At 39.8% G+C, this 288,358-nt stretch overlaps 1 long non-coding RNA gene and 1 pseudogene across 9 annotated transcripts; one reads left to right on the top strand and one right to left on the bottom strand.

The window, feature by feature from the left end:
- The first annotated feature begins 58,177 nt into the window (after positions 1 to 58,177).
- Positions 58,178 to 263,863, top strand: LOC149146356 (uncharacterized). Of its 9 annotated transcripts, none has more exons than XR_016264315.1 (6): positions 58,190 to 58,746; positions 59,277 to 59,525; positions 61,167 to 61,222; positions 191,000 to 191,087; positions 262,824 to 262,879; positions 263,285 to 263,546. It is a non-coding gene; the product is annotated as an uncharacterized LOC149146356 (long non-coding RNA). The 9 variants fall into 9 exon arrangements; XR_016264313.1 differs by having other exon boundaries at positions 61,167 to 61,297; XR_016264314.1 differs by lacking the exon at positions 61,167 to 61,222 and having other exon boundaries at positions 58,196 to 58,746.
- On the bottom strand, positions 185,515 to 190,990 carry LOC149146357 (chaperone protein ClpB3, chloroplastic pseudogene; annotated as a pseudogene).
- Positions 263,864 to 288,358: the final 24,495 nt, after the last annotated feature.

Genomic DNA, 288,358 nt, shown 5'->3' with positions numbered 1-288,358 from the left:
GAATGGGGGAATGGTCCTGGTAGTTTGATGCGCATTTGTTCTGTACTCCAGAATTGTTGTGGCTAGTTTATCACACAAAATATTTGCCCAATCCATCACATAACCATTGATTGCAACTTCCATTAGAGGGACCATTTCTATAGTGAATTTAGCATAACCATGTATTCCCCACATCCTACACATCATAGCTCCAGCATAGTAGTAAGGGGAAGCCAATGAGTCGACAGAGTACTTACCCGATGACTCGTGCTTGTGCTTTTCCGGGAAATGCCTCCACTGCTTTATCGGGGCTGACTCTGAGTCGTTTTCCTTTGCAAACGCTTCTAGGAATGCCTTGTTGTATCACTTCTCAGGTTCAGGTAAGTGATACATTTTCCTGAGATCCTCAGGCTTAAACGAGCCGAATATCCTCCCATCAGCTATGCAAAAGGTTCTGTCTGAAACTGGAATTTTCTCTACCACCCATCTTACCACGTCAGTATATGGCAGGATTTTAGCTCGCACTGCTATCCTGTGAAGATAGGAACAAGCCAATTCTTTAAGAGTTCCTTCTGACTTGTTAGTTGAATTGGTTGTGGCCTCCTCTGATAACTCTTCGAGCTCCTCCACTTCAATTAGATTATAAATACTCTCCCAGCTAGTGTTTCCCAGACCAAGACACGTCATATCTAAGATTAATCCTTTTTTGCTTGGTCCTGGATCTTTGACTGCAGGAGCTATTGTGGCGGGCTTCTTTGATTTCTTCCCCATTTTCTCTGGATTTCTGGTTTTCAGAGGAATTCTACACAAACAGTTGCAAACCGTGATAGATAGAAGTGTTTCTGCAAGCCAATATGACAATGAAATAGAATTACGTCGATTGACATATGATAAATGAAATATAGTTAAGGATTACCATGGATAAAATCTTATTAAAGATCTACCCTTAACTACATTATTGAATAGCCATTTAACCTGTCAATCGTGCTAAATAACATCATAAATGCCCATCACGTCGCTCATATGCGAACGATTATTTCAAGCATGCCTTAGATTTCATTGATCAGCAATCGGCGATAAATCGCAAATTGGCGATCGGGAGTGTCGAAGGGAAGGGCTTTAACACTTGCTGTAAATATCTTCGATTACCAAAAGGTGATATAATGCATGCAAACCTTTTAAATGTATTTTTATTCTTTGATATACGCAACTAATTAATAGATCGCAGTCAGGACTTGGCTTGAGCTTTATTGCTTTGTCATGCGACTCTGCCGATTGCCATTTGCGATATGATAAAATGCATGGAGGATTTATAACACCTTTCGAGTAGGCCTTTTCATATGTTCCTTTATTATTGACACCGCTGATTTGCCGATTGCGATTTGTTTTATCGCATCGGAGGAGTTGAGGGGCTCTGTTTTATTATACCTTTGGCATTTGCTTCCTCCGATTTCCCATTTGCGATTACCTTTTCAGATTGGAGAATTGAGTGAGGTTTTCGCTTTTGTGTGTGTTTCCTTTGTTATTGCGATATGCGATCTCCGATCGCTTTATCGCAATAACAAAGGAAACACACACAAAAGCGAAAACCTCACTCAATTCTCCAATCTGAAAAGGTAATCGCAAATGGGAAATCGGAGGAAGCAAATGCCAAAGGTATAATAAAACAGAGCCCCTCAACTCCTCCGATGCGATAAAACAAATCGCAATCGGCAAATCAACGGTGTCAATAATAAAGGAACATATGAACAAGAAAGAATGGTTTTATAATATTTACTAAAGGAACACTTTGTTTTTAATTAAAAGGCTTTATAAAATTATTCATTTACATCGGACCTTTTAATAAGGATTTTTTCTTATGATGTGTTAGTACCAATTTTTATTTGTGGACACACAAATCTTAACTAAGTTGATTTTTTAAAAGGGGACCCATTTCTTATCAAAATTTTATGTAAAGATTTAAGAAATGGGGGGTTGTTGTACATCACAACAATTGGCGATTCACTGGGAGAAACATTTATATCTGAGAAAGTAATATAATAGTTTAACTTTCTTAATCTGAAAAACTTAATTGATAGATAAAATCTAATATAACTAGATAATCATAAATTCTGAATATAATGATAACTATTTTTGCTATTACTTTCTCATCTTAAAATTAAATACATTCTAAGCTTTAAGTAAACCTTAATTAGTTGATAATAATAAAACAAAATACTTTTCCAACTTAGCTTTTATAATGACTCCTTTTTCATAGGTAGAGCCGCTGCTGCCAGCAAACGTTTATAGTCTCGGCAGGGTTACCTTTTAACCATTTGATCATTCATTGTTCCATCCATTTCAGAGTATAATTTAAAAGAATGAATCCAAAAAGATATGTTTTCACATTTTTTATATTGCATTTTCTTTTTTCCTCATTTCTTTATTTTGTAAGATAAAAATCCATTGTTCTGGTTTGGTGGCCAGCCGTTGACAATGCCATTCACTAGTTGTAATTTAACTGAACAAGCTGGCTCGTGATGAGACCCTTGTCTTATAATTATAAGCCATTACCCTGTTTTGGTATGCAGTGTTGGTAATGTCAGTTGAACTATTCCCCTATGATCATGGTAAGCAGGCTTATAATAAGCCTTCTTATCTTTTATATCAAATATATTTTAGAATTACACTCTGAGAAACTATAAACTGTGATGGATGGGATGAACAATTTTCTTCTTAAAAGAACATGGATGACAGGGTTGAGAGTTGAAGATGCTAAGATTGAATCAGTCTCTGTTTTGTATTGATAACCGTTTTTTAGGCTTCTAAAACTTTAGAATGATTTACAGTATTTCTAAGTTTTGAGAAGATTTCACAAAAATAAAATGGGGTTTTCAGAATCCAATTATACCTAATTTCCTAGAATTTTCTTTTTCCTTCAAGGCTTCCATTTCTTAAAAGTAAATATTAAAACTATTTTCTTTTGAGTAACTTATTCAATATAGTAAAGACCAATGGAAGGCTATTCACAACTTTATTTTCTAGGATTTTAAACAAACTAATTTATTCACACAAATGCTGCTGAAAATTGAATATTTACAAAGGGAGAAGGGGTTACCTCCTCAATTGAAGAATTTTTTTAGAATAAGCCCATTGATAGGAAGAGAATCTCTCTTTCCTGATAGATCTTGCAATATGAATGTAGAAGGGCCTATCTTCTCGTTGATTTGGAATGGTCCAAGCCACATTTTCTGAAACTTAGTGTGTTTTCCTTTATCCTCATGGGCTTTGTCCCACTTCAAAACTAGATCACCAACTTGTAAACTTTTTGAGCCGATTGAAGTTGTATCAAAAGAAGACTTAATAATCTGTTGATGCTTTGCATGTGTAATTCGGGCTTTCTCCCTTTCTTCTTCTAGTTTCAAGATCTGATCATGTCTCAATTGAATAGAAGATGAGGGATTTTCTTCAATAAACTGCACTAAGGCTAGTGATGGAAGTACTAAATTTGCTGGTATGACAACTTCCTTTCCATACACTAGATTAAAAGGAGAAGTGCCTATTGAGGCCTTTTGTATTATACGGTCTGCCCATAGTGCAAATATCAAATACTTATGCCAGTTTTTATAATTCTGCTCAATAGTTCTCTTAATGATTTTGATAAGATTTTTATTGGTAGATTCTGCTAAACCATTACCCTGAAGGTAGTGGTTCGCAGAATATTTCAATTTGAATCCTCTTTTGATAGAAAAATCAAGTATAGAATTACCAGAGAAGTAATATGCATTATCAAAAATAAGAGCATTTGGGACACCAAACCTGGTAATGATGAACTGATATATGAATTCAATGATTGCCTCAGAGTTTGTTGTCTTCAAAGGAATTGCTTCCACCCACTTAGTAAAGTAATCGGTAGCTGTAAGGATATACCTATGTTGTTTGGATGAATGTGGAGTGATTTCTCCAATGATATCCAATCCCCATTGTTCAAAGGGTTGTTCAATGTTGACTGGTTGCAAAGGAAAAGTTGGCTTCCTTTGTCTTCCACTGGTAGTTTGACATATTTGGCATTTCCTTACATATTCATGAGTATCTCTAAACAAGGTGGGCCAGTAATACCCAGCATGAATGATTTTGTGGGCTGTTGTATCAACTCCAAAATGTCCTCCTGCTGGACCATCATGTAGCTCCTGCAAGACCTTTTGTGCTTCAGGTTTTTCTAAGCATCTTAAAAAAATTGAATCATAATTCTGTCTAAACAACACATCATCAATAATCATGAAGTTGTTTGCTTTCAGTCTTATGGCACGCTTGCTTTTATAGGAAAGATTAAAAGGATCATATCCGTTTTTCAAATAGAATATCAAATCTGCATATTGGGATTCAGGATTAGTGGTACTTATCTGATTGATTTCTTCAGTATCGTTTGTACCTTCATGTTCCTGAATATTAGAAGCTCCTGCCAACAACCTGCAAAAACCTTAGCCTTTGACAATCTTTATGGTTTAATTTCCAAGTCATATTTTTGTAATGTTGTGACCCAATCTGCCCTTTTTTCTCCCAATTCATTTTGAACTAGTAACTGTCTTACTGCTGAAAAAGGGACTATAACTTTTGTGTGAGCTTTTAAGAGAAAGGGTCTGTAGTGTTTAATGGCTTTGTATACAGCAAAGGCTTGTTTTTCAACTTCGGAGTAATTAAGTTCAGCATTTTGAAGGTTTTAACTATAAAATGAAATTGGTGCTTCTAAGTTTTGATCGTTGATTTGTGTCAGCATTGCTGCGTAAGATAACTCAGATGCAAGAGTATATAAAATGAAATGATTTGAAAAATTAGGAGTGCTTAAAGCAGGGGCATTTATGATTGATTGTTTGATGGAATCAAATGCCTCTCTTTCTATAGGCCCCCATTTAAACACTGAATTTTTCTTGATCATAGTTTGTAATGGTAAAACAATCTGTGAGAAATTTGGAAAAAAATATTTTTACAAAGTTAATTTGACCTAAAAATGATTGCATTGATTTTTTATTATGTGGAAATGGAATATCAGATATATCTTTGATTCTTTCTGGATCAATATAAATACCATCCTTTGAAACAATGAAGCCCAAGAGTTTACCTTGGTCAAGAGCGAAAAAGGATTTCTTAGGATTGAGTGAAATGCCATACCTTTTACAGCGTTCAAAGATTTGTTTCAAATCATGCAAATGACTTAATCTTTTCTTAGAGAAAATAGTAATGTCATCTAAATAGACAACTACTGATTTATTGATTAGACCTTTGAATGTTATGTCCATCGCTCTTTGGAACGTAGCTCCAGCATTGATTAACCCGAAAGGCATTTTTTGATAGGCATAAGTTCCCCACTTGGTTCTAAAAGTAGTCTTAATTCTGTCATCGGGGTGCACCAAAATTTGGTTATACCCTGAAAAACCATATAAGAAAGACATTAATTCAAAGCCAGCTACCAAATAGAGAGTTTGCTCCATTGTTGGTAGAGGGAAGTTATCCTTTTGACTTGCTTTGTTAAGATTTTTGAAATCAATACAAATTCTAATGTCACCATTTTTCTTCCTTACTGGCACCATGTTGGACACCCAATTTGAATGTCTAACAGGAAAAATTATCTTAGCCTTCAAAAGTTTGTTTAACTGAGCTTTTATTTGACTCTCTAAGTTAGGATGAATCTTCCTTAACTTCTATTGTACTGGTTTTTCTTGTGAAAGCATTGGAATTGTATGTTGTATGATAGATGTATCATACGTTTCATTTTTATATCTATGCAACAATCTAATGAATGCAATTCTTTATTCTGAAGAAATTCCTAATCCCAAATTGATGTTTTGTGGATTCTCCTCAGTACCAAGGTTTATAAATTCAAATCTCAAAGTAGAATTTTGGAGCTTTGAATTAGTAACCTATTTAAACCTGTCTTTGATGTCGTAAAGATCTTCAAGTTTGACCACTGGTTTGGGTATTGAGTTTTCTTCAAGTTTGTCTTTCATTTGAAGATCATGCTTACTTTCATCAATAATTTGATCATCATAGGACTTGTCAGAAGTTAAGAAATTTAAAATGTCATCATCATGATTGAACACTCGCCATTTAGTGACATTATCAGGAATTGATGGTCTAAAAATTAACTCTACTGAAAATCTATCGGGACTATAATCTTCGGATGGAAGGAGCTTAGAAGCAACATTGGCTAGTAAATCTGCTGCTGCATTCTAGGATCTAGGAATGGGAGAAATATTGAATGCTAAAAAATGAGATATAAGGTCTTGTACCAAGGATTGATAATGTTTAAGCTGACTAGAAAGGCAATGTATAGTATTTCTGACTTGTTTTATAACAATTTCAGAGTCACTGAACACTTTCAAATATTGAACTTTAAGACCAATTGCTTTATATAGTCCTTGAATCAAGGCTTCATATTTAGCAGTATTGCTTGTGCACTCAAATTCTAATATGCATGATAACATGGTCTTTTATCTCTCAGGGCTAACTAAAATACATGCTGCTCTTGCACCTTCATTAGATTTAGACCCATCAAAATATAATGACCAAAAAAAAGATTTATCTACAGTTTTATTTACAGTTTCCTCAGCAATTTTAACACACCTTGATGTATATGTTTGGGAAAAAAATTCAATTTGAGATGTGAAATTATTAACTGAGAAGGGTGATGATTGAGTAGTAAAATTGCCAAAGAATGATTCAGATGAGTAATTACCCAAAATGTTGTTGTTGAATGTTATCGGTTGGTTTTCTTGTTCAAACTTAGTGACAGTATGAGTCATATGTTTCTCCTGATCAATCTTTATCTGATTTGGCTTTCCTTTATAAGGTAGCCACATATGAGACCAATCAGTGGAAATATAACCATGAAGTTTCTCAAACCAGTCTCTACTCAAAATCAAACCATAGAATTCAGGAATATCAGCGATTAAAATATCAATTCTTTGAACCACTCTTGGATCAGCTGATAACCTAATGGTAACTGAGTTGATTTCTCCCTATACCTGGACCTTAGTTCTATCCAACTGGACAATATGGATTGCAGAATTTTGGGGTTCAATGTTCAGTTTGGAACAAACTGAAGCTGGCATTATATTCAAGGAAGCCCCTGAGTCAATCAAGCAGTAGTGTAGATTTCTATTATAGATCTCATAGGTTAAGAGGAAAGGAGGAGTATGGGAGTTTGATATATCTCTGATTAGGACAGCGTCAATAGCTTCTACTCTACCAGGAGGTGGTTTACCTGTTTCATTAGTAGCTTTGGACAGTACAACATTAGGAAGAGGAGAAGAAGGTACTGCATCTAACTCTTTAAGCAGTAATTTTTGTTGATGTTTGAGTTTACTAAGTTCAAACATAGTGATGTTTGCCTTTGTTTTCTTCATGTCTTCAATAACGTTGTAGTCCATAGACTCTGTAACTACTAACGTTTTAGTTGTTGTAGGTGGATTTGAAGCTAATGGCTGATTATGAGAAGGTGGGGCTGCAGACTTCTTTATGGGAGTTTTCTCTTTTGTAGCGGTACCAGTGTTCCTTTTCTTTTGATTTACTTGAACAGGTTCAGGAGTTCCTTTACTCCTGGTAGTTACAGGGAAAGCTTCCTGTTCATTTTCTGTATCAGAATTAGGCAAAATGAAGTCCCACATCCCATGACATTCTACAATTACCTCTTCTTCAGTTCCTTCAGATGATAAGACTCTCTTCTTCTTCTTCTTCTTCAAAGTCTGAATCTGCATTGGATATAGCATTTGGTGGTTTTGATTCAGGTTTCTTAAAGTTTCTAAATGGCCTTTTTGTTGAAGTTTCAGCTACTTGTTTCTTGATTTCTATCATTTTATTTGACATAGTCTTGAGAACTTTTTGGAGACCTTCCATATCGTATGGATCTTTAGCCATTTTCTTCTTTGAATCATCTTTGAAGGAGACTTTTTTATATTTTTTGTCTTCAAGAGCAGCTTTCTTTTCTAAGGCGATGATACGTTTTTCCACAGCAATTGCCTCTTTCATATTTTATGCTAGAGTAGGTTTTCCAACTCTATCTACAAAGATGGCTGTGTTTGAAAGTAAAGCTGCTATATACCATTCACTTCTAACTTGTTCACTAGGCTTAGAGGCAGTCGGGATCTTATTCAAGAGTTTATTAAACCTTGAATTGAATTCTTTTATAGGTTCTTTAGACTATGTCCTAAGATTTGAAAGATCATTGATTAATGTTGCTACAGATTTGTCATCACTGTATTTAGTCAAGAAATGTTCTTGAAAAATATTCCACCTGGTAATGAATCCTAATGGTAAAGAAAAGTACCAAGACCCAGCGGATCCTTGTAGGGTATAAGGGAAAATCCTAACAACTACATCTTCCTCTGTAACTCCTTTTAGGTTAACTAACAACATAAAGTTGTTAATGTGTTCATCTGTTGGTATGCCTGCATCCAGATTAAATTTTGGCAACCATTTTTCAGGATGTGTTGGCAATGGATGCAAAGGTGCGGGCATAGTGACTGCACCAGGACTTCTCCATGGGTTTTGTGCCATTGTCAAGCTACTAATAGATGATAATGCCGATGAAGTTCCAGATGGTTGGGAGGGAGCAAATATTGAGGTTCCAGAAAGTTGAGAAGCCGATGTTGAAGTTCCAATTCCCTATTGAACAATAATTTGAAATGGAGGAGTGGATGGTTGACTTTGAAATGGAGAAGATGAAATGGAGGATGATGATGAGAAAGTTTCACTATCAGATCCTTCAATTGTTTCCTTGCCCTTTTCCTTTTAGGCAAAGGTAACTCAGTAGGTTCAATAACAAGCTTTTCACTCTGAAGTCTGGTGAGGGGGTGAGAAGGAATGAATTGCGAAGTCACACTGCCTTGAGATACCTCAGATTTCTGTGGTGATATTGAGAATCCTTGAAGTTTGTGGATGAGAGACTGTACTTTGGGAGATTCATGACTTAATTTATCTGGGATATTTTGGGGTTGAGTAGTGGTAATTGTCTCCTCTACTTCTCGCTTGCAGACTGGAGTTCCAGTATGCGAGAGAGAAGTAGGAGGTGAGGTGGAGGGAGATTTACTCTCAGAATGGATTGTAGATTTGGATTTTCTCGCCATTCACAGTTCATGCCCTCCTTCTAGCGCTAAAATGTTGATGCCTCGAAAATCGTTGCATTGACATCGGGGAAAACCACCCGGTCCGGACCTTAAATGCACCTCCCAATGATTTGTAAATAGGATGGATAAGTGATTGATTTTCTATTATCTAATGGTAATGATGGATGATTTATTCTAAAATGAAAAAATATAAACAACTAATCTATACCAGGAAATCTATGTTTTAGTGTAATTCTTGGTGGTTCTTATTGAAAAATAGGCATGTAGATGACTCTACTTTTAAACAAAAATATTCATTCATATGATAATTACTTTGTTCAAGTAGTTGAACAAAGTAATAATTAAAACATTATTACACTATTCTTTATATACCATTGACATAAATATGAATGAAAAAGTAACAATCCTTAAACATTCAATAGTGATAAGCTAAAGGATTGTTGTGAAAACACATACATATATCAATGATAGCAAAAATAAATAAACGTTGATTCATATAAAAGAATGAAGCAAAGACATAGATAGTAGTACCATATGTAATTTGAATCCCCTCGGATATCAATCGCATTCAGATCTCGTCTTTCAACTTGGAAATACTTTCACAAAAAGCAATAGTGCATATCCCATCAAAGTACTCTTCATTAAAATTCAGAATTCAGGTCCAGTCTTCATAAAAAAATATATATCAGAAGCACAATAGTGCAACTCCCGATCGAAGTATTAATACAAAAATTAAAGACCCTTTCCAAAAACATGAAAGGGTCTATAAATACTTTCTAAACTAACTAACTATGAAATAAAAATGTTGTGAGCTGGTATAACCAAATCATAAATATATGAAAATCTCCCCAAAATAGACATGCTTGCAGTCGGTAAGAATGATTCACTGTTTCGGCTAACTATCCTTTGGCTTGAGCTGGCATATGGCGAGTATTGGTTGCAGTTCTGGAGGGTGACTCATACATGAATGTCGTTGGGCAGAATATGTGGTATCAGTAATTTCAAAAATCATGTAACCAATTGCATCGGTTAGACATTTCATCGTTGGCTTTTGACTATGTGGTTTAACAAGGAAGAACCAAAAGGTGTCCCATGTTAAACTTTGAATGCCCGCGATCAATCTCTCCCTCTTTTCCAGTTCATGTTTACATGTGTGCTCCAATGCTTTGGCTGATGGCAGTTTCCCTGGAGTGCATTATGAAATTAAGTTAGACAAATAAATAGTATCATCAATTAATTCAATCAGATTACCAGTCGTCGATCTGCATCTTGAAGTCGCCCTCTCTGCTTTCATCAGTTGAGATTGCCATTCTAGGAACAGAATTTCCTTATGTGATTCCAGAATTTGAGGCAGATTTGTAGCTTGTCCTTCCTTGGCTTCTTGCCAAGAGAGAAACTTTGTTAGTGTTTCATCAGCTTGCTCCAATTTTTTTCTTGCATCAACTAACTTATCAATCATTGATGAGGAAATTTCACATAGGGGTAAAGAAAGAGAGATACTATGACATAGCAAGTTCAATTGATTAGATAATGCCTTATTAATCTGGAGAGCTTCTGATTTGAATTCTCCTACTTGAAGAAATCCTTTGAACCTTTCTATTTGCAGTGACAGTTGAGCGATTTGTTCATCTTTTGTTTTTCTCAACTGTTCATTCATTGTCTTCTGCTTGGCCAATGCTTGAGATAGTTCTTTTTGCTTCTGAACTGCATTTTGATCTATTCTATGTTTCTCTTTGAGCAATTGCCCATTTAATTGGCTGTTTGACTGCTCTTGTGTTGCCAATTGCTGTTCTAACTGCTCTATCCTCTGTTGTTTTTCAGATACCTGTGTCTCCAGTGAAACAATTTTCTGATCCTTTTCTTTAAGCAAATTGTTGAATTCTGATGCCTTGTCCATAGTAGCTGCCGAGTATGCCCCAGCATATTGAGAGAGTTTAGTAAGGTCTTCGGAAGGATTGACTTCCTCTCTTCATACCACATTAGTTATTTCCATCTGTGCAGGCAAAAGAGAAGATTGATCAAGTTTTCTTTTTTTCCTTTGCCTCTTTATTACAACCCTATGCTTAGGGTTGTAGAAGACATCCAAAGGTGGTATTTCTTCTACATGTAGAACGATTTCATCGAATGGGTTTTCTGGAATCATCTCTATATCCTTTTGAGTCATTGGTGGGCCACTGGTTCCTTCAGTTGGAACCGTATTAGTTGTTGTGTTTTGAGTAGTTGTCACTTCAGGCATGTTAAATCCCTGTAGGCTCTGAGTATTGCTTATGATTGAGTCGAACTGTTGCCATTCTTTGAGTAGTTTGGGATCAATGTGAATGTTTGTATCCATGAGTTCACTACCTTTTCCCTGTTCTTGTTCCTGTTCTGGCATTTTTCTTTCTCAGAGATCTTTTCCACATCGGGAGTCTTATCAGTAGTTGTTTGTTCGGTTTGACTCGATGGCTGAATTGTAGGAATTGTGGCTAATAGGTCTAAAAGCAGAGTTTTAAACCTCTATTCTCTAAGCTTATTAAACGTTTCTAGCCCTTGATACCTAATTCTAGCTAATCCTTTAACTTGGAATAATGACTCAGTTGAGGCAAATAGATCATCGAAGTCATCTCCTTCATGATCAAATTTAGCAAGTTTGGCTTGTTCAAGAACATTATAGGCAACCTTTCTTGGATCATATTGCCTGTTAGGAATTGTGGCAAGCTTCAGCATTAGCATCTTTTCTGTCTCCTTCTCTGCGTGCTTGTAATCATGAAGAGTGAAAATGCCGCATCGTAAAGGGAATATAAGCCATACCTATTTCTTAGAATTTCTAAGAGTTTTTGATGTCCCTTCTACTGTTATTTGATAAGCCAATTCCCGAGCTAGCAATTTATCGAGCACATACAGGGGAAGGACATGGGGTTTAGTGAGGCTACCAAAAAGCCTTATATAAGAAAAATTTTCCTCCCCGAACTAACTAGCTACTGCTGTCAAGTCTGTTTCTGCTTCATGGGATATCCTGGGAATAGGCTTATTAAAGATAGAGTAATATGCAGGTAAAATAAAACCATTGCAAATTTTATACAGATGATTTTTGTAGTGAGCCTTCCATAACTGCTCATGCTAAATATGGACTGGTTTAGGGTCTTGAGGAGTCCATCTCCATCCAAGTAACAAAAATTCAAAATTGAAACAAACAGTATCCATAATATATGCACTGTAATAGAATGGAGGAATGGTCCTGGTAGTTTGATGTGCATTTGTTCTGTACTCTAGAATTGTTGTGGCTAGTTTATCGGACAAAATATTCGCCCAATCCATCACATAACCATTGATTGCAACTTCCGTTACAGGGACCATTTCTATAGTGAATTTAGAAGAATCATGGATTCCCCACATCCTACACATCATAGCTCCAGCATAGTAGTAAGGGGAAGCCAATGAGTCGACAGAGTACTTACCCGATGACTCGTTCTTGTGCTTTTCCGGGAAATGCCTCCATTTCTTTATCAGGGCTCACTCTGAGTCGTTTTCCTTTGCAAACGCTTCTAGGAATGCCTTGTTGTATCGCTTCTCAGGTTCAGGTAAGTGATACATTTTCCTGAGATCCTCAAGCTGAAACAAGCCGAATATCCTCCCATCAGCTGTGCAAAAGGTTCTGTCTGAAACTGGAATTTTCTCTACCACCCATCTTACCACGTCTGTATATGGCAAGATTTTAGCTTGCTCTGGTATCTTGTGAAGATAGGAACAAGCCAATTCTTTAAGAGTTCCTTCTGACTTGTTAGTTGAATTGGTTGCGGCCTCCTCTGATAACTCTTCGGGCTCCTCTGCTTTAATTAGATTATAAATATTCTCCCAGCTAGTGTTCCCCAGACCAAGACACATCATATCTGAGATTAATCATTTTTTGCTTGGTCCTGGATCTTTGACTGCAGGAGCTGCTGTTGCGGGCTTCCTTGATTTCTTCCCCATTTTCTTTAGATTTCTGGTGTTCGGAGGAATTCTACACAAACAGTTGCAAACCGTGATAAAGAGAAGTGCTGCTGCAAGCCAATATGACAATGAAATATAGTTATGTCGATTGGCATATGATAAATGAAATATAGTTAAGGATTACCACGGATAAAATCTTATTAAAGATCTACCCTTAAGTGCATTATTGAATAGCCGTTTAACCTGTCAATCGTGGTAAATAACGTCATAAATGCCCATCACGCCACTCATATGCCAAATGATTATTTCAAGCGTGCCTTAGATTTCATTGATCGACGATCGAGAATGTCGAAAGGAAGGGTTTTAACACTTGCTGTAAATATCGCTGATTACCAAAAGGTGATATAATGCATGCAACCTTTTAAATGTATTTTTATTCTTTGAGATGCGCGCCTAATTAATAGATCGTAGTCGGGACTTGGCTTGATCTTTATTGCTTTGTCCTGCGGCTCCGCCGATTGTCGATTGCGATATGCTTTATCGCATCGGGGGTTTCAAGCAGGCCTTTTCATATGTTCCTTTATTATTGACACCGCTGATTTGCCGATTGCGATTTGCTTTATCGCATCAGAGGAGTTGAAGGGCTCTGTTTTATTATACCTTTGGCATTTGCTTCCTCCGATTTCCCAATTGCGATTACCTTTTCGGGTCGGAGAATTGAGTGAGGTTTTTGCTTTCGTGTGTGTTTCCTTTATTATTGCAGTATGCGATCTCCGATCGCTTTATCGCAATAAAGAATGGTTTTATAACATTTACTAAAGGAACACTTTGTTTTTAATTAAAAGGCTTTATAAAATGATTCATTTACATCGGGCCTTTTAATAAGGATTTTTTCTTATCATGGGGTAATACCAATTTTTATTTGTGGACACACAAATCTTAACTAAGTTGATTTTTTAAAATGACCCATTTCTTATCAAAATTTTATGCAAAGATTTAAGAAATGGGGGGTTGTTGTACAGCACAACAAGACTGCGAGCCTAGGGACACACACATGAAGAGCAAGGCCAACACGTTGGACGAGGAGGAGGAGTTAGTTGAGGACGAGGCTAGATTATCTGTTACAACTATGGACAGCTAGGACACTTCATGAGAGAATGTCAGAACCCGAAGACAACCTGCAATTATTGTAAGTCCTTTGATCATTTCAAAGAAGAAGGTCCCATCCTTATTGCAAAGATGTAGGAGAAAAGAAACCAACAACCTACAACAAATGTCCAAATGATGACCGTTGAGCCAAGAGAAGATCAACTACGCATCGACATTGTAACAAGAAGCAGAACCGCGACTGGGAATGATAAGGCTGATGGGAAAAAGTAAGTTGAAGCTCCATGGATAAGTAAAACTACCGAAAAGGCTCCTTCCTTTGATGTCTTGAAGGAAAAGCAAGCATTCATGGAGGCGAGACAAATATTTATGGATGATGGGACCTCGACCTCTACCGCGCAGCTGACTCGGAAGGATACTCGTGAGATAGTACTGGTTGCGACACAGGAGGTGGATCTGAATGTCTTGAAGTCTTTTATACAGACATGCATGAAGCTATTAAGGAATCAAAAGATTGTGGAGAGATTACGGAAGTGATAGACTCTTGTACTTCTAAGGAGGTGCCATAAAGCGAGATGCGCGTAGTGAATAATATGCATAGACACAAGAAGAGAACGGGGAAGGAAATGACTCTTACAGCATAGATTGGAGAGTATGACATGGATCAGTTTATCTTAGATCTAGGATATGATGCCAATGTCTTGCCAAGGAAGACTTGGGAATCGATGGGTAAGCTAAAGCTACAATGATCTACTATTCAGCTGAAAATGGCAAATAAACATAAAATCTTACCCCTAAGAAGGTTATCTAATGTCACAATGGACATCGACGGAGTGAGCACTACCTCTGAATTCGAAGTGATTGAGATAGTAGATGATAGTAATTCTTACCTCGCGTTGCTTCGATTTGGATTGGGCATTTTCTAACATGGCTATAATTAATTTGAAGAAAAGGAAAATGATATTCGAAAGCAATAATATGAGGGTTATTGTTCCATTGGATCCATTAGAAGGGGCGAGGTATACAGAGCCTGTCAGAGAGGAATATAACACGGATGATGTTGATAATATCTATCAGATCACAGCGAAGGAAGAAGAATGGATCAAACCCACTGCATATGGATAGTTGACTTGGGAGAAAGATAGTTCTTGTACCTCAGGCTCAAAAGAGTAATTGGAAAAATGGCAGAACAGATTACATGAAGTGTCTACAAGGCGATGTGCAAGGATCACTAAAGTAGTGTGTTGCATGATGGTTGAGGTACGTGATTTACCTTTATATGATGGTTTGGGTGATGTAAATACTTTCTTTAAAGATTATGAAAGGTGGGTACCAGAATGTCAGAGATTGTTAGCACTGGATCAAGCATTGAGGGCTACGCCTACTAGATGGTGGGGTACGCATAAGAAGAATATAGGAGATTGGCATAAATGTAGAAGGTTGATGTGGGTAAGATTTGGACAAGTAGAAACAAAGCTCGAAAACAAGTATGATGGGTAGAATGATCCTAGAGACCACATACAACTTTGTATGGCAGCATTGGGAGAAATTCCATGAGAATAATGGGTGCATGGGTTCATCTATACCCTGGAAACGATCCCTCAAAACTAGTATTTGGAAACTGAACTTCGACATGGCACTACTAGTTGGGCGGAAATGGTGGATGGATTTGTGATGACATTCAAATTTGAAGATGATTGTCCACATATAGATGCAGTGCTAAATATAGTTAAGAAGATTTTTGAAAACTAAGTTCCAATTATCTAGCAATCTGATTGGGCCGTGCATATCTGGAATGTGATAGAATGTTATAATCTCACTGTAGAAGAGGACGAAGATCCTTGCAACATTGATACAAAAGACTAAGAGGGACATCGCGAAGTAAATAGACCTAAGATAGAGATGCATGATATAATTAATCCATTGAAGAAGAGGAAGGTGAATATAAGATCATAAGCTGAGTTGATGTATGCGACCATAGGAGATTATTGGGATGAAGACACTGTCATCAAGATAACAGATTTGTTGCATGAATACCAAGAGTTGTTTCCCACTAAATTTTCAGACATGAAAGGCATCATAGGGGATTTGGGAGTTATGAGGATTCCTCTGAAGCCTGATGTGAAGCCTGTTAAGTAGATGCCTTATAGAATGAACCCAAAGTATAAGGAGAAGGTAAAAGAAGAATTGGACAAGATGCTAACAACTGGGATAATTGAACTTGTCGAAGAGTCTAAATGGTTAAGTCCCATGGTAATTCAGGAGGAGAAAGCAAGGGAGAAAGCCTAGCATGACAGACATATCAAGAAGAAGATATTTTGTGAAGGGGATCTTGTATTATTATATGACAGTAAGTTTAAGTTCACGAAGTTCTCGAGAAAATTCAAAAAGCATTGGTTGGGGCCATATATCGTCAATAACATTTCAGATGGTGGTGTTGTTCAACCCGCGAAGTTGAATGGTCAGATGATTCTAGGACGAGTGAATGGTAGTAGACTAAAGATATACAGGGACGACTATGTCCCTGGAGCTTCACACTGAAAAATGAAGGAAAGGAAGTCTTAGTGCCACCTGCAGTTGAAAGTGGGCATGGGACTATAAACTACTCTACAGGAAGGTACTTCACCGAAGGAAGAAAGTTGTGTGATACTCAAGAGTATGATGAAGTCTGAAGAAGCTGAGATGAGAAGAAGTGACTACGCCAAAGGGAAATTCCGACGAAGTTAGCCGAAAATATGACTGTTGGAAGGTAAAGAGGCATCGTTAAAAGGAAATTATCGTTGAGAGGCACAGGAGAAAAGAATTTATGAAGCACATTTGGATGTATCTATCCCATACCTGCATTAATGAACCAAATCTAGAGCCAATCATGAGCCCAAGAATTCAAAATTATTATAAAAACTGCATCTCTCGCCACATTTTGACACTTTGTTTCTTGAAGAGATCAGAAATTGTGCCTAAGTGAAGAAGAGTTGTTGCATGTCTGAGAGGAGCTAGGAAGATTAGGTCAGAATATTTAAGAAGAAAGGAGTAACTGGTATCATGTTGTCACAAGCAGGAAAGACCGAAGGAGAAAATGTACCTATGTCCCAGATGCGCTTAAGGTCACCAAGGTAGGTACATGTACAGCTGTAGTTGTAGCCACAGAAGAAGAAGGAGAAGAGACCGACTGAGGTCTTTGCAGCATAATTGAGAACTTCACCATGGAAGAAGACACAGAAGGAAGTGTGGATGAAGAACGTGAATGATAAGAGCAAAAATCACATGGAGAAAGGAAAGAGACCGATGTAGCAGGATAGACCTCAGCAGGTCCACAACAGTGAGGAAGAAGCTAAATTTCAGCGAAAGGAGACAGAGGATGTGGATATTCCCTTTATGCTCCCAGCATACATGCCACTGATAAAGTCAGGCGCAAAGCCGTTTAGGGAGCCAAAAGAACTGAAAATTTTCACCTCTACACCACTATTTCCAAAGGAGGTGCCTTTCGAAGGAGAAGTGTTGGGGAAGATCCCCCAGCTCAAATTGGAAGACTAGGATTTCAATGACAGAAGAAAATTCCTGCAGTTTGAGCCCAATAGGTACCTAAAGAAAGTTTACTACCTAGATAGTGAAGTTACAAGATTGGAACTGCAAGAATGGGTTGCAGGAATGCAAAGAGCAGGACTTTTGAACATGACGAATGTGCCACACTTTGGTTAAAGCCCATTCAGTACAATCTATGTGCGACAGCTCCTCGCACTGGTGCATGATGATTTCATTTGGCTAGGGACAAGGATCCTGGTTGATGAGATGCTCATGAAAAAAATAACAGCGTTTCCATATCAAGGAAATGACCCCGCAAATGAATTCGTGGGTAAAAGCAAAGACAAAGAGATGGCCCAGATGATAAAATAAAAGTTCGGGTTAGTAAAGAAATTCCACAGATATGAGATAAACTCCATCGAGGATTAGGCTGTGCGCTTCGCCGCACATATCTTAGTGGTGAAAATCATGAGGAAGTGTAGGGACAATGAAGTGCATGCAGTAGTAGCGTCATTGGCAGAGCAGTGTAGTGCAGGGCTCTAGTTCAACTGGGCTTCTTATCTATGTAAGGAGTTTTTGATGGACTGCAGGGAAGCACAAGAAGAAGGCAATACCTTCCACTATGCCTGGTTGTTAATTATTATTGCACTTATTGCATGGAAGGAGCCGAAAGATTCTCAATTTCCGACTGTTGAGGTGGATTTATGCAAAGCAGCATGGTATGCTTCGCTATGGTTTACGAAGGAGCTGACGCACCTAGCAGAGAACAATATGTTCTTTGTAGTCATGTGATGGATCTGCATATGGTGGTGAACCAGTATCCTTGACTGTCACCGAGCTTGTACAAACAATATCGTCACATCGTGAAGTTCAAGGCAAACTTTCACAGGGCGTATGTGAAAGAAAGGAACGATCCAACAGAGACATGGCATCCATTTCCATACTTGGTAACAGAAGGTGATATCCTTGCAGTAGTGTAGGATTGGTTGGAGGATTGGATGACTCCACTGGGTGGAGTGGTTGGAGGAGATGGAGCAGAGAAAGGTACCTCGCAGGGTGTAGGTACAAGTAAGAAGAATGTCGATGAGGAAACAAAAGAAACAGGGGGAGGGTAGGAACACAAAGAACACTGCAGCGATGCAAAGGTATCAGAAGATTCACCCTTTGTGATAAAAATGCGACCAAGAAAGAAGCAGAAGGCAGATAAGAGTAAGGGCGCAATATCGCTTGTCGTCACTAATAGGGACATCGATGAGATAGAAGAGAAAATCCAAGAGATTAACACAGAGACCTAGGACAAGATTGATGATCGTTGCAAAGCGATCTTGGCTGAGGTACAACAGGGCATCGCGGAGCTGAAGGCGTTGCCACAAGCAGTGAAGCAACTAGAGAACTTAGTCATCGTAGAAAAACAAAGACTAGAAATGAGTTTTGGAATGAGGATGTTACATTTGCTAGTTGGGGCACTAAAGTTTGAAGCAACAGTAGATAAAAAGCGATCCAAGGCATTGCGTAGTGTCCAGATGAATGTCGCTATGCTACCCCTCCAAGTGCTGCATGAATTTCATTAAGGAATCACTGCAGAGATGCAGGAACGAGAGAAACATATGTCGTTGTTGAAAGAAAATGTGGATTCAGAGAAAGAAACGATGCAAAAGGAGCTGAAGCAAGTGGCCAAGGAAAGGGAGGAAGCAAGGTAGCAATGGGAACAATTGGAGAAGGCCATTGTTGAGACTTGTAGCACAATTCCAGACATGAAGGTCCATGAGGATGAAGCATCAGTAGAAAATGTCGCGAAGCTCACCCTCGCGATCAAGGACTCAAAAAATGTTATTTCTAAGCTAAAATTTGACTACGGAGTGAAGATATCAAAGCTACAAATAAGGTTGCAACCAAGTACGCCACCAGAGGTTCGGGAGCAGAGACAAAGGGACCTCAGCGCAACATTGAAAGGCATATCTGATATGGTGGTAGATTGTGGAAAGTCACTCGATGATATGATGCATATTTGGACCTTGCTGCAAGAGGATCCAAATGACTTGAAGATTGAGGAGGATTTGCAGGCCAAGCAGAAGTGGAACGATGAGATCCTAACATCTGTGAGGACCTTACTAGTCTTGCAGAGGCTTGCCTGCATTTCTGAAGGAAAGAACCTCGAGACGCAAATAGATGATATTCTGAGGAAAGCATAGATCTTGTAGGAGGGGACTCAGTTGTGGCCGGAGGTAGCCCTGGAACTTTCCCAAGCAGTGGATGAAAGGTTGAAGGAATTGAAGAGAAGGGAAGTGGAGTTACTGCAGAAGACTGTTGGCCCTACTACAGAAGCTTTGTTGAAGGAAGCATAGCAGGAAGAAAGTTGATGGTAGAAACGTTGCAGCAGTACAACGTAGTATACAACGACATAGCAGCAAAAATCTAGGGCGTCGAAGTTGAGTGACTCGGGACGAGTCACGGGTGAGTGTTGGGGGCCTGTTGGGCATGGCCCAAGTTGGTCCAAGTTTTGGGTAAAATATCCCATGAAAGAAGGAGCAGACTGCACAGAGCTAGCGGAGATATATTCATCGCGCAAAATTTTAGGGCTTTGAGGATGGGACAAAGCCCTTATCTTGTAATGAGTATCGGGTAGTAGTCCTTGTTTTATGGATCCATGGTATGTGGACCATGGTTTTTGTATAGATGAATCGTATAAAAGGATATGTATTTTGTAAAGGATGATCGATAGTAGAATCTTAATAATAGAAGCATAAGTGAATCTCTATTTTCGAGTCTGTAGTTTTGTAGAAGGCTCTGCAACTGAGTGCGTGGAGACCTTGAAGAGTCTACAGCTGAGTGCGCAGACCACCACCTGCAGCTAGGTGTGCAAGTCATAGAAGTGAATGTAACCAAATATCTATTTAATAAAGAAGAAGTTTTGGCGAAGTGTTGCATCTTTGTATATCTTATTTGTTTACTGTTATGTACTTGATTATGTATTCTTTTCACTGAATTATGCGAAGAACTATAAGATATATTGTATTTGTAGAGTTTATGTGTATCTGCTAAATTAATCATCTGCATGAAGTTCTTATGCATGTGAAGTTATAATATTTGTATATTGTAGAAGTAAATACACGGCGCCATGTTGAACCTCGAACCTGCACTTTCCCATACACCCTCTCAGCCTTCTTTTCCACTCATTTTATCCACCAAGTTGATTAAATCATTGTATTTTAGTTTAAAAACGAGCTTTTGACATGGTTTTCTAACTACGTTGATGACTGTTGTTTGGTTTAGAATTTTGCTCAGACAGCTGCGGAAGTTTTTCAGTTTCCGCAGCCGATACAGGTTTCCGCAGCTGACCCAGGTTTCTGCAACCAGCACAGGATTCCGCAGCTGTTTTGTCAAATACCATGCTACAGGTGTCCTCTCAAGAAATGAGCCACATGGGAAAGTTACAGGAGTCAAGGACATGGATCGTGTCCCTCCAGATCATCCAGCATGGCCATAAAAGCCCGCGGTCAAACAAGGGGCAAACGATAGTCAACGGAAGTGTTCAGCGGTGGCACGGCTCTGCGTAGCTCTGTTTTTTAGCACGTGAAGCTACGTGGCACAATCCTTAGCCACGAAGACATCCTGATAGCGTGAATCCAACAGACATACCTCTCAGATTTAATAAACATGATGACAGTTACCTAGATCCGGGCTGAAGAGGATTTACGTGTCTCTGGCAGCGTGGTTAATAGCGTAGATTTAGTTAATCTGTTTTAGCTTTCTTTCCTTATAAATAATGCGTCCATGAACGCTGTACAGGTTAATCTTTTTGGTAATATAATCCGAAGTTGTTGTATTTCCCCACTGCACTTTTACGTTGCTGTTTAATATATGAGAAGACTGGTTTAAATTTAAGTTTGTAGCTGTTCGTTGAATCGGTTGAAGTGGCAGAGGGCCCCTGCTTACTGAAGCCCTGTACAGTTGTCTTTTAACTCTTGCATTACTTTTTCATGTTCATGTATATTAGCTGTACAGTTGTCATTTAAATGATGCGTTTTATTTCAACATGTATATTAGCTGTACATAACAAAGCTTTTGATTTCTGTTGATTTACATTTTCGTTGCTGCTCTTTTATGGTTACAACTGATCAGTGTTTTTGCAGGTGTTCTTAGGCAGCCCGGGGAAATTTTTCACTTTTTCTTTTCATAACTATTGGCATACGAGATCATCTTGTCTTTGTCGCTGACTCTTGTTTTCTGAAGTTTGATTTCCAGTACTGTCATTTCCTTAAGTTGTACATTTATTTTCTGCTCTTAGATATCATGCTATTCATCTGTTAACGGTTCCTTTCTATAATCAAATAAATTTATTAGGAACCAGAATATCACTCATTATAGCTTGATTTAGGTTGCTTTAGATCTCACATTGCTTGACTTGTTCATGACTGTTTCTCACAGGGTAAATTAAGCTGAAAGGCAAAAGGTCAAGAAAGTTAAAGTAGTGTGATTAGTTTAGTTTAACTTCTTTTAGATTTCACATTGCTTAACATTTCATGATATCTTTTCACAAGGAAGATTGAGTTGAAGAGTTAAAATAGTGTGGATTAGTTGTTCTTACTTTTAATTGAATTTAGAGTAGATTTCACTTTCATTTTCATTAAGCAACAAAGATACTGGGCCGATGTCATAGTTCATTGTTTGATGTCTTTATTTCTTTTGAAGAATTGATTTCATTGCATTTATTTTAAAAAGCTTTCTTTCTTTTAAGTTTTGAAAATCACTTAGAGATCACCATAATCATCCATATTTCACTTGCTTTATCACCTTTTCACCATCTCACAGTAGGGAAAGGTAAAATAAAAAACAAACTTAAAAAAAAAAAACTAAAAACGACAAAAGACTAAGGAAATGGTTATCTAGTACATATAGTACACTTCACTTCGTCAGTTTACGAACCCCGGGTTGACATTATAAATAGCAATTTAGATCACACTAAATTGACCAAACATTTTGGCGTCGTTGCTGGGGAAGTGAAATTAGGTAGCCAAATTCTTAAAAAAAAAAACAAGAAAATTTCAAGGAAGGAAATTGATAACCTCTCAAAGTATGCTCTCCTCTTGCACTTAATGTGATCTGGAGGATCAGAAAAGAGAAAGTTATTGGTTTAATAGTTTCTTGAGTATGCTCTCTTCTTGCACCTAGAGTGACCTGGAAGATCAGAAAGAGAATTATTACCCCGACTTGAAGAAAAATAAAAAATGACATGCATAGAGCAAGAGATTCTAGGGGAAGGTTTTTAGCTAGAACCAAGAGTTCGATTTTTACAAGTCCATCTACTAAAGGAATAGACAAGAGACACCTCCATCATCTCCAACTTACACTCCTAGCCCTAGGATTCCTGGAATTCAAGAGGCAGGAGTCGACTCTCCCACACCTTCCATCGAATCTGAATTAGAAAGAGATCCTTTCCTTCCTTCTATAGAGAGACAAATTGTAATTGAAGAAGTAGAGTCATCTGAAGAAGAAGAGGGAGAAATTCCTTCTCGTTCACCCTTAGTAGAAGAACCAGAAGACTCTGAAGTCTCCAGGGAAACTACCATGACAGAGGAAGGAGCAACTGGATTTGGTAGAGGTAGAGGTAGAGGAGGAGGAGGAGGAGGAAACAATGGAGGAGGTAGAGGTAACATTGGGGGAAATAGGGATGGAGATAACTCATTCGGATTTCCTATAGTCGATGAGGACTCCCAAGCCACCATGAAAAACATCTCACCATCTGTCCTCCCAAACTTCCATGGGTTAAGGAATGAGGACCCTGAAACATTTCTATTTGAGTTTGAAGTCGTGTGTCGAACTTATGATTATCTGGAAGACTCTAAAAAACTCAAACTGTTTCCTTCAACATTGAAAGGAGCAGCCTTGAAATGGTTCATGGGATTACTCACTCAATCCATTAGGTCTTGGAATGATATGAAACAAACATTTTTGGATAGGTACCTGGACTATTGTATGCCCACCAATCACAAGGATGAGGTATTCAAAATGATGCAAAGCGAAGATGAAAACTTGGAGGATTTACTTGAAAGATTTCAATACAACCTGAAAAGAGCAAAAATGAGCAACTTAGATGAGGAGACCTTGAAAGCCCTTCTATTAAAAGCCATTAGAGATGAATGGATAGATATTTTGAACATGATGGGGAAGGGAGATATATCTCAACTTTCACTCAATGATATAGCAGAGCTATGTGTCAATCTCTCAAGAGGGAAATCTAAAACTCAAAAAGGGCCTAGAGATCCTTCTCTCATCAGAGCAAATAAATCTGCAACTGGATCAGTAAGTAGGGCTGAGATTGGCAACATGCTTGATGAATTCAAAACTGACATCTTAGGGAGTCTCAGTGAGCAACTGGACACCCTTAAGATTCACAATAAGCAGAAAGCAGAAGCTGAGGCTTTGGCCATCTTTTGCCCGAAGTGTAGAAAGAAACATGCTCTAAGGGAATGTCCCTTGGATGCAAAAGTTGTAGAAACATGTGTAATTTGTTCAGAGAATCATGAGACCAAGGATTGTCCTTCAATTCCTGGGCTCAAAGCTGTCTTTCAAGAAGATCCAAATACAATCGAATCTCTCTGTTTTGTTGCAAGGAGACCTTGGCAGGGGCAACAAAATCAAGGGTTTAACAACTCTATGAATTTTCAACCCTCACCAAATTGGAATCCTTGGCAACAACCTTGGTCCCAACCTCAAAATCCTTTTCAATCATGGGTACAAGGTATGCAAAATCCTTATGGGAGATTTGCTCAATTTTACCAATATCCCCCATCTTTTCAAAACCAACAAGCTCCACAACTTCCAAATCAAAATCCACAACTATCATTGCCATTTCCACAACAACAACAACCTTCTCAACAGAATCCAAATTCTCAACTCTTGCTTCCATTCCAACAGAAGTCAAATCAACTTCCTTCTCAGCCATTGCCAAACCCCAATAATAAAAACCCTCAAAATGCTTACATGATGGAAGGTCAACAATTTCCTACCTATATGATTGTTCCTCTCAATGAAGTACAACTCAGATCAGGTAGAGTCCTAGATAAGCCTTCTATAAATGCTCAAAAGCAAAGCATTTTTGAGGAAGAGTCTCTTGAAGCCAATAAGGGTTCTGAAGCATCTCTTCAAAACCCAAACACTCAAAAAGAAAAAGAAAAATAATTAACCCCCACAACTCCCATAGTTGAGCAACCTGCATCATTATCCACACCTCCTTTTCCTGAAAGATTACAAATTGATAAAGGGGTGGAAAAACAAATTTGGTTGCCTGACTATAATTTTCTAGATGAATTGAAGAATGTCTGTGTCAAGATTCCCTTGTTACAAGCCATTAAAGAGATTCCTATTCTAGCAAAAACAATAAAGGAGTTGAGCCTTAAAAGACCAGGAAGGAAACCAAGAGATACCAGAAGAATCCACCTGGTAGGGAAAATTGCAGATATCATGATGGGAAAAATTACTATGCAGAAATATGTAGATCCCGGTAGTCCAATTGTCAAAACACATATCAATGGGGTAGAAATACCAAATACTTTGATTGATTTAGGGGCTGCTATCAACATCATGAGTAGACAGACTATGGAACAGCTAAAACTTCCTAATCTTCTTTTTACACCTACTTTATTGCAACTTGCAGATCGATCAATTATTAAACCAGATGGTGTATTAGAAGACATTCCAGTCTCCTTATACTCTTGGGAATATCCAGTAGATTTCATGATTTTAACTCCCAAGAGTAATCTAGGAGGACATCCTCTTATTTTAGGAAGACCTTGGCTAGCCACAGCTGATGCTTTCATAAGTTGTAGGTCTGGGGATATGTATATTTTTGATGGTAATTCGACAAAGAAGTTCAATCTGTATCCTCCAGCAAAAGCAATTACAGAAATAGGAGATAATGAGTGGGTTGATGATGAAGATACTATACAACCTGTCTTTACCATTTCTGAGATCAGTGAAGATAGTCAAATTCTGAACACATTAGAAAACTTTGAACCATCTTCAGAATATGACCACACACAATTTCAGTTGGATTCTGACATTGAGTGTCTATCATCTAGACAAATGTCTCTTTTCTCTATGGAAGAGTTTGGTAGTTCTGCCATTGAGATTTTTCCAGGAAAAACATTGAATATCAACAGAAACTTGGAAAAATCACAACAGGAGGAGCTAACCAAAATCTTGCAAAAACATTCTACTGCATTTGCATGGGAGTATACTGATATGAAAGGTATTGACCCTAAGACTTGTATTCATCACATCTACATTGAGGAAAACAGTAGACCAATCAGACAACCTCAAAGAAGGATGAATCCAAACCTTAGGGAGATAGTGAAAGAAGAGCTCCAAAAGTTACTTAATGTAAACTTCATTTACCCCATTTCAGATAGCCGGTGGGTTTCTCCTTTGGTTATAGTACCTAAAAAGAATGGTAAATGGAGGGTTTGCATTGATTACAGGGAATTGAACAAAGCAACTTTAAAGGATCACTTTGCTTTACCCTTTATTGATCAAGTATTAGATACTTTAGCAGGCAAAAAGTATTTCTCATTCTTGGATGGTTTTAGTGGTTACAATCAAATTCAGGTAGCACCTGAAGATCAAGACAAGACCACATTTACCTGTCCATGGGGAACTTTTGCTTACCGAGTACTTCCTTTTGGATTATGTAATGCACCCGCAACATTTCAAAGAGCAGTACTAGGAATCTTTTCTGATCTAATTCATGATTGTGTAGAGGTCTATATGGATGATTTTACAGTTTATGGTAATTCATTTGAAGAGGCATTAGAAAATTTGGAAAAAGTCCTTATAAGATGTAAAGAAACAAATCTTTCATTAAGTCATGAAAAATGTTTTATGATGTTTACTGAAGGGATTGTTTTAGGACATCATATTTCGGGAGATGGGATTAAAGTTGATAGATCAAAAGTTGAAGTCATCTCCAAGTTACCCATTCCAAATTGTCAAAAAGATGTTAGAAGTTTTCTTGGATTTACTGGATATTATAGGAGATTTATTGAAAACTTCACCAAAATAGCATCTCCACTCTTCAAATTACTTACAAAAGACTGTGAATTCAAGTGGGATCCTGACTGTCAATCTGCATTTGAAACTTTGAAAACAAGAATATCTGAAGCACCCATTTTGAGAGGGCCAAATTGGAAACTTCCTTTCCATATTTCTACAGATGCTTCAGATACAGCTCTAGGAGTTGTGTTGGGTCAAAAGGATTTAGTTCCTTATGCCATTTACTACACCAGTAAAAATTTGACTCCTACTGAGTTAAATTATACTGTGACTAAAAAAGAGTTCTTAGCCGTTGTTCATGCAATCAACAAGTTTAGACATTATATAACAGGCTATGAAACTTTTGTCCATACTGATCATTCTGCAATTAGATATCTCATGAACAAACCTGTTACTAATGGCAGAGTTACAAGATGGCTTTTACTTCTACAAGAATTCAATATTACTGTGTTAGATAGACCAGGAAAACAAAATACAGTAGCTGATTTCTTGTCTAGAATCCAAAATACTAACGAAGATTCTCCTGTAGAGGATAAGTTTCCAGATGAATATTTGTTTGCAGTAACTACAAAAACTCCTTGGTATGCAGATATTGCTAACTATTTGGTTACAGGGAAGCTACTTCCACACTTATTTCCTAATGAGAAAAGGAAAATCATTCAGGAGAGTTCAATTATTCATGGATTTCTAATGAATTGTTTAAAACAGGGCTAGATTGTGTGATCAGAAGATGTGTTCGGGAAGATGAAATGCCTGACATCCTTAAGGCATGTCACGATGAACCATGCGGTGGACACTTTGCTGACAAGAGGACGGCCTATAAAATCCTTTCTTTAGGATATTATTGGCCTTCTCTCTTCAAAGATGCAAAACAATATGTTAGAAGGTGTGACAGCTGCCAAAGAGTTGGGAGACCAACTCTTTCAAATGAAATGCCATTATAGCCACATGTACTCATCGAACCCTTTGAAAAATGGGCTTTAGATTTCATTGGACCCATTAATCCACCATCTAAACAAAAGAAGTATATATTGGTTTGCACTGATTATGTCACTAAATGGGTAGAAGCCAAGGCATTGCCTTCTGCCACTGAAAATTCAATTGTTAAATTTCTTTTTGAGGATATTTTTACTCGTTTTGGTGTCCCAAGAGAAATTGTGATAGATCAAGGAAGTCAATTTACATCTAACTTGATGGAGAAGCTGATGGAAGAATACAAAATCAAGCACAGAAAATCTACTCCATACCATCCGCAAGCAAATGGTCAAGTGGAATCTACAAACAAAGTTCTTGAGAGCATCATCACCAAAACTGTTCATCTCCACAGAAGAGATTGGGCATAAAGGCTTCCTGAAGCCTTATGGGCCTATAGAACTACATGGAGGAACACAACAGGACATTCTCCCTATGAACTTGTTTATGGGAAAGAAGTTCTGCTCCCCATTGAGTTTCAAGTCAAGACCTTCAAGATGGCAGTTCAGTTGGGGATGAATCTATTAGAAGCCCAAAAGCACAGAATGGAGCAGCTGAATGAGCTAGATGAAATAAGACAAGATGCAATTTTAAGGACTGATCTAGTTCAACACCAAAGAACTAAGTGGCATGACAGATATATCAAAGAGAGAAAGTTTCAAAAGGGAGATTGGGCGTTACTGTTTGATTCCAAGTTTAAAGACTTCAAAGGAAAATTTCAGACTCATTGGCTTGGACCATATGAGATTGATGAAGTCTTTAGCAATGAAGCAGTTCGAGTCAAGACTATTGATGAGTTTCAAACTCCTCTCATTGTGAATGGCCACCGATTGAAAATATATCATAAGCCACTCTCAAAAGAGGACTTTGTCAAAATGTTTCAAGAAAATTCTGCAATGAGGCTGGTGGAGAGGAATCCTTCTCCTCCATCAGCCTAGTCTTTGTTTCTTTCAGTTGAAAAAAAAAAACTTTTGTATAAGCCTGAAAACCAATCATGGATTGGCAGTCTTATACAGAAAATGTAGAGTGAAAATCAGGGGCACCTGACACTCTATATTTTCCAAAAAAAATCTCTCTTTCTTTCCACCTCCATCTCATTTTCACTTGTCATTTCACTTCACCTCCATCTCATTTTCATCTCCATTCCACTTCACTCCACTCCATTTCCATCTCATTCCACTCATTTCATCTCATTCCATCAATAAAAGTCCCTCTCAGGACTATTTTATTCAGTTGGTTCTTCTCTAACTATCTTTGTGCAGTTAAAGGGGTGTTGTCTTAGTTTCCGCAGCTGGAAACCGTTTCCGCAGCTAGAACCAGTTTCCGCAGCCAGAAACGATTTCCGCAGCCAGCATCACTCTGTCTCCACAGCCAGCATCACTCTGTCTCCACAGCCGGCATCACTCTGTTTTCAAAAAAAAATCACAGTCAAAGGTTAGTGTCATCATCACCAAGTGCAGCAAAGACATGGGGCATCTTCAAGATCAAAGAACAACCATGGGTCAGAAGCTTTAATCAAAGAAATGATAAAATTCCAAAGGTATGATCAAAAATATATACCAAATAACAATTCAATGTCATTATTTTGCATAGTTATTTAAACCATGGCAAGTTCATTGATACGACAAGCCCCATACCACTCCTCTTCCACCAACGTCATTCCACACACCCTATTCATTTCTAATGGTTCCATGATCATTCTAAATTTATGAACTGCTCTTCCATTTATTGGCCGTACTTTGAGACGTGACCTACTGTACCACGACTCTCCTTCACCATAATTCCCGCAGCCGTCTGCTGAGACGTGTGCGCAAGTCATCCGATTCAAAAGGACTCAGTCGTTATTCTGCCCATTTATCACTTCACTCCCGCATGCGTTTAGTGTTGCACTCGTTACTGTTGCTTACCCCTCGGTACTCATACCATTCTCTGCTCTCCATTTCCGCTGCATGCACTACAGTTTGCTCCAAACCCTGGCTCCAGTCACCACATACATCCTGAACTCCGATTACGGCTACTCCAATTACCTTAAGAATCCCGTAATCAGCCCATTTTTTCCTGAACCTTCATACGCAGTGGAATTCTCAGTCGGAATTTAAAGCCGAGAATGGGAAAGCTACTAAAAGTTGAACCGGAGGGACCAAAGTACCTGGAGGGTTATCCTCAAACGAAGGAGTCGTTAAAGAAAGCAAGGTGGCTGAGATTCATTCAAAAGTTCACAGGCTATAATAAAGAAGTGACTAAATCTTTTGCCAGGTCCTTTAATGGACAAACAGTGGAGGTTGGAGACTTGAAATTTACAGTGACCCAGGCCACAATAGCAGCTGCAACAAGTCTCCCACAAGAAGGCGAAAGGTGGTTCAAAAACAGAAGTGTGGACGATCAAGGATGGAAAATCATGCTCAAAAACCCAGGTATGGATACCTCTATATTTACCAAAGGAATCCCTGTGCATGCAATAAAAGAAGAATGGTCCACTCTGTTATTACTTGTCCAAAAATTTATCACATGCGAGGGTCGTTTTGGTACCATGTACATGTATCATGCCAGGATAATGATGAACTTCATGGAAGGTTCTACCCTTAATTTGCCTTATTTTCTGTTATCAAGCTTGAAGAAAATGAGCTCTACTGTTCAAAAACACGTAGGTAGTATTGAATCCCATCTTTACCATCACGGGTTCATAAAAATCCTTATTGAAGATCAGTTGAAAAACACTAAGGATACTTGGGAAAAGTTTTTGACAAGAAATCACTTCCAAGAACTGACTGAAGCCTCTGCAAGCAGTTCCCCAAAAATTCCAAAGCGAAGTAGGAGAAAAGAAAAGAATATTACAACCCAAGACTCTCCTACAGTAGACATTCAGGAAACTGTTCAGAAAGAAGAAGAGGAGGGAACTAAAAACAAGAAACAGAAGAAGGACAAAGGCAATATAACCATTCAAGAAACCTATCCATCACTTGAACAATCCGTAGAAGAAGATTATCAACCTCTGTCGGAGAGGTTAATAGATCTTCAAGCTGCTGCCATAACCAAGAAAAAGCAAAGAGGAAAACAGGCTGCACAAGAGAAAAGTACTAGTTCCTACCTAAGAAGGAGCACTAGGCTAAAAGGGAAGGGGAATAAAACCAAAGAAAAATAGTCTCATTTTATTGATTTAGATAAAGAGACACTTGAGAAATCCCCAACTCAGCCAAGTATTGAGCCAAGTCCTCCACGTGAGGAAAGCCCTTTTCAGCCGGAAAGAGAAAGCAGTCCTCCTTCACTAGAATTTGAGTTCAGGCCGAGAAAAACACCTGAGGTAGATTCCACCCAGCAAGAAGCATATAACTACTTAGAGTCCTTGGAACAATCAGCTGCAGGACCAAGCACCACCTTGCCACTTGATGCACAAGTACAGTCTTTAAAACAGGAAGTGTTTGAACTGGAAGTCCTAAATAGGCACATCAAACAGGAAAACGAAGCACTGAAAGAGCAGAGTAAGGTAGACAAGATTGTCCATGACAACACTATGCTCCATTTAGGACTGTGGCAGAAGAAGAATAGGAAGCTGAAGAAGAAGTGTAAAAAGTTGAGCAGGGCATTGATTAATCTTAAGTTCAAATGTCTAGTCAGGAAACCAAGGACCATTTTAGCATCAAAGAGAAAGAGAAGAGGGCTAGATGTTCTTGCAGAAGCCTCAGAACATATGGATTGAGGGAAAATAACTAATTTTTGGTTGCATGAGGACATGCAACAACTTCAGAGTGGGGGTATGTTGAGCCTCGAACCTGCACTTTCCCATACACCCTCTCAGCCTTCTTTTCCACTCATTTTATCCACCAAGTTGATTAAATCATTGTATTTTAGTTTAAAAACGAGCTTTTGACATGGTTTTCTAACTACACTGATGACTGTTGTTTGGTTTAGAATTTTGCTCAGACAGCTACGGAAGTTTTTCAGTTTCCGCAGCCGATACAGGTTTCCGCAGCTGACCCAGGTTTCTGCAGCCAACACAGGATTCCGCAACTGTTTTGTCAAATACCATGCTACAGGTGTTCTCTCAAGAAATGAGCCACATGGGCAAGTTACAGGAGTCAAGGACATGGATCGTGTCCCTCCAGATCATCCAGCATGGCCATAAAAGCCCATGGTCAAACAAGGGGCAAAGGATAGTCAACTGAAGTGTTCAGCGGTGGCACGGCTCTGCGTAGCTCTACTTTTGAGCACGTGAAGCTGCGTGGCACAATCCTTAGCCACGAAGACATCCTGATAGCGTGAATCCAACAGCCATACCTCTCAGATTTAATAAACATGATGACAGTTACCTAGATCCGGGCTGAAGAGGATTTACGTGTCTCTGGCAGTGTGGTTAATAGCGTAGATTTAGTTAATCTGTTTTAGCTTTCTTTCCTTATAAATAATGCGTCCATGAACGCTGTACAGGTTAATCTTTTTGGTAATATAATCCGAAGTTGTTGTATTTCCCCACTGCACTTTTACGTTGCTGTTTAATATATGAGAAGACTGGTTTAAATTTAAGTTTGTAGCTGTTCGTTGAATCGGTTGAAGTGGCAGAGGGCCCCTGCTTACTGAAGCCCTGTACAGCTGTCTTTTAACTCTTGCATTACTTTTTCATGTTCATGTATATTAGCTGTACAATTGTCATTTAAATGCTGCGTTTTATTTCAACATGTATATTAGCTGTACATAACAAAGCTTTTGATTTCTATTGATTTACATTTTCGTTGCTGCTCTTTTATGGTTACAACTGATCAGTGTTTTTGCAGGTGTTCTTAGGCAGCCCGGGGAAATTTTTCACTTTTTCTTTTCATAACTATTGGCATACGAGATCATCTTGTCTTTGTCGCTGACTCTTGTTTTCTGAAGTTTGATTTCCAGTATTGTCATTTCCTTAAGTTGTACATTTATTTTCTGCTCTTAGATATCATGTTATTCATCTGTTAACGGTTCCTTTCTATAATCAAATAACTTTATTAGGAACCAGAATATCACTCATTATAGCTTGATTTAGGTTGCTTTAGATCTCACATTGCTTGACTTGTTCATGACTGTTTCTCACAGGGTAAATTAAGCTGAAAGGCAAAAGGTCAAGAAAGTTAAAGTAGTGTGATTAGTTTAGTTTAACTTCTTTTAGATTTCACATTGCTTAACATTTCATGATATCTTTTCACAAGGAAGATTGAGTTGAAGAGTTAAAATAGTGTGGATTAGTTGTTCTTACTTTTAATTGAATTTAGAGTAGATTTCACTTTCATTTTCATTAAGCAACAAAGATACTGGGCCAATGTCATAGTTCATTGTTTGATGTCTTTATTTCTTTTGAAGAATTGATTTCATTGCATTTATTTTAAAAAGCTTTCTTTCTTTTAAGTTTTGAAAATCACTTAGAGATCACCATAATCATCCATATTTCACTTGCTTTATCATCTTTTCACCATCTCACAGTAGGGAAAGATAAAATCAAAAACAAACTTAAAAAAAAACTAAAAACGACAAAAGACTAAGGAAATGGTTATCTAGTACATATAGTACACTTCACTTCTTCAGTTTACGAACCCCGGGTTGACATTATAAATAGCAATTTAGATCACACTAAATTGACCAAACACGCCACTTCGTGGATATCCCTTCGGTTACGAAAACCTGGTTTTGCAACCTCCCATAACTGCTTCAGGTGAGACTGCAACACACTTGCAGGTCATTGCCGAAAGGGCCAGTAATTGAGGGTTTTTTTGGTGTGCAGCACACTTTGAATCTGGTTCAATCCCCCTTAAACCAATAATAAAGAAGCTGGAAGACAAATGAAAATGACGAAAATCAAGGAAAGGAAGAAGAGAAGCAAGATCGAAGTTTTGGACCTCTCTCTCTCTTGTGTTAGGGTTTCTAATGTAGTTGCTAAACCAAAATTGTAGAAGTTGTTGGGGAAGTCAAATTTGTAGAAGAGGTTGCTGGGGAAGTCGAATTTGCAAAAGAATTTGTTGGGGAAATCGAAGTTGCAAAAGAAGTTGTTGGGGTTGAAATTGTTGGAAAAGTTGCTAAGGTCGAAATTGTTGGAGAAGTTGTTGGGGTCAAAATTACTGGAGAAGTTGCTGAAGTCAAAGTTGTTAGAAAAGTTGTTGGAAGCTGTGAAGGTTGACTTGGTCTTGGAGGGGTCTTTGTAAAGGGTCGTAGGTCTTGGAATTCGTCGTCTGAACATTCTATAAGAAGAGAATAATTCTTGTGGGTTTTCCTCTCAGGAGGAGAGGTTTTGGCCCTGGATTGCAGCCTATATTTTGTGTCCTCTTGTCTCATTGATCTTCATTGTTTGGTAGATGTTTGATGACAGTGAACATAATAATAATCAATTGAAATAAGAAGTTAATCAAGTTAAGTAAAAATCTACCACAAGAAATTATCAAAGTAAGATAAATCTCTTAATTAAGTTGCCCCTTGATTTCTCAACATTTTATTAGAGCTATGGTGGCATCAACAAGGAAAGACAACTTGAAGAAGATAATCACTCGAAGAAGGATACATAAGGGAAAAACACAAGGAGATCATAAAGAAGGACTAGTCCACACATCATCTTCAAGGAGGGAATTAAGAAGCATGAAATAGGACTACCCATGTCATCACAAGGATCATATAATCTAGAAGGATCAACACTTTATAGAAGAAGAAGACCTCAAAGACCCTACCTCATTCAAATAAGGACTCTACACTTGAAGTATTATTGGGAAGCTCACACATTCTACAATCATCATCCAAGGAAGCAAAAAGAAGCATTTCCATCATCATCAAAGGAATCAAGACTACCCCGCTCTCTTGAAAACGAAGCATTGTCATCTTTGAAGAAGGAAGACATCTTCAAGAAAGAAATCATCATCAAGAGGGAATCTTCAATAATCAACATCATCAATAAGGCATCAAGTTGAAGATATCATCATCTAGGTGCATATTCACTTGACAAGTAAGTATATTTATATTTATGTCTGAATATACTATCAAAATAACTTCATTCTGCAAGGAGAGCAACAAACTGGTTGGATCATCAAATTACCTTGCATGGAAAAAGAGGATAGATTGGATCCTCATAGAGAATGAATTTATTGAATATTTCAATGGTTCTATCTCCAATCCTTCTCAAGAGAAATATCAAGCACTACCGAAGTATATGAAAGGGGAAGTAAGGGCTCAATGAATCCTCATAGAATCAATCAAGGATTACCTCATACCTTATGTAGCAAATTTGGAGACATCGAAAGATATCTATGAAAATTTGGTAGAATTTTTTTCTGTGAGCACTGTAGGAGAACTTATATCATTGAGAACTGAACTACACAAGATGAAGGTATCAAAGGAAGAAGGGGCAGTACCTTATGAGGCTATCTCAAATAAGATATCAACTAAAAGAACTAGGAGAAATAATGTTTGATAAAGAAATGACCGTTGTTGTGCTCAATGCACTACCTGATGAATGGGGAAACTTTGTATCAAGCATTTGTGGAAATAAGGAATCCACTCCTTTGAGTGACCTTTGGTCATTATGTAAGACTGAATAAACTAGGTTAAAGGCAAAGAGAGATGTTGAAAAGTTTGCAAAGTTTGATCCTCGGAAGAAGAGGAAGTTCGATATGTCAATGATCCAATGTTATGAATGTAATGAATATGGGCATTTCAAAAGGAATTGTCATCAACTCAAAAAGGACAACAAGAAAAAAAAAGATAGAAATGAAGCCCATATCAACGAAGAAGTGGAAGAACCTAAAAACAAGAAGTCAAAGGAGGAAGTGAAAGACCTTTATTGTGACTGAAATAAACCTACTTCACTTTGTCTATAAGAAGATAGTAGTCATGATGGAAAGCATCACAAGTGTGATATGATGCATTATAACCGAGATGGAGATGACACCATCATACAAGCATGATATAGCCGAAGTTGAAGTCTATATGAAGTGGACATCATGATAGAAAGGAAGTAATCTTCATTGAAAACATGAAAATACAACTGAAGTAGCAATATATATGGTTGAGCAAAGTCATCTAGAAAGATAGAAGATAAAGAGATCATCATACATCATTAGAAAGGAGAAACTGCAGAATGAGGATTGTTAAAATCCTCCATTGGAATATTTGTTAGAATATTCACCTCTACTTAAGAAGAAGCAAGTGTATCGCAGATGGTCTACATTCTACCTCATGTGGGATCTATAGGATGACGATATGATGAAAAATATGTGCAACATGAAAAATTGGTTGAAGTACTTTCATCTTTAAGCAAGGAAAGGAAGTTGCCCAAAGGAATTCTAGATGGCCACATGAAGAAAGAGGTATGTGTATATTTAGTAAATAGATAAAGTCATGTCATCATATGGTTGCAGATAGAATGGTTGAATTCTCTATCTCATGAGCAAGACTGAAGAAGTAGGGACTCTTCCTTACAAATGATACATGAAGGTATGATGTACCTTGAACTCTTCTACATATTGAAAATATGAAATCAACGTAATATGACCTCAAGAAGAATACAAGGTGGTTGGCCACTAAGTTTCCTATGAAGAAGGAACTATGTATAGACGATCATGTGGAAGCAATATGTGAATAAAATTGAAAGAAAAGTTCATGAAAGATGTATCTATAGTCACGTAAGATAAGTTAAGTAATCAAAATCTTATGATAGTTATAAGGATTGGCTATGACATGTCCATGGAGAAGGTATGAAGACCATGATAAGTATGTTGGAAAAAGAGAACCTTGGAAATGTAAGTCTTGGAGATGGATTTGTACAGTTTGCAAAAATATGTTGATGTTGCAAGAAACTGATGGCATGAAGAAAGGCCATCATAAAGAGGTAACTTTGATTTAATGTTCATTTTTGTTTTTGAGAAATCATCTGGTTAGGTTAAATCTAAGCTACCAAAAGAAAGTTGTAGAAGTCATTTACAACTAGTACTCATGTGATTGGATGGAGGATACTGAAAGAAACATGACTTGGAAGAGGTAGCTATATGAAGGATAGCCAAATGTGGACTAGAAGATCACTTTCCAATGAAGATAAGGATGATATGACTATTGGTTCAACACTATCATTGTTTTGTTGAAAAGAAAGTGACGTAGAAGATTTATGATGCCCTACAAAGAAGTAATTATGAAGGCGACTCCATGATGAACAAGATGAATTTCATGACATGATGTCAAAAGAGAATCCCTACAAGCAGCTGATAGTACCATGATCTCCACCAAAAAGCATATAGTTTTTGTTGGAAATAAGTCCCTAGTCGAGAGGGAGATTGGGCAAGTCCCTTATTAAAAGGGAGCTTGGGAATATTCCTTTTATAGGAATGAATAGATCCTCCCTAGTTTAGAGGGAGAGATAAACACATCATTCTTGTCTTCATGTTATGAAGAAAGAATAGAGGATTGGGAAAGCATCTGAGATTGATTCCGATACTCTTTGAGGATGTGGTATGTGGTAGGGTATCCAATAGGCAAGAGTAGTCAAAGAGGAAATTCATTGAATATGCGCTATTCCAAGACAGTAATGGTCCTAAAAGGACATACCTTGCAAACATCCAGATGGGGTATGTGTCTTCAGAGACAATGATGAAGGTGTCTATGAATCATTGGTCTCCCTAGCATTGTGCTCTAATCTTGTGGAGAGATAGAGTTATTAGTCAAGGCCTTGCTATGTGATAATGTTGGTTGATATGTTTGAGATGCATTGATATAAGTTGACAAGATGTAGAAATTACGCTATAGATTTGCAACTAATCATGAAGTTTTAATCAAAATAACAAGACACGAACCTAAAGTACTGCTCTGCGAATAGCAATGCACAATTTAGAATAAAAATATCAAACATACAAGAAGAAATAACACACATGCAACAAGTATTTTTATCTAAGGAAAGAAATCTGCTAAAAATCCTAATGTTTGATTGCATTAATCAAATGAATAGAGATGTATTACAATTTGTTTACTCAACTGAGCTCACCCTGCAAGTGCACAACCTATCTCTCTGCTCACTAAAGCCCTCTGACATAGACTTAGTCATATTTTGCCTCAGCTTGAGTTGTTATTTCCTTGCATTGTCCTTGAGGAATTAGCCCCTATTACTTAGGAAATTCCTCTAATTGAATTGCGCAATTCCTTAGGTTGATCATTTAACTGCATGCAACACTTGTATACTCAAGACTAGTCTACAATTGATGTTACGCTGCCTTGGAATCTCCACCTCAACTAGGTAACTTGAATTCTCTGCATGCATGAGATATTTTGGGTTGATTGATCAGTTAACTCAATGATCATTGATTTTGATTGAAGTCCCATTGCTTAACTGACCTTCCACTAGTTCCTCCAAAAGTCGGAACTAGTTTAACTAAAAATAACTTGAGATAACTGACCTTGATTGCTACAAATTAGCAATCACACGTGCAGAATTGAACTCTAACTCTTCCAACTCGAATTTACAGAGTAAACTAGGTGACATAAGTCATTTCACACAAGTTAACATCATCTAAGTTGTCTGTTGATGTGGAAATTCGATTTTTCTCAATTTAATCAAGGAAAAATCAAATTGAGAATTTCTTGTTGCATTTTTCAACACTCCCTCTCAGCAAGAAAGGGATTATCAACCACACCTATCTTGCACCTATGGAACTCTAACTTCCCTCTTGAAAAGGTCTTTATCAAAATGTCAGCATCTTGTTCCTCTGTTGGAATGTACTGCAACAACATTATCCGCCTTTGTACACAGTCTCGTAAATGGTGATACCGTATATCTATATGCTTGGATCAATCATGAAAAATAATATATTTAGAGAGATTGATGCAACTCTGATTATCACAGTAGATAACAATTGGATCCATCATCTGACCAAACAATCCAAATGGCATAGAAGACTTGGCCATTTGCATCATGGCGCCTTGGTCTTAGTAACAGTCGGTGCATTTAAAGGAGGTTCAATAATCTTTTGATGCACATAGTCCGTAACATCATGCTCCTCCAAAGTCAAATCAAGAGACATATTCCATGCATGATAATCGAACTTATCATTGAACTTGTCATCAGATTTGAAGTAAGATGAGGAGGCCATTGAATCTTGTCCTTGTCCAACAAATCTCAGTGATTCCTTTTCTCACTCTTGCTTGGGCTTTGTCTTCACCTCAACTCTGGTACCATGTTAATTTTAGATAACAATGGTATGTTTTATGCTTTAGAGCAATTTAATTCATTTTTTCTTATTAGCCCAATATCAATTTCCAGATTAGCAATCACATTAACATTGATAGTAAATGGAGATAGAACATAAACAATAAACAAAAGACAAGCCAAGACAAGAGGACACAATATTTGGCGGATGCCAGGGAAAAAACCCCAATGTGGGGAAAACCCTTTGATCAAATCTTCTTATTATTCTTCAAAAGTTTAACACAGAGAGAGAGAACATCATACATAATTTACTTGCCTAATCACTGTAAAACAGTCCAGTCAAATAGGAGTCAATAGGATGCCCTAACCAGAAAGTCAACGTTGGTCAAACCAACAGAAAGTTTTCTCCAAATAAGCTCGGTCAAACCCAGTCAACTCGGCCTCCAAAGACAGTCTGAATCAGCCCAAAACAATCTTGAAATTCTCGGTCAAACCTAGTCAACGGAGAGTCAATGTTGGTCAAATAGCTCCAAATTCCTCGATTTCTGTGCCAGGAGATGCGGCCCAAGGAAATCGAATTTCTTGCCTAAAAAACACAGTCAAAGGATAGAGTTTGAACATCGGTCAATGCCGGTCAACATCCCTGTAATTTACCCAAAACAGATCTGAAATGTTTGGCTTGTAATTTCAATCAACCCAAGTCAACACATGAAGAAGAAGATACTTCTGATAATTGTACAAACCAATGAGAAGACGAGAGGGAAATATGAGTGAGTGATGAGTGACCAAATGAGGAAAATGACTCCTCTACATATACACAATGTTGAGGATGAATAGACACGTCTGTTGGGCTTCATGAGCCTACATTAGACTTTTGGTCGACTTTGACAATTTGTCCATAGAAGAAATAAATTCATAACTCCATTTCTACTTGTTAGAATGAGATGATCTTTAGATCAATCCTGCACCTCTTGGAAATAGGAATCCAATAAAAATATCATCTCCATCATATGAGTTGTCCAAGGTGGAGTTTGACCCTAGTTTCCAATTTTAACAACCTGTAACCAACTCGACATTCTTGAGACTTCTAGTAAGAGAAGCTTCTCCTCCACTTTAGGAAAAACTGCCTGAAGAAGTTCAGCATGTGTTTTCTTGATAAAATCTACGCTTGCAGCGCTAGATCAGTATAGTGCAACAAGTTACCAGCACAGGTCACCAGTGATGCAAAACACATTGATCATGAAAACAAGGTTTTTGACAAGTTTCTTCAGAAATCTTTTAAGGTGAGCTTTTCTTCTTTTCTCCAGGGATGCTTCTGAATATGTTTCATGGTGAACACATTGACAACTTTCATCATTTTGACACTTTAGGATATGATATGGGGAGTGTGACAAAATATTGTATAATAGAAGGGGTCGCCATCTTTGTTCATTATTGACAACGGGAGCTAAAAGAACCTCATCTCAGCAAAAGTCATTAAGTCGTTGGGCTTGCTGACCACACCACACCCGCAACCATACACCATTAGGTGGCTCCACCAAGGACGATATCTCTGTGTTAGTCAACAGTCTCGCCTTCCCTACAACATCAAACCCTTCACGGATGAGGTAATGTGTGATGTTGCTCCTTTTGAAATTTGTGATGTATTGTTAGGCCAACCATACTTGTGGATGCGTCATGTTGTGTATGAGTCTAGGCCTCACATTGTTATTATTATTTTGGGCAATAAGTTATATAGGATACTGGAGGTATCGCCGCCTATCGCCATCTCTTTGATCTCTTCTAAGAAATGCAGTATGATCATCTCCCAAACTGGGAAATTTGTTTTCTTTCTAATTCACTCTCAAAGTAAGGGGAATATCACTGCCACATTCATGGCCCCCAAGAAGGGTTCCTCCACACAATAGAAGCAGGTGGATAAGGTCGTTAAAGAATACAAGGACATCTTCTCCTCACCCATAGGGGTACCTTTGCACTGTCAAGTCAAGCATTTGATCGATCTGACTCCCATAGCATCTCTACCCAATGGGTCGATATACCACTGCTCCATTTTTTAAAATGAAGAGATCAAGTGAAAAATCTAGGAGTTGCTAGAAAGAGGGCACATCCGACCAAGTTCCACACCTTGTGGTTACCCAATTGTGCTTGTACAGAAGAAGCATGGGACCTGGAGGCTCTGCATTGATTATGGGGCACTAAACAAAATCATTGTCAGGAATAGGTATCCAATCCCACAAATTGATGACCTTTTGGACCAACTCATGGGGCCTAAGTATTTCAGCAAGATTGATTTGAAGTTTGATTATCACCATGTTCCAATAAATCCTACAAATGTATGGAATGTTGCCTTTAAATCCAAGGAAGGTCTTTTTGAATGGTTGGTCGGTTTGACAAATGCCCTTGCTACTTTTACGAGGCTGATGGATGACATCTTATGACCCTTCACCAACTCGTTCGTGGTTGTTTATCTGGATGACATCCTCATCTTCATCAAGAGGTGGGAAGCGCACTTGCAACACATTCGACAAGTCCTTCAAACCTTGTGGTAGCACAAATGGTGTGCCAACTTGGAGAAATGAACCTTTGGCATGAGCCAGGTCCAATATTTAGGTTACATCTTAGATGATCAAGGCGTGCATGTGGATCCAACTAAGATCCAAGTCATTCAAGATTGGTCAGCCCCGACCACTCTAACAAAGATTCACAGCTTTTTGGGCCATGCAAATTTTTATTGGAGGTTCATGTTGGGATTCTCCCATATCACTTGGACTTTGAGTAAGATTACCAAGGGCAGAGCCAAAGCAAAGTTTTCCTGGTCTGAATCCCAACATAAGGCATTTGTTGAGCTGAAGCACCGCCTCTGCTCAACACCTATACTCACATTTCTAGACCTGTAGTAACCATTTGAAATTGAGACAGACGGCTCCGATTATGCCATTAGTGAAGTCCTCACCCAAAATGGGCATTCAATGGCCTATTATAGTGAGGCAATTTTTGATACAATTCAAAAGTACCCCACCTATTATAAAGAAATGTATTCTATTGTACAAGCTTGCCGACAATGGAAACATTATATTCTGGGGAAGGAGATGGTCATCCACACAGATAAACGACCTATTCAGTTTATACAAACATAAGGGAAGTTGCAAAATGATCACCATAATCATATTCAACCTGATTGTTGGTGGAAGATCCAATGCATACGCCATTGGAGTGGACTAATGAATGCAAAGGGGTGAAAATGGCCTAAGTTGCCAAGGCTATATTCTTAAAGAAGCTACTCACACCATCGACATAATTTATATACAATGTGGATGATGGATCCATCTGAAAGGTGCAGGAGGACAACCAATGAGATGACGAAAGATGTAACCTACCTAAATGAATGAAAAAAATGAAAAATGAAAAATATGAATTCCCATGGGGAATGCTATCAGTAGAATTTCTTTCGGTAGAGTGTATTGGGAGGGTTAAGGAGCATCTCTCCCTCTGCTACCTCTAAAATATATGACCTCTTTCCCAAACATTTACGAATGATATAGGGACCGTGCCATAATGGTTTGAATTTTCCATGTCCCAATACATCATGAGCTTGATCATAGACAAGGATGAAGTCACCTTCGTGGTAACTACGAGGGTGGACTTTATGATCATACTAGGATTTGGTGCACTCTTTAGCCACTTCTATAGTTTACAAAGCAACTTGATTGTCTTCATTGGCATGTTACAACATGATAAGTCTTTGTTCTAAGGGTTGGGTGTCCCGGAGGAGTTCGAAGGCAAGGTGAAGGAAGGGAATTTCACACTCGATTGGTAAGACTACCTCCTCTCCATAAACAAGGTGGAAAGGAGTGAATCTTGTGGTAGCTTTAACATAAGTTCTATACGTCCACAATGCATGGAAGAGCATTAAATTCTAGCTGGTATTATGTTATCCACCATCCGCTGAAGCATGGTTTCAAAGATTTTGTTGACAACTTGAACTTGTACATTCCCTTGGGGATAATAAGATGATGAATACTGCTGTTCAAAACCCAACAGTGAGGATAGCTCATGCCAAATATATCTTCAAAATGTTGTCCGTGGTTGGAGATCAACTGTTTCGGAACCCCAAACTGAACGATGTCATGGTTAAAAAGAAGAGGGTTGAAATAGTTGTGGTGTTATTGAACATAGGCGTGGTTTCAACCCATTTGGTGAAATAGTCGACATCCACAATATTGTATTTATGTCCATTAGCAGAGGTGGGTCAACACGCCATGAAATCGATGGCCCATTTGTAAAAAGGACCAGTTGCGATAACAGGGTGGAGAGGAGCAGGTGGAGCTCGCGAATTTGGGGCGTATAATTGACAATTGGGACAATGTTTAACTACCTCAATGCAATCACTATAGAGAGAAGGAAAAAATTATCTGTCACACATGATTTTCTTGGCAATGGCCATTCCATAGATGATCCGGATTTAAGCAGGAACGCAATAGATTACAGAGATAACCATAAATACAGAGATGCGATAACCATAAAAACAGAGATGCAGCGGAAATAATACTTCATTTCACTAATGGAGAATACTGAAATATGCTTACAAATAGAAATAACCCAGCTAGGGCGATGGTAGCTTATCTCTGAGAAGAGATGTGTCGGCTACATGCCTCTGAACTGTTTCGAAGTGTCTTTACAATGAGGCTCGAAGGCCTATTTATTATTGAGAAACAATGGAAAACCCTTCACATTCCAAAACCTAACCCTAGAAGATGAAACGCCAAATTGTGGGCCCCGTTTTGGGGTGAGTTGGACAGCCAACTTCCCGGGGTCGCGAATTGGTCGTATTATCTCCGTTTGACGCACATGATAGCCCGTTGGAAAGATCTCTCCGAGGACTACGACGGAAAAGACGATTTTTATCAAAAAAATCGTTGGCGGTGGATTTCCCAAAAAACGTCGTTTAGGGCCTCAAAACGGCTCCGGAAGTTTAGGACCCGAAAAACTGCTAAAAATAGTAAACTGTGCTATAATTAAGGAAACTGAAAAACTGAAAGAGACAGTTGTGGGCGTCCAAATGGGATAGGTGGGTGGCCACCAACGTCCACCTGGATCAATAGAGATGACCACCACAAGCACCTAGATGACAAACATTGAGCACTTGCTCTACTTCAGCATGGGTAAGACAATGACGAAGGATAATATCGACACCACGATGATAAATATCATCACCTATGAGAAGGTAGTGATGGGATTGGTGTCGAATGCATTGTCAATTGTCACGAGTGAGGTTGGGGGTGAATTTCTAGGTTCGTAAATAAGTGAGGATGTCACCATATCATGGATCGCCAGAGGATATGGCGAACAAGTGTTCATCTAGGAGGTCATCATTAACAGACAGATCTTGTGCACCAGTAGGAATGTCAGATATGAATTCAGCAAGGGCTAGGCCTTTGTTGCTCTTATGTGTTACAAATGCCAAGTCTAATTCTTGGAGGATAACTATCTAGCAAGCATACTTCCCATTGATGATCTATCGAATAAATAAGAAGGCCATGGGGTTGGAATTAGTAACTACCTTGGTGGTATGCACGAGGATATAAAGACAAAGTTTATGGACAGAGAACACGATAGCCAAAGCCAACTTTTCTTCATGGGAATAGGAAAAATGGGATCCATTAAGGTTATTACTGACATAATATATGACATGCTCGCTCCTTGTTTCGTCTTCTTGTACTAGGACCCCGACAATTACATAGGTGGAGGAAGAGATGTACAGGATGAAATCCTTCTAAAAGTTGGGCGAACTAATCAAAGGACCAGAAGTGAGAGCGTGTTTAAGGGCATTGAAAGACTATTGATCTTATTCATCCCAAACAAATGGAATGTTAGATCGTAGAAGTTGAAGAAACCCATGAGTGGTGGTGGCATAGTCAAGGACGAATCTACTCAAAAAGTTGGATTTTCCTTGAAGGCAATGCAACTAGAGAAGGTTGCGAGGAGGAAAATGTTCAAGAATAGCTTGGAATTTGAGAGGGTCAATGAAGATTCTGGCTTTGGACACATCGAAGCCCAAAATCCAACTGTAAGGAACTAAAGAGACACACTTGAAATGATTAAGGTGAATGTTATACTTGCGACATCGTAGGAAGATGGTACGTAAATCATCAATGTGTTGTGACTGAAGCTTGGAACGAGCATTGAGATCATCGAGATATGCAAGGATAATGTGAGTCAGGTCATGAAAACAATATGGCACATTGAAAAGTGTCACCAAATTTCTTTAAACCAAAAGGCATGACCCCATAAGTGAAAGTTCCCCTCGGACTAGTAAAAGTAGTTTTCTGTTGATCTCCAAAGCGGATACGAATCTGGTTGTATCATGAGAATCCATCCATGAAGGAGAAAACCTCATATCTCGCACACTCGTTAATGATTTGGTTGATGAAAGGTGTGGGGAAATTGTCTTTAGGACAAGCTTTGTTCAGTTCACGAAAGTTTGTGTAGACACCAATGGTGCCTTGTTTTTTCAAAATGAGAACAAGTTTGGAAACCCATGAAGTGTATTCTACTAGATAAATAAATCTAGCCTGCTTGAGCTTATCGATTTCAACTTTAATGGCATTGCACATGGAAGGATGAATAGGCCATTTTTCTACAAACAAGAATGGCATCGAGCTATGTGTGGATATGATGTTCAACAATGGCAGGATCATGTATGGGCATCTCATAATAAGACCAAGAGAAAACATCACAAAATTCTTTGAATAAATTAGTGTAAGATTCAATTTCTTATGGGGTGCATTGTGCCCCTAAGGTGATATTTTATTCAACTCCTGGTTTATTCAAGATATTAATCTTAATGGTGGGTGAAATGTTGTCCATGTTACCTTCTTCGAAAGCATCTAGTGCGGGGATAGGATTTTTAAACCAATCGACTTCACCATGGACAAAGTCTTTGGACTCCATAACATATTAATCATGTGTTTATTGTGGAAGGAAATATGCACGATGGTGCATATCATCCCAAGGATAACTGGTGGTGGTCATTGCTTCTATAATGTCTTTATTGGAATGAAATATGGGAGGATGGGAGGAAGATGGATGAGGGGATGATGATGAACTACCTAAAGCATCGTCATGGGAGAAAAGGTTCACATGTGCAACATTAGAAATATTGGATGAATGACTAGTGGATAAAACATCCACCGATGTTGAGACTGAAGAGTCTTCAGAAGATGGTTCAAAATAAGCACAATAAGAAACTCCTAAACAGTCTAAATAAATCAATCCCATAGATAATGACAAGTAGATAATGGGTTTTGAATTATCTGTCATCTTGATATCAGGAGGGGGAATCACAATGGTAGGTTGAGAAGGCTCTTGTCCTGGTGAAGAATTGGTACCAGGACTCGCAAGTGGTGAAGAAGGAGAGTCACTACAAGATGCATCTAGTTCACGGAGAACATGGAGCGTATCGTGAAATTTTTTGAGATGAGGACAATGATGAGAGAAATGTCCTCATGTATCGCACAAAGCATAAGGGTGGTTCATGCATAATGATTTATTCTTCTTGGTAGACTCGAGTAAGGTGATTTGCACCTCAAGAATATTAGGATTGGGTTGAATACCAGATTCAGAGACGGTACTCTTAGCGGCAGGAATAAGAAATGTATATTACCAAAGGGGTAACAACCTAGAGAATCACCTCTTGAGGGAGGATGACCAAAATGAAACCCATCGGAAGGGAAATGGCATGGAGGAATTCTCCTTGAAGGACTAGCTGAGTCTTGAGCAACGAATTGCTAAAAAGTTGGTTATTGAGAAGATGTTTTCTAGGAAGACATATTAGACTGCTTGTTGGTGGCTCGTGACACTTGAAGCACGTAAACACTCGAAGAGATAGGCTCAAATGATATAGGCGATGGGCCATAATAAGCCCCAAGCAGCGTAGAATCTTTTGTGACTCCGAGTGTTGGCTTAACGGGTCATGACCCAGGTTCAAAGTTAGCTGCGCCAACCAACAAAACCCTAACTACTGGCCCTTTCGTCAATAAATCACGTAGCGCAGGCTGCAGTCTCACCCAAAGCAGTATTAGGGGTTGACAGAACCAAGTTTCTGCATCCAAAGGTTAGTGTGATGGGTTCTTGCAGCTTCTTTCAATCTTCACGAACCCTAACACTTAACATGTAAATAATTGCAATAACTCGCATAAACAAAATCTAAACCTTCGTGAAGTGCTTTAAACATTCATAACAGTAAGTAAATAAGAAGATCTGCTACTTTCACACATCAATTAAGCATTCATTCAGATAAATTTAGATACATAACAAAAATATAGAAACTTGAAGAAGTAAATACAGTTGCATAGATACACAAGTAGAGCTTCAAAATAGTGTTTTATTGATATAATCATTCGGTTACAGACTCTTCTTCCATGTGCACTCAGCTGCAGGGGCCCGTGCACTCAGCCTGTAGACTTACCAAGGTACGCACTCAGCTACAGGAGTCTTCGCCTAAGTACAGGAAACAGACTTTCCTGCCTTAGCTTACTTGCTCGTACAATGATCTTCCATTATCCAATTACCCCCTAGGCTCACTATGACTCTTCTATATATAGCCTTCGATTTTACATTTCCATGGTCCATGGACCATGGGCGGGTCACAAAACTCCCTATCTTCTAACAAATTAAGGGACTAAAGCCCTTTTGACTCCTATGACCTTTGCACTTCGCTCCCTTAAAACGCAAAGACTTTACAAGTATACCAAAACTTATTAGAAAACATTACCCTAGGGGACCCTGTCCCAACAGGCCCCTAACACAATTTCGTGACTTGTCCTCAGTCACTCTACAGGTGCTTCGATATTGGCTTGCAGTTTGCGAAACTGCAGCTTCAAAACTTATAGGTCGATGGTTCCCTGTGTAGCAGTCTCTTGCACTTCTTCGACCAAATTTTCAATAGTTGGGCCTTCAACTGCAAGGCCCATGGTCCTTTGAGTCTACTACATCCCCTTAAGCTTACTCTGTACTGACAGAGTTAACTGGCAGGTCTCATTTATCCATGGTTGCATCCATGCAGAAAGAATTGCTTCCTTGCGGAGCAACTCATCAATTTCATTTTGTATAAGCTTCCCTTCCTACAACCGCGTGAACCGTTGTATTAGTGCCAGTGTTTGCGCAGTCGATCTGATTTCATCGAACTGCCTCTACTTTTCTCTGATATCCGCTCCAATCTTTTCCAAAGTTGGGTCCTCTTGTAGCGAGGTCCATAACTCCATTGCTTGCTCAAATAGATCAGTGCAGCCCTTGACTGCTTCTTCTAAAGTTGCCATGCCTTCTTTGATAACATCTCTATGCTATTCTCTAACTTCTGGAGGAGTCGTGGGCTGCAGCTTGAATTGTAGTTCTGATATTTGCAACTGCAGCTCAAACCAAACTCGACCGATTTCATCTTTAGACTCCTTCATTGCAGTGGCTAGCTTTTGGATCTTCTCTGCGAAGGCTGCTTCGGCCAGAGTATTGAGCTCTAGCAAATCACTGCAAGCCTGTGCAATGGCTTCTTCCAACAGTTGGCTTCGCGCTGTGATTTCCTCTTTTTCCTTAAGCGCCTACGTCTTCTCCTCAAAAATCTGATGGTTGTTTGTTTTAACTTCATTGATTACCAGCAGCGTGCGTTTCTCCCTAATCCTCAATTCATCGGACACCCTAGGTGTAGATCATGCAAGGTATGGATAGGGAGTGTCATGAGGTTTAAGCCCAGGTTCTTTATCTGCAATAGTTGGGCCCTTTCTTCTTCTGTTTCGGCGTGTAGGGACCCTTCTGGTAACTGAATGATGCTAAGATCCAAAGTTTTTTCTGTATCCAGAACTGATGCGCTCGCTTGATTCAGGCTCGCTTGCTACCTGCTCGCCTGTAACCTGCCTGTTTGGATCTGCAACTCGCACAAATCCTACTGTACCTTTCCCAGTGCTTGCTAGTATTGTTCATCGAAGTGGCCTTGAAGATCAGTCGTCGTATCACGGATCACGTCACATATCTCATCTAAATCCCCTTCAGTAAGGACTACAGGGGTCACGCCTACTGATCGGTCGAACTTTTGTTTCTTGCACGGCGCAGTGGAGGTTTGTCTCTTCCTTGTCTAGACTACAAAGGGCGATTCTAAGTCTGCACCCCCTTCATCGTGTTCTTTTGTTTCTTCCTCCTCCAGTATTTTCTCCTTGTCTGACTCCTCAACGTCAATTGTGGCCTATGGCGTTGTTTTCTCATGTGCTACTCTTTCTTTGACTGTCGCTTCTTTTTCTGCTCAACTTTCTTCTGGGCGGAAGCTTTCTGTGCTTCCTTATTTTTCTATGTTGTCATCGTCTGCGCGATTGAACCTTTCGCGGCCTTACTAGTACCTACGTCGACATCTGACGGGGTGAGCCAGTCACTTGGCCACTTGCTGACGACCCCTGTTATGTCCTCCTTGGCCACCAAGTAAGGCAACTTGTGCCATATCTTCATGGGATCCCTCCTCACGTGAATATGCAGATTGTGGAAATCTGCCTTTAAATCAACTATGGTCTCATACTTCTCATATAGTGTGGGTGATAACCTCGGCCTCTGGCTAATCACCATCCTCAGATCCATCTCAAAAAGGACCCAGAATATCTTCACCTCTGTGATGCGTGCGAGGTCCTTTGTAGCCCAGAGTGAAGCGAACTTCGCCGCCTCCGGAAGGTTCGAATCATGGGGAGGAAACTGACTGTCCTCAGGAGTCCTCCACACCACCAGTGCTATCAGTAGCAACAACTAGGCATAATGGAACGCCTTGCCCTCATCTCGGGCCTCCTTGCAATTCTCTAGAAATTCCTTGCATAAGTACTGAGCCCAGTTATACTGGACTCCTTTGGTGCACTGTGCAACCAAAGAGATGACCAGTGCCAATACTTTGTTTGCGCGGGAATTACACATTACTTTCCCTGCTAATATCTGTGAGGCAAACTTCACCGCGGGATCCGAGATAGAGCATATAGAGTATCCATGCGACTTCTTGATCAGGCCAAACTCACTCTTCATTTGCTTCTTTTCCTACGTTTTTCCTCCAAATGCTTCTGTAAGATCCACTCCTTGGTATGGTAGTAAGGTGATCTGGTGGATCAGCATGTCCATAATCGGGATGGGTTCTCCCAACCAGAGACACCCATCGTGCACTAGTGTGAGCAATTGGCGCACATAGATGGTGTTTATGTTGGTGTGACTAAAATGCGGCACCCAAAGCATGTTCAGAAGCCTCGCGGCCCCAACACCATCTACCCACTTCATTGGTTCCAACCGCGTAACCTATGATTCTTCATAGTATACCTTGGACAAGTATTTGGGGGGCGCCAACTGAGGGAACTTCTCATGGTCCCCTAAGTCCCAATCCTCCATCTTGAGTGTTGGTATGCGGGCCAACAACGCGCCCTCGAACACCACCTTCTTCGGCAATAGTGGCGTGGACACCATAAACTTTGCATTGTCTGGATCTTTTGGCACTTTAGTTGTGGCCTTGCATGGCAGAATATACTTCGGTAGCCGAGTCATCGACTCACCCTCCTTAACATCAATATCCTCTACATAGTTCTTCTTCATCCAAATCCATCGGCTCTGTCAGTTGTTGTGACCGATCCATCTTCCCCTTCTAGCGGACTTCCGTGGGGTTTTTTCACGGTGACTGTCTCATTGGGACTTGCTGAGGTTTCTTCTGCTTCTTATCTGCCATATTGGACACAGAAGGTTGAGGTAAATAAGGCTTAGGTATGGGATACCTAGCCGTCGTAGTCAGAAATCCTGCAGGGACAGATGGCGCTGCTTCAGTCTCAGGGGGTGTTGTAGTCATTCTAGCCAGAAAACGCTCACGAAAAAACTTTGGTATGTCATCCAACCCTGGCCATGAAAAGAGATCCTCCCAATCTGGCCTGAACATACAATTCTACACTTCGCACAATGCAAGGTGAAAAATCTCAAAACAAAATCCAACCGTTCCCTCCAATTTTTGATCATTAATGCATCTTTGGTGGCAAATTTCCAAAGATATGTTCGATAAATGTGTCTTCCCCGCTCCTTTCAACGGAAATTTTTCCATCCAATCATCTACAATGCTTCCAATGGTCACTTTTTGGCTAGGCCGTGCGAAACCCATCCTTGTGGCATAGCTTCTTTGGTGCATCTCCCCTCGGCACCTTACTTCAACCCGTTGCGCAACCCCCTTACTTCGGTTTTCCAAATTTCGGGCAGTGTAGTTTATAGTCTCGTACTTTCTTGCAGTTGCATGGAGTACTAAGACTATCCCACAATCATATAGTCATTGCGCAGGGGCAGGATCACCCTTGTACAACTTCAATCGACTGCCATTGACTTTTCCCAGGAATAATTCCCCATTCAGCTTTGCGAGTTGAACTGCGCCACCATCTGTAATTTCTTTCACAACATAGGGCCCCAACCAATGCATTTGAAATTTCTCGGGGAATTTTGTAAATTTACTGTCATATAACAATACCAAATCATCATTTTGGAAGGTGCATTGTTTTATATGGTGATCATGCCATGCCTTTTCACGATCCTTCTGCACCTGTTGATGAAATCTTGCTAGGAAACGATCTTCCTCCAGTTCTACCAGCTACACGAGATGCTCCTCCATAGTATTGCGATCAACCATATCCTTCAATGCTCCAATTTGCAAACTTGGCACAATATATTTCATGGGCATTACAACCTCCTGCACATACACTAATCTCAATGGGGTTTGTCCTGTCAATTTCTTACAAGTAGCCCGATATGCCCAAAGGACCGTTGGTATGCGCACATCCTAGTCATTTCGCTTCGCATTGCAAATCTTTGTCAATGCGCTCTCCAAAATTTTGTTGAAGGATTCCACCGTGATAGTAGCTTGAGGATGATAGGGCATACTCTTCTGATGATATACATGGAATACCTGGAATCTGAGGTGTAACACATGGAACTATATATTTGGAATTTGCTACAAGGAAGACCTCGAGCAAACATGATGTTGGACATACATGGATTTTTTAACACAAATTGGGGATAGGGATCTGGGTCATAGAAGATATAAAGTGTTTATGTGTATAGCCTATTTTGGAGGAGCAACCAATTGAACAACCAATATACTATTTGTGGTTGCACTCTTAACTTTAAAAGCTAAATACATGTTAGCCACTCATGCAACTAAAGAAGTTGCATGGTTACAAATATTGTGTTCAACTATTGGTTTGTACAATAGTTGTAAGGTTAGATTATGATAGTTAGAGTACATTTTTTCTAGCAAAGAACCTAGCTTATAATTCTAAGACAAAGCATATCAATGTCCAGTATCACTTTGTGAGGGACATGGTTGGACAAGAAGGTGCTACTAGTGAAAGTGGACACTTTGAAGATTGTTGCAGATTCATTAACAAAGTCCATTAGCACTAAGAAGTTTTCTTAGTGTAGAGAAACAATGGGAATTATTGCCCAAGATTGTTGATAATGTAATCCTTGTCCCCCTTTTATGCAAATAAAACAAGTGGGATAATGCTGGGTATGTGTTATATTCTTTGCATGATTAAAGCCACAAGTTGTATGTATGCACTCGAGAGGGAGGGTAGGGGGGAAGTGGGGAGTAGCTGGGGGTATGAAGACCCCAATTTTATTTATTTATTTATTTTTGTTGGGGGGGAGGAATTTTTCTGGGTCTATTTTTTCCAGTTTTCAGCCCATGGTTTTGTTGCATTTTAAGCACAATCATGGGATCTAAGTGTCAAAAAATGCTAGACTAGCTAATTATTAAACAAGAAAAAAGAGAGAAGAAAATGGTTGAGAAATTGACTAATTAACTAAGGAGACAATTCAAATTACTCATAAAATCCAATGATATGTTATTACTGAATATCGATACTATATATAGACTCTCTAGGAGGTCAACCAATTCGAATTAGGTTGGGGTTCCATGTGCATGCACTTAGTATAACTCAAAAGCACTTTCCCTAGTTGGCAAACAAGTCAAAATTAGACTGAGAGACCTAAAATTAGTAAACTATCATAAAATGGAGTAAGTTGGGAGTAAGTGGAGTTAGAATTCAATTAGAACTAATCAATGCTTACCACATGCAAAATACTAAGTAGTTAAACTCCAAAATAGGATTAAATGCTAACTAACAAGGGGAGGAGAGAGAAAAATAGTTGTTAATTGCTATAAAGTAGGGAGGAAGTGCATAACCATTGTGGGAAGGCCTATACATGAGGTATTATGAATTTATGAAGTAAAAATAGCCATGTCATCCATCAACTAGTGTCCATTCAACACCACATGTCATCCTAGGTGGCAGTCCCTACTCAAATAGACATGCAAAAGTAGAAAATGTGACAAATGATAGGAAATGTCTAGAAGTAAATGAAAAGTGGTCATATGTGCCCCTAATAATGTATGGAAGAGGGTCTAATGATGTCTATAGTTTTGATCCTAATGAGGTCCTCATGAACTACTGAGTGCAATGTATCCCAACAGGTTTTCTAATTTTGATTAAGGAATTATGATTGTAATCTAATCTAGGTTAATGGATTAGGGTTTTGGATGTCATAAAATCTTATATATTGTATAATAAATGGTGAAATGAATACAATTAGATTTATATGTGCGACTCTAATATTTGTTGGTTTTCTTGGTTAAGGGTTTCCAGGGTAAATTATTGAGTACTATGTGTGAATGATATAATTTACATGTCTATTGTACAAATAATATGTGTGTGCATTTCTCACTATAAATGTTCAAAACTTATAAGGGATACTTTATTCTCCCCATAGTTTTCTATGTCTCAAAATAATTTAAACCCCCTCCATAAATCGCATCCTTTCCAAAGAAAGATGCATCATAAAAAAGCTCCTCCCCTTAGTTTTTTCTTTACACAAATGGACCATATATATTTACCATAGTGAAATATTTCCCAATTTCCTTAGAGAACAAACTTGTTACAATGAATTTTTTTAAAAAGATGAACTCTACATGTTTATAGATTAACAACAAACTCCCACCTCAAAATCAACTTAAGCAAACCCCTTCTAACTAAATCTTCCCTTCATATAATTTCCTAAAACATTATCAAGCTTATAGACCTTAATAATATACCAAAAGATCATTTTTCAGGAATGATCCTAATACATGAATGTCAATATAAATAATAATCATTTCTTACCTCTCTTGGTGTCCATCCCCACTCCAAGGGCCCCTTGAATGGCTTGCTACCTTCTTGCTTGAATCTCTAGTTATGCCTGTTGCTGAGTCATATCAAGGAATGATCTTCTACCTTATACAATATGAATAGGATTTTGAGAGGAGTAAGTTCCAAACCACCTTCCATCCTATACATTCCTCCCATAACGTCATTTTTTAGTTGTCAATCTCAACATGTATCTATTCTTTATAATGATAATATAATATTTTATAAAATGAAAAGGAACATATGTTCAAACTACTTCAAAAATTTAATTTTGTCTCTCTCCTTTAAGGGATTTTCCATCCCTTTGTCCCTTTTAGATGGTTCTTCATATAGATCTATGCCCTTAAAATTCCCTAGGGAGACCTATCTAGTATCTAACTATAGTCTCCTAAGGATGCATAGTCTTCTTTGTCCTCCAACATAGGATTTTTCTTCTTAATCCTACTCTCATTTCATTTGGCTTCTCATTGCCTTCTCATGCAACTTATCAACGTAATAATCCTCCTTGATACCAATCTCCCAATAATACTTATTCCTCCTTACGGTTGAAATCGCTTGAATCTCCTAACTTATATCAAAATTAGTGGTATTTTTTTATGCTGAATATGTTATCCATTGCTTTGGCTAAGTCCTTTAAAACCATGAAACTTATATCTTGAGAGGTTTCTTCACTTTTACAACTCTTTGGTCAACCTTCCCTCCCTTTAAATGGAGATACTAAGTTCATCCCAAAGTGATTCCTCTTCTATGGGTCACTTTGCTTAAGTGCCTCCTCTACCAACTAGAATTTCCTCTTTGTTGATTTGGGGTAGCATTAGATGTGCTCTAGCCATGAAAACTGTTGGAGAGGCTAAAGCACATGAGATATCCAAAACCCAGAAATCGTTTTGGAAAAATCCATTTGGATGAAGAGTTATTAAAATAATTAATATTTTTAATGAGTTCCTAAGTCTAAACATAGGAAAATAAAAATATTAATGGGTATTAATAAAGATAAGGATGAGAAGCTTCCAAAAGATAAGGATCAAGTCTATTTTAATCTTAGCTGTTGATTAGGGACTTAATCTCAGTTTTTGATTCATCAACAGGAAAAGTATAAAAGGGGACTTGAGGGTTAGTTGGAGATTCACTGAGGGAGACCAGTTAGTTCAATTTCTGGAGCGGAGTTTGCTGAGAATTTCAAACTAAAGTTCTGGATTGCAGCATGAGGTAGCGAGTACGGAACAAAGAAGTAGGAACAATACTAGAAGATCAGCGGAGGGATCAGAGAGGCAGACACAAAGGCAACAGCACTGCGCTGTCACTGGAGGGCCTGCGTGGGTGACGCAGAGAGGCCCAGTGTTGACGCAAAGAGGCAGGAGTTGACGCAGAGGGTCTGGACGCTGCGTAGAGGCCAACAAGTTTGACGCTGAGTCTGGAGGAGGTGTTGGAGAATTTATCTCTGTTGGGTAAGCCAGTTTGGCACAACTGATTAATAAAATCCTCCTTTGCTGCACTGGTTTTCCCGCATTGGGTTTTTTCGGGGACATTTGTCCAAAAATAACTGTGTTGATGTGTTTGGTTTTTGTGCATGTATTTGTTTCTGTTCTATGGTGTGATATTTGCAGTAGAGTTTATTTTAATATTTACTAAAGCGATTTCGAAAATAACTTATTGGAGAATAAGTAGGAAAAATAAATCAATTGCCGTAGTAATAGAAGTTTCACACTCTTTAGCTCGATCTTTAGAAGGTTAAGAACACTTTAGATGAACAATCCTTTTACATACTATGAGCCAAAGAAAATTATTCACACTCAATATCTCCTTCCATCTAGTCTTCTCTTCCATATCTAGGAATTGGCACAACTTGTCTTCATTGACCCAAAATATTCTTTTTTGCTTGAGCTCTAATGGTAGATAGGATAGATTTTCCCAAAGAGGAATAACATCATTCTGCTCCTTTAGTGGGCCAAAATAAGGTGTCCATTATTTTAAGGAAACAACAGAGCTATCATAATATCCGTTTCCCTTTTTGTTGTTCTCTTTGTCCCTAATATTCTTGACTACAAAGGTTATCCAACATCTAGCCAGAGTAATGAAAATAAAGGAGTACTCAAGTTATTATCTCCAAACCCTTCCAATCTATGGCGATATTGTTTTATTTGCGACTTTCCTTCCATCGAATCTCTATATCAATGTCATTTCTTGATACAATAATAACTAATTAATGACCACATTCTCTCCCAAAACCAATTTCAATTTCCCTTTCCATAAGTTTACACAAGTTGTTTCTTCTTCTTTTAAAGTCTAATAGTTTTAGATATAACCAACATAGATTCATCTAAAGTACGAATCTAACATGAGCCAAGAGGGATCATTTTTTTTTTTTTTTTTTGTACAAACTTCTTTAGAGTGCAAAATACAATGTGTTAATTTTCATTGTTTAAATTGTATTTTGAATGCTAAATAGAGTATATATATGACTAAATAAACGTTTTAACCATAAAAACTTATTTTTCATGATATACACATAATTTTTTAAAAATGATATATAATATATCTTACATTAAAATATTTTACATCACATACACATTGAGACATTTTATCACGCAAATAAAAATAATTTTTTACTATTAATATATTTTTAAGCATTTGTCAATATTAATTCTTATTAAAATATTCTATTGATAACCCACATGAGTATTTTTTTATATACAACATTAAAATGTTTTATTTTAACAGTTTTATTTAAATTTCTTGTTGAAATATTTTTGAAAAGTATAAGATTTAAACATCTTATTCGTACATTTTTTTACTTCTATTTATTTTTATTTTATTATATCTGACATTATTTTTCTATTTAGAACACATTTTTTTTTCAAGGGTGACGGATGGACAGACAAACTTACACATCCCCTCATACTGGGTTGTAGAATGAGCCTCTTAGCTCAATAAGCCCTTCCCATTTTTCACTATTTTTTCTCATTCACTAATGACTAAGAGCCCAACGACCATAAACTTAATAAACAAGTCATTTTGAGAAGGAAAAATATGACAAGCAATTCCAAACTTGCCTACAAGGTTAAAATTTTCATGTTGCAATGCAACCTGTCCTTGAAACTTGATATTATTCGAACTTGTAGCTAGCTTAATCTTCTCAAAATAACACTTGTCAACTGTCTCTTCCTCACCTCTAGCTTATGACACTAGACTATTAGTAGGGAAAACAAAGACGATAGGAAGACAGTTGGCTTGACGAATCAATATCTTCCTCTAGAAACCTCAAAACTCCCTTAACATTCAGGCTAATAATGGATGAATCCTTATATTGCTCACGTTTCCCTCATTATTGTATAGATTCCTCTTTCGTGTACCAATAACCACTTGACTCCACGATAATGCTCTTGATGTGACTTGCACATTAGTAGTTGGTGTGATAGTCACTGGTAGCCCTCATTCTAGCCCCTCTACATGATCACCCTTCTCCCTTAAATAGGCCAAAAATACCTTAATTGAAAACCTATATGTAGAATTAGGGGTAACTTCCAATCTTAACTCTGTTGCAAACCCTAACCTAAGACACTCTTGTAGAGACAACCCTTCCCCTCTCTATTATTCATTAAATATATATCAAATGAATCAAATATTTTTATAACTTTATTATTGGAATAAAAATTCTCACACATATTAGTGAAATAAATCAAACATTTTTACAAACCCATTACTGTAAACTACATTAGTTTAAATTAATCAACAAATTAAAATCATATCAATTTATTTAATATCTTGAACAAAATTACTATTACAAATTGATTTTTAGTAAAAGAAAATCTTTCATCATCACTTCACAGACACAAGTTTTTTTACATATCCTATCTGTCTAATTCATTATTCATTTAAATTATTTAGCCATATCTAACCCATGATTCACTTCGATGCTCCCACTTCTCTGACCTGGATTGGAAAAAACACTGGATTTTATTAGAGATAAAACCAGTACATTTGTACGCTGGATTGATTTGGATGTTCTGATTCATCCATAGTTGGATTGAAATTGACTCTCCAATTTATTTACAAGGCAAAGAAGTCCTATAAACTCGACACAATGCGAAAAGAAAACACAAAAAGACATTTACTTTTTCATCCTTCAGTACTACTACCTTTATAAAATCCTCGTAAACCAAATTTCCAAAAAAAAAATCTAAATATTTGTTGAATTAGACATTATCCTATGTTCCGGTGTCTCATATTACAACATAAAATATGTTGCAGATCTCGATCGCGTCTCCGCGCCTTGGGGTGCCTCTCGGGGATTCTGTTTCGTTGGCTCCTGAGGAATTCATGTACCAGGCCAGTTCACTATTTCAATGAAATCAGATTGCTCGTGATGTTACAACTTCAGCCGCCTTTATCCACTATTTTGTCTTATTCCGTGTTCTGACGAGCGACAAAATTTATGGCCCAGTTACTGCAACAAACGTCCAGGAACCGACCTATCGACGCTAGAGAGGGGAGGCGCTACTGGTAAAATATGGTCATTCCACGTAAGCCGTCACGAACCTATCGCTTCTCCTGCACCTTCCTGCTCAGATTTTTCTCCCTTCTGTGCAGACCACTCAATCAGAGTTGCAGGCTGCCACATTTTATCTTATAAAGCTAATTGGTAACGGATGGAAACGTGGGCCTCATTAAATTTGGCACTCTATTTAAGATCATGGCCTGATCTTAAATGCCAGTGTGAAAAAGTGTCAGTGGGTTCCGACTGAGTAAAGTAAGTGTTATCTTTTGATCATGGCCTGCTCGAAAATGTTAGTAAGAAAAGCACTTGTCTATAATGCGATTTTTTGAAAGTTTTTCTGGTGGATTTTTCCAGTCGAAATCCCGCAGGAATTTATTGGAATCGCAAGTTTGATAGCTAGTTTCTGCACAATGAAAGCGTCCCAGGGGTTTTTCAGGGTACTGAATCCAAATATGCAGTTAAAAAACCATTTTAACTGCAACCAATCAAGATTCAACCTCAATTTCTTCCGCCGGATTCCATCACCAGAATCTCCAAAAAATCGCATTATAGCAAAAAAAGAAAAAAAAAAAAAAAAAAATAAAAAAAAAAAAAATTTATGAATGGCGTTCACAATAATAACAATTTTTAACACAGTTCTCTCCAGAAACCTTTTTTCTCAATAATAAGTCAAGTCAATGGTCTTTTATGGTCTATTTTAAGTAGGACGCCTCTTCGAGAGCGGTCGGAGCATACTAATCAGTAATGATTTAATAGCTTTGTCTCCTTGTTTGTTTTTTCAGGTCTCGGGGGCAGGAGTCAATGCCCATTGGTTGAGGATACTGTGAATGAAGTGGGAAAAATGTGCATAAATAAATCTCCAGTCCTAGCTCTATCACTCTGGTTTTTCTGTTTGTAACAGGGTACTTCGAAAATTGAACGGTTACCAATTGCCTGTAGTATTCACATAATTATTTTCCTTTTGCTGCATATTCAATGGAGGTGAGCCATGTGTGTTGTTGTGATCCAGAATGCTCAGTGACAGCTATGAGGTTAGTATCCTCTGTCCTGTCTCAGGGCTGCAAACCCACAAGGAATATTTGGTATTGGCTTCATGGAAATGTTCAATCTTAAGCATTAAGGGTTTTGATGCATTTCAAGCGTAGAAATTTTAGTTGATTGAATGTTGATGTAAAGTGGGGAATATTTGCACCAAAAAAGATAGAGAACCAGAGCTTGGCTATTTGTAATCTCTATGCTGTTGGTTGAACGGATGCAATTGTAGATATGTACAAATAATTAATTCTTTCAGTTCATCAAGTCAAATATTTATGATACAATAATAGGGAAATGGGATAACTGGATATATAATTCTTCCATGACAGACAATCTCAATAGAACTCAAAAGAATCGCGTGCATACCTTGAGCGGAACACAGTAGTCACATATATTCTTCTGATGGACCAACTCTTTTGCATCCAATCTTCAGAAAATCCTTACAGAGTAAATCACTTGATGTAATGAATTTTCACAGTACAGAGTGACATATATTTCTGAGTTACAGTGACATATATTTCATTTAGGCAGAGAAATCTTTTAGCATCTATTGTCTATAGAAGTCTTATACTAATGTTGTCAAATACATAGCAATCAAACATTCCAAATCCAACAGTCAATTATACTTCTTCAGATCGGAACAGCCCTTTTGCATACGATGTCAACAAAATTAAAATTGCTAGGGAGTTTTATCAAACAGTCAATTCCACAAGACCAAGAGAGATTGCGAATGTTTGTTTTGTTAAAACTTAGCTATTTTCAACCCAACGTTAACAAAATCAGATCAGTAGTTTTGTTAAACACTTCGCAGACATGTCGTGGCAACGCGAAATATATGCAATAGATCATTCAAGCCTGTATGAATCGGTGACAGCAAAACGTTGTTGTCAATATTGGGCTAAAACATTTTCTTGTGATATAAAACAGCAAGAGGAGTTGACTTAAATTTTCAAATGGGCCAAAAACCATGTCAGTTGATGTTGTGGAATGTTTTAGGTCCTGAATAAGTAATAATTAAAGGACAGGTGGCAATACGTAGTTGAGGGTATGTATTTGGTGGCCTAATTGTAGCCATTGATTACTTTTTATTGTTCGAGTTTGGTTGGTTTGTATGTATTATGGAGTCACGGACACCCTGCAGTACCAGACATAGTTGAGGGGCACTGCATGTTTGATGTTAATGTTTGTCTGTCACATGTTAATTTTTCTGGATATGAACTGTATTGGAGTTTAGACATGTCCCAACGTTTCGAGTAGAAATTCCACCCATCAAGTTTGTCTGCCCGATTTACTTTGCTTTTGAACATATTGAAAATAGTAAAAGATGTATGTTCATTTAGGGGGTTATAATAAAGATGCTTTATGTTTCTGTTAATGTTCAGTGGTAGTGATTAGTCTTAGTGTTTACCTTTATTACACGTTTTGGAGGCTGTTTTTTCAGTAATTGCAGGCTTTAATGGTGATTGTTGAAGGATAATGTGAGAGAATGACAAATTTGCATGAATATATTTGCTCTCAAAGTAAAAATTCTCCTGTTCTAGCTTCATGGTTTTGATTTTTATGTTTGTAACAGTGTGCTGCAATTTTAATGGCTATGAATTATATGTTGCATTCACATACTTATTTTCCTTTTGCAGCTGAGGAATGCAACAAAAGAGTTGAGATGTGTGATGTCTGCTTTTTAAACGCTAAGGTGATCCAGAAAGTTCAGTGGCAAGGAATAGGTTAGAATCTGTTGGGATGGATTTATCTGAGAGCTGGATTTGTGGTTAGTTGTGTTCATGACACGATGTTTCGTTATTCTTAGTGTGTAGCATGTGACTCATGGCTTAGTGATTTAGTCCTTTTGGAGGTGGCTTGTTGTAATTAATATTATGTATTGGTAGGTGGTAGTTCAGGAGTGTTTTCTTTTTTCTATAGTGGGGTCTGTTACCACACAATCTAGCAGGGGCCCTAAGGAAAGGAAACCTAAGGTACAACTACTAGACTAAGTGACAACAATGGGACAATGACTGTTATGCAACCAGCTCTCCAATAGATAGATCAACGACTTAAAAATTATCCTCTTCGAGGAGGAAACCTCTTTTACATTACATAAATGAACAATTCTTGGATGATACAAATGAAAAGACCTCATTTCTATATATAGGAGTCTAAGGGGTCACAATATAATCAGAGCCTACATAACAATAATAATGTAAGTGCACAACAATAACAATAGTGGGCTTCTATAGAGCACAATAATAACAATATGGGGACTACATGGTGTTAATTTTAGATAACAATGGTATGTTGAATCCCAAAAATGATATCTAACAATGGTATGTTCTATGCTTAGCACAATTTACTTCAATGTTCTTTCGCTGTCCAATAACAATATCCAATTATTTCCAGTAGCAATCACATCAACCATCAATCACATTGATAGTAAATGCAGATAGAACATAAAAACATATGCGGAAGACAAGCCAAGACAAGAGGACACAATATATGGTGGATGCCAGGGACAAACTCCAATGTGGAGAAACCCTTTGATCAAATATTCTTATTATTCTTCAATAGTTCAACAGAGAGGGAGAGAGTATAAATATCAGAATTACATGCCCAAAACAATCTTGCCAAATCAACAATCAACAACAGTCAATGCAACCCTAATAAGAAAGTCAACAATGGTCAAAGCTGCCCCAAAATGTCCTTTAAGAAGCTTGGTGAAGAATGTGGTCTGCCAAGGGAGTCAAAGTCAACCCAAAAACAGCTCGGTCAACCCAGTCAAAGTTTGTTGTAATTTCTACAGTCAAACCAGATAGTCAACGCTAAAGTAAGCATGGTCAAACTGTCCCCAAACACCTCGAAAATTGTGCCAATGAATGCGGCCTACAAAAATCAGAATTCTGCCCTCCAGATCGAAGTCTAGGTCAAACAACCCAAGTCAACGCTGGTCAATGTTGCCCTAATCTCTGAAATTTTCGGCCTCCAAAACCAGTCCAAAAATTCGTCCTCTTCCACACGTGCGAAGTAGAGAAGCCTCCAAGGTGTACGTGTTGATTCTTTTATAGCTTGGGAGGTACTCCAAGCCTTGAGGATCGAGGTTTTGAAGGAAGGAGCTCCACAAATGGCATTGTGGGCTTGAAACCCAAGCTTGGGGTTTTTCACCCATCGTGATTTGGGCCAAAACCATAAGCACATTTCGACATGTGATGGACGAGGATGATAGCTCTCGTCGAGACGAATCTGACGCAACGAAGATCATCCGATGGAGTTATGATTTTTTGAAGTTAATATATGTGGTTGTGGATTAATTTGGGAGAAAAGAGCAGGTCGGCTTGTGTCCAAATTAGACTTGTTGACACCACATGTAGCCCTCATGTTTGTGTATAAATATGAGGTGAGTGAGGATCATTTCAACACATCACAAAAGGAAGCTTGTTGAAGGAGAAGGATACTTCTGTCTAGGTCGCAGTAAAGAAGGGTGACCTGCGTTGGAGAAGAAGATTGTTTTGAGGCCTCTTTTAGGTGACTGAGTTGCTGTACAAGGAGGCCGAGGCACAGGGGTAGATATTGGGACTATTTGAGGGCCGTTTGAAGGTGGGTAGACACTAAACAAGTCTGCCGCAGGCTTTTGAATCCTTCTTGTAGCATGCCACAGGAGATTGAAGGTGGGTTGAGGCATGGTTGAGGGCTAGAACAGGCCTTATTTGGAGCAGTCATCCTCGACCCCTCAAGGAAGGGCAACCGCACCAATTAGGAGCAATTTTGGGTAGAGTTTAAGGCTGTTAAGGGACTGTGTTTTGTGCCCTAACCAGGCCTAGATTGTAGCAGTGGAGCAGACCTCAAAGAATGGGCCAAGGTATGTATTGTGATACATTTTTGTAGGTGTTGGATCCATGTTTCAGATCAATTTTGGATCGGTTATTCAACAACCTGTGGGAGCCATTTGTTGGGGTTTTCTTGGGTGTTAAGAAACCACAACTAGGAGCAAATATTGCAGTGGAGTAATAAGTGTCCTAGGAGAGGACCGTTGCTGAAGTTTGTTAGCAGCCATGTGGAGGGGTTTCCTAGATGTTTAGATGCCCTAATTAGGAGTAGATGCTATAATGAGGATTGGTCACTTGTGGTCTATTGGAGGGTAGCGTGAGAGTGGGCCAAGTGTAGATGTGGATTTGGTATTTATGGTCTGCTGTAGGACAACGTGATAGTTTCCAAGTGGGAGCCCGACGTGTAACACTTTGGTGGACAAATGTAGTTGCTAGAGCGACAGCTGTTGGAGCTCAAGGGTTTGATAAGCCAGGAGCAGTTTGGGGAGCCCTAGACTTGTGTGTGGATAAGGACATCTACAGCAGATGATCGACATTCCTCCCAGCCAGTGTTCATTATGGGAGATGGACATCTTGCAGTGATAGGTGGCAGCCCTCCGTGCCCTATGTTGGTCTTCATTGGAGCAGCGCAGGAAGACCATAGTGGGTTGAAGTCCCTGAGTAGCTGAGGAGCAACAATGGACAGATTGAGAGTTGTTCACAAGTGGAGTTGTGAACAACTCGACTGGAGTCTCGATGTGTTGTGCCCTTGATGGACTAAGGCATAATTAGTGAGTAGATTGATAGCCGAGGTTCAGTGGCTAGATGGACTTGGAGCATTGATAGAGGCAGAAACTGCAGATCGGGAGCCGAAGGATCGGGCAGGTAGAAGGTACGACTGAGAGAAGCTAAGAGAGCATGCGACAACTAGATGGTCAGAGTATCTTGTTGAGGGTAGATTGGTTGTCGATGGACTGACAACAGGCCCCAATTTTGTATCTATGTATCAGTGGATATATGAGGGCCATTATCCCTAGCAATGTTGCACGAAGCGGAAGCGGAAGCGGGAGCGCGGAAGCGTCATTTTCCAAAAATCTAGGAAGCGAAGCGTCCGCGGAAGCGTCTGCTATATATATATATATATATTATATTTTTTTGCATTTATACTCAAAACAAACATCCCAAATACCAAATTAATTGTAGAAGACATGAAAACATGCATATTTTTGCATAAATCAAGATAGATATGGCATCCATGATTCCATTGTAGTTACTAGTATGTACAACAATCATCTATATTCTAGCTATTACAAACATACATCAAATTTTTAAGCATATTATAAAACATAAAACATTTAAGCATATTATAAAACATAAAACATAGAGCATATTATGATTTATCTAGCAAGTGAGCAACTGTCAACATTTGTCATGTCCAAAATTCAAATAATAATGTTTACAAAATATGTCACTTGGTCACCGCCAAGCCAAAAAGGTTCAAAATTCAAATTCACAAGTCTACAAGTCTAATGAGTAATCTATGACAAAAAGTAGTAGATTGTGAATATATCTACTAATCTCTCCTCCTTCCACCACGAATAGAACGTGGTGGCGGGCCTCCACGTGGTGGCAATGAAGAAGATGGTGCCTGTGTAAGTCGTGGCACTGAAACTGATGAAGAAGAACCCCCTGCTGTTGGTGTTGAACCATGGAACCTAGGAACCAAGGGACCAGATGGGGGTGGGGGTGGTGGCATATCAACACGGTCATCATCATCCTAGAATCGCTCAAAAAATTCATGCAAAAAAAAAAACACTAGTTAACAAAAAAATTAAAAACATGAATTAGAGAAATGCTTTATAAGGGAAAATTGGAAAATTCATACCACAATGGACATACCTGGAAAAGAGCATCCTCTAATTGCTTTAGTCGCAACACTCCATCCTCCAAATTGGGCTCCTCTGGATTCTTGTCCCAAATCAACAAGTCTTTATTAGACTTTGCATCTTCACAGTAATGGGACAACAATCGCAAGTTGTAATGAACATAAACCAAGCTCTCTGCCCGGTCTAAACTCAACCTGTTCCTTTTAACACCGTGGATGAAAGAATAAGAGCTCCAACACCTCTCTGCAGAAGAAGTGTTTACCACCTGTGATAGCACCCGCAATGCCAAACTCTGTAGAAGTGGAGTACCCCCTCCATGCATGTTCCACCACTCAAGAGCAGAAAAAGTCTCTCGATCTTTAATTGCATGCATGCTCCCAAATGGACCAGTGTTGAGCGTATAGTTGCTCACCTGTCTCCGTACCAATGCAGCGTCCTCCTCATTAGGGATTAATTTACTCAATGCAGCCATATATTTTTCGTGAACCTCTTTATCTTGGTGTGGTTTTCTCCTGCTTCCCCCCCCAGGTGCTGGTGTTGAAAGCCATGATGGATGATAGTATTTAGGTGTCAAAACATATGCTAATGCATGCAATGGAATATTTAGCATTTCCCATCGGTTTTGCACCTCTACACGAATATAATTGTACAAGGTGGTATCTCTAGGCTCAACAATGTCTTTAATCTGCCCCAACATGCTATCCATTTGCTCATACACCTCCCCAATTACTGGTCGATCTGAATCTGCAAACTTGATCATGTAATAAATTGGTTTGGTGAATTGCAAAACATATTTAACCTGTGACCAAAAGTAACTGTCAAGAACAGTGTCCTTGACTGCATTAGCACCATCTGTGTCAGTGTTAATTTCATCCCATGTTTCAGCACACACCAGATTAGTTAAAGCTTGTCTCACCCTCACTAGCCGCCTAAAGGTGAGGTAATAACTAGCAAATCTTGTCTTTGCAATTTTAAGCAATTGCAACTTGGAGTAAGTGCCATAGAAGTAGTTTACCCTTGTATGCCCTGTGATGAATTTAATGAGCTGCTTCCCTTTCCTGTAAACCTCAGCAATCCACCCACAATCTTTGTGTTTCACAATATCATGCATCAAAAGGTTCAATGTGTGAACCAGGCACCCAGACCAAAAGATGTGTGGATGAGTACGCTCAATAATTTTTCCTGCTGCCTTACAATTTGCTGCATTATCTGTGATCACTTGAACCACATTATTCGGACCAACATCTTTGATTGATTTCAATAGGAGATCTGCAATGTTTTGTGCAGATGCAGTGATGGAGGAGGAGTCATGACATGCAATAAATACTGCACCACTAGAAGAAACACCAAGAACATTTATCAAATGTTGGTTTCTAATATTTGTCCACCCATCTGATACAATGGATACCCCAGAATCTATCCACTCATTTGTAAAACGTGTCAAAGCTCTTTGAACCTTAGCTTTTTCTCTTTCTAATAACACTGTTCTAGCTTTCTCATAGTTGGGGGCCTTGTATCCTTTTGGGGCTTCATTGATGGCCTTTACCATTTCATGCCAATAGGGAGAGCGAAGCACATTGAATGGTACACCGCAAGCACAAAGAAAACAGACTATCTTTCCATCCACATCATCCCTCCCAGCAACATTAAGGAAATCCCCTATTGTTCTTCTACCTCCAGAGCTTGCAGAAGTACCATGAGGAGATGAGCAACTACCAAATTTAGAGGTTGCACTTGATTCAGAATGAGTTTTTTGTTTCTTGTTTTTTTGTTGTGCAGCCATCTCTATTTGGATGTATTTTCTTCTTTCTTCAGTTGAAATGTTTGGGCAAATTTGTACCCCCACAGAACCCTTTTTTTCATCACTGTCCAGCACCCCACAAAGATGCCTCCTCAGACGGGTATATGAACCACAATATGGTTTTCCTCCATGACAACCATGAGGGCACACAAATTTGTAAGATCCACCACCCTTTCCCCCATCAAGTTTGGTCACATAGTTCCACAAGGGTGTTGATGTAGCTTTCCCATCTTGTGTTTCAGTGTCCCCTTCAAGTTCATCCCCTTCCTCTTCAAACCCTTCCTCCTCATCATACATTGGGTCACTACTATTAGGACCATCACCAATGTCCTCTTCTGTTTCTTCCCTTCTATTCCTCACCCTTGCCATCATTAAAACCAAGAGTGGAATGATACATAGAAGCCAAAAGAACACCATCTTGGAATATGGATATAGGTGGTGGACAACCTGTAAATAAAGGAGCAAGTAGAAACAATGGGAAAGAGTAGGAGAGGGAGGAGAAAAATACAAAAAAATTGTCACAAAAAATAAGGGAGTTTGGGGTTTGAACTTACATCTTTAGCTCTTGTAGATGAAGTCCTCCAAGCTCTTGCTCCAAGCTCCTCCTCCTTCTCCTTGCTCTTCCTTCTTCACTCCTCCAAGCACTCCTCTCTTCTCCTCTCTTTTCCTCTCTTCTCTTCTCCTCTCCTCTCTTCTCTTCTCCAACTCTCATAAACTCAAAGTGAGAAAATGAGGAATGAATGGGGGCTTTATTCTTTTCATTCCTCTCATTAACCTCACTCTAACCTCACCCTAACCCACCCCCTCAATGCTAACTTAAGTTAACTTAAAAAAAATTTAAAAAAATGATGTTTTTTTCCCTTGGGCGCGCGGTTTTGGAGGAAGCGCTCCGAAGCGCACGCTTTCGGCGCTTCCTAATTTCCAGGAAGCGCATTAAAAAGGCCGAAGCGCGCTTCGCCATTTTCGGAATCGCGCTTCCGGGGGCGCTTCCTGGGCGCTTCCGTACGGGGCGCGCTTCGGGCCTAGGATCGGGGGGGGGGGCGCTTCCTGCAACATTGATCCCTAGTATTATCCCTGGTACGAGAGCCCTAAACTGTTGTATTATATGTTGTTTAATATAACAAAGTTGGGTTGAAAATCGTAAAAGCTGTCCATATTTTGTGCACATGTGATTTACGATTGTTTATATTCCGTTGTGCAAAGTAGTATCATTGAGATTCTTGGTTTGGTAGTGTTGGAGATTTTAGGATTCTATCCTAGACCCAAGATCGTGGAAATTCAACATGGTATCAGAGGGTGTCTGACCTACTTTGAGGGACAGTGAATCAAATTGTGCACAGCAAAGCAACTCAAAGGGAGTTGTGGGTGTCTAGATCATTGAGCAGAGAGTTCAGCTGAAGACATGGTGATGTGGTCTTGACTGGCTTGGCAACGAGATTGGCTGGGAGTTCTGGTGGATTGGTGGTGAGCCTGGTGAACAACAGTTTTTGTAGGGCAGATTGTTGATCATGGACTTCCATTTATTTGTCATGGATGGTTGGGACAACTTGAGGGTTTCTTTGGCTTGGACAAGATCAGGTTGATCGAGGTGGCTTCATGCGATGGACTTCAGATTTGCAGGCTAGAGTCTTCATCGGGTCATGATGTTGCATATCCGAGATTAGAGGAATTTGCACGAGTGGTATTTGATCCAGAAGGATGAGTGCTTGCATGACTGAGCCAGTGGAGATCGTGTAGGCTCAGAGGGAGTCTAGCTTCAGAGGGAGCAACCCTATGGAGGTTTGGGATCTTCAGGTTCAGATGTGATGAGGTAGAGGCACTACCGAGATTGTCGGGTTCATTCTACAGGGTACACTGTAGTGATGGATGCTAGATGGGCTAGTGTCGCCGGAGATGATGATGGTTACTTCCTAGTCTTGGAAGTACCTCCCTCGCTAAGAGGGAGTGTTGATTTTTATGTAGCTTGGGAGGTACTCCAAGCCTTGAGGATTGAGGCTTTGAAGAAACGAGCTCCACAAATGGCCTTGTGAGCTTGAAACCCAAGCTTGGGGTTTTTCACCCATCATGATTTGGGCCAAAACCATGAGCACATTTCGACATGTGATGGATGAGGATGATAACTCTCATCGAGACGAATCTGACACAATGAAGATCATCCGATTATGAGTTGTAGAAATGGAGTTATGAATTTTTGAAGTTAATATATGTGGTTGTGGATTAATTTGGGAGAAAAGAGTAGGTCAGCTTGTTTCCAAATTAGACTTGTTGACACCACATGTAGCCCTTATGTTTGTGTATAAATATGAGGTGAGTGAGGATCATATTAATACATTCGAAAAGTGCAACACATCACAAAAGGAAGCTCGTTGAAGGAGAAGGATACTTCTGTCTAGGCCGCAGTAAAGAAGGGTGACTTGCATTGGAGAAGAAAGTTGTTTTGAGGCCTCTTTTAGGTGACCAAGTTGCTGTACAAGGAGGTCGAGGCATAGGGGTAGACGTTGGGACTATTTGAGGGCCGTTTGAGGGTGGGTAGCCCCTAAACAAGGCTGGCGCAGGCTTGTGGATCCTTGTTGTAGCATGCCACAGGAGATTGAAGGTGGGCCGAGGCATGGTTGAGGGCTAGAATAGGCCAGATTTGGAGCAGTCATCCTTGGCCCCTCAAGGAAGGGAAACCGCATCAATTAAGAGCAATTCTGGGCAAAGTTTAAGACTGTTAAGGGACTGTGTTTTGTGCCCTAACTAGGCCTAGATTGCAACAATGGAGTAGACCTTAAACAATGAGCCAAGGTATGTATTGTGGTACATTTTTGTAGGTGTTGGATCCATGTTTCGGATCAGTTTTGGATCGGTTATACAACAACCCATGGGAGCCATTTGTTGGGGTTGTCTTGGGTGTTAAGAAACCCCAACTAGGAGAAAATATTGCAGTGGAGTAATAATTGTCCTAGGAGAGGACCGTTGGTGAAGTCTGTTAACAGCTATGTGGAGGGGTTTCCTAGATGTTTTGATGCACTAACTAGGAGCAAATGCTACAGTGAGGATTGGTCACTTGTGGTCTATTGGAGGGTAGCGTGAGAGTGGGCCAAGTGTGGACGTGGATTTGGCATTTATGGTCTGCTAGAGGACAGCGTGATAGTTCCCAAGTGGGAGCTCGGTGTGCAACACTTTGGTGGACAAAAGTAGTTGCTAGAGTGGCAGTTGTTGGAGCCCAAGGGTCTGATAAGCCAGGAGCATTTTGTGGAGCCCTAGACTTGTGTGTGGAGAAGGACATCTACAATAGATGATGGGTAGTCCTCCTAGCCTGTGTTCATTGTGGGAGATGGACATCTTGCAGTGATAGGTGGCAGCCCTCCGTGCCCTATGTTGGTCTTCATTGGAGCAGCGTAGGAAGACCATAGTGGGCTGAAGTCCTTGAGTAGCTGAGGAGCAACAATGGGCAGATTGAGAGTTGTTCACAAGTGGAGTTGTGAACAACTCGACATGAGTCTCAATGTGTTGTGCCCTTGATGGACTAAGGCACAACTAGTGAGCAGATTGATAGCTGAGGTTCAGTGGCCAGATGGACTTGGAGCATTGATAGAGGCAGAAGCTGCAGATTGGGAGCTGAAGGACTGGGCAAGTTCAGGGTATGACCGAGAGAAGCTAAGAGAGCATGCGACAACTAGATGGTCAAAGTATCTTGTTGAGGGTAGATTGGTTGTCGATGGACCGACACCAAGCCCCAATTTTGTATCTTTGTATTAATGGATGTATGAGGGCCATTATCCCTGGTATGAGAGCCCTAGACTGTTGTATTATATGTTGTTTAATATAACAAAGTTGGGTTGAAAATTGTAAAAGTTGTCCATATTTTGTGCACATGTGATTTGCGATTGTTTATATTCCGTTGTGCAAAGCAGTATCATTGAGATTCTTGGTTTGGTAGCGCTAGAGATTTTAAGATTCTATCCTATTCCCAAGATCGTGGAAATTCAACAGTACGAACCAATCAAGAGAGGAGAAAGTAGATGATGTGATGAGTTGAGATGATGTCCAAATGAGAGAGAGGTCACTTGTATTTATACACTTAGTTGAGGGTGAGGAGACACATCCATTGGGCTTCATGAGCCTACATTTGACTGAGGTTGACCTTGACAATTTGTCCATGAGAAATAATAAATTAAAAATTCCATTTTTGCTTGTTAGAATGAGATGATTTTTATATCAAAATTGTACCTCTTGAAAAGAGGAATCCAATGCAATAATCATATCCATCATATGAGCTGTCTTAAGGTGGAAGTTGGCCCTAGTTGCCAATTTTAACACCCTCTCAACTAGGGAGAATTCCACCTATGAGTTGTCCTAAGGTGGAAGTTGGCCCTAGTTTCCAATTTTAACACTCCCTCTCAACTAGGGAGAATTCCACTTGCCAATCCATCTGTCATCATCATGCCAACCTGTCATCCTGTACCATCCCTGTCATCACTGCCCTCCTGCTTGTTAGAATGAGATGATTTTTATATCAAAATTGTACCTCTTGAAAAGAGGAATCCAATGCAGTAATCTTATCCATCATATGAGCTATCTTAAGGTAGAAGTTGGCCCTAGTTGCCAATTTTAACACCCTCTCAACTAGGGAGAATTCCACCTATGAGTTGTCCTAAGGTGGAAGTTGGCCCTAGTTGCCAATTTTAACACTCCCTCTCAATTAGGGAGAATTCCACTTGCCAATCCATCTGTCATCATCATGCCAACCTGTCATCCTGTACCATCCATGTCATCACTGCCCTGCATTGCTATGTTCTTCTCTGTTGAACCATGAAGTAATAATGAAGAAGAAGTGATCGAGAGTGAGTCATAAGATCATACCACTCTCCATTGACAAAGTTAGTCCTTGATCCCGGATCAAAGTGTTGAACACCATGCATCCTAGTCATAGGGAGTACGAAAATACACAATGTGTCCATTGGTAGTGCTATGGTCCTTAACCATCTTTTCCCAACTCATTGGCTAGATGAGAGGTACCTCCCATGAGTCTCAGAATTTATGGTTACGATGTGTGCCGGGGCATCAGCAGGAGAAGGTGAACCACTCATCCTGCTCATATGCCATAGGAGAAGGTGAACCACTCTTCCTATGCATATGTCAATTGTAGGGGAAGGTGAACCACTTACCCTACATGCATGTGTCCGGGTAGGGGAAGGTGAACCACTCACCCTACACACATGTCAACCATAATGGGGTATCACAGGGGAAGGTGAACCACTCACCCTGTATCCAATGCACCGCTAGGGGAAGGTGAACCACTCACCCTATGGTCGCTCATAGCTCCAGGAAGTACCCCAAGCCCCTAGGAGCTCCCAGACTTCTGTGTCCAACTCATACGGGACACTCATAGGAGGGTCGTTCCACGAATCCAAGTGTCTCTCGGAAGGTAAAGAATTTGACCTTCCCCAAAGGCTTCATGAGAATGTTAGCAACCTACTCATCCGTCCTGATTTGTTGGAGCCTTATTGCTCCCTGTTGTACCATATCGCAGATAAAGTGGTACCTGATATCAATGTGTCTGGAGCGATCGTGGAACACGAGATTCTCTGATAGGCGAATCCTACTTTGGTTGTTGCAGAAGATTACGGTGGTATCTAGCACGTGCTCAAATAGCTCACTGAAGAGCTTCCTCAACTAAACTGCTTCACAAATGGCCATACTCGCAGCAATGTATTCGGCCTCGGCGATGCTTAGTGCAATCGATTTCTGCTTCTTGCTCATCCAAGATATTGAAGCAGACCCCAAAGAGAAGCAACACCCAGACGTGCTCTTATGATCCACCACACTACCAGCCTAGTCAGCATCTGTATATCCATGTAACCTCAAATCCCTGACAATGTATCTCAGTCCATAGTGGATTGTGCCCCGGAGATATCTCAAGAGATTCTTGGCAACAATCCAATGAATGTGATGAGGCTTGACCATATATTGACTCAAGGTATTCACTACGAAGCATATGTCAGGGCGGGAGTTGATCAAGAACATTAGGGCCCCCACAAGTTGGTGATACTCGAAAGGGTTTGCCAATCCGGGCCCAACAACACTTCCACATGGCTTCTTAAAGTTGAGTTCCATCAGAGTAGTCATGGACTTGCAGTCCACCATCCCACATCTCTCAAGTAGCTTCACAATGTATTTTCCTTGAGAAAGGAAAATCTCTCCTGGATTTTGCCAGACCTCCAACCCTAGGAAGTAATGCATTAGTCCTAGGTCCTTCATCTCGAACTCGGAAGCCAACTCCCTCTTGCATTGATGAATAAGAGGGTCATCACCTGTCAGAAAGAGATCATCTACATAAAGGACTAGAATGAGAGGTCTGTCCTTTTCAATATTGAAGTATAGGTTCGGGTCAACATCTTTCCTTGTAAATCCCAACTTCAGAAGATAGCTATCGATCCTCTCATACTAAGCCCTAGGGGCTTGCTTCAACCCATAGAGGGCTTCCTTCAACCTTGGGTTGTTCCACATAGACTTCCTCTTTAAGCCAACCATGCAAGAAGGCAGTTTTGACATCCATCTAGTGTAGGTTCCATCCTTGCGAAGCGGCAAGGGCTATGATCGAACGGATAGTGGTATATCGGGCAACCGGTGCAAATATCTCATCATAGTCTACTCCTTCCTTTTGAGAGAAGCCTTGAGCTACAAATCTGGCCTTGAACTTTTCAGCACTCCCATCAGCTCCATGTTTGATCTTGTAGAGCCATTTTGAAGTGACCACTGACTTGTCCTTGGGTCTAGGAACCACATCCCAAACATCATTCTTCATGATCGACTCATACTCCTCGTTCATCGCATCCTTCCAAACTTGTTGTTTCACGACATCTTCAAATGTACAAGGCTCAGATTGAACAATGGTACTCATGGTAGCTAAGTACCCTTGGTACCTATTCGGCTTCTTGCTTTCACGAAATGTCCCCCTCGGTGCAATATGTTTCTCAGCATCTTCAAGAGTATCTTTGAGCCACAAAGGTCTTTTTTTTGAAGTAGAGGGCTCACTAGGAGGTGGATCAATGGGATCCATCGGACCTTCAACATCGGGCATCGGTTCATCAGACGGAGGTTCATCCCGCTTTTTTGCATCAACATCATCATTGTCCTGCGTAGGAATAGGAAGTTCTCAGATCTTTCTAAGAGCAGAGTCTTCATCGAAAGTGACATCATGACTTAATTTAACTTCCTTTTGACCAGGCACATATATTCTATATGCCTTCGAAGTTTTACTGTAGCCCAAAAACGTTCCTTTCTTCCCATATGCATCTAGTTTGTTTCTTTTCTCTTTCTGCACATGAAAATATATGAGACAACCAAAAATTCTAAAATGAGAAACATCAGGTTTCTTATGGGTGAAAACTTCCTCAGGTGTCTTGAAGTTCAAAGCTTGATGTGGGCATTTGTTTTGGACATACACAGCAGTGTTGGCAGCTTCTCCCCATAAGAACTTGGGGAGACCTTGATCATGTAGTATAGCACGGGTGGCTTCTATGATAGTACAATTCTTCTTTTTGGCAACACCATTTTGTTCAGGAGTATATGCGGTAGTGGTCTCCCTCTTAATGCCAACTTCTCTACAATAGTCTTTGAATTCATTTGACTCATATTCAGTCCCATTATCCGTCCTCAATATTTTGATTTTCTTTCCTATTTGATTCTCGACCAAGGCTTTAAAAGAGTGGAACCATTTGAATACTTTATCCTTCTTCTTTAAGAAATAGATCCATGTTTTGCGAGAGAAGTCATCCAAAAAAATAGCATGGTACAAATATCCACCCAATGATGTCACGAGCAACATACCGAATAGATCAGAATGGACCAATTGAGGAATATCAGTGGTTTGAGTTTCACTTGATTTGAATGGTCCCCTTATATGTTTTCCAACTTCACATCCTTGACAAACATCTTCATGATTTAAATTGAATTCGGGCATACCTGTGACCATTTTCCTTACATCAGGTAAGGCTTTGAAATGAAGGTGAGCAAATCTCTGGTGCCATAATTCAGATTTAAGAGATGTATCACAAGTCATTTCTCCCAACGAACTTCCTCCAACCTGATAGAGACCTTCAACCGTGAATCTAAGAGTGAATGCATCTCTTGGGTTCCTTTGCCAAACATGAACCTTCCCATCAATGAATGTCACCTTGAAACCTTTATCTTTCATCGCAGAAATAGAAACCAAGTTCTTTTTCAGATCAGGTACATATAACACTTCTCGTGAGTGGAGGGTTTGACCTTGATTTAAGTGAAGAGTAACAGTCCCAATTCCTTTCACGGGATAAGTGGCATTATCTGCAAGTATAATTTCCATATTTGTCTTCTTTTCAACCAAGTTTGAGAGGGCCTCCTTGTACCCAGTGAAGTGCGTTGAGGCACCACTATCAATCAACCAATGGTCCAATGTATCCGCAGAAGAGGCAATGGAGAGGGAAAAAATAAGATAAAAATCTTTTTGCTTTACAACATTAACTTCTTCATACCTGGAGTTTCTCGACTTCTTGGGAGGAATACCATTTCCATTTCGAGCAGCGGGAGCATTCCTCTTTCCTTTGTTGTTGAACCTGTTGTTCCTTTGATTGCCATTGCCTTTGAAGTTGTTGTTATTTTTGTCATCATCTCTTGGAGTATCCTTTTTGTGAGGACACTCCCTAGCGAAGTGGCCAAACATGTTACAATTGAAGCATCTTCCTCTTCTTCCTTCTTTGAATTCCAGTTTGAACCCTTGTCCTTGATTCCTTGGACCAACATTGTTCCTGCTCTCAGAATGAGCGAAGAAGGCGGTAGGAATGTTTCCATTTGAGGGTTTGTCTCTTTCCATCATCTTTATTTCTTCTTGAGTGCATCTAACCAACAGTTCATAAAATCCCAGAATCCTATCATTGTTGACGATGGTAGTGTTGAACACATCCCATTCTCTTGTAAGGCCTCCAAGTGCAATAAGAGTAAGCTCCCTGTCACCAATGACTTCTCTAATAGATAGGAGATCATTCTTGATCTTCGTAATCCTTATGAAGTAGGATTGGATGGATTCTCCTCTATCCATCTTGATGTCTTTCAACTTGTTCTTAAGAAAGAGAACTTGATTCACATTATTTACTTTGAACATCCCATCCAGCTTGTCATACATCTCCTTAGATGTTTCCAAATCAGAAATATACGCAACCAAAGGCTTATGAATAGAATCAACAATAATCTTCTTAGCTTTAACCTCACCTTTCTTGTACTTGGTTTGTGCAACAACGGATGCATTTGAAGGAGGCTTTGCTATTCTTCCTTTGACATAGTCCATGGCATCATTTTCTTCCAATGTCAAATCTAGAGTCATCTTCCATGCATGATAGTCAGATTTGTCCTTAAGTTTGTCCTCGGATTTGAAGAAAGATGTAGTCGTCATTGGGACTAGTTCCAAGTCCTTGTCCAACAACTTCCCTTAGTGATTGATTTGCTTCACTCTTGCTTGGACTTTGTTTTCACCTGAGCTCTGATACCATGTTAATCTTAGATAACAATGGTATGTTCTATGCTTAGCACAATTTACTTCAATGTTCTTTAGTAGCCTGATAACAATATCCAATTATTTTCAGTAGCAATCACATCAACCATTAATCACATTGACAGTAAATGCAAATAGAACATAAAAACATATGCAAAAGACAAGCCAAGACAAGAGGACACAAGATATGGTGGATGCCAGGGACAAACCTCAATGTGGGGAAACCCTTTGATCAAATCTTCTTATTATTCTTCAATAGTTCAGTAGAGAGAGAGTACAAATATCAGAATTACGTGCCCAAAACAATCCTGCCAAATAAACAATCAACAACAGTCAATGCAGCTGTAATCAGAAAGTCAACAGTGGTCAAAGCTGCCCCAAAATGTCCTCCAAGCAGCTCAGTCAACAACAAAAGAATGTGGCCTGCCAAGGGAGTCAAAGTCAACCCAAAAACAACTCGGTCAACCAGGTCAAAGTATGTTGTAATTTCTGCGATCAAACCAAAAAGTCAACGCTAAAGTTAGCTTGCTCAAACTGTCCCCAAACACCTCGAAAATCGTGCCAATGAATGCGGCCTACAGAAATCGGAAATCTGCCCTCCAGTTCGAAGTCAAAGCAAGGTCAAACAACCCAAGTCAATGCTGGTCAACGCTGCCCCAATCTCTGAAATTTTCAGCCTCCAAAACTAGTCCAAAAATTCGACCTACTCCACACGTGCAAAGTAGAGAAGCCTCCAAGGTGTACGAACCAATCAAGAGAGGAGAGAGAAGATGATGTGATGAGTTGAGATGATGTCCAAATGAGATTGAGGTCACTCGTATTTATACACTTTGTTGAGGGTGAGGAGACATATCCATTGGGCTTCATGAGCCTACATTTGATTGAGGCTGACCTTGACAATTTGTCCATGAGAAAGAATAAATTCAAAATTTTATTTCTGCTTGTTAGAATGAGATGATCTTTATATCAAAATTTTACCTCTCGAAAAGAGGAATCCAATGCAATAATCATATCCATCATATGAGTTGTCCTATGGTGGAAGTTTGCCCTAGTTGCTAATTTTCACAGGGCCCTAAGGAAGGGAAACCTAAGGGACAACTACTAGACTAAGTGATAACAATGGAACAATCACTGTTATGCAACAGCTCTCAAATAGATAGATCAACGACTTAAAAATTATCCTTTTCGAGGGGGAAGCCTCTTTTACATTACATAAAGGAACAATTCTTGGATGATACAAATGAAAAGGCCTCCTTTCTATACATAGGAGTCTAAGGGGTCACAATATAATCAGAGCCTAAATAACAATAATAATGTAAGGGAACAACAATAACAATAGTGGGCCTCTATGGGGCACAATAATAACAATATGGGGACTACATGGGCACAATAATAACAATAAGGGGGCTACACTAACAATAACAATAAGGGGCTATACTAGTATTATAGGGACCTAACATGCCCCTCTCCTTCAAAAAAGTGTTGTCTTCAATGCTTGAGTAGTTCGAGATGCTTCTATATAAAATTCTCATCGTTCCATGTGGAATCTTCAACGGGTAAGTTCTTCCACTTAATGAGATACTCTGAAATTGATCGATTTTGTAGCTGTCGGATTCTTGTTTCCGTGACTGCTTCAGGTTCCAATATGATTTTTCCTTCCTCGTCAAGTTTTGGCAATATTGTTTGAACTGGGAGCTTGTCACCTATAACCTTCTTTAAGCATGAAACATGGAAAACTGGATGCACTCGGGAATATGTAGGAAGCTCCAATTTGTATGCCATAGTACCAATCTTTGCAACATCTTGTAAGGACCATAATACTTTGGTGATAGTTTATTATCCTTCTTAGCTTGCTTGAGGGACATTTGTTTGTATGGTTGTAGTTGTAAAAATACCCAGTCGCCTACATCAAAACTTCTTTCGCTGCAATGCTGATCAACCTATTGTTTCATTCGATTCTGTGCCAAAATGAGGTTATCCTTTAAGAGTTGGAGAACTTGTTGCATGCTCGATGTGATCTTCCATTGCTTGACCTTAGAATTTTCTCTTAAAGATGATGTGATGAACGGTGGATGATATCCATAAAGTGCCATAAATGGGGTCATTTTTGCTGCAGTATGGAAGAAAGTGTTATACCACCATTCAACCAAAGGTAACCACTTGACCCATTGTGTTTGTTTATCAGATACAAAACAACGAAGATATCTTTCCAAACATTTGTTCACTATCTTAGTTTGCCCATCAGATTGAGGATGATAAGATGAACTATGAGCTAATTGAGTACCCAGAGAAGAAAATTCCGTCCAAAAATTTCCAGTGAAAATGGGATCTCTGTCGCTTACAATAATCTTTGGGTTTCCATGTAGCTTTTGAATGGTTTCCATAAATGCAATAGAAAATGTACTGGCTTTAAATGGATGAGATAATGCACAAAAGTGTGCATACTTGGTAAGTCTATCAACTACTACCATGATGACACTCTTTCCTTCGGACTTGGGTAAACCTGTGATAAAATCCATTGAGACCTCCTCCCAACGTTGACTTGGAATGGCTAAAGGTTGTAACAGACCCAGGGTCTTAATTGTCTCAACTTTATTTTGTTGGCAAACCAAACATTCTGCCACAAACTTTTGAATATTAGATTTAAGGCCATCCCAAAAAAATTCCTTCTTGACCCTGTGTTAAGTTTTTAAAAATTCTGAATGCCCTCCTAAAAGAAAGGTGTGCAATTCCAAAAGAATCTTTTGTTTGAGTTGGGAATTCTTACAAAGATATAAGCGATGTTTGTACCATAATGAATCATTTTTCCTGCTAAATGTATCAGATGTATTGGCATCTTGCTGCAACTTTTGAATGAGTGTCCAGACTCCACACTTTTTCATCATTCTTCCATTCATCCCTTGCTTCGGTTATCCAATCTGGTTGGATAATAGAAATGGCACAAAGCAATGCTTCCACATCCTCATCCTTTCTTGAGAGTGCATCTACAACAACATTTTGCCTCCCTTTTTTGTAGATGATTTCAAAGTCATAACCCAACATCTTTGTAACCCATTTTTGCTGCTTTTCTGAAGATAATCTTTGTTCCAAAAAGTATTTAAGACTATCATGATCTATTTTTACCTTGAAGTGTCTTCCTATTAGGTAGGGTCTCCATTGCTTTAGTGCATGTATTTCCTTCTCATAAATAGGTTTGTGTAAATACTTTCCTTTGATTGGATGACTTTCAAAAGCAATGGGTATTCCTTCTTGCATTAAAACAACACCAATTCCATTCCTTGAGGCCTCACATTCCACAATAAAGGTTTTTGTGAAGTTTGGCGTAGGTAAGACCAGTGCTTGGCACATTGCCTCTTTAAGATGTTCAAAGGTCTTAGTTGCTTCTGGAGTCCAGGAAAACGCATCTTTCTTTAGTAATGTTGTTAGAGGTGTTGCTATTCTCCCTTAATTCTTAACAAACTTGCGATAATACCCTGTCAAACCGAGAAATCCTCAAAGATGCTTCATGGTTGTGGGGATTTTCCATTCCTTAATGGCTTTAATTTTGTTATGGTCTACATTAACACCCTCATGCGATACAATATCATTATATCACCTAGATATTCCACCTCTTGTACTCCAAAGAAACATTTGGAGGTTTTTGCATATAATTGTTTCTCCTCCAATAGTTTGAGCACCTTGTCAACATGTTGAATATGATCCTTCCAAGACTTACTGTAGATCAATATATCATCAAAAAATACTAACACAAATTTTCTATGAAAGGGTTTGAAAATGGAATTCATCAAACCTTGAAATGTGGAAGGTGCATTGGTAAGGCCAAAAGGCATGACCAAAAATTCATAATGACTCTCATGAGTTCTAAATGTTGTTTTTGGAATGTCTTTAGTCTTCATTCTAATTTGACGATATCCCGAACGAAGATCCAACTTGGTGAAGTAAATTGCTCCATGTAATTCATCCAAGAATTCATCAATGACAAGAATGAGAAATTTATCTTTAATAGTGAGCTTGTTGAGCTCCCTATAATACAGACACGTGTCATGATCCATCCTTCTTGTGCACCAATACTACTGGAGCAGAAAAAGAACTTTGACTAGGTTGAATTATACCAGCCTCTAGCATTTCTGCAACCATAAGTTCAATTTCACTCTTTTGGGCATAGGGATATCTATAAGGGCTGATGTTTGGAAGAACACTTTCTGTATTCAAATGAATAACATGATCATGATCACGGATAGGTGGGTGGCCTTTGGGAGTCTCAAATACCTTGGAATGATTTTCCAAGATTTTTTGGAGATCTAGAGAAATAAATGATTTCGATGTTTGAACCTCTAGTGAGCATAATGGTGCAATTACGCCCCGTTGTTCTTTCTTTAGAAGCTTTTTCATGCCATTAGAGCTGATTATCTTACCTGGTTTCCCTGCAATACCCCTTAATTCAACTTCCTTTCCTTCCCAAAAAAATTTCAAGAAAAGTTCATGAAAATTAAAGGCTATTGTACCCAAAGATTGTAACCATTGGATTCCTGTTACAACATCAACACCACCCATTGGAATGGAAAGCATTGGACTATTCAATACATATTCCCCCCATGGTTAGCTTGATAGTATGACACTTTCCAGAACAATTTATAGTTCCTCCATTTGCAACTATTACTTGACACTCTGGTGTTGGATATAGGAAGCAATTCAATTCCTTGGCTATCTTACAATGAATAAAATTGTGGGTACTACCCTAATCAATCAACACTATTACCTTTTTTCCCTTGATTTGACCTTCTATCTTGAGAGTTTGAGGAGTTGTAATTCCTGACAATGCATTACAAGATATGGTTAGACTCATTTCTTCTTTCTCTGGGGTTGGTTCTTGGTGTATATCCTCTTCTTTTGACGTTTCTTGTTCCTTTTCTTCCTCCTCTTCACAGTGTATGTAAAATTATTTTTTCTCAGCACACTTATGACCTTTAGTGTATTTTCTATCACAACTGTAACAAAGCCCTTTTGCTCTTTTTTCTTCCAATTGTTGTGGTGTCAACCTTGTAGGTTGTGTAAGGCTAGGAGCAACATTTACATTTTTGTAGTTGTGAGTAGTAGACTTCCTTGTTGCCATAATTTTGCTTTCAACTTTTCTTGCCACCCTGAATGCCTTCTCTAATGAATTGGGTTTGCAAAGGCAAACCTCATGTTGGATGTTATCCTTTAAAGTCCCTATGAAGACATCAATCCTATGCTCCTCTCAAATATCATTTACTCTTATATTCAATTTTTGAAAGTCCTCAATGTGCTCTGCCATTGAACCCTTTTGTTTGAGATTTATCAATTGGCTAAAGAAGGTGTTGCCCTTTGTATCCTGATAATGTGCTGTCATTTCCTCTGTAGAAATTGATCAAGTGACAAGTGGTTTACGAGAACAAAGCCATCGATACCATACAAATTGATTTTGTTCTAAATATAAAGACGCAATGCGTACCTTTTGTGTGTCCAACACATTATGTAGATCAAAGAATTGCTCCATCTGAAGTATCCAAGTCACAGGATCCTTGCCATCAAACTTCCTCATATCGATCTTTGGAATGTGATTAGTCTTCAACCCACTATATGAGTCTCTAAAATCATAATTTGTATTCCTTTTATCTTCATCATGATTTTCGTGGAGTACCTTGTCACCACTAGGAAGCATTTCTTGTAGCAATTTTGTCAAACCTTCCTTCAAACCTTCTAGGTCCCTTTTCAAATCTGTTTTTAAACCATCCTTCAAGCCTTCCATCTTGACATTCATCATGGCTTCCATGTCGGATTTCAAACCATCCATCTTAGCTTTCAGTTTATTTTTGGTTACTCTTTGTGAGAGTGAAATTTGTTGCACTTGATCTTGCAATTTTGATATATCATGCTGCATTTCTTTCTCTTCTTCATGTGTCATAGAAGAGCTTTCTGGTTGTTTACTAGGTGTGTCCATTTTTTGGTTTCGAGGTATTTTGGAATCAAACAATGATATCTATGTTTCACTATGCTATTTGAATCACTTCAAATTGATTTTTCAAACAAAATTTATGCAAAATTTAAAAAATACACACCTTTTTCTTGCTTTTTAAGAGCTAGATATTGCAATTGTTGTATCTTTGTAATTTCGAATCTCCAAGATCTGAATTTTCGTCCTACATTATCCCTCTGAGTCTTCTTTTCAACCCAACAAGTCAGATCAAGATTGGATTCTTCAAGAAAGAGTTATGTCCAATCTCCTACAATGACCTGATTATAGATTGGTTTAGTAGAGCGAAATTGTACGGAGTGCCAAGTGTCACTTTTTCAATCTTCGACCTTGAAAATGATACCCAAAAAACTATAGTCCATCTTCTTTCCATCACTTTTTATGAAATTCAAATCTGAAGCTCAAAGAGAAAGTTATGACAATTTTCCCTAGGTCACCTGTTTGAGATGAAATTCTGGAGTCTGCTAAAACCCTAACTTCCTCTGGCCATATGTCTAAAAATATAGTGGTACAAGATCTAAAATTCGTACACGAAGTTCACCACGATTTCGGCTCCATGTGGTTGCAATTTCAGCTTTTGAAGCTTCGTAGAAAAAATGTTACAGCGAAAATTCCACGATGACCTTTTTGAAGCAGCGAAACCCTAGAATCCAAAGCCCTGATACCAAATGTTATGCAACCAACTCTCAAATAGATAGAACAATGGCTTAAAAATTATTCTCTTCGAGGGGGAAGCCTCCTTTATATTTACATAAATGAGCAATTCTTGGATGATACAAATGAAAAGACCCCCTTTCTATATATAGGAGTCTAAGGGGTCACAATATAATCAGAGCCTACATAACAATAATAATGTAAGGACACAATAATAACAATAGCGGGCTTCTATGGGGCACAATAATAACAATAAGGGGACTACATGGGCACAACAATAACAATAAGGGGGCTACACTAACAATAACAATAAGGGGCTACAATAGTATTATAGGGACTTAACAATGACCCATTGTCACCTCAGTCAAGGGCCCTTGCTCTTTACAGACTTTCGCCAATGGGAGGAGTCCTGGTAGGAAGGGAATCACTTTGAATGGATAGGTTAATGATTTAGGTATGAAGTGATTCCACCAAGCTCATTCAAGGAGAGACACAACAATGGCTCAATGCTTCATGGAAGATAACACACTCTCTAAGAAAAGCTATAGAGATCAAGACCTACGGTTTTAGATGTGATGATGGTAATAGGTATTCCTAAGGTCTAGACTTTAGGAGATGAGGTAGGACCTCAAAGAAGCTCTATGTGATGACTTAAAACTTCCAAAGGGCTCCTCTTTCTCTTTGAGAGACCTAAGAAGGACTTGCGTTAGACCTAGGGTTTTATGAATAATCGTGGGAAGAGATTCTTCCAAGGTACTCACAAGGTCAAGGCAAGGGAGGAGAAAGTGTTTCTTATGATATATTCCAACGAATACTATGCTCATGCAACCCTCAAGAAAGCTACCTATCCAAGGAAATACGAGCTAGGTATCCCTTCTAGGGCACAATAATTTATGGATGAAAAACTGTGAAAAGTCCACCAAAATTAGAGATCTTATAGACAAAACCTCAAAGAAGAGTCTTGTACAAGCAAAATCCAGAAATTCACCCTCTGATAGATTTCTCTTGAAAGTCCTAGTAGCCCTCCTAGGAAAAGGGGCTGAAAATTTTGGGAGGAGAAAAGGAGGAGGAAAGATAAGTTGACCACCAAACGAGTTAGGCCAGTGCCTTCTTCCTTGGGTTTATGGAGTCCTAGATGCGTTAGATAAGCCAAATTTGTCTTCAAGGAGGTCAAAAGATGATGCCCTAGCTACCACATTTCAACAATTACCTACTATTAGAATATGGAGTTTCATGAAGAAAAATAACATTTCATCACTAGGAACATTCATTACTTACTATACCATAAATAATATATGCAAGAGCCAACAAAATAGCTTTCAAAATTATCTTCAACGAAATTAGGGCACAATAGCATTTACTCTAGTTGCAACAATTACATACATTAGACAATTTGCAAAGAAAGATTTCATCAACAAGAGCACTTACAAAATAGCCATGCAATATATCCATCCATATTCAAGAAGTAGCTCCAAGACAAGATCAAAAATCAGCTTCAAATATCTTAGTGCATCCAAGATACTCCAAAAGATTAGAGAAAGAGCGCAAAGTTGCCTAAGAGGGCCGAAAATGGCAAGTGATGATGATGAGTTCTCACAAATGAGACTCACATTTATTTATATGAGTCTCTCTAAATCGAATTAGCCTAACAAGTCCCCAAAATTATAAAATAATGTGCTGAAAAGAAGCCTTGGTCACAAGCCGACCAAGTAGCTATCACAAGTTATGAATAAGCCATCCATATGCAAGGCAAGTTGATGACATCATGATGATGTAAGGCCATTGGAGGGCCATGTCAAGTCCTTTGAGTGCCATGATATGAGAGAGGGCTCCAATAAAAATGAATTAGGGGATGGCCCCTAATTTTCCATGCAAGTCATCATGTGGTGCCCCATAGTGGTATGGGGCACAAATGTTGGTCTCATGGGTCTCCTGATGAAAGATAAGCCCGTAGACTGCTCGAAATGAGGGATCTGATGATGGTGTTGCCCTCCCAAGTCTCAAAGGTGAGACAAACCTCCTTTGGACCTGGATCAACTGCCATGATCATGCTAAGCTGATCGAGGTACGTTGGTCCAAGCGCATCATCTCGCGAATAATGTGTGGCAATGAAAAAGACATCTGAAGGCGCTGAGGGTGCCCATGGCATGAAATGATGCTCTAACACATGATGGAGTCCAATGGCCCTCAACGTATCCCCTAAGGGTGTCAATATGATCCTCTGGTGGGCTTGGGCCCCGGTTAAGTTGCCCAACTTATGATGAAACCAGCTGCCAATTACATATAAGATCCAAAACACTTCCACACCATCGAGTACAATAATTCATTAGTGCATCTAAGTGAACCAAGCTTGTTAATCAAGGGCACGTTGAGACTTCATAATGGGTTTCCATTCCAAATTTGGGGCTTTAAGCTTGTAATTGTGTTACTTCCCTAGGTAGGAGTGGCTAATAAACAACCCTATTAGGTGTTCCCAACCCGTAAGGGGAAAGGCAGGTCGAAGGTACATCCTTCAATTCATAGGGGTCATATGCATAATGATGAGATGGATAGGGACACTAGGGTCTTAAAGCCAAATGCCATGGGTTCAAGGATGGCAATGATGACGAATGTCCACATATTTAGGTGTATGCATGTAGGAGGGAGCAATCATGGATACATGAGTTATTCCGACCTTTGTTTTTCCACCCTTTTTCATATGCTTTTTGTTTCTTGATTTTTCTTTATATTACTGCTCGGGGATCCAGGAGATGAGAGCATGTTGTGTATGATATAAGTAGTTATTACCCCCTTAAGGTGGGGTAGTTCATCACCTACCAGGGGTTGGGACGTGCATGGGTTCCTTAATGATGTGGGGACACTCATGGGGCCCTAGGAACCAGGGTGATGGCCATAATGAAGGGGTAGAGTTCATGTTTGGCTTTAGCCCACGTGCTAATATAATGTTCTGACCATCTTTTTCATTTTATAATATTCTTTTCTTTTGTTTCTTACTTGTGGCTGTGATATGCTTTTAACTTTTTTTTTTAGCCGCATCAACCTTCGGGGCAACATTTCCAATTTCGACCCAAACATTTGGACAAGGGGAGGGGGTGTACTAGTGCCTTCTGGACCTAGTGGTCATGTAGACCCAGAGAGGGAAGATGATGAAATAGGGCTTGTAATGTGCATAGGGGAGTGAAAAATGTGAAATGGAAAACTAAGACTACGCTACCAAAATCGTGGTTTCCTAAGTAGTGCCCTTGCTGAATCTCTAAGCCAATAGGGGAGATCCAATGGGACTAGGATTGAGGATTAACCCCCCATTTAAGGTGAGGGAACAAAAGTATAGTCAAAACCCTCCCTTCTTCCAAGTCACCCACTAATCCATGCCCAAAGTGCCTAAGGAAAAACAAGCATAAGCACTTGATTTTACAATGAAAAACAAATCTTTAGGATTGGACTACCCACCTTCAAACATATGCTCTTGACAGATGGGCGAGGGGAAATATTATTGGCTCAGGGAGTAGAGATCAAATGGCATGATATGTCAACTACATTGTTGGCTATCAGGGGCTGCCGGCTGAAGACGAATCTAGGAGAAAAATTCTCCTATGTGGTCACTCGCTTTTGGTGGGTAACATCTAGCTCCAACTAGGACATGAGCTCACTGGAGAGTGCACGAACCATGTACTTGAATGAGTGGTCTTGAGAACACTAACAATCCTCTGCGACCGCAGTCTTGTATTTTACACATCAGAGACAATGTTGGAAGCATCTGTCCTAGGCATACTTTTATTGCTCGTGTTTTCATCAAATAATAAAAAACATATAGAAAAGAAAATCTATTCTAAGGTGCAAATCTAATCTAAATGCACCTATTCTAGCATGAGAATATGATATGATGGTAGTGGCTATGCAAAATCAAATGCAATGCATCCTACTCTAACATACATAATGTGCGATGTCAAGTATCCAAGAAAGGGGTAATATGACTAGCCTTGACGGGGTTAGGCCAAAGTTCGTCATCAAGTCTTTCTATGTAATAGTATCCCTCACCAACCTTACCATGGATCTTGATAGGCACATATTTTTGTCTACCAACGCTACTTGCCCAACCTTAAACTCTCATATAGGTTTTTGCTCCCACTTCTTTTTGGGCTTATGCTTTTTAGAGTTAGGTTGTTTATGGAGACAAAATTTTTGGGGAGGATGAGTGGCAAGGGAGTTTGAGTCCTCGAGCTTAGGAAACTTATTGGGATATGGGAGGAGACTGTTGAAGTTTCTAAGTCTACTTAGTTAGAAATCCTCCATGCATTTTATCTGATTTATCCCTACCTACTTGTTCCGTTACTTAACAAGTTATTTACAATGTAAATACTGAAAATAAACACTAGTGCATGCTCAACATATTACAGATCAACAACTGAAGAAAACAAAAACAATCACACCAAATGACACCGTTATTTTTGGACCAATGTCCCTGGAAAAACCCAATGTAGGAAAACCGGTGCAACTATCTAAGGGTTTTCTTATTAAGCAATATCAGAGTAAAATCTGGGTGCCGAAACTGGCCTACGCAACAGAGAATTTCCTTGGTAGTAATACCTCTCAGTTTGAGACAAATTTCTCGGCTAAAACCCCGGATAATCCTTCCGGCAGCTCCTCAGCTACAATCTGCCTCAGAAACCCTAGCGTCAGCCTTAGGAGGCCCTACGTCAGCCTTCTGACCCTCTGCGTCAGCAACGCTGGCCTCTCTGAAGCTCTCCGCAGCTCCTGGCTACCTCTGCGTGGTCCTGCGTGAGCTCTGGCTGCTATTGCGTCACTTTCCCCGGCTATTGTGCTGCTCTCCCGACACTATCTCTGCCTCTCTGTCTCTCTGTACTCAATGCCCCTCAGCTGCAACTCCGATCACTGATTCTATCTCTCTTAGCAAACCTCGCTCTAGAGAATAGAATGACTGATCACTCTGGTGTACTCTCCAAGTGACCCTCAAGCCTCTTCTTATACTTTTCTCGTTGACATATCAACGACCGAGATTAAGTCCCTAATCAACGGCTAAGATTAGATCTGGCTTGATCCATGTTTTTTGGACCATTCTAACACAGTTTCATATTAATCCACATTAATATTTTAATTTCCCTAAGTTTAGACTTAGGGACTCCATTAAAAATATTAATTATTTTAATATCTCCTGAATTGTTTAGAATCTGCCCAAACCCTTTCTGGGTATTGGAGATCTCATGTGCCCTAACCTCTCCACCAAATTTCGTGGCTAGAGCACATCCGATGCTACCCCAAATCAACACTCCCTCTTAGCGAGGACTGTGCTCTAGCAATACTCCTCATTGAGTATTACTTTGATCATCTGGCATCGGTCCCTGTGTTGATGCTAGGCCTGCTGCCCACCATCCTCTGCACTGTTGTATCCTGTACTGTTGCCCATGGTTCTGCCACTGCCACTGCTGCATCTGTATGACAACTCCCTCTGCATCCGTGCTACTGCTGGTCCTTTCTCCCAGCACTGCATCCGCACTGCACCTCCTCTCATCATGTTGCATCGTGCTGCCCATTGTTGCACTGCAATTCAGTTACTAAGAAGTAAGTAACTGATCTCCCAACTTTGACCTCTCTATTGGGCTAGAGACCCTCCTGATGCTGAAGCTCCCTCTGTCGCTGACAAGTGCTCCCTCTCTAACCTCTGCGCTGCTGCAACAACTCCCTACATCTCGCACCGTTGCACACCTCTCTGTGCCATCCTGCACTGGTGCAACACTGCTGTGCCTCTTGCACTGCTGCAGCCTGCTAGCCTCGTGCTGTCTCGGGACTCTTGTGCACTGTAGCTCTCTTTGCTGCTCTCATCCGCATCCGTCTCTACCCACATCAGCCAATCCTGCTACTCCTCTTCGGGGCTCCTGTAGCAAGGTCTAATCCAAGAGGCTGGGTACCTCGAGGATCCTGCCCTTCATCGCCTGTAGTCCGCCTAACTACAGCGCGATGTCTCCCCACTTCCGCTCAAGTGGCGCATGTGCACTCATGGCACAATCATCATCTGTCAAAACTTCCTCCTCTGCCCTTGCTGACGCTGCCATAGTCTCGAAAGACTCTCCCTTACTCTTCTTCCTTGGACACTGGGTCGCATAATGACCCAGCTCCCCACAGTGGAAGCACTTGATCTTGGAGAGATCATTCTTCTTCCGCTTCTCCTGCTTTCCCTTAGATGCTAGGGGAACATCTTCCTCCTCCTGCTTGACTTTGATCCCCTTGCTGCTGCTACATGTCTTCGATTGCTGTCTGATCTCTTCTTGGCGAAGAGCCACCCACATCTCATCCTAAGGTGGAAGTGTCCCTCTGCCCAATATACTCTAGACAAGTACCTCCCAGTCTTCTGAGACTGCATTCAGGGCCGTCCTCACCATCAATTCCTGATCTGGCATGGCTTCTATAGTAGTCAACTGATCTTGGATCTTGTTCAGTCCTCCGAGGAAGGTGTCAATCGGTTCTCCCTTCTTCATCTGATACGACCTCAACTGATTCTCTAGTAACATTCTTCTCTGCACAGAAGTATGCTGGTACAATTTCTTGAGGGCCTCCCACATCTCATATGTCGTTTCCTTCTCGACAATGTGTGGTACTACATGGTCCTTGACCCCGTCAAGGATGATGCTCTTGGCCCTCGCCATTGCCTCCTCGTACTTGTCGTTATCATTGGGGTCGACTGGGATAGCTATAACCTTCAAGGCGAAGTTCTTGACACGATTTCTGTCAAGTACGGATAAGATTCTGGCCTTCCAGACTGCAAAGTTCGATGCTTCGTCCAGCCTGTCCTGGTCTCTTACTCCGTGTAGTGCCATGATGCTCTTCTACTTCCCTCCTGGAAGTTCTCGATTTGACTCCCTCTCAGTCTCGATTTCCCTCCTGGAAATCCTCCTGCTGATATCAAGATGCCCCTTACTTTGATCGTCTGTGCAACCACACCACTGATCTGGGTTTCTCGGCTAGAAACCCTTGGTAGAAACTCCCTCCTCTTGGCCTTGCCCTGTCAGGTACTGTTTTGACTACGGTACCTCACCAACTCCACTCTGCAATATTCCCACAACCTTCTAAACCCCAACAACTTGAAGGTGAGAGCTCCTAGGCTCTGCGCAATCCCGGCACTAGCAACCCGACCTCCTCAGCCAACTGCATCAGCCCTCCTAGCTTCTGCGTGAGGCTCCCTTTGCCTTCCTTAGTCTCTGCGTTGCCTCTTCCTGGTTCACTCTTGATGATGCAGGCACTGCGTCACCCTTCCCTTGTCGCTGTTCTGCTAGAAATAGCTTCTGTCACCTCGGGACAGCTGTTTTCTGCTGCCATTGCTCCGCTCAGCTGATGTCCTCATTCCTCCCGTGATCTACAATCACGCTCTGATACCATGTTGAAGTTTCTAAGTCTACTTAGTTAGAAACCCTCCATGCACTTTATCTGATTTATTCCTATCTACTTGTTTCGTTACTTAACAAGTAATTTACAATGTAAATACTGAAAATAAACACTAGTGCATGCTCAACATATTACAGATCAACAACTGAAGGAAACATAAACAATCACACCAAATGACACCGTTATTTTTGGACCAATGTCCCCGGAAAAAAACCCAATGTGGGAAAACCGGTGCAATTATCTGAGGGTTTTCTTATTAAGCAATATCAGAGTACAATCTGGGTGCTGAAACTGGCCTACCCAACAGAGAATTTCCTTGGTAGTAATACCTCTCAGTTTGAGACAAATTTCTCGGCTGAAACCCCGGATAATCCTTCCGGTAGCTCCTCAGCTACAATCTGCCCCAGAAACCCTAGCGTCAGCCTTTCTGGACTGCGTCAGCCCCTCTCTGCCTAGCGCTGGCCCTGCGTCACCCCGGATGGGTCTGCGTTAGCCTTAGGAGGCCCTGTGTCAGCCTTCTGGCCCTTTGCGTCAGCAATGCTGGCCTCTCTGAAGCTCTACGTAGCTCCCAGCTACCTCTGCGTGGCCCTGCGTGAGATTTGGCTGCTACTGCGTCACTTTCCCCGGCTACTGCGCTGCTCTCCCGGCACTATCTCTGCCTCTATGTCTCTCTGTAGTCAATGCCCTTCAGCTGCAACTCTGATCACTGATTCTATCTCTCTTAGCAAACCTTGCTCTAGAGAATAGAATGATTGATCACTCTGGTGTACTCTCCAAGTGACCCTCAAGGCTCCTCTTATATTTTTCTCGTTGACATATCAACGACCGAGATTAAGTCCCTAATCAATGGCTAAGATTAGATCTGGCTTGATCCATGTTTTTTGGACCATTCTAACACAATTTCATATTAATCCACATTAATATTTTAATTTCCCTAAGTTTAGACTTAGGGACTCCATTAAAAATATTAATTATTTTAATATCTCCTGAACTGTTTAGAATCTGCCCAAACCCTTTCTGGGTATTGGAGATCTCATGTACCCCAACCTCTCCACCAAATTTCGTGGCTAGAGCACATCCAATGCTACCCCAAATCAGCAGAGACCAAGGTCCTCAACATGAGTCAGAAATTGGAGTTCCCTATAAAGGATGAATGGGGTCCCATCGCGCTGAGGAATAGTGGCGTAAGATAAATCCATTTGAAGTTGTCCACCTACAGAAGCACCCCATTTTCTAGATAACAACATTTCCCACACATAAGGTACGTAGATAACAACAACATCCATGAGCAAAGATATGTCTTCATTTATAGCTAATGCTACTTTGAGGTCTTTGATAAGACTCTCAACGAGAATGGATCTAGAATCAAAGCCACATGCATTCTTATGACGCTCGGTGATATTCAACTTGAGTTGTTTCATGACCTTAAGTGGGATAATATTTGCAGAAGTCCCTGATTCCAACATGCATTTGTGGAGAAGAAGGTTATTTATGTTTAAGGTCAATAGGAATGGTTCATGGCCGAGATTGGTCTTAGTAAAATGGATGTTTTGCAACATAATAGGTGGGTCATCTTCATTAAACCCCAAAGCTTTCTTTACTTACCTTCGTTGGGATGGGATCTTCACAATCTCCTTTATGGGAACCTGCATACTCATTTTATTCATAGCAATGCTCGCATCAATGTCTAACTCTACTTCTTTACTTTTGAACTTGTGCTTGGGCTCCCCTTTAGGAGGGTCGTTTTTGATTTTATCTTTCTTAGGAGGATCTTTCTTTTAGGGTTTCTTAGGAGGAAGATCCTTCTCCTTTGATGTCTTAGAGCTTGAGGAAGATACTTTGCCGTTCTTTCTAGAACATTGCAATCCCTTGAGCCTTCCACTATCCTTTGTATCAGTATAGGTGCATCTTGTTCTTCCTTATTTGAGGATGAGTATATGTGCCACCTAATATGATGTTGAAAGCTTGGGATTCATTGACTACATTCATTTGCTCACCTCTTGTTAGCCCCTACAATGTCCCAGGCTGAGGAGGAGATCGAAAGAGGTAACTTCAAACCACTTGCAGTTCAGCAACTAGCCCTGCTAAACCAGAGAGGGATCTCTCTAAGGATTTCACAGTCAATGACTGGAAGAGAAATGGATTTTAGGCTAGATATAATAGTTTTAGTTGTTGAGTTTTTGAAAATTTAGGGTTTTTAGGTTGCTGGACTAGGGATGAGAAAGAGCAATTAGGTTAAGGTCTCAAAGGTTTGCAGTAGCAGGCATAAAGAGGAGCAAGATAACAATGTCTTATGATGGATTTAAGATTTTGGTCAATGTAGTGTAGGGTCTGAAAGCTTAGAAAATCATAATGAGCATGTATTACCATGAATTCATTAATCTAGAAGAAGAAATACACAGACATGATTTTCCACATAAACAGAGCTTTGAATATAAAGAATTCTGCCTATATAACTGTAAGGAAAATCACTGAGGAAAGCAAAACATGTTAAGAGAGATGAATTCATTCATAAGAAACTGACATAGAAAGAAAACAACACCACAAACTCACTGCACAAGTATTCCTGAAAAATAGCTGCAACTGCTCCTTGATTAACTGTGTGAAAGCATAAGATACAAGTCCTCTCCTCTGAAGTCCAACCCTTCTCTTTGAATGAGAAATGATACATATAGACTCAAACAAACAGCTTCCCCACCTTCAGGGGTCGAATCCCTAAGTGGTGGAACAGTTTCCAAGAATCTCTCAACCAACAAGTGAGAGTGAGAAGGTAAAAAACAAACTCTTCTCTTAGACTTTGATTTGAGTTTTGCTTCATTTATGAGGCCTAATTAACCATAAAAACAACCTATCATGCCTATTTATTCATGATTACATCATCTAGACTTCGAACTACTGAAGTTACATCATTAAGTTACCTTTGACCAAGTCAAACTAGAAAATTGAGAAATTACACAGTGGAATTTTTAATTGAAAACTCAGAAAATTGCAGAAGCGCAACGCCAACTTTGAGGCCACTTTTAGGTACCTTTCTGAAGTCAAATTTGAAATATGAGAGAACGGTCAACTAGCCTTGCCTGTCTAGTTTCCAGAACATCTTGAATTTTTGAAAATGACCCATGGGAAGGCCTTCAAAAATTGATTCTCCCAAGGTGTCTCCAAAAGCGCAACGCCTATAAAAAAGGGGCAAAATGTTGATTTTTGACCCCTTTTTCTCATTTTTCTCAAAATCTAAGCCTTGTCTGAGAAATCTGATGAAATGGGTTTTTGAGAGGAGGCCATCAACTTTCCAAAAATGTAAGCCACTTGTCATTTGGAGCCCTGAGGAAAAAGCGCAGCGCCTGTGACTAGTGCAATTTCTGAGTTTTGCACCAAAATTCACCAAAAACCAAAAATGCTTAGAAAACTCCCAAAATTGGTCTAGAAGTGCCAAATGAGGTATATTATGCTCTCATGGATGCTTCAGCAAGCATCTCCAAGTTATCCCTCTCATTTTTGTCTTTTAGGGTTTCCTTTAGCTTGTTTTTCATTTGCTTGAGCTTGATGTTGCAAATCATGTTTCTGGTTTGGTAGTGGTGGGCCATGTGCCTCAATAGCTGGTTGTCCCTGTTAGCCTTGTCAAGAAGCTTCTCTAGATGGCCATTGACCTTACCTAGCCAATACTCTCTGTCTTCACTAATTTCCAAAGCAATTCTGTCTTCAATGTCCAAGTCTTCATCCAGTAGGTTTTGTTCTTTTTCTTTCTTCAATGCCCTTTTGAGACCCTTTGTTCTTGGCTTCTTCTTTCCAACCTGCTTTTCCTATTCATCATGCTCACCATGCGCTTTACCTTTGTCTCCTTGCTGCAACATCTTGGATTGCTCTTTCTCCATGATTAGCTATTTGGCCTTGAGTTGACTGTTTTCTTGCTCAAGGAAAGAAATGATGAATCTGGCCCTTGCCAAATTGTCCATGAGCTCTCTGATTTGGGAATCCTTCTCCTTGATAACTTGTTGCAAGTTTGAAGGTTCATCTGCTGCCTCCAAGTCAACTAGTTCAAAATCATGCTCAATTAGCTCCTCATCCTGTAAATGTGATCCCTGTTGTGCTGATGTAGAAGGCTTGGCCCTTTTCTCAACTTGAGAAGTAAACACAAGCCTTTTTCCTCTCTGATATATTTTAGTCACCTCAGGTCTAGGTGCCTTGGGAACCTCCTCTAATTTGCTTGATGACCCTACCTCCATATGCTGTGCTGATGTGTCTTGATGATGGCTTGATGAAGTAGTTTCATGCCACTGCAAAGCTGTTTCAATGAAGGTATCCCATGCCATGTTCTTTTCTGCCAACTGATGGAGGACTACAACCTTTATCAAACTGTGATGAAAAAGGCTAGGGTAATGCTCTTTACTTTTCATTTGCACCTTTTCAGACATTTTGATAAGACTTCTACACAAGTAGTTACACATGTTGAGAGGTTTCAGAGCTGTGAAATGCATTAGCAACCTAATGTGGTATCATACAATCTGGAAAATCTCCCCTCACAGGTGAAAAACTTCATTACAACCTTCATCAGTGGTGCATACTTTTCCAACAGGTATCTGAATGGAATGATGTGTGAATGAGCCTCTCTGTAGGGTGATTTTAAGAAAGGTTTGTATTGCTCAAGGTCTAGGCTCATGCCTTTGAACCAATACTCCCCATGATTGTGGCAAGAGAGATGGCAGCTACTGAGAATGTAAATTCAATCCCTGCTATAATGGCTTTTTCTCCCTTCAAATTTGTGGCAATCCAATCAGTGAGCTGCTCATGAAAACCTACTTCACCCACTCTTTGACAAAACCCTAGGCAACTAACATCTTCAAAGCACTGTTTAATGAATGGTGAAGAGTTGATTTCATTGCAGTTTGTAGGCTCATACCTCAGAATCCTCCCTCCTTTATGATGTTTTCTCTTTTCTGATGGTGAAGAGTCTCCCTCCATTATGAAAACCCTAGATAACAGGGAAATGGAAAAAAACAGTGAGGAATGAGTGAAATGGTGAAATGAGGGAGTTAGGGAAGGGAAATGGTGATAGGGAAATTTTGAGAGATGGGTAGGGGTTTTAGAAATCTTAGGAAGTTGAAATGGAGGGAAATGAATGAGGGAAAATAAGCAAGAAAATTTAAAAAACAGTCCTAGCTAGGAAAACTGCTCAGTTTGATAGGTAAGAGCTAGGGTTTGTAGGAAGATGAAGTAAACTGAAAGGAAAAGATTTGTTTGGTGAATGGAATGGTAATTTGTATGCAAACAGAGGTATGGGATATCAATTTCTAGGGTTTTGAATGTTTCCAGCTGACTAAACTCACCATTAGTAAGTTTAAAAACATGAAATTCATCCAAACCCTAAATGACTAAACTAACCATCATTCATTTGTTTTGCCAAAAGGAAAGAGGGAGTGAGATGATTGTACTTACTTGCCAAATAGCTTAAAGCAATAATAAACTGGAGTGTAAGCTTAAATTTGGAATTTGGGTGATTTTCTTTGAGTTTCGGGCCACTTTGTCCTGTGCACAACACAGTTGATAAAAGTGCAGCGCGGTTCACAGAAGCACAACCCTCTCCTAGAAACGCAACATAGTTCACAGAAGCGCAGCGCCTAGGAATTTTTGCCAATTTGAGCTAGAAAACCCGTGTTTTTTCACTTAAGGAGGAAAGAGCTCGATAAACAAAGGAGGTAAGGATGCAAATGAGATATGTTTGAGACTTTTGGGCTTTTATAGGCATAGTATGATCCTCTTTTGAGTGAAAATGGGCCCCACATACCTTTTTCAAAACATGACTTTCACTCTTTTTGAACTTGACCACCTTGGAGATTTGTAATCTGAACTTCTTTTTACCTTTTTGAACAGTGAACCTTCTTTCTTTTGGAACCTTGAGACTGTAGCCATGAAGTATTTATGAAATCACATAAAAATTTATTGAAAAGAGTTGCTTATCACAACTCATCCTATGCCGGATTTTATGCATGAAATGAAAATGGACCTTGAAACCCTAATGACCTAATGAAGACATTAGACTGAGTGAAGTCCTGATGGTGATGACTGACATGATGATGACATTCTCTTTATGATGATACACTCATCTGAGTGATGTAAGCGACCGACATGTGAGATTTTTGAGAGAATAGAGATAATCCTAGACAAACTAACCAGTGACCAAATTTTATTCTGAAAACCTAGTGACATGATAAAATTTGACCTTGAGACCCCTAACAAACTTGGTAAAAGCATATTTGATCATTGGTGACAGGCAAAAATGACTGATACTAACACCACCCTCCTCATCTTCACTTTCTTCACTAGAACTAGGCAAAAATCACTGACACTAACACCACCCTCCTCATCTTCACTTTCTTCATCACTAGAACTATCACTATGATATTCTTCGGAAGATGAGTCCTCTTGTTCCATTGCATTGCTTGGGGCTAAAGTTTTAGGTTCATTTGGTTGAACCTACTTGCCTTCATTATGTTTTTTGATGAAGACCTTGTTTTTCGAAGAAAAATCAGATCTTTGTCCCTTTTCCAGAGCGGTAAACTTATTCATATACATTGTATCCTTAGCATTCACATCATCAAATAGTTTTTCAAGTTTCTTGTACACAGTGATTAATGTTTCTTCAACTTGGTCCTTGGCCTTGCTCTTTTTAGTTTCAACCTTAGCTCTAGGAAAATTGAACATTTCAATATGAGCAACATTTAGATTTTGTTCGATTTCAATGGCCATTTCCTTCGCTTCAGCAAGAGTTTTAGGCTTCTTATCTCTAAGTTGATATGTTAGGTGGCCTTGGACCACTTTGATGAACTTTTCAAGGATTTGGGCATCAGTAGGCTTGAGGCGATCGAGGATATCCCTAACAATCCTATCAAATACTTGGATGAAAGTTCTAATATCTTCATCTGATTTCTTTTGTAAATGGTAGAAATTTTCAATGACAATGTTTCCATCAGCATCTGTGGCCCACCTTTTCTTGAAGAGGTCTTCAAATTGGTCAAAGTCACTGATACTATCTGGAGGAAGGCTAATGTACCAATCCCTAACATCCCCCTTCGAATGTCAAAGCAAATAACATCATTACTACATCTTCATCTTCAATCATTCAAGGGCCGATTGCCCAATAAAAGTTATCTACATGTCTTTCAACAGTTTGATCAGCACTCACTCTAAACTTTGGTAGCCATTCATGATACTTCTTAGGTAATGTGTGAGGAGCATCAAGAATTCCACTAAAATTTAAAGGTTTGAAAGATGCTACATTCCATTTCTTACGCTGAGGGTTTTGGTTTTGGTTAGTGTTGGTATTCATGGTGTCAGGAAAAAGGCCTTGTTAGATCATTTAGAGAAACTTTATCAAGCTCAACAATCTTCCTAGCAGCAACTTTGGTTATAGGAGCTATGTTTTCTTCGTAATCTTTGTAACCAAGCAATTTAGGAGTTGCTATAAGAGGATCTATGTTGTCATTGGAAGATTCACCTCTTCAAATGTTTGACCAAGGAGGTAGACCCACTTCTTCCCCTGCAACGGCGCCAAAAATGTTACCACACAATCTAGCATGGCCCTAAGGAAGGGAAACCTAAGGGACAACTACTAGACTAAGTGACAACAATGCGATAATGATCCATTGTCACCTCAGTTAAGGTCTCCTACTTTTTATGGACTTTCACCGATGGGAGGAGTCCCGGTAGGAAGGGAATCACATAGGATGGATAGATCAATGATTTAGGTATGAAGTGATTCCACTAAGCTCATTCAAAGAAAGTTATGATATCAAGACTTAGGGCTAGATGTGATGATGGCAATAGGTATTCATTAGGTGAAGACTCTAGGAGATGAGGTAGGACCTCTCAAAGAAGCTCTATGTGATGACTTAAAACTTCCAAAGGGCTCTTCGCTCTCTTTGAGAGACCTAAGAAGGACTTGCGCTAGACCTAGGGTTTTATGAATAATCATGGGAAGAGATTCTTCCAAGGTACTCAAAAGGTCAAGGCAAGGGAGGAGAGAGAGTTTCTTATGATATATTCCAACGAATACTATGCTCATGCAACCCTAAAAAAGCCACCTATCCAAGGAAATACAAGCTATATATCCCTTCTAGGGCATAAGAATTTATGGACGGATAACTGTGAGAAATTCACCAAAATTGGATATCTTCTAGACAAAACCTCAAAAAAGAGTCCTGTCCAAGTAGAATCTGAAAATTCACCCTCTACTAGATTTCACTTGATGCCCTAGCTCTAGTCGTCATAGGAAAAGGGGCCAACAAATTTGGGAGGAGAAAAGGAGGAAAGAGAAGTTGATCACCAAACGACTTAGGCTAATGCCTTCTTCCTTGGGTTTATGGAGTCCTAGATGCGTTAGATAAGCCAAATTTGTCTTCAAGGAGGTCAAAAGATGATGCCCTAGCTACCACCTTTCAACAATTACCTACTATTAGAATATGGAGTTTCATGAAGAAAAATAACATTTCATCACTAGGAACATTCATTACATGCTATACCATAAATAACATATGCAAGAGCCAACCAAATAGCTTTCAAGATTATCTTTAACGAAATTAGGGAATAATAACATTTACTCTAGTTGCAACAATTACATTAGACAATTTGCAAAGAAAGATTTCATCAACAAGAGCACTTACAAAATAGCCGTGCAATATATCCATCCATATTCAAGAAGTAGCTCCAAGACAAGATCAAAAATCAGCTCCAAATATCATAGTGCATCCAAGATACTCCAAAAGATCGAAGAGAAAAAGTGCGAAGTTGCCTAAGAGGGCCGAAAATCCTAAGTGATGATGATGAGTTCTCACAAATGAGACTCACTTCTATTTATATGAGTCTCTTTAAATTGAATTATCTGAATGAGCCCCCAAAATTATAAAATAATTTGCTAAGAACAAGCCTTGGTCATAAGCCACCCAAGTAGCTATCACAAGTTATGAATAAGGCATCCATATGCACGCTGAGTTGATGACGTTATGATGATGTAGGGCCGTTGGAGGGCCATGTCCTCTAAGTGATGATGAGAGAGAGGGCTCCAATAAAGATGAATTAGGGGATGGCCCCTAATTTTCCATGCAAGTCATCGTGTGGTGCCCCATAGTGGGTTTGGGGCACAAATGCTGGTCTCATGGGTCTCCTGATGAAAGATAAGCCTGTAGACTGCTCCAAATGAGGGCTCTGATGTTGGTGCTTCCCTCCCAAGTCTCAAAGGTGAGACAAACCTCCTTTAGGTCTTGGATCAATTGCCATGATCATGCTAAGTCGACCGGGACACGCTGGTCCAAGTGCATTATCTTGCGAATAATGTGAGGCAAGAAAAAAAACTACTGAAGGTGCTGAAGGTGCCCATGGCATGGAATGATGCTCTAACACATGTTGGAGTCCCATGGCTCTCAACGCATCCCCTAGGGGCGTCAATATGATCCTCTGGTGGACTTGGGCCCCGACTAAGTTGTCCAACGCATGATAAAACCACCTACCAATTACATATAAGATCCGATGCGCTTCCTCACCATCATGTACAATAATTCACTAGTGCATCTAAGTGAACCAAGCTTGTTAATCAATGGCACATTGAGACTTCATAATGGGCTTCCCTTCCAACTTTGGGGCTTTAAGCTTGTAGTAGTGTTACCTCCTTAGGTAGGAGTGGCTAATAAACAACCCTATTAGGTGTTCCCAACCCCTAAAGTGAAAGATAGGTCCAAGGTACATCCTTCAATTGATAGGGGTCTTGTGAATAATGATGAGATGGATAGGGACACAAGGTTCTTAAAGCCAATGGATGGTAATGATGATGGATGTCCATATATTTAGGTGTATAGATGTAGGAGGGAGCAATCGTGGATACATGAGTTACCTCAACCTTTGTTTTTCCACCCTTCTTCATTTGCCTTTTGCCTTTTCTTGATTTTTCTTTACATTACTGCTCGGGGCTCCAGGAGATGAGAGCATGTTGTGTATGATATAAGTAGCTATTACCCCCTTAAGGTGGGGCAGTTCATCGCCTGCCAGGGGTTGGGACACGTATGGCTTCGCTAATGATGTGGGGTCACTCATGGGGCCCTAAGAACTAGGGTGATGGCCATAATGAATAGGTAGAGCTTATGTTTGGATTTTCTAGCTTTTGCCCATGTGCTAATATAATGTACCGACCATTTTTTGCATTTTATAATATTCTTTTTTTGGTTTCTTGCTTATGGCCATGATATGCTTTTAACTTTTTTTTTAGCTGCATCAACCTTTTTTTCGCTGTATCAACCTTTGGGGCAACATTTCCAGGCTCGATCCAAACATGTGGATAATGGGAGGGGGTGTACTAGTGCGTTGTGGACCCAAAGAGGGAAGATGATGAAATAGGGCTTGTAATGTGCGTAGGGAGTGAAAAATGTGAAACGGGAAAAGCGATACCGTGCTACCAAAATTAGGGTTTACCAAATAGTGCCCTTCCTGAAGCTGTAAGCCAATAGGGGAGATCCCACAGGACTAGGATTGAGGATTAACCCCCCATTTAAGGTGAGGGAACAAAGGTACAGTCAAAACCCTTTCTTCTTCCAAGTCACCCAATAATCCATGCCCAAAGTACCCAAGGAAAACAAGCATAAGCACTTGATTGCACAATAAAAACATACCTTTAGGATTGGACTTCCCACCTTCAAACATATGCTCTTGACAGATGGGCGAGGGGAAATATGACTAGCTCAGGGAGCAGAGATCAAATGGCACAATACATCGGCTACACTGGTCGCTGTTAGGGGATGCTGGCTGCCGGCTGAAGACAAATCTAGCAAAAAAATTCTCCTATGGGACCACCCACTTTTCACTATGACTGTTGAAAAGTGTAGTGAAGAAGGTATTCTTCTTGACTTGTGCCTTAGTCAGGAAAAACCACAAACAATCTTCCTTTAGGATGCACGAGTTCTTAGGAAATAAGACAAGTCATGGAGTAGTTAACTCATGCGCAGGAGTTGGAGGCTCAGTTTTGTTTGTCTCCAAGTGTGAGTTTATTTTTGGAAGTGGACGAGTTAGTGAGCTTCAATTTCTAATTGAGGCAGAATGAGTTAGAAGAGTCAGTTTGTCTCAGTTAACAAATCAATCACAAGTCTGAGATCTAAAAATACACTTGCCAGATTTAGCATGATCGAATTGCATAAAAGGAGGACAAAGGCACAAAATTCAATCAATTGTTTTGCATGCACAAGGTTGTTAGACAAGACAATAGCTCACGAGTTTGTGAGTGATAACACCAGGTTGTGTGTGAGGAGAGCTTGTTGTCGAACATTCTACCTTGGAGCAACCTATACGAAGTCTTGAGGCAGAGAATTTCCTTGTGGAAGTGCGCTAGGAATTATGAAAAATTCCTAAATCAGAGGAATATGGGCTTGCTCAGTGCTACGAAATAGAAGATTTCTAGCGAGATAAGAGCAAAGGCTACGCAAGGAAATAGAGGAACTAGGTCTAGCTCTTGTAGGGAGGTTTTCAACTAAGTACTAGTAGAGAGAGCAACTGTGTTTTCTGTTGAAACAATTTGCCTTGTAAAGGGATCAATTGCTTTATTTTCTGTCAATAAAATTCTACAACAAAACAGAGGTTTTTCCTAGTTGGGTTCCCTAGAAAAATTTATTGTGTCTTTTGTAATTATGTCTTTGTCTCTGTATTTAATTCCACTGCTTCTATTGTTGAGGAATTTTGTATCTTGGTGATAAGTCAACTAGTTTTGTTTTAAGAAATCATCTAAGTAGTTGCAAAATTCCAAGGAAATTCAACATGTTATCAGAGCACAGATCCATATAAAGACCAACACCAAGTTGATTAATAGATCCAAGGCAATTCATCATATGTGAGACATGCCTAAAGTGGACGTCTAGTGTCAGAAGAAAAGGCCACAACTGTGAGAAGAGTATTATGTGATTTATCTGTGCTAGGATAGCTGAAGACGAGGCCGAGTTTACCCAATGATTAGGGCACATTTTCTGTGCAGGTTAGATGAGTGTTTGGGTTGGTATTTTGTGCATAAGGCTGTGGTTTATTCCTATGACTACGACCGAGTCCCTTAAAGTAGCTGGACTGTACGTTCGTTGAGTGCTGGTTTAAGGGTCAAATTTCCTCATCGTGATGCGCAAATTTAAAGGGTCCAGGATTGGGGTAAACACAAAGTTGTATGGTCTGTAGTGGCAGTTGGTTAGGGCCGTCCTAAGGTGACCGCATAGAATACTAATAGGGTTGAGGATGAGTAGACATACAATTGCACAAAAGTGTCTCTAGTTGATGATCATAGGGACATGTGGAGGGTTGTTCTACGTGTTTTGGACAATAATGAGTGGTCCTAAGTTATAGTGGAAATGTGTGAGGATTCACTATTGTGTGGGTTGCTAAAAGATGCCCCAAGTATAGAGAACAAGTGGGCATACTTGTTACTATTATTGGGCAGCCTGCTTGTGGTGGCCTAGTACTGTCAACAAGGAGCAGGCTTGTGACAGTTAAGAGGACAATTTTTTTTGAAGAGCATAGCTGATCAGATTTGTGGAGGACAGAGATTAGTTTGTGGAGGAGAGCTCTCTGGGTAAGCAGAATGGCATTCCAAGGTTTGAGATCAGACCATTGTTTAGAGGGAGCCTCTAACTTCATTCCATGGAAAGGGAGGATCATGATAGTATTAGAGGATAATGGGGTGGGAGAGTTTGTCAAGAACGCTATACCACCACCATAAGATCTCCAATAGTTGACCAAGCATACTAGGAATAATATCAAGGCAAGGAGGATTATTTTAGAAGGGGTCAAAGATCATATAGTTCCTCATATCCATGAGAAGAAGACAACTTTTGAGATGTTCAAAACTATTTTAGATCTATATCAGAGTACCAGTGATACCAGGAAGCTTGCTCTTAAGGAGAAGCTAAGGAGTATCCAGATGAGCATTGGAGAGCCCATCATTACATATTTGTGAAAGTTCACTTAGCTACGAGATGAGCTGGGTGGTGTGGGCGTGACTATACCAGAGCATGCCCTCATGAGTTTTTCTCTTCTAGGACTTCACAAGTCTTGGTATGGTTTCCAAGATGCAGAGAAAATTTTCCCAATTGGGAAAGGCTATGGACTAATTACGTTCAGGAAGAGATCCGAAGAGGGACTAGAGATGGTAGGTCGATGAAGACAGAGGACGAGTAGAACTTTGCCCTGGCAGGAAAGAGTAGCTAGGCTAAAGGCAAGGAGGGCCAAGGAGTGGCTGAGTTCAGTCAAAAGGGAAAGAAGAAGGATCTAAGCAAGATCAAGTGCTTCCATTGCCATGAGTTTGGACACTCTGCCACTAAGTGTCCTAAGTGGAAGAAGGATTCTAGTAAGGATCATGTAGCTGCATTTTTTGCCCAGTTTGAGAAATATTTCTCACTGATAGCTTGCACGTCAAGCTCAATAGACAACAGTGTATGGTATATTGATTCAGGAGCTTCCTTCCACATGACTAGGAACAAGAATAATTTCAACCACTTGAAGGACATGCAGTTTCAGATTGAGTTAGGAGATGATTGCATGTGTGCAACCAGTGGAGTTGGCAATGTTAGTTTTCAGAGGGAGTCAGGTAATTCCCTTCATCTCAGAGATGTCCTCTATGTTCCAGGACTAAAGCGAAATCTTGTTTCGGTAGCTACCCTTGAGGACAAGGGTTATGATGTCATATTCAGCAGAGGTAAGGCTTACCTCCAACACAACTTCTGGATGTAAGAAGCAAATAGGTGTAAGGGTGAAGAATCTCTACAAGTTGTAAGTAGAGATAGACACAACCTTGAGCAGCAAGGCAGGAAGTTCTCAGAAGGAAAAGGTAATAGTTGAGCGAGAGAAGGATAAAGCTCTCAATATGGATCCTCATCTAGTATCTCAGTTTGAGTCTAGGCTAGTTGGTGTGAAAATTTCTAATACGAAATTCTACTACAGTAACTGATTTATTTCACCTACTTATCTCTCACAATAAGTTATTTATTGAAGTTTCTAGATCTACTTGTAAGAAACCCTCCATGCACTTTACTGATTTATTCCTACCTACTTGTTCCATTACTTAACAAGTTATTTACAATGTAAATACTGAAAATAAACACTAGTGCATGCTTAACATATTACAGATCATCCACTGAAGGAAACAGAAACAAGCACACAAAATGACATCGTTATTTTTAGACCAATGTCCCAGGAAAAACCCAATGCGGGAAAACCGGTGCAGCTATATGAGGGTTTTCTTATTAAGCAATCTCAGAGTACAATCTGGGTGCCAAATCCGGCTTACCCAACAGAGAATGCCGTTGGCAGTAATACCTCTCAGTCTAAGTTAAATGTCTTGGCTAAAACCCCAGATAAACCCTCCAGCAGCTCCTCAGCTCCAATCTGCCCAAGAAACCCCAACGTCTACCTTTCTGGACTACGTCAGCCTCTCTTTGCCCAACGTTGGTCCTGCGTTAGCCTCAGGAGGCCATGTGTCAGCGTTCTGGCCGTCTGCGTCAGCTACGCTGGCCTCTCTGAAGCACTGCGCAGCCCCTGGCTGCCTCTGCGTGGCCTTGCGTGAGCCCTGGTTGCTACTGCGTCACTCTCTCTAACTCCTGCGTTGATCTCCCGACACTATCTCTGCCTTTCTGTCTCTTTGTACTCACTGCCCCTCAGCTGCAACTCCGATCACTAATTCTATCTCTCTTAGCAAACCCTGCTCTAGAGAATAGAACGACTGATCATCTGGTGTGTTCTCCAAGTGACCCTTAAGCCCCCACTTATACTTTTCTCGTTGACATATCAACGACCGAGATTAAGTCCCTAATCAACGACTAAGATTAGATCTGGCTTGATCCATGTCTTTTGGACCATTCTAACACAGTTTCATATTAATTCACATTAATATTTTAATTTCTCTAAGTTTAGACTTAGGGACTCTATTAAAAATATTAATTATTTTAATATCTCCTGAACTGTTTAGAATCTGCCCAAACCTTTTCTGGGTATTGGATATCTCATGTGCCCCAACCTCTCCACCAAATTTCGTGGCTAGAGCACATCCGATGTTACCCCAAATCAACATTATTTACAAAACCCTTCAGTAAACGTTAAAATAAATTCTACTGCAGTTATCACATAATTACATAGAGAAAATAACAATGATATACAAGCACAAGAATCAATCACATCAACACAATTGTTTTTGGACAATTGTCCTTGGAAAAACCCAATGTAGGAAAATAGTGCAGCAGATGAAGGTTTATTTATTAATCTTCAACAACAATCGCTTTACAAGGAATGATTCTATAGAAAAACTGAGACACTTCTGAGAGAAACACTTGAGACAAAGTTTCTCCTCCTCTTGGAGAAGTTCTGACACCTTGGAGACCCTTCACCCACTTCTGCGTCAGTCTGCGTGAGGACTGCATCTCCAATGGTGTTGTCTCCTTGCTCTTCCCTCTGCGTTGTCTCTCGAATAACCTGCGTCACCTCCTCCTCAGTCTCTAATTGCTGTTGATACTCTCCTCTTCCTTCACCTTGCAACTCTCCCCCTGAAATCGAACTCCTTCTCCTTGAGAATCGATTTTCCTTAGGTTACTGAGTATTTGCCTGGTGTGTCTCCAAATGACTCAAGTTTTTTCTTATACTTTTCTTGTTGATGAATCAACGACCAAGATTAAGTCTCTAATCAACGGCTAAGATTAAAACATACTTGATCCTCGTCTCATAGAAGCTTCTCACCCATATCTTTATTAATACCGATTAATATTTTTATTTTCCTACATTTAGACTTAGGAACCTGTTGACCACTACGTGTCAACGACCCATAGCAGTGCACCCCCTTTTTTCGCAAAAGGGATAGCCCTGATCGATGTGTTCGTGCCGTACAACTATCATCATCAGTTTCACTTCCAAGATGTTATGTAAAGCCTTTCTGTATGTGTAAAATGTAAACAATCTCAGCAGATCTGTGTCGTGTATGTAATTGCCTAGGTAAACCTACTTTTTTGGTGACGATCTACATTCCGGGAGGTTTTTTGTTTCACCGATCCATTCTCGGATGGTCAACAGAGTTTTCCTTCAGTCTTACCCCAAAGCCGGAATGGATTTTGTCACTGGAATCTTAGGTGAGTCCTAGTGTTATAGATTCAGTCTATGTAAAAGTGATTTGGGAATAATCTTAACTATTTGGTTAGGTCATTTTATTACAAATCGCTTGGTCTGCTGGATTATATTTGTGTCGCAGAAATGGGTAGTCTGTGAGGGTCTTTTACAAATGGGTTTCCCCCCTTGAGATGCAAAAAATATGAAAATTATGATGTAAAGTGTCTTGAGGGTTGGAAAAATAACTTATCCCCTCATAGGTTAATTAATTAAATTTTCTGGCAAAAAATTAATTAAAATCCTAAGCCAAAAATTTAATTAATTTTAGGTCCTTGGTAAATTTAAATTCTTTGAAGGCAAAATTCGTCGGTCCTTAAAATTCAAAATTTAAAAGGTCCTGGGACTAAAGTAAATTATTTATTTTGCTAAATTTTAAGCCTTTGGTCCCTGGGGGTTAAGTCAAAGTCAATTTTTTAAGGAAATTAACTCAATTATTTTTTTATTTTTTTTTATTTCGAGTTAATTAAAATGCATTTAATTGAAAAATTCGAATTTCTTCCAGAATTTAAAATTTCGACAGATGAGATTAAAAGAAATTTTGATCTTTATCAACGGTCGAGATTGTTTTGACGAGGATCACTTGAACTAACCGTTGGAGGATTTATCTTTAAATAGGAGATCATTTGTCAGTCAATTGATCCGATCTCTGAATCGTGTACTAAGCTCTCAAGCTCTCGTGTAATTTTTTTTTGAATTAATGCAAAAGTCTTTGGGGTTTCAAGTTGCTGTAGTGTTCCTCTTCATGAATTTATGGTAACATTGTTTTAATTTTTGCTTAATATTATGTGAAAACTATCAATCAATAGCTCTATTAGAATAATTTGAATACAAGTATCTTATTTAGTTTGTTGGATCTAGGGTAACATTTTTAATTTTGATTGAAATAGCAGGTATTTGGATTTCTTCAGAATTTTATTGTTCTATTTTTCTACTTGATTTGATGGTTGATCTAGTGTTTGCAGAAAATCTCTTAGGTTCTCATTGAGCGATTGGTGATAGTCTTCGGTTGGACCAGCCAACTCTCAATACATATTTTCTGAAGAGCCTACTTCATATAAGCCTTAGGATTTATCTAATGATAAGTTTTTATTTTTATTTTTTATCTTTTTGTTTCTGCAAGGTGTTTTTGGGCTAGTACTTTTGTAAAATTTCAAAATCTTCTAAATATTTTGTGGAAATTTTGATAGATCTGACTATTAAGAGCCTTAGGTTATCAGATTTCAGAGCGGAGTTAGATTCATACTTCTCATATCTGATAGATCTGTAAATTATTTATATAGATCTGTTATTTACTTGTGTAGATTTGAAATTTTGTAACATAATTTTGAATTTTAACACTTGGGTTTTTGAGATTTTCTCTATATTTGTACATATTGGGTATTGGATTTTCTCTTTTTACTTGTGTAGAGATAGATTTGAGAAATTAGCTAAGAAAATCTTCAGATCTGAGCTGGATCTAGAGCCTGGAGGGCAAGATTTGGGCTCAAAAATTGTTTGCAGGAATAGATCTGGGAAATCAGCCAAGTAAATCTTCAGATCTGAGATTTTTTCAAGGAGATCTGGGGGTTTTGAGACAGATCTAGGCCTTGGAGGGCAATATTCTGTTCCAAATATTTTTTCAGGGTTAGCCATTAAAGATTTTGCAATAAATTTGAAGATCTAAAACAAAATAATTTTTTCAGAACAAGGGTTTCCAGTTTTGGGGCTCCTAAGCCTAGATCTGCCTTCTCCTAGCCCAACGCTAGTTCTATTGGGCCTAGTGCTAGTTCTCATTGGCCCTAGATTCCCCTTGCTCCATTTCTGATCTGAATATTTAATTTTCTGAAGCTGATCATTGGTGGGTTTTTGCAGAAAATTTGGTAAAAATGTGTTTCAGGTATTGAATTTTTTTTGGCAACTTGGGCAAGTGATTTTCAAGGCTTAGGGCCTAGGGGTTTGATCTCTAAACCATCTTTTTTCTCACTGTTTGTTACAACAGTCATATACCTTTCTAATAGTGGTGAAAAACACATCTAAGTGGTTTGAAAGTAACTAAAAAAATTGCTAAATACATTAATAAGTCATTTATGTTTAATGTGTATCAAAAATTTGGCCTAGATCTACATTTTAGGTGACTATTATCTCTGAATAATTCTGTTTCTGAAGTCTGAAATATAACAGTAGCAAAATTTCATGTGGGTTAGCCTAAAATCAATTTTTAAGTTGTCTAATACATTAAAGGATTAATTTCTTGAGCTGGGCATTCATCATTAGGCTTATTTCATGTTTTAATTGTTGGCTGTAATAAATATATCAGATCTGATATAATTCTGGAAATCACATCATAACAGGTTGAATTTTTTTATAATTCATGTGGGCAAGTTTGGAAACTTTTCGGTAAATTTTTGGCATAAAGATACCATTGATAGCTTACTGTTTTCATTGTCATATTGCTGTTGTCATATAGTTTTTCTTACTGCTGTCCTAAAAACTAATTTCTGAAAATTAAGTACTCTATCATGGAATTGTGATAAAATGCATATATTTTGTTTCATAAATTGAGTATTTTTTGAGTATCCGTTGACATTGATTGCAAAGAAGTTTTTGTTCTCTTTGAGCTATAATTGTATCAAAAAGATTTGAAATAAGCCTGTGGTTTAATTGTAATATTTTCAGGGGTTTATTTTTAAGTCTTCATCCAATAAAGTGAACATTTTATTTTGGTGATTAAGGGCTTTTGCGACACAAGTGTTTTTAATCCTCGGGTCTAATTTCTTCTCATCATCTGGTGCATTTTCATATAAGTTAGTTTTGCATAAATAAAATTTACTTCCAAGCATAAGCTTGGTCAATAGAGGGATAGGTGTCCATCCATCCTTGTTTGAGAAGCCTGCTTTTAATAGTACTTAAAACGATGTGCTTGCAGTCGTCAGAGCCACAACTCTTTGCAGCGCCGGAGGCACCGGGTATGTTAGATTTTCAGGAGAGGTATCGTTAGCCACACCTTAGTGTGCTTCACCTTATCTTCTTTCTGCCAATTACTACGAAATCAGACTCAATATAGAAAGGATCAAAGGGTTAAAACTTAGATAGACATCTAACTAAAATTAACCAAGATTCTTGCATCTCATATTAGCTTTAGGATCCGCACTTCATATAAGATAGTCATTCATCCAAGTAGCAGTTGCAAATCAATTACTTGGTCCTAAATTTCCTAGCAAGATAGTTGACTCCATAAGGCACTGACATCAATTGCTTAAAATCTAATCAAATCCTATAAATATTGCTAAATCTAAATCAAGTACTTGGTCGCTTCACTGTGTCTCCCGAACTGGCTGGTTTCCAACTCGTTCTCCTTCATTCCATTTTTGTAGGGTCTACCTCCCTTAGCTTGCTGTAGGGAGACAACTTAAACAGAGTGAGTAGGGATCAAGGTGACAACCCCTAATCTGAGCATTGCACCTTAGGTGTACACTTTAGGTGAAAATAGAACCCATTAAAAATATTATTTATTTTAATAACTCCTCATCCGGGTGGAATTTCTCCAAACGATTTTTGGGTCTTGGAGATCTCATGTGTTCTAGTCCCTCCACAAAATTTCAGAGGTAGAGCACATCCGATGCTACCCAAAATCAACACTCCCTCTTAGCAAGGAATGTGCTCTAGCAATACTTCCCAACAGAAGCATCACACTGATCCACAACATCGGTCCTCTGCACTGTTGATGCTTGGCCAACTGCCCCTCATCCACTGCACTGCTGCAACCTGAACTGCTGCCCATGACACTGTACCGGTCACTGTTACATCTATACTGCAGCTCCCTCTGAATATGCTGCATCATGCCGTCCATAGCATTGCCACTGCTAACTGCTGCACTGCAACTCCTTATACTATCTGCTTCTGTTACCGAAATGGATTCTTCACCATCCCCATCTTCTCCCTGAAGTAAACAAACTTTTGTTCTTGCTAGGGCTTTGGTGAGAATGTCTGCCACTTGTTCTCCTGTTGGGGTGTACCTCAACTGTACTGCCCCTCGTTGGACACAGTAAAGTGACAACTGATATCATGTGCTTCGACCGATCATGACAGACTGGATTCTCAGAGAGCTTGATGCAACTTTGATCATCACACAAAATACTGGTCGCTTGCATGTTTCTCTTGAATAGATTCACAAGCAATTTCCTAAGCCATATGGCTTCGCACGAAGCTGTGCTAGGTGCCATATATTCAGCGTTAGCTGAGCTCAAAGCCACATATTTCTGTTTCCTACTACACTAGGAGGTCATTCTCGATCCAATGTTGAAACAGTACCCAATGGTACTTTTCCGATCTACTGAACTTCTAGCCCAATCTGCGTCAGTGAACCCACTCAACCTGATGTCATTGCCTTGGGTGTACATTAGTCCATGCTCGACTGTTCCTCGTATATATCTAAGAACATGCTTGGCTACTGCCTAGTGCACCCTCTTTGGTTCTACCATGAACTGACTAAGGGTGTTGACAACGTAACAAATGTCTGGCCTAGTATTGACCAGATACATCAGGGACCCTATGAGTTGCCTATACAAGGTGGGATCGACTTCTTTATCTTCGAATGCATCAATCTTCTTCCAGTTGGTGATCTTTGGAGTAGCCATAGGTCTACAATCCTGCATTCTGAACCTTTTCAAAATTTATGTAGCATATCTCCCTTGCCCAAGGAAAATTTCACCTTTTTGCTCCCAAACTTCCAAACCGAGGAAATAATGCCTCTGTCCCAAATCCTTTATGTCGAATTCAGTGGCTAGGTTTTCCTTGCAATCTTTGATGAGCCTGGATGATCCTGCAGAAAGAGATCCACATATAAAACTAAGATTAGAAGCTCATTCTCTACAACCGGATAGTATAGGTTAGGATCTGCGTCACTCTTGATGAATCCCATTTTCTGCAAGTAGCCATCAATTCGACCGTACCATGCTCTAAGTGCCTGTTTAAGCCCGTTCAAAGCTTTCTTCAATCTGCATAAATGAGATTTCTTCTCATGTGTCTCAAAACCCTCTGGTTGTTCAATGTATACTTCTTCTTCTATCACCCCGTTCAAGAACGCCGTCTTGACATCCATCTGGTGAATCTCCCACCCCATTTGAGCTATAAGGGATATCATGGATCTAATAGAAGTATACCTGGCTACTGGAGCGAAGGTTTCTTCATAGTCTATCCCTTCTTTCTGAGCAAACCCCTTAGCCACAAACCTGGCTTTGTATTTTTCTACATTGCCATTTGCAACGTATTTGACTTTGTAGAGCCATCTCGACCCTACAACTGACCTGTCCTGAGGCCTAGGTACCACTTCCCAGACATCATTGACCATTATGGAACTGTATTCCTCCACCATAGCATCTACCCATACTTGATGTTGAACGACCTCCTGAAAACTGGAGGGTTCTCCAACTTGAGCCACCAAGGCTTGGTATCTGTCTGGCTGTCTACGCTCCCTTTTCTCGTTCCTGGGCGCCCCGACAAAATCCTCTGCATCTCGTAGTATCTGTTGAAGTTCCCAGCTCGTTCTACCACTGGTAGTGGGTATATCTATCTGCTCCTCCTCTTCCCGAGGCTCCACTTCTGGGGTTTTGTCTTTAGGAGAAATACTAGCGCTAGTTTTTGCTGGTCGAAGTGGTTGGATCAACAAATCATCCTTTCACTGCTCTTCAGAAGGCATATCTCGAGATTTTCTGAAAGTTCTGTCCTCCATGAACTTTACATCCCGTCAAATTACGATCTTTCTATTCCCTGGAAGATAGGCTTTATATGCCTTAGCATTCTTGCTATATCCTACATGATGTCCTTTCTCTGCAGTCTGATCTAATTTCTTCCTCTTTTCTTCGGGTGCATGGCAGTATGCCAAACTCCCAAATATCCTAAAATGACTCACCTCAGGCTTCTTACTGGTTAAGACACTCTCTGGAGTAATCTTACCTAATGCCCTGTGAGGAGTCCTGTTCTGGATATACACTGTCGTGTTGCATGCTTCTGCCCATAGAAATTCGGGCATATCTTGATCATACAACATTGCCCTGGTTGCTTCAACAATAGTCCGGTTCGTCCTTTCTGCTACTCCATTCTGCTCTAGATTATAGGGGGGCTATCCACTCTCTTCTGATGTCTTCACTTGCGCAAAAATTAGTGAAGTCCTTGTCGATGTATTCTGCACCATTGTTTGAGTGCAATATCTTTATCTTCTTTCCTGTCAGATTCTCAACTAGAGCCTTGAACTCTTTGAATCGACCAAAAACCTCATCCGTGGTTTTTAGAAAGTAGATCCAAGTCTTTCTGGAATGGTCATCAATGAAGGTGACGAATATTGGGCACCACTAAGAGCTTTTGTGGACATGGGTCCGCAGATATATGAGTGTATCAATCCCAGAACACTCTTAGCACTATTGTTGCTTCTGGAAAATGTTGCCATGGCGTACTTGCCTAGTGTGCATCCTCTGCATACATCATCTCGTTCGGTACTTAATTTTGGAACTCCTAATAATGTTTTCCTGAGAATTCTTAGAGCCCCATGGTGTAAGTGTCCCATCCTCATGTGCCATAGTTCATTCAAATCTTTTTCCCCACTGCTACCTATCAGTGCCATTGGAGATTCTAGTTGAATTTACACAGCCTGGTACTTCTGATTCCAATATGGGCCTTCTTTTTCCAACTCGGGTGTTTGACATATACTCTCTCCTTAATGAAGAAAGTCACAACCCTTGTTTTGAAGCTGAGATACAGAGAGTAAGTTCATCCGCAGTCCTGGCACATGCAACACATTGGTTGCTTGAAGCCGATCCCCTTGCTTCTGTTTGAAAGACTATAAACCTCTTCCTACGAGGGTACACTTTGCGTTATTTACCATGGTGATTTGGAAATTCATCCTTTCTTTCTGATAATTCGAAAAACATTCTTGTATTCCTGTCATATGCCAGGAAGCTCCACTATCTGTATACCAAACCTAAGAGGAGGCAGAACTTGCCAGGCAGGCGACTTCTTCTTACAGTCTGGAAGCTAACATAGAATAATTGTGATCCATGTTCTTCGTGCTCTCTTCTTTCTCTGGGGATCTGCGTGAGTCCCTCTGAGTTGATGTCCCGACATCAAGCTCTTGATTCATAGCAGATTCTTCAATCTTGTTGCCCGATCTCTGCTCTGATACCATGTGAAAATTTCTAATACGAAATTCTACTGCAGTAACTGATTTATTTTACCTGCTTATCTCTCACAATAAGTTATTTACGAAACCCTTCATTAAAATTTAAAATAAATTCTACTGCTGTTCTCACATAATTACATAGAGAAAATAACAGTGATATACAAGCACAAGAATCAATCACATCAACACAGTTGTTTTTGGACAATTGTCCCCAGAAAAACCCAATGTGGGAAAACCGGTGCAACAGATGAGGGTTTATTTATTAATCTTCAACAACAATTGCTTTACAAGGAATGATTCTACAGAAAAACTGAGACACTTCTGAGAGAAACACTTGAGACAAAGTTTCTCCTCCTCTTGGAGAAGTTTTGACACCCTGGAGACCCTTCACCCACTTCTGCGTCACTTCTACGTCAGTCTGCATGAGGACTATGTCTCCAATGGTGCTGTCTCCTTGCTCTTCCCTCTGTGCTGTCTCTCGAATGCCCTGCGTCACCTCCTTCTCAGTCTCTGACTGCTGTTGATGCCCTCCTCTTCCTTCACCCTGCAACTCTCCCTCTGAAATCAAACTCCTTCTCCTTGAGAATCGATTTCCCTCGGGTTACTAAGTGTTTGTTTGGTGTGTCTCCAAATGACTCTCAAGTCTTCTCTTATACTTTTCCTGTTGATGAATCAACGACCAAGATTAAGTCTCTAATCAACGATTAAGATTAAAACAGACTTGATCCTTGTCTCTTAGAAGCTTCTCACCCATATCTTTATTAATATCTATTAATATTTTTATTTTCTTAAGTTTAGACTTAGGAACCCATTAAAAATATTAATGATTTTAATAACTACTCATCCGGTTGGAATTTATCCAAACGATTTCTGGGTCTTGGAGATCTCATGTATTCAGCCCCTCCACAAAATTTCGAAGCTAGAGCACATTCGATGCTACCCAAAATCAACACTTGGTAGTTGGGCCGATCAACAGGATGATGAGGACCATAGCCTAGGGTGAGTGGAGGCAGCCACTTAGCTCGTGACTCCTAATATAGGGAGAGTTCAAGCCAAGTGGGCAAAAGATTTGTTTAAGGGAGATCAGGAGAGAGTTGGATCTTCTAGTATCACCTTCAGCTAGAGGAAGCAACCATAGAGGTACACAGGGTACATGGCACTTATGACTGAAGTGATGGACTCATAGAGCATGGTTGGAAAGAACAGTTCTTCAGATTAGATTCCATGGGAGAAAGTGGAGATGTCTTCTAGTTTAGAGAGAGTAGCTGCAACAATGGAGAATGTGGTAGTGTTAGACACAGATCCAGGTGTACGAGGTTCTTCGATAAGCACCTTCCTTGCTAGGAGGGAGTGTTGAAAAGTGTAGCGAAGAAGGTCTTCTTCTTGACTTGTGCCTTAGTCAAGAAAGATCACAAACAATCTTCCTTTAGCATGCATGAGTTCCTAGGAAATAGGATGAGTCATGGAGCAGTTAACTCATGTGTAGGAGTTGGAGGCTCAGTTTTGTTTGTCTCCAAGTGCGAGTTTATTTTTGGAAGTGGATGAGTTAGTGAGCTTTAGTTTCTAATTGAGGCAGGACGAGTTAGAAGATTCAGTTTGACTCAATTAACAAATCAATCACAAGTCTGAGTTCTAAAAATACACTTGCCAGATATATCATGATCGAATTGCATAAAAGGAGGACAAATGCACATAATTCAATCAATTGTTTTGTGTGCACAAGGTTGTGAGACAAGATAATAGCTCATGAGTTTGTGAGAGATAGCACCAAGTTGTGTGTGAGGAGAGCTTGTTGTGGAACAACATACCTAGGAGCAACCTATATGCAGTCTTGAGGTAGAGATTTTCCTTGTGGAAGTGTGCTAGGAATTAGAAAGCATCGTAACCCTTGAACTATGCATCGTAATACAAAGCATTTTCAAGAAAAAGTAAAAGGTGAACTAGAGGGGTGGAAAAAGCAAGTTGAGCATGGTAACTCATGCCTCCATGATTGCTCCCTCCATTAATGCCTATACACTCAAGATGTGGACTCTCCATCAACTGGTCCCCTTGATCATGGCACTTGGCCATGAAGCCTTTCTCCCTCCATTGCCATTCATTTGCACTAACACCTATTGATTCAGGGGTTGACCTTGGAAATGCCACTTCCCCTTGAGGCTGGAAGCACCTAATAGGGTTGACCATTAGCCACCTCTATTAAGGTAGGGAACACCTTTAAGGGACTTGGTTTAGTTAGATATCGAAAGGTGATCTAAGTTTTAAGTATTAATATACCCTTAACATCCAAGTTTGGTCCACTTAGATGTTCATATAATCTTAGTCTTCAATGGATGGTTGCTTTCACTTGAGTTAACGTTGGTCTTGTCAGGTGGTCCACAACAACCTAGGCCTTTAGGGTGCCCACTCCATAGGTACCTAGGCCTTTCAGAGAGATTGATGACTTAGTAGATGCAGCATTTCCCACTTGCATTAGAGCATAGGACTCTATGATGACTTGAGCAGATGATACATGTCCCAGAGCACCCCCAAGACCTAGGACGTTGATCTCTCTGACCAAGCACAAAGGATTCTTGATGATTGCACCATTGGACTCAACATGCCCCCAGGCTGGCCTTGACATTACCTCATGGGCATGTCATGATTCAAAGCCTAGATGTGGATGGTCTTCCATGAGATGACTAGGATGGCTTGTTGCACCTAATAAAGCACTAAAGCCTTAATCCGTGCACCATGTTGACAAATCTGAGGGCTACTAGGTTAAGTGATTTCTCTTTCTTTGATAATTGCTTGTGATTTATTTTCCTTAACTTGATTATAATTAATGTTCTTATCATCAAACAACTACCAAAACAATAAAGAACAATGAGACAAGAGGACACAAGATATAGGCTATTAGCCAGGGACCAGACCTCTCCTCTTGAGGGGAGAACCCACAATAATTCTTCTCTTATTATAGAACTTCAAATGACAAATTCCAAGACCTAAGACCCTTGTTAAAGTCCTCTCCAAGACCAAGTAAATCCTTCCTCCTTGATGAGCTTTCCTTTCAGCAACTTCGACCCATGTAACTTCTTCAACTTCAAACCCCAACAGCTTCTTCTGCAACTTCGACCCCCGATAGTTTCTTCTACAACTTTGATCTCCAACAACTTCATCTGCAGAAACCCTAATTCTTGCATGTGTGGAAAATATGGTGATTTTTATTCTTTACTCCTTTGCTTGGATATATTCCTTCTTATTGGAAATTCAACTTGCAAAGTATACCAATTACTGCCCTAATTCGACTTCTTCAATTCGGCTTTAGTTGCTGCAGTAGGTGCCCTAATTGTCTCGCACGTGTGAAGGATAGTAGCCCAAAAACAATTCAAAATTTCGTCTTTAGTTTTCTCCTATTCATCCTCTTCTTTGCACCTTTTCTCTTCCTTGATCGAACTCTTGTGTGATGAATGAGTGTCCTTCAAGTGAGGTCAAAGCCTCCTATATATAGGCTTTTCTTCAAGGTTGAAGTCCTGCTTGTAGGCCGATTTGATCTTTGCTTTTTGACAAGGTCTTGGAGGGTCTATTTGACACTTTTGACTCAAACATTTTTTTCTTTATAATATGTAACATGCCCAAAAGGGTCTTCCATACATGAGCCTAATCTACGATGATGATCCGAACCTGTGATCCGAGATATGGTGCTGATTCGAGTCTAGTCTATGATGCTGATTCGAGCCTGTGGTGACAATCTGTATCTGAGGTTTATGGTCCAAGCCTTCTTTTGATGTAACAGTGGAATGATCCCAATATCATGACGGTGGGTATGGTAGGGACGATTGTGATCTTCCATGGAAGATGGAGGTCAAGACTTAGACCTCATTGTTGACCTTAGCAAAGCTGTTCAAGAAGGACTTGTTATGGACATGTGGAATAGCAGGATTTGACATCTTGTTGGTTGTCTTAATTGAAGGGAACTTTGTATTGGATCTTGGAGGGTTGGCTTGGCACTTGTAGGGTTTTCAAAGATATGCTATTTTGACTGTTGTACAAATTGGATTGAATTGGACATTCTCTCATAAGGAAAGGTTACCGGGTTTTCCCCCTTGTAGGGTTTTGTCCCAACAAATTTTGGTGTCTCTTGTTTCGTTGTTTCATTATGATCTCTACTGCTCTAAAGAATTTAATGTCTGAAATTTTCTTAAGTGTAACTGCTTAATGATTAGAAGTTGAATTGCGTCATTGGAAGTAGTTATCTGGAAGAAAATTGTTCTAGTCTTGTCTACACTAGAAAATCTCCAGCACCTAATAAAGCCCTAATGTTGAGAAATCTAGGGCATTTAGTTAGGGTATTTATTAAATTGATTTCTCTGCAATTCTTGACATTTTCTTGTGAGCTATATTAGAGTGTTAGCATTGTTATTTAGTTATGTTCATCATCAAGACAAATGACAATAAGAAGATCACAATGCAAACATAAGAACACTAGATGTAGGTTGCTAGCCAAGGCCAAAACCACTCCTAGAGAGGAAAACCCACAAAAATCTCTTTTTTATAGAACTTAAATGGAGATTTCTTGACCTTGACCTTGACCTTGACCAAACTTTCCAAGAGATGAGCTAGCCAAACCCTTAAACAAATTCTTTGCAAAACAAGATTGAGGAAACCTTAGGTTCTCCTCCAAAACTCGCACGTGTGGACAACAGGGACAAAGATTTCCTTTTGCTGATCTTCAAAGAACTTCACTGGCTTCCAAGAGAACTTCACTCTTCTTTCTTCCTTGCACAGACTTCGCTAGAGAACAAAGATACTTCACTTGATTGATATCTCTCAAATGAGGTGAGGCTCTTCTTTATATATCCTTAAACAAGAGCGAATTAGGCTTCCTTGGGCCGACATGAAGAGGATTGGCTGACTCATCCCTTAGAGGATTCTAGACAACAGATTTTACAATAGTAGTTTTCCTTCTTTGTTACATGAGCCCTCTAGGGGCTAATACATCATGACTTTGACCTTTTTGACTTGTCAACAAGACCCCTAGAGTACTCAATGGGTGCTTTGACCTAGGACCACAACATGATGGGCAAGAAACCCATTTAATAATAATAATTTTTCTTTTCGTTTTCTTTTGACAAGTACATTAATAAATACATTAAATCATGACTCATGTACAAATTATGAAGACTGACATTAGTTACAATTCAACACTCCCTCTTAGCTAGGGAGGTATTCATAATTGACCATAGGTACAAGGACAATACTTCCATTGACTTATTCTCATAAGAAGAGTCGGATTGGTAAGCCATCTTAGGCATCAACATTATGATCAATATACAACCAACATTGTCGACATAACAAGGCCTTGATTAACACGCTCTATCTCTCAATAGATCAGAGCACAATGCTGGGAGGTTTTTATGTGGGACACCACACTACCTCTCAAGGCACATACCCCATCCGAATGTTCACAAGGTATGTCCTTCTAGGATAATTTCTATCTTGGATTAACACATCCTCAAGGAATTTCCTCTTTGACTACTCTTACCTATTGAATACCCTACCTCATTCTCAAAGAGTATTGGTCATCGGACTACTTCTTATCTTGGATTTCAAATACTCAAGAAGTATCTGTCTCAGATGCTTACCTAATCCTCCAGACGCCATTCTCTCCTCATGGCCTTCACTAAGACTTACGACTGTTAGTCTTGGTCTAGTGCATGACACATGAAACAAAGAACTATATCTGTCACTCCCTCTCAATCAGGGAGGAACTCCCTCTCAATTAGGGGGAAGCTGAAGTCGTCAACTACTATGATAGTAACTCTCAGGGCTCTATCGTCATCATCACACGTGTGAGCTTTCTTACAGACCCCTCTATATACAACTTCATCATCATGGAGCCTTTCTTCTTCATAACTTCTTTGTAGGGCATAGGTCATCTTCTTCATCACTTCCCTTCAACAAACCATAGTGTTGAATTAGTAGTCATGTCATCCTTTTCTTCCTATGAAAGTGAAGTTTTAGTCCTCATCTGGTTATCCTTCATACAACTACCTCTTTCAAGTCATGCTTCGTTCAAGATCTTCCATCCAATCACGAGTACTAGTTGTAGGTGACATTCTACAACCCTCTTTTGGTAGCCCTGTTTCAACTCAACCAGATGAGTTCAAATATCAAAATGAACATCAAATTAAAGTTACCTTTTTATGATGGCCCTTTGTTATATCATCATCTTCATCACGAACTAATCATCATAGAGCTCGAACGTGGCTCCTTCTTGAACATTAGGAATGAGATCAGGACATGACCATCAAACCATCTGCAACCTGCTATATCAGATCCTCGGACCAAGTAACAACCCAATCATATTCTTTTTTTTCTTCATATTGCAAAAACGTGCAGAACCATGGTCTTCCTTCAACCTTCATCATAGTCTCCAACGGAACACATCTTAGCCAGTCATCTAGCCCTGCTCCTCATTTCCATGATGATGTCCATCATGCTGCTACTGAACCAACAAGCTTGCCTGCTCTAAAAACAATGATATCATCATAGTCATTCTTCCCAGGGTGAAGAACTTATGTCATCACAAAGGAGGATCCATAAATGATCCTTATTATCGGTTTGCAGCAAAATCTTTCTACTAGCTAGCTAGCTGCTATATCACAAATTCTTCCGTATGTTGTCATTTACTCTTCTAGGCATCCACAATTTCACAATTATATCATGGATCTATCTTTATACATCAGAGTGCCTAAGGATTCAAGGGTCCTTACAGTTCCCTCCTTCCATCATGCTTAACAAAATAGAGGATCAACTCATCCTTCTTACTTTACTCCCTGTACCTACAACATTCATCGACAGGTACACCCAAGCAAAGTATACAATAACAAAAACATGATGTCAATCTGTGAATCTAGGGTTACCATGAGATCTATAGGTTGAATTCCTAGGGTTTTCAAGTGTCAACCCTAGACCAAGAGTTTCATATATTACTTATCAACCTTGTCCATGCCTACTAGACATGAGCCCTAGATTGTGCACAAACCCTAAAGACCGAGGATTAGGTTTTCTTTGAGGGAACATAGTTAGGGTCTCCATATGACCAGGGTTTTTACTTATGCTAATGATGGTTTTCAGATATCAATACCTATATCAATAGTTTTACCAACAAACCCTAGTACCACACACCCCACAATAGTTCATTATGGACCCTCAACAAAAAATATGCCATACATACCTTATGGTTATGTACCTGAAATGGTCTGCAATTTCGGATGCCATGGTTTCTTCATTGATTCCCTTCAAGGTGTGTATCAACTCAAGACATCCTTCTCTATTTTTGATTTATCTTTTCCTGCTCTAGGAACAATATACTATTGTTTTGATGCATAGATCTTAGAGAGCTGTCTGCAATGATGTACCATTTCCCTTGATGGGACAAAGTTTTAAGCAAACAAGACTTTCCTTCAAAGAGAAGATTGTCACAATATTGTGACTCTACTGTTGCTTCCTTCAGCAAACTGCTCTCCCTCTGAATCCATCTTGAAATATTGGACTGATTGCTATAGATGCAGCGATTCTTCTTATGCCCAAGAATTTTTCATAGTGTTAACTATCAAAAATTGTCTAGCACTTATAGTGTCATTGTTGCAAAGATGTGACGTCACCTCCCGCCTGTAGCTTTCCTTCCTTCCCAATGTGACCAAATATTCATTGATGTCTATACCCTAGGACTGGTGTTTCAATATAGACTCTTATTCAACAATTAAAACAACACTGCCACCGTAAAGTTTGAAAAATCTCCACAGGTCGGCTTCAACTGAAAACTACGTATATATATATATATCTATATATATATATATATATATCTATATATATAATATATATATATATATATATATATATATATATACTGACCACGTCACTGTAGAAGGCACAAATTATGGATTTCATATCACAGAGACTTATACTATCTCCACAAGTCAGCATATACTCTTATTACTGTAGAATGTATAGATGCTTTAATCTTCTTATGTCAATGTTCAGGATTGAGAGCAAGGTGATGAGCCTTCTCTTAGAGACACTTATACAAGGAACTGTATGAGATGATAAGCTTAATGACCCTTCGATCTAGGTCTTCCCTCATGCACAATAATGTAATAGGAGTCTCGTCTCCTCTTCCTTGGTGAGTAATGCTCGAATTTTTTGCAATGTGATTATGCTCAGAACAAGATGAGAATTAGGCTCCTTCTTTTCTAACCTTTACTTTCACGCTCCAAATTTTGATGAAGAGCGATTTAGACCTCACACTCAGGTATAGATAAGATTTTTGATAGTGAGACTTATGCTTCAAAATCTTCAACAAAATCGATTTTGGACTAATTATTTGCGTAGGAGCAGGGAGAGAATCTCGATGCTTCTTCTAGGCCATATAAATGATATGTATGCACAGAACCATACCATAGAGATTTCGAATGTATTGGTTCTTTCCTAGGGCTTTCGATTGCAACATTAATTTCACAGATACTTTGATTTTTGTTAGAGGGTTTGCTTCCTTTTCTAAGGCTGTTGGAGAAGTTCAATAAATAGGCTTTTGATGCCCTTCAATACTTGGAACAATTTGCAACAGACATAGATCATACATACCAGAGATATCTTCAGAAGTTTGGAGATTTTTGTAGACCTTATGGAGACACTTTTGACCTTTGCTCCTATCCCAGATAATGTGGCTTCCTTAGGGCTGGTTGGTAAGGCTCTCGATCTTCATAAATGATCTTTTTACGACCTTGACCGGGAGAAATAAATTTGCGGCCTTGTGATAGGGATTGGGGCTAATAGGCATGCCCAAAAATCCTCGATCTGCTTGCCAGAGAGTGCGTTCTTGGGAAAGTTGTTCACTAATTAATTTGGTCTCTTGAAACAAAGCTGAAATGCTCTTCAAATACCTTCACTACCTTTGATGAGACCTGCGGCCTAGTCTTTGCAATTAGGCCTTGATAACGTGCCTAGAAATTTGTCTTAGTTGCCTCCACAAATTTGGCTTAGGTTTTTCGCTTTCATTGGGAAGAGATAATGCCGAATTGACCTTCTTTCTGCCCTCTGTACAAAGCCCTAGCTTTGATACCATGTTGAGAAATCTAGGGCTTTTAGTTACGGTATCTATTAAATTGATTTCTCTACAATTCTTGACATTTTCTTGTGAGCTATATTAGAGTGTTAGCATTATTATTTAGTTCTGTTCATCATTAAGACAAATGCCAATAAGAAGATCACAATGCAAACACAAGAACACCAGATGTGTGCTGCTAGCTAGGGCCAAAACCTCTTCTAGAGAGGAAAACCCACAAAAATCTCTTCTTATAGAACTTCAATGAAGACTTCTTGACCTTGACCTTGACCTTGACCAAACCTTCCAAGAGATGAGCCAGCTAAACCCTTAAACAACTTCTCTGCAAAACAATACTGAGGAAACCTTAGGTTCTCCTCCAAAACTCGCATGTGTGGACAATAGGGACAAAGATTTCCTTTTGTTGATCTTCAAAGAACTTCACTGGCTTCTAAGAGAACTTCTCTCTTCTTTCTTCCTTGCCCAGACTTCGCTAGAGAACAAAGGTACTTCGCTTGATCGATATCTCTCAAATGAGGTGAGGCTCTTCTTTATATAGCCTTTCATAAGAGCGAATTAGGCCTCCTTGGGCTGACATGAAGAGGGTTGGCCGACTCATCCCTTAGAGGCCCCTAGACAATACATTTTACAATGATAGTTTTCCTTCTTTGTTACACGAGCCCTCTAGGGGCTAGTACATCATGACTTTGACCTTTTTGACTTGTCAGCAAGACCCTTAGTGCACTCAATGGGTGCTCTGAACTAGGATCACAACATGATGGGCAAGAAACCCATTTAATAATAATACTTTTTCTTTTCTTTTGACTAGTACATCAATAAATACATCAGATCATGACTCATGTACAAATTATGAAGACCGACACTAGTTATAATTCAACATATTGCACCTGATAAAGCCCTAATGCTGGAGAGAGGAGGTCCTGTATTGACCATTGGATACCCATGGAGATGACATGGTGATACTTTGGCCAGACTTGGGACCCCAGAGGATGATTTGAGGTGGATTGGAGGGACACTCCTCAAACGTTGGATGATCATGCACAAAGGCACATTTCCAACCTTCATCACACCATGACATGGCATTTGGAGCCTAAAAAGGGCACGGCATCAACATTTATGAGCCTTATGGCTCTCATGTGTAGGCTTTTATGGCATGTTTTAACATTGGGCTAATGGGTTGGCTTGTAACCCAAGGTTTATTTGTTGTCAAACTTGTTTTGGGCTTCATTAGCTATATTTAGTTGAGGTGAACCTCATATAAATAAAGGTCACCTCATTGTTGTATCTCATCATCACATGTGGAGTATTTTGGCCTCCCTAGAGGATTTTGGCCTAGCTATTGTGGCTTGTATTCTTGTGGAGATATGATCTATTGTGGATAACGTCGCTCTTGGAGACTAGTTCTTGTTGTGGAGACATCACTTTGGGATATTAAAAGACTTGTTCATGCATATCTTGTGAGTATTATTTTGTCGTTGATTATCTTTTTATTGCGTGGAATGGTTGTTACTAGGGTTTCTATGTTCTTGTTAAATTGAATATTTTATATGGAATCTTGGCAAAATATTGCGTGTTTTTACTAGAGAATGTATGACATGTAAGCTCTCTTCATGATTTTATCCCCTCATAAAGTGGTAGCTAAGGTTTTGAAACTAGGTTTTTTCTTGCCCTTACTCCATACTAGGGTTTGATATTTCCATTAGTCAGTTTCCCTTAGACTCCATCACCTAAGGATCAAGCACTGACATCCACAAAGGTGATCATTCATCATTGAAAAACCTTTCTAAACCTATTCTTCTCTCTCCTCTACATTTTGACCCTTCAAGGCAAGTCGTTAATCTAGGGCATAGGGTTGAATTCAACTAGGAGTGTGTTGGCTTGTGGTGAGTTTATACACATGGACTAAGTCTCATTGCATCAAAATATAACCTTTTCCATGGCTAATTTTGCCTCTTTAGGGCTGATGTCACAAGCCCTAGGTAATTTTGCCCCAAGGAAACCCCAACTCAAGCTTCGGCTTCAACTTAGGGCTTTCTGAAGGCTTGTTGCTCCAATTGTTGATCATGTCAATCCTTTGTCACCTCTAAGCCATAGACTTAGAATACCTATTAGGTGACCAATACCGGGAAGCCTCTCTTGTGATGAAGTCCAATAAAGAGCAGGAGGTGTTGAGCTATGGTGATAGTGGGCCTCCACCTCAGGTGCTGTCCCTTGGTCTAGTCCTTGTCTTGTGAGCCCTCTGACAAGACTTGCTAGATTTTGAAGCAATAGTATAAGCAAAGTATCTTTCACATATTACAGATTAATTTTGTAACAACCACCCAAATGCTCAGATCTGCAAGAAAATACTTGATACATGGGGGGAAAGAGTTGAATAAAGTAACCCAAATTTATTGTATCAAACCTTCGCTAAATAATATGCCCTAATAACTTATCTCAAGTGTTGGCTTGTGAAACACACTCCTCTCTAAGTTGGTTTTGTACTTAATCAAGGAAGTAGGATCGGTAAACAAGAGAAATTGCTCCCTCTTGTTACTTAAGTTACTCTCCACTTTTTGGGCCCAACTATGAGTGGCCCCTAGCATGGATTTATCCAACCTTTGGTTTGAGTAGGCGGTGGGATGCAAGCTCTCTTCTTCGTTGAAGCTCCATGTTGGAATGGTTCAACCCTTGTTGGAACAACCTACCTGCAATAAAGAAATAAAGTAGGATTTCTCCCTTGTTTTCCTCCTCCACATGGTTATGTATCCCCTCAATGGCTTTATCCTCTAGCTTTGTGTGATCTTACTAACGAAAAATAACTTAGATTAAAACAATTACAACAAATAACCAAGAAGAAAAAAGATAATAAGAGCCAACCCACAAATGTAAAAACATTACACAAGTTTGCAAATGGGTTCTTTTGTTGATTGGAGTAGAGAAGTAAGGGTTCTGCTTGCCTAGGTGCTAAGGCTAGCAAAGGGACTGACAAGACAACCACTTTAGCAGAATATTAATTTATTTGACTATTTCCTAAAGTTAGGAAAAATTTGAAATTTTAAGTTAACTTATGATTTAATCAAGACAACCACTTTAGCAGAAATATTAATTTATTTGACTATTTCCTAAAGTTACGAAAAATTTGAAATTTTAAGTTAACTTATGATTTAATCTTAGCTCTTCATCAAGTCTAATCTCAGTCATTGAGAGTGATGTTAGGGTTGAGGTTGAAATTATAAGAGGAGATAGAGCGAGGAAGTGGCTAGTTTGATGAACACAAAGAGTGTGTGATTGGCTCAACAAGAGAAGGGTTTTTAGTAGTCAATGCGCAGATTAGGGATCAAGTAGCAGGAAGGAAGAGGCCGAATAGCCTTATCCCAGTTGAGAACTAGTGCAATTGTACAACAAGTTACAGTGCGCAAGGATAGATCGACTTGCACAGCCGTACAATGCACATTTGTGCGCAAGGCTTGCTCTTGCTTTTGATTCAGATCAATTATTGAGTGGAGTTTGCTAAAGAAGGGAAGCATTTCATTACTGGATAAATCTTTGGAAAATTTATTATTTGTTGAGCTAATAGAAAACACACACAGTTGCAGGTTTTCACTGGAGTTGGGGTTTCTTGGGTATATCTTGTGTTCGATGTGTTGAATGTGTTTTTCTTTTAAACAATCATTCAAAACCTCCATGTCCCGTTTTATACGATCTATCTTAACATTCATCATGGCTTCCAATTCATTTTTTGTTACTTTTTGCGAGAGTGAAATTTGTTGCACTTGGTTTCGCAATTTTGATATATCATGTTGCATTTCTTCTTCTTCTTCATGCGTCATAGTAGAGCTTTTGGGTTGCTTACTAGGTGTTTCCATTTTCTTTCTTCGGGTCATCAATTAATGATATTTATGCTTCACTATTCCCTTTGAATCACTTCAAACTAATTTTCAAACAAAACTTATGCAAATTTAAAAAAATACACACATTTTTCTTGCTTTGTAGGAGCTCGATATTGAATCTGTTGTATCTTTGAAATTTCAGATCTCTAAGGTCTGAAATTTCGTCCTGTGGTAGCCCTTTGAGTCATCTTTCCAACCCCACAAGTTTGATTGAGATTGGATTCTCCAAGAAAGAGTTATGCCCAATCACCCACGATCACCTAATTATAGGCTGGTTCAATAGAGCGAACTTGTACGAAGTGCCACGTGTCACTGTTTCGACTTTCGGCCCTGAAAACGATACCCAACAAACTACAGTCCATCCTCTTTTTGTCACTTCTTCAAAAATTTGAATCTGATGCTCAGAGAGAAAGTTATGACGATTTTCCCAAGGTCACCTGTTTGAGATCAAATTCTGGAGCCTGCAAAAACCATAACTCTGAAAATTATAGCGAGACAAGGTCTGCAATTCGTACACAAGGTTCACCAAGGTTTCGGCTCCAATGGGTTTTAATTTAAGCTTTTGAAGCTTCATAGAAAAAAGTTATAGCGAAAATACCATGATGGCCTGTTTGAACTTTGAAGCAGCGAAACCCCAGAATCCAAAGCTTTGATACCAAATGTTATGCAACCAGCTCTCAAAATAGAAGAAGAGATAGATCAATGACTTCAAAATTAGCCTCTTCGAGGGGCAACCTCCTTTACATTACACAAATGAACAATTCTTGGATGATACAAATGACAAGACCTCCTTTCTATATATAGGAGTCTAAGGGGTTACAATATAATAAAAATCTACATAACAATAATATTGTAAGGGCACAACAATAACAATTGTGGGCTTCTATGGGGCACAATAATAATCTATGTTGCCAGGAAACGTGGGTTCAGGGATGGATACGGGGACAGGGACAGGGACGGGTATGCCATTTTTTGAAATAGGGTGCGTGGGTTCGTCGGGGGTATATTATAATTTATATATATAATATATAAATATTATATTTTATAAATTATAATATATATGAATTTGTATATTTTTCAACTTTAAACAAGAAAACTAAAATATTTATGATTTAAACTTTAAATATTTAAACATGCACATCATTGAACATTCAACATTCACAATGAAATTTCAAAATTTCTAGTTTGATATCAAGTGCAAATTGGAGTTTACATATTAATAAGAATCATGATATATGTCCATTGTCATACTACATTCAAAATTTGCCTTAAGGCATCTCCAAACAAGAACTAGGAAATTTTAAAATACTAAAATAAAAATAGCTAATAGTGAACAATGGCTTCCTCAAGCCATGTCATCAACATCCATGTCATCAACATCACTCAAATCTTCAGTTAGCATGCTCTCCAGGTAGGAATCACTCTCATCTTGAGGCTCCTGCTCATCCATAGCAACTGGAGGTAGCTCAATAAGGCCATCTGGTTGTATCTCCTTGTCCACACACATAACATCATCTGTGTATTGGTCCCATCTCTTGAAAGGACCCTCCTTGTACCCAGGGTCTTTTCGAGATATGAGACGAAGTGTGCTATGAATGTACACTAAGTTCTCTGCCTTCTTTGAGCCCAACCTATTTCTCTTTACTGAATGGATAAAGGCATAAGTACTCCAATTCCTCTCACAAGATGAAGAACTAGCTACCTGGAATATTAGGGGAAGCCCATTAAATTAATTAAAAATTTAAAAATAAAAACTAAAATGAACCCCAAAGAACCCAATTTTGGGGTTCCAAGTACCCATCATCAGGGTTCTTCGTACTCGTCAAGACAAAAGAACCCAATTTTTTTTAATGGAGAACCCAGTTCTTATGGGTTCTTCTCAGAAGCACTCATACCCGAATCCGGTACTTGAGGACGAGAACCCGGGATGGGTTCGAGAACCCCACCCCCGGGTTCGTGAACCCGTGCAACATAGATAATAACAATATGGGGACTACATGGAAACAACAATACAATAAGGGGGTTGCACTAATAACAATAAGGGGCTACACTAGTAGTATAGGGACCTAATAAGGAACAAAACCATGGTCAAAACCCTTCCTTTTTCCAAGTCACCCAATAACCATGCCCAAAATGCCCAATGAAAAACAAGCATAAGCACCCGATTGCACAAGGAAGAACATACCTTTTGGGTTGGACTGCCCACCTTCTAACAAATGCTCCTGATATATGGTCGAGGAAACATATAATTGATGCAAGGAGTGGACATAAAGCAACACATCACATCGGTTATGGGTGGCTGGCTCGTAGGGGCTGTTGGCTGCTGATTGGAAGAAGATGACTAGGAGAAAATCTCTCCTTGGGGTCCCCAATTGAGACATGGGCTCACCTTAGAGTGTATGATCCATGTACTCGAATGCAGAGGTCATGAGAACTCCAAAAATTAGCTGGGATGTAGACTTGTGTCCTGCACACCACAAAACAACTATTGGAAGTATGTGCACCAGGAGTAATTTATTGCCCATGTTTTTTATCAAAATAATAAATCCATATGGGAAAGTAAATCTATCCTAAGATGCAAGTTTAATCTAAATGTAATCTAATCTAACATGAACATGATATGATGATCGTAGCTATGCAAAATCCACATGAAATGCATCCTACACTACCATGCATGCCATATTATGCAAATGCTAAGTATAGTCATACAACCAATGTAACCAACATATTAACAAATCAATATAAGACCCCTTTTCCCTATGATTAGTAATGCCACGAGGTAAGAAAACACTGCAATAATCCATGCAAGATCTATATGCTAGGTCATATGGGTGGGAGATGGGAAAATAAGAGGACCATACTTTATGACCAGGATACGTGGATGCAAAGGAAAAAGGGGAATTATGCTCACACCATCAGGTCATTCCCCCAAGTTTGAATATGGAAAAGTTGATCCGGATTTAAACAGGAACGCAACAAATTACAGAGATAACCATAAACATAGAGATGCAACGGAAATAATACATTTCATTAATGTAAAATACTGAAATATGCTTACAAACATAAATGGAAATAAACCAACTAGGGCGATGGTAGCTTATCTCTGAGAAGAGATGTGGTGGCTACATGCCTCTGAACTGTGTTACAATGAGGCTCGAAGGCCTATTTATTGTTGAGAAATAATGGAAAACCCTAAACATCCAAAAACCTAACCCTAGAAGATGAAGCGCCAAATTGTGGGCCTTGTTTTGGGTAAATTGGTACATCAACTTCCCGGGGTCGTAACTTTGGCGCCAGATCTCCATTTGACACGTACAATAGCTTGTTAGAAATATCTATCCGAGAACTATAACTTTGGGAAGAGCAACATCAGTCCATGGACCCATGTTGCTCCAAGATTTCCCAAAAAACGTCGTTTAGGGCCTCAAAACGGCTCCAGAAGTTCAAGACCTGAAAAACTGCTAAAAATAGTAAATTGTGTTACAATTACGGAAACTGAAAAACTGAAAGAGACAGTTGTGGGGGTCCAAGTGGGATAGGTGGGTGGCCACCAACATCCACCTGGATCATTCCTCCCCCATTAGGAAGCAATGGTCCCCATTGTGTTGAGTTCCTCCATCTGTTGAACTTGGTCCGTGGAGAGTTGTTCTGCAATTGCTGATGTGTCGAGTAATGGTGAGAAGCATGGTCGAGGGCATTCCACATTGAACACTTGGTGCAAGCGAAGGAATGGAGGAATGTTGTGCTCCAAAGCGTTGTTTCCCATAGCCTTGGTAATGGTGTAAGGACTATGTCGGAGTGGTCTGAGCTTCTGATGGGTTCTGGTAAGACATTCTTTCTGCCGATGCAACCAAACTTTGTTGCCCACTTGAAACTTGTGTGGTATCCCTGTGGGTGAGGAGAAGTTGTTCCTATGTTCTTTCATGACCGTATCCCTCTGCTGCTGCATGGAGGAACCCTTCGCGGGGTCATGGATGCGGCGATGATCTTCCCCTTACTTTGGGAGTGAACTAGACATAAAATGAATTTCCTAGTCTGGGAGATGAGCTTGCTGCATTTCTTAGCAGAGATCAAAGAGGTGGTGGTAGGTGGGGCTACCTCCGGTATCCTGTATAATGAATTATTCAAAGAAAATAATGACAGCGCGAGGCCTTGACTCATACACAACATGTCGCCTCCACAAGTATGGCTGGCCTAATAATACATCACAAACATCCAGAGGTTCAACATCACACAATATCTCGTCTGTGAAGGGTTTGATGCTGTAGGGAAGGCGACACTGCTGGCGAACTCGGAGATCTCGTTCTTGGTGAAGCCACTCGATACTGTATGGCTGTGGGTGTGGTGTGGTCGGTAGGTCCAACCGCTTCACGACCTCTGCTGAAATGAGGTTCTTTTGGCTGCCACTGTCAACAATGATTGTAGCGGTGAGCCCTTCACCCACGTTTGTGAGTGGAAAAGACGTTCCCCCTCCTCTGGATCTTCGGGCTCATTCTTCTGGAACTTGGCGGTGGCAACAGTGGCGCTGGGCTTGGCGGTGGCAACAATGGCGCTGGGCTCCGCGTCAATGATCTGCTTCCCTTTGCCATTCCCCTTGTTGGGTTCTGACTCAGGGTTGGAACATGCATCTGATTCTGAAGCCTTCAACTCGGCCACCAACGATTATTTGGTTCGACACTCACTTGTGTCATGAGTGGGCTATGGAACTCACACCACTTTCCTGTGTCCTTCTTCGACTTCGTGGTGTGGTTCTTTTCTTGTGGCTTCGACGGGTTGTCTTGGGTTGCCCCATCCTGGCTTTGTCCTTGGTTTTGCGATTTGGGGAAGCCTTGCTTCTCGCTTCTTCTGTTTAAACTTTTGCTCGATTTTGACAGCGTATCGGTATGCTGTGCCGAGCGAGGAGATGTTCAGGAACTCCATCTCTTCCTGGATGTACCTGTGTAGGCAGTCGCAATATTTGCGTACCAAATGTAGCTCAGAATCCTTCATACCGAAGGGTATGAAAAATGTTTTTGAACTTCGACACATCTTGGTCCCTTCCCTGTCGGAGCGTGGTCCAATTTATGTATTTGTCCTCATAGCTTTTGACAGGGTAGTACTGCTCCTTGGTGGCATCCCGGAATGAATTCCAAGTGGGTGCGGCTGAAAATAGTGAGCCCGTATTTTCATCCTTCTGCTCGCAATAGGTTTCCCACTAGTGCTTGACGTGGGGGGCTGCTTTGAGAAGAGCGAAAATAATCTTTTCTCGACTCGAAAATTCATGAACAAAAAAATACCCTTCTAGCAAATTTAACCATTTACCTACGACATCTGCTTCTATCTGCTCCTTGAATATGGGGATTTCAAAATTAACTTGTACCTTAAAGGGTGTGGCGTTTCCAGAGTACCTGTTGGAAGTCGATGCGTCGCCTCTGGGTAGCCGCTAAAGGATTTACGCAAAGCTGTCCATTATTGCGTTCCTTTGTCGCTCGAGGGTTTCTTCGGGCAAGATTTTGATAGGATCTCTTGCCCCCTCGTCTTTCTTTTCATCCGCCATGGGAGGCCATCGAGATTTGCGAGGCTGGTCTTGCAAAGGTTCGACCAGTTCAAGCCCTAACTCCTTATATCTCGACCTCGTTGGGGACATGCAAAGAAAAATAGAGAAAAAAGCAGACCGCTCTGATACCACTGATCCGGATTTAAACAGGAACGCAACAAATTACAGAGATAACCATAAACACAGAGATGCAGCGGAAATAATACTTCATTTCATTAATGTAAAACACTGAAATATGCTTACAAATAGAAATGGAAATAAACCAGCTAGGGCGATGGTAGCTTATCTCTGAGAAGAGATGTGGCGGCTACATGCCTCTGAACTGTGTTACGATGAGGCTCGAAGGCCTATTTATTGTTGAGAAATAATGGAAAACCCTAAATATCCAAAAACCTAACCCTAGAAAATGAAACACCAAATTGTGAGCTCCGTTTTGGGTAAATTGGTACATCAACTTCCCGGGGTCGTAACTTTGGCGCCCAATCTCCGTTTGACACGTACAATAGCTTGTTGGAAAGATCTATCCGAGAACTATAACTTTGGGAAGAGCAACATCAGTCCATGGACCCATATTGCTCCAAGATCTCCCAAAAAACATCGTTTAGGGCCTCAAAACGGCTCCAGAAGTTCAGGACCCGGAAAACTGCTAAAAATAGTAAATTGTGCTACAATTATGGAAACTGAAAAACTGAAAGAGACAGTTGTGGGGTCCAAGTGGGATAGGTGGGTGGCCACCAACATCCACCTAGATCAAAAGTGGACAACCAAACTCAAGCATTCCCTTCCAAAAATGCTGCTTTCGTGCTCCATGGTGCCCTTAGGGACATGATGGGAGGGATGAGGAGATGGCCAACATGGAAGATCACATCCACTAGGTTGCTCTTCACCATGATTATGTTCAAAAGGGGAAAACAATCCAGGCTCATCATCTCCAACGCTCATGCAAGGGAGAATGATAGTGGGGTTCAAGGATGCACCTATAGGATCATATGGAAGATAGGGCAAGACAAGGTCTCCATTAATATCATCCTTAGCATCATAGATGGGGTCCTTCTTAAAATGATGGCTAGTCCCTTCCCATTTCCCTTCTTCAATGTGCAAGTAATGATCAATGTTAACGTCCAAGGGATTAATGGAGTCATTATTTTCAAGGTTCTTCATATTTACATGGCTAGAAATAACATCCTTGAAAAAGATGGGGCTATCTTCAATTCTACTTTCTAAGGAACCTTCTTCATCAAGATCCTTATCATGCTCCCTTTCAGGATCACCTTTAATATCTTCATCAATGCTTTCATCTTGGTGATCTAGAAAGGGATCTTCCTCTAGCTCAAGATGTTCTTCATTGGTATCTTCAACACACTCAATGAGCCCCTCCTCTTGGAGGGCTATATCCAATTTTTGGCAAGCTTCCTCAATGGTTTGAAAACTTGGTCCATTATGCACCAGAAAATATACAACCAATATAGAGAAAGAGGGAATACTTTTAGGCTCACATGACTCAAGCCAGTGTGCATGCATGCCAATAGAAATAATAATTAATTCAATGATGTCACCAGGTTGGTCCACATTGAGCCTTGAAGTACGCCTAATGAACCTTACTACACGATTGGCTACTAAAAATGGATTACCATTAAATATTGGCACGTCCTTTATATATTCTGATTTTGGGTATTGTGGGATCCATGTTATGTCCAAAGCAGGGAATAATTTGCTCAACATGTTTATTTCCACATATCAATGACATGGGAGTCGCTAGGGTGAATGAAAAGGTGCCTTAAAGAATTCTTGCTTCGCCCTACAAGCATTTAACCTTGAAGCTTAATGAAGAGCAAGGACTATGTTCTTCCAATGGAGTTGCCAAATAAGAAGTTCTATTGTCATTATGGCAGAAGGTAAATATTTTTGTAAAGGTAGACTCGCTTCTCCCCAACAACAACGCCAAACGTTACCACAAAATCTAGCAGCCCCTAGAGAGGGAAAGCCTCTGGGACAAAAAGCTAGACTAAGTGCTAACAATGGGACATTGGCCCACTGTCACCGCAACCAAGGTCCCCTTCTTTACGGGCTTTTATGGATGGGAGGAGTCCCCGTAAGTTAATAATCACCTTTGATAGATATTCTAGGGTTTTAGGGTGCAAGGTGATGTAAGAGGACCTCTCAAGGAATGCTCAAAGGTTATGACACAAGGCTTCATAGGCACTTCGCACTCTATGAGAGACATAATACCAGATTGCATACAACCTCGGTTTTTGTGAATTATCGTGGATGAAGATACTTCCAATATCAAGGCAATGAGAAGAAAGGGCTTCTTATGATATACTTCACCAAGTACTAAGTTCATACAACCCTCAAAGAAGTCCCCAAGTTGAGGAAAAGCTAGCTAGGGTTTCCCTCTTATACCTAGGGCTTGAAATTTTATGGATGAAAACTAAGTGGATGCCCACCAAATTTGGAGGTTTTGTAGCCAAGACACGAGACTTGATGTTAAGTCTCTTAGTTTATGACAAAACCTCCCGCTAAGTAATTTGCTCTAAGCCCTAGTTGGCCATCCTACCTTAAGAGGACCGAATTTTTGGTGAGAGAATTTATGGAGAAGAAAAATGTTTGACCACCAAGGACTTGGATTAGTGCCTTGTCCTTTGGGCATATGGAGTCTTAGGATGTTCAAGATGAACTAAATCTTCTCTAAGGAGGCTTAAAATTGATGCCCTAGGTACCAAGTTTAAGCATTTATCCACTTCAAGGGGTAATGGAGTTTATAGAGAGTTCAAAGATTTTCTTCCACTAGGAACATTCATTACATGGCATACATTGAATAACATATGCCATACTTCTACTAGAAAGTCGTTCAAAATTAATTTTCAATAATTAGGGCACAATTAGCACATTCTAGAGATAACCTATCCATACATTAAACAAGTTCAATAGAAAAATTTCATCAACAAAAGGATCTTACAAGATGACATGCAATATATCCATCTAATACTCATGAAGTAACTCCAAAGAAGAAATGCAGATTAGTTCCATACGTTGAAATGCATCCACAAGAATCTCCAATAGCCAAAGAAACACATGCGAAATTATCTCAAGATCGAATCCAAGAGTGATGATGACGAGTAGCTCAAATGAGCTCTCATCTATTCATACATGATCTATCAAGTCTAATTTTTGCTTAGAAGCCCCCCTTAGTTGTCAAATGCAAGGAAAAGCTAATTGTGGTTACAAGCCAACCACATAGCCAATGAAAAATCATAAAGATAAACCCACAAGAGGACTGAAACGCTGACATCATCACTGCGTGGACCTCTTGGAGGCATGTGTTGAGCTCTCTTTGTGCCAAAGTGAGTCAAGAGGGTTCCATAAATCATCTACTAGGGGTTGGCTCCTAAACATCCATACAAAAACAAAAATTTTGAGTACAATAAAATGATGCCGCACTGTCATTTCTATTTGAGAAAAATACTGACAAAAAAATCCGAGGGATTTTACCATCCTCCTCAAGCAATCCCACAACAAACTGAGCCTCAGAACCGGCTTTGGAACCCTCTGCGTCAACATTGTGCGCTACTTTTGTGCAGGCCCCACTTGTACTTGCCCAAAAACTGCCCCTGATGTGACGTCTAGCTTGTTGCTGCCATTGGAAGTGATTCTTCCGACCTCCTGGAAATTTTCCCGGCCTCTGGAAGCTAAATCGACCCTCCTTTTAACTGAATTGAACTGCCTATCTTGAGGCACTGCGCAGTCCCTGCGTTGCCTCCTAAGGAATATTTTCAACCTTCTCTTCTGATTCTTCTGGAACTGGAGACTCTTTTGGCAATCTGCGACTCTGCCCCTCTGCCACCTGCAACTCGACCTTTGACTCGATTTTTCTTGCTGAATCCTTTGCATTGGAAAATTGAACTATCTAGATCACTGAGTATCTGCACTGATGTATTCTCCATCTACCCATCGACTTCTTATAATCCTCTGTTGGAGCACCAATGACCAAGATTAGATCTTAATCAAGGGATCAAATTAATCTTTAGGCGATTCGTGTGAGTTGCTAGAGAATTCTCACCTTGACTTAATTAATTATGATTAATTAACCAGTTTTTCTAAGTTTAGACTTAAGAAGCATTAAACAATAGGTTAATAATCTAATCAGGTCATCTCTAGATGGAATTTCCATAAACAATTTCTGGGTTATGGACATCTCGTGTATTCTAGCCTCTCCACCAAGTTTCGTGACTAGAAAACATCCAATGCTACAAAAACTAACACTCCCTCTTAGCAAGGACTGTGTTCTAGTGCTGCACATGTTGCCACAACACTCTGTCTATGTATCATCCTCTGTCATGCTGCTGATGTCTGGTGGCTGCTGCTGCCCACCAACTACTGTGCAACTCTGATGCTGCATCTGTGATGCTGTTGACACTGTCATGCTACTTCCAACCCTGCATCTGCATTGCAACTCCTTCTCATCTATTGTGCTGCAACTGCAACTATTGGAACTGAGAGGCATCCAAAATAATCTGTCCCTGCGATCGAAATGGGTTCTCCACCATATCCATCTGTTCTCTAAAGTAGATGAGCTTGTTGAAAAGTGTAGCTAGGTTTGGTCTTCATAATGACATGTGTGATTGTGATTTTATGTAATTGATGTAAAGAAGAAAATAAAATTATTCGTGTAGTACTTGAATCATGGGTTTTATGATCGAGGAATTTTATTTAGTTCAGGTTCCCATTGTGAACCTTTAGGTTTTCTCATCAAGTCGTAAAAGTCAAATTGGGTCAATGTCATGTATGAAGGACCCTTCTTGGGCATGTTACATTTTTGTATGAGTCATTAAAAGAATAAGAAGGCCTTCCAAGACCAAGCCTAAGCACCTCCTACTAGTTGGCTTCAAGAAGGAATAATGAAAACTCTCCAAAAGACATGTCGGCCTAGATCCCTATCAAGTTGGCTTATATGCATGGGAAAATCACTATATATAGGTAGCTCGACTCCCATTTGGAAGCAAGCAATTCGGTCAAGGATAAGTCTGTAATAAAGAAGTGCAAGGATCATAGAAGGAGACCTATATCCATGCGAAGGAGGGAGGAACGTCATTAAGATAATTTCTGATATGTTTTTGGGAGAATTTACTCCACACGTACGAGGAAAGGGTGCTGTCCACTACAGAAGAAGCCAAGTTGTTGTTGTGATACTCGTAGGTTAAAACAAGGAGAAGATCAAGATACATTACAAGCCGAGTTGCCAAGGAAGAAACCTCCAACTTAAGCGAAGGAAATGAAGTCACAAGAGAAGGTCATTTGCATGTGCTAGCGTTTTTGAATTAGGGCCGAAAAGGGTTGTAAATCTGAAGCATAGTCAAGGAAGCCGAATTCTGAAGGGTAGCAAAGGAGGAGGAAGGAGCAGAGGTTTGACTATTGTTGACTAAAGCAAGAAGGATCTCATCAAGGAAGCTTTGTGTCTTGGTCTTGGGGTCGCAAATAGGTCAAGGGTCTTGGTCTTGGTGTCCGTCAGTTGAAGTCTCTATAAGAAGAAGAATTCGTTTGGGTTTTCCTCTCAAGTGGGAGAGGTTTTGGCCTTGGCTGATAGCTTACATTGTGTGTCTCTTGTCTCTTTATTGTTTTTGCTTTGGTAGTTGTTTGATGAAGAAGAACACTATAATAATCTAACTAAAGAGAAGATCATAATCTATTGAAGTGAAAAAGCATTCACAAACAATTGTCATTAATAGAGAAATCACCTAATCTTGATGCCCTATATTTCTCAACATGGGATCAAAGCTAAGGTGACAAAGTTAAGAAAGGACATCTTGTCAAGGGACACTCAAGGACCAAATCTTGAGGAAGGCATCAAAGTGAATCTAGAAGATCATCTTGAAGTCAATATCTACAAAAGAAGTATAAAAAACCCTAGATCAAAGAAGAAGTCTACACTAGAAAGAAGTCTTGGAATCCTCATGCCATCTCAAGAGACCTCAAAGGCCCTACTCAAGTTGAAGGACTTATACATCAAGTTCCTTTCTAGAAAAGCAAGACCAAAGACGTTGTCATCAAGATTCTAAGGCAATCACCCTCTCGTTGAAGCAAGGTCCTTACCTTTGAAGACATCATTGATCTTCATCAACAAAGACATCACCATCAAAGGATCCAAAGAGATCTCCCTCTCTGTGGGATCAAGGATCATTCTTGAAGAAAACTATCTTCATCAAGGAGAAGTTTTCTATTCTCTATATCATCATCAACCTCAAGGAATCAACAAGAAGGAGCATCCTATCAAGTAAGTATATTTATGTCCACACCTGAATCTGTCAAAATGTTTTTTTGCAAGGAAAGCAACAAATTGCTTGGGGCTTCAAGCTATCTTGCATGGAAGAAAAGGAAATATTTGAATCTCATTGAAAATGAGGTTATGGAACATGTCAAAGGATCTATCACCAAACTAGCAAAAGAAGATGCTCAAGCACTTGCAAAGTATATGAAAGGGGAAGTTAGGGCTCAAAGGATTCCTATACAATCCATCAAGGATCACCTCATTCCATATGTATCAAAACTCGAAACTTCAAAATAAATTTATGACAAATTGGTAGAGTTGTATTCCGTAAGCACTGCAAGAGAAGTCATCTCATTAAGGCAAGAACTCTACAAGCTAAAGATGTCAAGAGAAGAAGGAATAGCCTCATACTTTATGAGGATATCTGAAATCAGGGATCAACTACAAGATCTGGGAGAAGTCATGTCTGATAGAGAAATGACTACAATTGTACTAAATGCACTACTGGAAGAGTGGGGTAACTTTACTCCAAGTATTTATGGGAAGAAAGAAGCTACTCCATTCTAGGATCTATGTTCTCTATACAAGATTGAAGGATCTAGGCTAAAGGCCAAATTTGATGTAGGATCAAGTGAGCAAAATCAAGCTATGCTACAATGACAAGAAGAAAGGGAAAATTTGGAAAGTCTGGTTCCCAGAAAAAGAAGAAGAAGATGGCTAAGATTCAATGCTATGATGTCAAGAATATGGGCATTATAAAAGAGATTGTCCTAAGATCAAGAAGGACAATAACAAAAGAGGAAGAGAAGAAGCCCATATCACCGAGGAAGTAGAGGACGCTGAAAAGAAGAAATCCAAGAAAGAGGAAGTAAAAGATCTCTATTATGATTGAGATGGTCTTCCTCTCCTAAGCACTTTTCAAATTTTGTTTTCAAGTCTTCTTGTTGTAAAGTATAACTATTAGGAACCATTAGAAGTATGATAGGATGCATCATGTTAGGAAATGGCATCATAAGAAGCATTAGAAGCAAGAGCTTGTGACATCATCATACGGAAGCATGAAGTAAGTCTATGATAGAATATAATTCTTGGTAACCTCATTCATAGCACTTAAGGGAAAAACAGAAGGGAAGTCATCTGGTACAAGGCTCATCATACATCTATCAAAAGGGAACATCTGCTGGATGAGGATACTTAAGATACTCTATTGGAATCTTCGTCGGAAGGTGCACCAATTTAAAGGAAGTAAGGGTTTCATCAAGAATTCCAACTTGTGGAATTCATGGGATGTTGGTATGATGACAAGAAGAGGTGAAGCAGATCATGGGATTGAAGTTCCTTCAATCAAGGTGGTTGTTGAAGGAAGTTTGGAGGACCTAAAGGAAAATGAGGCATGCATGCTTGTGTTCGATGTTGTAAAGTCATGTCATATGGTTGCAGGTAAACGTGGATAAATTCTCTATCTCAAGAGCATGATCAAAAGAAAAGATTTCCTCCTTTAAAAGGATGCAGGAAGGCATGAGTCACACCTTGTCCAGATAAAATCAACATAATATGTCCTCATATGAAATTTGAAGTTTTTGGGAGTGATTGGAGGAACTCTGATTAAAAGTTCTTGGGAAGAAAATGTGTGAAGAAAGAAAGGAAGAGATCATGAACTATGCAACTATGGAAAAAGGCAATCAACATCCAAGGACTAGAAGATTTGGCTAGGACATCTCCATGAAAGATACGAAGACTCTGATGAAGTTTGAAAAAGAAAGAGACCCTTGACAATATATATCTTTTGGAGATGTGTCAATGCATATGCAAGACGCTGATGCAAACTAGGAGATGTCATGATGAAAGATCATCACAATGATAATTTTGATTTAGTGTTCATTTCTTATTTGTGAGCAAATATCTGGATGGGTTTATGCAGGGCTGCCAAGGGAAGAGCTATGAATATCCTCCATTACTGATGTCCATGTAGTAGGTTGAAAGATCCTTAAGGAAACATGGCATGAAGAAAGACCAGATAGGAATTGATGGATCGCTTTCCAATGAAAGGAATAATGACATGAATGCCTCATGAATGAAAGTGATGGATGGTTTGTGCCCTACGAAGAAATCCCAAAACATGAAGACTCCTGAATGAAGAAAAGAAGTTCATGAGATCATGAGGAGGAGTTCTTCAAGCAGTTGATTGTCCTGTCATTTCCACCCGGGGAGCTAATGTAGGTCCCTAATTAAGAGGGAGCCTGGAAACAAGTTTCTTACTTGGGAGAGACTTGGAAGAAAAATTCCTAAGCTAAGAGGCAACTTAGGCACATTCCTTCTGTAAGAATGAGTATATTCCTTCATTGGAATAGGTATGTCTTCCCTAATTAAGAGGGAGAGATAGACACATCATTCTTGTCTTCTCTTGGGAAGACATAATGGAGGATTGGGTAAACATCTGACATCCGATGCTCTTTGAGGATGAGTTAAGGCATCCAAGATAAGAGTAGTCGTAGAGGACCGATATTCTTTGAGGATTGGGAATCCAAGATAAGAATAGTCCTGATGGAACACACCTTGAGAACCCGGGTGGGGTATGTTCCGAGAGAGACAATGATGAGGGTGTCTATACATCATTGGTCTCGCCAACATTGATCTTAGGTCTTGTGGAGAGATAGAGCTATTAGTCAAGGCCTTGCTATGTGACAATGATGGTTGATACGATCCTAAACAAATGGTTACCAATCCGACTCTTCTTATGAGAATTCTTCATATTGAGAATGTCCAAGTACCTTGTATGAATTATGAATACCTCCCTAGTTAAGAGGGAGTGTTGAAAATTGTAACTAGGTTCAGTCTTCATAGTGACGTGTAATTGTGATTTTATGTAATTGATGTAAAGAAGAAAATAAAATTATTCTTGTAGTACTTGAATCATGGGTTTCATGATCAAGGAATTTTATTTTAGTTAAGGTTCCCATTGTGAACCTTTAGGTTTTTTCTTCAAGTCGTAAAATTCAAATTGAGTCAATGTCATGTATGAAGGACCCTTCTTGGGCATGTTACATTTTTGTACGAGTCATTAAATTAATAAGAAGGCCCTCCAAGACCAAGCCCAAGCACCTCCTATAGTCGGCTTCAAGAAGGAATAATGAAAACTCTCCAAAGGACATGTCGGCCTAGATCCCTATCAAGTCGGCTTATATGCATGGGCAAATCACTATATATAGGCAGCTCGACTCCCATTTGGAAGCAAGCAATTCGGTCAAGGATAAGTCTGCAATAAAGAAGTGCGAGGATCATAGAAAGAGACCTATATCCATGTGAAGGAAGGAGAAACATCATTAAGATAATTTCTGATATGTTTTTGGGATAATCTACTCCACATGTGCGAGGAAAGGGTGTTGTCCACTGTAGAAGAAGTCGAGTTCTTGTTGTGATACTCGTAGGTCAAAACAAGGAGAAGATCAAGGTGCATTACAAGCCGAGTTTCCAAGGAAGAGACCTCCAACTAAAGCGAAGGAAATCAAGGCACAAGAGAAGGTCATTTGCATGTGCTAGGGTTTCTGAATTAGGGCCGAAAAGGGTTGCAGGTCTAGAAGCAGAGTCAAGGAAGCCGAATTTTGAAGGGTAGCCGAGAAGGAGGAAGGAGCAGAGGTTTGACTATTGTTGACTAAAGCAAGAAGGATCTCATCAAGGAAGCTTTGTGTCTTGGTCTTGGAGTGGCAAATAGGTCAAGGGTCTTGGTCTTGGTGTTCATCAATTAAAGTCTCTATATGAAGAAGAATTCATTTGGGTTTTCCTCTCAAGTGGGAGAGGTTTTGGCCGTGGCTGATAGCCTACTTTGTGTGTCTCTTGTCTCTTTATTGTTTTGCTTTGGTAGCTATTTGATGAAGAAGAACACTATAATAATCTAACTAAAGAGAAGATCATAATCTATTGAAGTGAAAAACCATTCACAAACATTTATCATTAATAGAGAAATCACCTAATCTTGATGCCCTAGATTTCTCAACAGAGCTTAGCTTTCCCTAGAGCTTTCGCGAGTATATCTGTAACCTGCTCTTATGTGGGAAGATACTGTAGCTGGTCTACTCCATGCTGCACGCAATATTTGATGAAATGACACCTGATATCTATGTGTTTCGATTTGTCATGAAACACTGGATTCTCAGAGAGCTTGATGCAACTCTGATTATCACAATAGACACTTGTCACCTCCATCCTCTGCCTGAATAAGCTTATTGACAGCTTCCAAAGCCATAAAGCTTCACAATAGCTGTGTTTATTGCCATATACTCTGCTTCTGCAGAGCTTAGTGCTACTGACTTCTGCTTCCTGCTACACCAAGAAATCATTCCTGATCCAACACTGACGTAGTAACCAGAGGTATTTTTCGTGTCCACTGAATTGCTTGCCCAATCTACATCTGTGAACCCAGAGAGTCTGACGTCATCTCTCCGCTGGCTCAATCACTAGTAGTGGGAGGTTCAACCATCTCCTCCTTGTCCTGCCTCTGTTGTTTCGTCTCTTGAGATCTCACTGGATTCCCGGCTCCTAAGGAAATGCTAGTACTAGTTACTATACTGGATCCCTGTGACTATCCCACAGGTGGTCCCACTGGCTGCCCCTGTTGTTGGACCAATGGAGCTTCAGCTGGATGATTCTGATCACCTACAGGCATCTCACGGGATCTCTTGAAAGCTCGATCTTCCATGAACTTTACGTCCCGTCTTACTACAATCTTCCTACCTGTTAGGAATGTATATTTTGTATGCCTTGGAGGTCTTGCTATACCCTACGAGAAACCCCTTCTCTGCATTCTGATCCAGTTTGGTGCGCTTCTCATCTGGCATGTGGCAATAAGCAATGCTGCTAAAGATTCTGAAGTGACTAACCTCAGGTTTCTTCCCTATGAAGAACCCTTCTTGCTTTTTCTTCCCCAATGCTCTATGAGAAGTCTTGTTCTGGATATACATTGCCGTGTTACATGCCTCTGCCCATAGAAACCTGGGCAAATCCTGGTCATACAACATTGCTTTTGTAGCCCCAACTATGGTTCTGTTTTTCCACTCTGCTACCCCATTCTGCTGTGGAATATACATATCTGTCCACTCTCTTTTGATGCCTTCCTTTGCACAAAAGTTTGTGAAGTCTTTATCAATATACTCTCCACTATTATTTGAGTGAAGCACCTTGATCTTCTTTCGTGTTGTATTCTCCACGAGAGCCTTAAACTCCCTGAAACGATCAAATACCTCATCCTTGGTCTTCAAAAAGTAGATCCAGATTCTAGGTTTTCCTGGAATGGTCATCAATAAAGGTGACGAAGTATTCGACACCATTGAGAGCTCTAATGGACATCGGGCCACAAATATTTGAATGTATAAGTCCTCACATGCTATCTGCTATGTTGTCACTTATTGGGAATGTTGCCTTAGCATACTTCCCAAGTACGCATCCTCTATAGACACCATCATGTTCCGTCCCAAGTTCTGGAACCCTTGTTACTATTTCCCTGTGCATCTTGAGTGCTCCATGGTGTAGGTGTCCCATTCACCTATGCCATAATTCATTCAGTTCCTTCCCACTGTTACTGTCACTGCCTATTATTGCCATTGGAGATTCGAGCTGCAACCTGTATAATCTGTTGCTTCGAATTCCAATTTGTCTTACCTTCTTCCAGCTTGAGTGTTTGAAAAATACTTTCTTCTCTACGAAATGGATATCATATCCCTTCTCTTGTATCTGGGATACTGAATGCAGGTTCATAGCCAAGCCTGACACATGCAATACATCTGTAGCGCTAGTGCTTGCTCTTGACTCCCTCTGATTATAGTAGTCAAAAAATGAGTTTAATCTTTCAAATCTGTTTTGGCTAATGTGTAAAGGTTTGGCTATGATCTCTTAGAGATCAAGCTATTGGTCTTAGTAAAGAAATAAAGATTTCATTATTGATGTAATTATGTTAGAGTGTGTGAAAGATTATGTAAAAATAGTTATGGATTCCCTTTATTTTGGCAAATGTGTAAAGGTTTGGCTATGATCTCTTAGAGATCAAGCTATTGGTCTTAGTAAAGAAATAAAAATTTCATTATTGATGTAATTATGTTAGAGTGTGTGAAAGATTATGTAAAAATAGTTATGGATTCCCTAAAGATTGAGTCAAGTAAGTATAGGGTCTATGTATCATACAAGATCATGAGTGAGGTCATAGTGAGTCTTATCTTCTCATCATTGGCACAAATTAGTGGGGTTAGGATAGTCAGTTAGGTTGTCAAATCGTATTGTTCCATGACATCACCATATGTACAACGATTATGACATCACCATATGTACAACGATTATGAGGTACGCTCCACACTTCTTCCAGTTGCTTTGCTTTCGTGATTAAGGCTCTAAATCACAATTATTATCTTTGAAAGTCGGGTTTGGTTACCTTGGGAGTTTAAAAACTTGTTTAGCATCTAAAATACCGGAGATCCATTCTTGGTTCCATCGAAAGCTTCCTAGACATCGCTTGAAGTTCGTTGCGCTTTTGTTGCAGGGGAGGCACTGCGATCAGGGACAGTTGCTGTGTTTCTTCAACACAAAGGGTTATTGCCACTTCCAGGTTCCAATTCATCATTTTTGTGGATGGTTTATCTTGCATGTTGTCTAATTTGTCCTTATCAAATGAAGAAAACACTCAGATGACCTTGCAAGCTTGAAATTCTTAGCTCGCTGCACTTTCTTTGTTGTGCTTGAAAAATACGTTGCGCTTTCTTTCACTTGCTGCATTTCATGTTGTTACCTGCATCAAGCATTCAAAGCTTTGTTTGCCACCCATATTTTGAAGCATGACATTCCATTTAACTGGTCTGGAGCCTCACATCTTGTTTTTGCTGTCCTTAAGGATCAAGAAACGTTTTTCCTCCATGCGCTGCGCTTTCTCGTTGTGTCTATGTTTTTAATTTTCCACTGTAAGCAAAAAAAGAAGAAGCTATTGCCTTGGGTCTGAGAAATGGGTTTTTGTTGTCTGAGTATGCTAATATAGGGATTTTCATTCTAAATTGCCATAAATCCCTCATATAAAGCCCTATTTTCATAACTACTACCCTATTGCTGCACTCAATTGGTAAACACTGAAATTGCATTCAAAAACCCTATGATTCATCTCTATTGTGAAGTCATGACAACTCCAAATAGAAAGAAGCATAAGGTAGGAGACATAGTCAGGTTTGAGCCCCAGGACCTTGCCTTGATAAACTTAGACCTAGCAATTAGAGTTGCATTTGAACAGGATCGCTGTATCAAATTTTGTGAGAAGATCTAGAGTTATAGTGTGCAACTCACCAAAGAGTTTGCCTTGAATTTCACCGGGGTGGATGTTAAGATTAAAGAGCTGAGTTTTCCAGTGTCAGATGTCACCATTTCAGCTGCCACAGAGATTCCTCTACAAGGAGAATAGTGGTTCAAAGGCATGCCTCTAGACATAATCAATTACAAAGATTTCTTAAAACCAAAGTATAGAAACAAGGGATATGGAGCTATTGTACCTAGAGAATACTTGCTTGAACCCTACAACAAACTTTTGAAGGTAATCCAGAGATACTTCACTTATGAAGGCAGGTTTGGGAGAATCTATCAATATCATTTTAGACTATTGATGCACTTCACAGGAAAAATCCCTTTGAATCTGCCTTTCTATTTGTTCAGAAGCCTTAGTAAGATGGCAAATAAGGTTCAAGGTAAGTAAAGCCAAGTGGAGCCTAGTCTTTTCCATTTCTCTCTGACTAAGTTGTTGGTGGTAGAAGAATTGAACAAAAAAAATTAGACATGGCAGGCATTCATAGACTCATCAAGGTTGGCAGCCGAGTTAACAACTAGCCCTTGGAGTAAAAAAAATACACCTTCATATGTGGCAAGAGATGTGCAATCACCAGTTGAAAGTTTAGTAAAAAGGCTATCAGCTTCAGTTGATCCATCATAAAAGAAAAAGGGTAAAAAACTGCAAGTTCCTGCTGAGGTAGTGGAGGTTCCGAGGAAGTCACTCACTAGAGCTATTGCAAAGAAATTGACTTTGGAACACACACTTGAGCAACCAACTGAGGTTTTAGACACCATACTATAGGATATTGTTCCAGATGATAAAGACAAGGAGATCTTAGAACTGCAAGAACAACTGAAGAAGGCACACTTGGTCATTGCCCAACTACAACATGACAATAGGGAATTGAAGAAGACTGCTTTAGAAAGGACACCTAAGATTGGTGAAACAAAACTAGTGATAAAGGCAACTCCATCTGTCACCAAGTCCAAAGGTAAAGAGAAGGTAGTAACAGAGGACATTCAAGAGTTAGAGGCTCCATCAGCAAGAGTTCCTGTGACCAGGTCTTCAACAAGAAAGTTGCAGCTACAAAAGGAAGAGTTAGTGCAGAAAGAGAAGAAGGTTGAGGTAGATGAAGGGCAACATACTTTTCATAGATTGAGGATGCAGTTGAAGAAAGCCCAAAATGAGATGACTAGACTTAAGAAGCAGGATGAAAGGGCCAGGCAAAAGATATATGACCATTTGAACATGTGTGAGCCAACATTGTCAAATGCTAAGTATATGCTGAAAAGGACTCTGCCTTTAGGTAACTCAAAAACATCCACAGACAAAACCTCACCTTAAGGAAGAAGCTAAGGGATGCTAAAAAACAGTTGTAGGAAATACAAGAGAAGGACAGGGGAAACCCTGATTTGTTGGTCGAAACAACCAAACTCTGAGCCTTGAAGCAGGGAGTTGAAACAATCTTGTTCTTGCCCTTTTGCCCAAGTATACTAGTTGAATGGGGTTGGATACGGAGGTTGAGGGTTTTATATTCTGTATGAAGTTTTATGGGAGCACAATCAGTTAGAATTTTGAAGCTTATGAAACTTTTTCCAAAGAGAACAGTTTACATAGCAATGCTACATTTTGACAAGGCATTAGGGTTTGATGGAAATGTGAAATTTTGGCATCTTTTTGGTGAGTGGGGACTTGAAAAGGGCTTTCAAGATTATCAACATCATCAACAGGTTGTTTATTTTGTCAGAGACTTCCACATTAGTCAGAATTGTGAAGGATAGATTTCGCTGGGTTTTCATACAGGCACTGCGCATTTACTATAGGTGGAGTTTTTGAAAGATGGAAGGTTTGCAAAATAAAAGGAGGTTTCTCAAGGGGAAGTTGATGATTTCTAGATGATTTTGCACATGCATGACTCTTTCGGAGGCTCATAAAGTGGTCAGAACAAGTCAAACCATCAACTCGCTGCACTTCTATGCTGCGTTTTTGCTGGAGTAGGAAGTAGTGTAGCGCCAGTGCTGCGTTTCCACACAGTCAACCCTTTGACTGTAAAATTCATATCAAAACTTTATGTAATTGTTTTTTTATGGTTTGGGTAAATATCCTAAGGTGCTTTGGGAGGTTTGAACATCATTTCCATGTATATATTTAGTGTAATTTGTTCAAGAAAATCCTTAGTCAAAGTAGTTTCCTATTTTCTAGAGAAACAATTCTATATTCGCTGTTGAGGGCAGAAACATAAATCTTTTTGGGGAATTCAGTTCCTAGAGGTGGGAACTGATTGTTTTTGATCTATTTATGATGTAATTTTGATGAAGAAATGGTTGGTCAGGGTTAGAGAAAGAAAAACACTGTGCATTGTATTTTTATGATATTTTCCAGTGAATGAAAAAGACTGAGGTCTGATTTTACAGGGATTCCTGTGTCAGTTTCTATGGTGATGTGCTTTCTTATGTTGTAAGTTTTCTCTCTTGTCATTTCCATGCTTGAATATATGTCTTCATGTTTGGTTAAGCAAGGATTTATCTCAGAACTCACTGTCAAAGTGCTATGTTATAGCTTACTAAACAATTAATGTTTTCTTCTTTAATGACATTTAGAATTCATCCTTCACTTAGATGCCATTCCTCTGCTCACCCTTCTACAATGAATTTAAATTGAAAACACTAAAAGGATTGCCCACCTTGCCCTGTCGAAAGATCCCTCATCCCTTCATCCTCTCACTGGAAAATCAATCAACTTTATATGACCGTATGCCCATTGGATTTTCCCTCTTCCCTACCAGCGAATTATTAAATGTTATTCCCATCTGATCTTAATACCTAGCCTAACACCTAAGTGACTGAACATTTGGATAGAGAGAGCCCTCTCTGACGCTGGAAGGGCTAGATTTTAGTTTCAAAGTGGTTTGTGGTTACCTTTGGGACCCTCTCCTCAACCTGGAGGAATTACGAAGTGATAACACGCTGAAAAGGAAAAAGGTGGAAACAAAATCAAAGAAGTTTAAAAGCAGAGGTGAGTCAGATAGGACATCTCCAAAGTTATAGAAAGGAAAGAAGAAAATGGAGTTACAAGGAGAGTTTAGGAAGATCAAACCCCCTACCTTTGATGGGGAAAAAGAGGAAGATGCGTAAGCATGGCTTCTTAACATGATAAAATACTTTCAGGTATACGAGTACGAGAGTAACTTGAAGGCCCGATTGGTTATTTACCAGCTGCAGGGCAAAGCTACTCTCTGGTGGGAAGAGGCCAAAAGTGTACATCTGTTGGAAGAAAAGACAGTTTCTTGGGAGGAATTTCAGAAACAGTTTAAGTCTCGGTACCTGAGTGAGCGATACTATGATGATCGTGCTAAGGAATTCCATGAGTTAAGGCTGGGACAACTAACTATGGATGAGTTTGTAGCAAAATTTACAAACTTATTACAGTATGTTCCCTATATTAAAGAAGAAAAAGCTAAAGTACAACGATTTTTGAACTGTTTACCAACCCCTTACAAAGAAAGGATTGAGTTTGACAATCCTAAATGGATGAGGCAGTAAGAAAAGCCAAGTTGTGCTATCAGTTGTTCAAGAATAGAGGTGAAGGTTTAAAACCATGGCAAAGCAAAGACAAAATCAAGCTTGTAATGAGTGCAAAAAGACAAAAACATTCTTATCTTAAGAATTTTGGAAAGGATAATCAGAGGAATAAATTCAGCAAATGTGAGTTTTACAAAGATAGAATACAGTACTTAGGTCACATCATTTCCAAAGAGGGGCTAGCTGTTGATCTTGAAAAGGTTAGGGCTATTATGAATTGGCCCATACCTAAGGATGTGTCAGCGATATGCTAGTTTATGGGAATTATGGGATATTATCGAAGGTTTATAGAGGGTTTTTCAAAATTGGCTTATCCCATTACTTCCTTATAGAAAAGGGAATAAAATTTGAATGGACAACCAAATGTCAAGAAAGTTTTGACAAGTTAAAACAACTTCTGACAGTAGCTCCTATATTAAAAATTGCAGACCCAAATAATGAATTCACTGTTTGTACTGATGCTTGTTTGGAAGGCCTTGGGGGAGTGTTGATGTAGGAAAATGCAGTAGTAGCCTATGAGTCTAGGAAGCTGAAACCACACGAAAAGACTTATGCCATGTATGATTTAGAGTTGGCAGCGGTAATACATGCTCTAAAAATGTGGAGACACTATCTATTAGGAAAAAATTTACTTTAGTGATAGATCACATCAGTGTGAAATATTTCTTTAGCTAACCTAATCTAAATGCTAGACAAGCAAGGTGGCTAGCTTTCCTTAGTGAATGTGAATTTTGATATAAAACACATAAAAGGAAAAGAAAAAAAAATAGCATACACTCTAAGTAGGCATGCCCATGTTTTGATGGGGATATCTGTTAGCAATATTAGTACTGATTTTATGGAACAAATTAAAAATTCAATGCAACAAGATCAAAAATATCTGGAAATTCAACATAAATTATAGCGAATGGAAGTTCCAAGGTATGCTGAAAATGCTGAAAAGTTGCTAACTTCTCGAAATGAATTGTATATTCCCAATGTGAGTGTGTCGAAGCAAATGATACTAGATGAATATCACGAGAAACCGTATGCAGGCCACTATGGATACCAAAAGATGATAACAACATTAAGGAAACCTTTTTTTTGGCCAGGCATGAAGAAGGAGGTGGCAGAATACTTAGCAAAATGTATAAAATGTCAATAGGTAAAAGTGGAACATGAACAACCTGCAGGATTGTTAAATCCATTGCCCATTCCCGAATGGAAGTGGGAAGTGATTTCTTTGGATTTCATTATAGGATTACCACAGGCAAAACGCCAACATGACTCCATCATGGTGGTAGTGGACACTTTGACTAAAGCAACACATTTTAGATCGGTGCAGTCTACTTATGGAACCACACAGATTGCTAATATATTCATAAAGGAAATTTTCCGACTGCATGGAATACCAAAGATGGTAGTGTCAGACAAAGTGTTGGTCAAGGTTGTCATTGATGTCAATATGGCATGGCAAATATTCTTGTGATACATGAATACCCCTACCCTCATTCAAACCTTAAGACCCTAAATATAAAACCTGGATGAAACCCTAGTCTGCCTTATGCATGTTCAAAGAGATTTGGAATGACATGTGAAGTTCTTGGAAGGGAGCTCTACTTACTTGGTGGCTTTGGTTGGACTGAAGATATGACCAATGAAATCCACTGCTATGATCCTTTACCAAACAAGTGAGAGCAGGTTGCAAACATGTTGACATCAAGGTTCCAAGCATATGTTACGGTTGCTGCAAAAGATGACTTAGAGTTTGAAGATCTTTCTCCACAGCTCCAGAAAGTCAATGGGATAAAGTGTTTTTGGACCTAGTAACACTGTGAAGTCTGCATTACTCACTGCTTTGATTAGCAAACCATTCGTTGAAAAGTACACACTAACTAAAGGTGATCGTTATGTCATAAATGCACAGGTCGGCTCCATTTGTGCATTCCATCCGAGCCTAATTAAAAAATATTAAGTCAGCTGCATCACAGGTCTGCTACACTATTAATATTTTTTTATGAACAAGTCGGCCTACTCCTAAATATCATGTCGGCTCTAATACCCAACCATTGTGTCCCTTCGCTAGATATTAAAACAACTATAAATACCAAGCCGTGCTTCTCATTCCAGCTCTGTAATTCCGTCAAAGACAGAAGAAAAAGTCTCGGATCTGTAGTAGCATTTTTTCCAGACCTGTGGTGGCATATCTGCGGACCTGTGACTTTGTGACATCTAGACAGAGCAGTCTCTTAAGTAGTAGACCGAGGATTCTAAAGCTTCTTGTGCAGCACAAATCTGTGGAGTCTTGGAGCAGAATTCTGGTCTATAACTAGGGCACAAACCTCCACCTTTTGGAGCAGAATTTGGGTCTGCATTTAGGGCATAAACCTTGGCCTAATAGATAGAGACCTCAGCCTAGCAGAAAATAACCTCATATTGATGCACAAAACTCTCTTCCTCAGACCTGCAACTCAGTTCCTCAGATCTGCAACTCTGTGTTTCGGACCTGTATAAACTTGTATCTCGGACTGTGGAGAATTCGGACTTCAGATCAATTGTGGCAGTGATCTAATTCAAGGTTTAGTGGAGAGATCTCGATGCAGTGATAAACTTTAAGAACACAGTCTTGTGAAATTCGGACAGTTGCCTATAAAGAAGACCTCACCTCGGTTCAGTCATCACTACAACTTATAGAAGAATAGTAACTCGGATTGCAGACCTATATATCTTGGACTAGGGAATAGTCCTGAACAACTCAGATTGCTGAACTAAGGGCTTAAACTTAACTTCAGAGTTGTGGATAATATCCAGGGCTTGGTGCTATTCTTGAAGAACAATGCTCACCTCGGATTTGTGACAGAGTGTGGGTAATCTACTTGTTGGAAGCTCATTTCAGAGGCTCGGAGCTTCAAACCACCTGTAGCTTACCTTTGCGTTGTGAACAGTTTCATCTCAGGCTTGAACAACTATTTGTGGAGGATAGTCTAGCCCAGAATTCAGTCTTCTTGAGTTGTCATCAGATCATTTATCACAGTCATACTTCAACATACACATCATCACTTGAAGCAACATTCTTGAAGTCTCCTTGGAGCACCATTATTGTAGTAGACATCTCTAAGCAGACTTGAATATCCTTGAAGCAGAAGTGAGTTGAAGAAATCTTATCAAAGCAATTGAAGAAGACTTTGATGAAACCCTCTTGAAGATAGTCTTGAGCAGATCTTGGAGTATCATCCTAGAACACTTTGTGAAGCATTTGAAGAACATTTGATCACCTCGGAGAATTCTTGGGGCAGCCTATTAATGACATCTTAAGGGATTATTGAAGACATCTGAAGACACTTGTAGAAGCTGATCTTGGAGGCACCCTTGGAGATCATGATGCATTGCTGAAGTCATCATGAAGTGACCTTGGAGAAATTGTTTGGGTGACATGAAGAGCAGTGGTGACACCTTCTGAGAAGTCAAAGTTGTCATTTATGAGCTAAGTGCTTTGGAGATCATTTGAGGGCAGTGTTGAAGGTGAAGATATTGTCAAGGCTCGTTGCAGAAGATATTGGGAGCCGTGAAGAATCATTAAACATATCTTGAAGAATTGAAGCCGTGGGTTGGAGCCCTAGAGGATAGGAGTCCTCAAAGACTGGGTTGGAGCTTGTACCAGAGATAGGGTTGGAGCCCTAGAGGTTGGAGCCTCGTGAAGTCCAAGCCGGTGCTTGGCAGAGTACAAGGTTGGTGCCTTGGAAATAGGGTTGGAGCCTCGTGAAGTCCAAGTCGGTGCTTGACAAAGTACAGGTTGGAGCCTGGGTGATTTGGAGATTGGTGTCTTCATCCAAGGGTTGGAGCCCTAATCATTATTGTAGTCGATTTATTATACGAAGAATTTGATTAATAAAATTATTATTTTGTCATTGTTCATTAATTATAAGTGATCTTAACTGGTAAAAATAACAGTTGAAAAGAAATACTAATTACCCCCCCTCTCAGTGTTTCCAACACAAAGATGCTAAATTTACCTCCAAGTTTTGGAAGACATTGTGTGGGGGCATGGGAATTCAATTAAATTTCAACACTGCATATCATCTTCAAATGGATGGACAAACAGAAAGGACCAATCAGATTTCGGAGGATACGCTGCAAATGTATGTCATGGACAGGCCCACTAAGTGGGAGGATTTTCTGCGTTTAGCAGAATTTGCATATAATAGTAGCTATCAAACTAAAATAAAAATGAGTCCTTTTGAAGCTTTATATGGCAGAAAATGTCATACACCACTCAGTTGGAGTTCGCTGGAGGATAGATTGATATTGGGACTGGATGCTTTGCAGGAAATGGAACAGGTAGTACGGAAGATTAGACAGAACATCAAAATGACACAAGACACGCAGAAATACTATGCGGATAAGAAAAGAATTCATAAAGAATTTAAGATTAGGGAACATGTTTATTTAAGAGTAAAACCGAGGAATAGTACTTTTAAGTACTGGAACCTGTGCAAAATTGGCGCCACAATTTTGTGGACCTTTTGAAATTTTGGACAGAATTGGTCCAGTAGCGTATCAACTGGCTTTGCCCAGTCATATTAAAGTTCACAATGTGTTTCATGTGTCTTTATTAAAGAAATATGTTCATGATGATTCTCATGTTATTTATTGGAATCTGATACAAGTGGAACCCGAAGGAGATTTCCTGCTAGAGCCACTCCGCATCTTAGATCAGAAAGAGTCCTTACTCTGGAATCGAGTCGTCACTTGCGTTAAAGTGCAGTGGAGGCACTTTACACCTGAGGAGGCTACTTGGGAACGAGAGGATACAATGAAAAAAACTTATCCAACATGGTTCTAGAATGAAGAAATAAACAATAAACATTGAGGGCAGTGTAATTTAAAAAGAGTGGGAAGATGTAATACCCCGCTGTTTTTATGTAAACATCTTTTGTTTTGTATTGGACTACTTTTAGTATGATGGCTAGGAAGCCATGGTGAACTAGACTTAAAATGAATAATAGAGTATGATGATGGATTTTATAAATAAAAACGAAAAAAACTGGAAATTATTGGGAAAGAAAACTTGAGTTAGAGATGCTTGCCAAGATCTGAAAGCCAATGTGGTGGATAAGATTAAGATATTTTTTCCTTAAATCAATCAGTTGTAGAAAATACTGAGTAAGGGAAAAGTAAAGTGCTGCGGGAGAGAAAAACAGGTTTTAAAGAAAAAAATAAAAATAAAAAGAAGAAAAGCCTAGGCTAGTGGGTGAAGAAATTTCAACCCTCACTCCGGTTATCAGTTTTCCTTATCACTCCATGCATTTAGTTTTAAATTCAAGTATGATAAAAATTCTAAAATCTGGAAATGATAATATTTTTTTGAAAACACAATTTTAAAAATTTCACAACTGCTGAAATTGCAGAAATAAAATACAACAAAATTATGACAGCCACACACAAAAAATAACACAGTGATTTTTGGTCAATGTGACCTTGGAAAAACCCCCTACAACTCTTGGGGAAAACCAGTTTGAGAGCTCTTCTTTATTTCTGAAAATACTTTTACAGAGAAATTGAAATGCACAGTAAAAATTTCAGCAACCTCAAATTACAACTTATCTCAATTTCCGTGCTTGAACTCCACCTCGAAAATTGTGCCAATCAGCAAACAACCAAAACAGAAATTTTTACAGCAATAAAACAACATTAAATGTTGTACGACCAGCCTCGAAAAACGTGCCCAAAACTTGCTGTCCCTCTTCCTCGATTTCTGTGCCTTTCTCCTGCTGTACGGGTTTTCCTTGCGATGCGTGCCAATAAATGCTGCTGCCCATATTTGCTGAAATGTCTTCTTGCTGCTCTCTTTCACTTCCTCACTACTCAAAAATTTTCTCCTTGGTCTCTCCTCTTTCTCTCAAATGCTTATGAAAGAATGAATTGATCTTTTCCTCTTCTCTTCTCTTCTCCTTTTATTCTCTTAATGACCTTTTGGGTTACCCTAAAATCTAATGGCTAAGATTCATTTAGATCTAGGGATGAGAATAAATGTGCATTTAATTCTCACTTCCTATTTTTTAATTCACCCACTTAAATAAAGACCCACTTAGCGTTTTATTTCCATAGTCACTTTTTCACTTTCTAATTCTTCATTGGGTTTAATAAAGTCACCTTTAAATTAGAATGTAACTTTACCACTTATAAAGTCACTTTTAAATTAGAATGTAACTTTACCACTTATAAAGTCACTTTTATATTAAATTGACTTTACCACTTATAAAGTCACTTTAGGACAAAAGTATAAATAAATTTGGACACTTTTCCCTAGGCCAAAGATCAAAACCTTAGGGAACCACTTGTCCTCCGGTACCCAAATTTTAACATCGTCTTATTGAAGAAAGTGTTCCTCACCACTCCCATCTTGTCTCTGAAGTAGACATGCTTGCCCCGTGGTAAGGCTTTGGTGAAAATGTCTGCTACCTGGTTATTTGTGGAAATGTATTCAAGATTGACAACTCCCTTTGGGACATAGTCTCTAATGAAGTGATACTTGATCTCAATATGCTTTGACCTGTCATGAAAAACTAGATTCTCTGTGAGTTTTATGCAACTCTGATTATCACAGTAAATTACTGAAGGTCTCAATGCCTGACCAAATAGACCAAACAACATCTTGCGAAGCCATATGGCCTCACAACTAGCCAAACTAGCAGCCATATACTCTGCCTCAACTGAACTCAATGCAACTGACTGTTGTTTCTGACTGATCCACGACACAACTGCCGAACCCAACCCAAAACAACACCCAGAAGTACTCTTCCTATCTGAAGCACAACCTGCCCAATTTGAATCCGTGTACCCTGCCAGTCTCACTCCATCACCCTGTCTATAATCCAGACCAAAATCCACAGTCCCCTGCAAGTAACGAAGAATGTGTTTTGCAGCTACCCAGTGCACTCTCCTGGGCTCACACATGAACTGACTCATAGTGTTAACTGCAAAACATATATCTGGTCGAGTGTTGACCAAATACATCAAACAACCAATCAATTGTCTGTATAGAGTAGGATCCACCAACTTGGAATCAGAAGCGTGAAGCTTCTTCCAGTTAGTGATCATAGGTGTAGACATGGGTTTGCAATCCTCCATGTGAAATCTGCTAAGAATATCCACAATGTACTTCCCTTGCCCCAGGAAGAAATGCCCCTCCTCCTGCCACACCCCCAATCCCAGAAAATAATGCATCAAGTCGATATCCTTCATCTCAAACTCTGAAGCAAGATCTCTCTTGCAACCCTCAATGAGTCTTTCTGCACCAGTGATGATCAATTCATCAACATACAACACCAGAATGAGAGGCTCCTCGCCCACCATAATGAAGGATAGGTTCGAATCAACCTCACTCTTTGTGAAACCCAACTGCTGCAAGTATGTATCAATCCTAGAGTACCAAGCTCTAGGAGCTTGCTTCAAGCCATAGAGTGCCTTTTTCAATCTGCATACATGGGACTCCTTCCCATGCACCTCAAAGCCCTGCGGCTGCTCAATATAAACCTCCTCCTCATTGAAGCCATTGAGAAATGCGGATCTTCCAACCCATCTATGCTGCAATCAATATAATGGAGCGAATAGATGTATATTGGGCTATGGGAGCGAAGGTCTCCTCATAGTCAACTCCCTCTACCTGTGAGAACCCTCTCGCCACAAATCGAGCCTTGAACTTCTCGATTCTGCCATCTGCAACATGCTTTATCTTGTAGAGCCATATGGAAGTAACAATTGATTTACCTTTAGGCCTCGGCACTACCTCCCAAACATCGTTCTTCATAATAGAAGAATACTCCTCCATCATGGCCTCTCTCCAGACCTACTGGCTGGCTGCCTCCTCATAACTAGAAGGCTCAGAGTCAACAATGCTTGTTACCAATGCCATGTAACTAAAAAACCGCTCAGGTGGTTTACTCTCTCTAACCTGTCTCTTTGGCCCAACAATTGATGTGGCCTCGCGCAAGGTATCTTGAAGCCACTTGGGCTTCCTCTCCCCTGAGCATATTTCTCCCACCGGAGTGAAAGAATCCTTGTCATCATCAGAAGCTTGAACTCCTGAAGGCCTGCCAACTAACCTCATGCCTGGATCTGTGCCTATAGATGCTGAAGTATCGTGCGAACTGTCCATTAGTGGACTACCCTGTGAACTGTTATGTGGACTGCCCTGCATGCTGGTCGAAGAACCACCCACCTGACTCTAAGAGCCACTGCTCACTGATGGACCTGACACTGTAATCGATGTACCTCCTGATCCCTGACCACTGGATCCCTGTGACTGACTCAACTGCTCCTGAGGGTCTGGTGACTCTGGATACTCTAACTCCCGTGACCTCCTGAAAGCTCTCTCCTCCTCGAACTTCACATCCCGCCTGACAACCACTTTCCTCTGCGCAGGAATATAAATCCGATAAGCTTTCGAGGTCTCGCTATAACCCACAAAGATGCCCTTGTCTGTAGTGGGCTCTAGCTTGGTCCTATTCTCCTTGGGGACATAGGAATATGTAAGGCACCCAAAGATACGAAAGTGCCCAACATCAGGGTTCTTGCCAGAAAAAGCCTCCTCCGAAGTCACATTCCCCAAGGCACGATGTGGACTCCTGTTTTGCAAGTACACAACAGTGTTGCAGGCCTCTGCCCACAAAAATAAAGGTAACCTCGGATCATGAAGCATGGCTTTGGCAGCCCCTTCAATGGATCTGTTCTTCCTCTCTGCAACCCCATTCTGCTGGGGGTAGTAAGGAACTGTGAACTCCCTCCTAATGCCTGCCTTAGCACAAAAATCAACAAACTCACCAAGGGTATAGTCCCCTCCATTACCCAACTTGAGGACCTTGATCTTCCTACTTGTCTGGGTCTCCACACGAGCTTTGAACTCTTGAAACCGCTTGAAGACCTCACTCTTGGTCTTCAAAAAATAAATCCAGGTCTTCCTGGAGTGGTAATCAATGAATAAAACATAGTACTCATAGCCACTCAAGGATACATGAGACATCCGACCACTCAAATCGGTATGTATCAAGTCAAGGATCCTGATCATTCTGCTGTCACTGCTGGGAAAAGGGGATCTGGCAAACTTCCCCATAGCACATCCTCTACATACATCAAGGTGATCAGAACTAAAATCTGGCACACCAGTGGTGATCTCCCGCAATGTACTCAAGGCCCCATGATACATGTGCCCCATCCTGTGGTGCCAAATCTCACACAACTCTGAACTGCTAGATCTGTTGTCGGTCCTGTCTCGGGTGCTGCTACTCAATGCCATCAGGGGCTGGAAAGAAAATTTGTACACCTTGGCATGGGCACACCAATCTCTCTAGCTGAAGAAGCTAGAGTTCCCCTAGGATAAATAAGCGTCTGCCCTCTCCTGAACAACACATCATACCCTCTATCCTCAAGTGCTGAGATGGATATCATGTTCTTCTTCATTCCAGGGACATATAGAACATCTGACACTTTCAAGGGAGGTTTGGGTCCCCTTATCAAATGTCAATGTCCCCACACCGACTGCTCTAACAATGCTGTCATCACCAAGTACTACCTCCATATCAGTATCACCCTCTGAAAGCTTTGAGAAGTACTCTCTGACTCCTGTCATGTGGCGGGAAGCGCCACTGTCAACATACCAAATGCTAGAAGATGCTCTGCTAGTAGCGGGGAATGCACACTCCCTCTGAACCTGTATGGCAGGTGATCCTGCACTAGTGGCCTCACAAGCTGTGAAACCAAACCCCCGATCAAATCTCTCTGAGAAGCTCTCTATCTCTGCAGAAGTTGCCATGGGTTTGTCTTTCCCTTTCTTGTTCTTCTCCGGACACACAACAGCATAGTGTCCCAACTTTTGACAATTCCAACATTTGATTTTGGAATAGTCCTCCTTGTTCTGCTGCTTGCCTTTAACTCCACTGTTGGAAGCTTGCTTCCTTGCCCTGTCCTTCTTGCTTCTCGCTAACAATGTCACATTGTCATCCTCCTCCACCTGTTTGGCTACCCCAAGATGGTTCTTTCTGATCTCATTCTGAATGCAATCATCCCACAACCTCTCCCAATCGGGAAGGTTTTCCCGTGCAACAATGCCATCCACGGGAAAACCTTCTCTCAAATTCTCTCAAGTCTTGGGAAGACCATTCAAAGCAATTTTCACCAACTCAGTGGGTGCAATGATCTCACCTACGGTTGCCAACTCATCTCTCACTGAAGTGTGTTGATTTGGGGTAGCATCGGATGTGCTCTAGCCACAAAATTTGGTGGAGAGGTTGGGGCACATGAGATCTCTAATACCCAGAAAGGGTTTGGGCAGATTCTAAGCACATCAGAAAATATTAAAATAATTAATATTTTTAATGGAGTCCCTAAGTCTAAACTTAGGGAAAATAAAATATTAATGTGTATTAATATGAATCTGTGTTAGAGTGGTCCAAAAGACATGGATCAAGCCAGATCTAATCTTAGCCGTTGATTAGGGACTTAATCTCGACCGTTTAGATGTCAACAGGAAAAGTATAAGAGGAGGCTTGAGGGTCACTTGGAGAGTACACCAGAGGATTAGTCATTCTATTCTCTAGAGCGGGGTTTGCTAAGAGAGATAGAATCAATGATCAGGAGAGCAGCTGAGGGGCATTGAGTACAAAGAAACAGAGAAGGCAGAGATTGTGCCGGGAGAGCAGCACAACAGCCAAGGAGAGTGACGCAGAGCCAGCAAGGGCTCACGCAGAGGCAGCCAAGTGCTGCGTAGACCACCAGAGGGGCCAACACAGTTGATGCAGAGGCTCCCAGAGCTGACGCAGGGCCTCTTGGGGCTGATGCAGGCAAAGAAAGGCTGGCGCATGGCCAGCGTGAGACAGAGAGGGGCTGACGCAGTCCAGATTGGGTAGACGCTGGGGTTGCAGAGCAGTTTTGTGCTGAGGAGCTGCCCGAAGGATTTTTTGGGGTTTCAGCCATGAGATTTCTCTCAAACTGTGAGGTATAGCTGTTAAGGAAATTCTATGTTGGGTAGGCCAGTTTCGACACCCAAATTGTACTCTGATATTACTTAATAAGAAAACCCTCAGATCGCTGCACCGGTTTTCCCGCATTGGGTTTTTCCGGGGACATTGGTTCAAAAATAATAGTGTCATGTGGTGTGTTTGTTCTTGTTTCTTTTAGCTGCTGATCTGTAATATGTTGAGCATGCACTGGTGTTTATTTTCAGTATCTACTTTGTAAATAACTTGTTAAAGAAAAAATAACAAGTAGGTAGGAATAAATAAGAAAAAGTGCATGAAGGGTTTCTAAACTAAGTAAATTTAGAAACTTCAACATGGTATTAGAGTGTGATTGCAAATCACAGGAGGACTAAAAGACATCAGCCAAGTGGAGCAATAACAACTGTCGCGAGATGACAAACGCTGTTTCTAGCAGCGTAGAAGCCAAGGAAGTGTGATGCAGAGCCAGCTAGAGCCACGTAGAAGAAGCCGAGAATTGCGCAGAGCCTCAGAGAGGCCAGCGTCGCTGACACAGAGGGCCAGAGGGCTAACGCAGGGCATCCCAGGGCTGATGCAGACCCATCCGGGGTAACGTAGAGCCAGCGTGAGGCAGAGAGGGGCTGACGCAGTTCACAGAGAGGCAGTTGCTGGGGTCTAGAACGTTGCAGGAGTATTGCAGAGTGGAGCTGGTGAGGTACTGTAGTCAGAACAATACCTGACAGAGCAGGGCCAGAGTTGTTACTGAGGGTTTCTAGCCGAGGAACCTGGATCAACAATGCAGTTGCATAAGATGATCAGAGTAGGGGACATCTTTACAAGTGGCAGAAGGATTTCCAGGAGGGAAATCAGGACTTAGAGGGAGTCTAGAGAGAATTTCCAGACGGGAAGTAGAGACTCAGAGGAGTCGAACAGAGAACTTCAGGAGGGAACTAAAGGAGCGTCATGGCACTACACGGGGTAAGGGACCAGGATAGACTGGACGGGGCATCGAACTTTGCAGTTTGGAAGGCTAGAATCTTATCAGTGCTTGACATGAATCGTGTCAAGAACTTCGCCATGAAGACGATAGCTATTCCAGTCGACCCAAATGATAATGACAAGTACGAAGAGGCGATGGCGAGGGCCAAGTGCATTATCCTTGACGGGGTCAAGGATCATGTGGTACCACATATAACCGAGAAGGAAACGACAGTTGAGATGTGGGAGGCTCTTAAGAACCTGTACCAGCATACTTCTGTGCAGAGAAGAATGCTGCTCGAGAACTAGATGAGGTCGTATCAGATGAAGAAGGGTCAAACGATTGACTCCTTCCTCGGAGGACTGAATGAGATCCGAGATCAGTTGACTGCTATAGGAGCGACACCGACTCAGGAAAAAATGGTGAGGACAACCATGAATGCTGTCTCAGAAGAATGGAAGTGTTTGTCCATTGCATCCTGGGCAGAGGGACTCTCCTACCTTGGGACAAGATGTGGGCAGCTCTTTGCCAGGAAGAGATCAGACGACAGTCAAAGACAGGTAGCAACAACAAAGGAATCAAGGTCAAGCAGGAGGAGGATGTGACCCTAGCATCTGAGGGAAAGCAGGAGAAGCGGAAGAAGAAAGATCTCTCCAAGATCAAGTGCTTCCACTGTGGGGAGATGGGTCATTATGCGACCTAGTGCCCAAGGAAGAAGAGTAAGGGAGAGCCTTTCGAGACTAAGGCAGCGTCAGCACGGGCAGAGAAAGAAGTTTTGACAGACGATGACTGTGCCGTGACTGTGCCATGAGTGCACACGCGCCACTTGAGCGGAAGTGGGAAGACATCGAGCTGTAGTCAGATGGAATACAGGCGATGAGGGGTAAGATCCTTGAGTTACCCAGCCTCTTGGATTAGACCTTGCTATGGGAGCCTCGATGAGGAGTAGCAGGACTGGCTGAGTGAGTAGAGACGGATGCGGATGGAGTGGGAGAGAGAGCTAAAGTGCAGTAGTTCCGAGACAACGCAAAGCTAGTAGGCTGCAGCAGTGCAAGAGGCATAGGAGTGTTGCACCAGTGCAGGAAGGCACAGTGAGGTGTGCAACGGTGCGAGATGCAGGAAGTTGTTGCAGCAGCGTAGAGGTCAGAGAGAGGGAGCACTTGTCAGCGGCAGAGGGAGCTTCCGCATCAGTGGGTGTTTCTAGCCCAATAGGGAGGTTAGTTGGGAGATCAGTTACTTCTCAGTAACTGAGTTGTAGTGCAACAGTGGGCAGCACGATGCAGCTTGATGAGAGGAGGTACAGTGTGGAGGCAGTGCTGGGAGAAAGGACCAACAACAACACAGATGCAAAGGGAGTTGTCGTACAGATGCAGCAGTTGCAGTGGCAGTGGCAGGACCATGGGCAGTAATACAGGATGCAACATTGCAGAGGATGTTGGGCAGGAAGGCCTAGCATTACCACAGGTACCGATGCCAGATGATCAGAGTAATACTCAGTAAGGAATATTGCTAGAGCACAGTCCTTGCTAAGAGGGAGTGTTGATTTTGGGTAGCATCAGATGTGCTATAGCCACGAAATTTGGTGGAGAGGTTGGGGCACATGAGATCTCTAATACCCAGAAAGGGTTTGGGTAGATTCTAAACAGATCAGGAGATATTAAAATAATTAATATTTTTAATGGACTCCCTATGTCTAAATTTAGGGAAAATAAAATATTAATGTGTATTAATATGTATCTGTGTTAGAGTGGTCCAAAATACATGGATCAAGCCAGATCTAATTTTAGCCGTTGATTAGGGACTTAATCTCGGCTGTTGAGATGTCAACAGGAAAAGTATAAGAGGAGGTTTGAGTGTCCTTTGGAGAGTACACCAGAGGATCAATCATTCTATTCTTTAGAGCGGGGTTTGCTAAGAGAGATAGAATCAGTGATTGGGAGGCATTGAGTATAGAGAAACCGAGAAGGCAGAGATTGTGCCGGGAGAGCAGCGTAGCAGCCAAGGAGGGTGACGCAAAGCCAGCAAGGGCTCACGCAGACGCAGAGGCAGCCAAGTGCTGTGCAGAGTACCAGAGGGGCTAGCGCAGCTGACGCAGAGGCTCCCAGAGTTGACGTAGGGCCTCCTAGGGCTGACGCAGGGCCAACGTGAGATAGAGAGGGGTTGACGCAGTCTAGATTGGGTAGATGCTGGGGTTGCAGAGCAGTTTTGTGCTGAGGAGGTGCCGGAAGGATTTTCTGGGGTTTCATCCAAGAGATTTCTGTCAAACTGTGAGGTATAATTGCTAAGGAAATTCTCTGTTGGGTAGGCCAGTTTCGACACCCAGATTGTACTCTGATATTGCTTAATAAGAAAACCCTCAGATAGTTGCATCGGTTTTCCCGCATTGGGTTTTTCTGGGGACATTGGTCCAAAAATAATGGTGTCATGTGGTGTGTTTGTTCTTGTTTCTTTTAGTTGCTGATCTGTAATATGTTGAGCATGCACTGGTGTTTATTTTCAGTGTTTAATTTGTAAATAACTTGTTAAAGAAAAAATAACAAGTAGTTAGGAATAAATCAAAAAAAGTGCATGAAGGGTTTGTAAACTATGGAAATTTAGAAACTTTAACAAAGTGATCTTTGTGAGGTATGCTGTAGCACTGTCAGTCTTAGCCATTTTAATGGCCTTCAGTTTCTCCTTTAGGACCATTTTTTTGTTTTCATTTGAGCTCTGGTAAAGACTGGTCAAGGTTGTCCACATCTCATGTGCATAAGTATTTCATCTCACATGAGGAATGACATGGTCTTTGATTTCCTTCTAGAATCAATCTTTTTGCCTTAGCATTCTTTTTGTTAAACTCTGCCAACTATACAGAGTCAGCAGGTATTGCTATTGGAATCTGTGTGGTATTTACCATAATGCCCCAGACTTCTGCTTCCTCAAAGATGCTCTGGATTCTCTTCTCCATGCACTGTAGTTGTTATGCCCATCCAACCTGCCTTCAACTCTCAAACCCAAAGACATGTTTCACTGTCCTACCAAATTGAAATTTTCAAATCTGTGGTAAAGTTTTCTGTTTTCTGTGTAAAAATCAGCTTGCTGTAATTTTCACTTTGCTGCTTCAAATTGCACTTTTCAGCCAACCAAGCTTTGATACCATGAAGAAATTTCAACCCCCACTCTGGTTATCAGTTTTCCTTATCACTCTATGCATTTAGTTTTAAATCCAAGCATGATAAAAATTCTAAAATCTGGAAATGTTAACATTTTTTTGAAAACACAAATTTAGAGATTTCACAACTGCTGAAATTGCAGAAATAAAACACAACTAAATTATCACAGCCACACACAAAAAATAACACAATGATTTTTGGTCAATGTGACCCTAGATAAACCCCTACAACTCTTGGGGAAAACCAGTTTGAGAGCTCTTCTTTATTTCTGAAAATGCTTTTACAAAGAAACTGAAATACACAGTAAAAATTCCAGCAACCACAAATTACAACTTATCTCGATTTCCGTGCTTGAATTCCACCTCGAAAATCGTGCCAATCAGCGAACAACCAAAACAGAAATTTTTACAGCAATAAAGCAACATTAAATGTTGTACGACCAGCCTCGAAAAACGTGCCCAGAACTTGCTTCCCCTCTTCCTCGATTTCTATGCCTTTCTCTTGCTGTACGGTTTTCCTTGGGATGCGTGCCAATAAATGCTGCTACCTAGATTTGCTGAAATGTCTTCTTGTTGCTCTCCTTCACTTTCTCACTGCTCAGAAATTTTCTTCTTGCTCTCTCTTCTTTTTCTCTCAAATGCTCATGAAAGAATGAATTGATCTTTTCCTCCTCTTCTCCTTTTATTCTCTAAATGACCTTTTGGGTTACCGTAAGATCTAATGGCTGAGATTCATTTAGATCTAGGGATGAGAATAAATGTGCATTTAATTCTCACTTTCTATTTTTTAACTCACCCACTTAAATAAAGACCCACTTAGCGTTTTATTTCCATAGTCACTTTTTCACTTTCTAATTCTTCATTGAGTTTAATAAAGTCATATTTAAATTAGAATGTAACTTTACCACTTATAAAGTCACTTTTAAATTAGAATGTAACTTTACCACTTTTAAAGTCACTTTAGGAGAAAAATACAAATAAATTTGGACACTTTTCCCTAGGCCAATGATCAAAGCCTTAGGGAGCCACTTGTCCTCCGGTACTCAAATTTTAACAGTGGGTTGGCAGACCCATGAAAGGCGGAATGCCACTAAGGAAAAATTTACTAGGGAATAATATATAAAATACATTATTCGAAATCACAAGAGGTTGATTCTAGGCATGTACATCTCTGTTCGGGGGGAACTAGAGCATTTGGTTCAAGGTTGGGAGGAAAGTGTTTTCCCAAGTGAATTTCCAGCCAGTAATCGGTTAGAAATTTTCTTTATTGTAATTTGGATGATTTTATACATTTGAAATTTGAAGAATAAATTAAGATGCTGTGATTCTATGGGTAAAGTTAATATAGACCTCAGGTGCGTGCGTAGTTAAGAGAATCGGTGTAACAGATGAATTGATAAATATTACTGTTAGTATAGTTATTGTGTGTGTGCATAGTCAACAAAAATTTGTGCTACGGACGAAATGATGATCGTAGAAAAAAAATTGAATGCAGTATGAAAGTCTGTATTACTGTGAATCTGCTTATATATAAATTATAATTGATAAATAAATCTTTATGCTGATATATAACTGACAAATAGATCTTTATACGAGTTGATCCACTATGTGAAATATTGGAATTAATGGTTGCGGTTTGGATGAATTGGCATGCTTACCTTATGGTGAATCACTGATTGCTCGGATGATACACAATACCCATTCGATTTTATGCTCAAGTGTTGCATTTTGTTAAGGGACTATGCATACCATAGATAACGGGTAGGGAGAGAAAATCACTCTCAAGAAAAGAAAGGCATGGCATAACTGTTGTACGTTTTGGTAGGGTGCTAGTGTTAACCCTTACAGCTGACATAGATAAGGGGTATTAGCTGAAATGGCTTAGGACAACGTGAATTTCACGTGGTTGAGACACTTGAAAGGAAAGTGAAAACCCAACTGAAGAAAGCGAAGGGTTTTTCTGTAAATCCCTGCCCATTTGCCTGGCGAGACTCTATGTTTGCCTTGTGGGGCGGTGTTGGGTTTTAGGATCAAGTTCCAAGTCACAGCCAATAACAACAGTTGGAACGGAATAGTAGTGATCCTGGTGAATAGTAGGGACCCGTCGAAGGGTAACCCTCAATTTAACAGAGTTGCATCTATGCACTATCTGAAGTCTAAATAGAAGACAAAAGGGAAAAAAGGTCAAGTTATTATAGAGGGTTTTATAAGTCCAATCAGCTACATTCGGAATTAGTAAGCGCCAAAACGAAACCTTGAAGATCTGAATTAAGCATGTCTTCACAATATTTATTAGCCATAACTATTGTGTGACAAAAATTAGATCTACCCACTTATGAACAATAAGTTCAGAAAACTACGATATAGTATTTTGTTAATCAGGAAGCAGGAGAAATCACTTCCAGAACAATATATAACTTTATGTGATCTACAACATCTTAAAAATGGTTTAAGCAATTATAAATTGACTATAGTTCGATTTAAGAAACTGATGTACTTTCTGACTGAAGGGCATGATAAATGTAAGAGAAACATAGAGAACTTCACGCCTTATTTTAACCAAACAAAACCCAACAGAAGTCCCTACGTGTTCGCTGTCTACAGTAGAAGTATGCATCAAGAATGCTGGGCGGTAAGCAAACTGTCAAACTTAGGTAGAATTTGACATCATAATTACTATTATTCTAAGATACACAGAACCTCGAGAATTACCATGACATGAATAATGATTGCCAGAAGGCAAGTAGGAAACAGAAAAAGAAAAGCGCAATAATAACCACTGTGTATACTCAATTGGGATAAGTTAATTACTTCACCACAAATAAATAGAACAATTCAGTTTCGAAAGTATAATCCGGACAAAAAACCCAGAACACACCAGAATGTAGACAGTAAACAAGAAGAAATTAAAGGGTAACGGCTGGAAGGGCTACATTGCGTATCTTAAATATCATGGTCTTTCAGAAAATTTAGAAAAAAAAACTTCCTTCTAGAATATCCAACACAATATGCAATTTTACAAATTGAGGCTGCAAGCCATTAAAAATTCTTCTACCTCCACACGGTGGACAATATACAGAAAATCCATTATTAAAATAGAAGCAGAAACCCTCTGCCCATTGGATAAACCCAATTTGTGGATTGGGCTCCACTTTACTTAACAACACCAGGCACATAACTAAAGAGGACCCCTCTAGGGCTATGCTTAGAACACCAACCTGAAGAGGCAAAAAGTATATCAGCCAATGCCAAAACAAAATTGAGTGCAGTCATCTAGGAGCTACCGAGGTGCAACAGTAGTACTTGCACAAGGAACAAAATGCAGTAACTAGGTTATAAAGGGTATGAGAAGAATATTGAAACAAGACATGAAGAGAGAAAGATAATTAAAAAAAAAGACCTTGGCGTTGGGACAGAGGCAAAGCATACCTGGGTAAATTAAGAGCTGGGTCTGTCCTTCTTCTGTAAGCAGGGGAGGAAAAGTTAGCGTAGGAGTGGAAAAAGAGTTAGAACCCCAACAAAAGAAAAAGAGGAAACTTTAATAGATCACACCACAAATTGTTGGAGCAAAACCAATTGCTAGCGCAGAGATTCACCTGGGGAAATCTGAGACCGGAGATGTCATAGAGAAACACCAAAACAATCCTTCAATATGGTTACCTGAGAAACAATGAGCCATTTTTTTCTTCGGTTAACTAATTTAAGGATAGTTTTAGTGTTTCTCTATGACATCTCCGGTCTCAGGTAACCATATCGCTATTTGTAATTCTCTTAGGTAACCATAGAAGAAAAACCTGAAACCCACCTGAACAGGATGAATGGTAGAATAGTTCCCGACAAGAGCAGCTCCACCGCCAGTGCATTCTTAAACTTGAAACAGAAGACAAACATTAAGCGGTAGGAGGAGTATAATGAATAAATAAGAAAGAAAAACAGAGGTCAAGAGCAAGCTTATGCCATATCACTGTCTTACCACAAGGTCTGTTATACTGCCATGGCTGCTTCTAGATGCTAGCAGGCGAGAGATAGAGAGTCTCTGTGGTGAGCGTCTGGAGGACACCTTCAGTAGTCACAGATCAAATGACACTCATAGCAATCTCGCAGACCAAATGAGATGGGGAAGGACCCTTAGGAGGGATTAAGGTTTCGAGTGCCAAAGAATACACCATTGGATCTAAGAGGAACCATCTTGACCGTTCACTACATCATAGTACACTAACCCTGTGGTGACCATGTGAAAGGGTGAGATAAGTCACATGAACAAGGTACTGTGGACGAATTGGGTTGGGCGTTCCATTCAAGGAAACACACTTGGAGCCCATTCAAAAGGTCGTTTATAAAATGAACTGACATAACTATAAACCATTGGACTGAGCGTAGACCGTCTTCCAGTAGCTTGGAGATAAGCGAAGCGATACAATTATTGCATCAAGAAAAAAAATTAACCTAGGCCACAATAAGTCCTACCAGCCTGGTGGGCAATACTATAGTAAGTTCTATACTATCAAACATAGGTTAGGACTCCATTGACAAGGTAGAACAAGAGGAATTCTTATTAATGAAATTATTTACTGATGTGTAAGTATGCCTAAAAGTAAGATAAGGAGTGAAAGCACAAGCAAAATCACACATATTAGAATCTTATAAACAAAATCGAGACATAGGGAAACCATGGAAAAATTGGGTATATGGTTTATATATAGTTGGGGTAGGTGGCGAGGAACTTTTGGAGTTCTAGATCACAACCATGGAAAAGACCTTGTTGATAAAAGTAACTTTTGTTCATATAAAAAAAATAAAAAATTTAGTTGCCCTAGACACATGATATATCTGTACATCTTTTTTGACATGATTGTTCATAATGTAATGTTAATTTTTTGGTATTCCTCATGGCATGGTTAGGATGGACTTTCAGGGTTGGGGCAGAGAGGTCACATGTGCAGGTTTACTTCATCAACGGGCCTAGAGGCTTCAAGAGGTGTTTCATGGGGTTTTGAGGAATTTTTATGAGGTCCGATGGCATTTGCTTGGTATATTCCATCATCCGCACAGTTTGCCTTTCGTTCCGTTGCATCCTGACAACTTTCAAAAAACTGAGTTATTAATGGGTTTTAACTCCATTAATTTCGCTTAAGGTGCAATTTCGGGAGGAATACTTGGCAGAACACCTTAGAATAATAGCTTGTTGGAATCAGAACGAGAATACTTATAAAATGGGATGGCTAGAAGTGATTTTCGGTGGCTTGAGGAAGCATGGTGGCCAATTTACCATTTTCCCACATTAAAAAGAATATTTTAATTAAGGGAAATGTGCTCAATGATTAAAATAATAATAAAACAAGAGCTTCTAGAGGGGTCCATCAGATCTATAAAAAGAGGAGGAGGAGGCCATTAGGGGACATCTTGGATTTGGTATTTCTTCTTGTATGAGAGGTTGAGGACCCGGTTCCCTACTTCAGCAGTAGCCCCATCACGGAAACCCTCAGGTGATGCGGTGAGATTGTGCGAGTACCCATCTCCCCTTGGTGAATTCATCCAGAATTCACAGGAGGGCTCAATAGTGCAATTCAGTCCAGTTTGGAGGGCCGACATAACAGTGCAGCAGATTATCTTGGAGGCCAACCTTTCATCTCAACTATTTTGGTTGTATGTGCATGTAACTCCAGTTTATCCATTATAATAAAAGCTGAGAAATTTCCTGTTCATTGTGTTATGGGATTGCAGTGCTCTATTTGTTTTAATTTTACACGACAATCTTCTGTTTATGAATGAAAATTTTATTTGAGGTATTTCTGAGTTAGAATTTGAAGAAAACACCAAATTGTTCCACTTGGGACATTACAGTGGTATCAAAGCATGATCTCTACCAGCTGTGAGGGAGTCTACAAGATCATAAAGTTCTAGCCAAGATTATCAAATTTCTGAAGTAATGGTGTGCACAAAATTGTCTCCTGAATATTAATGGCTCTACAATTTTTTATGATTGAATAATTTCATAAAACAATTTGGCCCAAATTATTCAAAGCCAAATTTATAAAGTCAAGGGGCCAACTTTAACATTCTAGAAGGCCGCATTTCTCTGCAATCTGCAATCAAAGGCCGAAAGTAATTACAGGCAGAAGCTTATCGCTATTTTGGTTGCCAAATATTTCTTGGAAAATTTTGTGACGATGGTCCGTGCTTGAATAATTCAATTCATTCAATCTACTGGGTGCTTGCACGAAACTGAAGTTCGGCTTCAGAGCAAGTTTGGAAGAGATTTCTTCGTCATTCCGAGGAGATTGCATTTACACATGCAATTATACAGTTGTTCCAGGATCACAATCTTAAATGCTGGAGAGCCCGATTATGCTCATAAATGAATTAGTGGCTTTGTGGGGGTTGAATTTGTGCTTTGATTTGTATGGTTCGAGTAATGTGTTGAAATTTCTAAGTCTAACACGTCATAAATTCTTTCTACATTATCTGGTTTATTTCACCTACTTGTTTATTCCTTAACAAGTTATTTAACCATATAAATACTAAAAATAAACACAAATGCGGTCTCAACTCATATACAGATGATCAACTGAAATAATAGACAAACACAAAAGGGACACCTTTATTTTTGAACAATCGTCCCTAGAAAAACCCAACTTGGGAAAACCGGTGCATTAGTTCTGAGGGTTTTATTATTAAGCAACTTTCTTGAGTACAACGAGGGTGCCAAACTGGTTCACCCAACATAGATTTCTATCTGGCAATAATACCTCTTTTCGGAAGTAGATATTCAGCAAGTCTGGCCCACGAAAATCCTTCCAGCTCTTCTCCAAGGCTTTGCGTCAGTCCTGCTAGCCTTTGCGTAGCCCTGAAACCCCCTACGTCAGCCCTCTGCCTCTCTGCGTCAGCTCTCTGGCCCTCTGCGTCACCCACGCAGGCCTTGCTAGTCTCTGTGCAGTCTCTCTGGCCTTCTGCGTGGCTCCTGATGGCCCTGCATAGCCTCCTCAATCACTGCACTGGCCCTTTGGCACTATCTCTGCCTCTCTGCTATGTACTCATTGCCCCTCGTTGCAACTTAACTCACTTGTTCGATTTCTCTCAGCAAACCCTGCTCCAGAAAATCGAATTGACTGATCAATCTTGGTGTCTTTCCAATTGACCCTCAAGCCTCCTCTTATACTTTTCCTGTTGAGTCTTCAACGACCGAGATTAAGTCTCTAATCAACAGCTAAGATTAGATTTGGCTTGATCCATGTCATTTAGAACATTCTCACCTAGTTTTATATTAATACCCATTAATATTTTAATTTTCCTAAGTTTAGATTTAGGAGTCAGGACCCCATTGAAAATATTAATTATTTTAATATCTCTCTAACTGGGTGGAATTTCCCCAAACTATTTATGGGTCTTGGAGATCTCATGTGCTTTAGCCTTTCCACCAATTTTCATGGCTAGAGCACATCTGATGCTACCACAAATCAACACTCCCTCTTAGCGAGGAATGTGCTCTAGTAATGCTCCACCACTGAACATCACACTGATCATCCAACATCGGTACCTGTGCTGATGCTTGGCCTACTACCCAACATCCACTGCACTGCTGCCTCCTGTACTGCTACCCATGGCTCTGCTACTGCCACTACTACATCTGTATTGCAGCTCCCTCTCAACATGCTGCATCATGCTGCCTATAGCATTACCACTGCTAACTGCTTCACTGCAACTCAATTACTAAGAAGTAAGTAACTGATCTACCCAACTACTGACATCCTTGTCAGTCTGGAAGCCTCCTAATGCTGAAGCTACCTTTGCTGCTATCTAGTGCTTTCTCTATTGCCTCTGCGCTGCTGCAACCTCCAGTGTGCATCTCGCACTGCTGCAACCTCCAGTGTGCATCTCGCACTGCTACAAACATCTCTGTGCATCTTGTATTGCTGCAACCCCCACTGCGCTGCTACAGACCCCAACACTCTAGCACTGCCTTGTCGCTCCATTCGCATCTTACTTCTACTGACATCCATCACCCTGCTACTGTCATTTAGGGCTCCCATAGCCGGATATGATCCAAGAGTTTGGGTACCTCAAGGATCTTGCCCCTCATCTTCTGTAGTCCTCCTAACTACAGCTCGATGTCTCCCCACCTCTTCTCTAGAGGTGCATGAGCACTCATGGCACAGTCGTCATCCGTCTCGACTTCTTTCTCCGCCTTAGCCGGAGTTGCCTTGGAGTCAAAAGCCTCTCCCTTATTCTTCTTCCTGGGACACTGGGTTGCATAATGACCCAACTCCCCACAATGGAAGCACGTCACCTTGGAGATGTTCTTCTTCTTCCTCTTCCCCTGCTGTCTCGCAGATGCTAGAGTTGCATCCTCCTCTTCTTCTTTCTTGATTCGACCTTCTCGCCTTGGTCACCCGTCTGATCTCTTCTTGGCGAAGAGCTGCCCACATCTCTTCCCATCCTAGAATATCAGCTCTGCCCAAAATGCTTTGGACAAATGTCTCCCAATCCTCGGAGACTGCATTCAGGGCGGTCCTCACCATGAACTCCTGATCCGGTATGGCCTCTATGGAAGTAAGTTGGTCCCGAATCTCTTGCAACCTGCTGAGGTATAGATCTATTTTCTTCCCCTTCTGCATCTGATACGACAACAACTGATTCTCCAACAACATCTTCCTCTACACGAAACTGCCCTGATACAATGTCGTCAAGGTATCCCACATCTCCTTTGCCGTGTTCTTCTTGGCAATATGCAGTCTTACATGATCCTTGACCCCATCAAGGATTATGCACTTTGCCTTCGCCATTGCATCCTCTTACCTTTCATTATCAGCTGGGTCGATTGGGATAGCCACGATTCTCTAGGCGAAGCCGTTGATGCGATGTCTATCCAGAACAAACAGGATCCGAGCCTTCCAGACGACAAAGTTGGAGGCCCCGTCCAACCTGTCCTGATCCCTCTGTCCGTTCATTGCCATCTCCGCTCTACTTATCCCTTTGAGCCTCGACTCCTCTCTTGGAAGTTCTCTCCTAGACTCCCTCTGAGTCTCGATTTCCCTGCTAGAAATCTTCCCACCAACTGTCGATTCGCTCCTCTTCGATCCTCTTTGCAACTGCAACTTAGATCTGGATTTGTTGGCTAGAAATCCCTCGAGGTAGCAGCTCCCTCTACCTTGGTTCTGTCCTGTTAGGTACTGTTCTGCTTCGACAGCAACAACACCCCACCAGCTTCCCAATCCACAATCTGCCCACAGTTCCCTAGGTCCCAACAACTGAAGAAACTGAGCCTCTTAGCTCTGCGCAATCCCGACAAGACTGAATCTCTCCTTTGGCCAACTGCATCAAGCCTACCTGGCTGAGTAGGATTACGTGGCTATTTGTGAGCCTCTTTTGCCTCTCTCTGGCTCTGCGTTGGCCCTCTCTTTGGCTCGAAATGATGCCACAGGCCCTCCGCGTCACTCCTTCTCTGCTGCTTTCTGCTTAGGAGCAACTCTATCTCTCGGGACAACTGCTACTGTTGCAAATGCCTCTAATTAAGTTGGTGCCTTCAGTTCTCCTGTGATCTGCAATCCTCTGATACCATGTTGAAATTTCTAAGTCTAACACGTCAGAAATTCTTTTTGCATTATCTGATTTATTTCACCTACTTGTTTATTCCTTAACACGTTATTTAACCATATAAATACTGAAAATAAACACAAATGCAGTCTCAACTCATATACAGATCATCAACTGAAATAATAGACAAACACAAGGGACACCATTATTTTTGAACAATCGTCCCCGGAAAAACCCAACTTGGGAAAATCGGTGCAGCAATTCTGAGGGTTTTATTTTTAAGCAGATTTCTTGAGTACAACTAGGGTGCCAAACTGGTTCACCCAACAAAGATTTCTATCTGGTAGTAATACCTCTTTTCGGAAGTAGATATTCAGCAAGTCTGCCCCATGAAAATCCTTCCAGCGTTTCTCCAAGGCTCTGTGTCAACCCTGCTAGCCTCTGAATAGCTCTGGAACCCCCTACGTCAACCCTTTGCCTCTCTGCGTCAACTCTCTAGCCCTCTGCGTCACCCATGCAAGCCCTGCTAGCCTCTGTGTAGTCTCTCTGGCCTTCTGCGTGGCTCCTGATGGCTTTATGCAGCCTCCTCAATCATTGCGCTGGCCCTCTAGCACCATCTATGTCTCTCTACTATGTGCTCTTTTCCCCTTGCTGCAACTTAGATCACTTGTTCGATTTCTCTCAGCAAACCTCGCTCCAGAAAATCAAACTAACTGATCAATCTTGGTGTCTCTCCAACTGACCCTCGAGCCTCCTCTTATACTTTTCCTGTTGAGTCTTCAACGACGAAGATTAAGTCTCTAATCAACGACTATGATTAGATTTGGCTTGATCCATGTCATTTAGAACATTCTCACCCAGTTTTATATTAACACCCATTAATATTTTAATTTTCCTATGTTTAGACTTAGGACCCCATTAAAAATATTAATTATTTTAATATCTCTCTAACCGGGTGGAATTTCCCCAAACCATTTTTGGGTCTTGGAGATCTCATGTGCTTTAGCCTCTCCACCAATTTTCATGGCTAGAGCACATCTGATGCTACCACAAATTAACATAATGCTGAAGCAAAATTGTTGCCGAGGTCATTGCTCTAGGTTGAGCAATCAAATTCCTTGTCATTGTAGCAGTGGATGCCAAGACGAGAATCTGCAGCCCCATTTACATTATTTTCTAGAGGACCACATCTATTAAGAAGGCGCTGAATCATAGTAGCTGACCACATTCGAATACTGCAGCATTTTACTAGCTACCAGTATGCCATTCTCCACAGAGGTCCAACATAAGTGTTATAACGACCAAATTAGTGGCTGACTGCTTTCATTTTTTTGGGCGCGTTCCTTTCTCTATTGGCATGTTGACGCATTCACACCAAGGGTTTTTCCAAAAGGGGTTGAGAGATTATGCATAGGCCGAGAATCCCATCTTATTAGAGGTCGAATATCTTCAAAATTGTGAAGCTCCCTTCTCAAAGATTGAACCAGTTTTGACTGAGCTTCATAACATGGCATTCATTGGTTGAATTAAATGCATATCAATGTTGGTGTAGCTGAACTGTATGTTGCGTGGGGGCTAACTGAGCCATTCTGAGCTAAATATCTCTTGATGCCAAGTAAATTCATTGCCTACAAACATACCAGGGCCATGTTGTATTGAGGGAGCCGCCATTTCAAAAGATAGTTGTTGTGCGAGTTCTGCCAACATAAGCATGAGATTCTTTTTCCAGGGTGTGAATCACACACTTTTATTTGTTGGGCAAGCGACCACAAAATAAATGAGTTTCCTGTGGAACAAGTGAATCGGATCCTTCATCCCTACTATTGTACGAGTGATTGCCTTTTCCAAGAATGAGTTGTGGTTATTCTGGAACGCCTTTACCTTTGATTGGGAGTCGTAGTGATGAGTATGACTATCCGTTGAATCTCTTTAAGAAGCTGGATTCTGGAGGTTTCTATTGGCTGGGTAAAAACATTGCGGGTCACTGCCATGGAGAGGCTATGACTCCATACTTGCTGGTGGTATTAACTATTACACATAGTCTTGTTTGTTGGGTATTCTCAAGGCAAACATAGGAGGAATGAGCTGTTGAACTGAACGATGGGAAAGCGGAACTGAAGGATGACGTTGACCGTGTATGTGCCTCCATCTCCCCTGTTCTGAAGAAGACTAAGTTACTAGCCAATGAGAATGGAAGTACCAGGTTCCATCTTTCTCATACACTGTGTAAATCTATGATAAAGTAATTTTATAACTCTGTCCATTTCCAGAAAGACATCTATGTCTTTGTAACAACATTGAACACAATTATATGTGCATTCTTGAGCAACTCATTAATCTGATGAGTTGAAGAGTCTGTCACTCACGTCATGTATGAAACAACTTGATAAACTTTCCATCATTAAATTAAAACACGAATGAAACCTTCATAAACTCTCTTAATAAACTAGCCGCAATAATCAAGAGATCTTTTTCCAAAGGGATAGTTACTATGCTACGACAAGAGAAGCCACAAAAGGAACATGAGTTGGGATACAAAATCTTTATACTTGGGACACTTTTGAGATGCATGGGGATTACAACAAAATCCTTCTCAAACTAGAAGAACTTGCTACACCCCTCTCCAAGGTGCATCAGTCAAATGGGAAGACCTTGATTTGGGCTCTAAAACCAACCATGCTTGCTCTCATACAACACAAATATTTGGAGCACCCTTGTATAGGAGTCAAACTTCCAGTTGCCTCTTGTCTCAGTAGTATCATGATGTTGACTGCACCTATACCCCCTTACAATGATGACATTATGAGGAGAATCTTCAGGTTGATAGTGGAGACCTTTCAGGATTTGGATAACAATGAGGGCCCTACCTTTGGGAAGAGGCTAGAGATCCTAGAAGTCATGGCCTTGGTTAGATCTTATGACCTCATGTTTGAGCTGGAGTGTGATGACTTGATCCTACAAATGTTCTAATGCTTCTTCAGCATTAGGAAACATCATCCTGATATAATCATAACACACATGCAATCCATTTTGTCCTCATGTATGGGAGGCCATGATGCCATTTGCAGGACGTTGCAGTCTCAGTTGTTGGCCATTTGGAGGGAGGAATAGTTGGTTTCACCTGATGCTTATAAACTAGCCGAAAGGTTATTTGAGCAGAACATTGGACTGTTTAGGAGACGGTTGACCCAGGAGGAGTTGCGGTGGATTTATGGTGACCAACCATGCAACAAGAATGAGTTGAGCAGGAAGGGTCTTTGCTTCATCTGCAAGGGACTTGACCACTCATGCTTGAGAGATGCAGAGGAGATGGTAGAGGTAGAACAAGAGGATATTCCTTCTGGCTTTCAGGATGAGACTCTTCTTTGGATGAGTCCATGGGGTCATACGAGAGTGCCTTTGGGGAGCATGAGCGGTCATGTGGAGTTGTTGACAACAGGCAGATCTATATTCCAGTGTGTATGGTGAGTAGCCAGTGGACCCTATGGGAGACATTTGGGATGATTAGTCACCCGTGATGATTCAGCAGGAGTAGCATATGGTGGAGCATGAGTTAGTTGAGGAGGATGATATGCACAGTATGCATGATGAGCCCATGATGGAGAATGATGAGCTGCTATCCTTGGGGCCAACCATCGATGAGGAGCAGGTAGATATGCATACAACTCGCAGGGTGACAGTATTTGCAGACACATGTCTTCAGGAGGTGCGAGGGCTTGACGGGATAACTTTGCATGAGGTTGGTAGACTAGAGGAGCATGGAGTTTCAAGCTAGATGAGGGTGGATCTTTTTGATATGGTGGTGCATCCATCTTTGGGCCGACCCACTGATGAGGTGCAGGTGCTTGCACAGGGAACTGGTAGAGCTACAGTATGTTCAGGGAGCAACCCTCTCCAAGAGTACATGGACAGGGCTTGCATCACAGTTTGGCTACTTGTACCCATTACAGGGAGAGAGGCAGGGTTTTCTCGATGGATATTGTTGACACACCAGGCATAGTTGGGTGAGTGGGGCACCATGCAGCATAGGGGGCTTGTCACATATACAGGTGCCTATGCATCCAATCCGTCCCGCAGGATGGATTGGCGAGAGATCATGAGTTGGTATCCTATTGATGGTGTGATATCCTCAGTCAGTGGCGTAGTAGAGCAGGGACCCCCAGACATGTCAAAGACTACATACTCTAGTTGGCAGTGGGATACAGGTCGACAACTCTTCAACATTCCATCCCGACATCAGGAGAGCAGGATTAGCATTGGATTGAGTCAGGGGTTGGACTAGAGAGAGATGATGAGTTGGTACGCAGTTGGTGGGGCAACATTCACAGCCAGAGCTATAGCACGCAGGAGCCGTGTAGCATTGATGCTTGTTCGGGGTGGCATTGGGATCCAGGAGGATTTGTTGATGACAGGTTCAGTCAAAGATTGGCCTGGGATGCGGGGATTGAGGGGTATCATGGTGGGTTGACACAGAGGCAGAGCATCACCCAGTGGTTCGTATGGGATCTAGGCATTGGGTCTTAGTTGCGTTGGGTCACTAGACTAGTCCACAGGGTTGGATTGCTTGAGGGCAAGCAATTTTGGGGCGGGAGGACTTGTAATGTTCCTTTTTTGGTATTCCTCATGGCATGGTTAGGATGGACTTTCAGGGCTGGGGCAGAGAGGTCACAGGTGCAGGTTTACTTCATCAATGGGCCCAGAGGCTTCAAGAGGTGTTTCATGGGGTTTTGAGGAGTTTTTATGAGGTCCGATGGCATTCGCTTGGTATATTCCATCATCCGCACAATTTGCCTTTCGTTCCGTTGCATTTTGACAACTTTCAAAAAAATGAGTTATTAATGGGCCTGACTCCATTAATTTCGCTTAAGGTGGAATTTCGGGAGGAATACTTGGCAGAACACCTTAGTATAATAGCTCGTTGGAATCAGAACGAGAATATCTATAGGATGGGATGGCTAGAAGTGATTTTCGGTGGCTTGAGGAAGCATGGTGGCCAATTTACCATTTTCCTACATTAAAAAGAATATTTTAATTAAGGGAAATTTGTCCAATGATTAAAATCATACTAAAACAAGAACTTCTAGAGGGGTCCATCAGATCTATAAAAAGAGTAGGAGGCCATTAGGGGAAATCTTGGATTTGATATTTCTTCTTGTATGAAAGGTTGAGGATCTGGTTCTCTACTTCAGCAGTAGCCCCAGGACGGAAACTCTCGGGTGATTCAGTGAGATTGGGCGAGTACCCATCTCCCCTTGGTGAATTCATCCAGAATTCACAGGAGAGCTCAGCAGTGCAATTCAATCAAGTTTGGAGGGCCGACATAACAGTGCAGCAGATTATCTTAGAGGCCAACTATTCATCTCAGCTATTTTGGTTGTATGTGCATGTAACTCCAGGTTATCCATTATAATAAAAGCTGAGAAATTTCTTGTTCATTGTGTGATGGGATTGCAGTGCTCTATTTGTTTTGATTTTACATGGCAATCTTTTGTTTATGAATGAAATTTTTATTTGAGGTATTTCTGAGTTAGAATTTAAAGAAAACCCCAAATTGTTCCACTTGGGACATTACACATAATATACATCAATCTTGATACTGTGATCATCTTCTATTACAGATTGATTACCATGGCCACGTGAGCCTGTCCTTCCATGAATTCATGGATCTTGAGTCTTCTGATTAGACCATGTACAACATATTTTTAAAGACGATCGACAAGACTGTTGAGCTCCCTATATATGTGCTTATAGGAGTACTATTCCAACATTAGAAATTCCCTTTTAATCACTTTGAGAAGATGATACAAATGAGGGGCAAAAACCCAACTTTTTCTCCCACCCGGTCAACCACCAGCTTGGAGTCACTGATAATTTGAATTTCCTTAACATTGTATTTGTTTTTTGTGTTGACTAGGGCCCATAGGGATGCTAATTCTGCCTTGTTATTCGATCCCCTTCCTAGAGAATAACAAATGTGAAGATAATGAAACTTGCTAAGAAATAAAATTGCCCAGGTGCCACATACTTGATCCTGGCTTTCTCCATTGAAGAAACCACACAGGACTTCATCCTCCAACAATGACATAATTGGGATTCTTAGCTTCTTTTGTTTTGATTCAGTCTTGAAAGCTTTACAAATAGAATTGATAACCCCTATCGCTACTTCACAAGGAATGTTCTTGTCTTGAAAGGTTACAAGATTGCAGACCCACTAGATGGTATGGGTAAATGCAGTTGGAAAGACTAGAAAACCGTGAACAGAAGAATCTGAAATCCAATCCAAACACATTCCACCAACGCAGGTTTATCCATCTAGCTTTGGATGGTTTGAAAGAGGATTTGGCCAGTGATTAGACCTGCTGAGAGTAAGAACATTCAACAAATATATGATAGACCGATTCTTCATGATTGCAGCGTAAAGAGCATTGTCTGGGACATATCTAGCGCTCATCTCATACTGTTATCCTAAGTTAATAATCGATTGTATAAAGCTAACCATAATGTTATTTCACCTTTCAATGGCCCATGGTGTTTCCAAACAAATCACCACCACCAAAGAGGGGAGCCATTGAAATCGTTTTCCTATTGTGCTGAATATCCCAACTTCGCAGAGAAAGTACCTGTGTTAGTATTCTTGGACCAAGATAGAATGTCTTCGCCGTCCTCCGATAACCTCATCATTGAATTAACTAAAGGATTGATATATGCTTTCCATTCAATTGCCTTTGCCTTGTTTAACTAGAACTCTATCGCAGAGCTCCCCCCATGCCTCCCGCTTAGCAAATCAGAGGGAAAACTAACATCAACCAAGTAAAAGACTCCTTTCCTGTTCAAGGATCTTATGAGGTTTTCAGATAGTTTGTAACCATCATTAGCCCCGGCCCAAGGATCCCGGCCAATCTTAATACTCCTTCCATTCCCCACCCTCCATACTACCCAATTACCAATCAATGGAAAAGCTGAAGAAAGGGCTTTCCAAACAATCAAGGAGTTTTGAGCACTCTTTCTTAGGTCTCTAATCCAATCTATGATTGACTTCCCAGCAAAATATTTATCTCTCATCATGTTTCCCCACAAGGATTTGGAATTTAGTAGGTGCTAAAGACTCTTAGCCGTGAGCAATTTGCTTAAAAGGTCCGGGTTCTTTAGCCCCCAATCACCCAAATGTTTTGGCTTGGCCAAAGTCTCCCATTTAAGCATCACAGTTCCTTTCGAGGCCCGACATCTAGACCAGTGAAATTTGAAGGTTATTTTCTTGATTTTTTGTAAGATTCCTTTTGAGACTTTTGCAATAGAAGTACAAAAGACTGGTATACTCTCAATGACCAATTTCACCAATACTAGTCTTCTTCCCCGAGAAATACACTGATTGAACCATACTGATATACTGGCTTCCACCTTCTTGACCATCCAAAACCAATCTAACAATTTATATGCATTGGGTTTTAAATGAAATCCCAAATGTTTGAAACCATTTGAAAGTTGAATTGATTAAAAGGAAAGATGGCCTGCAGGTGAGCTTTGACTATCGATGCTATTTTCCGGAGAGATACAATCAACTTATCATCATTGATCAACATTTGTGTGACCTCTTTAAAGTTTTACATAATCCCATGCATTGAATTGATGCTCATAATCGATCCATCCAAGAATGTCAATATTTCATCGACAAATAGAAGATGTGTTAAGGAGGACCGATTTGCTACCTTTACGCCTTTCAAAATGCCTTGATCCATTGCTTGTTTGATCAATTTGCTAAGAGTCTCCGCCATAAGCAAAAAAAGGAGGGCCGACAAGGGACAACCTTGTCTTAAACCACTCGAGGCTTTAAAGAAAAGAGATGGCCTTCCGTTAATCAAGATTGCAACATGCCATTACCCAATTGATAAACTTAGGGAGCAACCCCATCTTATGAAGACAAAGTCCGATGAAAGACTAGTTAAACCGATCATACACCTTTGATAAATCAATCTTTATGGTCTGTTGACCACTACGTGTCAACTACCCATAGCAGTACAACCCTTTTTCTTCGCAAAAGGGATAGTGCTTGATCGATGTGTCCATGCCATTCGACAGTCATCAGCGACCTGACCATGTTATGTTGTAAACCCAATCTGCGTGTGTAAATTGTAAATAATTTTAGCAAATCTGAGTCATGTATGTAAATTGCCTAGGTGGACCTAATTTTCTAGTGATAATCTACGTTTCGGAAGGTTTTTTGTCTCACCGATCCATGATCGACAGAGTTTTCCTTCAACCTAACCCCAAAGCCGGAATGAATTTTGTCATTAGAATCTTAGAGGAATCCTAGTGTGTTAATCTGCCAGATTATATTTGGTCGCAGAATTGGGTGGTCTATGAGGGTCTATGTCAAATGGGTTTTCCCCCTTGAGATGTAAAATTGTAAAAAGTCATGATGTAAAGTGTCTTGAGGGTTATAAAATGTTTTAACCCCCTCATAAGTCCTAAGTCCTAAGTCTTAGGTGATTTTTCCAAAGGCTAAGTTCGAGGATCCAAAAATAAAAATATAAAAAATTAAAAATATAAATAATAAAAAAAATTAAATTAAAAAAATTAAAAAATAATAATAATAATAAATAAAAAATAATAATAAAAAATAAAAAATAAAATAAAATAAAATTTATAAAATAAATTAAAAAAATAAATAACAATTTAAAAAATAAAATAAAATAATAAAATAATAATAAGTCAAATTTTTGAGTAAATAAATGCAGAATGTTAATTGTTTAATATATTAAAATGCATTTAAAAATTCGACGGATGAGATTAAAAGAAATCTTGATCCTCATCGACGGTCGAGATTAGTTTGACATGGATCACCAAACTAGCCGTTGGGAATTTTTCTTTTAAATAGGGTGCTAGGGGTCATTGTAGATCAGATTTGATCTGAGAGTCTGGTGCTAAAGAAAGCTCTCTTGTAGGCATTTTCTGTGCTATAAAGAAAGACTTTGGGGTTAAAAATCTCGCTGGTGTTACTCTTCTGAAAATGCTGTAAGATGAATTATTTTTCTGCATAATTTTATTTTTAGCCATTAGTAATAGCTTGATGTAGAGTATTGTTGAACACAAGTATCTTGTTCACTTACTAGGGTTTGAATGGTAATAGTATTTCTGAAATAGTGGCAGGTATCTCCATTGCATCTGGAATCTAGTATTGTTTTTTCCCTCTTTATTGATGGTTGAAGTGAGCTATGCAGGAAACCCTTATTGAAGAAATCAGTGGGCGTTTGGGGAAGTTCTCGGCTGAACCAGCCAACTCCCACAAAGCATTTTCTTGCAAAGCCCAGCCAGTTTCGATCCTGGGTTTATCATTTAAGTTTGTTTTATGAATGCATGAGAGATTTCTAAAGTATCTCATAGTAAATCTGATATGCTGAAAATATTATGGAGGGTTATTGACAAATCTGGCTGTTGCAGAGCCACAAAGTTGTAAATTTTTTGTAGCTGGTTTTTTTTAGGATTTTATTTTTTTTGCATGTATTCTAGGTGTTTTTCTTTTCCATTTACAGGTTGCAGGGTTTTCTGAAGACCTTCGAGGGTTTGATCAGCTCCCGCTATTATTCAGGGTTTTGTCATGTTGCATGTGTAATTGTGTTTCAGGGACATTTTGAATTTTTTTTTCTTAAAGCAACGCTGTGTTCCAGCCTCTCCATACCTGTTGCTCTATCAACCGCTACTATCATTCACGCTGGCCATTCCAACTTCCACGCATGTCTCACATTTTTAAACACTGCACACATATCCCTTTGCTGTGGTTCTCATCCAGCTTATCCTCTCTTCTTCGCCATTCTCATTGTGCGTCTTCCATCCCTCACGCGTCCCTTCAACCCATACTTCTTCTCCACCGCCGTCCAGCTACACGCTGTCACATTTCGACTCCCCTGCTCCTTCAATTGCTGCCTTTCTTCCTCATCTGGAAACTTCTCCCCTCACGCATTTCATTTTCTGGCCGTCACTAGCTCCTCGGTCATCTGCATACCGCCTCACCTTTCCGTCCATCTTTTTCACGTTCATTTGTTGTTGACTCTCTGCTAGTTTCACGCAGCTCCATACTTCCTTCAGCAGCTTTCATTCGACCTGCAACCTATCCACAAGTAGCGTTCCACGCAACTCCTCCCTTGGCATCCCGTCCACCTGCATTTTTTTTTTCTCGCCGTCAAGACAAAGCTGCGTCGCGTCTGCTCCTTCCTGCGGCAAAACAATTTTTTTTCTTGAAATATTTTCTGAATAGCGGCTAGGTTTCTACGCATAGACAGGATTCGATTTTAGTTTGAAGTTTTTGGTTTCACATAGCAGAAAAATAAAAGGTAACGTTTAGATTCTCTTTATAATTTAGCTAGGGTTTGCGTAATTCTCGTTTTAGTTTCATTTCAATTCTTTGAAATTTTCAATTAGATTTTAGATTCATAGTTTAAAATTTTAATTAGTTTTGTTTTGATGTCATTCATATTTTTATTAGTTGTAGATTTCATCTTATTTGTATATATTTAATTTTCATTTAGAATAAGACTTTTTACTTTTTGTTCCAGTTTTAGCTTTGGACATATTTAAAGTTAATTTTTATTTTGTGATTTAAATTTAGTTTTTGTTATAGTTTAGTTAAATTTTATTTTATTTTATAAAAAATAAAAAAAAATAAAAAAAAGAAAATCATAAAAATTATAAAAATTTAAAAAGCATAAAGAGTTTCTTTCCTTATAGTTTAGATTTAATTTTGTTTGAAGTAAAAAAAAAATCATAAAAAATAAAATAATAAAAGGTTTCATTTAGTTTTAAATTTTGTTTTATCTGAAAAATATAAAAATATTTTGGGAATTTTTTTGCCAATTTCAGTCTTGGCTCAGGAATTTCTTATGTTTTATCTTTTATGCTGAGGCTAAAATTTTGATGTGGGAATTAATGTTTAACATGCTTTAATGTTCATCTAAAGATTAACTACATGAATGTGATCTCTGGTTAGCATTTTACGTGGTTGTTTAAAGCACTTTATCTTTCAAAATTTTAATTGCTGGAGTATCATTAAGTCATTATCTCGCATTTGGTAAAAGTTAAACTTTATTTGAGTTGTTTGCTGGTAAACGAATGTTGATGAGTTCATATTTTTGCAGCATTTGATAAATAATCGTTTAATCATTTCTTTCAGAAGGCACTGGTCTATTATCTTAGTAAAATCAATTAAGTGCTCCAGTTGGTCATCATTTTCCCATAGGGTCTACCCCCCTTAGCTGCGGGAGACAGGCTTAAACGGAGAGATCGGGGATCAGGGTGATAGCCCCCGGTCTGAGCGTTGTCGTGACAATCTGTGCGACAACATGACCATTGCAAATAAATTTTCCTTTTTAATTTAATGCATTGCTTCATGGGCTAAAGCTACAACATCGTGGATCTGGCGATTCTCCAAAAAATTAAGTTGCTCTTCGGAAATATAATTGCTCAAGATGGGTTTCAGTTGCATAGCAATAATCTTCAAAATAAGTTTGTAAATGACATTACAACTCGAAATAGGCCAAAAATTGCTGAAACCTTTAGACTCTTGTTTTTTGAAATCAAGCATAGGAACGTAGAGTTAATGGTCCCATGCATACACCCCCTACTTTGTGACTCCCTGACTACTTTCAGGATATCATCCTTCATCCAATCAAAGAAAGTGACGTAAAATTCAATGGTAAAACCTTCTGGATTTGGACTTTTACCTCTTTGGATCAAAGCCAGCACTCTGCGAACCTTTTCCTCTGAGACTTCCTCCAAAGATTCAATCGATTCCTCATTAACCAAGCTGGGGAAGAGATCCAAAACCTCTAAAGCTCCTAGGATCAGGTAGACTGCAGGTTTCAAGAAAAGAGATTTAAAATAATTAGCACTAGCGCTATCCTTTTCCGGGAAAGAGCTGACAATATTGCCCAACTATTCTCCCAAATCCCAAATCTTATTCCCGGTCTTCCTAGAATTAACAAACTGGTGAAATTTTTTTGTGTTATTGTCTCCTTCCTTAATCCAGATAGCCCTACTTTTCTGTTTCCATAGCTTCTCCTCGCATGCTGGGAGCTCTCTTTTAGTTGACTAAAATGATCTTAATGACTCCAAGGTATCCTGCGAAAAAACACCTGTGACATTGTTTTGGAAAATGTCAGCAATCTTTCCTTCAATTTCTTTAAGGGAAGCCTTTTGTTTTTCAATGAACAACTTGCTCCAGGCCTTGATCTTGGATTTTATAAATATTTAAGAGGTTTTGTATTTTATTTTCAACACTTAAGTAATTTATAAACCTTAAGATTAACTAAAATATTTAAATGGTTATAAACTTTACCTGGTGTACTTTAAGTTTATAGTAGCTTATAATAGTGGTCAACTACTGAGAAAACCTTAATCTTTTGTTGACTAACTCCTGAGTAATCCATTTATTATTGGGCTATCCATTATGGTTTGACACGTCTGCTAATTTCTCCTTGTGCTGACATTTGCTGATTAATCGAATCACTATATCATTACGGGTTATCCATTATTGTGTGATGCTTCCGCTGATTCTTAAGTTCTTGACATTTGCATTGACGTTGACAATGTTGCTGTCATTGTCATAGATGGATCATGGGCAGATCCTAGCAGATCCACATTTGAATTTGTCTTTGATCTGAGGATCTGTGGATCCAGCCCCTGGGCCTGATAGATCCAGTAACTGTAGAAGACTTGAACATTTCACTGTCAATCCTTGTGCACCAAAAACAATGTTCCACCAAGTCTCTGGGACGGGGAGACGCGGGTGTGGGGAGATGCACAAAGGGGACGTGTCGGAGAACCCTGAAATTTTAGGGAAATTTAGGGGAGACGGGGAGACGTCGAGGTATATATAATATAATTTTTAATTATATATATTATAAATTTATATATATGTATATAATTTTGAAATTTTCATGTTCATATTCATTGTTCAATAATGCTAATTCATCAAGATTCAATACCATAAGATTCGATAATAAAATTCAATATGAAATTCAAATATTCAAATACAATGTACATTGATCCATATCAATTATCATTCATCAATCATCATTCTATCATCATTCTATAATTTACATTGAAAACCAAAATAATAACTGAAACTAACATATATTCCAAACAGTTGTTTCTATATGATTAAATCAAAAAGTTATAAATAAATTAACTTCTAATATATCTGACCAACCTCTGCTATTTCGCTTTGGTTTTATGACGATAGATGAACCACATACCTGTAATCTTACAATGCTCTTAATTTGTTCACGGTCTAGAGGTTGGAAAACAATATACTCATCAATGCGATTCATGAACTCGGGGCGGAATGTCATTTGAGCCACTTCCATAACCCTGTTCTTCATTCTCTCATACAGTTCCTCTTTTGAGCCAGGTTCATCATCAAGCCTACTTAGAATGTATTGAGAACCAATGTTTGAAGTCATAATAATGACAGTGTTGGTGAAGCTTACAGTTCGACCCTGAGAATCAGTGACCCTTCCGTCATCTAAAACCTGAAGTAGAATATTGAAGGCATCTGTATGTGCCTTCTCAATTTCATCAAACAGAATAACTGCATAAGGCCTTCTACGTATAGACTCAGTCAACTGTCCCCCTTCTTCATAACCCACATACCTTGGTGGTGCTCCAATCAGCCTTGAAACTGCATGCTTCTCCATGTATTCACTCATGTCAATCCTCACTAGAGCTTCATCAGTATTAAATAAATAGGATGTAAGAGCCTTAGCTAATTCTGTTTTGCCAACACCTGTTGGGCAACGACTACTAAGTGCTAACAGCAAGCCGTTGCGTGGAGAAGAGTGAGGATGCGTTGAAGCTCTCGTGGGTGCAGTGAGAGCAGATGGAAGAAAAAAAATGCGTTGAGGTAAGAGCATAATGAATGGCGGCAGAATGAAAACTTGAAAAGTGGAGTTAACCCTAACTTGTTCATGTAATTTTTTATTTGTAATTGTTAATTTAGTTTATTTTTATTTTTTATGTTTTTTTAATAAATTAATTTTCATTTTCTTTAATTTTTTTTTTTGGTTTATAAAGGGTAATTAGACAAAAATGAAGGGGGGACGCCCAGAAGAACCCCATTTTCGGGGGGATGCCCAGAAGAACCCCATTTTTGGGGGGGATGCCCAGAAGTACCCCTTTCGGGGAGTCGAGTCTCCCACATTGGGGAAACGCACCCCCTTGCGTCTCCCCGAGTCTCCCCAAAAGGGGGACGTGGGGAAACGCACCCCCGAGAGTCTCCCCCTCCCGGGTGCGTGGGGTGCGAGGGGTGCGTGCACCCCACCCTGGGGGACGCGTCCCTGTGGAACACTGACCAAAAAAGAGCTAAGATAGAGAAGCTTCAAGAATTGCAAAGAAAGAAACCTTTATGCTATCATATGCTCTAAGAAAGATATGTCAATTGAGCTCCAAGAAATGGAAGCTCCAAAAATCCAACCATGAGTGATAATAAGGAAGTGTATCTCTTTATATAGATTGATGCTTAACATCCTTGATAATAAAATAATATTATCTCATGTGAGATGCTTAGATCTAGCCTAAGAAATGTAAAATACAATTTTACTACAACTAATTAATCTAAAAGAACAGTAAAATAAAGTGGTTGAGCCACATGTACAATAATCAAGATGCAATAACACTCCAAAGAGAGTGACATCTCCATAAGAGAGAGAAGAGAGAGTGTCCAAATGGTGGTAACATTAGCCTTCAAAGGTCCCCCAAATTGTATAGATGCTCAACCACCATTTCCAAGTGTGCAATTCAACCCCTTATAGTTTCATTCAAGGTATTGGCTTCCAAGGCAAAAACATCCTCAAAATCATGAAATAAAACCCTCCAAAGGGTGTTGGTCCTCCAAAAAAGCTCCACAAGTCAAGTGCAAGGTGAAAAACCATCCTTAAAAGTGCAATGTAAATTCCCTAGGGTCCTCCAACGTGTACACGAGTCTTCCAATGAGAAAAGGCTTTACAAGCAATGAAACAACTCTCTCTAGGTGAATGATATCCTCTAGATCAGCTCCAACAAGCATGTGTGATGTCTCCAAGGGAAGATCATGTCCATATCTCAAGCAAGGAATCTCCAAAAATGTTGGTAAGACCCTCTCTAAGTCAAACAAGGTCCACGTGTTAGAGTGTCTAGGAGGTAGGTCCTCCAAAGAAGTCGCCCCCAAAGCAAGTATAGAATAGCTTCAAAAATGATGAAGGAAGAGGGTGCTCAAAAATCTTGAACATGACATGTCAAGAGGTGACCCATGCAAGTGAAAATAGCCCAAAAAGCTTCGGATGATGTGATTAGTTCCTTGGGCACTGTGAGCTACCTTGGGAATTGTGAAAGGGCCCATAATTCTAAATAAAGTTAAAACCATCTCCAAACCTTGGTGGGATTCAATAGAGGGACTATGCATTATCATAGATTACATCACATGATCAACAAATCTCCCCTCGTATCCTCCACCAGTGTCCTTGGAAACAAGTACCCTAGCTATCAAAGTTCAAAAATACAAGGGCTAGTGAAGAAATTCATTAGTGTTATCCCTTGCCAAAATGAGGGTTAACAGGCGGTCTTGATTGTTCAACTCCCCTCTCTTGAATTTAGCGAAAGTGTACTCTTCACTCAAGCCAAAATCATTGTATAGGCATGTTAGGCCTTTTCTCCCATATTTTAAGACTTGGATAAGGTAGTTTCATCAGAATTTGATGGTGTCGACCAATGTCCTTGGAGGTTAGAGATAGAGGCAAAGGCTAGATGAGGAGGTATCAGGTGACATTGATGATGGGGATCCTATTATAAATGATGGTTTTGATGATATGTAGTTATTTGTTGTAGCATGCTGTTTTTTGGACTATAGTAGCCATTTAGAGCCTTGATTTTGGATAAGTATTACGATTTGCACTTATTGCCATTTTGCTATGTTCACGATTGGTACTGCCATGTTATATACATGGGCAAACTTTGCATATTTGATGTCTAATTGTTTGGATTTACATTGACGTACACGAATGAATGAATGAATATATGTATTATATACTTTTTAGTAGACTGGTTCACTAGCTGGTTCTAGTTCCATACTAGTTGGACCTCAATCAGTTCCAATTCTGTTAAAATTGGTTACATGCAATTATGAATGTTATTGGCATATTGTTATGTATAAAATTTCAATGAATTATGTTTTAATTTTCATATATTTTAATTTATATTTCTTAGTATATCAGGTGAGGTCCCCTATGTCAGAGATACTGACATTCCCTAAAATTTGGGGGCTCCTTCCACATGTTCCCTGATGCATTTGCTTGCTCCCATGTCTTGGAAACTTGGTGGAAGATTGAGAAGCATACATCTACATATGTATGCTTGATCGCATAGATAGTTGAGGGGCACCGCATGTTTGAGTTTAAAGTCTGTCTTATCTATTCTACTTTGCTTTTTAATGATTGTCAGTAATCTAACAATATTTCTGTCCGGTTTGGGAGTTAAAACGAAGATGCTTCATGTCTACTAATCTTTTAGAAGCAGTGATTAAATATTAAGGTTTACCTTCATCACGTGCTTCATATGCTGGATTTTTCAGTACATGGAGGATTTAATAGCGATTGTTGAAGGAGAATGTGATTGAAATGACAAATTTGCATACATATATTTTTCCTCAGACTTGAAATTTCCCTCTTCTAGCTTTGTATTTCTGATTCTCTCTTGTGATGGGGTACCTCAATTTTAATGGCTATGAATTTTGTTGTATTCACATAATTATTTCTTTTCACAGCCAAGGAAATGCATTAGTAGTAATGGAGATTTGTTGTCATCACCTAATTATTTTCCTTTTGCAGCTGAGCAATGCAATAGAAGTAATGGAGATGTGGGATGTATGTTCATTAGGTGTTATGATGATCCAGAAGGTTCAGTGACAAGGATGAGGTTAGTATCCTCTGTCCTCCCTCTGCTGGAAACAGACAAGAGATGTTTGATGTTTGTTTCTGTGAAATGTTCACTATTAAAATTTAGGGTTTTGTTGTATTTCGAGCAGAGAAATTTTTATTGAATGACTGGCTAAGTTAATGCTTGGGTAATACTTTTGTTATTTCAGTGATTTTCTGATGAAATATTGGTTAAATAAAAGTTTTAAGAAGAATGGAAATTGCTGCTGCATTTTGAATATATGACTAACTAAAATTACATTGTTGAAAAAAGGAAAGGGAACTAATTCATCAACAGGTGATAAATGTAATAGCATATTTTGCACGAATATGATCCCTTATTCCATGTTAAATAAGGAAACAGTTCAGTTTCCCTCCAAAGATATATTTTCCATGACTGGTAATGAAAGTTAAATTCAGATGAAGACCAACAATATGCCCTTTTAAGTTATGAACTATAACTAACTTTAAACATAGACTTCATCTTCTTAGCAGTTTTGAACTACAATACATAGCTATCCAAATTAGAACCTTGCTATTAAATTGTCTACTGGCCTGTCCATAATAGGTCTTCATGAGGGTCGATAGTCTGAGTGAGGCTATTGCTAGAAGGGACTCCTTTGGAAATGAAGGGTCAAGACCCTCAGTGAATTTATCTGATGGGGGTCTAATACTGCGAAACAATTCAGACTTATTTAAGTTCAACAACTAGACTCATAAAAAAACTATCCACAATAGTGCAAAAGTCACTCAAATTTAGAGGCTTATATGTTAAAGTAGTGCAAGCTATTCCCTTTATTGAAACTTCAGGCAAATCAAGAAGCTCTAGATTGTCCTCTTAATGAAATTAAAATTCATACATGAATTGAACAATTTGTCATAAACATATTTACTTTTATTATTTAGTTTTGCCCGATTATCGGGATCAATTTCCAAAAAAATTGTTATTTAATGTATATTTTATTGACTAAAGCCTGGTTTCACACTATATGTCCTTGCTGCTATGGAAAACTGTCTTGTACCTCACTCAAATTTGTGTTTATTATGGTACGATTCAGTTCAACTAGATGATTAATCAACCATCCAATCTTAATTATTAATGAAAACTGTTGTAAACTATTAGTGATGGTCAACTGTTGTTTCAAACTATGCTATACAAAGTGTGAAAACTTTGAGTGGGCTGGGAATTGAAACCAGGACATGATCAATGTTGGTGTGATGCTTACAATTGAGAAACATGTCAATTCAATGTTAGGGCAATGCCATGTTCAGGTGTGGGTTGACATCCCAGCACCTCCTCTCAATCCTCGTCAATCATTCAGATCTGGCGCTTGGAATTCCTAGTCACAACATTGGCTCTGTTTCTATGCAAAAACATTGGTAAGGCTAGGAATAGAACCGAACTGCCACTGGCTCTTGGGATGCTCTAGCAGTAAGCTACATTGCTCAGTTGATGTTGTTGCAGTGGCATGTTCAGTCATGGATTAACACCAACATAAAGACATAAGAGTAAAGGAAAATGAAGATATTCCTCATCTCCCCTCAAACCAAGTACAAGCTACTAGTGTGGATTAACACCCCAACACCCCCTCTCAAGCTATGTCAATCATTCAGATCTAGCACTTGCGAATTCCTAGTCACAACAACGTTTCTGATTGTATGCAAAAACATTGGAAAGGGTATGAATTGAACCCCAGACTTGCCACTGGCTCTTGGGATGCTCTAGCACTAAGCTATATGCTTGGTGGATGTTATTTTAGTGGAATGTTTGGTTGTGGATTAACACCAACACAAAGACAAAAGAGTAACAGAAAATTATGATATTCATCTCCCCCTCAAATAAGAGAAAGATACCAGTGTTGTTTGACACCACAACACCCCCTCTCAAGCCATGTTAATCATTTAGATGTAGCACTTGGGAATTCCTAGTCACAAGTTACAACCACGGCTCTGATTCTATGCAAAAACATTGGAAAGGTTGGGAATTGAACCCAAAACTTGCCACTAGCTCTTGGGATGCTCTAGCACTAAGCCACATGTTCGGTTTTTGTCATAGGAGTGGCATGCTTAGTTGTTGATTAACACGAACACAAACACATACAAGTAAAAGAAAATGAAGATATTCCTCATCTCCCCCTTAAACAAAGAGCAAGCTACCATTGTGGATTGACACCCAAACGCCCCCTCACAATCCATGTCAAACATCTAGATCTAGTGCTTGGGAATTCCTAATCACAATCATGGCTTTAATTGTATGCAGGAACATTGGAAAGGATAGGAATTGAAGCTAAGATCTGCCATTGGCTCATGTGGTGCTGTAGCACTAAGCTACATGCTTGGTTGATGTTACTGTAGTGTTATGCTCAATTATGGATTAACACCAACACAAAGTTGATGTTTGTAGCTTAGGCAGATACTTCTGCACAGGCCTAAGTGTTTAGGCATGCAGGATTTGCCCACAAGATATTGAAAATTGTAGCGAGTGGAAGGTCTTCTCTGGCTCGTGCCTTAGCCAGAAAGACCACGAGTTGTCTTTCTTTGACCATGGAGTGTAATATTTCGAATGGGAAATTACGACTATTTTTCCTGAAATGCCTCTTGAACAAAATTTTCACAACCAAATTCTCATAAATTTAACAGAACATTGCCATGTAAAATAAAGCAATCAACATGCAACAAACAAGTACACAATAAACTGGAAAACAATCTCAACTTTTATTAATATATATAAACTGGGGTTTTACACGCTGAAACAACTAATATAGTTGAGATAGAACTGGCCCCAAGGATCTGCCCCAAGGCTGCACGAGCCCTCCACCAAAACAAAGCTAAACTGCCACTGCTAAGCTCTGTGAAAATTTCTAAACTAAAATTCTATCGCTGCAGCAACTGATTTATTTCACCTACTTATTATTCACAATAAGTTATTTACGAAATTCCTTCAACAAATATTAAAATAAATTCTACTGCAGTTATCACACAATTACCCAGAGAAAAATACATGCACAAGAATCAATCACATCAACACAATTATTTTTGGACAATTGTCCCCAGGAAAACCCAATGTGGGAAAACCGTGGCTTTATTAATCTTCAGCAACAATTTCTTTTACAAGGAATGATTTTACAGAGAAACTGAAAGAAAACACCTGAGACTTTCCCTCTGAGACCATCTGACACTTTGGAGACCCCGCTCCCACTTTCTGCGTCACCCATGCGTCACTCTGGTTGACTCAGCGTGGCTCTGAGTGGCTCTGTGTCCCTCTGCGTCAACCTGCGTAGGCTCTGCATCTCTCCTCTGGACTGCATCTCTCTTTCTACGCTATCTTCCACTGTCCCTGTGTCACCTCCTCCTCGATATCTGTCTGCTGCTGAAGCCCTCCTCTTCATCCACCCTGCAACTCCCTCTGAAATCGATCTCCTCTTCCTTGAGATACTGAGTATCTGCCAATGTATCTCCAAATGATCCTCAAGTCTTCTCTTATACTTTTTCAGTTGATGAATCAACAACCGAGATTAAGTCCCTAATCAACGATTAAGATTAAAATAGACTTGATCCTCGTCTCTTAGAAGCTTCTCATCCTTATCTTTATTAATACCCATTAATATTTTTATTTTCCTGAGTTTAGACTTAGGAATCTGTTGTCGCACAGAATGTCTAGGCATCACAACAACGGCTCAGATTGGGGGCTGTCACACTGATCCCCAATCACTCTGTTTGAGTTGTCTCCCAATAGCAGACTAAGGGGGGTAGACCCTATGGAAATCGAAAAAGGAAAGATTATTTGGGAACCAACCAACCGGGGAGACACAACTAAGCAACCAATACTTGTTTTAGATTACGCAAGATTTTAAGGATTCAAAATGATTCGAAGAAAGTGATACCTGTGCCTTGTGGAGCCAACTATCTTGCGAAGACAATAAGGTTCAAGTAAAGGATGGGAAACTGCTACTGAAATACTCATCTGTCTCATATGTAAATGCAAAATTAAAACTATGTGAAATGCAAGGACTTTGTTAATTTTAGTTAAATGAGAGCTTAAAATTATTTATGAAATATGTCTTAAATGTTACTTAACTTAAGGCTGAGAAAGGTGGTGATCTAAATGTGAAAGCAGGTACTTATACTAGCACTGTAAAATCTGCACAAATAATCACTGAAATGCACAATGGACTGAAATATAAAATGTTGGAATAAAACACCTTTAAATTCAAAAATTCGTTTGTATGAAATGCCCAACCAAGATCATTAGATGCATAAGTAAAACTAGATTAGTCCTACTTGCATAAGCATGTAAAAAACAAATGAACTTTAGAAATTAAACTAAATGTTTTAAACTCAGATCACATTAATGAAATATCAGTCTAGTTATCTGCTCTTACATCAAATGTTAAAACCAACAATATATTCGAAAACAATAGTACTGTAACCATACAATATTCAGAAATTTCTATGTATAACAGCAAAAAATTTTAAATGACAAACTGATAACTACAATTCAAAAAATTTCAGAGTCTAATTCTTTCTGATCTATTGATGTATTGGATCTAAAAAACTCAGAAGTAAACTATTGAACAACAGTAAAACAATTTGCAGAAATTTATTTTCAAAAGTTACTGAAACTAACTTCTATTTCTGCAATTAAACAACAATAAAAATGTAAATTAAATCTGCTGCTAAATTCATAAAATTTATGAGTTTAATTCTTTCTGATCTATTGATGTATTTGATTTAAAAACTCAGAAAATTACTGAAAAAACATTGAAATGATCTTCAGAAAATAACATGCAATTAAATAATTACATTTCTGAAATGTAATGCAGTGAAAGATGAAAACTAATTTGCTGCTAAATTTCAGATAACTAAAACTTTATGCCAGTATTAATCTTGCTTTCAATTAGATCAATGAAAAAGGTAAGGATTTAGAGGATGTGCACCAGTCATCCTTTAGGGGCTTGAAGACACTTGAAGATATGCTGCCCGAATCACTAAAAATCCTCAACTTAGAATTTTTTTTGTGAAAAACTTTGTTAAAATTTTTTTGGAAAATTTTTAGGAAAAAATTTAGGAAAAATTAGTGAGAGAATTTTGGTGAAAGAGGGGAGGCCATAAGGCTGAAAGGGAGGCCGAGAAAGAGGCTGGAGATGGCCAGCGCAGGGCCTCAAGGCCCTAATTTTTTTTTGCCAACGATCTTCTTGAAATTTATCTTCAACATGCAAACAAAATGGAGATGCCCTACTGGGCTTAGATCTCTCTTCAGAATCCACAAAAATCACCTGCAATTTTCAGATTTTTTCCTGTACAAATAAAAGATAGAAAAAACCCCAAAGCATGTATATACAAAAATATGAAATACTCAAAACCTCAATGAATTAAAAAATTTGATATTTACAAATCTACAATAATATTCTATAGATCTAACAAATTTGCAGATCAAAGCCCTCTATTAGCCAGATTTAAACGAATTTTTGCACAATATTTAGAAATAAATTTGAAATTTTAAAGAGGCATAAGCCCAAGAAAAGCCCTGCAAGTAAAATATTCTATAAAATGACTTCAGAAATTGATACAGCCTTAGCCGCTAATACCCACTTTATGCAAAAAAAGTCGCATGCCATATACATGTCCCGAGATTAATCACTTGATCCATGGTGAAAACCTTCACAATTCAAGGTTTAAGGCCCCTTAATTAAACTTTATGCGGAATTACTACATCTGATGAAAACCCACTTTATTAAAGGTTAATTCTTTAAGCGAAAATATAGTCGCGTTTCTTCTTAACCCTTGTAACTCAACCCTCCATGATCCTTTGGTTAACTCTTATTAACCGCGCATATCAACCTTACCATAGTCTTCAGACTTTGGTTAAACCCGACTTAAACCATAATATCTTTACTCCGCTTATTTCTATTATTTCCCGTATAATAGAAATATTACATAAACCCGCACTTAAACATTACCTTTCTGCCTTTGGACAAACCTTTTCACATTTACTGATACTCAACCTTTCGCTTCAAATCTACATCGTTGATTTCTTCTTGCCGATCAACGGCTATCAGGCGATCTCCAACTTTCACCCATCCCACCGGAACTCAAAGAAGTCAGACTTCCTTTAAATAACCCATTGGGTCCGCCCGAGAATGTTAACCCACGCACTTATTCGCGCGCGATTACCGTTCGATCCATCAACCATCAAACGGTCACGATTATCGAAACTCAACGAGGTTTTAAGCCTGTGATCTACATGGAATTCGACTGGATTAAGTCACGGTTCATAACTTTCTCGGGTCCGGAATTGAAATATCGCTTACGACTTTGAGACTGCGTGAGAAACAACTTCCTGCCTACGAAAACCGCCTTTCCATTCTGATTAACGCCCATGCATCTTCACCACGCGATGACTGTGGATCTCTTTCCATCGGACAGCTACAATATTTTCTCCACCATTCCTCGTTCGCCGTTATTATCCGTCGATCTAGACGATCCAACGGTTTCCGCTGTGCTAGTCAATCGACCCCAATCTCGATTGAAACTCTCCTCCATTCGCTTATTTGTGGAATTGTGTAAACACACATTTATCTCTGCGCTCTGTCCTTCTCGATTTTGTTTGCACACACATATCTTATGCAACAACACTTCGTTTATAAAGAATTACAATCTAGTCACATATGTACTCTACACAGGGTTGAAATCGAATTTCTGTATTCGTAAACAAGTATTTACACAGGTTCTTCTCTCAGGCCTGATTTCCAATATCAGTGGCCTCTGTTTCCCTATCTGCCCGTAGGCTTACAATCAAGCTCTATCTAATCTCTGAATTCTAATTCACACTCTAACTAACTAACTCTTCCTATGCCTTTTAGGCCTACATTTATACAAAAGGTTCTATGAACCAATTTTGGTTCAGATCCTTGAACTAAATCCTAAGAATCCTCTCAATCCCAGAAATTATGAACTAATTTCTAATTTAAGGTCTACAATTAATTTCCAATCTATCAATCCCTATGAACTCCCAACTATCCTAATTCTCTCATGTTCCCCTTCATTTGAGAACATTTACAATATGCCTCTTACTACTTAATTAGATCCTATTCTCATAAAATCACTCAAAAACATTAAAATTACATTAATTTGATGCATAGGAAACCAACTTCCTTAAAACACAAGACCCCCTATGTCTACTAAAATACAATGATATTTCTGAGTCGAATGCTCCTGCATCAGATTGCGAAGGTTGAAAACATTCATGATCTCTTGATCATGTGTTCTCATGTGTTAATAAAAAAAACCTCCAAGGTCCCAAACTTTAGTTTGTAACTGCCCAAATGCCTTGCACCTTTGCTGCTGCTGTATATCTGTTGTCTTCTGGTTCATCTTCCTCTCTTCAATCAATTTCAAATTCTGATTGATCACTCCTCTTGCTGTCATTTTCCTCAACCTGGATTGTTTCATCATCAACTGCCATAATTCTTCAATCTCCATCTCCAGCACATCCTTGAGCTGGTAACAAATCTTGCTTTTATTACTCTGCCACTTGTTGCTGTACTTTGTCCACTCATCTTCAACCTGTTGTTTACTTTCTTCAGCTTTTTCTACTTCAGCTTCTGCTATTACTCTTGAGATTGCTCCAGGTACTGCTGTAGATATTGCTTCCACCCAAACTTCCTGAATATCCTTGAAGATATCTCCCTCTGCAACATCTATTTTTTGCTCCTTGTCTGCAAATTCACTTTCCAATGATTTAATGTTTTCGTTCCATGGGCTAAGTACTATCATGGAATCTTCCTTTTCCTCCTTCATATCCTCAACAACAAATTCTTCTGACTGTCTGCCAGTCTCCTCATTAACCAAATGTGCATGTGCTCCCCCTTGGTTGTCCTCATGAGACAACATAGTCTCATTCTCCATCAGAATGCAATTCTGATCTTGCCTCTTTGAAATGTCTTTGTACATTTCCTTCATCTTCATGTCAACTTCAAGTGACTGCCTATCACCTGATTCTCCTTTATCCATATCACAATCTCTGTGTTTAACTTCATCTCTTTGGTCTTCATGCTGAACTTGTCCTCTATTAAGCAGTGCATCTATATACGTCTTTTGTACCAGTTCAAAATTGTCTTCTTCTGAGAAGTATTCATCATCATATATGGGCTTACAATCTTCTTCAATTTCTATGATACCTGTAGAAGATTTTCCATCTTTATCTACTTCAAAACCTGCCTACTTACACCAATCATGAGAAACATGATATCCTTTTACCAGCATCATTTCTAATTTATCATTACACATGAGACATTTATTAGGCTTCTCATCTTCCTTAACATGTATAATAGTTTGCAATAACTGTTCTTCATTTGCTAAATCTGCAACCACACACAAAATGTCAGAAATAAAAACATTAGGCCTGTCAGCCTTACTTATCATCATATCCATTTGTTGATCTAAACTCTTCAAAGAGCTCATGAGACTTCCTGCAAGTCTCTCTTCCTCCTCATTCTCCAAACAACTTATAAGATCCTCAATAGATCTCTTCTCAACATCATCTGCTTCAATGATGTCTTCCTGCTCTTGTCCATTGTAGTGAACTTCTTCATTCTCATTCAGTTCTGATTTTACACCCTGAACACTTACTCTTTGGTTTTCTAGCATTTTCTCCAAAAGACTTAACTCATGCCAGAAATTTGCCATCTCACTTGGGATTCATCCTAAAAGCTCTATACAATCCTCACTATCTTCTTCTTTGTCACAAGTATAATTTCTTGGTGACACTACTTCTTCATTCTCAATCAGAATAAAATTTTGACCCTCCATCTCTGTGATAGTTTTAGATGTCTGTCCATCACTCTTCCTTTGGCCATCTAAGAAAATCAATTTCTCTTTGCCCTTACCAATAACAAATTCTTTATCATAAGATATAATTGTCTCATCTCTACTGGAGATATTTCCTTTACTAAGCAAGGAATTTATGAACTCCTTCTGTTGTAATAACTCAACTTGATCTTCATTTGAAAGACAGTCATCATCATACTTTGCTTGGCAACTTTCAGCTTCACTCAAGACAGTTCCATAGGATGGTTTGTCTTCTGCAATACCTGCATTCACACACAACTTGTCAGTTTTAAAACCACCAGACCTCATGATCTCACTTGATGATTCAATCACCAAGTCCTCCTGCTGTTCCAAGTCCTTTACATGACTCAGAAATATTTCGATGGTCTGCTCTTCAATCTCATCAAGTCCTTCACTTGGTTGCTTGATATCCTTCCCTACTTCTTCTTGCTTTTGGCCATCATCATGAGTCAAACTTCCTCTGCTTTCAGTCTTTGCAATATGCTGAAAAGTAAAACTTTTTCCCAACTACGTACAGGCATTTACATGAGACCTATCTATCTCATCCTCTTTCAGAATAGAATTTAGATTCTGCCTGTCTTCTTCCTCCTTTATGACAATATCAACAAATTGTCCTTTTTCACATGTTTCACCTGCAAACATACACAAATTATCAGATTTAAAATCATGTGTCCTTTTGGTCTCACTTGAAGTTTCAGTCTTCAAGTCTTCATCTCCACCTAGAACTTCACCCTGTTCTGCTTCACAAATGGAAACTTCCATTTCCAACTCAGCTTCTCTGAGTTCTTCCACCAGCCACTTCACTTGCCTCTGCTGTAGCCTTCTCTGTAACTTAGGCCATTTCACTGCCTTTTTCCTCAAGACCCAACCTTGTCTTTGGTTTTCCTCTAGTATCATCCTTAATACATTGAGTTGTTCTTTTAACTCAGCAATCTCCTTGTCAATCTCCTCTTGACTCATCCTCTTGCCATTTGCCTTGGCATCCTCCTTCTTCACTTTTCTTCTGCTGTGGTCTTCCTCAGAACCTCTGCTATGACTATCAGTAGTCATCTTCTTCTCCATCTCTATGAGTTCTTCACTCACTCACTATGAGCTGCACAAGTCTCTGCAACAGCAAGTCCTCCCTGCTGCATGATACCTCACTAAGCTTCTCTCCTCTGAGCTCAGTCTTTTGGCATCTTTCTGGTTCTCTCCTCTGGAACCATATGAGCACTCCATGCTCTAGACTTCAACTCATCTGCACTTTTGAGAACACAACTGTCCTCTTGTATTTCAAACACAAATGAAATACTAGGTTCTGCCACTCTCTCTCAGAAACCCTTACTGGCTTCCTTCATCACTGCTCTTCAGGCTGTGATCTTCTTGCTGAGATGCTTCACTAATTACTGTTACCTGCATATCAATGATATTTAAACAAAGATCATTCCAAGCTTTCAAAAGCTTGCTGCTGCCAAATTTCTATGGCCACTTTAAAATTCTTCTGCTCAGCTTCCTTCTGAGAACACTCTTGTCCTCTCTGTCCAACCTTCAGTCGGATTCTTCAAGTTCACTGCCACTTGTTTTTCCAGTCTTTCATTCACTTTGTTCTTTAGAACACATACAAATTTCCTTGTCTGTCTACTTCTATCAATCTTTACTCTGTCTTTAACCTGCAAAACTCAAACTAGAGCTAAATAAAACAATACCTGTATGATTTCACAAGCAGTCTCCATCCACTCTTCACATTTGAGTGAACTGCCATTTTCCTCAAGAAAACAAACATCACTGTGCTTTCTTTATGCTTCTGCAATCTCTTCTGAAGAGTATCACTTACTCTCATCTTATGTCATGTCTTTTACTTATCAGATTCAAATAACCTGATCTCCTCTGCCTTTCGCAATCACACTTGCATTCTGCACAATTATGCTTTAATTAAAAAGAGCTTTAAACAGCTCTGATACCAAATGATACAACCTTAGCCGCTAATACCCATTTTATGCAAACAAAATCGCATGCCATATACATGTCCCGAGATTAATCACTTGATCCATGTCGAAAACCTTCACAATTCAAGGTTTAAGGCCTCTTAATTAAACTTTATGCGGAATTACTACATCTGCTCAAAACCTACTTTATTAAAGGTTAATTCTTAAAGCGGAAATATATTCGCGTTTCCTCTTAACCCTTATAACTCAACCCTTCATGATCCTTTGGTTAACTCTTATTAACCACGTGTTGACCACTACTGGTCAACTACCCATGCAGTACACCCCCTTTTCTTGGCAGAAAGGGGTAGCACCTGATCGACGTGTCCGAGCCATCTTGCAGTCATCAACAACTTGATCATTTTAAATGTAAACCCAGTCTGCATGTATGAGTTGTAAATAATCTTAGCAGATATGAGTCGTGTATGTAAATTGCCTAGGTGGACATAAATTTCTAGTGGTAATCTACGTCCTGGAAGGTTTTTCGTTTCACCGATCCATGATCGGCAGAGCTTTCCTTCAAACCTGACCCCAAAGCCGGGATGGATTTTGTCATTAGAACTTTAGGAGAATCCTAGTGTGTTAATCTGCTAGATTATAGTTGTGTCGCAGAAACTGGGTGATTTGTGAGGGTCTGTATTAAGTGGGTTTGTCCCCTTAAGATGTAAATTGTAAAAGTCATGATGTAATGTGTCTTGAGGGTTAGAAAATGTTTTAATCTCCTCATGAGTCCTAAGTCTTAGGTCCTAGGTGATGTTTCCAAAGGCTTAGTTCGATGATCCATTTAAGAAAATAAATAAAATAATAAAATAATGAAATAAATAAAAATTATAAAATTAAAAAATTAAAAAATGAAATAAATAAAAAAATAATAAAAAAATTATAAAATAAAGCAAAAACCCTAAATAATAAAATAATAATATTTTAACTGAATGCATGCAAAATATCATTTTTTAATAAATCGACGGATGAGATTAAGAGATGTCTTGATCCTCATCGACGGTCGAGCTCATTTCGACATGGATCACTCGAACTAGCCGTTGGGATCATTACCTTTAAATAGGGTGCTAGGGGTCATTTCAGACAATTGGATCTGTGAGTCTGGTACTGAAGAAGCTCTCTTGTAATCTGTTTTCTGGTTAATAAAAGAAGACTTTGGGGTCCAAATCTAGCTGGTGTTACTCTCTGGAAGTGCTGTGAACTAATTTATTTTCTGCATATTTTATTTTTTCGGCCATTAATAATAGCTTATTGTAGAGTATTGTGAGCACAAGTATCTTGTTCACTTGCTAGGGTTTGAGTGTTGTTAGGGTTTCTGAAGTAATGGCAGGTATCTCCATTACTTTTTGAGATCTAGCAGCATTTTTGCCCTCTTTACTGATGGTTGTTCTGAGCTGTGCAGAAAACCCTTTCTGAAGGAAATTTGTGGGCGTTTGGGGAAGTTCTCGGCTGAACCAGCCAACTCCCGCAAGCATTTTTTGCTGAGCCCAGTTGGATTTGATCCTGGGTCTATCATTCAGTTTATTTTTTCTAAGTTGCATGAGAGATTTTCTGAAGTTCTTCACAGTGAAAACCTGAAATTTTTATTTCTTTAAAATATTTCTGTTCTTATTGCTGAATCTGGCTGTTAAGGGGCCAAAAATCTGTACATTAATCAGCTGTTCTAGGGTTTCAAATTTTTTGCTTTACACAGTCTTCATTAGGGTTTAGGGTTTTTAGTTTATTTTCTGGCATACTCCATTTTATGTTCTTTTTTCTCTTGGCAGGTTACAAGTGCAGGTTCCGAAAGCATACTCTGGGGTTTTTTTTGGGGCAAATCGCTCCACCGGCTGATGTTTATTGTTCCAGTTACAAACACGCAGAGAGATACTATCTGATACGCCCCAGCCTCCGTCTGCGTTTCAAACATTTTACGCGGAGTCTCACGAGTTTTGCATGTGTGCATTGGTATCAGCTTCCACGTAATAGAATTGCCACTGGAGGAACGTGACTGAGCCGTCCGTTCTCTTCACTATCGGGCCAGAACCTGCAATCCTTTGCTCAGAAACGTGCCCAGTATTCCCTCACGCAGACAAACAGTGGCTTAACTCCAAAATTCGTCGATGGTGGCTCTCAATTCGTGCGATGCGTGACAGCTATGAGTTCTGGAACATTCTCCAGGGGTTCGACAAATACATTACAATGTATTGATACGGCCCACTTTGAATACAACACCTACGTTCACTTCAACCGTCCAGCAACACAGGCGTCAGGTAAGAAACGCATCAAAGCTTTTCGACGTGAATCATTTAGCAAATCCGATCTCAGTCGAAATCCTCAGGTAAACTTCAATCCGGTTTCAAAATCTCTGTCCGCTGCCGTCGACTGTGCACCAAATCGAAATTTTTTCATCTGCGTTTATCATATCCGTGGCTCAGCTCATCATCGATTTTCTTCCTCAGGGTTACGGTCTCGTTGCTTTGGTCACCATAGTGTATTCATCTTGTGCTATTCGATCGTTTTACGGATGTTTATGTAGATAAGCTTTAGTTAGGGTTTAGCTCAGTTTCGAATTTTTATTTTTGTTGATAGATTTTAGTTGTACTTTAAAAGAGTTTCCTTTTGGTCTTTAAATTAATTCATAAAAAATAACAAAGGTCAAGCTTAGGTTAGTAATAGATTTTAGTTTTTAGTTTAGCTTTGTTTATTTTAAGTTTTAGTTTCATTTGATTTTTTAGGGCTTGAGATTAGAATAGATTTTCTTTTTAAGTTTTGTTTAGATTTTAATTTATGTTTAGAATAGATGTTAAGTTTAAAGTTTTATAAATTTTAGATTTTTTTTAATTTTCATTTTTATAATATGAAAAATAAAAAAATAAAAAGGTTAGCATAGATTGTAATTAGATTTTAATTTATTCTTTTAGTTTAAGTTAGGTTTTATTTTATTTAGATTTTAATATAGTTTTAAAATTTTGCTTAGTTTAGATTTTTAGTTTTAATATTTTAATTAAAAATCATAAAAAAAAAAAATTTTTTTTTTTTTTTGAAAAAAGCATTGTGGTTTCTTGCCAGATTCAGTTGTTTTCCTCAGGGAATTATCATATTATATCTTTTATGCTGAGATCTAAATTTTCAAGTCGAGATACGAATATGATATCTGGTTAATGATTTATGATTCTCGTGATGGTTTAAAGCATTCATCTTTTCAAAATTCTCAGTTGACTGGATATCGTTTTGGTTATTCTAAGAGCATTGTGATTTAGCTGATATCTTGTGATGACATATGATTGCTGTTCATGGTTTATGTTTCTATATCGTCTAACAAGTAATTGTTTAAACAACAATCTCTTAAGGCACTGGTCTGCTAAATTAATTAAATCCTTTTAGTGCTTATCATATCGTGTCTCGTGTCTCCCAACCAACTGGTCGGCAGTTGGTCTTCATCATTTCGAAGGGTCTACCCCCCTTAGCCGCGGGAGACAGGCTTAAACGGAGGGATCGGGGATCAGAGTGACAGCCCCCGGTCTGAGCATTGTCGTGTCAATCTGCGCGACAACACCGCGCATATCAACCTTACTATAGTCTTCAGACTTTGGTTAAACCCGACTTAAACCATAATATCTTTACTCCGCTTATTTCTATTATTTCCCGTATAATAGAAATATTACATAAACCCGCACTTAAACATTACCTTTCTGCCTTTGCACAAACCTTTGCACATTTACTGATACTCAACCTTTCGCTTCAAATCTACACCGTTGATTTCTTCCTTCCGATCAACGACTATCATGCGATCTCCAACTTTCACCCATCCTGTCGGAACTCAAAGAAGTCATACTTCTTTTAAATAACCCATCGGGTCCGCGCGACATGTTAACCCACGCACTTATTCGCGCGCGATTACCGTTCGATCCATCAACCATCGAATGGTCACGATTATTGGAACTCAACGAGGTTTTAAGCCCGTTGAATAAAACCTCATCGCATCCATTTTCTGGATTAAACCTCGTTCTTGTCCCGACGCGATATGCGTCCGATCAATCACCCAACGAACGACTGTGATCTACCCAGACTTCAATTGGATTAAGTCACGGTTCATAACTTTTTCGGGTCCGGAATTGAAACACTGCTTACAGCTTTGAGACCACACGAGAAACAACTTCCTGCGTACGAAAACTGCCTTTCCATTCTGATTAACGCCCATGCATCTTCACCACGCGATGACTGTGGATCTCTTTCCATAAGACGGCTACGATATTTTCTCCACCATTCCTCGTTTATCGTTATTATCCGTCGATCTAGACGATCCGACGGTTTCCGTTGTGCTAGTCAATTGACCCCAATCTCGATTGACACCCTGCTCCGTTCGCTTATTTGTGGAATTGCGTTAAACACACATTTATCTATGCGCTCTGTCCTTTCCGATTTCGTTTGCACACACATATATTATGCAACAACACTTCGTTTATAAAGAATTACAATCTAGTCACATATGTACTCTACACATGGTTGAAATCGAATTTCAGTATTCGTAAACAAGTATTTACACAAGTTCTTCTCTCGGGCCTGATTTCCAATATCAATGGCCTCTTTTTCCCTATCTGCCCGTAGGCTTATAATCAAGCTCTATCTAATCTTTGAATTCTAATTCACACTCTAACTAACTAACTCTTCCTATGCCTTTTAGGTCTACATTTATACAAAAGGTTCTATGAACCAATTCTGGTTCAGATCCTTAATAATTTCAACTAAATCCTAAGAATCCTCTCAATCCCAGAAATTATGAACTAATTCCTAATTTAAGATCTACAATTAATTTCCAATCTATCAATCCCTATGAACTCTCAACTATCCAAATTCTCTCTTGTCCCCTTTCATTCGAGAACATTTACAATATGCCTCTCACTACTTAATTAGATCCTATTCTCATAAAATCACTCAAAAACATTAAAATTACATTAATTTGATGCATAGGAAACCAACTTCCTTAAAACACAAGACCCCCTATGTCTACTAAAATACAATGATATTTCTAAGCCGAATGCTCTTGCATCAAAAATTAAAAAGATAGTGGGCTCTTTTAGATTCTGTAAACTGAGAGTGAGTTGGTTTTGCTGAGGACTTCCCTAAACGCCCAAATTTCGAATGATAACTTCTGCACACTTAAATCTGCTTGTTAGATTAATAGAGATTTAAAAAATGATCATAAAATTATCAAGAAATAGAGATACCTGCTACTTCTATCAAATTAAAATGATATTCTAAAAAACCCAGAAATTTGTGCAAGATACTTGTACACAGATCAATCCTCAAAGGCTATTAACCAACAAATGCAAATAAAAACAACAAAGTATTAAGAACAATATTACCACATAAATCTGAAAGAGGAACACCATGATCTGAAACCCCAAAGTCTTTGTGTTTTATTAACCAGAAAAAAGTTACAAGAGCTTTCTTAGAGCAAGTACACGATTCAAAAATCGGATGCAAATAATGGAGAGAGGCCTCTCATTTATAGGAAAATTCTCCAACGGCTAGTTGGCTTGATCCCCGTCAAAGCAATCTCAACCGTTGATGAAGATCAAATGATCTTTTAATCATCACCGTTGAAATAAAGTTACTTTTTGAGGAAATTCGAATTTCACTTTTAATTTCCTTTTAATTAACTCAAAAATGATTATTTTGAGTTAATTGCCGCAAAAAGTTGACTTTGACTTAACTACTATGGCCCAACGGTTCAAAATATTTTGAAATTTTCAATATTCCCTTGAACAGGGATCTCCAAAAATTAAAAACTTTAAAACTGACGAATTTTAAATATTGGAGAATTTAACTTTTCTTAGGACCAAAATTAATTAAATTTCTGGCTTTAGCATTTTAATTTATTTTAGCCAGAAATTTTAATTAATTGACTCATGAGGGGATTATTAATTTTTCAAACCCTCTAATATTTAGCCATGGTGTCTAACTATGAGGGACCATGCACTAAATATTTTTTACATGAAATATTACATTTCTAACCCATGAAAGGGAAACACCCATTCGTTATAGACCCTCAGTAATTACCCATTTCTGCGACACAAAATATGATCTAGTAGACTAAGTGACTTGTAATAAAATAATCTAACCGAATAGTTAGAATTATTCCCAAATCACTTTTACAGAGACTCGATAAATGTTAATTTTAGGTATGTTCTATGCTTAGAGCAATTTATTTCAATTTTCACAGTTAGCTCCATATTTTTTCCAGATTAGTAATCACATAAGCATTAAAGTAAACTGCAGATAGAACATAAACATAAATCGCAGAAGACAAGCCAAGATAAGAGGACACAAGATGTGGCGCTAGCCAGGGACAAACCCCAATGTGGGGAAACCCTTGATCAATTCTTCTTATATGTTCTTCAACAGTTCAACAGAGAGAGAGAGAGAGAGAGATAGTACGTTTACAACAGAAGTCAACACTTTGACTTATTAGATAAGAGCATAGATCATCTGTAAGAAGATGATACATGAGATCAGTTGAAGACATGCTGCTTCAACTAATTCTCCAAGGTGACTCCTTCACCTATCATTGTGTTGCATTTCATCATCATGCTGCACCTCACTGCGCTGCACCATGCTGCACCCATCATCACTACGCTGCATCTCATCACGCTTCATTAATCATGACTGTACCCATCATTGTACTGCATTATGTGCCATTGTTGCACCATGTTGCCATCCTGACCTATGTGTTGGATACACCTTGTTTGCTTGTTGTCCCTTGCTTGCTCGTTGCAATGTTAGTTAGCTATACCTTGCATGCTGCTCTCCTTCGGAGACAGATGCTCCGGCTGTTTCGGCAGTTTTAACAGTTCTGGCAGTTCCGGTTGTTCCTGACAGTTCCGGCTTCTCTGGCAGTTCCGGCATTTCCGGTGTTTCCGGCTTTTCTGGCAGTTCCGGCTTTTCCGACATTTCCAACTTTTCCAGCAGTTCTGGCTTTTCCGGCTTTTTCGGCAGTTCCGTCTTTTCCGGTAGTTCTAGTTTTTTCGGCAGTTTCGACTTTTCTGGCTTTTCTCGCAGTTCCAGCATTTCCGGCAGTTTCGGCGTTTCTGGCAGTTCTGGCTTTTCCGGCAGTTCTGGCTTTTCTGGCAGTTCCAACTTTTCCGTCTTTTCTGACTTTTCCAATAGTTCCGGCTTTTCCGACTTTTCTGGCAGTTCTGGCTTTTTCGGCAGTTCCGACTTTCTGCCCTCTGGATCAGGGCAACGTTATTCCTTAGGATCTCTCCTCCTACTGAAACCCAAAGACAAGTAGAGAGAGGAAGATATCCCAAGTGTGTTGAAATGACTTGAAGGCCACCTCTATTTATACTAAAACGTTGAGCACATGTGGGGCTTATTTGGTTGTTGGCTGACCTTGACGAATTGTCTTATAACGCAAATAAATTCATAACTCCATGAATACTTATCGGAATCGGATGATCTTTAGATCTATCCTACACATCTCGATTAGAGGGGTCCAAGAAAAATATCAGTTGCCATAAATAAGATGACCCACATGGAGTTTGGCCCTAGTTGCCAATTTTAACACTCCCTCTCAACTAGGGAGAACTCCATTCGTTGATCCATATGTCCGACTGTACTATCTCTGCCATCAGTGCCCTGCATTGCTCTGCTCTGCTCTGATCTGCTGAGCTCTGCTCTGCTTTGATTTGTTGAGCTCTGCTTTGCTGAACCATGAAGAAGAAGAATTGATCGAGAATGTCTCATACCATTCTCTACTGACCCGAAGTCAGTTTCATCTGAAGAGAGTGTGTCATATCACTCTTACTGACCTGAAGTTAGTTTTATTGATCCCAGATCAATATCAAAAGAGAGTGTCTCAAACCACTCATACTAATCCTGGATCAGTTTCATTGATCCCAGATCAATGTCATAAGAGAGTGTCTCAAACCAATCATACTGATCCCAGATCAATGTCACAAGAGAGTGTCTCAAACCACTCATACTGATCCCAGATCAATGGAGGTCATCCTAGCATAGGGAGTACAGTAGATACAACGATGCGTCCATCGATAATACTACTATGGTCCCTATCCTCATTTCCCTGCTCATTGATTAGATGAGAGGTACTTCCCATGAGTCCCAGACTGCATGGGTAGGATGCTTCGACAATAGAACTAATCATCCTGTCCACAGGAGAATGAATCATCCTGTTAGTGGATGCCATGGAGAACTAATCATCTTGGTCCATAGGAGAACTAATCATCCTGTTCCACAGTCGCCACGGAGAACAAATCATCCTGGCCCACAGGAGAACTAATCATCCTGTTCCATAGTCGCCACGGAGAACAAATCATCTTGGCCCACAGGAGAACTAATCATCTTGTTCCACAGTTGCCACGGGAGAACTAATCATCTCGGCCCACAGGAGAACTAATCATCCTGTTCCACAGTTGCCACGGGAGAACTAATCATCTCGGCCCACAGAAGAACTAATCATCCTGTTCATAGCGCACCACCAGGGGAGGGTGAGTCGCCCTGTGGTCGTATGTTGCTCCAGTAAGTACCCCAAGCCCCCCAGAGCTCCCAGAGCTCAATGCATGCAACATGCAGGACCCTTATAAGAAGGTCTCTCAATGACTCCAAGTCGTTCGGGAAAGTCACAGATTTGACCTTTCCCCGGGGCTTTGACAAAATGTCTGCGACCTGTACATTAGTCTCAATGCGATGGAGCCTCCTCGCTCATCGACTTACCATATCGCAGATAAGGAAGTATTTGATGTCTATCTGCTGGAGCAATCATCAATTACGGGATTCCTCAATAATCGAATCCCCCCTCTGGTTGTCACAGAGAATCATAGTGGTATTCATCATGTGTACAAACAACTCACTTAAGAGCTTCTGTAACCATGTAGCTTCACACGAGAGCATACTCGTAGCTATGTATTCGGTCTTGGCAATGCTTATAGCAACCGACTTCTGCTTCCTGCTCATCCATGATATTGAAGCAGAATCCAAAGAGAACCAACACTGAGAAGTGCTCTAGTGATCCTCCACATTGCCTGCTCAGTCAACATTCGAATAATCATGCAGTTTCATATTTCCAGCAGTGTATCTCAGTCCATGAGAGATTGTGCCCCGAAGATATCTTAGAAGATTCTTGGCACCAATCCAGTGAGGCTCACCCAAATATGAGCTCACCATGCTAACTGAAAAACATATGTCCGGACGGAAGTTCACCAAGAACATCAACGCGAATGAGTTTATGAAACTCAGAGGCATTTCCCAAATTTGGTCCGACATCACTACCATATAACATCTGAAAGTTAAGATCCTCGAGGTAGTCACAGGCTTGCAATTTATCATTCCACATCCGGAATCCAACTCCCTCTTACTTCTATAAATGAGACGGTCTGCACCTGTCAGAAATAGGTCGTCCTCATAAGGTGCCGGTATGAGAGGTCTATGATCCACAACTTTCGGGTAATGGTTTGGATCAGTTCCACTCCTAGTGAATCTCAGCTTCATCAGACAACTATCAATCCTCTCATGCTACGCCCGGGGTGTTTTGCTTCAAGCCATAAAGGGCTTTCTTCCACCTGTATACATGAGATACCCGATCATGAATCTCAAACTCCTAGGGTTGTTCAGACATGTACCTTCATGCTCTACTTGAATTCAGACATCCCTATCACCATTTGACTCACATCAGGTAGGGCCCCATAGGTAGACCTCCGGTGTTATAGATGCGATATGTCAATTGACATGATCCCCAATGGACCATCCTGCAACTTGATACAAATTGCCAACCCTAAACCCATGAGAAAAAACATCTTTGAAAATTATATTTTTTAACACGTACCTTTCCATCGATGAATGCCACCCTGAAACCTTTGACTTCCATTTCCGAGATGGACACCAGGTTCTTCTTGCGATTAGGTACATAAAAGAGATTCTGTAAATGAATCGAGTTACCCTTATTCAATTGAGAGTTAACATTCCCTACACCCTTTCCGGGATAGGTGGCATCAGCTCCAAGTATAATCCCATGATTGTTTCCATCTCTACCAAATTAGAGAGTGCACCCATCTATCCGATGAAGTGCCTTGAAGCACTACAATCTATAAGCCAGATTCCCAAAGAATCTAAAGGAGAGGGCCAATACAAGATAACGCTTCTTTATCTTATCAGAAACAACATTTGATTCTTCATACTTGGGGTTCCTTGCTTTCTATGAAGAGTCGACTATTTCCTTGATGACCTGCATTGCCTGTCATTCCTTTGATCATTGAAGATGTCCCTGGAATGATTGTTATCATCATCAATTGATGTCTCCCTGCCATTCGGACACTCCTTCGCATAATGGCGGGACTAGTTATCTGCTTTTCCTTCCACCCTGAGATCCGTCTTCCAATGAAGTGATCTTTAGCTAGGCCATATTCCGCTGTGCCATTCTGATAATATTCTTTGCTTCGACTTCCCCCTTGGGGAATTTGAAGAGGGATGAGGAATCCACTGATCCTTTTGTCCTTTCCCAACTGTCTTCGGTGATTGCTCTTTCACTCTTGCTTGGGCATTGTCTTCACCTCAGCTCCGATACCATGTTAATTTTAGGTATGTTCTATGCTTAGAGCAATTTATTTCAATTTTCACAGTTAGCTCCATATCTTTTCCAGATTAGCAATCACATCAGCATTAAAGTAAACTGCAGATATAACATAAACATAAATCGCAGAAGACAAGCCAAGACAAGAGGACACAAGATGTGGCGCTAGCCAGGGACAAACCCCCATGCGGGGAAACCCTTGATCAATTCTTCTTATATGTTCTTCAATAGTTCAGTAGAGAGAGAGAGATAATACGTTTACAACAGAAGTCAACACTTAGACTTATCTAGATAAGAGCATAGATCATTTGTAAGAAGATGATACATGAGATCAGTTGAAGACATGCTGCTTCAACTAATTCTCCAAGGTAACTCCTTCACCTATTGTTGTGCTGCATTTCGTCATCATGTTGCACCTCACCGCGTTGCACCATGTTGCACCCATCATCACTATGCTGCATCTCGTCACGCTTCATTAATCATGACTGTACCCATCACTGTACTGCATTATGTGCCATTGTTGCACCATGTTGCCATCTTGACCTATGTGTTGGCTGCACCTTGCTTGCTTTTTGTCCCTTGCTTGCTCGTTGCATTGTTAGTTTGCTATCCCTTGCAGGCTGCTCTCCTTCGGAAACAGATGCTTCGACTGTTTCGCCAGTTCTCTACAGTTCTGGCAGTTCCAACTATTCCCGGCAGTTCTGGTTGTTCCCGGGAGTTCTGACTTTTCCGAATTTTCCGGTAGTTCCGGCATTTCCGGATTTTCCGACTTTTCCGGCTTTTCGGGCTTTTCTGGCAGTTCCGGCTTTTCCGGCATTTTCGGCTTTTTCGGCAGTTCCGGCTTTTTCGACTTTTCTAGCAGTTCCGGCTTTTTTGGCAGTTCCGGCTTTTTTGGTAGTTCCAGCGTTTCCGGCTTTTCCGGCTTTTTCGGCAGTTTAGGCTTTTCCGGCTTTTCTGGCAGTTCCGGATTTTCCAGCATTTCCGGCTTTTCTGGCGTTTTCGGCAGTTCTGGCTTTTCCGACAGTTCCGGCTTTTCTGTCTTTTCCGTCTTTTTCGGCTTTTCTGGCAATTCTGGCTTTTCCGGCGTTTTCGGCAGTTCCGGCTTTTCTGGCAGTTTTGACTTTTCCGGCAGTTCCAGCGTTTCCGTCTTTTCTGGCGGTTCCGGCTTTTGTGGCAGTTCCGGCTTTTTCGACAGTTTCGGCATTCTGCCCTCGGGATCAGGGCAACGTTATTCTTTAGGATCTCTCCTCCTACTAAAACCCAAAGACAAGTAGAGAGAGGAAGAGATCCCAAGTGTGTTGAAATGACTTAAAGGCCACCTCTATTTATACTAAAATGTTGAGCGCATGTGGGCCCTGGGGTTTATTTGGTTGTTGGCCGACCTTGACAAATTGTCTTATAACACAAATAAATTCATAACTCCATGAATACTTATCGAAATCGGATGATGTTTAGATCAATCCTACACCTCTCGATGAGAGGGATCCAAGAAAAATATCAGCTGCCATAAATAAGATGACCCACAAGGAGTTTGGCCCTAGTTGCCAATTTTAACAATAAATAACACTAGGACTCATTTAAAATCCTGACGACAAAATCCACCCTAGCTTTGGGGTGACGCTGGAGGGAAAAACTCTGCCGATCATCCGTGTTTAGGAACACACATGAATCGGTGAGACTAGAAACCTCCTAGGATAGAAATCATCATCAAAAAAATAAATTTACCTAGGTTGTTACATACATTTGTCTTACTAGGATCATTTACATTACAAAATGCAGAATGGGTTTACAAAACTCCAGTGTACATATAGCTGATAATGATGAATCTGTTGATCATCTGAGTGTTTGGACATGAGGGAAATCCATGCGTGAAAAGATGTATAGCTATGGGGTAGTTGACATGGAGTGGTCAACAGAACCCATTAAAAATATTAATTATTTTAATAGCTCCTTATCCAGATGGAATTTCTCAAAACGATGTCTGGGTCTTGGAGATTTCATGCGCCTTAGCCTCTCCTCCAAATTTCAAGGCTAGAGCACATCCGATGCTAACAAAAATCAAGACTCCCTCTTAGCGAGGAATGTGCTCTAGCAATGTTTCACTATAGAAACATTACACTGATCTTCTGCATCGGTACTTGTGTTGATGCTTGGCTTGCAACCTCACATCCCCTGCGCTGTTGCTTCCTATACTGCTGCCCATGACACTGCCACTGTCACTGCCGCTGATGCTCCTTGACTGCAACTTTCTCTCAACATGCTGCATCATGCTGCCCATAACACTGCCATTGCTAACTATTGCATTGCAACTTTTGAAACTTATCCATTTCTGCTATTGAAATGGATTCTTTACCATCCCCATCTTCTCCCTGAAATGAACAAACTTTGTTCTTCCTAGAGCCTTGGTGAGGATGTCTGCCACATGTTCTCCTGTAGGAGTGTACCTCAACTGTATTTCCGCTCGTTGGACACAGTCTCTGACAAAGTGACACCTGATATCAATGTGCTTCGACCGATCATGAAATACTTGATTCTCAGAGAGTTTGATGCAACTCTGTTTATCACACATGAACCTGGTTGCTTCCATCGTTCTCCTGAATAGATTCACAAGCAATTTCCTAAGCCATTTGGCTTCGCACGAAGTTGTGCTAGCTGCCATATATTCTTCTTTAGCTGAGCTCAAAGCCACGGATTTCTGTTTCCTACTGCACCAGGAGGTCATTCCTAATCTAATGTTGAAACAATACCCATTTGTACTTTTCTGATCTACTGAACTTCCAACGCAATCTGCGTCAGTGAACCCACTTAGCCTGATGTCATTTCCTCTGGTGTACAATAGTCCATGCTCGACTGTTCCTTGTATATACCTGAGAACATGTTTGGCTGCTGCCTAGTGCGCCCTCTTAGGTTCTACCATGAACTGACTGAGGGTGTTGACAACGTAACAAATGTCTGGCCTAGTATTGACCAGATATATCAGGGACCCTATAAGCTGCTTGTACAAGGTGGGATCAACGTCTTTATCTTCTGATGCATCAGTCTTCTTCCAGTTGGTGATCATTGGAGTAGCCATAGGTCTACAGTCCTGCATCTTGAATCTCTTCAAGATTTCTATAGCATCTCTCCCTTGTCCCAGGAAGATCTCACCTTTCTGCTGCCAAACTTCCAACCCCAGGAAATAATGCATCTGTCCCAAATCCTTCATGTCGAATTCTGTGGCTAGGTTCTTCTTGCAGTCTTTGATGAGCCTGGATGATCCTGTCAGGAAGAGATCATCCACAAATAGCACTAGGATTAGAGGCTCATTCTCTATCACCAGAGAGTAGAGATTGGAAATACTGAGAGGAGGGGTGAATCAATATTTCTTTTCAATTGTTATTTTTACCAGTTAGATCACTTATATTTAGCATTGTTTTAAAAAACGGTCGTTTCGATACCGAAACGGTCGAGTTGATCCGAGCCGATACCCTCATCCATGACTCGGCCTTTGAAACGGTACGTTTGGTGACTCGGCCGAGTCATGGCTGACTCGGCCAACTCGGCCGAGTCATGGCTGACTCGGCCAACTCGGCCGTTTCTGTTATGACTCGGCCGAGTCACAAAAAGCCGGCCCAGAACACGTTAAACAACAATTTAATATTTTTTTAGTGGATTTTTAAGGTGATTTTTGATTGGTTTGGACTCCAAGGTGTTATATGAATTTGCTAAATGTCATTTGGGGTCCATTCCCCCTCCCAAACCCAATTTAACACACTCAAATGCTCTCTACTATTGATATGTTATTCAAATTTCATGGTAATGTTAAATTCTTAAAGTAAAAGTGACATTCTCCTTAGTCTTCATTTTCATCCTTTTACTTAAATTTTTAACATTACCATGAAATGACTCAGGATGTTTGAGAGTGGTTTCGGCCTCATTGGATTTCATATGGAGAAAGTAGAATTTTAGATTTCATTCAAAATCCAGCAGACTTATCAGTTTTTCAGGATTTCAGGATTGGAGGATTGCAATGTTTCCATTGAATTTTGTCATGTATTATGGTATGGAACTCTTATTTAATCAAGAGCACCAATCCCTCTATGTACCTTGATGTTAGTGACATTGGTTGTCGAACTCCTCTGGGATTCGCTCCCAAACCAGGAGCTTCTGAAAATGTCGCTCCCGCTCCCATTTTCGCTCCTGCTCCCAAGTAACACAAAGAAGAGAAACCGTTTGGATCAAAAACGGTTAAATGATCTAGTTTATGTCCAATACAACCTACGGCTCAGACGAAACCATTTGCTGAACAAAAGAATTGATTCAGATCCCATTGTGTTGGAAGACATTGATCCAACATGAGATTGGGTAGTGGAGAGTCGTCCAACAGAGTTTGATCTTGATGAGGATCTTGATTTAGATTTAGATATCGAGACATCAATTGAACTTGAACATGCTGTTCAATTGAATGCAGATCCCAATCCACCATCCTCAGTCTCACAACCAGTAAGGAATCCAGTTGTAGGTGTGTTTGGAAACATGAATGAAATCTCTAAAATTATGTTTAAAATCTTTAAAATTATGTTTTTTTATAAAAAAAAAATTATTTAATGTATTTTTTACAACGACCGAGTCATTGAAATCGAGCCGGCCGAGTCATTACTGTTTCGGAGTCGGAGTCGGAGTCGATCCTCGGCCGAGTCGGAGTCGGAGTCGGAGTCTTAAAACATTGATATTTAGAACATAAAATGAATAATAAGAATAAATGCTTTTATGAATTTCTTCTTTACAATAAATCAAGTACAATAGATGTAGGGCCCCAACCTTAGATGGAAACACCGATCTTCAATATCCCAGGCTCCAACCTGTAATATGCCAAGCATCGACTTGGACTTCCAAGGTTCCAACCTTGTCAATTTTGAGGCACCAACCTCAAGGGCTCCAACCCTATATCTGGTTCAGGATCCGACCTAGTTTCTTGAGGACTCCGATCCTCTAGGGCTCCAACCCTATATTCCAAGGCACCAACCTTGTCTTTTTGAGGCTCCAACCCTTAGCTTTACTTCATCAAGATATATTTGGTTATACTTCACGACTCCCAATGTCTTCTTCAACGAGCCTTGTCTATCTTCGTCTTCACTGTAGTCTCCACGTTATGTCATCAATGACAACCTTGATCTCTTCACATGAAGGTGTCTCCGTTGTCCTTCATGGTACCCAAAACAATTTCTTCAAGTCACCTCATGATGATATCACAGTCTCCAATGATCTCCACAAATCTTCAATATGTCTTCAAGGTATTCCAAGATGTTTTCCAAGATTCTTCACTATGCTGCACTAGGTCTGCTCCAAGAACATGTCTTCAACACTCAATAAGTCATGATACAAGTTTGTCTCAAGTAAGGCTTCAAACTCTTCTTTTGATTGCTCAAGATCTTCACATCACTTCAATGAATCCTTCAGGGTGTCTTCAAGACAATGCTCCAAAGAAACTACCCCTAATGTCAACCCAAGTCTTCTTCAATAATGTACAATAAACAGTCTTCCAAATTTCTTCAATTGTCCTTCAAGATATTCTTCAAAGTCTGCTCAAATGATCCTCAATAGACTCCTCTTCAAGGAATGCTCAAACTCTATTTTCAACAATCAACTTAATAGATGCTCCAAGGAAGCAATTTCAAGTCTGCCTTCATCTATTTATTCTGCTTCAATGGTAGGTCAATAGTCTTCCTTGATGCCTAAACGATGCTCACACTCCAAAATACGGAAAACTGTCTCCAAGAAAATCCGCAAGTGCCACAATGTGAAAACCATAGGTCCACAGATCACAGTCACAGGTTCTTGCTTTTCTCTTCAATGCTACAGGTTCGAAATGGATGTTATTATAGGTCTGAATTGTAGACAAGATTGAGTTTTGAGTTTCCCACAGTCCGAGTTAGAAGGAACCGTTGTAAAAAATTTCAAGCTCTGTCAGAATCGAATGCACCACCGAAAACTAAATTAGAGACCCCGAAAAAAAGTGTCCATTGAAAATAAGAATTGCGTGTTTATCCTTCTTTTCTAAGTTCACGAGATGTGAATTGTTCCTTCTCCTTCACCGAGTCTATTGTGGAAGTCCGAGATACATTTGGAGTATCGTAGCCATGAATGTATATGTTGATTTGTGGTAGCATTGAATGTGCTCTAGCCATGAAATTTGGTGGAGAGGTTGGGGTACATGAGATCTCCAATACCTAGAAAGGGTTTGGGTAGATTCTAAATAGTTAAGGAGATATTAAAATAATTAATATTTTTAATGGAGTCCCTAAGTCTAAACTTAGGGAAATTAAAATATTAATGTGGATTAATATGAAACTGTGTTAGAATGGTCCAAAAGACATGGATCAAGCCAGATCTAATCTTAGCCGTTGATTAGGGACTTAATCTTGGCTGTTGATATGTCAACGAGAAAAGTATAAGAGGAGGCTTGAGGGTCACTTGGAGGACACACCAGAGTGATCAGTCATTCTATTCTCTAGAGCGGGGTTTGCTAAGAGAGATAGAATCAGTGATCGGAGTTGCAGCTGAGGGGCATCGAGTACAGAGGGATAGAGAGGCAGAGATAGTGTCGGGAGAGCAGCGCAGGTTCCAGAGAGAGTGACGCAGTAGCAGCCAGGACTCACGCAAGGCCACGTAGAGGCAGCCGGGAGCTGCGCAGTGCTTTAGAGAGGCTAGCGTTGTTGACGTAGAGGACCAGAAGGCTAACGCAGGGCCTCCTGAGGCTGACACAGACCCATTCAGGGTGACGCAGGGCCAGCGCTAAGCAGAGAGATGCTGGCGCAGTCCAGAAAGGCAGACGCTGGGGTTACTAGGGCAGATTGGAGCTGAGGAATTGCCGGAAGGTTTATCTGGGGTTTCAGCTGGGACATTTGTCTCAAACTGAGAGGTATTACTGCCAAGGAAATTCTCTGTTGGGTAAGTCGGATTTGGCACCTAGATTGTACTATGAAATTGCTTAATAAGAAAACCCTCAGATAGTTGCACTGGTTTTCCCACATTGGGTTTTTCCAGGACATTGGTCCAAAAATAACGTTGTCATTTGGTGTGATTGTTTCTGTTTCCTTCAGTTGTTGGTCTGTAATATGTTGAGCATGCACTAGTGTTTATTTTTAGTATTTACATTGTAAATAACTTGTTAAGTAACAGAACAAGTAGGTAGGAATAAATTAGATAAAGTGCATGGAGGGTTTCTAATTGGTAGACTTAGAAGCTTCAACATGGTATCAGTCTCAGAGCGTGGTTGCAGATCACAGGAGAACTGAGGAAATCAGCCGAGCGGAGCAATAGCAGTAGAAAACAACTGTCCCGAGTGACAAAAGCTGTTTCTAGCATAACAGCGACAAGGGAAGGGTGACGCAGTGCCTGCGTCATCAAGGGTGAGCCAAGAAGAGATAGCGCAGAGGATAAGGGAGGCAAGGAGCCTCACGCAGAGCCACACAAAAGCTAGGAGGGTTGACCCAGTTGGCTGAGGAGGTTGGGTTGCTAGTATCGGGATTGCGTAGAGCCTAGGAGCTGTCGCCTTCAAGTTGCTGGAGTTTAGAATGTTGTGGGAACGTTACAGAGTGGAGCTGGTGAGGTACTGTAGTCAGAACAGTACCTAACAGGGCAAGTCCAAGAGGAGGGAGTTGTTATCGAGGGTTTCTAGCTGAGAAACCTGGATCAGTGGTGTGGTTGCATAGACGATCAAAGTAGGGGGCATCTCGACATCAGCAGAAGGATTTCTAGGAGGGAAATCGAGACTCAGAGGGAGTTAGGTCGAGAACTTCTAGTAAGGAAGTAGAAGAGCATCATGGCACTACACGGAGTAAGAGACCAGGACAAGCTGGACAGAGCATCAAACTTCGCAGTCTGGAAGGCCAGAATCTTATCCGTACTTGACAGAAATCGTGTCAAGAACTTCGCCTTGAAGACGATAGCTATCCCAGTCGACCCAAATGATAACGACAAGTACGAGGAGGCAATGGCAAGGGCCAAGAGCATCATCCTTGACGGGGTCAAGGACCATGTAGTACCACACATTGCCGAGAAGGAAACGACATATGAGATGTGGGAGGCCCTTAAGAAATTGTACCAGCATACTTCTGTGCAGAGAAGAATGTTACTAGAAAATCAGCTAAGGTCGTATTAGATGAAGAATGGAGAACCGATCGACACCTTCCTCAGAGGACTGAATGAGATTCGAGATCAGTTGACTGCTATAGAAGCCACGTTAGATCAGGAATTGATGGTGAGGAGAGCCCTGAATGCTGTCTCAGACAGTGTTGTTAAAAGCGCGCGCTTTTTTCCCTAAGCCGATTTAATTGCGCTTTTTATGGGAAAAAAGCGCCTAAAATTTTTTTTGTCGCTTTTTTCGCAAAAAAGCTTGGGGGCGCAGGGCAGCGAGTTTTATGTTGTAGATGGTTTAGATATTAAAAAAATTGAAAAAAAATGAAAAAAATGAATATTTTTGTACCAAACGCTTTTTTCCCGCTTTTTTCCCGCTTTTTCCGATTTTTTCCGCTTTATTCCCGATGGCGATTTAATCCCGCTCGCGCTTTTAACAACATTGGTCTCAGAAGACTGGGAGGTATTTGTCTAGAGTATACTGGGCAGAGGGACAATTCCACCTTGGGATGAGATGTGGGCGCCGCTTCGCCAAGAAGAGATCAGACGATAGTCAAAGGCGGGAAGCAGTAATAAGGGGATCAAAGTCAACCAGGAGGAGGAAGATGTGGCCCTAGCATCTGAGGGAAAGCAAGAAAAGCGGAAGAAGAATGATCTCTCCAAGATCAAGTGCTTCAACTGTGGGGAGCTAGGTCATTATGCGACCTAGTGTCCAAGGAAGAAGTGTAAGGGAGAGTCTTCCGAGACTAAGGCAGCGCCAGCAAGGTCAGAGAAGGAAGTGTTGACAGACGATGACTGTGCCATGAGTGCACACGCACCACTTGAGCGGAAGTGGGGAGACATTGAGCTGTAGTCAGGTGGACTACAGGCGATGAGGGGCAGGATCCTCGAGGTACCTAGCCTCTTGGATTAGACCTTGCTACGGGAGCCCTGAAGAGGAGTAGCAGGACTGGCTAATATGGGTAGAGACGGATGCAGATGGAGCAGCAGAGAGAGCTACAGTGCAGGAGTCCCGAGACAGTGCGAGGCTAGCAGGTTGCAGCAGTGCGAGAGGCACGGGAATGTTGCACTAGTGCAGGATGACATAGAGAGGTGTGCAACGGTGCGAGTTGCAGGGAGTTGTTGCAGCAACGCAGAGGTCAGAGAGGGAGCACTTGTTAGCGGCAGAGGGAGCTTCAACATCAACGGGGGTCTCTAGCCCAATAGAGAGGTCAGAGCTGGGAGATCAGTTACTTACTTCTCAGTAACTGAGTTGCAGTGAAGCAATGGGCAGCACGATGTAGCATGATGAGAGGAGTTGCAGTGCGGATGCAGTGTTGGGAAAAAAGACCAGCAACAACACAGATGTAGAGGGAGTTGCCATACAGATGCAGTAGTGGCAGTGGCAGGGCCATGGGTGGCAGTACAGGATGCAACAATGCAGAGGATGGTGGGCAGCAGGCCTAGCATCAGCACAGGGACCGATGCTGGATGATCAGAGTAATACTCAGTGACGAGTATTCCTAGAGCACAATCTTTGCTAAGAGGGAGTGTTGATTTGTGGTAGCATCAGATGTGTTCTAGCCACGAAATTTGGTGGAGAGGTTGGGGCACATGAGATCTCCAATACCCAGAAAGGGTTTGGGCAAATTCTAAACAGTTCAGGAGATATTAAAATAATTAATATTTTTAATGGAGTCCCTAAGTTTAAACTTAGGGAAATTTAAATATTAATGTGGATTAATATGAAACTGTGTTAGAATGGTCCAAAAGACATGGTTCAAGCTAGATCTAATCTTAACCGTTGATTAGGGACTTAATCTCGGCCATTGATATCTCAACGAGAAAAGTATAAGAGGAGGCTTGAGGGTCACTTGGAGGACACACCAGAGTGATCAGTCATTCTATACTCTAGAGCGGGGTTTGCTAAGAGAGATAGAATTAGTGATCGGAGTTGCAGTTGAGGGGCATTGAGTACAGAGAGACAGAGAGACAGAGATAGTGCCGGGAGAGTAGCGCAGGTTCCAGAGAGAGTGACGCAGTAGCAGCCAGGGCTCACACATGGCCACGCAGAGGTAGCTAGGCGCTGCATAGTGCTTCAGAGAGGCCAGTGTTGCTGATGCAGAGGACCAGAAGGCTAACGCAGAGCCTGTTGAGGCTGACACAAGGCCAATGATGAGCAGAGAGAGGTTGACGCAGTCCAAAAAGGCAGACACCGGGTTTTTTGGGGCAGATTGGAGTTGTGGAGCTGCTGGAAGGTTTATCTAGGGTTTCAGCCAGGACATTTGTCTCAAACTGAGAGGTATTACTGCCAAGGAAATTCTCTATTGGGTAAGCCGGATTTGGCACCTAGATTGTACTCTGAAATTGCTTAATAAGAAAACCCTCAGATAGTTGTGCTGGTTTTCCCACATTGGGTTTTTTGAGGGACATTGGTCCAAAAATAACGATGTCATTTGGTGTGATTGTTTCTGTTTCCTTCAGTCGCTGATCTGTAATATGTTGAGCATGCACTAGTGTTTATTTTCAGTATTTACATTGTAAATAACTTGTTAAGTAACGAAACAAGTAGGTAGGAATAAATCAGATAAAGTGCATGGAGGGTTTCTAACTGGTAGACTTAGAAACTTCAATACTACAGTGATTACTTCATGTGAATACGAGCCATGGTTTGAGCCGACATTAAAAGGAGATGAAACCGACTTATATTAAACATGTAATACGTCCAACGTTCAACCTATACATCCAGCGTGTAATTTGTTCATCGGTGTAATGCATTGTTTTGGAAACATTTTGTTATGCAACGTCCATTATGTGAAGTCCAATTACTTGTGTTCATATTTATATGATGAGAGAATTACGTATGGATTGGTGAAGCGTTCACATATATAAGTAAATATTTTATAGACATTTCTTTAATGAAATAATTTTATATAAATTTAATTTCACATATATAAGTAAATATTTTACATACGTTTCTTTTAATTTAATTTCTTTCATTTATATAATTTTTCTTTTGCTTGTTATTATCTTGTATATATTTTTATAATTATGGTTATAATTTATGAATTTGGCATATGGTTTTAGAGCTTTAGGAATTTAGGGCTTAGAATTATATGTGATTTAATTGGCATATGTATTAGGGAATCTTAGGGTTTCTTAAGCAAGGGATTTTAGATTAGGGTTTTCATGCTAGGATTTGTTAGCCAACTTTTGTTCATGAAACAACTAGGGTTTAGGGCAAGGGTATCATCTTTAATAATGCTAGAGTTTTCTCTTTGGCACTTAGGATTTGCAATCATATATTATAGTTTTCTAATATGCTTCAGCAAGGCTAGTTATGATCCTAGGATTTCCTCAATCATACTTAGGGCATCATTTTTAGGGTTTTCAAGGCATTAGGGTTAGGACATAATTAGGGTTTTAGCCATATTCGACAATGCCATATTGACATCAATGATAACATTGATTAACAGCTTCCATCCTTCTCCTAAATAGATTCACAAGCAATTTCCTAAGCCATATGGCTTTGCACGAAGCTGTGCTAGCTGCCATATATTCTTCTTCAGCTAAGCTCAAAGCCACGAACTTCTATTTTCTACTGCACTAGGAGGTCATTCCTGATCCAATGTTGAAACAGTACCCAGTTGTACTTTTCCGATCTACTGAACTTCCAGCGCAATCTGCATCAGTGAACCCACTTAGCCTGATGTCATTTCCTCTAGTGTACAACAGTCCATGCTCGACTTTTCCTTGTATATACCTGAGAACATGTTTGGCTGCTGCCCAGTGCGCCCTCTTAGGTTCTACCATGAATTGACTGAGGGTGTTGACAGCGTAACAAATGTCTGGCCTAGTATTGACCAGATACATCAGGGACCCTATAAGCTACCTGTACAAGGTGGGATCAATGTCTTTATCTTCTGATGCATCAATCTTCTTCCAGTTGGTGATCATTGGAGTAGCCATAGGTCTACAGTCCTGCATTCTGAATCTCTTCAAGATTTTTGTAGCATCTCTCTCTTGTCCCAGGAAGATCTCACGCTTCTGCTGCCAAACTTCCAACCCTAGGAAATAATGCATCTGTCCCAAATCCTTCATGTCGAATTCTATGGCTAGGTTCTTCTTGCAATCTTTGATGAGCCTGGATGATCTTGTCAGGAAGAGATCATCCACATATAACACTAGGATTAGAGGCTCATTCTTTACAACCAGATAGTAGAGATTAGGGTCTGCGTCACTCTTGACGAACCCCATCTTCTGCAAGTAGCCATCAATTCGACTGTACCATGCCCTAGGTGCTTGTTTCAGCCCATACAAGGCTTTCTTTAATCTGCATATATGAGATTTCTTCTCATGTGTCTCAAAACCTTCTGGGTGTTCGATGTATATTTCCTCTTCTATTACCCCGTTGAAGAATGTCATCTTGACATCCATCTTATGGATCTCCCACCCCATCTGCGCTGCAAGAGATATCACGGTTCTAATAGAGTTATACTTGGCTACTGGGGCGAAGGTTTCTTCGTAGTCTATTCCTTCCTTCTGAGCATACCCCTTAGCCATGAACCTGACTTTGTATTTCTCCACACTGTCGTCTGCAACATATTTGACCTTGTAGATCCATCTCGAACCTAACACTGATTTGTCCTAAGTCCTAGGTACCACTTCCCAGACATCATTGACCATTATAGAGCTATATTCCTCCACCATAGCATCCACCCATACTTTATGTTGAACGACCTTCTGAAAACTAGAAGGTTCCCCAACTTGAGCTACTAAGAGCTGGTATCTGTTTGGTTGTTTTCGCTCCCTTTTACTATTCCTGGGTGCACCAATGAAGTCTTTTGCATCTCGTAGAATCTGTCGGAGTTCCCGGCTCGTTCTTTCACTGGTAGTAGGCACATATTTCATCTCTTCTTCTTGAGATTTCTCCTGTTATTTGTCTTCAGGAGAATTCTTGGTACTAGTTTCCGCTAGTTGAAGTGGTTTGACCAACGGCTCGTCTTTCGACTACTCCTCGAAAGGCATTTCTCGAGATTTCCTGAAAGCTCTATCCTCCATGAACTTTACATCCCGTTGAACTACTACCTTCCTACTCCCTGGAAGATAGACTCTATATGCCTTAACATTCTCGCTATATCCCACAAGATATACTTTCTCAACAATTTGATCTAATTTCTTTCTCTTCTCTTCAGGTATATGACAATACTCTAAACTCCCAAATATCCTGAAATGACTGACTTCAGGTGTCTTCCTAGTGAAGACCTTCTCCAGAGTGATTTTGCCCAATGCCCTGTGAGGAGTCTGGTTCTAGACATAAACTGTCGTGCTGCATGCTTCTGCCCACAAGAATTTAGGCATATCCTGATCATACAACATTGCCCTGGCTGCTTCTACAATAATCTTGTTTTTCTTTTCTGCTACTCCATTCTGCTCCGGATTGTAGGGAGCTGTCCACTCTCTTCTGATGCCTTCCTTAGCGCAAAAATCACTAAAGTCCTTGTCAACATACTCTCCACCATTGTTTGAGCGCAACACTTTTATCTTCTTTCCTGTCAGATTCTCCACTAGAGCCTTGAACCAATGTTGTTAAAAGCGCGAGCGGGATTAAATCGGCACCGGGAATAAAGCGGAAAAAATCGGAAAAAGCGGGAAAAAAGCGGAAAAAAGCGGAAAAAAGCGTTTGGTACAAAAATATTCATTTTTTTTCAATTTTTTTAATATCTAAACCATCTACAACATAAAACTCGCTGCCCTGCGCCCCCAAGCTTTTTTGCGAAAAAAGCGCGCTTTTTTTCGAAAAAAGCGGCAAAAAAATTTTAGGCGCTTTTTTCCCATAAAAAGCGCGATTAAATCGGCTTAGGGAAAAAAGCGCGCTTTTAACAACACTGCCTTGAACTCTTTGAATCGACCAAAAACCTCATCCTTGGTTTTCAGAAATAAGATCCAAGTCTTCCTGGAATGGTCATCGATGAAGGTGACGAAGTATTCGACACCACTAAGAGCATTTGTGGACTACCGTCTGTAGATGTCTGAGTGTATCAATCCTAGCACACTCTTCTCCCTATTGTTACTTCTGGAAAAGGCATCTTTGGCATACTTTCCTAGAGCGCACCCTCTACATACATCATCCCGTTTAGTACTTAGTTCTGGAACTCTTGATACTGTTTTCCTGAGAATTCTCAGAGCTCCATGGTGTAAGTGTCCCATCTTCCTGTGCCATAGTTCTTTCAAATCTTTGTCTCCATTACTGCCTATTAGTGCCATTGGTGATTCTAGTTGTAACCTGTACAACCTGTTACTTTTGATTCCAATCTGAGCCTTCTTTTTCCAACTTGGGTGTTTGACATATACTTTCTCCTTAATGAAGAAAACATCATAGCCCTTGTTTTGAAGTTGAGATACGGAAAGTAAGTTCATCCCCAATCTTGGCACATGCAGCACATTGGTTGCCCGAAGTCGCTCTCCTGCTTCGGTTTGAAAAACTATAGTACCTCTTCCTAATGGAGTACTCTTTTCCTTATTCCCCATGGTGATTTGAAAACTCATTCTTTCTTCCTGATAATCTGAAAAACATTCTAGGATTCCTGTCATATGCCAGGAAGCTCCACTGTCTATACACCAAACCTCCGAGGAGGCAGAGCTTGCAAGGCAAGCGACTTCTTTTTCCAATCTGGAAGCTAACATAGAATAATCGTCCCTTGTGCATTCTTCTGGGAATCTGCGCGAGTCCCCTTTTGTGGATGCCTATGCATCATGCTCTTGACCCATAATCGATTTTCCTTTCTTGTTGTCGGATCTCTGCTCTGATACCATGTGAAAATTTCTAAACTGAAATTCAATCGCTGCAGCAACTGATCTATTTCACCTACTTATTATTCACAATAAGTTATTTACGAAATTCCTTTAGCAAATATTAAAATAAACTCTACTGCAGTTACCACACAATTACCCAGAGAAAAATACATGCACAAGAATCAATCACATCAACACAATTATTTTTGGACAATTGTCCCCGGAAAAACCCAATGTGGGAAAATCGGTGCAACAGATGAGGGCTTTATTAATCTTCAGCAACAATTGCTTTTACAAGGAATGATTTTATAGAGAAATTGAAAGAAAACACCTGAGACTTTCCCTCTAAGACCATCTGACACTTTGGAGACCTTGCTCCCATTTCTGCATCACCCTTGCGTCACTCTGATTGACCCAGCGTGCCTCTGAGTGGCTCTGCTTCCCTTTGCATCAGCCTGCGTAGGCTTTGCGTCTCTCCTCTGGATTGCGTCTCTCTTTCTGCGCTGTCTTCCACTGTCCCTGCGTCACCTCCTCCTTGGTCTTTTCCTGCTGCTGAAGCCCTCCTCTTCCTCCACCCAACAACTCCCTCTGAAATCGATCTCCTCTTCCTTGAGAATCGAATTTCCTTGAGATACTGAGTATCTGTGTCTCCAAATAACCCTCAAGTCTTCTCTTATACTTTTCTTGTTGACGAATCAACGACTGAGATTAAGTCCCTAATCAACGGCTAAGATTAAAACAGACTTGATCCTCGTCTCTTAGAAGCTTTTCATCCTTATCTTTATTAATACCCATTAATATTTTTATTTTCCTAAGTTTTAGACTTAGGGACCCATTAAAAATATTAATTATTTTAATAACTCATCTGGATGGAATTTCCCAAAACGATTTCTAGGTCTTGGAGATCTCATGTGCCTTAGCGTCTCCTCCAAATTTCAAGGCTAGAGCACATCCGATGCTACCAAAAATCAACAAGCTCTGCTGTGATTTCTAGATGAATTTACCAAGGGGGATGGGTACTCGCCCAATTTCACTAAATCACCTGAGGGTTTCCGTCCCGACGCTACTGCTGAAGTAGAGAACCAGGTTCTCAAACCTTTCAACAAGAAGAAAACACAAATCCAAGATGTCCTCCAATGACCTCCTCCTTTTTTATAAATCTGATGGACTTCTCTAGAACCTCCTATTTTATTATTATTTTAATCATTGAGTACATTTCCCTCTTTTTATTTCAATTAAAATATTTTTTTTAATGGGGAAATGGTAAATTGGCCACCATGCCTCCTCAGATCGCTGAAAATCACTCCTAACAATCCCATCCTGCAGATCTTCTCGTTCTGGTTCCAACGAGCTATTACATTGAGGGGTTTTGTCAAGTATTCCCCTTGGAATGCCACCTTAAGTGTAATTAATTGGGTTAGGCCCAATAATAACCCTGTTTTTCGAAAGTTGTCAGAATGCAACGAAACGAAAGCCAAGCTGTGCAGATGATGGAATATTCCAAGTGAATGCCAATGGATCTCATAGAAACTCCTCAAAACCCCATGAAACATCTCCAAAAGCCCTTGAGCCCGTTGATGAAGTAAATTTGCACCTTTGACCTGTTTGCCTCCAACCTTGAATGTCTATCCATAAGGAAGATCACATGGAGCGAGTTCATGGAGATGGTGAGCTTATTTTTAGTTTGAAAGAATAACTTCACAAGTTCATGCGGAATGTTGGAGGATCAACTACGTGGGCGCTTCTTTAGTGAACTACAAGATTGGATGGAAATTCGAGTTCAGTTCAGGACGAGTTGAGACTTCAGCCATTGATTGAAGGAAGGACGAGTTATAACTCCAGTGATGATCGGAGAGAAAAGCAATTCGACTCAGTTACCTTGTCAATCACAACTCAAGTTCTAAATTTGTACTTGCCAATTTTAGCATGGATCAAATCTATATAAAAGAAGGGAGAAGGCACGTGTATTATTAATTGTTGAGTGCACAAGTTTGTGTGAGATCTCTTTGCTTGCAGTGTGCGTATCTTTGAGGAGCTAGTGCACATAGTTTTAGGAGCTTCCTTGTGCTAATTACTAGGGAAGAATTGCGCTAGGAAATAGGAGGCAATCCTACGCTAGGATTTAGGCGTTGCGTCCTAAATAATAGGACACCCTCTGTGCTAGGAAATAGGAGGCCTAGTGCTCAAGGAATTTGAGCTAGGTAGAGTGAAAGGAAGGAGGAGCAGGGTCATGGGATTGCAAAGTAGAGTTAGGCTTGTATAGCAGGAGAACAAGTGTGTTCTAAAGAAGACAAATTTCCTTGTAATTGATCTAATTGCTCAATCAATAAATACCACAACAAAGAAGGTAGGTTTTCCCTTTTGGATTTCCTGGGTTGTGTTAATTTGTGTGTTGTGTTTTAATCTTTGTGATTATATTCCGTTGCTTATCACTTAAGAAGTTTTGTATCTTGGTGAAAGTGAATTTGGTTTTAGTGTTCAGTTGCCTAGTTTTCAATAATTCACGAGGTAGTTGTAGAGTTTCGTGGAAAATCTAACATGGTATCAGAGCAGAGATCAATATAAAGACCTACACCAAGTTGAACAATTAGTGACGAGCGCTGATTAGTCAGGAAGGCTTGCACTAGAGTTTTGGAGAGCAGTGTTTTGGATAAGGAGGATGGTGCTCCAAGGCCTGACAGCAGAGCACTGTTTAGAGGGAGCCTCTAACTTTTTCTCATGGAATGATTGGATATCAGTAATGTTGGAAGATAATGGAGTGCTCGAGTTTATAAAGTAGGCTATAGTGCCACCTCAAGGTCCCCAATAGTTGGCCTAGTATAACAAAAACGATACCAAGGCGAGGAGGATCATTCTAGAGGGGGTCAAAGACCATATTATCCCTCATCTCCATGGGAAGAAGACAACATATGAGATATTTAAAGCCGTCCTAGATCTGTATCAGGGTTCTAGTGATGTCAGGAAGCTAACTCTCAAGGAGAAGCTAAGAAGTATCCAGATGAGCAAAGGAGAGCCCATCGTCACATCTTTCAAAGTTCACTCAGTTTCAGGATGAGCTAGGTGGTGTGTGTGAGATAGTAGCAGAAAACGATCTCGTGAGTCTTGCGCTTTTGGGACTCCATAAGTTTTGGTATGGTTTCTAGGATGCAGTGAGTGGTAGATAAAATTTTCCTAGTTGGGAAAGGTTTTGGAGTGACTATGTTCAAGAAGAAATCCAGAGAGGGACGAGATATGGTAGATTGGCGAAGACAAAGGAGGAGGAGAACTTTGCCCTAGCAGGCAAAGGCAGCAAAGCCAAGGGCAAGAAGGGCAAAGGCAAGGCCGAGACCAGTCAAATGGGTAATAAGAAGAAGAAGGATCTAACCAAGATCAAGTTCTTCCATTGCCACGAGTTTGGGCACTATTCTACAAGTGTCGTAACAAGAAGAAGGGGTCCAATAAGGATTATGTGGCTGCATCAGTTGAGGTAGATGGGTTTGCTTCTCAGTTTAAGAAATACTTGTCATTAATAGCTTGCATGGCAAGCTCAGTAGGCAACAACACGTGGTATTTTGATTTTGGAGCATCCTTCCATATGATTGAGAACAGGGAGTATTTCAGCCAACTGGAGGAGAGGGACATGCAAGTTTATATTGAGCTAGGAGATAATTGCAAGTATGCGACTAGGGGAGTTGGTATTGGCAGCTTTGAGAGGAATTATGATGCTAGCCTAAGCTGCAAACACCATAATGATGCAGCCTAAGCCACATATACGCACAGTATGCAAATACAATTGCATGTCACACTATGTCTGTCCCAGGAATTCTCAAAATTCCATACTTAGTAAAATCTTCACTTAATCAAGGTTAAGGCTCCTTACGCAAACTTTATGCGGAACCGTTTCATTTGAATCCCCAAGTCTAAACTTTAATAAACCTTTAAGCAGAACTTTATATGACCCTTCATAACCTTTGGTTAATTCTTATTACCCACACATATTAACCATACCATGGTCTTTAGACTTTGGTTAACTCAAACTTAACCCATATAACATTAAACCCGCTTATTTCTATTATAATTCCCGTATAATAGAAATATCTCATAAACACACTTTAACGTTACCTTTCTGCCATTCTTCAACCTTTTGCACATATTTCGATGCTCTCCTTAGCAGGTTAAATCTCCGCCGTTGATCTCATTCTCCGATCCGACGGTTATCGCGTCACCCGATCATCAATAATCTTGGACGATCTCCATCATTGATCTGCTCTGTCCGATCCAATGACTATCGTGTCACTCGATCGCCAACAAGCTTGGCTGATCTTCACCATTGATCAATCCCGCTTGATCCAACGGCTATCGCGCAATCTCGCGCGGATATTTGCGCGACCATTATCTGATTGAGAGCACGCGAGAAAAGTGGTTTTCTCTCTGCACTGTCTACTACGTGTCAGCCTCTAAGCTTAATCGCGTGAAATTTTAAAAGACCACTTGCCACCTTTAGGGCGCGCGAGAAACTGCTTATGCCTTGCGAGACTGCTTCATCCTTCTCAAACACGTGGGTTTAATCTCTGCCGTCCATCTTTTTTACTTTACTTTGTGCGACTTAATCTTAGCCATGTATCGCACATAACCTCGTCCGTTGATCTGACTGATCCAACGGATGTGCTCTGTTGCTACGTTCTTTTGTCTCTTATTGTGTAATAGCCATTTGTTCGGCTTTCTGCATGTGTATTCGCTCCCGCCTTACGATTTTCACTTGTTCTGATTTCGATCTCTGCTCACGCCTTTACGCTTCCTTCACCTTCGCTGTAACATTAAAGGCTTTCTCCAATACTGTCTGTGCGCAACCGGAACCAACTGGATCCACTCCCCGCACTTTTCCCTCTCTGAACCGACTGGTTAGGACCGGCAGGGGCTCGACCATTAGGATGCGTAAGCAGGCTCGACCATAGCCCCCCCACCCAATAAGTAAATTGAACCTTTAGGTACTCGACCATAAGGATGCGTAAGCAGGCTCGACTGTTAAGGACCCTTTAGGGTGCGTTAGCACACTCGACTAATAAGGAGAGGGGGCTCGACCATTAGGGAGAGGAGAGGACCTTTAGGTGCTCGACTGTTAAGGATGTGTAAGCAGGCTCGACCATAGCCCCCCCACCCAATAAGTAAATTGAACCTTTAGGTGCTCGACCATAAGGACCTTTAGGTACTCGACTGTTAAGGACCCTTTAGGGGGCTCGACCATAGGGAGAGGAGAGGGAGAGGAGAGGGAGAGGGAGAGGGCTTCGCGCTTAACCGACTGGATCCACTTAGGGTTACGGAACGTAACACACTTCTCTGTTACTCCTTCTCTGATTTTGCACACCTGCAACCTAAGTTACGCAGAATTACTCTAGTCACACACACAATCTATAATTCAATTATACAGTACACATCATACGAACTCAGAATCGAGTTATCTGTATTAAATAACAAACATTTACATAGGAATTTCTTCCTCGGCTTGATCTTCTATATTAGTGGCCTTTCCTTCCGTTTCTCGTAGGCTTAACTGACTGACTGACTCTGATTCACTGACTGCTGACCTCTACCTTTACCTCTACCTGACTACTATGCCTTTTAGGCTTACATTTGTACAAAAGGTTCTGTTTAACCAATTCTGGTTTAGATCCTTAATCTGCTGAACTAAATCCTGAATATCCTCTAAGTCTACTTTAACTCTAGCTATCCCTAAGAATCCTCTCTAGTTCCACGAATCATGATACCACTTTCTAGTCTAAGACTTATAATTGATTTCTAACTCTCTCATCATCACTCATGTTCTCCTACATTCGAGAGCATTTACAAATATCCTCACAATATCTAATTAATTCCTATTCTAATCACTCAAAACATTAATAATTACATACATAGGAATCCAACTTCCTTGAAAACACAAGACCCCCTAAGTTAACTAGAACATAATGAAATTGTTGAGCTGTATGCTCCTGCATCAGACTCCCAAGGTTAAAATAATCATGATCTCCTGATCATGTGCTTCCGACCTTTGTCTTCCTGGATCCCATACTTTGTTCTGTAATTTGTCTTTGGTTGCTACTGTTGTTTGTTGCTGTTCTCTAGGTTTCCACACTTTATGTTGCTTTGCTCCACTAGCTATGCTTTCACAGTCTGCTGCTGTCTTTCTCTTTCTGTTGCTCCTTGGCCTTCTTACTGTTGTTTTCTTTTGAGGCACCTTCATCATCAATCTTATTATTCTTTCAATCTCTATGTCCAATTTATCTTTTGACTGATAATTACTTTGCCATCTGTTGTTGTACTCTATCCACTCATCTTCAAATTGTTGTTTGCTGTCTTCTCTTTGAAGTTGTTGGATTCTTACTACTGCCCTTTCATCCTACCCTCTTGTTGCTTTCCAAACAAACTCTGTTCAATATCTGTAAGTTTACTTTCAAAAAGTAAATTGTCCTCCAATTTCCTTTGTACTTGATTCCCCTCAAATACATTACTATGTTGTTTATCAATTCCAACATCTTTTCCTTCCTCTTCCATCTTTACTTGGCTGCTCATGTGTGCCAAATTTCCTCCAGCATCTGCTACAAAACTTGCATTCACAAAACAATTATTAAAATAAAAAACATAAGGCCTCAGTGCCTCTTATTCCTTTGGCAACATCTTAGTATGCTGCTCTGATTTTTCCTTCTCTATCATCACATCAGTATGCTGATTCAACCTCTTTAAAGAATCCTCCAAAGGACTCTCGAAATTGTCAACAAGTTTCTCTTCCACACCATCTGCTTCAATGATGTCTTTCTGCTCTTGTCCACTGTAATGAACTCCTCCGTCTGCAATCACACTATCATACTCTGAGTTTTCCAACAAATATTCTAGCAATTCAATTTCTCTGTGACAATTCATAAGTATTTCATCATCACTTATAATTCCTGCATTTACACACAAATTATCAATTTGAAAATTTGAAGGTTCAACAATCTCAACTGTTGCTTCACATATCAGCTCTTCAGACTGATTCTCATCTCCTTCTTTCACAAGAAATTGTTCTTGGATTGTAACAGCTTCAAACATCAATGTATTACTAAATTCTTTCTGCTGCAATAATTCATTGTTTTTCCCATTTAAGAGACATTCTCCATCCTTCTTTACTTCAGAGTATTCATCTTCTGAAAGATACTCTTCCATACTTTTGACAGCTTCAAAAGACTGCTCATCCTCTGCAAAACCTTCCTTTGTTAGTGACCAATCATCAGATGTCCTTTCTCCCTTTGCTAAATCTTTAGCATAGACTTCTTCTTTCTTAACATCTTTCAGTAGATGTCCTTCTTCTTCAATACACTTTGCCTTGTTGTCCCTTTGTAACCCTTCTTCCAGAGCTATCCTTGTCTCATCATCTGCATTAATATTCTCCTGCATTTGTTCTTCATCAATAACATTAATCAAATTCATTAGATTACCTCTCTGAGACAATATTCCTTCATTCTTCATCAGAATAAGATCTTGATCTTCCATCTCTATGACAGCTTCAAATGACTGTCTTCTCTCATTAAGTAACTCATCCATAGACTCTTTCTGTTGTAACCAGTCAAATTCTTCATCCTCTGAGAAATTTTCTTTGTCACTTTTTACTTCAAGATCCTCATCCATCCTGAAGACATCTTCAAAAGGTTGCTTTTCTCCTACAATCCCTGCAATGATACACAAACTATTAGTTTTAAAAACATAAGACCTTATGGTCTCACTTGATGCTTCATTCATCATATCTCCTTGCTGTCTTGAATTCTCTTAATAATTCATAAGATCTTTCACAGATCTCCAGTCTTCATCTTTAACCAGAACTTCACCCTGTTTTGTTTCACAAATGGAAACTTCCATTTCCAACTCAGCTTCTCTGAGTTTTTCCACCAGCCACTTCACTTGCTTTTGCTGTAGCCTTTTTTGTAACTTAGACCACTTCACTGCCTTTTTCCTCAAGACCCAACTTTGTCTTTGGTTTTCCTCTAGTATCATCTTTAATACATTGAGTTGTTCTTTTAACTCAACAATCTCTTTGTCACGCTCCTCTTGACTCATTCTCTTGCCATTTGCCTTGGCATCCTCCTTCTTCATTTTTCTTCTGCTGTGGTCTTCCTCAGAACCTCTATCCAAGCGATCAAGTTGTCGCTCAACAACATTGTCAGATTTGGATGATTCAAGAAAAATGACATCTCTAGATACAACAAACTTTTTATTTACTTCATCATAGAGGCGGTATGCTTTAGAGGTGTTTGAATACCCCAGGAAGATACACTTACGACTTCTAGCACCAAGTTTGTTTCTATGTACCTTTGGTATCAAAGCATAACAGGTGGAACCAAAGATCCTGAGATGTTTTACCGAAGGAACATGTCCATACCACAATTCATAAGGAGTCTTGTTTCTTATAGCATTAGATGGACATCTATTCTTTATATATGCAGCACATAGAACAACATCAGCCCAAAACATTATCTTTACATTTTTGAAGAAAAGCATGGATCGTACCATATTCAAGATTGTTCTATTCATTCTTTCAGCTACACCATTCTGTTGGGGATTATAAGGCACAGTTGTTTGATGTTTGATCCCATGTTGGCGAAGATAGTTTTCAAATTCATTTGATGTATATTCTTTTCCATTATCAGTGCGAATAGACCCAATATGAGATTGTGCATCATTTTCAATCCATTTATGAAAATTCTTGAATGTTTGAAAGGCATCAGATTTGTTCTTCAATAAATAAACCCAACACATTCTGGTGTAATCATCAATAAATGTCATGATATATTTATTTCTATTTGCAGAAGGAACAGGCATTGGACCACATAAATTTGAATGAATGAGTTCAAGCTTCCTATGTGCTCTTGAATGTGAATCATGAAAAGAATGTTTGCTATGCTTTCCTAGAATGCAAGCATCACATTGCTTATGTTTCCTAGGAATTGTAGGCAAACCAGCAACACCATTTTTCTTCAATAAGCGGAGACTGTCATAGTTTAAATGTCCAAATCTAGCATGCCATAATAAACTTGATGGAAGTGTACCTTCTTCATGATGAGAAATATATGAGAAATGTTGTGCATGAGCAGAAGTTCCTTGCAGTTTGAGAAGTCTTTCTTCTTCTATTCCCCTCATGACAAGTGAGTGGTCAGATGCTTTTCTTACCTCAAGCTTGCCATCAAACATATGAATAGAGTGACCTTGCTGGCGGATGTGGACCAAGGACAACAAGTTTCTCTTGAGCTGTGGGAGATATAAAACATGATCCAGAAGAAAGTCTGGAAGACCAGGCAGTTTAAGCCTGATTGTGCCAAGCCCTGATGGCTTGATTTTTGACTGATCTGCAAAGTATACTGCTCCATCAACATTGTCAGTGAAATCTTCAAAAAAATCTTTCCTATGAGTCATATGACAGGTTGCTCCTGAGTCAAGCAACCAATCATTTTTCGAATAAGCAAGTGAAGCATTAAACAAATCTTTATTTACTCCAATGTTACATTGTGCCTCAATATAGTGAGCGGATTCAGGTGCTTTACCTTTGTCTGTATCATCAGTTTTACCTTTCTGCTGGTTTCTTTTCTGCTCAATTTTGTCCCATGGTAGCTTGCATGTAGAAGCATCATGTGATCCATTTCGTTTGCAGCGAATGCAATGCAGATCTGCTTTTTCTCCTTGAGAATGTCTGCCCCCCATGCCTCTGAAGTATCTTCCTCTTCCTCTTCGTCCACCTCTTCCTCTTGTAGAATCTTGAGCAGGATGCTTTTCTTTATGAGCAAGGCAAACAGTCTCTTCAAAAGATTCAGGGACTGTCTTCTTTCCAAATGCTTTCTCTCTTTCAACAAACTTTTTCACAAGAGAGTCAAAGGTTATATCTTTAAGATTTCCATTTGCTTGTAAAGACTCAAGATAATTGGAGTAAGTAGGATAGAGTGCCTTGAGAAAAGCAATAAGAGGGATATCCAGCTCAACCTTAGTGGATTTGATATCATGCATTATGGATTTTACTTCAGATGCAAGAGCAAGAGGATCATTATTTTTCAGTTCAAGAGTGAAGAGTTTAATCATGAGCTGAACAACTTCAAGTGCAGAATGTGAGTCATAGAGTTCTTTGAGCTTTTGTAGAGCTTCAAAGGCAGTTGAATATGATGAAATATGGCGACTTACTTCTTCATTTACAGATGTTGCGATTAATGCATATGCTTTGCTGTTCTTGTTATCCCAAATGACGAGCTCTTTGTCTGATGTAGGCTGTACTGGGTCATTGTCTCCTTCTCCGACACACACTCCCTTCCACAACTCATTGAAGATGAGGGTGTGTTTTATCATCCGGGACCATTCAGGATAGTTCTCCTTGCCAGTGAGAACTATTCCTACCATAGAGATGATTGAATGCATTCTGTAAAAAAAAACTTTTGCTGATAGAAAAATATTTCTGATGGCAAAAAAATGTACTCTTCTGGAGATAAAAAACTTCTGCTGCTAAAAAAATGATTCTGATATGAAAGTGTATTCAAAACCATCCAAAATCTGAGCAGGGATAGAATTCTGCTACGCCATTTTTATATATCATTGACTTTTGAAAGGAATGTTGATAACCAAAAAATCTTCACCGTATTATATGCCATGTCCATCATGTAAAGGTAATATGGAAAAAAATAATACACATTTTAAGTAACATACAGTCATAGTTTAATATTTTAACACCAAAAAGGAACGCCCAACGAATATGCATAGGAAAAATACCGCAGCCATCATTTCAAAATCTATTGAAATCACCAGGATTTCATTTTATGCTCGGCCCTTTCTCTCAGATGATGGTTTGACTGAAGAATAAAAATAACACCGCGCCACCATTCGATTTGAAAATTATGCTTCTAGATCTGCAGACAACCTTGACTTCAAATGACGTGTTCACCAAGAATACGGGTTCGGTAAGCGAAGGTGAGGATACTTGATGACCAAGCCACCGCCTTCAACCGTGTCAAACTTGTGATTCACGGATTCTGTCGAACAGGCTACAAAGGAGTGTGCAGATCGATATAAAAGGTTTGTCACACCACCACAGTGCACCCAGATTCATAAAACCGTCAATCAGAATAGTTTCGACAACCCCAATCGTTTTTCCCTATATCAGCGAACCAGCAAAAACATGTGGTGACGGTATTGAGAACTCTCCATATGTTTTTCAAATGAGAGAAAACAAGCTGTGCAACTATGTTTGCACTAAGAAACTTGACTCAGAGTCTGCGAAGAAGTTCAAAGATCACGTCAACATAATACTGGCTAATCTTCCGCTGGTTATACCCCGGAAAAGGGCAGACGGAAACCAAGCTACTTTCTATGAATACGGTTTCTGGGTTGAGTTCAAAGCTAGTTATGCAGGGAGCATAGAAACATGTGGCATTTAAAAAAATTTCAATGTACAGTTCAATGTTATATGTCAACCAGTGAATACAATACCAAAACAATCTTCAAAAATCGTTGAAACCCGGTGATATACCTCAGCGTTAATCCCGTCCAAGCTGCATTACATCCACTGATTGCTCAGGGCTGGCTGCCTGCTCATGCAGTGACACTTCATCAAAACCGAAAAGCGCCTCTACATTCCAAAAGAACTAGCTCGGAAATGTATAAACAGGAGAACCCGTCCAAGAATTCGAACCGCAGGTAGATGCTTTGGAACACCACACAGTAACTCAACGCATTCAAACGGATGGTCAGTGGTCAGAGAATATGTCAGGCGCAGGCTTGGGTTGAAACGCATAGCAAAATTGAATTCACACACAACGAATATACTAAACAATGACTGAGATTTCGTAGGGATATGACAGACATGTCAGCCTGCAGAACATGGGCAGGATATGAGCAGAATATGCAGAGGGAGTTACAAGGGAAAAAAAGCTAAAAGGAGCTGGCTCTGATACCATGTCAGGCCAGGCAGTAACTCTCCAAGGGCAGAAAAAACTGATTGGTATTTTATTCCATAGGTAGGCTATTGTTATATACAATTAGGAGTGATTGTTCAGTTCATCTCCCGATGACTGTTCACATTCCTAATTTATTTATTTACACAAATTCCCCAATCACGAAGATTAGGTGTCAACATTATCTCTGTTATGACTATCAATAGTCATCTTCTTTTCTATCTTTATGATTTCCTTACTCACTTACTATGAGCTGCACTAAAGCCTCTGCAACAACATGTCCTCCCTGCTGCCACTTACCTCATCAAGCTTTCCTCTGTACTTGGTCTTTTGGCAAGCACTTGGTTCTCTATTCTCTGGAACCTCTTTGAGCACTTCTCTTTGCTCCTTCTAGGCTTCAACTCATCTTCACCTTTTAAGAACACAACTGTCCTCTTGTATTTCAATCACAAACGAAATACTAGGTTTTGACCACCTCTTCTTTCACTCAGAAATTCTTACCAGCTTTCTTCATCCCTTAGCAATTCTACTCACATCCTCTGTGGAATTGCCTTTATGATCTTTCAGTGAGCTGCAACAAAACCTCTGCAGTAACAAGTCTCCTTCTTGCTACACATGTCTCACTAAGCTTCTATCCTCTGAGCTTAGTCTTTTGGCATCTCTCTGGTTCTTTCCTTTGGAACCAATTGAGCACCCCTTGCTCTAGGTTGCTGCAATCTTCTCATCTTCTTATGCCACTATCTTCAAAACCTCTGCATGATCTTGTTTTACCATTCACCTGTACTTTGAATGGATTGTTCTCTATTTTCTTTGCATTTGCAATTCTGCTACAATTTATCTATGTGTGCCTACTGTTTGTCAGATTTAAAATATGATCTCCTCTTGCCTGCATACATACCTTCAAAACATAACTCTTAGAACAGAGTTCTCTCAAAGAATTCTTACACACAAAATTTCCTTGTTCTGCTCTGATATCAAATGATGCCAGCCTAAGCTGCAAACACCATAATGATGCAGCCTAAGCCGCATATACCCATAGTATGCAAATACAATTGCATGTCACACTATGTGTGTCCCAGGAATTCTCAAAATTCCATACTTAGTAAAATCTTCACTTAATCAAGGTTAAGGCTTCTTAAGCAAACTTTATGTGGAATCGTTTTCATTTGACTCCCCAAGTCTAAACTTTAATAAACCTTTAAGCGAAACTTTATATGACCCTTCATAACCTTTGGTTAATTCTTATTAACTGCGCATATTAACCATACCATGGTCTTTAGACTTTGGTTAACTCAAACTTAACCCATATAACATTAAACTCGCTTATTTCTATTATAATTCCAGTATAATAGAAATATCTCATAAACACACTTAAACCTTACCTTTCTGCCATTCTTCAACCTTTTGCACATATTTCGATGCTCTCCTTAGCGCGTTAAATCTCTGCATCACCATCGTCGATCTCATTCCTCGATCCGACAGTTCTCTCATCACTCGATCATTAATCATCCCAGACGATCTCCACGGTTGATTTGCTCCGTCCGATCCAACGACTGTCGCATCACCCGATCGCCAACAAGCTTGGCTGATCTTCACTGTTGATCAATCCCGCTTGATCCAACGGCTATCGCGCAATTTTGCGCAGATATTTGCACGACCATTATTTGATTGGGAGCATGCGAGAAAAGTGGTTTTCTCTCTCCACCGTTTGCTACATGTCAGCCTCTAAGCTTAATCGCGTGAAATTTTAAAAGACCGCTTACCACCTTTAGGGCGCGTGAGAAACTGCTTATGCCTTGCGAGACCACTTCATCCTTCTCGAACATGTGGGTTTAATCTCCGCCGTCCATCTTCTTTACTTTGCGTGACTTAATCTTAGCCATGATCGCACATAACCTCATCCGTTGATTTGACTGATCCAACGGCTATGCTCCGCTGCTACATTTTTTTGTCTCTTACTGTGTAATAGCCATTTGTTCGGCTTTCTGCTTGTGTATTCACTCTCGCCTTACAGTTTTCACTTTTTCTGATCTCGATCTCTGCTCGCGCCTTTACGCTTCCTTCACCTTCGCTGTAACATTAAAGGCTTTCTCCAATACTGTCTGTGCGCAACCACGTAACGCACTTCTCTGTTACTCCTCTAATTTTGCACACCTGCAACCTAAGTTACGCAGAATTACTCTAGTCACACACACAATCTATAATTCAATTACACAGTACACATCATACGAACTCAGAATTGAGTTATCTGTATTAAATAACAAACATTTACATAGGAATTTCTTCCTTGGCCTGATCTTCTATATCAGTGGCCTTTCCTTCCCTTGCTTGTAGGCTTAACTGACTGACTGACTCTAACTGACTGACCGCTGACATCTACCTTTACCTCTACCTGACTACTATGCCTTTTAGGCTTACATTTATACAAAAGGTTATGTTTAACCAATTCTTGTTCAGATCCTTAATCTGCTGAACTAAATCCTGAATATCCTTTAAGTCCACTTTTAACTCTAGTTATCCCTAAGAATCCTCTCTAGTTCCACGAATCATGACACCACTTTCTAGTCTAAGACTTGCAATTGATTTCCAACTCTCTTATCATCACTCATGTTCTCCTACATTCGAGAGCATTTACAAATATCCTCACAATATCTAATTAATTCCTATTCTAATATCAAAACATTAATAATTACATACATAGGAATCCAACTTCCTTGAAAACACAAAACCCCCCAAGTTAACTAGAACATAATGAAATTGCTGAGTTGTATGCTCCTACATCAAATTTTGGGAGATCTCTCCATCTCAGAGATGTCCTCTATGTTCCAAACTTGGCGAAGAACCTTGTTTCAGTGGCAACCTAGAGGACAAGGGTTATGATGTTATATTTAGTAGAGCTAAGGCTTACCTCAAGCATCTAGCTTTTGGATTAGTGAAGCAGATAGGCGTGAGGATGAAGAATCTCTACAAGTTGCAGGTTGAGACATGTGCAGCCTTGAGCAGCAAGGCAATAGGTGGGCAGAGCAGAGATGTAGGAGAAATTTGGTACAGGCACAATGCGCACTTACATCATGAGGCATTGAAGATCCTATTACCCACCGCCAGTGGGCGACCCCTATAGGAGAAAGTTTCTCCTCGATTTGTCTTCAGCCGACAACCAACAACCCCTTGCACCCACCAGAGAGCTCGATGTGTTGAGAAATCTAGGGGCAGCTAGATTAGGTGATTTCTCTTACTTTGATAACTTGCTTGTGATGTATTTTTACTTAACTTGATTAGCTTCTTCTTTCACTTGATTATTATTAGTGTTTTCTATCATCAAACACCTACGAAACAATGAAGATCAATAAGACAAGGAGACACAAAATGTACGTTGTCAGCCATGGCCAGAACCTCTCCTTTTGAGAGGAAAACCCACAAGAACTTTTCTCTTCTTATAGAACTTCAAATGATGAATTCCAAGACCTATGACCCTTGACAGAGACCCCTCCATGACCAAGTCAAACTTCTCCTTGATGAGCTTCACTTCCACAAAATCCATGTTAGTCAAACTAGCTTTCCAACTGTTGCAACTTCTCCTTCGACCTCCTTTTCGAACCTGCAATTTCTGACTGCAATTTCGACTATTGTAGAAACCCTTACTTTTGACACGTGTGAAAGAATAATGGAGAATTCTTCCTTCTTTTCCTTCGCAGGGATTGGCTTTTTTTCTTTGACTATTCGATTTGTAATTTTGATGCTTTTTGACCCTTAACTCAACTCCTTAACCTAACTGTAATTTGGTCTTTCTGTAGCTATAGGGATGCCCTAACTTCCTCTTCGCACGTGTGGAAATACAACCCTAAAAATGTCCTTCAGACTTTGATTTCTTTCTCTTCGTTTTTGTCCTTACCTTAGCTTGTCTTCTAGGTCTTCTTCTCTTGGATATCAAACTTGATGATGATGCTCAAGTGAAGCCAAGTGCCTTGTATTTAATAGGCTTCTAAGGAGTCCTAATAGGCCGACATATCATCTCTAGGACACTGACTTCACAACTTGATAGACCAACTTGTTGACAAGGTCTTGGAAGGTCTTTGACTTTAATTTTGATTTAAATAATTTTTCTTGACTTAATACAATAAGCCCAAGAGGGTCTTCCATACATGACAATGAATCAACTGACTTGTTGACTTAATGACAAGCCCTAGAAGCACTCAATGGGTGCTTGACCTATAAATAAAATAACATTGAGCATGAAACCCATGCTTCAAGGATGACAATAATAAATTTCTTTTCTCTTCAATATCAAATACATAAAATCATGATTACATATGCCATTATGAAGACCGAGCCTAGTTACATATTTCAATACTCCCTCTTAACTAGGAGGTATTCATAATCTATACAAGGTACTTGGACATTCTCATACTAAAGAATTCTCATAAGAGTCAGATTGGTAAGCCATCTCATAAGCTATTATTTCAACTTATCTCATTGCATCTCATCATACCAACCGACATTGTCACATAACAAGGCCTTGACTAACAACTCTATCTCTCCACAAGATCAGAGCACAATGTTGGTGAAACAATCACTGATAGACACCATCATCATTATCTCTTAAGGCACATACCCCACCCGGATGTTCACAAGGTATGTCCTTCTAGGACAATTCTTGTCTTGGAATAACACATCCTCAAGGAATTTCCTCTTCGACTACTCTTACCTATTGGATTCCCTACCACATCCTCAAAGAGTATTGGAAACCAGATGCTTACCCAATCCTCCATTCTTTCTTCATAACATGAAGACAAGAATGATGTGTCTATCTCTCCCTCTCAAATAGGGAGGATCCTACACATTCCTATAAAAGGAATATTCTCAAGCTTCCTTTTAACAAGGTACTTGCCCGAGCTCCCTCTCAACAAGGGACTTGTTTCCAACAACAACAATTTGCTCTTTGGTGGAGATCATGGTAATATCAACTGCTTGTGGGGATCCTCTTTCCACATCATGTCATGAACTTGATCTTCTTCATCATAACTTCTTTGTAGAGCTTCGACCATCTTTCTCCATCACTTCCCTTCAACGAACCATAGGGTTGAACCAGTAGTCATGTCATCCTTCTCTTCATTGAAAAGTGATCTTCTAGTCCACATTTGGCTATCCTTCATACAACTACCTCTTCCAAGTCATGTTTCTTTCAGTATCTTCCATCCATTCCCATGAGTACTAGTTGTAGGTGACTTCTACAATCCTCTTTCGTTAGCCCTGTTTTAACCCAACTAGATGTTTTCAAAAATCAAAATGAACAATAAATCAAAGTTACCTTTTTATGATGGCCTTTCGTTGTGACATCAACTTCTTGCAACATCAACATCCTACACATGTATGAATCCATCTCCTAAGACATTCATTTCCAAGATTCTTCTTTTGCAGTATATTAGGGTCTTCACATCTTCTTTTTCCATGGAGACGCCATAGCTAATTCTTGTAGTTATCAGAGGTTGATCATTTATCTTATCTTACGTGACTATAGTTGCATCTTTCACAAAATTTCCTTTCTTTCTTCACATATCGCTTTCCTCAACATAGAAACCATGATTGTCAACCATCTCATATTCCATATGAGGTCATATTATGTTGATTTCATCTTATCAATATGTAGAAGAGTTCAAGGCATGTCTACATGCTTTCATGCATCATTTTAATGGAAGAGATCCTTCCTCTTTGATCATGCTCATGAGATGGAGCATTCAACCATGCTATTTGCAACTATATGATGATATGACTTTATCTTATCTATCAAATATATACATACCTCTTCCTTCATGTGGCCATCTAGACTTCCTTTGGGCAACTTTCTTTCCTTGCCTGAGGATGAAAATACTTCAACCAACTTGTCATGCTGCACATCTTTGTCATCATAACGTCATCTTTTTAACTTGAGATCCCTCATAATGTGGAATGTAGACCATCTGAGAGACGCTTCTTCTTAAGTAGAGGTGAATCTTCTAACAAAGATTCTAATGGAGGATCTTAATAATCCTCATTGTGCAAATGTTCCTTTCAAATGATGATGATGTATGATGATCTCTTTATCTTCTATCTTGATAGATGACTTTCTCCAACGATATAGATTGTTACTTGCGCTGTCTTTATATTCTTCCAATGGAGATACCATGAGCTGCTTCCTTTCTATCAGGATGGCCACTACAACCATGTAGACTTTTTACTTCAGCGACCCTTTCATGATTCTATGATGATGTCATCTCTATATTGCTATCATGCATCCTACCATACTTGTGATGCTTTCTATAACTGAAATAACCAAGTGAAGGAGATTATCTCAGTCATAGTAGAGATCTTTCACTTCCTCCTTTGATTTCTTCTTTTCTGATTCTTCCACTTCTTCGGTAACATGGGCTTCATTTCTTTCCTTTCTCTTCTTGTTGTCCTTCTTGAGTTTGGGACAATTCCTTTTAAAGTGCCCATATTCATTACACTCATAGCATTGTATTTTTGACATATCGATCTTCTTCTTTTTCTGAGGATCAAACTTTCCAAACTTTCCTTTTCTCTTGGCCATGGCAGCATATGCTTGAACTTGTTCATTTGATCCAACATCACTCTTTGCCTTCAACCTAGTTTCTTCAATCTTACATAATGACCAAAGTTCACTGAATGGAGTGGCTTCTTTCTTTCCATAAATACTTGATACAAAGTTGCCCCATTCATCAGGTAGTGCATTGAGCACAACAATGGTCATCTCTTTATCAAACATTATTTCTCCTAGTTCTTGTAGTTGATTTCTTATTTGTGACACCCTCATAAGGTATGAGGTTACCCCTTCTTCTTTTGATACAGTCATATTGTATAGTTCAGTTCTTAGTGATATAAATTCTCTCGTAGTGCTTACGGAAAACAATTCTACCAACTTTTCATAGAAATCTTTTGATTTCTCCAACTTTGCTACATAAGGGATGAGGGGATTCTTGATTGATTCTATGAAGATTCTTTGAGTCCTTATTTCCCCTTTCATATACTTCGATAGTGCTTGAGCTTAGATGGTTTGGAGATTGAACCCTTAACATACTCAATAACTTCATTCTCCATGAGGATCAAATCTATCCTCTTCTTTCCAGTGTGGAAAAAGTCTGGAAAAAATCCCGATTTAATGCTAAAAACGCGATTTTTTGAACTAAACGATTTAATCCCCCGACTTTTTGGCGACTTTTTCACAAAGGAAAAAATCCTGATTTTTTCCTTAAATCGGGAGTTGACCCAAAAACTCTGCCTCCCTTCCCAGGCCGCGGATAAAGAGGCCACAAAGGTGAAAAAACTGTAAATTGAAGCTTCCATCCATGCATTTTCAAGTTATTGCATTGTATTGTTTGTCATACTTCTTGCGAGCATAGCAGTCTCATTTGTAATCTGTTAGTTTTGAGGTTAAGATATGTTTTTGTTTTCCAAGGAAAAACAAATCTTTATTCTTCATATTTCTAGTTAGAAAGCAAAGTATACATTGGCTAAGCCTCCAGGCTTTTAGTGATCTAGACTCTAACAGCCACTGCCCTTTCAAAAGATTACAAAAGTACCAAAAGGACAGGCATACAACAGTCTTCCGTAGAAATAACCCCACACCATCAAAAACATTGTTACAGTTGTTGAATGCTTCCAGAAGAAACAACAAAGAGGAGGTCATGAAGATCAAATAGCAACAACCTGTCCAAAAAAAACAAAACCAGTGCCTCAAAAAAGAACCCAATTTCAGACAGGAACAAAGTACTTGTGAAATCTTGTGACAACAAAGATCCTTCCTACAATGAGAGCACGTTTTGAAAGGGAATCTTCTTTAGTGGTGAACTCCCTGTAAATGTGGGCAAAGGTTATGTATCAGAAGTGGATTTTACCTCCAAGAGTTTTTAAATAATAGATGCCAAGGCTAGGTTAGTAATCTGACATCTACTGTTTTCTCAGAAAATAAGCAGCTTGGAGTCACCAAGCGTTAATTTTCACATCTACTGTGATACTCACGGTTAATTTTCATTGGACCTACCACCTGACACCTTATTACCCAAGTAGATTACAATCTATTGAATAAATGCATGACTTATTTCTTAATACAATTAGCGGAAACAAAAATTAAAAGGGGAAGAGGATCTCAGTGACTGATTACTTGATGACTTTTAGATGACTCATGATATACATTTATTATATTTTTTGTTGATATTTTGACTCTTGAGAGTTGAGACTTAGACAGGACCCAAAATTCAGGAGTTGATTCACTATTTTGATATGTGATGTAGCATTAGACTTCATATACATATTATATATTAGCTTTCTTTACATGTTTATGTGGAAATGCATTTATTTGATGTTGTGGATACTCTAGATGTTAAAAAAAATAAAATAAAAATGAATAATTTTGTGTTTTTTTAATTTTGCCGACTTTTTCAAAAAACTCCAGACTTTGACGAGTTTTTCAACTTTTGGACCCTTGCCGAATTAATCCCGACTTCGACTTTTTCCACATTGCTTCTTTCATGCAAGGAAATTTGATGACCAAACCAGTTTGTTGCTCTCCTTCCAGAATGAAGTCATGTTGATAATATATTCAGACATAAAAGATACTTACTTGTCAAGTGAAGATGCTCCTAGATGATGATATCTTCAACTTGATGCCTTCTTGATGATGATAATGACAATTGACGATGCTTTCTTGAAGATGATTGCTTCCTTGATGATGTCTTGTTTCTTAAAAAATGATAATACTTCTTTTCTAGATGATATGCTTGAGACGTGATCCTTTCTCCAAAGAGAGGGAGATAACCTTGATTTCTTTGATGATGATGGCAATTCTTCTTCTTGCTTCCTTTGGATGCAGAAATGTAGAGTATCGAGACTTCAAGATGCTTCAAATGCGTAGTCCTTCTTTCTTTGAGTGGAGGTAGGGTCCTTGAGGTCTTCTTCTCCTTATGATGATGTGATCTTTGAGATGAGTACTCCTCCTTGGTGCTTCTTAGTCCTCCTTAATGATTTCCTTGTGCTCGACCCTTATGTATCCTTCTTCAGTGACGTGATCTTCGAGCTGCCTCTATTTGACTCGTCACCTTAGCTCTGAAACCATGTTGAAAAATCTAGGGGCAACAAGATTTGGCGATTTCTCTTACTTTGATAGCTGCTTGTGATGTATTTTTACTCAACTTGACTAGCTTCTTTGTTGGAAACATTGGGGGGGGGTGAATCAATATATTGACGGTTCTAAATCAGAGGATGGTGTAGGTGCAGGATGCATTTTGATCAATCCGCAAGGAGAGAAAACCATGCTGGCCTGCAGACTTGAATTCCAGTGCACTAACAATGTCGCTGAATATGAAGCACTAATCCAAGGACTGTATAAAGCCATCAGTCTTAATGTCAAATACCTGCAAGTCTACGGTGATTCGGAGATAATTGTGAAACAGGTGAGAAATACAATTCATTGTCTCTAGGCACCTTAAACACTATCAATCTTTAGCTCAAAAATTGTCTTCTCATTTTTCTGTGTTCAACATATCTTCAATCCCTAGATTACAAAACGCAAGTGCTGACTTACTTGCTAATGTGGCATCCAGGCTTATACCCTCAGAAGACTTTAGTCTAGACAGATTTTCAATAGAATTAATATTTAGGCCATCAATTCCCGACAATGTAACAAATTGGAGAGTATTCAACAACGATGCGGATATAGTTAATTTCCTTACATCAGAGGGATCATATGAAGAACAGATTATAGATGAACATGAGCATGATCTAGAAATCAAACTTAATCATGATCATAACCCAATCCCAAAGTCTGTGGTTAAAATGGAAGATCTTTATGATCTAAAGGATAGATTTAAGAAAATTACTAACTCCAAAACTCAAAGTTCTACTTTGAGATTTGAAGTAGTAAACCTAGGGTCAAATGAAAAACCTCAAAATGTCAACCTAGGTCTAGGCCTATCATCTGAAGAAAGAATATCATTCATCAGGTTGTTGAAGACATATAAAGGCGTTTTTGCTTGGGATTATGCAGATCTCAAAACTTATGATGCCTCTATAATTCAACATACCATACCCATGACTTCAAATGAAAAGCTAGTTCAATAGAAGCTTCGCAAAATTCACCCAAACCTTGAATTAAACAAGCTTCTGAAAGCCAAAATAATCTTCCCTATTAGACATTCTAAGTGGGTATCAAATATGGTACCTGTAAGGAAAAAGAATGGAGATATTAGGATTTGTATTGATTTTAGAAACCTGAATCAAGCTTGCCAAAAAGATAATTTTCCCTTGCCCACCATGGAACAGATATTGCAATCAGTTGCAGGTTCTGAATTAATGTCCTTTCTAGATGGATTCTCAGGATATAATCAAATACTTGTCCATCCAGATGACAGATTAAAGACAACATTCAGGACCAAGTGGGGAACATATGCCTATCAGAAGATGCCTTTCGGACTCATTAATGCGGGTGCCACATTTCAACGTGCTATGGACATTGCTTTCAGAGGTCTAATCAATAAATCGGTGGTTATTTACTTGGATGACATCACAGTCTATTCCAAGGATAGGAACAATCATTTAGCTGACCTGAAACACATTTTCGAAAGATGCAAGAAATACGGCATTTCCTTAAATCCCAAAAAATCCTATTTTGCTTTACCAGAAGGCAAACTCCTTGGGTTTATAGTATCCAAGAAAGGAATTTACATTGATCTTGATAGAGTCCAAGAGATTGAAAAAATTCCCCTCCCACACAACAAGAAAAACATGCAATCATTCCTAGGCCAAATAAATTTTGTAAAAAGATTTGTCCCAAATTTTTCACAAATTGTTGTACCCCTTCAAGCGATGATAAGAAAAACTGCAGTTTTCAGATGGAACAAGGATGAAAGAGAGTCATTTGAGTTGATTAAAAAAGCTATTATTAATGCTCCCTCATTAACAACCCCGGACTTTCTCAAACTTTTTGTATTATATACTTTCTCATCTGATACATCATATGCAGCAGTTTTGAGTCTTGACACAGCTGAACGATGAAATGTTGATTTGGGGTAGCAACGGATGTGCTCTATCCATGAAATTTGGTGGAGAGGTTGGGGCACACGAGATCTCCAATACCCAGAAGGGATTTGGGCAGATCTTAAAGAGTTCAGGAGATATTAAAATAATTAATATTTTTAATGGAGACCCTAAGTCTAAACTTAGGGCAAATAAAATATTAATGTGTATTAATATGAAACTGTGTTAGAATGGTCCAAAAGACATGGATCAAGCCAGATCTAATCTTAACTGTTGATTAGGGACTTAATCTCAGCCGTTGATTTGTCAACGAGGAAAGTATAAGAGGAGGCTTGAGAGTCACTTGGAGAACACACTGAGGGAGACCAGTCAATTCAATTTCTGGAGCGGGGTTTGCTGAGAAATTGAACCAGTGGTCTGGAGAGCAGTCAGGAGGCAGCAAGTGCGGAACAGAGAGACGGGAGATCAGCGCAGAGCCGGAAGAGGTAGACGCAGAGCCAAAGGAAGTCACGTAGAGGCAGCAGAGACTGTGTAGAGCCAGAAGGGCCTATGTCATCCACGCAGAGGCTGCAGGAGTGACGCAGAAGGTCAGAGAGGCTGCGCAGAGCCTCAGTAGGCTGACGTAGAGGGTTTCAGGCTGACGCAGAGGTTAGTAGGGCCTACACTGGATTTAGAAGAACTGCTAGAAATTTGTTTATCTGTGGGTAAGCCAGTTTGGCACCCTGTTGTACTAGAAAATTGCTGAATTATAAAAATCCTCCCTTACTGCACCAGTTTTCCCACATTGGGTTTTTCCGGGGACATTAGTCCAAAATAACTGTGTCAATGTGTGCATATGTTTGTTTCTGTATTACGGTGTGATATCTGCAACAACATTTATTTTAATGTTTGTTGAAGTAATTTCATGAATAGCTTATGATGAAATAAGTAGGAAAAGTAAATTAGTTGCTGCAGTGATAGAATTTTCACATGGTATCAGAGCAAGTAATCAGAGACAGAAAAGGAAAATTAGTTATGGGTCAAGACCACAATGCAGAGGCATCCACCTTAGGGGACTCACACAGATTCTCAGAAGATTGCACAAGAGAGAGAGATTTCGATTTCTCTATGTTGTCTTCCAGGTTGGAAGAAGAAGTGGCGTGCATGACTAGTGCTGCATCATCAGAAGTATGGTATATAGACAGTGGAGCCTCGTGGCATATGACGGGAATCAGGGAGTGTTTCTCAGAATATCGAGAAGAGAAGATGAACTTTTAGATCACCATGGGGAACAAGGCAAAGTGTACTCTAGTAGGAAAGGGTACCATAGTTTTTCAGATAGAATCGGGAGAGCGGTTCCGTGCCACAAATGTACTGCATGTACCAAGATTGGGGATGAAATTACTTTCCGTGTCACAACTACAAGGCAAGGGCTATGACATCTACTTCATCAAGGAAAAGGTATACGTCAAACACCTGAGCTGGAAAAAGAAAGTGCAGATCGGGATCAAAAGTAATCGGTTGTATAGATTACAACTAGAATCACCAATGGCACTAATAGGCAGTCATGGGGATAAGGACTTGAACGAACTATGGCACGGAAGGATGGGTCACTTGCACCATGGAGCTCTGAGAATTCTCAGGAGCACTATAATAGGAGTTCCGGATCTGAGTACAGAACGAGATGATGTATGTGGGGGATGCGCTCTAGGAAAGTATGCCAAGGTGACATTTCCTAGGAGAAAACATAGGGCCAAGAGTGTACTAGGATTGATACACTCAGATATTTGCGGACCTATGTTCGTCAAAGCTCTCAGTGGTGCCGAGTATTTCCTTACCTTCATTGATGACCACTCGAGGAAAACTTGGATTTATTTTCTGAAAACCAAGGATGAGGTTTTCTGTCGATTCAAGGAGTTCAAGGCTCTGGTGGAGAATCTGACTGGGAAGAAAATAAAAGTTTTGCACTCAGATAATGGTGGAGAGTATGTCGATAAGGACTTCACTGATTATTGCGCTAAGGAGGGCATCAGAAGAGAGTGGACAACTCCCTACAATCCGGAGCAGAATGGGGTAACAGACAGAAAGAACAGGACTATTGTAGAAGCAGCTAGGGACATGCTGTACGATCAAGATATGCCAAAATTCCTGTGGGCGGAAGCATGCAACACAGTTGTCTATGTTCAGAACAAGACTCCTCATCGGGCATTGGGCAAGATTACTCTAGAGAAAGTCTTCACTGGGAAGACGCTTGAAGTCAATCATTTCAGGATATTTGGGAGTTTGGCATATTGCCACATACTCGAAGAAAAGAGGAAGAAGCTGGATTAGACTGCGGAAAAGTGATATCTGGTGGGATATAGCGAGAACGCTAAGGCATACCAAATCTATCTTCCAGGGAGCAGGAAGGTAGTAGTACGACGAGATGTAAAGTTCATGGAGGACAGAGCTTTCAAAAGATCTTGCGAAATGCCTTCCGAGGAGCAGTCGAAAGAGGATTTGTTGGTCATGCCTCTTCAACCAACATAAGTGAAGAATTCTTCCTCAGGTCAGGAAGATTCTTAAGATGAGGAGGAGGAGCGAACAGAAGCACCTGTTGGCAGAGGAAGAACTAGCAGGGAACTTTGTCAGATTTTGCGTGATGTAGAGAACTTCATCGGTGAGCCAAGGGACAGTAAGAGGGAGCGAAAACAACCAGACAGATATCATGCGTTAGTAGCTCAGGATGGAGAGCCTGCCAACTTCAAGGAGGCAGCGCAGCGTCAGGTCTGGCTAGATGCGATGGTAGAGGAGTATAACTCCATAATGGTGAATAATGTCTGGGAGGTGGTGTCAAGACCTCAAGACAGATCCGTGGTAGGTTCGAAATGGATCTACAAGATCAAATATGCTGCGGACAACAGTGTTGAGAAATACAAGGCCAGGTTTGTGGCTAAGGGGTATGCTCAAAAGGAAGAGATTGACTATGAGGAAACCTTCGCCCAGTAGCCAGGTATACATTCATTAGGACTGTGATATCTCTTGCAACCCAGATGGGATGGGAAATCCATCAGATGGATGTCAAGACGACATTTCTGAACGGGGTAATAGAAGAAGAGGTATACATTGAACAACCAGAGGGCTTTGAAACTCATGAGAAGAAGTCTCATGTATGCAGACTGAAGAAAGCCTTGTATGGGCTGAAGCAGGCACCGAGAGCATGGTATGGTCGAATAGATGGCTACTTGCAAAAGATGGGGTTTGTCAAGAGTGACGCAGATCCGAATCTCTATTATCTGGTCGTAGAGAATGAGCCGCGTATCTTAGAATTATATGTGGATGATCTCTTTTTGACAGGATCATCCAGACTCATTGAGAGCTACAAGAAGAATCTAGCCACAGAGTTTGATATGAAGGATCTGGGACGAATGCACTACTTCCTAGGGTTGGAAGTTTGGTAGTAGAAAGGAGAAATCTTGCTTGGGCAAGGGAGGTATGCTACAGAAATCCTGAAAAGATTCGGGATGGGATACTGTAGACCTATGGCTACGCCAATGATCACCAATTGGAAGAAGATTGATGCATCAGAAGACAAGGATGTCGATCCCACCCTATACCAGCAGCTCATAGGGTCCCTGATGTATCTGGTCGATACCAGGCCAAATATTTGCTACGCTGTCAATGCCCTCAGTCAATTCATGGTGGAACCAAAGAGGGCACACTGGGCAGCAACCAAACACGTTCTCAGGTATTTATAGGGAACAATTGATTATGGGCTCTTATACACCAAGGGGAAGGATATCAGGTTGAGTGGATTTACTGATGCAGATTGGGCAGGAAGTTCAGTGGATCGGAAAAGTACCTCTGGGTACTGTTTCAACATTGGATCAGGAATGACCTCCTGGTGCAGTAGAAAACAGAAGTCCGTGGCTCTGAGCTCATCTGAGGCAGAATATATGGCCACAAGCACAACTTCGTGTGAGGCCATATGGCTTAGAAAACTGCTGGTGAACCTATTAAGAAGAAATATGCAGGCGACCAGGACCATGTGCGATAATCAGAGTTGCATCAAACTCTCTGAAAATCCAGTGTTTCGTGATAGGTCGAAGCATATTGAAATCCGATGTCACTTTGTCAAAGACTGTGTCCAACGAGGAGCTGTACAGTTGAGCTACACTCCTACAGGAGAACAGGTGGCATATATTCTCACCAAGGCTCTTGGAAAGTCAAAATTTGACTACAGGGAAAAGATGGGATGGTAAAGAACCCCTTTCAAAAGTAGAAATGAGTGTGTTAGCAGCACGAATGAAGAGGGAGTTGCAGTGCAGATGCAGTGTTGGGAGAAAGGACCAACAACAACACAGATGTAGAAGGAGTTGTCGTACAGATGCAGCAGTGGTAGTAGCAGTAGCAGTGGCAGAGCCATGGGCAACAATACAGGATACAACAATGCAGAGGATGTTGGGCAGGAAGGCTTAGCATCAACACAGGAACTGATGCCGGATGATCAGGGTGATGCTCAGTGAGGAGTATTGCCAGAGCACAGTCCTCGCTAAGAGGGAGTGTTGATTTGGGGTAGCATCGGATGTGCTCTAGCCACGAAACTTGGTGGAGAGGCTAAGGCACATGAGATCTCCAATACCCAGAAAGGCTTTGGGCAGATTCTAAACAGTTTGGGAGATATCAAAATATATATTTTTTTTAATGTAATCCCTAAGTCTAAACTTAGGGAAAATAAAATATTAATGTGAATTAATATGAAACTGTGTTAGAATGGTCCAAAAGTCATGTATCAAGCCAGATCTAATCTTAGCCATTGATTAGGGACTTAATCTCAGCCGTTGATTTGTCAACGAGAAAAGTATAAGAGGAGGCTTGAGGGTCACTTGGAGAACACACTGAGGGAGACCTGGAGAACACACTGAGGGAGACCAGTCAGTTCAATTTCTGGAGCAGGGTTAGCTAAGAAATTGCACTAGTGGGTTAGCTGAGAAATTGCACTAGTGGGTTAGCTGAGAAATTGCACTAGTGGTTAGGTGAGCAGTCAGGAACAGAGAGACTGGAGATCAATGTAGAGGCAGAAAAGGTAGACGCAGGGCCAGAGGGAGCCACGCAGAGGTAGCAGAGATTGCACAGAGCCAGCAGGGCCTGCGTCATCTATGCAGAGGCTACAGGAGTGACGCAGAAGGCCACAGAGGCTGCGCAGAGTCTCAACAAGCTGACACAAAGGGTTTCAGGCCACGTAGAGGTTAGCAGGGCTGAAGCTGGGTTCAAAAGAAGTGCTGGAGAATTTTTCTATCTATGGGTAAGCCAGTTTGGCACCCTATTGTACTAGAAAATTGCTGAATAATAAAATCCTCCCTTGCTGCACCAGTTTTCCCACATTGGGTTTTTCCGGGGACATTAGTCCAAAATATATGTGTCAATGTGTTGATTCTTGTGCTTATGTTTGTTTCTGTATTACGGTGTGATATTTGCAGCAATGTTTATTTTAATGTTTATTGAAGTGATGTCATGAATAACTTATGGTGGAATAAGTAGAAAAAGTAAATCAGTTACTGCAGTGATATAATTTTCACACATGGTGCTATCCAGCATGTGTCCAAATAGTTGACTGAAGAGCTTCCTCAACCAGAAAACTTCACAAGAGGCCATACTTGCAGCTATGTATTCGATCTCAGTTGTGCTCAAAGCAACCGACTTCTGCTTCCTGCTCATCCAGGATATCGAAGCAGAACTCAAAGAGAAACAAAACCGAGAAGTGCTCTTGCGATCCACCACACTGCTTGCCTAATCAGCATCAGAATAACCATGCAGCCTCACAACTCTAGCAGTGAATCTCAGTCCATGAGTGATTGCGCCCCAAAGATATCTCAGAAGATTCTAGGCACCAATCCAATGTGAGTGATGAGGCTCAGCCATATGTTGGCTCAACATGCTAACTGCAAAACATATATTCGGATGGGAGTTCACCAAGAACATCAATGCTACTATGAGTTGACGAAACTCAGAGGTATTCCTCAATTCAGGTTCGGCAACACTACTGCATAACTTCTTCAAGTTAAGCTCCATTGAGGTAGTCACAAGCTCGCAGTCCACCATTCCAAATTCGGAATCCAACTTCCTCTTACTTTTGTAAATGAGAGGGTCTGTACTTGTCAGAAAGAGGTCATCCACACAAGGTACCAATATGAGAGGTCTATCATCCACAACCTTAAAGCAATGGTTTGGATCGGCTTCACTCCTAGTGAATCTCAGCTTCATCAGATAGCTATCAATCCTCTCATACCAAGCCCGGGGTGCTTGCTTTAAATCATAGAGAGCTTTCTTCAACCTGCATACATGAGATTCCCGATCATGAATCTCAAACCCCTTGGGTTGTTCCACATCTGTGGTCTTGCTATTACATGAGGGGAATGGTCCCCTTGTAAGTTTTCCTTCGGTACATCTTGGACATGTACCTTCATGCTCTTCTTTGAATTCAGGCATCCCTGTCACCATCTGTCTCACATCGGGTAGGGCCTTACAATGAAGATGGGCAGACCTCCGGTGCCATTGAAGAGATGTGTCACACGACATGGTCCCCAATGGACTTCCTGCAACTTGATACAAAGTGCCAACCCTGAACCCAAGAGTAAAAGCATCTTTAAAATTCCTTTTCCAAGCACGTACCTTTCCATCGATGAATGCCACCTTGTAACCTTTGTCTTCCATTGCCGAAATGGACACCAGGTTCTTCTTGAGATCAGGTACATAAAGAACTTCTTGTAAATGAATCGTGTTACCTTGATTCAATTGAAGGGTAACATTCCCTACACCCTTTATGGGATAGGTGGCATTGTCTCCAAGAATAATCTCTAAGTTTGTCTCCTTCTCTATCAAATTAGAGAGAGCTTCCTTGTATCCAATGAAGTGCCTTGAAGCACCACTATCAATAAGCCAATTTCCCAAAGTGTCCGGAGGAGAGGTAGTGGAGAGGGCCGATATAAGATAATACTCCTTTTGCTTATCAGAAACAACATTTGATTCTTCATACTTGGAGTTCCTTGCTTTCTTGGAGGGTCGACCATTTCCTTGATGTCCTACATTCCTTTTTCCTTTGCCATTGTACCTGTCATTCCTTCGATCATTGTTGTTGAAGTTTCCCCTAGAATGATTGTGATCATTATCATGTGATGTGTCCCTTCTATTTGGACACTCCCTTGCATAATGGCCAAACTTATTGCAAGCAAAGCATCTGCCTTTCCTTCCACCCTTAGATCTGGGCTTTTCATTGAAATGAGCTTTAGACCCTGCATTATTTCTCCTTTTGGCATGAGTGGAGAAAGCAGTAGGGTTGCCTCTATTAGAAGGCATTTCTTGTTCCACCATCCTAGTTTCTTTTTGAATGCATCTCGACATCAATTCTTCAAACCTTGGAATTCGATCATTATTGAGAATAGTGGCTCTAAATATATACCACTCAGGTGGGAGCCCTCCAAGAGTAGTGATAGTAAGTTCCCTATCAGATATGATTTCTCCAATCGATAGAAGATCATTCTTGATCTCGGTGATCCTTAACAATTAGGGTTGAATATCCTCGCCCTTGCCCTTCTTAATATCCTTCAACTTATTTTTGAGGAACAAAATTTGATTTGCATCACTAACCTTGAACATGCTTACCAATCTTTCGTATATCTCCTTGGAGGTGTTTAGATCAGAGATGTAGGCCACCAGACGCTTGTCAATGCAATCTCTGATAATATTTTTCTCTTTGACTTCACCCTTGGTGTACTTGTTCTTTGTAGTAGTGGGTGCATTTGATGAAGGCTCAGGGATTTTACCCTTCACATAATCCAACACTTCTTGTTCTTCCAATGTCAGATCAAGAGACATCTTCCATCCTTGATAGTCAGACTTTTCACGGAGCTTGTCTTCTGCCAGGAAGTGGGATGAGGAACCCATTGAGCCTTTTGTCTTTTCCAACTGTCTTCGGTGATTGCTTTGTCTTCACCTCACCTCTGATACCATGTTAAAGTTTGGTATGTTCTATGCTTAGAGCAATTTACTTCAATTTTCTTATTAGCTCAACATCAATATCCAGATTAGAAATCACATTAGCATGATAATAAAATGCAGATAGAACATAAACATAAAGAACATAAGACAAGCCAAGACAAGAGGACACAAGATGTGGCACCAGCCAGGGACAAACCCCAATGTGGAGAAACCCTTGATCAATTCTTCTTATATTCTTCAATAGTTCAGTAGAGAGAGATAGTACAAATATACAAATCTGAGATTTTATGACAGCAGTAGAAAGTACATCATTATGATAGTCTTCAATCATTAAGAGTGTTGTAGCATATCCTGATGCAACATTCCTCCAATTGATAGCTGCTCCATCAATTCTAGGTAGCTATGCAGCCCTAAACTCCCTTGACTATGATGAATGGCTTATCTGATAAGGGCACCTGAAGTTGTCCTAAACTTCCTTCATAATCTTCAAACAGTTCTAAGAGAGCAGCCCTAAGAAATCCTTGCTATGGTGCTATGGCCTGTGGCCTAGCACATAGCAACACTGAAGTAAATGTCCTCAAAACATCATCAACGCAACAACACTTTCAAGCATCTAACTGTGTACATATGTTGATCTATGGAGCAGACTTCAACACATTCCTTCAATGTATAACTGTGGCTTATCAACTTAGCAAACAGTCCTTAAGGCATGCCCATACCAGCTTCCTTTATCACACAGTCACCTACAGCAAACATGCTGTCCATTCATGTAGCTTAATGCTATGTTAAGACACTTTCTTGCTGCATTCTAGGGCTACCTGTGCTGTGTCTTAGGGTCTTTACATAGCTGTGTATTAGGGCTCCATTGACAATGGATTTAGGCTTCTTTGACTGCGAATATAGAGCTTCTTAGGATAGTGGATTAGGGCTCCCTATTTACTGTGTATTGGAGCTTCTTCTTGACAGTGAATAGATACTCCCTTAACTGTGGTCCTAGTCTCCTTTATGACTGTGGATTTAGGGTCTCCTTTAGTTGCGTTTTAGGGCTCTCTTTACAGCGGATTAGGGCCTCCCTTTAAGTGCGGATTAAGGCACCTTTGACTTGCGGCTAGGGCACCTTCTTAGGCCTCCTTCACTGTGACTAGATCTCCCTTTAGGACAATGGCTAGGCATTGACCATCAGCTGTGTATAGGCCTCCTCATAACTGCGGCCAGACTTCTGCTAGGGCTTCTTTCTGAGCTGCTATAGAAGCCTCTCTTCATTGTGGCTTGAACTCCTTTAGGACAGCATATAGGGCTTATCCTTAGGACAACAATTAGGGCTTTTTCCTTTAGGCCACTCTTTACGCCAAAACCCAACGAGTGGAGAGTGAGATCACAAGAGATGAGTGTGTCAAATGACTTGAAGACCTTTTCTAATTTATAATGCAACGTTGAGGATAAGTTGGGGTAATTTGGTTGCTGGCAGACCTTGACAAATTGTCAATAATACAAATAAATTCATATCTCCATAAATACATGTCAAAGTCGGATGATCTTTAGATCACTCCTACACCTCTCGAAGAGAGGAATCCATGAAAAATATCAGCTGCCATAAATAAGATGACCCACATGGAGTTTGGCCCTAGTTGCCAATTTTAACAGGGTTTTATTAACAGTGAAATAATCGGAGTACAATTGACAATCCACTACAAGAAAGCTGGCCACAAATATTAGTGAGACAAATTTTGTCTCACTTAACACTGATCCAACTCCGAAACTGGCTCTAAATGGGCTCCACAAAACCCCTGCGTCAGCCTCTGTGTCAACTCTGCACAGGCACTTGGACGCTCTGCCTGGAATTGCAATTGATCGAGCTATCTGCCTAATCTAGCCTCTGAGAATGACTTGCTGGCCCCTTTCGGAAATTCTCCCAGCCTCCAACAATTGAATCAACCTTCTTTCTGGCCAAATCGAACTTTGCCTTTGAAGCTTCTGCGCCATTACTGCGCAACCTCACTGAGGAACTCAACCTTCCTGTAGCTAACTCTCCGGATTTGGAAGACTTCCTCCAGACTTCAACTTCCCTGTTGCTCTCTGTCTCTGCTTCCCTTCTCTGGCTTGAACTCTTCCGGCATCACTGCTGCTCTCTGGAAATCAATCTCAAGTGTGTGTTCTCCATCTACCCATCGAATTCTTCTTATAATCTTATGTTGGGACTCCAATGACCATAAATCTTAATCGATGGCTAAGATCATATCTGGGTCGATCCATGTGAGTTTCTAGATGATTCACACTTTATCTCAATTAATACTGATAAATTAATCTCTTTTCCTAATTTTAGACTTGGGAAATATTTTAAAATTGGTTAATAGTCTAATTGAGACACTTCTAGGTGGAATTTCCATAAATGATTTCTGGTTATGGAGAGCTCCTGTTTTTTAGCCTTTCCACAAAGTTTCGAGACTAGAACACCTCCGATGCTACAATAACTAACACTCCCATATAAAAAACTAATACCATGTTAATGAAACAAGTTTCTGGAAAAAACTGTGTTAATAATCTTTTATAAATGATTGGTCTCTATTTCTCTTCATCTTTGCTCTTGCTTCTTGTCCCTGATGATGGGTGAAGGGTTCACCCGAAATGTCAGACGTTTCAAAGATTATTAACATAGTTTTTTCCAGAAACTTGTTTCATTATGTATTACAACTGTGGAAATCTGCATTAAAAAATCATACCATGCTACTTTTTAATACCATATCTGAGATAATTTTCCTAGCAATTTATTTTATATCCAGAAAATATTTCACCCAGTAAAAATATTTTCTGAAAACTGCTGAAAACAAATACACTGGTATTTTAACTTCACAATTTTTTAGTGGAATTAAAAGCAGAAAAATCAGTCACAACAACAGCAAGAATTTTCCCAACAAATTCTCCTTCTCTTTTCTATTGCTAAGGAAAGTCAGGGCTTCTATACCAAGGAAAGTAACCCTCAGAGAATACATAGAAAATACAACAATTTAAAACCTGGAAATAACACCCTTGAAAGTTTTGGCATGTTGGAAAAATTCTATCCTTGGATATTTTCGGCCCTTGGAAAAGTCAGCTCTTTCTCTTGCAATTCAACCTCCTCTTTTCCACCTGTACAACCTCTTGCGCTCTAAAGAAATCAGCCTCTCTCTCCTAGGCCATATGGCTCCCTATGCAAGCCTTCATTGGAACTCGGCCTTCTCACTCTCTAAGATCTCAGCTCTTGAATTCTTCTTGCTGAAATCTTCTTCCTGCACACTTTTCTTCTTCTCTTCAATTTTGAGTCTCTTAGTCACACTTGAAAAAATCACTCTCCCAAGGATTCAATGTGTCTTCTTGCTCTCCCTTAGGCTTCTTTTATAATTTCTTATTGAGCTACATCTCAAACCCTAGATCTCCTAAGTGATGGATGGCTAAGATTAAATCCTAAGCCTCACTTGTGATCAATGGTTGAGATTAGATCTAGATCACTTAAATAATTGAAGTATTCATCTTTAGAAAATTAGAAACTTAGCTCATTAGGCAACATTAATCAATTCAATTAATTAATGTGCTTTTACTTAGTTAGACTTAGAAACCGTATTATCTATGCAACAAACCAAGGTCTTGAGCCACCCCTTGGACTGATCAGTTGATTCGGCCACCACCTTCTTTCTATCCAGCAGGCCTATTCCTGATCTCTCTCTCTCTCTCTCTCTCTCTCTCTATATATATATATATATATATATATATACTCCTGATGAGCAAGCACCTAAAGAGGATTTTAGACATCTTCTGCATGCTTGACACCTAACCTATCCAGAAGCACCCATCGAAGCTATGATCATTGACAAGAAATAGGCAAATATGATGAATAACTTGTGGAAGGGGAAGCGAAGCTTCATGTACTGACCCTCACTGTCAAATGTGATGATGTTAAGGTTTTTTATGTTGTTGAACTAGTTTTCGAGAGCTAGAAATGGCTTCAACTTAATGTCAACGTTGAAAACTTTGACATAATGTATTACTTGTAGTCACATGGTGAATTTTTGTGAAAATTACTTACTGATATGAGAGTCCTATGTACAACTCAACTATTTTGAGAAGGACCCATACCTTGAGATTAGAAATGAACTGTCTAGTAAAATTAAGTCTTTATATATGGTTCTAAGCACATTAGTGCATGTAAATTTTGTAGGTTAATAGATACAAAAGAGGCAGTTCTGTTGGTTAAATAAAGATTGAGTGAAAGACAAGCCTAAAGTCAAGTTTGTGCGATGTATTATATGTTTCATCTCAAAGCTTTACACATTTATAGTTTGGTTATAATATTAAGCCTAAAATCATGTATGCTTTTGGATAGTTAATGAAGGTGTGGGTGATATTGGTTCTGCTTCATACATTTTTCTTCCTTGTCATTGAATGCTATGTGCCTTTGTATTGAATGTTTTGGAAAAGAAAGAAAATTTGTAAGCTGATTTTCAATATTTTAAAATTTATATACTTTTGATGGATTTTAAGATGTATTCTCTTTCTCATTACTTAAACAGCCTGTGCATTTACGGAGGCAAGGGTTAAAACAGTTGGTCTGGCTTGACTTGATAAGGTTAGTTTATCATCATCTTAGTTATTAGGACACTAAGTAAATGCTACATAAGATTTGGTTGTTTGAATCTCTTTAATTTAGGGTATCATGGTCCCATAGTTCTAGGAGATTATAACTTACGACCAGGTTAATGAGTAATGGAGTTTGGAAATATGGAAGGGAAGGTAGTTGGTGTTAATTGTCAAGCCTCAACAATGACCATAGAGAAGTTCAATCGATTTGTGAAAGGGAAGTCATTATTTCATGTTATGTATCTTATTGGTAGATTTTCTCACTGAGTCATCCCTCTTGCTTTTCTTTTTCCCTTTGTCAATTTTTTTATTTTATTATTCTAAATGACCTAGTTACTAATGGTGAGTGCTAACATCTATTATCAAGTCCCACCTATCTAAGTTGTGATTGTAGGTTGAAGAGGTCTACGTTGGTAATGGGTGTGCTTATCAGACATGCTATGGATACTCCCAGCGGTATTGTTTATAGTTGAGATAACAATGATGCATATGCAGAGATATTCAACATTGTGTTAGTTTATTCTTGCAGTCAAGATATTTTGCTAAGCTAGCAAGTCTTAAATGATTATAAATGCATTTTGATATGTTGCTTTTGAATTCAACTCCCTGTACGTTTCACCATCATTATTGAGATTAATTAAAAGCAAGTTACTATAGTTTTATTGCCTTTCTGCTTTTATTTTTCTACTTAAATGCTTATTCTTTTAACTGAATGATCTTGAATTTTGATATTTAAGTGATGAATGATTATATAGTAGATTTTGAATTTTGTGTTTCTATTTTAAAATGAATGAACCTCTTAAAATTTATGGACACGAACCGAACCTTTGGAACTATTGCAGTACCATGTCTTCTAAGAGCTTCCATTGGCAGGGCAAGTTGATCTAATTAAACCCACAAATGCTCGATGCAAGAGGTACATGCAATATTGATATGACACCCACCTTCTTGATTAAGTTGTAACTGCATGCGCTAATGAATAAGTTCTCTATTTTATCGTGTTCAATTTTTTGTCTCTTCTATTTTGAAGCACTGTTTATTGGATGCTTTATATTATGTATTTGAGGTGCTAGATGAGGAGCTTTTAGTGTATGCCTAACCTGTTTCATAGGCCTTGCTAGTGTATGATGCATGTGCGTCCCCTCATTCTAAAAGCCTACTATTAGTTGTGCCCACATGGGCTCAAAACATTATAATTGTGCAATTATTGTAATTTAATTCATTTTTGAACTCTTTCTACTTGACATTAGTAGACATTCTTTAATATAATTTGACGTAGTTTATTTATCCTAGGACATGCATCTTAAGTCGATTATGGGGATTAGTGATCAAGATAAAATCCAATATCAACACCAGTGCTTAAATTTGTTGTTCGTAGGTCATGCCTTATCTTCTACAAAGGTGGATTGTGCTTTGAGGCAATGGTGTCAAAATGCATTGTGGACCTATATGAGCAATTAGCACAATGTTCTATATCCAAGTGAGCCATGATGCACTAATGAGATTCAAATCCAAGAGAACAAACCACTCAAACCTAGGATGGAAGATAATACATGGAAATCTAATGCCCCCATTGTTCAAATTCGTAAAATAACTTTGGTGTGGTCTTATTCATTCTCCATGATGCTTGTGCACGATGCATGTATATAGACTAAAGACCATGTCTAATTTGAGGATTGGTAAGATTTCAAGCAAGAAAGTTAATTTTTCATCTGGCGAATTAAGCATATGATAGTGCAATAATCGTTACAACTTCGTTGAACTTAGGTAGGATAACGAATACCTTATCTTCATACTCATTCTTGCTCTTCTCTCTCTCTCTCTCTCTCTCTCCATCTATCTATATTTTTTTATTCCAAAAGCTATATCAAAGAGGAGGAATATGCAAAGATGAAGAGCTATAGAAAATGTGTGATAGGTTACAAATCTACTCTATTTTTATGTGAAAATTGACCTAAAGTTAACTATAATTTCATTAGGGTACATTGCACTTAGTAGTTCACAACGACCTCATTAGGACTTCACTTAGGTCATAATTTGATCCTCTTCCATATATCATTAGAAGAACATATGACCACTTTTCATTCACTACTAGACCTTCCCTACCATTTGGTTTCATTACCTATTTTTAGCAAGGGTGACACATAGGATGGCATGTGGCTATTATTGGGCATTAACTGTGCTATGACATGGCTATTTCCTCTCCATTATTGTGCATTGCCTTATCCTTAATGTCCGATACAAATTTCCTCTCTTCTTATGGGAAACAACCTTATCTACTGAGCTACCTACCTTATCTATTGGCATGTTATTTTTGGAGTTTGCATAGGTAAAGTTATTGCATGTGAGGGTTATTACATTAATTCTAACTGATTTTTAATGACACTTATTTTCAGTTAGCCGTATCATTAGATATTTTTTCTAATTTAGGGTCTCTCCCACCCCATTGTTGACATACTAGCTATTCTAGGAGTGCTAACTAGTTAACTGAGTGCATGCATATGGGAGCCCCAACCTAGCTTGAATTGATTTTCTCCTAGAGAGGCTATTTTAATGTATTCATGTTTTGCAATAATATCAGATCAAAGATTATGAGTAATTCAAATTCTCTCTTGGTTAGTCAATTTTCTCTGTAGTTTTATTCTCTCTTATCTCTTGTTTTGTAGTAGCTAGTCCAGCATTTTTTTTCATACTTAGATCCTATGCTTTTGCTTAAAATCCAACAAATTATCCACTCATAACTAGTTGCCTCCCAGACGTGTGTGCAACCTTCAATCACTGGGATTTATCGTCATGCCATTGGTATGGTGTGAGACATGACATAAGGGTTGATCACCAAATGTGAAGCCTATGATTCAAAGGCAAGTTGATACTATCATCTAGAATTACGCTTATGCCATTGATACATTGTGGTACTTAAGACATGCTCATTAGCAAAGGAACAAGTATCGATAGAGAAAACAATGAGATCCATTGTTAACATATTATGTGTTAAGTGATCATGCTTAGAATAATATATATGCAGTGTAATACAATTTTAAAGATGATGCTAATGATTACTGTTAAGGAAAATTAGGTGGTTAGATCACCTTAATCATCTTAGTGTACAATAAAAGATGTAATATATGATGAATTAGGTGAGCGAGTTGTACATGTGTTTAATGTACTTGAGTACCCTACCTTGGGATAAAACTTGTGTGCATTGTTATAGCATTATTAATAATATAGGAATAATGAAATTGATTATTCTTTACACCATAGCTTGTGTTTATTTTCATGTGTATATGTAGTTTTAAAATCTTATGTCATTGAACTCAAATAGATAAAGGCAACCCATGACAAATAGATAATTATTCAAGGTTAATTCATAAATTTAAAAACAAAGGAAAAAGAGAAAAAAAAACTAAATACGAATTAATTCGATAGAAAATTTGATGGGCCAACTCGAAAAATTTCATTGAGAATGTAACAAGGTGTTTGAACAACATTTGAGCCATGGTTGACCCATGTGGGTAGTGATGATGGTGTTAGAAAATCAGAAAGGTAGAAAGATTTTCTTATGTTCATAATTACTTGTGATATCTTTCTGTTCTTATTAACTTTCTTAAGTTCTTTTATCTTTGTTTCATCAAGCAATTATCAAAAGCACAACACGAAGATCAAGACACCAGATGGAGGCACTTTGCCAGGTTTAAAAACCCCTATATAGGGGAAAACCTAATCAAGCTCTTCCACTAGCAAATTCAAGTTGAGATAGACCAAGACCCTAGACCAAAAGACCTTCCTCTGCCGCCAAGTTAGCCTTCCAATATAATTCAACAACCTTCAATAGTCTCTTCTTTTCCAACAACTACAACCCAAAAACAAACTAGAAAATTTCGGCCCTAGCAACTCTAAATTTTCCGCCCAGCTTCAACACTACAGTTTTGACCCCTCCAACAGCTCAGTGGTTTCACACGTGAGAGAGAGACATAGAGAATTTCGATTTCTTGTGCTTGATGGAGACCTCCTTTTCCTTCGCTAGTCTGTTCCTCTTCTTCCCTTGAATTTCACACTCTTTCTTCTCCCAGAAATTGTAGATCGAACTTGATGAGTGAGTGTGTCAAATGAGGTCGAGTTGCTGCCTTTATATAGGAGATTTTGCCCCTCAGTTAGGCCGACTTCTCCAATTTGAGGCCGACTTGGTGGAGGAGGCCTAAAAGACCTAATTTACATCAAAATAATTTTGTTTCTTGATTGACAATGCCCAAGAAGGGTCTATTACATTATGACATGGACAAGGACACTTGACATAAACCCTAGAAGCCTACAATGGAGGCTTTGACCTATAAACAATTGACCCAAGCATGAAACCCATGCTTTAATAAGTCAATCTCTTTAATAATAAAATTATTTTTTCTTTCTTTTGACAAATACCTTATATCATAACTTGAATACAATTATGAAGACCGACACTAGTTACATTCTTCAACACTCTCTCTTAACTAGGGAGGTATTCATAATTACATATATACAGAGGTACATGGAATCCCTCAAAATGATATACTCTATGAAGAGTCACAACACGCGCAATACTATAGATTAGATACCTGACCAGGGTACTCTAATCGGGTGGGACTAAGATGGGCTCAAGCTTTAGCCACTCTAGGTACCATCAAGCTTTTAAGCTCTACCATAAACCCAGGGATCTAGGTGCGTATCCAAGGTCGGAGCTCCATGACCAACGCCACCCTCCCTACTCCGGGATCTAGATATCAACACATAGGCAGACCAGATGTCCTCCCTGGCATCTTGCTGTAAGGTGATTCATCTCTCGTAATCAACTAAATCAGATATATCCACCAATCCAAGCACGCTTTAATATGTTCAACCTTTTATGGAGAGATCCTGCACAATCACAACCCCAATCAGTAATAAAATTTCATATGTATATATACAAATAAACACAAACCTTGGGGGTCCTCAATCATTTTGATGTTGCTTATGTCATCTTCAATTTTCCTTTTCCATTTCTTTAGCAACACCAAATACAGTCTCAGTACTTCTCAAGTCTTTTGTTTATAACTTCATGAATCACAAACATTCATATGTAGTACTTTCATTCATTCAGTTTATGATTGTCATAATATGCCCTCCCTCTCAACTGGAGAGGTATACCCTTTCTTCTATCCAAGCTCCCTCTCAACTCAGAGAGATATTAGTTTCATAACTTCAAAGAAACTTCATTGTTTCAAGACTTCATTTCTATCAAATCATCTTGATCATCCTCATTCTCATAGCTTCCTTCATCATACTCATTATCATCTTCAATTACGAACATCTCCAACATCTTGAAGATTATGTACCTGTAGTTGTTTAACAACAAGCACAACCAAATTCAAACGCATGAAGACAACTATAATATGTTTATCATGTCATTACAATGGAAGCATCAAATCATTCAAACTATTACACATCAAATACCTAAACCTAGTTAGGTTCGTAGGAGACACATCTTTTTATATACTAGTCTTCAACTTCTTGCTAGGGTTTTGTTGTAAACCTAGACTTCATCTTTGAGACATAAAGCCTTAAATATAAACATTTCAATAACAATCCAATTATAGTGCAATATATGTAAGGTTTCAACAATAAGTTTTTAGAATTACATGTCAAACTCTACTAGGGTTTGTTGCAAACCATAGATTTTATCATCAAAACTAAATCATATAAAAAACATTATCATCATATCCTAGACTATCAATCTCTACTAGAGTTTTGTTACAAACCTTAGATTTCACAGACTAAAACATTAAGTTAGCATACTCGTATATGCATATCAATATCAATTAGGTAAACCCAAGACACAACATCAATACATCAAAGCTACAACAATTTTAATCAGAGTAGGGTTTCGATTATATAGCTAGGGTTTTATTCCTAGGATCTTACTTTCGTTATTACAAGGGTTTTGTTCATAAACCCTAATTCACCAAACCCTAAAGATCTAGGGTTTCATTATATGACCTATATATTAACTGCAAACCCTAATGGACTAGGGTTTTACCATAACAATACCAAAACCCTAAATTTCAAAAGAATAGGATTTCATCATATGTTCTAGACAAACCCTAAGAAGACTAGGGTTTCATAATTAACATTGGCATACCCTTAGCATTAAGAGGCTAAGGTTTTACAGTGAACCCTAAAAATTAGGGTTTCATAAGAATGATCAAAATGATAGTATAACGAGGGTAGATTCAATCCAATGATTAATCACCCTAACAAGAATCTTTAAGATTCAAAACCCTAGACATAATGATGTCAGTAATGAAAAGCAAATTTCAAAAGAGAATGAACATACCTTTTCTTGTAACAAAGCTTGTAGTTTTAAGACATACCTTGAATTGTTCTTTAACAAACCTTGTAGTTTTAAGACATACCTTGAATTGTTCTTTAACAAACCTTGTAATACATTAACCCTTGGCAAGCTTCCTTTACAACATAACTTCTTCCACGCTTCAAGTTTATCCTTTGAAGTCTCCTTCATAACCTTTGAGCATTCAACAAGCTTTCTTAACCAAGGAAAATAGAAAAGGTTATGTTGTAGCGGCTACAACCACCCTCCAAAATTCTGCCTTAGCTTCGTTTTGGAGCCTCCCTACTAACCATCCTTAGTAGCATGTCTTGCACTGTCAAGTACATAGGATTTGGCTAAGTTTCAGTGGCTTGCCAACGTGTGCATGTCAGCGTGTTTGCCTCCCACACGTAGGCTGACATTCTGGACTTAGGCAAATCTCTGGCTGAGATGCTCCCTCTGAAAATTGCGCAATTTTGGAGGGCAACCAGCTTTCCCTCCAGAAACTACGCAATCTTGCTGGGCTACCCGTTGGGCTCCATAATTGCGCAATCCAGCCAAGCAGCCCTCCCTCAAGAAATTGCACAATCCAACCCGACACTGAGCTTCAACCCAAAAATTGCGCAATTTTGGGAGGCAATGACCCGCTGACCCTAGAAATTGCATAATGCCTGAGGGACAACCAACCCTACTCAACTTAGAAACTGCACAAATCCCTTTCCCAGGCTTGCAGACTACTGCATGTGCCTTCAGGTTGACCGGTACCCTCCGGGACTGAGCAAACCTGATTTGCATGCATAGGCTGGTTTTTCCAAAATAGTAAAAAGCAACATGCAAAAAGCATCTTTAGATTTTAGGGATCTATTTTTAGCAGTTGGAGGTTACATGCAAAGATCGCTTTAGAAACTTTCCTCCAAGTGTCGCTTTTTCCTAGATTTGTGGCATGCGTGTCATAAGCCTCATCCTTATCAAAATTATTTATTCGACGATGTAGAGCTCATTCCTCACATCGATCTTGGAGCTCTGACATCCCACATCACATCTAGGAGTCTTCGACACATTCAACTCAACTTTTTCCGGGTAAGTCTGCTTTTCATGTCATTTGTTGCTTTTTTGTTGCTTTTTGTATTTCGCTTTGTATGAATGTTGTTTGCTTGGTTTTGTTGAACGCTTGCTGTCGTTTTAATGTATGTTAGCTTGTAGAAGCACTGTTTTAGTTTTTATTTGCATCTCACTGTTGTCGCATGCATGACACTGTTTTACACTGACGGTCGCCATTGCGGCAACTCGTTTCACACACATGCATGCGTTCCCGTTTTCTGAATCTTGCATTCACTGTTTGCATGCATGATCATTCACTCTTGCTTACACTCAGTCTCGCCATGCATCCAAACCTTTTCATGTTTTTAGTCGCCCGTCGGCGGGTCTAGGCTGCCTTGGCTCGAACCTTGCCTTGCCCGGACAACAATGTGCATTCTTGGAAGTGAAGGCTCTGCCTTCCCTCTAGAAATTGCGCCAACACTGACCTCCAGGCTTGCATTGCACAATTATGGGAGGTAGTGCCTTGCTTACCCAGAAAATTGCATAATGCAGTCTTTGGCCTTGCATGACCTTGCTGACTGAAATTGCGCATTGCGCAGTTTTAGTCCTCAGTAAGCCAAATTGGACTGTGCATTGCATAGTTCCAGCAGTCAGTTAGCCTCCTAACAACCCGGACTGTGCCTTGCGCAGTTTTGGCAGTCAATCTACCAGCCTCCTAGTGAAAATTGCGCAATCTTTATTGCCAGTCACCTAGGTGTGTTGCATGTCAATCCTTAGATTTGTTTTGGTTTTCAACTGACAGATTGCTTGCCATGAGTGTCTCTATGTCTCCAAGTATAGTAGGTGTTTGTCTGTCTCTCAGCAGTACAGGTACAATGGCCTCCAAGAGAGCAGGGTCAAAGGACACCGTTGGAAGTGCAACTAGAGATGCAGTTGAACAAGTGTCTATGAGCTTGCCCATTTACGAAGACACCAAGATGTTCATAGACAGAGACATCAAGATGAAATGGCAGGACATCAATGACACATTCTCAAGCACATTTGAGGAAGATCTGGAAGACTGCAAGGTCTATGTCAACATCCACAAGTCTGGCTTGTACTAGATTGCATGCAGGTATCCCGCGTTTCCATGCACGACATGATACATTGGATTGTCTCACACATTGATCCTGAGACGATGACATTGAGTAGTGTCAGTGGGACAGAGCTTGCTACCTTCAGGGCAAAGGACTTTCAACAGATGTATCACTTGTCACAATCGGTGATTACAATGGAGAAACCCTTCAACAAACCCAGCAACAACGCAAACTCTAGAGATATCTTGAAGAGTTGGGTGAAAGAGCCAGCCATGTTCAGGACAACACTTACCCTGATTTACAAGATGAAGATACTGCAAAAGGCATATCAATACTTGGTCATCTTTGCATGCCGCTTATAAGACCGAGAGAGCACAAAGACCTTCTCACAGAGTTGGGTGATTATGTTGGACCAACTGGCCAGCGATGGAAGGCCATGCAACTGGTCCGACATGTTGGTTCTCAGGTTGAAGGAACAGGGGAACGAAGCCCGACATCTACCCAAGGGTCAACAAGCAGAGATATACATGTCCGCATACATACTGGATGCAATCTGTGCCCATTAGCAGTTCTCAGGCTTGAGTTGGGCATGGACACCTTGGAAACCTCTATGCACACTTATTGCAGATTGTTCTCTGAATGTAGCTTTCGCGGAGTTATCACGCAATTGTCAGACCACTTTGTCACCCTGGTGTACAAAATGTTTTTTGAGCAGGATCCACCTTGCATGTTGCAGGCAACAATGGACGCATTGATCGACATAGCAAATTGGTATGCCTCACCCCTTGGCACCTTCATACGGATGTACAACGTGGAGAAGCCTCCGCATCTTTTACTGAAGTTTTCCATGGACAAGCCCGTCATGCAAGAAGTGTCGTATCACATCTCGATAGGGTTGTCAGCTAGATTGCACAGGGAGAAGAAGGCACATTGGCCCTCTCTTCCTTTGTGGACCGGGTTGTATGAGATGCAGAATCCCAAGCATGCTGAGGCCGAAACAAAGGAGTTCAAGAGATTCACCTTCGGCCCTAGAAGTTTCAATTCGTATGACCCGCATTGCTTGGTAAATGACCATTGTGCGAGAGTGCAATTTCCTTGGATCCATGAGGTGTGTCATTGGCCTAAGGAAGAACCATGGAGATATTGTCACAGCTTCTCCAGGCTCAATGAACTAGTCGAAATAGCTGTGGAATGGTTAGTAAAGCAGAGGGAAGTAGCATCTTAGAGAGCACCATCATCAACAACAACAGAGGGTAACAGACCTGCGCATGACAAAGGCAAGAGAAAGGTTGTTGACAGCGCAAAGGTAGAACAAAGACGCAAGTTCAAAGCAGATCCACTCGTGATGAAAGCAGCTTTGGAGATTGAGGCTAAGAGGTGACAATGCGACAAGAGGAACACACAAAGGAAAAGAGATAAACAAAGGATGGAGGAAACATAAAAGGAGTTGCAAGAGTTGAAGTAGCAACTCCGGGAAGAACAAGAGCTGCGTAGAAGAGAGAAGGAAGCGTAGCAGGGACAGACACAACAGGAGGCGCAACATGCACAAATTGATGAAACTGCGCCCATACAGGTTATAGACTCATCCGAGCAGCTAACACAGAGCAGACAGGGTGAGCAGTTGCAGGAGTATGACTTAGCTCACGAGAGGTCACCCCACCAGCTTCGCCAGATTCGGAAGCAGAGCAAGTCCCAAGCGATCAAGGAGACACAGAGATCCTTGAAGACAATCCGAAAGCAGAGATGCACAACATATCTTTTGACGAGTCACAACACAGAGTTGTGCATTCACGTAGAGTGCCTACTTCAGATGTCTACACATCTCCTACGTAAGTTGAAGAACAAGTGATCGTATCCGATGTGAGCAAGCATCCAACAGCATTGGCCGATGCTACTAAAGCATATGCCGAAGCCACCAGCTCAATTGTTCGATTCTTGATAATAGAAAACGAGTGGATGACTAAGGAATTACAAGCGACCAATTAGGGAAGAGAACATATTACATCATTCGCCCGAGCAGAGTTGAGGAGAGCGATACTGGATGAAGTATCATCTCTCGAAGCAGTCATGCGGATGTTGTATTCCAGATTCGACATCGTGCACAAGTCAGTTGTCCATGTCAACTATTGGCAACAACATTGTGCTAGGAGAGTATACATCTTGTCAAATTTGCATACTGCTGTTGATCACATGCAAACATGGACAATGAGGTACAAAGGAGCCCCATTGCACTTGCCAAAGATGATGAAGCCCAAGGCGGTAGAGTTGAAGGCACGCATTCAGAGTCAGATCTAGAACTATGAGGAACTCCCGCAGCTCATCACCAGTTTGCAGGCTTCACATGCACGGGTGTTCAGAAGCATGGATGTCATTGTGTGCGCGCACATGATCCCATCTATTAGCACTCATCGAAGCCAAGTCAAAGAACCAAGTCCGAACAGAGCTGGACATGTACTTTGATGAGTTGATGCGCGTAGCCACTAGCGCAGACTTAGAGATCACCACAAACACTATGCATCAGCATGTTGCTGGTCTAGCTGCGCTCAAGACTATGATGTGTATGTTAATAGACGAGTTGGACAGAGGTGCCAAATCAGTGTACCTGGATGCAACAGAGGCAAGAGTTCGCTTTCAGCAGGATGTCACCATTGAGCATGTGGACACCATCATGGACTACCAAGCTTGGCATCAGTTCGCCACCGTCGATCATCGTGAGGATGTCGAAGAGTTGGTCTTCCCACAGATGTTCGAGTCTTAGTGATAGCTTGCATGGCTTGCTCAAGCTTATTTTGTCACATGGGTACATGTGCAGATTGTAATGTAACATCTTGTAAAAGTGAAAGACCAAGTGTCGATGGTTGAATGTAATAGTCATGTAGTAGTTGAAGAGTCATGAGGGTAGGTGAAGAGTCATAAAGGCGAATGTCAAGGGCCACCGCTGTTAGGATATTCCGACACATAGGAAATAGTTAAGTATAACTTGGTCTAGTATAGAGTTAGGTAAAGTGTGTTTCTTTACTATGTACATTTTGTAACTTACAATCCGACGATCACGATATGTAGTGATCCGACGGTTCATTCTCTCCTCGGTATTACCGACACTTGATCCGTGGCTTAACACCTTATTGGTCCATGATCTCTATTTAAAGAGCATGGAGGGTCATTTGTAGGTTGACCGTTCATGAGAGAAGCTTATGTAAATTTTCATTCTTTTATTAATAAATCACTTGAAGTGGCCGCGTTGGCTCAGGTCGTGGACTATTTCCCTCTTTGAGGGTTTTAACCACGTCAAAAGCACTGGTGTATTGATCTGCGATCTGTTTGTGAGCGGTGTCCTTTGGTGTTCTGTCTGAGGAACTTACCCTGTAAATTCCTACATGGTATCAGAGCTATTTGAGGGCCGCGTCCGTTGGTGATCCAAATCTGAAGCCGGTAGAACTGCATCTGACTACCGTTTCCTAGATCTACTATTTCTGACTGCTTTCGGGCCGAGAGGACTGCTTTGTTGTGTTGGGAGCATCTGTTCCAGTGAGGAACCCCTTTCGTTTCACGCGAAAAGGTTTCCGGTAGCCCTAACTGCGTCATTTTTAAGATCTGGAGGTATACAGTGTTTATTTGCAATTTACAGTTATTTTCTCTCTGTTTATTTCGGTTTCAGTTTATTTAGCCTTTTTTATTACCGGATATATACCTTTCATTTCTGCGTATGCTCTTTGCCCCGCGACTCTGTGCGATCTGGGCAAATCAGAAACAGAAAGGAAGGATTTTTCTCATGCGTATGCTCTTTTCCGCTGCGCCTTAGTGTGATCTCGGAAAATCAAAAACATTGAGGAAAATATTTAGTTTCCGGCTAAAGCTAACTTCGAGCCGCAAGGTTCGTTTTTGAAAATATTTAGTTTCCGGCTAAAGCTAACTTCGAGCCGCAAGGTTCGTTTTTTTTGTATGTCCGTGTTGGGTTTTGTGTTTTTTGTTTTGTAGGGAAAAAGAGCTTTTTCAAAGCAAGCACGCAACCCAAAGCTTCAACCCCCCCTCTCTCTCTCTCTCTCAAACTTTTTGTATAGCTCACTTGGTCAAAAGCTAATTTATGAGAGTAGAGGTCTTGAGTTCAAGTCTCATTTTTGTTGGAAATGGGGCGTTTTTTTTTTCATTTCCGCACATTCCCGCACTTCGTTGGTGACTTCATCAAATTTTCTTCAAAAAGCCATAACTTCTTCATCCGGAAGCCGTTTTCAGAACCGTTTTTTTTGAAACAGCCTAATTTTTCGAGATCTTTCCATTGGAACACTTAGTTTCAGCATCTATAGTTTCAGTTTCTGTTAAAATGGAAAGTCCATGCCAAGTTATTCTTGACAGCACAAACTACTTCCAATGGTGGTCCTACATTGTGGATTTACTTAGAAGTAAAGGTCTCTATAGAATAGCCACAGACCAAGAAACCAAACCGAAAGATGAAGATAAAGCAGCTAAATGGGAAAATAGGCAAGATCAAGCACGTGGGTTGATAGGGATGTCTATTTTTCCAAATCTTAGATTCCATATTGCAGAACTTGATGCTCCTGATGAAGCAATGAAACAGATTACTAAAGTCTTTGGAATTAAAAATGAACTTAGAGCCCATCAACTTGAAAATGAGTTGCTTACATTGGACCCCAATAATTTTTCTTGCATTGAAGATTTTCTCTCCAAGTTCAAGACCCTTAGACTTCTCTTGGAAGGTGTTAAGGTTAAGAAAGAAGATAGTAACCTTATATATTCCATTCTTACTAAGTTGGGACCAACCTACTCTGTGTTTGTTTCCACCTTCCATTCTACAAGAGAAGCCTTCATTTCTCAAGGACAAGACTACAAGTCCCCTTCCTTTGATTCTTTTTGTGATTCTTTAATAAGAGAACAAGAAAAACTCTTACACCTTGGTCTTCTTAATCTTGGAAACTCTTCTAAGAAAGCGTTAGCCGCCCAGCAGCAACCAAATCCAAAGAATCCTAAGAAGTTGTATCCTAAAAGGAATGGTCCTAAACCAAACAAGGGTCCTAAGCAATTTCAGCCTCAAAATGAAAAATCATTTCAACAAAATGATAAGACAAATAAAAACAAAGGGAAGAAGACTGATAGACATTGCAACTTTTGTAATCGAGATGGCCACTTAGAATCCAAATGCTTTAAGAAGATGGAAGCAACAATGAAGAAGCATAACATCCATTTGGAGCACTCTTCAACTTCAACTTCATCTTTAGGAATGGCACTTTCTGCATGTGGTTGTCAAGCATCTCGGTCTGGCTATGCACTAAATGTATCTTCTTCTTCTCATTCTCATGAGTGGCTCATTGATTCTGGAGCTTCTTATCACATGGCCAAAAACAAAGCCATGTTTTCTTCTTTAAATGATTGTAACACCAAAAATATATATGTTGGTGATGATAGATCTCTTAGTGTTGTAGGGACTGGAACTGTTCATATAGACAATGGTCAGTTTAATGATGTATTATGTGTTCCAACCTTATCCTGCAACCTTCTATCTGTATATCAGATAACCCATTCAGGTGAAGGTAAAATCGTTGAATTTTCACCTCACTATGTTGTAATTAAGGATCTAAGAGATCCTAGACAGATTTTAGCTACTGACATTGCCGATGATTCTACAAGGTTGTATAAGTTTCACAACTTTGGGTCATCAAATCTTCCCTCAGTATTTGTTGCTCATAATGATGAAGTGAGAAACTTTGGCATGAGCGATTTGGTCACTTAAACTATCGCTCTCTTCAGAATCTATGTAAAGAAAATATGGTGACAGGTCTTCCAATGGTATCTTGCAGAGATGGTGTTTGTTCCGGATGTGTACTCGGAAAACATCATTGGGACAGTTTTGAAAAACGTGCCTCTTGGCACGCCTCAGCCCCTTTACAGCTCGTGCAGAGTGATTTATGTGGTCCACTTCCAGTTGTTTCCTTCTCTGGCTACAAGTATTTCTTAACTTTCATTGATGATTTCTCCAGACGCACTTGGGTATACTTCTTAAAACTCAAGAGTGAAGTATTTAACATGTTCTTGGCCTTTAAGGCCTTTGTTGAAAAACAATCTGGACATCAAATTCTTAAGATAAGATCTGATAATGGCGGAGAATATGTTAAAAACAACTTCATCAACTTTTGCACTGAGCATGGAATTCAAATGCAACATACTGTTCCATATACTCCACAACAGAATGGTGTAGCTGAAAGGAAGAATCGCACCTTAAAGGAAATGGCTAATGGTATGCTTCAATCTAAAGGACTTAGTCTTAATTATTGGGCAGAAGCAATTAACTGTGCAAATTACATAATAAATCGCACTCCTACTAAGGTTTTAAAGAATATCACTCCAGAAGAAGCATGGAGCTCAATTAAACCAGATGTAAGTCACTTTCGTGTTTTTGGAAGTGAAGCATGGGCCCATATTCCAGATGAGAAACATAAAGCTTTAGAATCTAAGAGTGAAAAATGTATTTTTGTTGGATATTCTGAAGATGTCAAAGGATATAGACTTCTTCCACTTAAGTCCAAGAATGTTATCATTAGAAGAGATGTAAAGTTTGCTGAAAATATATCGGCCTACGAGCCTAGTTCGGCAGATGTGCCACCTCTTCCTGTCTCTTCTACTTTTGAAAATATTTCTTCTTCAGATGATGAAAGCGAGGATGACAATCCTCCCCCACCTTCTCAGGATACTCCTTCAGCTCCTCAGCTTCCAAAATGGGTCCGTGCTACTCGGGATGCAGCAGGTGATCTTGCCGGTGATCCTACAGATCAGTGACGCACACGTTCTCAGTTCGAGAGAGCCTCTTCTTTACTGGCTCAAGCTTCAGTGAATTATGATCCTGACACCTTTGCAGAAGCTTCAGGCCATCCAGATTGGGAAGCAACTATGAATGAAGAATATCATTCATTATTGGCAAATGATACATGGGATCTTGTTCCTCTACCAAAGGGACGAAAACTTGTTAGATGCAAATGGGTTTACATAACCAAGTATGGACCAGATGGGAAAGTTGATAAACATAAAGCTCGTCTTGTTGCTAAGGGTTTTTCACAAGTTGAAGGCATTGACTATACTGAAACCTTCTCCCCTGTTGCCAAAATGAACTCTATCCGCCTTGTTCTTTCCCTTGCTGCCTCTTTCAAATGGGAAGTCCATCAGATGGATGTTAAATCCGCCTTCTTGCATGGGGACTTGCATGAAGAAATCTATATGGAACAACCTATTGGATTTATACGAACAGACTCCAGCCTTGTATGTCAGCTTAAGAAATCCCTTTATGGTCTCAAGCAAGCTCCTCGAGCTTGGTATGCCAAAATGGATAGCTTTCTTTTAGAATCTGGCTTTTCTAGGTGTCATTCTGACAATACTGTCTACACCAAGAAAGTGGGCAAGTCTCTTATTATTCTTGTTCTTTATGTTGATGATCTTATCCTCACTGGTAGTGATCCCAACCTTATCAACCATGTGAAGTCCAGCCTTAAAAAGAAGTTTGAAATGACAGACTTAGGACACTTACATTATTTTCTTGGTCTTCAAGTCTTGCAATCCAAGGAAGGTATTGCTCTTTCCCAGTCCAAGTATGCTTGTGATATTCTACACCATTTTCACATGGAAGACTGTAAGCCAACCCCTTCTCCCTTTCAGTCTGGAGTCAAACTTTCAGTCACTTGTACTTCTCCTGAAGTTGATGCTACTTATACTGTCAACTTGTAGGAAAACTTTTGTATCTAACCCATACTCGTCCTGACCTTTCCTTTGCTGTTGGCCTTGTTGCTTGGTTTATGCAAAACCCACGTGAAAGTCATTGGAAAGCAGCTAAAAGAATACTTTGTTATGTTCGAGGTACAGTTCAGTTTGGGATTCATTACAGTGCCGAAGCATCTCCTCTATTGGTTGGTTTCACTGATTCCGATTGGGCTGGTGACCCTGATGATCGGAAGTCTACTGCAGGTTATGTGTTCACTCTTGGTTCAGGACATATTACATGGGCTTGCAAGAAACAAGGTGCCATTTCTCTTTCTTCAGCAGAGGCAGAGTATCGTGGTGTCGTAGAAGCTAGTAAGGAAGCCTTGTGGCTTCGTCAGATCCTGTCAGAGTTTGGCTTTCAGCAACAGCATTCGACTACACTTTGGTGTGATAATCAAAGTGCCATTCAACTATGCAAAGATCCAGTCCAACATCAGCGCAACAAACACATTGAACTGCACATGCACTTCATCAGAAAGCTCATTCACGACCATGTTCTTGAAGTGAAATATTGTTCAACAGATGATCAAGTTGCAGACATCTTTATAAAGGCTCTCACAGAGGCGAAGTTCACTAAACTTCGATTTATGGTTGGAGTTCAGGAAGTTGTCACTAAGGGGGGATAGGCTCTAGTGCCTCCTTCCTTCTCATATTGTGTCATATTTGTAAATCCTTCAATCTTATCCCAAGTTGTTCTTAAGGGGGGATGTTAGGATATTCCGACACATAGGAAATAGTTAAGTATAACTTGGTCTAGTATAGAGTTAGGTAAAGTGTGTTTTTTTACTATGTACATTTTGTAACTTACAATCCGACGGTCACAATATGTAGTGATCCGACGGTGCATTCTCTCCTCGGTATTACCGACACTTGATCTGTGGCTTAACACCCGATTGGTCCATGATCTCTATTTAAAGAGCATGGAGGGTCATTTGTAGGTTAACCGTTCATGAGAGAAGCTTATGTAAATTTTCATTCTTTTATTAATAAATTGCCTGAAGTGGCCACGTTGGCTCAGGCCGTGGACTGTTTCCCTCTTTGAGGGGTTTAACCACGTCAAAAGTACTGGTGTATTGATCTGCGATCTGTTTGTGAGCAGTGTCCTTTGGTGTTCTGTCTGAGGAACTTACCCTGTAAATTCCTACAACCGCACCCTTTGCTATTTATAGAAACTCATAACTCATTGTATGGGCTTTTGGGAGCCAAGCTTCCTATAGGTGTATCTTAGAGAAAGCTTGGAGTGTATTGTAACGAGCCTTGGCTTCTCCACAATGTAGAGCTAGTATATCTCTTTGGAGGAGTAGGCGACAGTGACTGTAACGTTCCATTGTCGGGACTAGTAGTTGGACATGGTTGTATGTATGATTGGAACTTTCACTTTCTTAATATAACAAAGCCAACACGTTTCATGCATATGTTGTTATTGTATTTCAGCTGTCTTGGTTACTCTAATGATATATGTATCTGTTTGCTTACGCATGTATGTATGGACTTTTCTATATATGTATGTATGAATCTTATTGAGATGTGTTGTTGGTTTAACCATCACTTTGGATTGTTGGTTCACTTGCCTTCCAGCTTGTGATGTATCTTTTCTCGTGTGTTCCCTTCCAAGCCACATGTTTCCACAGGTTTCCAAGGGGCGCACTTATTCCACTTTCCGTGTGTTAGAACCCTTCATGCACCTTCCTTGGCTTGCTGCGCTGGTCACACCCTTGCTACCAACAAGGACATCCTGCTTGCCTCTGCATGCAACTGCGGTCAAGGCGATACCGTACAACCCACTGTTGGGACTCCTACACCAAACGGTCTGAGGTCTAGTTGGGACTTCTTACCGGGGAGATCCCCTGACATGTTGGTGGGTCCAACATCGTCAACATGTTATTAGCATATAATACAAACAAATCTTGATATGAGAGGAAAACCAAACATAAAAGAGGAGACAAGGAACAAGATACTTATCTTTTGGTAAAATGTTGAAGGCTCCCTCTTAACCCAATCCTTTTGAGGGATACCTACAACTTATCAAAATAATTCAAAAATGTTTTAACAATACATGTTAGATCTACAAACTGTAGAAATCAAAACATAAAGGAAAACAATACAAAACTTAGAATAAAAGACTAAGAAGGATATGTAAGAGAGGACTTAGTAGTATAAGTCTTTGACTTCTTAGGTGGAGCTTCATTGATGATATTTGTTTGTTCCCTATCTCTCTTCTTATTTCTTGGATTCTCAAGACATTTTTTTTTTTGTAATGAACCATCTTATGACAGTTGTAGCATTCAATCTTGGAGAGATCAACTTTATTCTTTGGTCCTTTGAACTTCTGGAAGGCTCCTTTCTTCTTGTGATGTGCAATATAGGAATTAGAGGTGTTGCCTTTTTCATTTTCCTTCTTGTTGTTTATTAATGATATTTGAGGTTCTTCTTGACTGCAAGCATTCTCCATTTGTTTGAATGTTCGAGTATCCTTCCAACTGCTAATTCATGATGCAAAATCACTCCAAGATTTTTGTAGTCCTAGAAGAGCAACAATTACGATCTCTTTTTTCAGTATAACTTCATTTATTGCTTGGAGTTCATCTCTTATTCTAGATATCCTTACAGATTATGATGATACAATATTGTCCCTTGTCATCTTTATTGTCTTTAGGTCATTCTTGAGGCTTGCTATTTGACCAATGTTCTTGATGGTGAATAATTTGGAGAGAGCCTCATACATTTATTGAGCAGAGTCTATGTTGGATATGTATGGAATTAGGTTATCTTTTATTCCATCCACTATTTGATTCATGGCCAAGATTTCAGTTTCTCTAAACTTCCCTTTCGCTGCTCCATCTGTAGGTTTCTTGACTTTTCCTTGAACAAGGTCCAAAACTTTGTGCTTAGCGAGGATAAGATCTATGTTGTTTTTCCATGCCCTGTAGTTGGAGGCTCCTTCTAGTTTGTTTTCTCACTTCATTGAGTTTTTCATATTGCTATGTTCTACTCCTTGTGACCTTCCTTGAAGCCCTTTTTCTTATATCTCTCTTTTCAATAGATCTTCAGTCTGTCTTTTTCTTCCTTCTTCACCTTAGCTCTGATACCATGTTAGAAAATCAGAAAGGCAGAAATATTTTCTTATGTTGATAATTACTTGTGATGTCTTTGTGTTCTTATTAACTTTCTTAAGTTCTTCTTTTATCTTTGTTTCATCAAGGAATTATTAAAATCAAAACACAAATATCAAGACACCAGATGTAGGCACTCCGTTAGGGCTAAAAACCCCTCTATAGGGGAAACCCCAGTCAAACTCTTCCACTAGCAAATTCGAGTTGAGATAGACCAAGACCCTAGACCAAAAGACCTTCCTCATCCACCAAGTCAACCTTCCAATATAATTAACAACCTCCAATAGTCTCTTCTTGTCCAACAACTACAACCCAACAACAAACCAAAAACTTTTGGCCCCCAACAACTCCATATTTCTGGCTTAGCTTTAGCACTACAATTTCGGCCCCTCCAGCAACTCAGTAGCTTCATACGTGAGAGAGAGAGAGAGAGAGAGAGAGAGAGAGTTTAGATTTCTTGTGCTTGATGGAGACCTCCTTCTCCTTCGCTAGCTCTTTCCTATTATTCCCTTGAATCTCACACTTTTTCTTGTCCTAGAAATTGCAGATCGAACTTGATGAGTGAGTGTGTCAAATGAGGTCGAGTTATTGTTGGTCAAAGTTGTCATTGATGTCAATATGAGAATTGTTGAAGATGGGAAAACCCTAACCCTAAATGTAAAATGCAATATGCATGAAACCCTAAGAGCATGTCCTAGGTTGAGCATTGATTGAAAACCCTAGTGCATGCCTTAATGATCTAAGTGGATTTATGACAAACCCTAGTTGTTGGATTATGATGATTCCTTAGCATACAAAAATTCCTAAAAATGATGCCCTAAGTATGATTGATGAAACCCTAGATCTATGAAAAAGATACCCTTGTCCTAGATTTTTGGAGCATGACCTAATGCATACTGCATGCATAATGAAACCCTAATGCCCATACCCTAGATGTTTGACTACATGATGACCTAGCTCCAATAAACAAAAATCACATGGAACCCTAAGGTGAAACCCTAACCTTAAGTATCCTTGCATTGCAAATCTAACCCTAGGTCATGAAGTATATAAAGATACTAAAGCAAACCCTAGATAATGCCTTAGAAGATGAAACAAAACAAAGATCCCATAAATAGAAAAGAAGTAAATAAACACCCAAAGAAGAGTTAAAAGAAAGGCCAAAAAGTGAGCCAAAGAAAAGTTAAAAAAGGAACCCACATATGCCAAACATAAGACAAAAAAATAGATTAATTGTTTAAAAAAAAACATGACTTCTTTTAAATGACGTGTGTGTCATAAAAAAAAACTAACACAAACGTTACATGATGGATGCTACATTAGACGTTAGATGCTAAGTGTATTCATTGACACTAAACATAATTAAACATATAACGCTGGTTGCTAAGCGTATGCAAGTCGACTTCTAGTAAATTCAAGTCAATTCTTCTTTGTCAGCCTTTAGACCAAACGATATTATGACGAACCATTATATATATATATATATATATATATATATATATATATATATATATATATAATAACTTGTGGATTTCAGATAGAGCACCAACGTATAGAAATAGCTTGAAAAAGGAGAACGCACTCGTTGAAGGCTTTGTGAAGGACAATGAAATACTTGAGTATCATCTAATGGATCAAGTTTAATTCTGACAGAGGGTTGTGACAGATGGTCATTATGTATAGGCGCATGCAGTAAACAATCTACAATTCAGTCTCTGAGGCTTGATACCCAACTCTAGCAGTGCTACTTCTGATTGTGGGCCTTCTCATCACAACCAATTTTTCATACTTTAAGACGCAATTTGTAGGTACAAAGAAGTAATGCATGTGGCCCATGGGTTGCTACAGTGCACATATCATCTCTATGTTCTCTACCTCCTATCTTTCCTGGCTATCTTTGCTCAGCTATGGAACAAAATTCTCTCAAAAGAATGGAATGCATCTTCCTCTTAGTGGCCTGGTTATAACAAAATCCAATAGCCTACTAGTGGTTAATTTTGACTACATCAACTCTTAACTAGAGTAACAATATAAACTCTTCCAGATATTTTTACATCACAAACATGTGGCTAGCCCCTTTTTCATGAATAATGGGGGCTAACGCGGCTTCCTCCCGAATTATAGGTGTGAAAACTGGAAGGTCAGCTACTAAGTAGCATAACTTTTGCATACAGAATCCGATTGATGCTCTTCTTGCACCGTTGGAAATATTTGTGTGTGTAGAACAACATGAAATGGTGTGGTGATAAAGAGGCAAAATGTTACCCCAAGAAAACATTGTTTGATGTCTCAAAACACTCCCGAAGGGTTTCGAACCCCGTTTTTCCAAACTGGGTCTACTGGTAAAAATGGTCCCATGAATTGATTACTCCTTTTTTTCACTCTGAATGCATCAAGATGGATGACTAACAATATAATGATCCAACATGGATCATTCTTGAAGTAGAGTCTTGATTTTAAAGTGGGGAGCTTGGTCTCAACTCCCCATCATTGATAATGGATTTGGGTGGATTCACAATACACGAATCCAAAAATGGTTTGGTGATTGGCTCATCAATGCACGAATCCAAAAATGGTTTGGTGATTGGCTCATCAATAAGTGAACTATCATTTTGGGTTAAAAAATCTAAGTTTGCTTGTCATGTAAAACTACATTTAAAGAAAAAAGTTATAAATACCTTTAAGAATTTTGAAATATTTTGTCTTCTCGCTACAGTTGTGAATAGCATAGGGGCGTGAATGAGTAAATCAGTCACCAAAGTCCCCACATGATAATATTAAAGGAAAATGTTTAAAATGCCACAAGAAATTATGATGGATACCAATATCTCCCATTATGACCACAATATGTGATAGTGAGGTATGTGCACATTACATCACCTAGTTTTTTTAGACTTATCCACAATTGTGGTGGAAAAACCTATCATGATATTAGATCTTACCTAATGTTTTGAGACCTAGCCATAAGGAAAAACCTATCATGATATTAAATCTTATATGTATGAATATTATGTTTAAACAATTTATTATTTAAGTAAATTATAACACATGGTGAGAGATATGACAATAAATTTAATGGAAAATAAATGCATAAATCAATAAAACGTAATGATCCCAGTTACTAACAATATTTCCTCCAAGGGGCTTTTGGAATTGGATGAGAAATTATTTGAATGGATAAATTGAAGCATACAATAAATCTACACCTAAAAGAGGTGACATCATGTGGTGAAAAAATAATAATAATAAAAGAAAACAACAAAAAAATAATGAGTGGATACAATTGGAATAATGGATGAATATGGTATTTTAAGATGTCAAGGTAATAATGAATATTTTGATCGGTATTCTCATCGAATCAATTTGGTACGATGGTGACCCCCTTAGTGGTTAGTTTAAGACTATTGTTATGTATTAAGTATATGGGAAGGAAAAATGAAAATATGATATTCAATGGAACAAAAAACAAAGGTTATAATCATGGTGCAGATAGGATTTAGATATTGAATAAACCAAATAAAAAAGATTATAAACACAATGGAGGCCTTATCCGTGGTGTAATGAACATTTCACATCGAGACACATATCGCTTTTTCTCAAATCTTTTTTGGGAGCTTGCTTTCTTATAAGGAATTTGACTAGAATGTGCATGGATGCAATTAGAACACAAGATGACACCAAAATTGGAACTTTACAGTGCAATTTTGATATCTAGAACTAGGAGCAACAATGTGATCATACAACTTAGATTAAGCAAACACACATTAAATTGATCACTTGCAAAGTATATATATATATATATATATATATATATATATATATATATATATATATATATATCTTTGTTCAACCTTAGTGATAGGATAATCTCAACACATGTTGTGTGGAAATTTTTTAGGGGATATTAATTTCTTCCATAATTAGAAGTTATTTGGGATATACTCTATAAATTAAGTGGGAAACGTTAAGGCATTTCTTGATCTATAAAGCATGCAAACACTGTTAAATTATGAACCCAACATTTGGCAATTAATTCCTAGAATATTTTGACAAATCTACTAAATAAAATCATGATTAGGCTCTTAACAAAACATTCAATGGAAGTACAATTACACAATCAATCTCAATCACATGACACACAAATTCTGCACAATCAACATTTTTTCATAAAATTAATAATCTAAACCTACTTGGGTTCCCATCCTAGGATTATGGCCCCACTAAGGTGTTGATTTTCTAGCAGATCTCTGATATTCTACTATGATAATTTCTTTCCAATGATTTCTTAACTAGCTCATCTTATGTCATGTTCATAATTAAGAAATTATACATAAAAAATCTCAAAAATAATGTAATAATGACAATAGGATTATAAAGAGAAAAAAAATTACTGTGGGAAGACCCTAACTAGTGTAAAATCCAACAATATTTTCTTAGGAGAAATTGTTCAGTTCAAAAATAGTACAATATGCTTTTCCCAATCAGATTTGGTTAAAGAAGACCAACAAACTAACATGGGTCAAACCTAGTTAAATTTTCCAAGTTAATCTCAATCAACCAGCAGCCAAACTAGAATTTCGACCTCCTAAAGTTGCCCATAAATATCATTTTGTTGCTTAGAAAGATGCCCAAAATATTCAGTCAGCCAGTCAAACCCTACATCCCACACATGCAATGTCAACACTGATCAAAGTGATGATCTGCTACAGAAATTTGTCTCCTTCCTCATACTTCTCTCTTCTTTTCATGTGTGACCAAAAGAGTAGATGTTTATGAGTTAATCCGAATTAGTCTAAAAGTGATGAAGTCGAATGGAAATATATAATGGTTTAGGGGTGCCCCAAAAGGTGTGTTTCCTTGGCTAGGATGACTTGACTTTTGGAGGCAAAATATTTCAATTCCCTCCTTTTTATTTTCCTTTAAGGGCTAACTTGAATATCAACCACATCTACCAAAATTCAACATTCCCTCTTAGCTAGGGAGGTATTCACCTTGACTTCCTCAAATGTACATTTTGTTGAAAAAATTCTCCATCCCAAGAAAATATTGAATGAACTAGCTATGTTGATGTATCCATCCATTTTATGTGGAAAGTATCCTATATCAGCATCATGCAAAGGATCTAATTATCTACGAGTAAAATCCCCTTTGCAAATGGATCTAGTCACCCACTAGCCAAAACCCTTTGGCGATATGGTCAAAACCTCCTGACTGGGGTCAACAAGACTAGCCCTGGGTTACGAACTCAACAAGTCGTCACTTGGAGCAAGGGCAATACCTTTGACTGAAAATGGTGAAAACTTGGGCCAATTACCATTCTTGTCTGCCAATTGAATGGTAAAACACTTTCACAATGCTAAAGGCACTCACTCTAACCACTAGCCAAGTAACTCTTGGTAATATGGTTAGAACCTTCTGACCGGGGGGGCACTCTGGGCCCTAATCCTCTCTAGACCATTCTCCCTAGCCACATTACATGGCCCCTAGTCAATACCCTTGACTTGTCAATATCCTGACCTAGGGAGAATGTATGCCCTTGACTCTACAACATCAACACTCCCTATAACCGAGGGAAGCATTCTCAACCATTCCAAGCTTGTCCCTAAAGTATACAAATTTCATCCTCGGATAGAGGCCTTGTGATGATTTTTGCAACCTACTTATCTATATAAATGTATTGGAGCCTCACTGCTTCCTTATGTACCATCTATTGGAAGTAGTGGTACTTGATCTCAATGTTCTTTGACTTGTCATCATAGTTGTCTCCTGCACTGATCAAACAATCTGGCGAGTGGCTTTTGAAGCCATACTGCTTCAAAACTCGCTAGAATAGCTGCAATATACCCAACCTTTGTAGTGCTGACAGATGTTTACTGCCTGCTCATCCGAGATATGATAGAAAACCTAAACTGAATCAACATCCTAATGTGCTCTTCATGTCATCTACACAATCTAAATATGTATATCCCTATAGTTGTACTTCATCATTTGAGACATATCTCAATCCATATCCAACTGACGGTACCTCAACACATGTACAACAACCGCTTTCTAGTCACCCTGACTGGATGCTCCCTTCGACACTGAACTATATCTGTTGTGGCATTCTTGACTACTCCCTTTGCCACTCAACTTCTTTA

This window comes from Pinus tabuliformis, chromosome X (assembly GCF_031772625.1).
Source record: "Pinus tabuliformis cultivar Carrire ecotype Pingquan chromosome X, CPIR1, whole genome shotgun sequence".
Classification (NCBI taxonomy): domain Eukaryota; kingdom Viridiplantae; phylum Streptophyta; class Pinopsida; order Pinales; family Pinaceae; genus Pinus; species Pinus tabuliformis.
The sequence above is the reverse complement of the archived record's forward strand: the minus strand, read 5'-3'. Positions and strand labels throughout refer to the sequence as shown.